We start from the raw sequence: 258,313 nt of genomic DNA, 5'->3' as shown, positions 1-258,313 counted from the left end.
CTTTCAACAAAGTTTGCGGTACAGCCTCTCCATGTATGTTTTCTGTCCGAGGCACCAAGTCTGGAGCTGTTCCATTGGCATATATGCACTGTCATGTAGGAATAGCCTCTTGGAATAATCTGTCTGGTTAGTACAAATGTGCATTTCTCTACCTAGGGCGTCTGAGCATCTGAAAATATTATATGCATACATAAATGAAGAGGCTGGCTCTTTTTACTTCTTCTTCTTATAAATGGGATATTGCATTAGTGACTCCCCACAGCTGAGATCTCTCCCCTCACGCACCGCGATACCCAGAAATATAATTTCCCTGTTGATTTGACTCCTGTTTACGCCTGAGGGGGGAATTCAGTGATGGATGGACAGTGGCATGGAAAAAATGATTACCCTAAGCTTCCAAAATACTTCCGTTTTCTAGAGCTCAAGAAAAGAGGCAGAATAGCTGCCTCCTAGGAGCAGAGAAAGAGTGAACGGCTAACCCTTACACCCTGCACCATTTAACTACTCTAAGCATCTTTATTGCTTTGAAGCTGGAAAATACAAGTGTTCTTCAGGATAACAAGGTGGGCAGGAGTTGGCAACCACTCTGACGTCTGCCTCTCATACAGTGATGGCCTTGGGCACTTCTTGAGTTACGTCTTCTGTTGATTTTTCTGGAAATGGTATTTCCCAAGGATTCAAATATGTGGATTGAAGCTATAAACGTTGCCTCCATATTAAAGAGATGACACATTGCTTGAGATATCAGACACATTCTATGTATAAAATCTCCACCAATCTCTCCCTAGAAACTTCATATTTTTAATATAAGAAATCTCAATTGGGATTCAAGACTTCTGAAAATTATAATTGCCAAGCATTTGCATCAGATTGCATCTAGTTTAGCCTGCTATTATATGTGTGAATTAATAAGAGGACAGATTCTATGAAACTTTGCCAGAGAAATGTGATGGATGATTGTACTTAGATACTGAAGTATGCAATGTGGTAATTATGCTACAAATGAAAACAGATGATCTTTGAATATTTACAACCTACTTGCCCTAAGAAAAGCTTAGTCATTTGTAGAGAGCAAACAAGTTTTGTAACAAACAACAAACAAACAAACAAACAAACAAAAAAACCCAACTCCTATATACAGGCCACTGAAAAACAAAAGCTGTAATAACACAAATTCACCAATAGTCTAATACTTCCTCTGTCACTCTTAAAAAATAAGATCTCACAGTTTTTCTGAAACAAAGTGTGTGTGTGTGTGTGTGTGTGTGTGTGTGTGTGTAGGAAGCCATTTGTTTCACAGTAAAGCTGTCTTATGCTTGCATACAATCAACTTGATGAGATTATGGATCACAGCACATCTTATTTGTCCATAGCCATTTACACAACATTCCTCCTGGGAAGAAAGTCCATGAAGCTCTTTGTAACTTGAGGCCAATATTAGCGATTCCCAAGAGTTCTGTCTCAGAGAGGAAATGGTAGGTCTGCTTTTGTGTTCACAGTCACTTCAGCTAGGTCACTGTAACTTAGATTGGTGATTGCAACTTAGAACAAAATGAAAAAAAAGTGATATATAGCATAGATTTAGAAATATTGCTTTTTCCAATACATGTATGAGAAAGTATTTGATATTTATGTATCTAATTAAAGTTAGCCTTCTAGGCCTACCATGGGTACAAAATTGCCTTGAAACTTATAAAGTCCTGCACAAATTTTAGCCAGCACTATCTACCGAAAAAGAAACTGATAGGAAATGGTGTACATATACAAAAACACAACAAAGGGTCTAACTTTTAAAAACATTTCTGCCCCGTATTACAAAAGTAACTTAATTGTATAATGAATTATATTTTAGCAGACTGTGTTCAGTGTGTGTTCATCTTCTTTTGATAAGAGTGTTTGGCATAGTTTTTTATATATTTCATACTGCACCAATATCCCAGGGATGTTCCATTTTGTTTAAAAAAATGCTGTTACTTATTATGATTTTCATCAATCATTTAACACTGATGGACTTAGCTGTTTTAGAGGGGAAAAAAGATTATCCAGCAGGTTATATAAACCCTTGAATAAATGTTCACCTTTCGTTATATAAGTGAGGATCATTTTTGATTTTTTATTTTCTCATGTCTTTGACCTGCCACACTTTCTTTTATTTGTTCCTCTTCAGTTCTCACTGGAGGCGACTTTTCTCTCTTGCTGGCTTTCAAGCCATGCCCATCGAGATCCCCTACCTCTCGGAACTACCCTGTCTAAAATAACACCCCAGTCATCCTCCATCTATTTTAAGTAGGTTGGTTATTTATTGTCTGCTTCTTGTATTAGAATATATTTCTAGGAGGAAGGCCCTTTGTCCATTTGCTGTTCTGCTGTAATCTAATCACCCGGAGTAGTGCCTGGCACCTGGCAGTGACTTAATCAATAATGATTTAATGAATGCATGAATGAGTGAATTTTCAACCCTAATTCCTTCTTGCAGGATATTTATATGCCCAAGGTTTGCTAGATGTCACTCAATTTCTTACAGGCACCTCAGACTCAATATTTCAAATCGATATTTTTCCCCCTCAATCCCATTAGTTTGTAGCACATTTTTTTTCTCCATTGCAAAGCAAGAAGCGTGAAAGTCACACTTGATCCTCCCCACCCCCATCTTTATCCCTGCTTGAAATCTATCAACAGTTCTGTTGACTTTTTCTCTATAATATCTCCAAATCCATCCACTTCTCCAGGTAGACCCAGATCAGACCCTCCTTGTACATGATCTAAATTATTTCAGTGGGTTTCGCCCCCTGGTTTTCACCAGTTTTGCTTCTGCTTTCAATCTTCAATTGAAACACTAATTTGGTCCTATTACTTCTTAGATTGAAGGCCTTCAGTGGCTTCCCGTCTTTGAGGGGATCCAGTGTGGAATCCTCAATATGGCTTATCCAGGGCTCTCCACAAGTTGGCCTTTTGCTCTCCCTCTTCCATCGCATATCTGACCACTGTCTCCCAATAATTAGAACCCAGTACAGTTTTAATGCTTATAGTCCTCTTAATACTGTTCTCCTTGGTCATGACTCGCTTTTCTTTTGCCTGAACAGTTTTTATTGTGCCTTTAAGTTTCCTTTTCGATGTCATCTTATCTGGAAAGTTTTTCCTGGGTCCCCAGTACCCTCCTTCCCCCAATAACATCTTGTGCACACTTTTATCATTTATATTTTCACTACATTGCTTTATTAGAATCTACCTGTGTGTGGGTTCTTCACCTGATTGTAAAACTCTTGTTTAGTTTATCAATTGCTGTGTAACTAACCCTTCCAACGGGTGGTGGTTTAAAACAAAAATATATCCTGAATCCTTGTGGGTCTTTGATAATTCTCACTGACAGTTTCTGATGCAGGAGACTGGAGTCATCTCACCCTAGACCTGGCTCGATGTCCAAGTGGCTTACCTATAATACATGGCTGGCTGCAGTTGCCCCTGGCTGTCAGCTAGTTGCTCAGGTGACGTGGTTGACCACCATGTCATCTCTTTGTGTGGCTCATGTTTCTTTCAGAAGAGCGCTGGGTTTTGTGCAAACCGCCCAAGAGCTGGTATTCTAAAAGACCTCAGCAGAAACCATAAACATTCTCCATTAGCTGAGTCAAGAGAAAAGTACAGTAGCTCAAACAGCTCATTCTCTGACACATCCTGTCTAGTTGGATTGTTTTTTTTTTCTTTTGCATGTCTATGTTCACAGTGGGAAATATTAATGATAGACGTTCAAGATAGCAGACTGGGCATCTGTGTTTATTACTTCTCCCTCTTATGATCCTCTTAACTCTATAGATCACGACTTGTTAAGGATGTTGTATAAAGTCAGGGGAGCAGAGATATCAAGGAAATGAGGTTTCAGTCAAATTGTGCAAGGTCACAGTTTGCAAGAGAGTGTGAATGAAGGAAAACGGGAGAGAAGACCACAGCCTTCCAGAGAGGGGATGCAGGGAGCTCTGCCCAGGGGGCAATGACAGGTTTAGAAGAGGAAGGTCTGCTTCCACTTCCTACTCTTCACACACCCCTGATCCTCAGAGCAAAGCAGCCTGATGGTCTCTCACAGGAAAACAACAAAGAGTGTTGTCTTAAACATGCAAGAAGCATCTCAAAAGAATCGTGAGTCAATGTGAGTTCTCTCCTAGGAAGTGGGTAGATCATTTGGAACCACCTCAGTTTAGCCTTTCACACCCCCATTCCCACACCCCGGAACACAACCAACCACTTTCTCCCTCCAGGGGCTGCTGCACACAGAACAACCCTGCTCTCCTAGCTCCCTATTTTTCAAAGTGATGTGATTTTCACAACATATTGGATGTGTGCAAAGTAATAAATACAGTGCAGATAAGTAAGGGACAACGAATACCCACTAATTCCAATCAATGGCCCCAGATTTGCCTTGACATTTGGCTTGGTTTTGTCCCACACGTTGCTTTTGTCTGTGTCCTTTCTGAGTGAGAGCATGCCAAGAATTTACTTCAGCAACAGGGGCAGTCACATACAGGAGAGGGGTCAAGGAGCAGCCTTTGGGGGAAAATCAACTTGACCTAATTTACCTAAAAACAGGTGCACTGGGTAAGCAGGACACAGACACGGGGGGCTTTGTTTTCTAATTGTCAAAATCGGCAGTCCTGGACTTTGAAGCTGTTCTCTCAGGTGATGGGAGAGGGATGGAGGGCACCAGGAGCTGTGGTTGCGTTAGAGCGACTGCAGGCCCATGGAAGCAAACACATCTTTGGTATTGAGCTTTCCCAGCATCCGCATTACCTCTGGGATCTTACAGCTTCCACTCATTTGCGTTCTTAAAAGCACTATGCTTCCTTGTGGTGTGTGTGTGTGTGTGTGTGTGTGTGTGTGTGTGTGTTTGTGTTTCAGGGTCGAACTGAGAATCATTACACCAGTCGAACATTATTAATACCACATCAAATAAGCAAGGATTAAAATAAGAGGAAGACAGCCTATTGCATGGAATAGAGGCTCTTGTTTTCTCTCTGTGAAACCACTTTTTCACAACTCGGCATTCTGAAATGAAGTGCTATTATAAACCTTTTTGCTCATGCCTATTAAAGTCGCCATTGATGCTGAAGTGACAGTGATTACTTATTGACACTGGCTGGGGTAATTGCAGTGAGCAGCCCTGCTATGGGCCAATTAAGCTAGAAACCCTACGTACAAGGTGAGGTGAAGACTCTCTAAACAGCACTAGAAATAACTATAAAATGACAAAGACCAAGAAAGAAGACATTCATTGACAAATAGAATAGCAAAGGGCATGTTGTAATGTAGACATAGTCAACGGAGCAAGTCATTTTATATTTGAATTCCTCCTCCATTGGTGCTGATTACTTTTGAAATGTAGTCTTTGAGGAATGGCAAGTAGAAGGTTATATGGCTAGCCATAAAGATAGTATACATTTTTAGTCAGAGAAAAAGGGGTATACCTATTGAGCTATAATCGAGAATTTAGGAGAATATGAAATTGTGTCCCTATAATTTCTTTTGAAAATATATTCATATCTAACAAATTAGGATAGATATAACCTAGAGCTCTAATTTGTGGTTGAGAAATACAGTTGACATTTTTCCTGATGACCCAGAGTTGCTGATTTAGAAGGAGAGATGTCTACAAAAATTGTCAGAGATATTTTCTTTTTTATTTAAACTTAAATAACAATTAAAAATTAACTAACTTTTTTCCTTCATAAAAAATCCAGTAGTACAGAAAAATGCAGGAGATGTAGCAAAAGTCATATCAAAACAAAAAACAACAGCAACCTTACCATTCAAAGATGACTAATTTTAACGTATTAGTGCAATTCATGTTAAGTCCTGTTTCAAAATACTTTGCACATCACACATGGACTCAGCTATTCTAATTTTATACAAATAATAAAAGCTAAGATTATTGACTGATTTTTGTGTTAGGCATGCTGTGACCACTGTACATGCAATACTGCATTCATTGCTCACAGCAGCCCATGACATAAATTGTATAATTGTCTTCATTTCACAGAAGAAGAACCTGAGTTATGGAGAGGTTAAGTACCACCCACCCAGCATCACCTAGGCAACCAGTGGTTTGGGGATTAGGACCCTGCCCCAGAGCAGAAGTGTGGAGCTGCCATTTAAGCTACGTTGTAGTAGTATGTACCGCCTACTTAAAAACCCCTTAAACCAATGTCATGCTATATGTCAGGTATACCTCAGTGAAAAAATCTTATGTGTGGAGAAAAGAAAAGGACTAAAAATATTTTCATGTATTTTGTGTCAGGTAGTACTTACTGTAAGTATGCACCTAACCGGGACTTTGTTATTGAATATTTAGGCTACTTTCAATTTACCTCTATTACACACCAAAACAGATATTAGGAAATCCATGTACAAAAAGCCCTTAATTTTATTTTATGAACCCTTTAAACAAGTTTTATTGGCTGGTTTCCTAACCCCAATGAAGATGTGGCCACCTCTCCTTCCTCTGCTTTACTCTGAGACTGGACTGTATTTCAATCCACCGACACATCTCACTCTGCATACTGAGAATAGCCATCTTTGGTGTTCCAATACTATGCCTAAAAGTTCTTCTACACGAGGCCCTTTTCCTCCATGGTGACATTTGAGGCTTTGGAAGAGAAAAATAGAGTTGTGGTTGGAATTTGACTGGTTATGAGGCTGTAATTGAGAGAATTTAAACCAGAAAGAAACGTACTCATGAATTATAAACTAGAATAGAAAGAGCACGGTCAGCACTTTCTTTGGATTTGCTTTCTTCATTGTTTATCTTGGCAGGACTCAAAAGTGTGGTATCTGAACGATGTAAAGCCTCAGAACCTCAAAAACCACATGGCCAGACTTTTAATTTCTTATGACAGTCCGTGGAAAAATGAAACTAACCCCAAGAATTCTTCCCTCCCCTCAGTAGATCAGGCTCCTTTTTTTCTTTCTTTCTTCTCTTTTCCCCTACGACACTGATATAAGAATTCGGACTCTTAGGTAGTAACCTGTCCATCTGCACTTTTATTTGTGTCTCACTTCTTAACATGTGTCTCTCGAATTTCGCTTCCACATCTTTATTTCCTTCCGGATGTTCTTGCACCTGTCTCATCCACAGGAAATTTAAGCCAGAGAACTTTGGTTCATGGAGGTTAAGATAGCCCAAAATCAATAACTCAGACATTCAGCAAGTCAGGCTTCTGCCCCTGTTACTTAGGTAAATACTTCTTGGTATTCTTTAGTGTGAAGTATGTCCATGTTAGGCCATATGGGATCTGAAAAACTGACTTGACTCTTCCACTTACACAACTAGAAATCTAGATGAAATGTATGGAATGTACCATTTGGAGAAAGACAGCATTGGCCTTTGATGAATTTAACTTGATAGAATACACACACACACACAAAACAAACAAGACAAACAAAAAAACCCAAACAAACAAACAAACAAACAAAACACCAAAACTATTCTGTAAAACTTAGGAATTCATGTAACTACATACATCCTTCAATTGACATCTTGAAGACAGAAGTTCAGAAAAAAAAGAGGTTGACATCTTATTGAAGAAATCAAGTTCCACTTTTTGTGTAGTTGCCTTACTTAACCTCCCGGACAGGACCATTGTTAGCTGAGCTATTACATAATGACCTATGGGCGTACACAAGGATGGCCACCCACACTGCAGACACTGAATTACAAAGCACAGCATAAAGCTCTCCTAAGCTATTTGGGCTTCCTCTTAGGAAGGAAAGGAAATGGGTAGTGGATTTGGCCATGCTTTCTCCTCAGCATCTCAAGTGAGTCATTAAGGAAGGATTTTGCATTGCCAAGACGCTACTTTATATGTTACTAAATGACTTCATTTTCTGGTAGTCACTGGACAGAAAGCCCTTAGCTATGGATTGGTGCCTGTTCTTTTCACAGCTGGGAGCAGAATTTTCTCTGAAATCCTTTAGCATTTTATCTGCACCTCTGTAATGGCTCATGTCAGTTTAATCCTAGAATTTTAATTATTTATATATCCATCTTCATTTAAACTATCAGATACTGAGGGAAAAGATCCTTTTGTTTTTTATATGTGTATTTACATATTACTATGTTAATGTATTATGTACATTATATTAAATAATAATATTTTTTTACTGTGTAGCCCTTGTTATTTGTATAAATTATTTTATAGCTCAGTGTTGAATCTTATATACAGCATATATAATAAGTGTTTGTTAAATTCACAGACTTGGAAATTTCAAAAATTTACCCAGTTATAACATTCTATGTATTTCCTCCTATTTTAATATAATTAGTAATTCCTCTTTTCAGAAGTCTAAATGAGGCTATGTAACAATATTGTAGATTTAAACTCAAAATACAAAGATTGAGACTTTCTAATGCAATTGGAATTAAATTTTCACCTTAACAAATATCTAACAGCACAGGACATATTTTAGTAGACTTTAGACCTTTGTATTTTAATGACTCAGTGGAGTTAAATCTGTAATTCAGTGACTAATTACTAACATAAAAACTTCCTATTTAAAAGGCACCTAACAGAGTTCAGTGTCAAGTGGTATTATTTCATCAAATGTGGTATTGGTCTTTATTTTATTTTCATATTTACCTTTTTCGTACCCATTTAGGCTGTGGAATTCTTAGGGTTATGGAGAATGAACCCCAAGTCAAGGCATTTCCCATCAACACGCAGACTCAGTGTGGTGGGGCCAGGCAGCTCTCCCTATGAGCCTTCATCCAGAGGGATGCCCAGCTCAGGGAGAGATCAGCGGGGGTGCTGCAGCTAGACGGACTTCCTGAGGAAAGGCAGATGGTGCATCCTCCCAGGTCTATTTTCAGACATGGACAGGTTCTTTCCTACCCTCCTGCTGAACCAACATGTCGCGTTGGCACTCCCAGGGCCGAGCCCCTTTCCTTCAAGATGATCACGCATCCCCTTTCATCGGAGGGTACTCTGTCACTGGAAGCAGGGTGTAAGAGGCGTCCTTCTCTTCCCTTGGTGGAGATTAGGGCTTGCCAACTCTCTAGCTTTTCCAGGGCTCTGACAGCTGCAGAGCTACTCATTGGTTTGGACAATTTGGATTGTAAAGATGGTGATTTGATTGACAGTTCTGAGAGTTTCATGCTTCAATTCTCATAACGTCAAAATAAGGGTAAGGCTTCTCCACCCCAAGCACAACTGAGGTCACTTCATCTGTACTCAGCAATTCTTATCTCCCAAAATCCTGTGGTTAAGCAAGCAGGGTAAAAGGGCTCTAATTCAATGTTGGAAGATCCAGGAGAGCCAGCCACATGGTCACATTCCCAGGAATGACCTTTGAGAAGGAAGTGGAATGCTAGGGAGAGAGGCATCATTGGCTTGGAGAGGAGTGGACCTCTTTTCAGGTGCATTGGACTTTCCCCTTAACTTCTCTCCACCCGTTTCACCGTCCCCACAATGGTGGTAGCTATACCAATAGTGCAGGGAGTCAGTGCAATATAATCCTATACAATAAAAAGCTAATATGCAAATTGACCGGATAGTGGAACAACTGGTCACTATGATGCACACTGACCATCAGGGGGCAAACACTCAATGCAGGAGCTTCCCCCTGGTGGTCAGTGCACTCCCACAGTCAATCTCCTGTGGTCCCTCTCTCCAGTTGGCCACCTCAATTGGCCCTGATCAGCCCTAATTGCTGGCCAGGCCAAGGGACCCAACCCGTGCACAAATTTGTGCACCGGGCCTCTAGTCATACAATATGTTTTCTTTCCCATTTCAATCCTTTGGGTTGTTCAAGTCCATGGTCTTAGACCCCACATAAAACCTGTCAGGAAACCATGTTGGTTTGTCTTTCATATGTGTCCATCATTGGATGGCTTATGGCTGTCTCCACCACTGCCATGTGGTCCAAGACTTTCCTTCTTTCCCCAGGTTAACTGGGATGACCTCAGTGTATTCTCTGCTTCTGCTCTCTCCCCATAGCTTCCCTGTTGAATGATAGGCAAAGCTGTTTTTAAAAAACCTAAGTCAGGGCATTCCACATCTCTCAAAATCTCCCCAAAGCATCCTTCCCATCTCACTTCAAGCCAGATTTCTTTAAATGTATCTCACAGCCCCCCCCCCCCCCCCCCCGATCTGGTCATGTTTTACCTCCCTCTTCATTCTCTGTAAAATCCACTCACCCTTTCCTATGTCTGTCCCCTTTCTTGTCTCATTTCTGCTCCATAGCACTTAGCACAGTCTGCCTACCAAGCTGGGTGTTGTGTTTTATTTATTGTTTACCCTTTTCTGCTGTCAACCACTGTTGTGCGCCATCTCCAATGTGCTCACCTGTTTTGCTTCCCCCACCCCCTCCTCATTTGTACCTCCTGGATCATACGCCCCACTGGATTACTTGTAATCAAACTTCCATTTTAGGCTTTGTTTTGTGGGAAAACTCAGGTTGACAGAGGCACCTGCATTACCCAAGAAGCAGAAATGTTGTGGGTGGATGACTAATCAGTCATGTGACAGTAAGAAACATAGCTCTCACATATGACGCGTTGGGATGAAGGGAAATGGAAGTAAAGCATTGTGTCCTGGGGTGACTCTGGTAGTTGGGAAATAGAGGCAATAATTATTACAAAGATTACAGCGGATGTGTAACATGGCATTTATCAGTTGAAGAAATGCACACTCAGAGAAAATTGCCTTAAGAGTGTCAGTTGGCAAGAGACAAACAGCTGTGTGAAACAGCATTTTAACTTTCAAAGCTTGCACACATTTACTCTGTGCGCAGCTTTTTATCCTGATAATAAGCAATTGTTTGCTTATAAACATGAATTTAGTTATACTCATACATCCTTCTCTCCATTAGCAAATAGCATTGACTAGGACGATTGAGCAAAGCTGTTTATATGAACATGGCTAATTTAGTAAAATATACTTTGTTTCAGTAGCATAGACAAATACTATTTCTCTTCAGGGTTATAATACTTTTCATTCTTGTAAAGTGTGTATTTTTATATTTTAATTATGAAAACCTTTTAAACATCCATAAACATTGAAAAGAATTTTAACTGAACATATTCTTGATTTCACAGTTAACAGTTTTTAACCTGTTTATGGCATACAGTATCTCTCCATCTTGCCATTTTCTGTTCTTCTACCCGTCTGTCTTCCCCAAGCAGTTATAATTATGTCATAAATTCTCTTCTGTGTCATTTTATTATTGGCTGCCTCTGGTGTTGGTCTCTGTTGCATTGATTTGTTTTTTTATCTGAAGAATGGGTCACGCTTTCTTGTTTCTTCCTTTGATATGTAATATCAAAAGTCATCTCGGACAATGTGAATTATTCCTGCGTTGCAGAACATTTGAATTAAGTTAGGTTCTGCCAAAGAATAATTCACAATGCAGCATTTAACTTTCATGACCACAAGTACAGACTCTGACCTAGTGGTCTGCCTGGAGTCTGCCCTGTGTGTATGTGGTTCAGAGGTCCCTCGTATCTGGCCAGCCCCATCATGTGACCTTCCCTTTCAGTGTGCCCTCTTCTCAAGGACTTCCAGCTTTCCTCTCTGGTGGCTGTGACACCTGCCACTGCCCTCTAATTCTGCCAGCCAGGGTGACCTCTACTTCCCACCAGAGGCTTAGCCCACCCACGTGATGCCAGTCGGGGGGCCTATTGTTTGGCTAAATGTGGTTAAAACATGAAATCCCCAAGCTCTGTTCTCTTCACAAGTCTCCGCTGCTCTGCAGTTCTGCCTATACCTGCTCACCCTCTGGTGTGTTCAGGTAGCTGTTGTAGTTTTTGAATGTTTAAATAAATATTTTGTCCAGACTTTATAGTTATTTCCTACTCGCTAGTTCTTTCTAGAGTTTTTGGCCAACCTAAGACTCCCACGGTCACCTCCTAACTCACTACATATAGTGATTGAGAACCTTGTTGTGTTTATGAGATTTATGCTGACACGTGTTAGGACTAAAATCATGTAGCTCAGCACAGGTGAACACTGGAATTTTTCTGTGCCCCGGTAAGCTGGATCTCTTCTCAGATCACACATTTGGCCCAAATTTATGATCACCCAGTGACCCAATCAGAAACGCTTCTTGCATTTGATGTGGAGTCTGTGGGAAATGCCAGGCAAGGTGCTCACAGCAGCAGAAGGAAAAGGACACTTCTAGGTCAGAGTAGACACCGCTCAGTGGACAGCACAAGGCGGGGAAGATCATGCAGTAGGTCTGGAGTAATAGAACCCAATAAATTATTTTTTTAAAAAAGAGAAAACACTCAATTAGATCCAAAAAGCCCACTTACTGATTTGCCCACATGTCATTCGGATGACCTGACTCCCTGCCAGGAAAACCACGGGACTGGTGACCCACCGGGCATCCATTTCTCACCCACATCCAAAGCCCAGCTGACCTGTGGGGCCAGGGGATGCAATGGTTAGCGAGACTGTCTCTATTCTGATGCTGTATGCTCACATTTCCCAACCAGAACAATAAGGCTACTTTGCCATTGTTTTTTCCTCAAAAGTTAAGCAAATTATTCACTCAATGATACAGAGAGAGTGTATTTTAATCATTTCAAAGCATGCTGACTTGTTGTCCTTCGTGATGCTTTATTTACATAGAAATCCAATATTTTTTTAACATAAACTTTCTGAGGAATTAGGAAGCAGTGACACAGGCCTGGGCTGGCACACTAGGAGAGAGCATTTATAACAATGTGGTCTGGGGACAGACAGCAGCCTTATAGCAGAGCATTTCAGAAACGTGTCCGGATGGCTGTTTTAAAAACTCGCCCGCTGACAGGTTTTCTGATGAGTATGGACCAGGGGCACAGGTTCACTTCGGCATATTCCAAACGGCGACACCTTTCCCACAGAATATAATTGGTGTCCTGTCACCTTTTACTAATTAAATGTCAGCCCTTTTCCAAGATCTCGTGTCTGATCAACAAAGACCTCGATAAATTATGGTTGTAGGTGCCCATCCTGGTGAGTCCTTGCTGTCTCTGAACTAGGAGTGACCAGCCTGGAGCCAAACCTGCCACTCCCGCTAGGAATCCAAGTGACATGAACCTTCTAAAAAATTGCCTAAGATGACCCCCGGGAGAACAATGATTTGCATGTGCACGTGTGAATGAAAGCAATCCCTGTTTGTTACTCAGATGTATTTGAATGTTGCCATGTCACCATTGGGGGTGGGGGGGAATGAGGATTATTTGCCAAGATTTCCTTCCTTTAAGATATAATTCGCCCTCTAGTCTTGGAAATAGAATAGACCTTTACACTTGGTTCATGCTCTGCACCTGAGAATAGTATGGCAAGAAATAAGGTTTTGTGAATGACTGACTTTTCTCTCTTTTCTACACTTACATGTTAGGCTCAATTTTATTAAAAGTGCTCATTTTACTACGTGTGAGAAGATATATGTCTAAAATTTCCCCAACACCCTGAATTGTTGGAAGGCATTTTTGAGCAATGAATGTTTATGGAATGCTTTACATGTCCATAGGCACGGGCAGGTATTGGACCTGCGTGGAGAGAATTTCTCGATGACGCAAATAAAATAATGATGTCGAAAGGCCCTTATTTTTGTATCAAACACAACCTTGCGGTGTATTTCCTTGAATTTCTTCCGATCTAAAAATATTCTCCTGGAACGTCTAGGCACTTTGTAGGTACAATAGCAACACACTGGCCATAGACAGCCACGTTTTATCTTCCCAATGTTATGATTAAAGGTTCCACCTGGTACGTGGGCCCGCTATCCTTTCTCCGGTGTGATAAAGAGGCTCTTTTCTGAGAGGTTAATTGCCTCTCCCAGTTGCTGTTATCAGCATCGGAGGATGTACAGAAAACGCGTTTCTATTTTGGCTAAAAGAAACAGAGGCAAAGAACTCAGAAGCCAGGTCATGCCGTGCTGGTGTCAAGCAATGTCAGTTAATACATATTCTATTTGGAAGCAACATGAGTGTAACGGTACATAATAATAGGCCTCTCTCTTATATATATTTCAGCGTCGATGTGGAATTTGCCGCAGACCATAGCAATTCTGTAGAGAAGGCGTTGCGCTCTTAAATCATATAAAATTTTTATTGCTTGTCTCGACTAATATTTCTTTTGCTCTCAAAACACTATCAGCGTAAAAACAAGAAAAGAACTCTGCACATTTCTGCCACCCTGGAAATGTTACACAGCTCCACTCAGGGCCGTCATCGCTCCTATTCCAGTCAAATTCCTTAGGCGACTGTAATTGAAGGAAGTGAAATACACAAAGAAAAAAATCATTAAAAGGAGGCCTCTTTCCGAACCGTAATTAAGTAGATTAGCTTTGTGGGATAAATTAAGCGCAAAGAAAATTAAAATCAGGGTAATATTGGGGGGCCTCCGGGGGGGAGCACACAACAGAATGCAAAGCGGGCAATCAGAAAGATAAATACTCTTGACCCATGTTGCTGCATTCATGAGCATGTATGTGTCCTAGCGGTTTGCCCTTGGACCATGTCAACACGGTGACGAATCACTGGCTTCCGTGGTCACATTCACCACAGAAGGAGACTGAGGGGGTTGAGGAAACACACTCCTGCCAGCTTCCTCCTTGTAGATGGGCTGCAGAGGGGGCACCCCAAGAGCGGGTTCATTGCCAGTGCTTCCTTCAGACCAGGAAAGTCCTCATTCTTTACCCAGTGCTCTTCCCGAAGCCTCCCCTGTGCTAGGCGTGGAGGCAGGTGCAGAGAGCAAGGTCTTAAAGACAGTTCTCCACCAGCATATTTTTCTACCACCTCATTCACGGGTGATTTTTTTTCTCTCCTACAGAAAAGCATTCTGTTTTACATGAATAAGTTGTTATAGAAATCCAACACGTTCTTCGTGGACATGTTCATTGATTTTTACCCCCTCATGGCATCAACCTGAGAAAGGCTCCCTGTAAGGGTTAGCCTCCATCGGTCAAAGCTGGGACTAGAACCTGTGACTTGGCCTAGCCCTACAGCCCTTTCCTGTCATGCAGTAAATTCTGACAATAGTATTACTTTATTCATTGTTTCAGAAGTTACTCTATTAAAATAGTCCAGCAATTATAATAATGACAAGGATTTGTCTTGTTTTCCCACAAAATTGTCATTAAGGACTCACATCGTGCTGTCTCGCGCTATTATTAAGAGACATTTCTGGGTTATTGGATTTGGGAATTGATTTGCAAGTCCACGCTGCCCTTTCCTTTCTGTGTCATAAATTGATATATAACTTAATGTGCCTGAGGTATCATTATCTCTGGCAAGATGGCAAATGATATTCTACTGCATTACTTCTGTAAAAATGTCATAGATTCGTTCTGAAATCAGGTGATATAAGACACATCAAAATGTTTAGCAATTATGGAAATATTTTCAGCCTTATTATTTGGATGGATGTGTAGATGTTGGATGGATGGATAGATAGATAAATGGTAGATAGATGATAGATTGATAGATTTAGGTCATGTGGACACAGGTTTGGGGAAAGAATCTCCCACTTGCATCAAGCACATTAATTGTATTTTGGGGGGTATGTGTTTATGCACACCATTACATGACTCATCATTTCTTAGGACCACACAGTTCATAAAAGGCCTGGTTCACTGACTGAGGGCACTAATGGCCCTTAAAAATATTCTCTTCTAGGCGTTGCTTCTGAGCACCTGGCATAGTTCTCATTGTGTAAAGTTTTATAGTTTTTAGTTCAAAGAAAAAAATATATTCCCATCTTCAAAGGAGTGCAGCAGACCCTAGAGTGGTCTGATCAGGCCATCAGACTAAAATAGGTCACATTTCAGATATACACTGAGTGGCTAGATTATTATGATCTCTGAACACATAATAATCTGGTCACTCGGTGTATATAATAAAAGGCTAGTATGAAAATTGTCCTCTCGACCAGGAGTTTGATCAGCAGGCAAGCCGGCCAATTGCCCATGTCCCCTCCCCCTGGCCAGGCTGGACCCCACCCATGCACGAATTCATGCAGCAGGCCTCTAATATATATATATATACATACATATACATACATATATATACATATATATATATATATATATATATATATATGTATGTATATACACACACACACACACACACACACACACACACTCTACATACACTGAGTGGCCATATTATGTGTTCAGAGATCATAATAATCTGGCCACTCAGTGTATATTGAATGTATGCACTTCAGTTAAACTGGTTCATTGATTATATGAAGAAAGTCATCATCAATTTGGCTGCTACGTGTGCCCACCTGGTGCTTCCAATGACTGCCTGGGACTCTTAAAGCCACATCCTTTGCCATGGGTATCAAGACTCCATTAATTTATATCCCCACGGTGAATAAGAGTTAACACACACCTGTGACATGTGTATTAAAGGCAAGCCACCGCAAAATGCCTAAAGCCATTTGGGTATTTATGGTTTGTCTCTTTCCTGAAGTTCTTTAGCTTTTAAAATACTACGGAGATGCCCCGAGGTGGGGTTCTTATTGCTCTCCTTAAACACCTGCGATACAATATCCATGTGACCCACACAGGGATACCCGAGAGGAAGAGCTGGGGAACGTTGCATTTCAGCAATATAAGTGCCTTCCTCCTTCCTGTAATTTTCTTCTGTGAAATGCTGGCAGCACTGCTAAGGCAGTTGGCTTTGTGGATTGATGAGCTATTTTTATGCGGCTATTGTCTTCAGAGACAAAGCACCTTGATCGCCTGCCCAGTAACTCCTCCAGGCTCCTTTCAACACCCTTTACTCCAGCGCCTTCAGTTGTTGTTAATTAAGTCGTCATATTACCACCAGTCTCTCCTTGTTTTATGACATGAGAAACAGTTCTGGTATTTGCGAAATAAGCAGACATGAGGAAGTGTATAGGTAGGACATATTGCGGAGACCACTTTCATCCATTGAAAGAAAACAGGAAGCAAGACTGGACTAATCTCTTCCCTTAGAAGTACAGCCTCCCATTTCTAACAAGGTTCCATGTGAAGGGTCCCTACTAATGATGGCCCATTGGATTCCATTGTGAAGGAGGGAAAGTATAAATTCCTTCGTTACTATTGATCCGAAGTCTCAGGTACAGGGAGTTTTTGGTAAAGTGTAGCTATTTATCCAGTAGAGATGCAAATAGTGACTGTGCAGTGTTACAGATAATTTCCAAAAGCTTATGGCCTGTTCTACATTGAAAGTTTTACATGTAACTGGACAATCTTACCCTAGCATTTCCCTTTTATGTGCCCGTGAGCAACCTACCTTTGAACCATAATATCTTCTTGTTTCCTTCACTAATTAACAAATCATCTCAAATCTAAGAGATTAAGAGGAAGATAGAACATGGAAAAGTAAAGGCACTTTGTTATCAAATGGAGAATATTCTGAATAAGAATATTGATGTACCCACTAGAATCTCATGAAGTACCATCTTCCAAATCAAGACATATGGCTCACTTGACAAATAAAGGAAAAACAATAGGTTGAAACAAAAAGTAAATGTTTAATTCAAGAGATTTCAACCAAACTGCTACAAGTTTTTTATATTTTAAATCTTTTTCCATGAATGAGTGTTTATGTATTAAGAATTAATTCAGTAAGCAGTCATGCATTTATAACAAGGGCCATCTCTAGGAAAAGAGCATACAGAATCCACAACAATGGGGGTGATTCATTGTATTTAAGATTATTTGAACTAAATCTCAATATATATCTTTTTGGTATACAGAATGATGGTGATGTACCTTAATATATCCATAGCAAGGATTTAAAAACCACATTGCATGATACATTGAAATGAACTTTAGAAATGATTATGGTTGATTTGTGATTCCTAATGTTATCAAAAATTTTTAGCTTAAAATACCACTGCATTCTAAGGGGGGACATTTGTGGTTTAGAAAAACTGTGACTTATGCATAACTCAGAGACACAATAGTGATGTGACGGGGGGGGGGGGTGGAGGAAAGGAGGGAGACACGAGGTCTGGGTGGAGGTGGGCAAAGGGAGTGTTGAATAGGGACATTTATAATCATGCCAATAATAAAAATTGAGAAAAAAGAAAACAGGATTTTAAAACATCAGTCTGAAAACCCACAAGTAAAACAGTATTTACAGTAACACAATGTGCAAAAGTGTTTCTGAAGTAGCATTCTTTTTTATTCTTCCAAAGAAGAGGTTCCATAACAACCTCCCTAACACAGCTTCCACCCAAAGTGGAAGCGACAGAAACCTAATCATTGGAACCTCACTTGACTGTTTCATTTAAAACTCAGTTTTCACAAAGTAAAGCCATTAATAGGCCAAGGCTTTTTCAAAAAGTTGAACTAATTAGCACATGATTTCACTAATTAATTTAGCCCCTGCAATTGTTGTTCTAACCACTTGTAACCTTCAATGAACCAGAAATTTGAAAATAACCTTCCATTAACATTTTCAGTCAAAGAAATAAAAGATAAACTAGTTGTGCAAGAGCGAAAACTGTGGCGGTTGAATTCCCCAAGGGCAGGAAAATGTATAATATTTCGGGAGCCTGATACCTTTTCCTCTAGTGTTTCTGTGGGGAAAGCCTCTGTTTTCTTCCAAGTTCTGATTAAATGATGTTTTTTAAAGATTTCTCTGATCTCTTCCCCTCAAGAGCAGAGGAAAGAAACAGGCCACGGATAGCCCCGTAATGAAATGCTTTCAGTGGTTACATATGAATATGCGGGACCAGGGGAATGACTGTGAGTGACTTACAGAACCACGAAGTGAGTTACATAAGGCAAGGTGTGCATTTAGTCACCACAACCACCCTCATCATTCCCATGTCACAGACGAGGCCATTGAGTCTCAGAATAGTATGTGCTCTTTCATAACTGGTAAACCTTGTTTATTATGTGCATCTGTTCAGATAGTGAAACAGTGACAGCAGAATTGTGAGGCATTTGGGCAGTCACATTTGGATAGAGGTAACAGGACTTCCTAATTGGTTGAATGTGCTTTGTGAAAGAGGAAGAAGAGTCTATGATCCCGGATTTTCTGCTGAAGCAATTTGTGTTAAAATTGGGATTACTGACCAAAATTCAAAGCACACTCAGGCAGGAAGAGGTTTGTGAGGGAAATTAATACCTTGGCTTTGCGCGTCGTCAGTGTGATGCCTAGGAGACATCCACGTGTAGCTCTCCTGTAGGCTGTCAGGGAGCCACGTCTGGAATTGAGGGTGAGGGTCTCAGGCGGACATAGAGCTGAAGGTCATTATCATTGCATTGCTATTTAAAGTCAAGAGATGGACTGATTCACCCAGCAGATGACGGCAGTCAGAGAAGGGAAAAGGCTCCAAGAAGGGTCACCATAGAGGAAGAAAAGCAGGGAGAGTTGAGGACCTCAGAAGTCAAGTGAAGGAAACATTTCCAGCAGGAGGCAGTGATTATGATTAATTTATTCAAATGGGGCTGAGAAGATGAATAATTGAATGTCAGATGGGGAGATGTGGAGGTGACTGGTGACATTGACTTCAGCAGAGAGGGATACAAGAAGAGGGTGCCTTTGGAGAAACTCTTGAAATTTCTCCATCTCAGGAAAACAACCCTCAGAACCTCAGACGGGAAACATTCCGTTGCCTTTGAGTTTCCATTTTTAATGACGGATGTCCTTATGGATTCTCAGGAGAAACCTTTTGCTGTTCTCTCCAACCCTACCATGCCACCAAGATGCTATTTCCATGGGGTCTTTTACTCTTTAAAGATATGATTTTGCCCTGGCTGGTGTGGTTCAGTTGGTTGGGCATCGTCTTGTGCACTGAAGGGTTGTTGGTTCGATTCCTGGTCAGGGCACATGCCCGGGTTGCAGGCTCAGTACCTGATAGGGGGCATGCAGGAGGCAGCCAATGGATGTTTTCTCTCACATCAATGTCTCTCTCTCCATCCATCTCCCTTTATCGCTCTCTATAATTATTAATAATAAAACATCTTTTAAAAAGATATTTACGGTGCTATTAGCCTTGGGGAGGGGAAAAGCAAGGGGGCATCTCTCTTGGGAGCCATTTGTCATTGTTCTCAGAGTTCTTGACCTCCTATGCTAACAGCCTCATGAGCCCCCTGCGCTCAGACTTCCTGAATCTGAATAATTTCTGGAACTGCTGTCACCTTTGTGGCAATTTTTTATGCATATTTTATCATTACATTGGTAATTTTATTTATGTCTGTTTTAGGCTCTAGAATTCTCTGAATTTGTGCCTCCATCAATTTCATCCAATGAGTTCTCTACACTCAAACTTATCAAAATGGAATTTCCTAAAGCCATCCTTTCTTGCTATTCCGTTTGTCACTAAATTATTTTCATTTATTAGGATTCATTATATTTTATGATATTTTGAGGAATTTGGTTAAAGGAGATCAAAGATAAAAATTCTCCTTTAAAAATAGTTAAGCATCAAGTTGGTCTGAAGATTGTGGGTTATTGTTAAGCTGATTAAAAATAGTTAAGCATCATATTTGTAACAACTTGACTTATAAAAACATATACAATGCAATTAATGTAAGTGGTGAATAGATTATACCTGAAGCTTTAATCCTAATAAAAAGCAATGTAAGGGAAATAGATGAATTCATTTTACACTGAAAAAAAAAATCTGCTTACTCATGCCAAACCATAGGTCTTATTTAGATTGTTATTGAGAGGTCAGTGGGCTCTGCATAGAATTATTGCACTGAATGTGAGAAGCAATATTATAAGATGCAATTCTGATTATACAAACCATAATTAACACTGATGATGAATAAAAAGGGGAATTTTGGTTAGCTCTCTAATCAGGTCAATGCTAAGGCACATGTCCAAAAACACGCCAGGGAGTGTGAGACAAATGCCTGACAGAATCGTTTCAAATAGTTTCTAACAATGCCTACTACTATTTCCGTGGTAAGTCAACACACAACACAAAGGCTGACTAGTTTTATTATATGTAAATACCAAATATGTATTATAAAAGGGGTATTAAAAACTGTGCTTGATTAACATTGAAATTGGAAAAGAGCTTGGGGGTAAAGTCTATAATGTTGATATAAAATGGTAAGAATGACGTCTATGAAGCATTTTACTACATCCTTCTATTCTCTCAACACTTGGAGATGTGCCATACTACTACTCTCGTGTTTATAAAGGAGAGGGCTAAGGCATAGAGCTTTAGGTAACTGGTCCCAGGCCACCCAGCTGCCTGTGGCGGAAACAAGATTTGAAGCATGGGCATCTGGCTCTAGGCTCCCCACTTTCCTCTCAGAGAATTTAGGATGGTCCTTTAGATAGTTTTTTTTTTCTGTTCCTAAGCAACAGAGGATTCATTTCAAGCAGAGATGATTAATGCTTAATTAAGTGAGAAAGAGTGGGGGAAAGGATAGTATTTACAAGTAGTTTATAGACAAACACAGATGAATCACATACCCCAGTGAGGGTGGACCTTTCGATGTCACTATGGGGCCACCATGGTTATGTCTGAGAAGCTACAAGAAATCAGACAGTTGTCGCAAGATTGGAGAATTGGGTAAGTGAGTCAGTACCTCTCCTCTTATAAAGAAGAGACAAAATCACCAACTGGAAGCCAAGAGTGTGAGGGGACCCTTTGACGGAAATCTGGTGACAGCCCTTAGGGCATAGGTGAAGAGCTGCTATAAATTCACGAAGAAAGATGGTGCCAATCAAACAGAGTGATTTTTAATATCCTCTAATTGCATTTAATACTATTGATAGGTGAGCCAGAGGAGCCCACCACATCACCAGTTATACCTCTTGAATTTTAGGAATTATTTAACTGGAGATCTTAATGGTTATTTTTCTGGTCATGGTAAAAGAAATTATGACTCATATTTAGAGTTTTTAAATATATTTGCATTTGATTAAGCAAATCAAAGATATGATGGGTGAAAAAGGGGATTTTGTAATGAGCCCTCACTTTTCACTGTTTTTATATATATCTCAGGAAAATGATTCTCAACTTTGCTTACTTTGCAATCTGACAATTAAAAAAAAAAATCAAGAATCTGCTTTTAGAGAAGTGTATGTAAAGGAGATGGAGGGAAGTACAAATGCAGCCCTATCCATGACACTTGTCTATCCTCTTGGATGGCTTGGGATGGAGGAGTGAATGCCCTAAGGCAGTGGTCGGCAAACTGTGGTTCTCGAGCCACATGCAGCTCTTTGGCCCCTTGAGTGTGGCTCTTCCACAAAATACCATGTGCAGGCTCTCACATATAGTGTGATTGAAACTTCGTGGCCCATGCACAGAAGTCAGTTTTCGGCTCTTAAAAGAAATTTCAATCGTTGTTCTGTTGATATTTGGCTCTGTTGACAAATGAGTTTGCCGACCACTGGTCTGTGGCCAAAGCCACTAAGGACTTGACTGTGAGGAAGCCAGGCAGGCCACCAGCCAGGGTACCAGGTGACCATCAGTAACAGGAGGGAGGTGGGAATTGTCGGTAGCACCGTGTAGGTCTCATGTCCATGGTGGGACATTTGGAGTGGGTGGTAGAGCGACAATAAAGATGGCAGTTGTTCTTTCCCCAAAAAAGGACCCATATCTGCCACTCAGGATGTTTTCTCCATAAATCTCATTTGTCAGAGATCCAACGTCCTGTGTTCTTCCTTCTACAGTAAAAAACAAAACAAAAACCCACCATTGTTCCCTCCTGGGTTTCTGTCTTCTCAACTATAACGTCAAATATATGTTCTTAGTAGCTTCTTTTCTTCAAGTCCCAGGAAATGAGGACGTAGGCCATGGGAGGGTCCTCCTTTCAAATATCTTCCTGCTAATTGCTTCCAGCCTGGCTGGACACACTCCCTGCAGGGCCTCTCGCCAGGGAAGAGGTGGACAGTGAATTTTCCAATTTCATTCTGCCCTGGGGCACTCCCATTAAGTGTGCCTAATGAACAAAAGCATGAGATTGTTAGTCATTGCCTGTTCCTCCATCTTCCTAAAAACACAAATCTCCCTAGAGATTTTTTAATCAGGTAAAATTAGTTCCTTTCTTGCTGATATTCTACATATGATTAAAGCATGAAATGATTAAAGAATATAGATTATGTTTGTTGTGTTTCATTTTAGCCTCATACTTTTTTCTCTTAAGATTTCATATCAATTACTTACATGTTGGTATATATTTTATACAATTTTTTAATTTAGTACAGTAGTTTGTACCATCTTTCTCTGTCATAATCACATTTGTGTTTAAAAATTTTAGCTATCTTCTTAGTTTCGTTTTTAGTTAATATATATTGTAGCAATTCTTAGTAGGTTGTTAAAAATATCATGAAGGCAACGGAAAGGAAGTGTGTTAACTCAACACCCAGAGACCGTGTCCTATGACTCCATATTTCAAGGTTTACTGGAACACACATACATGCATGCCGAGGTGGGTGTTTGTGTAGTAATAGGAATACATAGGTGTGTGATGTCATCAGTACACACAGACTCAGGTTGATGTTCACCATCATTAAGTATCATGACTGATGTGATTGGTTTTGCGGACCAACCCAACTAACTGATAATGTAGAAAAGTTTTGCCCCAAATTGACTTCATCACCAAATGGTCTCTTTCATTAATCCTGACAGTATTTCTCAGAATTCTTTAAGCACAAAATGTTAGGAAATGGGCTGTAGAAACTAGTTGTATCCAGTCACACAGGTTATGCTAATCAGCTTTTCGTGAGCCATCCAACAGGAATTTATTGGTTGCCTACATGAGACCGGACCATGTTTAGTGTCTCTCCAATAACTGAAGTAAATGATGAAGCAGCAATTGTAGATTTACTTAAATCATCTAAACCAGTGGTCGGCAAGCCACGGCTCGTGAGCCACATGTGGCTCTTTGGCCCCTTGAGTATGGCTCTTCCACAAAATACCATGGCCTGGGCAAGTCTATTTTGAAGAAGTGGCGTTAGAAGTTTAAGTTTACAAAATGTGGCTCTCAAAAGAAATTTCAATCATTGTACTGTTGGTATTTGGCTCTGTTGACTAATGAGTTTGCCAACCACTAATCTAAACGATGCACCATCGTTTCTTCAGCAATGTCTGTAGTAAGGCTGCTGGGATGTCAAGTACTGGACCCGCCCGGATGTTTATCGGTAGCAAATGTCACACATTTGAAGAACCCCCATCAGGCCCAAACCCTGGGGAAACACTGGGCAGACCTCTCCAGCAGGTAAAATTGATAAGGGAGCCTTGGAGTGGATGCAGGAGAGAGTGGGAGATCCAGTTGCTAAATAACAACAACCAGACCAAAGTTCAGGAGTGAATGAAACAAAAATCAGGCAAATTTTTTATATAACTGGGTTGCTCTGGACTTAGTGTTCAGTGAAGAATTCTAGCTTCAATAGCATCCGTAGCCACCAAGTCCCTTTGTTTATAGGAAAACCAAATTGGCATCGGTTTGATTGTTCACTGTGTCCTCTTCCATTTAGTCTTTGAATTAATATTTATAGGCACACTGCAGAATAAAAGTGAGAATGATTGGACAGTTATTTGGGGCCAGGCATTGTGCTAAGCACTTTTGTTTACATTATCACATTATATTTTAATGCCATGCTACTGAGCATCATTAAGGATAAAGACTTAAGCTACTGATGGGTTTACAAGCAGCTATAAAGCTCGGTCTCAACTACCAAGAGGCCTATAATATGATTGGAACGGGAGAATATTGACATAAAACCACAAATAATACAGATTAGTCTCTGCAAAGTGCTAAAAGAATAGTAGTTAAGGAAACACCAGCAATGATAAGAGTTTAAAGTTGTAAATATTTGCTGAGTATCAGGGAAGGATTCGAGGACCCCTCTTCGTGTTTGCCTGAAGTGCTACAATATGTTCTCGTTTTCCCACCTGTCTCCTATCCCCCCCGAATTTTCTGGAAATCCTTCTGAAAGTTCTTCTCTTGAAAAACAATGTTTTTCCTCTTCCAGCTTTACAACTAGTAAACTCATTGGTTTTACTCTTTTTAAACCCATTCAACTACCTTACTTCTTACACCCAGTGGAAGTGACTCAGAATGTAGAGATCGCACAGAGTCAGGACGGCGAACTTTCCATGCTTTCTCTATCTTGCTGATAATCTTGTTATCACCTCTCTTACTCTGAGTACTGCATTACATGGCATTTGTGTTTTACTTGGTTTTTAGTATCATAACACCAGGTTCCTTTCACTCTAGTTCCCCTGATCCCTAGAACAGTGGTCGGCAAACTGTGGCTCGTGAGCCACACGAGGCTCTTTGGCCCCTCGAGTGTGGCTCTTCCTCAGAATACCACGGCCTGGGCGAGTCTATTTTGAAGAAGTGGTGTTACAAGAAGTTTAAGTATAAAAAAATGTGGCCCTCAAAAGAAATTTCAATCGTTGTCCTGTTGATATTTGGCTCTGTTGACTAGTGAGTTTGTCAGTCCAGGCACAGTCATGAAGTAAATGGGCTACTTTCCTAGTAGAGTTGGCGACTGAGAAGGCAAGACATTATTCTACTCCTCTTTCTCGGCTGGTGATCTCAGCTGCCTTTTCCTTAACCAGAGAGCTAGTTCTTGGATGTCTGAATGTTTGGAGATCTGGGGCCCTCACGTGCCCCCGACTGTCATTTGCTCTGAAAAGAAAGGCGTAATCCAGAAACAGTCAGCTAACCCAGGTACCAGCCAGAATGGGAGATCCATTCTTCCAGCTGGCTTCTGTGTATGGACGGAAAGTTCCACTTCCTCATTTCTTCTGGAAATGGGCATGTTGATCAGGGAAGCAGCAGCTGGAAGGGATTGCAGAGACGTGTGTGTTTCAGGGTCCTTCATCTGATTCCAATCCAAATCTAACTTTTCATGCCAGGGGAGGCTTTTAATGACCCTCAGAGCCCACTGCTCCCACTCCTTCTGCCTGGCACGCACAGGTGTGGGCTTCCCTGTGGGGAGAGAAGCATGACGTCACCGAGCATTATCGCTGTCCTGATTTCTAATAAAGAGGAGACGGGCATCAGGGAAATAATGGAGTCCTCATGAGAGATCACGCCAGACCTCAGAGCCATTACTCACCGCATCCCACTTGTTCAGCCACGACCTCCACGGCTCCTTTATGGCACCGAATTCTGAGCACCCATTACGCGGAGCATAATTGCAGCTGAGGGAAGCGGAATAGTATTAATTGGGGCTAATATCACGGTGGACTCTGACCCACAAGAATAAATCTAATAAATGTGTAGGCTCCCCCCCGTCACATAACGAGTTCTTCCTCATGTCATTGCTCAGGGGGCCAGTGGGAAACCGTAAGAGGAATGTTTAAGGCACTTAATGAGACGCAATAAATAATTGTATGGTTTTAATTTCCTAATCATGTGAATGCCCCAAATTAAGAGTAGGCGTCAAGGTACATCCATGGAAGCCTGCCCGTCCCTCATCCTCTGGAATAATATGAGAAAAGAGAGAAAGCGAGAGAAATCAGATAAAATTGAGTAAAGAAAATGTTAGGCTGACTAATCGATTAGAGAAGCAATATCCAAATGATGAAATCAGCCGAATGGTGAAACAGCCTGTTAAGTGAAGTGGACAGAAGGACCGTCTCTGGGGCCATAAGGACAGACCGCACTAGGCATGTTACCAGAGAGAGAAGCGCTCCAGCGGCTCAGCTAGAGAAACCTGGGTCAAGGAAGTCTCCGATTCCAAGCAGCCCCGGCCTCTATCTGCCCCGCCCCCCCCTTTTCCTGGCACCAGTAATCATCCGTCCGGTGAGCTCAGATCAGGTCTGTGCCAATCCTCCTCTATGAATCAACCAATTTTAGTCACAGAAGTAGAAATACTTTCAGTAGATGCGCCTACACATCCCCACACGGAACATCAAATAAGCAGGGACATAGTGAAACCAATTGATTAACAAGACCATGCTATCAATGAACAAAACAATCTTTTCAATGGGTTTGGCCTTTGAATGTGGTTGATCACTCTTTCCAGTGGCTCAATATGTGACTTAGTTTACCCAAATCTAAGAGACTGATTAAAGCCGCACATGAAATAATTTACTAAATATATTGTTGAAGATAATAGAAGAGGAGATATCCAAGAGGCAGGTTATTGTGGTTTTCTTTGGGGATCAGGACTGAGAACTGTAAGTGTACAATGAATCGGGTCTTCCTTTTCTCTTGTGTATTCTCTCATGGAATTTGTAGTCTTCATAATATGCATACATCATCTTACAAAGATATAAGAACAGATATCCAATCATGAATAAAAACTGCAAAAGAATTCTTGGGGGGAAAAAAGACAAATACTTTAAAAAAGATCTATCCCCTCCTCAGAGAGTCCACTAGGAAGTCCATTTTCAGATATGACAATGTGGAAGCAAAATTGATTGTGAGCGATTATTTGAAATCAGAACTATCAGGATACCTTGACTTTTCTAATAAAAATAATTTAATTCACTAAGCTGAACATCCACATCAGCAGCCGACTTTAATACCTTTAAAGAATCTAAAACTTAGTTTGTCTTTGTAAGAATGTAACCGAGCCTCTCGAAGCATTTGTGTGTGTCTTTCTGTGTGGATACGCATCAAAGTGGATAGCACTTTTCCATCTAACTCTCTTCATCATCATCAGGTCTTTTGTCCAAGCAATGTGGCAAGCTACTGTCCAGAGTCATATTCATAAAGAGATCTAGATACCATAGAACAATAAACGCTTTCTATCACAGCAAAGTAGAATACTGAATCGTTTATGGGTTATCACCCTTTCACTTGCTTCTAGGAGGTAAAACATACTGGGTTTAGCTCTTTCTAAAATTTCCCTTTTTCCTGTTGGACTTGGAGTTCAGGAAATCTTTGGGGATATCTAGGATGTAATAGGGGGGACTTCAGGAAGTACACTGAAAAGTCTGTGTGAAAGGAAGACTCCCTCATTGGATATTTTGTTGGAATCGCAGCTGCTCATCTGGCACATCTGCCAGGTGCTTAATCAATGCTTCAGGATGAATAGAAACCAGGTGACTAGATTCTCTAATGAAGCCATTAGATGTCAGGGAAGGAAGAAAGCCTTTGAGATGCAGGAAGACTTTTCCGTTGTTGCTTTAATGTGGGATTGATCCCCAAAAGAGGGAACAGAAAGCAGAAACAAGATGCTATTATGAGGAACTGGCAAGTCACACCAAAAACCTAAATTTCTCCCCACGCACGAGACCGTGTCCCATTCCTGGGTGCTCGGCTCCCTTCATAGATTCCGCAGTGCTGACATTCACTGTTTTCACTTAGCGTCCTGCTTTCTTCAACCTTCATTATCTGCTCTTGACTTTGTTCCCAAAGTGTTGACTGGAATTGTTGTCTATTCCTGAGGCTCTGGTGCTGCCCATTCACTCCCCGCCACCCCCCTCAAATGGACTGTGCCTGGCTTTCATCACTTCTGGGTGACGCCATTGGGGAGATGGTGGTTTTCTTTCTGCCCCTTTCACTTCCATCCTTACATGATTGCCCCCTTTCAAAACCTCACTGCCTACCATTCCACACCAAGGGAATTAATGGCATAGGTTAGAGGGCAGCGGCTGTGTGTCTCTGGAATCTAGAACACTTGAGAGAATAAAAAAATGGCCAATATGTTTACCAATATGAGTAAGTGAACACTCCTACAATGTCCTGTTGTCATTGCACTGTAGGCTCTTCTCTCTGAAGCTGCAGGCAAGGACATCACACCCTGCAGAGGGCTTCTGTGTTAGAAGCAGCCAGCCTAGCTCTGCTCCCTTTAGTGATTTGACACAAACGATAAAAAAGCCCCATGTTCCTGCCTGTGCAGGCTTCTCCATACACATTCCCAGGGCAGGGCAATGGCCAGGACTGTCACTCACCCTCTCACAACACAATGGCTCCCTCCAGTGTTCAACACTCAGCACATTGTTGGCAAGGGTTTGGGTGGCATTCCTCCACCTGTACTTCTGACTGGTACCCTGTCTGCATCAGTGTCTGCTGCTAGGAGTAAATTTTTTTTTATTGTAGTGATTTTGGTTAATAAAGTTATGTAGGTTTCAAGTGTATTGGAGTAATCAGTTTTATTTTATTTTTTATTTTTATTTTTTTAAAATATATTTTATTGATTTTTAACAGAAAGAAAGAGAGAGAGATAGAGAGCTAGAAACGTCGATGAGAGAGAAACATCGACCAGCTGCCTCTTGCACATCCCCCTACCGGGGATGTGTCCGCAACCAAGGTACATGCCCTTGACCGGAATCGAACCTGGGACCTTTCAGTCCACAGACCGACACTCTACCACTGAGCCAAACCGGCTTCGGCTGGAGTAATCAGTTTTAAAAACAGGAATTTCTTAAGGATCTCATGTTTTTTTTAATCTCTCTGATACTAGAGATGATCTAACTAGTACTAGAGATGATCTAACTAGTACTAGAGATGCTGAGTTACCATCTTGTGTGTAGCTCAGGGTAATGCCATGGCTTCTTTGAGGAACACAGAAATGCCATAATCTCGTAGCCAAAAGATGCAGTAGAAGGGAGAATGAAGTCATCACAGGGTATCAAATAGGTTGAATTTTATTCTTCAACTTACTCTAATATTTCAAAGTGCTCACAAAGGCATTGGTTTAGAAAGTAACTGTTCAGTGAAACCTCAATCTCATTTTCAATCCTTAGTGTCCGCTGCAGCATTTTAGAGTTAACAAGCCTCAGCATGGAATGGAGGCACGCAAGTGCCTGCCACCTCCTCCTCAGGCCCACTAACCCGGAGTGAGAAATGTATTCATGCCACATGGTTCTCCACCTGGCTGCCTGGCCACGGGTGAGGAACAGGTATGCTTTCGGGGTGTCCAATTTGACCAAAACACACCCCTCAGGGAGTCATTGGCCATCAGGTCAGCTCAGAGAGGATGAAAAGCTAAACTTTTTTGCTCACAACCAAGAATGTTGATTTCCCATTATTCTATAGTAGTGACTCAGTGAAGGTTGGGGAAGACACTGAACATCACTGCTAGGAAATTTCTTGGGGGAGATTGAAGAATCGCTGCATGTAATCTGAACACCAGACATCTGGCATTCCATCACACAAAATGCTAGGATTATCTGGGATCTATGGTAATGATTTCATTGCCAATGACCAAAGTCCATTAAACCAACTACCAACAAACAAAGCAAAGGTATCGGTTCTCCTTAGCCAGGCATGGGTGAATCCAGGAGTTCAATGGGCTTTCTCAGGACCTTCTGCCTCTACTTAGTTTTACTCTCAATGATGGCAAGATGCAGTCTTCCACAAACATATCACCTTTAGAATGTAAAATATTTGAAGAAAAGAAAAGCAATTTGATCCTGCTCACATTTGTATCCAACCTTCCAACATAGCGATCTGACTTATTTTGGTCAAGGCCTCAGCCACGAAAAAGCATCATGTCTGAGAGGAGGAGGGTATCTGACTGAGTGTGTGGAATACAGGACCATCCCTATAAAAAGGAAGCCCAGGCAACTGCATTTCCAGATTCCCTGCACTTGGTAGTAGCAACCAGGCAACTGAGATGCAGCCAATAGAATGTGATTAAGAGCAATGTCACTGCCTGCAGTCCATGCCTTTGATGTATCTGCAGCTGCATGCAGCCAGTTACCCTATTTCTTCAGCTGCTTACATCAGAAACCCAGGAGGCTGGGCACTTCCATGCCTATGTGACTCTCAGACACCTGGTTCCATTGTTTTCGTTCCGCAGTAACTGTAAAGTGAAAAGATGGAGTTAAAGTCTTCATGCTGCATCTAAATGTGAAGTGATTCCTCTTTTGTCCTTGAAGAATAGTGTTCGCCTCAGCTTCACTGAGCACACTGTTCTTAGCAAAGATAATCCATCAGGCTAATGAGTATCTTCCATGTGTATTATAGCAGGTGTGTCTTAGTCCATGCCAATCACCCTTCACCATGGATAATCAATGACTTGCAGTGCACTGCTCACTGCATTGGATCTCAGAACACTGCACCACCTTCTGTAGGCAGTGCGCATGAGAAAATGCAATGTTGTTCAGCAGCTTTGAGTTCTCCATAGATTTCAAAGCCAGTTGTAAATATTGTTAATTATAAAGTCATGCTCAATGAATTTTCACAGTTTATCTGCCTCTTGTGGAGTGTGGCAATGGAGTTATTTTTTCTAGAAATTGATTTTTAATATGTGGAAATGATTTAATGTGCCATGCAAAATGGTGAAATTCGTGCATATTGGCGTAGAAAGTGATCTTTTGGAAAAAGTTAAATAGTTAAACCGATATATGGGTATCAAGTAATTATTTTGCTATATTTTAAGAGTTTTTTTTTCATCATACTCTTGAGCCTCCCTCCCATCAGATATGAATATTGCAACAGATTTTTCTCCCACCTTCACTCAGAGTGGTGTTTTACTTGGAGTGAATTTGTAAACTAGTAGTGTAAGCTCCTTTCAAGTGTTTTAGATGACAAAATAAAACTTCAAAACTGCATTGAAAAGATTAATAATGAAACTTAAGGTTGCAGTACTTGACTTCTAAGGCAAGGAGTGGCCGCTTTAGTTTTGTCCTGATATTAATATGAATCATCTTTATATCCATTCTGAAACAGCCCCAGGAATCTTCACCCATTAGACTTTTCTAGATTGGAGGAACTCCAGAGGGCAGGGAGAGGTTGGGGGTTGGATCCCTGGACAGGCCACATTCAGGAATCAGTCAATGAATGTCTAAAAAATCGGACAACAATTTGATGTTTTTTTTCTCTCTTCCTCTCTCTGCCTTGCTCTCTAAAACCCATCAATCATGAAAATTTAATGTGTGTAAAGCCTCTTAGAACTAGCAAACAGCACACTTCTCTGAAATGATACAAAAGATGGAAAACCTTCCCTTAATGAAAAAAAGATCAGAGGCCAATAATTGTCCTTATTTCACACGTGCAGCTGCCAGAACTGTAGTAATTATCACAAGGGGGAAGTGAACTGCCGTCTGTGAGGACAACAGTGAACCTGACATGGAGACTGTCTGTGAAGTTCATGGCTGACCAGCGGTATCTCCACGGCCTCACAGAGGTGTTTGTGTATTCCCTCACTAAACCCCTGCCCCGTTCCCGGCTCCGGAAGCTGGCAGTGCTGGGCACCAGAGGAGAATCAGCAGTCACATGGGGTGACATGCCGTTGTCAGCGTCGGAATAAAAACTTCACACCGAGAAGGAAGCATTCCTTGTGCAGAGGAAGATGAAAGAAAGCAAAGCCATGCCATTTTCTCTGAAGGAGGCCGCAGTGTGTTCGGAAGTCTGAATGCAGGCACACAGAGCCGCACACAATACAGAAAACCGTGTAGGAGAAGCACGCTTCCATTGTGATCCTTGAGTGATGTGGGGACTCGGGGAAGGAAGTCAGCACGCACCATGGAAGCCTTCCAGAATATTCCATGGGTAGATTGTGAAATCCTTTCCCTGCTTTACCCGAAGAAGAAAAGGCATGCAGATGATGAGTGGGGGAGGCAGAACATAGCAAAGGTAAATGCTTGAAGTATTTTACTTTAATAGGTTTAATGGTTCTTAAAATTAACTCTGAGCTCTGAAATACTGCTTCCCAAACCGCTGGAAACGCCGGCTTCTCTCTGGAGTGGATCCAAGTGCAGATAGCAGCGAGGATAAAACGCAGCCACACATCTTAGATGGAGCAAATAAATAAAATGAATGTTCGGAGAGAAGAGAGCCGGTGCTGTTAAATGCTGTGTAATTTCAAGCTCGCCGGCGAGAAGGACAAAGGCCGAGGGGAGGCCTGCGGCGAGTGGAGGAGGAAGAGGCCGGGCATTCACAGCCAGCAACCCCGTCTCCAGGCCCATAGACTCTTGGGAGGCAGGAGCTAACACCCCACGAAGTTTCGAGGTGAAGGGCCATCACACACGCTCTTCACTCCTCAGGAATTTACTGTTAAAATCATTGAATAATAAAAAACAGAGAACACATCTGTGGTGGGAGAAATGGTCACATTTCTTTCAAGTTGTCCTTGTAGGCCAAGGTGCCCATGTTGAAGACACGTGAAAAGCACCAGGGGAGCCCGGCTGGCATGGCTCAGGGATTAAGCGTTGACCTATGAACCAGGAGGTCAGGGTTCAATTCCCCATCAGGGCACATGTCTGGGTTGCGGGCTTGATCTCCAGTGTGGGGCGTGCAGGAGGCAGTCATCATTGACGCTCTCATTATTGATGTTTCTATCTCACTCTCACTCTCCCTTCCTCTCTGACATCAATAAAAATATCTTTTAAGAAACCCCAGCAATCTCGCATTTCATTTTCCTGGAAACCAAAGCATGATTGTGATTTAATGAGTTATTTCTTTCAACCATTCTGCAGGGGAGTCTGGATGTGCTCACGTGTGGCATGCCGGGTAGTGACTCATCAGGCGCTGGTCTCTCCACGGCCGTCATAAAAGTCTCCCTGAGCGCAGTGTCTTGCTATGCATGCCATAGTCTCGTGTTTGTCAGTCACTGCAGCCGGACTTTTAGTCCTGAGACAAGTGACTTGGGGCAAATTATTAATCCTTCCAGAGCATACGTCTTTCTCCGTGTGACATTGTTTAATTATATCCCAAGGATATTTGAAGGATTAAAATAAACGCTACACTGTTTACGAATACACAAAGCCCTGTGATAGAAAAAGAGTTGTTACTGCCAGTCCTGCTTTTACCAATTCTACCACCAGTGAAAATGCCCTCAATTGCCCTGCCCCCTGCTCTACAGAATGCCTCTGGGTGGTCTCACATGTATGCACGTTGCCTGTGGCCAGGTAGACCATGCCCATGTGACTTGGTTCCCCTGGTTTCCTATGGAAGCTGCTTTCTAGAAACATCCCTAGAGATCATTGTGAAGCCTTTGGATTCTTTGTGCAATGATGAGGAAGAACAATGAGTGTCCATTTCTCCTACCTTCCACTCCTGGGCAGGTAGGACATGGGGAAGGAGTCTCATTTTCACAAAGAAATAGGCAGGCAGAGTCTCAGGAAATTCCTCCTCAGAACTGCTTCCTCGGCCCTTTTAATATTTTCTCCCATAGCATAAGCTGAGAATTCCCATATAGGAAAACAATATGTGTAAAATTACTGTATTGAATTCCTCTTTCATATTATTGTGTGGACTTATAAAAATGATGTGTGAATTAGTAATAGCCAAGAGAGCAGATAGCCTTGTTGCTTCATTGTGGTGGAAGTGTAAGGTTTGTTCATTAAGGAAGCTGCGGTGAAGCTTACATTTCAAATATCTCCAACAGGACATCCCCCGGAGCAATAGCTTCAACTGCTTGATTGTACACTAGACTCGTTCTCCAAAACCTTGATGCAATATCACCCTCAAGGCCAATGAAACCAGAGAGAGAGGGTGGCATTCCAACAGCAGCTCACTCACACCCCTTACCCCCCGTACCTACCTCTAATTCTGCAATACGTCTTTGGATACACTGAGGAGTGTATATGAAGGCAAGCCCTTGGTGGGCACTACTCCATGGCAAAGTGTAATTATATGTTTCAGTATACTACCTTTCATACATCACTAAACCCTCTTCGGATTATCCTAAATGCATGAGCCATCTGTCTTCTGTTTTGACGGTAGCAGATATACTATTAATTTCACTGCTGCGCTGCAATGACAAATACAAATATTAAGTGGAGGAGGAGGGGGAGAAGAGAAGGAGGATTGGGCATCTTCCTATATATAATAGTAAATTGCTTGTCTTAATGGAACTTATTTTCCTCTCTCATTGGCTGTGACTTCCATTTGAGAGCACTCTGTGGCCAATGGGGAACTAAGACTTGAAACAAACTTTGGAACCCATCAAATCCAATTCACTCATTTTCTAGACGGAGAAAGTGGGCGGGACTTTGGTTCCCAACCATGGCTGCAGTGGTTGATAGGCATTTGGCAGATCCAATCCCCTAGCTCTGGCTCCTCCATGGCAACCAGAGCCTGTCAGGTGGTCTTTCTCCCACCTGTGACTGCAGTGAAGTAGACTCAGCTGAGCAGGCAGAGCCTTCCAATGGCTTTCCCATTCAAAGCCTTCTAATGGCTTTCCCACTCCGTTCTGAGGTGAAATCAGCTCCTGAAATTTCTCCATGATCTCCCTCTCTCTGCTCCTGGGATCTCAGAATCTCCTTTCCTGCGCCCTCTCCTCCACCTACGCCTACTTTGCTGTTACCTCTTAGGATTCCTATGTGTGTTGAGGTCTTTGCCCTGGGAATCTCTCTCTGCAAACGTCTCCATGGATGACTCCTTTGGTGACAGGCGTTGTCACTTTACAGGGAGGACTTTCCTTGCCACTCATGTACAGAACAGCCTTCATGTGTGTTGCATATTCTTCCCCTGTATGCTGCGTAATTTTTAAAATCCACCCTCATAACAATTTTTTATAGACTGTATTGTATTTAGTCATTTATTCTCTTTTACTCTATTCAAATGTAGGCTCAGTAAAAGGTAGGAATTTTACTTTGTTTTTCTGTCTTATTTATTACCAAATTCTTGGTGCCTACAAGAATCTTTGACAAATAAGAGAGGGTAAATACGTGCTCGTTGAATGAATGCATGAGAGAATGAGTGGTTTATGGACTCCTGTTTGTATGATGGGATAGTCAATGCTGATAAGCGATTCGATAGTTTTATTGGGATATCGGTAAGCATAAGCAGACTATGAGGGTACGTTTCTTAATTTATTAGAGTTTCTGTTATCAGCAGATCAAGATGACTCCATGACGCATTTACTAGTAACCATGCATAAAACCAAAGAACAACAACCTCAAATCCCCTGCTTTCCTATCGGTTTAAAAAAAAATCAGCTGAAATACAGTCAAGCAAGGGAGGGTAGGTCACACTGTCCAGCTGCTCGCCCATAGATGATACTGAACGTTCAGGCCATCACAGAGCAGGAGGTTAAATTGGCATGGACTGTTTTATGTCTCAGCCTCACCATTATGTGAATCTAATTAGGGTCCTGAGCTTGCTTTAGGAAGCGGTGCTAGAGGAGGAATACTGTTGTTCTCTGGGAGAAAAGCCCAGGAATTTATGTGCTGCTTTTCACTAGACAGACAGAGACTTAAGGGCTGCTGTTGCTCACACATTTCCTAGATTGGAGCTTCAAAGAACAGCGTTCTGCTCAGAAGAAACAGTGATTAGTAAATATTAGGTGCAAAGTGGCAGCTCCTGCCATTTGTGTACATATTTCCACTGTGTTCTAGAAAGAAACCCATTATCTAAAAGTGTTTACCAATCCTCCTTGTACAGAGCTTGGATTTATCATATTTTTAAAATGTCACGGAAATCGTGTCTGCTTTTATCTGCCTTCCTGACAGCTCAGCGGAGTCCCGGAATTTTAGGAAGTGGGCCTTTTTCTTTCTTTCTTCGTCTATCTTTTTATTTTGATGGGATTTCAGGCTTACACAAAAGTTGCTAGAACAGGACAAACAATTCCGACTAGCCTTTAACCAGATTTCCTCAAAGTTGGCCTTTTGTCAGATTTGCTCTTGTTTCATCTTTTCTGCATTCTCATTTTCTCCTCTCTCAACTCGTGTGCAAATGTACACACACACACACACACACACACACACACACACACGTTGTTTTCCAAATCCATCAAATTGTAGACACACACTTGCTTCTATTCAAATTTTCCCTTTAATTGAGGCTTCCTAATCACGGTAGTGAGGCGGGAGAAAAATCGAGGGCTAAAAAAAGGGTGTTTTCATGAAACATTTAAAAAATAGGACAAATCCAAGCTCTACAGAAGGAGGATTTGTAAACACTAGATAATGGGTTTCTTTCCAGAACACAGTGGCAATAAGTACACAAATGGCAGAACGTGCCACTTGGCACAAAATATTTACTCAGAGCTTTCACAGCCGAGTACTATGGGGGAGGGCAGTGCAGTGATGTTCCTGTTTCAGTGTGTGCACGAAAGACATGGATGGAGTATTTTTTCCAGGAAGATACACTTAATAAGGCTTCAGTCATGCTTCTGGAAAAAGCCCTGAGCCACCCTGCTCCCCAATTATACTGTCCTGCGTGGGCTCCCACTGGGTCATTGCTTATCCATCGGGTGAAATGATCGTCTGAAAACCATGCCAAGTCCAACTCTGAGTAAGAGAGAAGAACCACTTGCAGATGAGCCAAGTTTATGAGCTACCAAGGAGGACCTCATGTCTCCCTTCGCCTCGTGCTCTGTTCCCCTGTAACTGAGCTTTACCTGCTGCCAGACGTGCAAGAAGTTAGCCGAGACAGACCACCAAGACCCAATACTTGATTCTGATCAGCTCCATTTGATACGAGTGTGTGGTTTCTTATGTGCTGTGTGTCTCCCAAGAGCATCGCTAAAAATAACGATGGCAGACAACTTCTCCCAAGTTCCAGGTTTGTTTTTAGATGCCAACATATGGCCTCAACAGGCAAACAGTCCATTACTGTCACGAATGCTGAATAATTTTGTTTTATGTTTTAAAAAAGTACATCACATTTGAACTCGCATCAAATCCAAGTTGGTCAGAATTTAAGGCTGCACAAAACTGATGGGACCAGCATTGATTTCCTGGAACTACTGTTACCCCCAAACATGCTACTTTTCATATGTATTTCCCCGGATCTGTAGCTTAAAATGATAGCTTACCCTTTTTAATAAAAGTGTTATTTTTAAAAAAAACGTTTAAAAAATATCTGGGACTGAAGGTCAGGATGTGTAGGACCACAGTGGTAAAGAGAGCCCCTGACAACAAACCAACAGTTCAGAATCATACGTGACACTGAACTAAATGATAACAAACCAACATTTAGTTCAGCATCACGTGTCTGTGTCACATCTTTCAGAACCTGATGTTGACTGTACATGGTGAGAGAGCCGGAGGAGCTCCTTGGCAAAGACAGTGGGTATCACTTCCAGGTACCAAATGAAGCCCTTCGTCATGGCATTGGAAACGGACAGTTGTCAATTTCCTTTCACTTGGTCCTTCCATGAGACTTCAGAAACCTCATTGGCTGTGGGCTCATAGAAAGGGTTGCTTTTTATAAGCCCCTAGACCAGTGGTCAGCAAACTCATTAGTCAACAGAGCCAAATATCAACAGGACAACGATTGAAATTTCTTTTGAGAACCACATTTTTAAAACTTAAACTTCTTCTAACGCCACTTCTTCAAAATAGACTCACCCAGCCCATGGTATTTTGTGGAAGAGCCACACTCAAGGGGCCAAAGAGCCGCATGTGGCTCACGAGCTACAGTTTGCCGACCATAACTCTAGACAATGTAAATGAATGAAATGTAACACATGCTAATGGAGAGTACTATAAGAGGGTGTTGATAATTATCACATTTTGGTCTAGCAAGTAAAAGAATACACATTATTATGTGAGCGATTTACATGGAATAAAAAAAAATGGTCCAGGGGCAGGAGAGAGAAAGATGACCTCAGAACAAGACACTGTGAAGCCATTTATTGACCAGACTTTTAAGGATATTGGTGGTGTCATGTAGCCAAAGCAAACAAGCATGTTACGTGGAAACGGGAACAATAGGGACATAGAATTTCAAAACAGGTCCCATACAGGTAAAGGCCCTTGGACTGTTAACATGGACATATTCTTATGCCTTTTTAAATGGGACATAATTGTGTAACTAGAGTTTCTAGGATCGTCTTCTATTGTAGGAGAAGAGCAATGATAAGAGGATGTTGATATTGGAAACACAAGGACAAACTCGACGGCAGGAGTAGCACTGTGCTTTGGACTTCACTGTGTTGACGTTGATAGTCTACTGTGTAAGCCATTCATGAGTTTTTAAAGGGATCAGGATAATATAAAATTACAACCATAAAGTAGTACAGTAACCCTCCAAATTGCAGATGAAATTGGAATGGCCAATTTGATGTCATCAATGGCAATTAGTTGGGATTAATTATGTAACTTTTTGTAAAAAATCAATATGCTATTTTATAATCTCAAGATGAATACATTTATAATGTAGCCTACTGCTTTAAGGTCAAGACTTAGACGAGGCATTTAATTGGAAATGTTGGAGCATGTATCTGGACACATTTGATGCAATATTGATCTTGGGCCCTTTAATTAGACACTTTTATTATATAACATAATTACACAATAGTATATCTTTCTAATTCTCTCAGGACATCGAATTTTACTTTTCTATTGGTCTCTCATTCTACAATTAATTTTTCCAACCACTTTTTAATTATTGTCTTAAAATATGAAAATAGTTTTCTGAAGACACTATTTAATATGAGCTATATAACTGTCTAGATTTTTGAGGCATTTGAAGCTCAGTCATAAAACAAGTGTTAAAATAAGCTGATATCCTAAAAATAATTGTTTCATGTTATTTTACTAGTACACTTGCCACCGACTTCATGCCCACATTTCCCCATGTTCTGACTGAAGAACAACAATATGTGGGTACTGTGTGAATAATTCAAGACATCCCAGTGTTTGAAGGGCCAGGGCTTTGCAGTGTTTATAGTCAGCCATCACAATAGGGGACCCTCCCTTCTCAAGGTCAGGAATGGATTCACCTCCGAGGGCCATGCTCTCCTGCGCCGGTCACCTGCCCCTTGGAGCTTTGTGCTGTGGAACTCACCCTCATGTCCCAGGCACCTAGCCTATCTTCAGGAGCGCCTGCTAAACTTTCTTCTCATGTTGCCTGACTTCAGGGTCCGAGCTGTCACCGTAGGTTAGATACCTGTACTGATCTGCAGAACCCGTCATCCCTCCAACCTACATTAAGAACCTGACTTTGCCCGGACAGTGTGGCTCAGGTTGAGCATTGACTCATGAACCCAGAGCTCAAGGTTTGATTCCCAGTCAGGACACATGCCAGGGTTACAGACTCAATGCCCAGTAGGGGGCGTGCAGGAGGCAGCAAATCAATGATTCTCTCTCATCATTGATGTTCCTATCTTTCTCTCACTCTCCCTTCATACATATACTAAAGGCCCAGTGCAGGAATTCATGCACCAGTGGTGTCCCTCGGCCTGGCCTGTGGGATCGGGCCACAACCAGTTCTCCGACATCCCCCGATGGGTCCCAGATTGTGAGAGGGTGCAGCCCAGGCCAAGGGAACCCACTGGTACATGATCAGGGCTGGGCAGGGATGCGGAAGGTTGGCCAGCTGGGGAGGGAGTGAAAGAGGGCTCCATGGCATGTCTGGCCCATCTTGCTCAGCCCTGATCAGCGAGACTCCAGCAGCAAGCTAACCTACCAGTTGGAGTATCTGCCCCCTGGTGGTCAGTGCACGTCATAGTGAGCGGTTGAGTGGCCTTAGCATATAATTAGCATACTATGCTTTGATTGGTTAAACAGCCTACTGGACTATCAGACACTTAGCATATTAGGTTTTTATTATCTAGGATACACACACACACACACACACACACACACACACACACACAAATGATTTCACAGCATTAGTAGATGCCAACTTTGGCTTCTGCCGAGATTTTTCTGGGTCAAATCTTAAAGGTGTTAATTCCCTGCTCTAGTGTCTCCCTTGCTCCTGCTTTTTTTTTTTTTTTTTTTTTTTTTTTTACTTACCCTCCTTGCAGACTATGACCAAGGTCTCTCCTGATCCCTACCATTCTTTATCTTATTGCCATCTTCTCTTTGCTGTGGAGATACTGATCTTATTCAAGCCAAACATCTGACTACTTGACCATCTCATCCATCTAATAAAAACAAACCTCTTTCTCAGTTTCTTCTCTGAATGTTTGAATAGGATATACAAATTTGATTGCTCAGTTCTCAGATGTACAACTATACCCATATGTCTCTGTTCTTAATTTTCTTATTCCCATTTGCTATTTTTCAGAAATATAAATGCCATACTGAGTCAACCTTTATTGAATGACAATAATTTGCCCAGAACTGTGTCAGAACTGAGAGATTGAAAAGTATAAGATGTGACAGTGAAGTGACTAAATTATGAAATCTATATAGCAGAAATATATTGTACTTGCAATGGAAGGTATATAATCTATAATTATACCTAAACAAGTTGTAATATTTTACCAATGAAACAGAAGCTGTAGTTGTCAAAATTTATAGCAATGTCTATACAATTCATAAAAGTAAAAATAATTGAACTGTAATGTTTTGGGATGAAATAGCTTTGATATCAAATAGAAAAAAGTGATTGGCAAAGTCAGTATGCACTTGTTTTGCCGATCACCTGTGAAAGTGTAAAGATATTTCATACATTGAGGTACTAGTTTCTACATCTGAAGCTCATTTCATCCTCTTTAAGACAATAGGAGTGATGATAGTGTCTCTCGTTTCAATGCCATGCTCAAGTTCAGTAAAAGTGATCTTTTCTTACATTAGGTTTGAGGTTAGAAGATTCACACTCTTTTTTTTTTTTTGCCATTGTTAGCACTTTACCAGTTTTATGAGTTGCATTTTTCATAGATAGCTTGCCATATATTTCACAACTTAGGTAGCTTGTTTTATTATTTGGTAAGTGAAAAAGATTTATAGTACTAGGGATCAAGTAAGAGGAACACTGTTACTTAAGATTCTGAAATAAACTCAAGTTAAGACACTCAACAGCAATGCCACACTCAATTCAATAAGCTTTTAAAAAATTTATCTTTATTGTTGAAAGTATTACAGATGTCCTCCCCCTTTTCTCACACTGATCCCCTCCACCCTGCACCCGCCCCTCCCAGGCCTTCCCCACACTATTATCTGTGTCCGTGGGCTCTGCATATATGCATGTAAGTTCCCGGGTAATCTCACCCCACCCCCGCCCCACCCCTTCCCTCTGAGATCTGTCCGTCTGTTCCATGCTTCTGTGTCTCTGAATCTATTTTGTTCCTCAGTTTATTCTGTTCATAAACTTGCAAGGTGTTTTTATGACCCACACGATATAAATGCTGGCATAATGGACTCCAAAACACATTGAAATTGCTTAGAGAACAGCGAAGCTGGGGGAAATTTCCTTTGTAAAGCTTTTATAATTCCAGTGCACTCTCATATTTAATGGGTTTATTCTTCTGAGTTATAAACCAAATGACCCTGGCTGTTTCTGTTTCCCTGTTTCTAAGCTATAAATTCATTAGCTATGCCAGCCCATCTTCCTTTAGAAGCCTATCATTTTTAAAAAGCAGTGTAATTGCATTTATGTATGCTTTTAAGAAAGAAGAATACTTTACAATATTTATTTTACATGCATATAAAACTTAATAATAAACAAACTAAATATAGATTATTTTGTTGTCATATGATGAAACAGGGTGATTAAAATGCTGCGGACAATTTCACATGCTGAAAAACATACATTGTTAGTACATTTCCTGATATATCACATCACATCCACCGTTCAGTAACAAATGCCAAGTCATGCCAAGAAGTAAGAAAGCGGAGACCCGAAGTGAGCTGAATGCGGATGTGACATAGACTTTGTCATTGTCACACATTGGAAATAACGGAGATGAGCATGTAGAGGCCTTCAATGGAAAAAGCAGGCAACGGGCAAGGAAAACAAATAAACAAACAAACAAAAAAATGGGAGCACAAACAGAGGAGTTTTTATGGAAGAACACATTGCAAATAGATGTTAAAAATAGAAATTGTAGATGCCATTTTGAGTTACGTAAAAATTGCAGCACACAATTTGAAACTATGATGGAAATCATCAAAACAATGAAAACGATACTTATTGCTTTAATGAGCTAGTGAAATGAGTGGCACAGACGGGGATCAAAGGATAAAGCATAAGAGAGCTATAGCCTCGCCTGCTGGTAGGACCAATTCAGTGGGTCATGTTGTGTCTTTGATAATATGACATTATAAGGCCAGTGCAAGGATTAAAAATTCTGGGAAGTTTAAATGGGCTATATTCTGTGTGTGTGTGTGTGTGTGTGTGTGTGTTTCTCCAATTCCTTTCCAATTCATGTACTTTTCATCACCATAACAAATACCATTTCACAATAAATATATAAACTTTTTATAATTTATATTTTATTGTTGACACTATTACAAATGTCCCCCATTTCCCACCTCCCTTTTGCCCACCTCTACACAGCCCTGCCCTCTTTGCCCTGGCCTTCACCACCCTGTTGTCTGTGTCCATGGCTGTGCAAGAATATATATATCCTTTGGCCAATCACTTTCTTTCACCCAGGCCCCTCCTTCCTTCCCCTCCCCTTCGGCATCTGTCAGCCTGTTCCATGAGTCCATGCCTCCAGCTCTATTTTGGACAATAAATATTGTTGGTCATTTTCTAGAGAGACAGAAGGAGAAAGCTTTTGGGGCTTGTCATTGAGCAGGTCCCATCTGGTGCCTGTGTCATTCATGTGGGCTCTGACCATCTTGTGAGTGACAGCACCTGCCCATCAGCCCTGTGAAGCCCACAGATGGGATCTGGCGTACCAGACATGCTGCTGCCAGGTGCCGCTTTTAAGCCAGGGGTGGGGGGTCTTTTTCCTGCCAGGGGTCATTCGGGCATTTATCACCTCATTGGCAGGCCATACACATTATCCACTTGAAAATTAGCCCGGTATGCTGTAACCAGTTTAGCTCAGTAGATAGAGCGTCAGCCCGCGGACTGAAGGGTCCCTGATTTGATTCCGATCAAGGGTCTATATTGAAGAAGTGGCGTTAGAAGAAGTTTAAGTTGAAAAAATGTGGCTTTCAAAAGAAATGTCAATCGTTGTACTGTAGATATTTGGCTCTGTTGGCTAATGAGTTTGCTGACCACTGGTCTAATCTACAATAATCTACTTTTCCTATAAAGCCCTTCCCCGGCCTACCTCTTGGCTACCCTGCACTTGCAGTTCAGTGTTCTGATGACACTGTGGACACCATGCAGGCAGTGAGCCCTCACATTCTCCTCTTCTCTTCAGATGTTGAGAATTTGACTTCTGTTATTTATGCCTGTACCTCCCTCTTTGAGGAGACCCGGAAATGAGCGTCAAACTCATCTCTGTGTCGCTTGATTTAAATCTGTTTTGTAATACTTCTTCTTCCTCCTGATGCTCAGCATGATAATCCTGCTCAAATTGACTTCTTGTCATAAATAGTGCAATGAGACATGGATCAGTTTAAAGTGCATTTTGCAGCTAAAAATAAATAAATTCCCTGCTCACTCCTTGGCAGGAAGTTGCTGATTCTATGGACGGTGACATAAAATACACCCTCCAAGACTTGCTCCATCAGCCTGAACTCCCACCACTTCACTCATCATGTGATCATATTCCCTAAAAGCTTCCACGGCACCATTTTGGGCTCAGTTAATATTATTTTCTGGCATACACCCGGCACAATAGTTGTCTTCATCAAAATTATATATATGCGCGATATTTGTACTTGTAATTCTGCGAGAGAATTAACTCTCAAAGATAACTGCCATAAAGAATTATGGGCTAAATCAGGCATGCTAAAAATACCACTTTTCTTCTGAGATTATGGATACACATGTCAAAACAACTGGCGGAAAGTGTGACGTCCTCCGTCAATCATCCGGTTATGTTTGTCTGCATGATGCCAAACAGCCAGCTTGATTGATAATTGTTCCCAACCAGCTAAATCGACTTATTGAGCCATTGGAAGAACAGTCATGAAGAACAAAGCTGATCATGTCGCAGCTCTGCTTAAAAGTCTTTAACGGAGCGGCTAGAATCCAAAATCATTAGCTTGATGGAAAGAGGTCTTACAAGAATGTGCCCACACATTGCTTCTCCAACTCCAGCTCCTCTCAGCCTTCCTCCCTTTCCTAACCATTGCACCATTGACTTTTCACTTGGAAAAGGCTTTGTCCCTCTTTAAATCAGGGGTTGGGAACCTTCTTGGTGACAAGGGCCATTTGGGTATTTATCACATCATCCGAGGGCCATACAGAATGATGAGTATGTAAAGGAAACTTAGAGAGTGTGTGTAAAATGTGTGTGTGTGTGTGTGTGTGTGTGTGTGTGTGTGTAAAACCTGCCCAAATCTTATGTCATTCATGTTTATTTAGGTAAGAATTCTCAAATACATTATTATCCTTTCAGGTTAATTTATGTTTTTTAACTCATGATGGAAAGCAATCTTTCAAAACCTACCTGCCATAGAAATCGACACATAGAAAACAGAAGTATCTTCCTACTTTTAAAGTTTATTCTTACAACTAAAGACAGGATTGGCACTAACATGTAAAAGCAGCCAACCCTCAATCGTCAAGATAAAAAGAGGAGCTTCTCCCAGCTCTGCTGTCAGATGAAAGTTTAGACAAGCGTTGTCTTTTTATGCCCATGAATTCAGAGGAGGCAGGAGGTGTTAATTATAAAATTATATTCTGACAACCAAATGAAAATCAAGCAATAAATCCTGAATATAAAACTGCTGAGGGGGTTATTAGTAGAGAGGAAGGGCTGCAGTCTGAAAGGAAAGAAGTCACAATGCGAATCTCTAATGAAGGGACCATATGCTCCATTGCCTCAATGTTTTCCTTAGAAAATACATATAAACTAAGGGGAAAAACGTCAAGTTGAAGGTAGTGTACTACTCCTCTAGGGCCTTATCAGACCGAGGGCCTTGTGAAACATACACTTAACGTTAACAAGTGGAAGGGTAATTAATGCCAGGATTTCTGTTTCTGAACCAGAAGAAAAACATGAGATATTGCCAAATTGAATTGGTTCCAGGGGCTATTTATAAAGAGAGGGATCTAGGAATGAGGATTCAAAGACTTAAGACAAGTAATAATAATGGTATTGAGAGTAATGCTACCCCGTATTTTCCGGCGTATAAGACGACTTTTGAAAGGAGAAAAAGTCAACCGAAAATTGGGGGCAAAAGACCAAATTGCACAAAAATTACCTGCAGATCTTGACGGCAAAGTAAGTCTTTTCTTTGAAGTGGGGGGTAGTCTTATACAGCGAATATAGCCTAACCTATGTTTTAACTGTAAAATTAGGGGGTCGTCTAATATGCCAGAAAATACGGTAATTATTACATTACTAGAGGCCCGGTGCATGAAATTCGTGCAGGGGGCTTGGCTCTCACAGCCCAGGCTCTATCCAGAAGGTCATCTGGAAGGTAGTTTGGCTGCCCCGACTAATTAGCATATTATGCTGATATTATTATAGATAAGTAAATAAATAAAAACAAGGCTGATCACTAACATTATTTTTTGAATTAAACTAGTGCAGAATGTCTAAATTAACACAATAACAAAAGACAATAATACAAGCTTTAAAATCGGAAATGAAGAAATAACACTGCTATTGTTCTCTAACAATATAATGGGAACAAAAACAAAACAAACAAAAAAACTACTGATGGACCAACTGAGAATGATGTGAAAACTTTAAAAATTTGCTGGATATGAAAACTTCAATATATAACAATAAATCACAATTTTAACATTAGCAGTGGAACATGAGAATAAAATTTCAAAGATAGTATGAATCACAGCAGTGGAAAAACAGTAACCGGGAAAAATTATAAAATTATGTTAAAGCAGTCTCCAAAGGCTTCGCTGGGGTTCATGAATTTTTATGAGTCAGCGTCTTGTTTTGCTTTCTTATTTCTATGACTGGAGACTAGGAACAGAGGGTTCCTATATCCAGGGCTCCTCGAACTTTATTGTCCAGCTTCCCGAATTATTCAAAGACCATCACGTATTTTTGGCTACCGCTAAATCAGTACTACATAATTTCAGCTGTGTGGAGGAGCATCTTGAGTTCTCTTTGTAAATTAGTGTCATATTTTATTATTGACATATAATTACTATAAAATGATGCATACTTTGCCAAGCTTTGCAAATAATTATGCTTTCTATAATAGGCATGGAAATAGTGCATACAGTTAGTAATTATAGCTAAATTTTGGTGATTATAAGTGACAGATGTCTGTCGCTTGTAATCATTTCACTTGACATTTTCAATGATCAGAGCTCTATTGATGAGGGACGTGTAAGGGGGTCTCAGATGCCAAATCTCATTATTTCAGGTTCATGCATAACTGTCAGGGCCTAACCATTCCAAAGCCAGAGAAAACCGTTCTTTGGTTAAAATGCACCGAAGAGGTGCTCCTGGCAATGGGAACAAGCTATCACCTCTCACAATGTAAACTGGAAAAAAAGAAGAGTATAATCTATTTTTGGGGTTAGTGTATAACTTAACTTATACTTCTTTGTGTCTTGTCATCAAGAAATTTAGTTTTTCTTTAGTCTGTTTTCCAAGAGGAAAAAGAGTTTCCAGTGATTTCCAAATAATTATCTCCCATGGACTGTGACCTGTGACCTCACAAATATGTATGTCATTGAAAACTGCCCTCGTTGGAATGTTTTGTCCTTAAACATTGAATTTGCCCCCAATCTTGTGAGAATTAATCCACCCAATATGTCCTCATGAATCTTGTTTTTTTTTAAATGTATTTGTTTTTTATTCTTGAAGCTATACCCTCAATAATAAAGATAAATTTTTAACTTTTAGTTCTTCCTGAAAATATTACTGTGAACTGATGATGCATGCATAACCAACAAAAGGAAGAGTATATACTTACTACATTTTAACACGTTCATTACTTGCCCTACATGTCTTAAAGCTATAACTCAGAGTATCAAACAAGGGGAGGGAGAAAGGTTTTCTGAATTGACAGACATTGCTGTCCTGGGTAGCACCATTTCCCTTTTGTTTAACAATTTTCTCAGCAATTTGCAACCCAGTCCTTTTCCATTCATTTCTGGAGGGAGATGATCCATAAAGAGGGTCAGAGTTGTCTTTGACACCTGCTCAGAAACCCATTTTGTACCCAGCACATCCCTAACCTGTGAAGATTATTACAGATTGCCTCTCTTAGAAATAAAAATCACTCTAAATCTACCCAGCTCCCTTTTTCCTTTAGTTTTCAAAAAATGTTACATTTTGAAAGGAAGGTAAACCTAAAGTGAAAATAAATTTCTTCTCAATGTTACTGAGCAGAAAAAACACAGGAAATGTGTTATGAGCATTGAGTATAATGCAATGTAGTTAGGGTTGGAGAGTTTATAATTCATTATTTAAAAAAAAAACAACATTTAACATCATCTTCCAATTTCTCTTTGAAACTTTTCTATGATTTCCATACAAATGTCTTTTAGACACCACGGTGCCTCACGAACCATCAAAGCTCAACTGAGCCACATATTTCCTTCTCCATGTTTGACCTACCTGATCCTTTTTTAAACATAATAGACATACAGTAAGCTGCATATGGTCAAAGTACATCATCTGATAAATTTTCTCATCCGCATACACCAACGTGCTCTTGAGTAGTTCAACTCCCAACCCTCCGCATTGTCTCTCTCTCCAGGTAACCATTGACCACCTCTGTTTTGAATTTCTATACGTGGAATTAAACATGTGATAGTATGTTAGCCGATAATGTTAAACCAGTATATATCCGTGATAAACCTGTGAGAGCTGAGGTTGCATGTGGGTGGTCAGGTAAGGCCAGAGTGAACATGGGATATGAACTAAAGACCTGGCACAGTGAGGGTGCGAGCTATTTGTGTATCTGTGGAAAGAAGGGTGTGGAGGGAGACTCAGTTGATGCAAACACTCTGAGGCAGAAATACGCTGGATGTGTTGTTCTTGGACCTGCAGGAAGACCCGAAGGGTTGTGACAAAGTGAACGATGTTGGAGGACAGTCTGAGAAAAAGTCAGAGATATGCCCTGGTGTCTTGGTTTCCTAGGACTGCCATAATCAAGTACCATAACCCGGGTGGCTCACACAACAGAAATGTATTCTCTCATCTTTCCAGCGATTAAAAGTCCAAGATCAAGGGCTTATCAGGGTCGGTTCCTCTTACGGGCTTTGGGGGAAGGATCTTTGTGACACTCCCCACCTAGCTTCTGGTCATTTGCTGGCCATGTGTGATGTCCCTTGGCGGGCAGAAGCATGGCCTCAATCTCTGCTGTAATCTTCAAATGGTGTTCTGTGTGTGTTGTTGTGTCTTTGCCCAAGGATAACCGTCATATCGAATTAAGGGTCCACTCTACTCCAGTGCCACTTAATCCTTGATTAACTAATTACACTTGAGGTACTGCAAGGTAGGACATCAACCCATTAATATTCCAGGGACATCATTCAACACACAATAGTAATTCAGCCCATAAAGTGATGTAAACACACAGAGAAAAGATAGTTGTTCTTAAACTAAACCCGTTATTTCCGAAAAGACAGGAAGAGGCAATGGTTCTCTGTCCATTTTATGAGGACTTCATAAGCCTAGAACTCAAGTCAGACAGGTAGTATTACTAGGATGGAAATTAATGGGCTGCACCCTCCCATGACCACAGAGAGAAAAATCCTTAAATAAATCTTATCCAAGAGAATCCAGCAATAGCTAGAAAGTTGAGTTTGTCCCAGGGAGGCCGATAGAACTTGACACTAACGTATAAATCATGATAATTGATCAAAGTAATAGCCACCTTTTCTCTATTTCAATAAATCAAGTGAAAGGTTGATACAATTTAGCAAACTTTCATTTAGCATGTCATATTGACTGGGATTTCTTCATTCTAGCAAAGTCCATGACCAGAAGGCTAAAGATGCTTAGCAGTGAGACACTGAAAAGGACTTAACAGTGAGGCATTTCATGGCGATCTGGAATAAGGCCACGGTGCCCACTTTGGCCTTTCTGTTCATCAGTGTAACAGAAGTCTGGGCCAGTACAATACAGCAAGAAAAGAGAATAACATGCAGGGTGATCTGACAGGCAGAAGCTACGCTTTCGTCTGCAGAAAGGACTGACTGTATGTGACATGTTAGAGCAACTTTGCTTATAATATCTCCCTCCGGTGTCTAAATTACTTAAATGTGCAACAGGAGGATATTGGGCCAATTGTGGCATATTCCTAGAATGGAATGCTATTGGGCAATGGAAACAATCAAACCACACACACACACACACACACACACACACACACACACTCCATTGAAGAGATTGCATTCTCTCTCCTGTCATATACGCTTCTTTATGTCCCTCTAACAATACTTTCCATTTCCCTTTAGAGAGGGAGAAAAATTAAGTCGGTCACTGTCTTTCCTCCTGGCAGTAGCCCGGCTTCTAGAAGTTCAGCATCTGCTAACCCGCGACTTCGTTCTGATTCTCCCCTGCCTGGTGATCGCTCTGCATTCCCCTGGAATCTGTGGACAGAAAGTGCTCTGGAGCCTGGGTAATCGGAGGGAGGAATTGTTGAAAAAACAATGCTCTGTGCTCTGCGCGACCTAATGAGCCCCGCGGTGCATTCTGGGAGTCTGTGGCTGGTGCAGATAACAAGCCTGGCAACTCTGCCAGGCGCAGACAGGTCTGGGGGAAGGGTGTGACGAGCCTCAAGATTAAAATAGGTCTTTCCGTTTGTAACGGACAGCGTTTCAAATACCCTGGATTTTTATTTTATTTTTTTTACATCACGTGACATACAGAAGATTATATAGAGAATGAAGAAATCTGAAATCTGCTATTTGTTTCCTTGAATAGATAGGGGAATGTGATTCATATTTTATTGCCACTTCAGTAGAAATAAAATTAACGTAGCCCCGTGTTCCTAATGTAAAATAAGTCAGAAAAACAAAACAGTTAGGGGCCAACATTGAAATAAATCGTCGTTCTCAAACCATGAAATAGGAAATGGAAGCAAATCAGATATATTCAAACATGAAGCCCCAAGAAATTGTTCCTCATCACTTCCTTCAGTCTCAGGCGAAAAGGTTTCTGGGTTACTTCCTGTCATAATATTTTAAATTTGTATTTATTATGTTTAAGAGGAGGAAAAGTCTAACTTTCTTATTTCAATTGAATTTATTGTGTAACCATTGGGTGATAAGATTACATAGGCGTCAGAGGTAGAATTCTATAATACATCAACTGTATATTGTATTGTTCACCACCCCACGCCAAAGTCTCCTTCCATCTCTATTTCTATCATCCCCCCTCCCTTTTTCTATGGTAATCACCATACTGTTGTCTGTGTCTGTGAGTTTGTTTTTTAAGTTTGGTACATATAAAGTAGAAGAAATTGAATATTGTTTTATTTTCTGAGAATTTTAGCTATATTCAATTAACATAAGTACTTATTCCTAAAAAACCAATCAAAGGTTTCATTTCAGAGACTTCACTAATCTAAATCACTAACACTGTCTGGAGATGGGGAAGTATTTCCCACCCACATACAAGAGGTGAAGTCTTGGTGGTTTACAGACACCCCAACCTCGCGATGCAGAGAGGGCACCTACCTCCGTTCTGGGGCTCTGGGGCTCAGGGGTGGAGCCCAGGACCAGAGCTGCTTTTCTCCCTGGGTGGCACCAGCTTCTCAGTGGTTGGACCACAGATGAATCAAATGTACCAATAACAAATGAAAGACAAACAAGCCGGCCTCGCCCTTGGCCCTCTCCCAGTGGCTTATAAATCTCTGTAATGACTAATCCATCACGTCTGTGGTTGATCAGCAAGTGTCAGACCATAAAACCAAACTCCCCAGCCCTGCTGCCACCAATAGGGTATCAGATGAGTGAGCAAACAGAAACCTAAAGGCAACCCAATGCCAACAGACAGGACTGGAAGCAACGCTAAGAAAACAATGCAACAGACACTATAGAGGCATCAAAGTTGAAGTGCTTTTTTCTTGGGGATCTCACCCCTGAGAACCAGGAACAAACTCACCTGGGCTCTAACTGTTCCCGAAAAGCACGCCTCAGACAACTGGTTCCTACCAAGTTAATTTGTTGGGCATCTGGGCGGGCAATTTTCAGAAATGATATGCAATGTTTTTTTTTTAAAATAAATACGCATCAAGTATTTGACTTCACATATGAATTAATAAGGAAACCAGTAAGACATAAGAACCGATGCAAAGGAAATTTTAAAAATATGTAACATGGTTTTATCACTAGGGTAGCAGTCGATTAAACATCACTGATAAAATCAATTTCTATGGGAAGAATTAGTTGCCTTGTTATAAAATCTATACTTACAGACTTGTGGGCTATCTCCAAACAATGAAAGGCTGAGATAACCTGGGAGGCTGACCTAGACAAGACATCCATGGTCTTTTTGGGTCCATGTAAAGGCTTTTACCATGTTTTTCCTACATGCTTTTTACCATAAGTAGGTAAGGGTTAAGAGGAGGTTTCTATTATAACCAAAGAGCTAAAAGAAAACAAATGGGATTTATAGTATAATTGTAAAATTTATGATAATAATAATAAAACATAATTATAAAAAAATTTTGAAGGTTCTCTCCAACCTCTAAATATATGGTTTAGACAAGTCCCAACCCCTTCTCTGGCTCTTAATTCTACTCCTTGTTGTAGAAAACTAAAAAGGAGAGAAAAGAAAATGTCAACACCTGCATATTTAGGAGGGTGAACATCTGAGTTTTTGGAGAGAAAGCATTTACTTGGCTTGTTGAGTACCATGTTCAGTTTAGTAGAACCCAAGGTAAGGATGAGCTATAACTTTGAGAATTACTTTGATTAGAAGGTAAAAGTCTGTAAAAAGTATACACATTTTTACTCATACATAAATAGTATTAACTGATAACTTAAAGATTTTTAGTTAGGGTCATATTAGTCTACGGAATGTTAGCCAATACTATATGGTAGAGGTAAGCAAGAGACATTAAGGATACAGAAAAAAATAGGAAATGTGTTCGTTAATCATATCTTCATTGTTTTAGAAATGAAGCTGAGCTCTTCCCATGGAAATCTTGTCATTAAATATTAAGAATAATAAAAGTGCAACAATTTTATGTAGCGGTTATGGTACATGTTTCTTCAGATACAAATATGCTCTGGCTACCAATCAAATTTTGGACACAAAGTCCCATTATAATGTCACTGTGGAATGGAGGGGGCCTGTAAGGCTGGCATGGCAAGAGAACCAAATGGGCAGTGTGTGGATATTATGATTTAGTGCCCTTGGCCCCTGGGAAATCCTGGAGGTGAAAGTAATCACGTCTTTCACAATAATGGGTGGTGAAGTGAATGCTGTATTGATCTTCCTAGAAAGTTCAATTCTTTTGTGAGGATAAAGGGATAATACCAATGGTATTCATATAAGAAAAGTGTTAGGTAACATTAGAAGATCAGTTGTATATGTTTAATATTGTATATTGGCCATTGTATATTTACCTATTTTATATTATTGTAAGTAAAAATGATTAACTTTCAGTTTGACATTAAAGTCAGATTTTTCCTTTTTGCAACTCAGAATAAAGATATATGCCTTTAAAGTCTTTGTACATACATTGATATATTTTTGGGTAAATGGTTTTTTTTAAAGTAATTTTTGGACTAATTTGTTCTGGTTTGATATCAAATGAGAGTAGACAGATACAAGATTTAAGCTATTATTCCAGGAGTGGATGCTGAAGTAGTTGGGCATACTCAGAGAATCCTAAGTATTAAAAGATTATCTGCTGTGCAAGGACCAATGAAGATGGAAAATAAGAAAATAGAAATGCTTCTTGTGGAAATAAGGAAAGAGACTTTTCCTCTCTTCCTTTTTCTTAGAGCATGAATTCCTTTATCTGAATTCTCTGTCTCTTTGAAATGTAGAGAAATCTTTTTAGACACTGCATAGGCCTCTTGCCAGGTTTATGACCTAGGAATGTACTTTTCCTAGGAGTCATCTCTTTGAGATTTAAACATCTTGGACACCATGCTCCACGTTGTAGAAGTGTATGTTCTGTTATAAAGCTATGAGGTTTGCCCAGCCACGTGGCTCAGTGGTTGAGTGTTGACCTAGGAACCAGGAGGTCATGGTTTGATTCCCAGTCAGGGCACATGCCAGGGTTGTGGACTCGGTACCCAGTAGGGGGCATACAGGAGGCAGCTGATCGATGATTGTCTCTCTTCATTGATGTTTATCTCCTTCTCTTTCCTCTTTCTAAGAAAAACAAACACACACACACACAAAAAAAAAAAACAACAACAAAAAACAAAAAACAAACAAACAAAAAACCCCCACACACATAGAAGTTTGTTTTTCCTGTGGAAAAAGGTGATTGGCTAACCCAGATGGCCATCCCATTACTCAGTGAATTTAGGATGAGATAGGAGTGACAAATGGTGCTTTCCTGGGCTCTTCCTTGAAGACTATCATTGTTATCTTGAGGATAGGATGTGTGTGTGATGGTTGGAGATACAAGTGCACCCAGGCATCTGGAGAAGATGGGAGGGGGTGGGTGTTGGGTATAGTGGAGAGGCTAGCTTCTCATCCCAGCAGGGCTATTGGATGTTATGTTTTCCATCAGGAGGCAAAACCTGAGACCCAGTTATCACTATGGTCACATGCTTTGTCCATCAAAACATAATCACGCTAGAGGCCCAGTGCACAAAATTCATGCACTGGTAGGGTCCCTAGTGGCCGCTGGCCCGGTACTCCCTCCCTTCCCCAGGCTGGTCCCGCCCCCTGCTTGAACTCCCGGATGAACTCCCAGTGGAAGGCACAATTTGCATACTAGGCTTATAGCATGCCTGAGAGACATTCTCCTTTGTGCATATAAACCAGAGAAATCAGCCCGGGGTTCCCAGGTGCACAGAGAAGTGCTAAGCAAGAGAAGAATAAAACACAGAATAAGGAATGAGGTCTGACAGCAAATCTGTGACTTAAACACCCGTTTCTGCTCCAGCCTGTTTTTCGGTTGGCCAACTGAGATTTTCTGCCAGCGCGAATTTCAAGGCAAGTGTTTGTACCCACACATGCACACAGCCCGCCCCCTGGAGACCTGCAATCTGGTGGTTACCCCAAAGCCCCTTAGAAAACACACTCTGCCCTGAGTCCCAGGGTGGCAGGGGCTGCCTCTGCCCCACTGCCCGGGTGATGGATGGCACCCTGTGCAGCTCCAGCCACCGAGCCTTGCCGGGAGCTCAGGTGTTGAAGAAAGATGAGCTGGTGCGTAGAGGAGCATATGGTGTTATACTCCCAAGAAATGATTAAAAATGCACCGCTCCTTGTGAAGAGAGAGAGGCTTAATTACCGGTGAGGCAGCATTGTGCAGTGTCCCTATAGTCGTCCCTGGGTGGAGAGGCTCAGACTAGGAAGCGTTCTGTCTGTGATTTTGGAAAACTGGACGTTGGCAGGGATGGTAGGCTCACCAGCAGGCCACCGGGAAAGCTATGAGGAGGCTGGCAGAGCGCGAAGGCTGCTCCATTTCATGCTGCTGTGTGATTTTTGAGACACAAATGTCATGCCGGGCCCCTGCCATTGATATCTGAATAAAAAGACAATGTGCATATATAGTAAATACTAGTAAGCATGCCGGGACATGTTGCCGTCTCGTTGCTACATGAAATCAAGCATCAGGAGAGCTGTGTAGATACAAGTTGGCCGGTCAGAGGTCTAGTTTTAGCTACTGTGGTTCATCGAAGGCCAGTCAGCTGGAATCAAGTGTAAATCCAGACACAATACAACTGGCCAAGGACTTATGCTACATGAACTTCTGCTAATCCAGTCAGAGAAAGACAAGGACCATATGATCTCACTGATATGTGGAAGCTAATGAACAAAACAAACTAACCAAGGGAGACAGACTCTTGGATACAGAGAAGAGGCTGCCAGCTGTCAGAGGGGAGGGGCAGGGGCTGGGTGAGAAGGGTGATGGGACTAAGAAAGAATAAGAAGACTGCCAAAACCGGTTTGGCTCAGTGGATGGAGCGTTGGTTCGATTCCTATCAAGGGCATGTACCTTGGTTGTGGGCACATTCCCAGTAGGGGGTGTGCAGGAGTCAGCTGGTCAATGTTTCTCTCTCATCGATGTTTCTAGCTCTCTATCCCTCTCCCTTCCTCTCTGTAAAACATCAATAAAATATATATATATATTTTTAAAAAAGAAGAAAGACTCACAGACACATATCTACAACAGGATGGTGACTGCCAGAGGAAGGGGAGGTAGAAGAAGGCAAAAGGGGGATAAATGATATGGGAGGAGACTTGGGGTGGTGGACACAATGCAGTATACAGGTGGTGTATTATAGACCTGCACCCATGACATCTGTGTAATTTTATTAACCAATGTCACCCCAGTACATTCAAAGGTACAAGTAAATAAAAAGAAAACAGTCAATTAGGTCAAAGAGACCACTTACTGATTTGTTGACATATCATTCAGATGCCTCACAGTAAGGCCTAAGGCAGGAATCTGCTTCTTCTACATTATTTGCTTAATCCCTTCACCTTGTTCTCCCAGCCCTCTAGTCCCTCCCCCTGTTAGCTGGCAGTCAGCTCTGTAGCTATCAGTCTGTTCTTGACTGTAGCTCTGATTCATTGCTAAGTAAGATTCTGTATTTATCATTTAACTGCACATTCGATGCTTTTCAAGATTGAGAATGCATGCACATCACACAGGAATAGATTACTTTTATTTGTTTGGATAACTGGCTCGATGAAAGAGACTCTCAGTTTTGAAAATATAATGTTTCATAACTGAGAAAATATGGTACAAAAACCTCCTGTTATCTCGGTTGTCATTTTGCCTCTCATCCTATCCTATAGTGTCCCATTTTCTATTTCGTTTCTAACTATACCCAGGAAGATATGGAAAAGAAAGTAAGGTAATATCAAAAAACCATCAGATTGCTCTAGCCAGTTTGGCTCAGTGGATAGAGCATCAGCCTGCAGGACTAAAGGGTCCCAGGTTCAATTCTGGTCATATGAATTGGGTTGTAGGCACATACAGGTTGCAGGCTCCATCCCCAGTGTGGGGTGTGCAGGAGGCAGCCGATCAATGATTTTCTCTCTTCATTAATGTTTCTCCCTCTCTTTTCCTCTCTGAAGTCAATAAAAATATTTTAAAAAATCATCAGATTTAAAAATGAACAATAAATCTGTCATAAGTGCTTAATTCCAAACCAGGAAATGATTTGTTCCCTTAAATGGAAAGAGTGGGGGAGGGAAGGCACAAAAACAAATCAATTCCTTCTGAACCACCGCCAGGCCAGGCGTCTCTTTGTAAGGACATAACCGCTCACACTGATCTCTGAGCCAAGACAGGTTCCAACTCCACCCCACAGATGCTGCTCCTGTTTTCACAGACATTTAAACCAGAGGACGCCTTCCTCTTTTAAATACGCTGTCAACCAACTGTGCTGGTGTCACCTGGGCCAGACAATGACACAGTCAATTGAGATGGGGTTTTATTTCCAGTGATTGTATCACCCCAGGGCTTAACCAAGTGCACTCTGACTTAGAACAGACCTCTGATGCATGGCCACCTGGGGAAGGAAGATCTCTTTGCAGAGGCTGGCTTCATGTCAGTGTGGGAGGCTCGAACCCCTGGCCTTGGGCTGCCACACCCTCAGAGAGCAGGCCCCCCCATGCCCTCCTCACCAAGGCGCCAAAATGACAGCCGAGAATGTACCTTCGAAGTTTAATTCCGTCTAAGTGACCTTGATCACTTGATTGGGTGCTATCAGAGCGAGTGTGTACGAGTGTATTTATGCATGCCTGAAGCAGGAGAGGGGGAGAATATATCCTTCAAACAGCTACCCCCAAAGAGTTCTGGGATTAGGAAAGAAAATGAAAAAGGCCGTTCGGCTCATTAATAATTCAACAGCCTTCTGATTTTAAAATCCCCTCCAGTCAAAATCCTGCCGTCCCTTTGTTCAGACAATTCCGAAGGCGTGCAGGCTGGAAGGCCTTGGCAGGCCGTGTGTGAAGACGGCCTCTCTCATATGGGGCAAAGCTGCGCCTCCAGTTTTGTATGGAAAGCCCCTCCTGCCAGCACCCGCGCACAGAGCTCTTTCTGTTCCCAGTTTTCCTACCCCTGGTGGCCACGGGGCTGGTTTCCTGGTACACCTTCCGTGGCTCAGATAAGAACCATATGCTCAGCACCTATAGAGACATCGTGTGACTTCAAAATCATTCTCCTGTTAACAAAACCATCCTCTGAAATGTTTAAAATAAACCTTTAGCCTCCTAAACTTGTAAAAAAATAATAATAATAAAACCTTGTGTCAAAACCTTCTCACAATTTATTATATTGAAAATCCAGAGTACATGTTTTTTACACTCTTACTTGCTGAACGTGGCTGTGATCTTTATTTTAATATGCACGGGGCAGAGTCTATGCAAATCTTTCAATAGCCAAGGCTCTGTGTGCATTGCACACATGTCCCATGGAAAACATTGAAGAATTCTTTCTATCGACAAGTGTTTATTGAGCATATATGTGCCAGGAACTGTGCTGTGCACTCTACATTCTTTAATGAACAGGGAATGGTCTCTGCCTGGAAGTAGCTTGCTATCTAGGCGTGTTTCACAGGCAAATAAATAAGCGCCTGTGGTAGGGAGTGCCTGTCTTTATACAGACAGACAGACCGTGTCAGCTGAGCTGGGTGGGAACTTAGCCCGTCTTGAGGAAAGAGCCCATTACCCCCAGAAGATGCCTTGTCTACACCAAGTTCTTAAGATCATTAGATTTAGAATCGCCAATAGTAGGTGGATGTAGGCTTGAGAACAGGGGGTGTTTATCGTGGGAATAAACTTTGGGGGGGGAGGTTATGTATATTTAAGAATGCTGAGGTGATAAGAGGTTATTTTGCTTGTGAGGGCCTTCCTAGCACTTCATAATATACCTTGTTATTTATGTGTAAACACACAGCCTACAATGATACACAGCGCATTTCCCAAGGCGGTGGGGAAGCCAGGATGTGGTGCGGGAGGGAGGGGAGCCGAAGCTGCTCTGGAAGTCTGAGTCTCCCTCAAGGGAGCTCCCCTAGCGCTGCCTGGTCCTCCTCACTTCCACCCGGAGCTCTGGGCCTTTGTGTGACTGTATCTTCCCTCCCAGATCACCAGCCTTGGGGGTGTGTGTGTGTATGTGTGCGTGTTGGGGGGTACAATCTACAATCTACACTGACTGCCTTTTTTTTTTTTTGCTTGTCTGCCAGCCCATTCTGGGGAATTATATGCAGCATAGAGATTTGAATAAGCAGGTGATTGCATATTAGATACCGTAATCCATTTTTTAATGTATTTTGATTGATTTCTGAGAGGAAGGAAGAGGGAGAGAGAGAGACAGAAACACCAATGATGAGAGAGCATCGTAGACCCCCTGCCTCCTGCATGCCCCACACTGGAGATGGAGACATGTGCCCTGACCAGGAATTGAACCGTGACATCCTGGTTCATCAGTCAATGCTCATCCACTGAACCACACTGGCCAGGAAGATATTTCATATTTTTAAAGGAAGAAAAACTTAAATACAAGGTGTCCCCCCAAAAAGCATGCACACACTTTAACAGCTGATAGCCCAATTCTGCATAAACTCGGCCTTCATAGTCCAAGTGTGGGTACACATGTTTGTGGGGACACCCTATGTATTTTCAGATGAAACTATTGTTTTTGCTTTCACTTCCCCAAGTTCCAATAGTAGATATTTGAAAGCTACCCTTCCAATTTATTTTCCGCTTCTCTATCACTTAATGCCCAGCTCTACCTAACTCCTAAGGAGGAAGCACCCTCAGCAGCACCCCCGCCAATGGCCATGTGGTCCCCAGCTCCCCTCCACGCTGGCATCGCAATCCTGGTGACAGCCTCCCCGCCCGGCTGGGTCTTGGGCACGTCCCGGCACCTGCTGGCCGAGCTGGGGCTGCCGCCGTGTCTACCTCCGTCTCGGCGCAGGGAGCTCCTGTCCACGGAGAAGCCACCTAAATCTTTGGAAATGCCCTCTTTATCTGTCAGACCCGGGCATGCACACAAATGAAACCCCGCAAATAACCGCATACATCACCAAGTAATACCGGGGCGGGCAGCTGGGTGAACATCGGCACTTAAACAAGTTTCTAACGGGCGTCTCGCTGGCGCCTGTATTTTGCCATCAGCATGCAACGCTGACCGACCCAGAGACGTGACGTGGGGATGTTTTCCTTGTAAATATGTGAGTGTGCAAAAGCAAAGCCGCTGGCCCTTTAACTGGGAGGTTTATGGTCCTTTAAAGACCTTCTCATATTGTTTTAGACTCTTGTTCTATTTAGTTGGAATTTTCCAATCTAAAAGCTTTGGAGGAAAAGACCCTAAAAGTCTTGTATAAACAAAGCCAATTCTAGATGCAGCCCGGAGGCGGGCCTTGGAGGGGCGCCTGCAGGGCTGTCATTCCCTCTCTTGGCAGCACCGCTCAGCACCAGGCTGGGTCCCTGTTCTTTCCCTGTTCCTGTCCCGGGAGCTTCCTTTCCTACATTCACTCCGGTGGCAAAGGCTCAGGTAAAAGCTAGAAAGCCAACAGAGACCTGATCTAAACACTCGCAGGGCCTGGCGGGAGGGGGGGGTGTCGTCTTGATTCAGCCCCATTTCTCCACTGCATCTGCAACTGCATGTGATAAACATGATGCTGTGGGGGTTCACACAAAATCCCCGAAAGCTGTCCATGAACCCCGGTGGCTCTGGAATGCCGACGTGGGTGGGCCGAGAGCAGATCCCCTTCCCACTTAGGGCCCTGCTGTGCTCCTGCTGCAGGCCTGCCAGCTACCTGCATCCAGGCACACCTCTCCCTCCCTCCCTTCTGGCCTGACAGCCCTGAAAGCGGAGGCAGGTGTGCCCCAGGGTTGGCATCCTCAGAGCCCAGCACCGCACTGGGCAGTGAGAGGTCAGAATGTGTGAATGAATGAAGAGTAGGCTGTCATGATTTTATTTCCATCTTAAGGAGCACCCATTTATTTTTTTAAATATATTTTAGCACTAAACCTTGGCTACAGGGTGTGGTGCAACACACATAAAACGAACGTGGTGCTTTCTAAAATTTAATGTAATGTATTGCCTCTCCCAGTTACAGGGTACCTGCAAATGTGAGTCTAGATTAATGGTTTTCACGAATATAGTCCCTTCAGCGTCACATGGAGGAGACTGAGCTTGGCCAGTGCCCTGCCGCTAATGTCCGCCTCTGGATGGCTGTTTAACGGAGGAATTGGATGGCGGAGAGCCATAGTAACAATTCCTTTTTATGCATTGTTATTTTATGCAGCAAACACCTGTGTGCTGCCTAGAAAGCGTATAAATAAAATATCTCTATTTATTTTTTATCATAACAAGGTCACACACATCTGTTATGGAAAAATGCTGAGAGGGAAGAAAGGAAAGAAGGAAAAAATTCACGTAGATTCTCTTGGGGAAAAGATACTGGCCAGTGGGGCAATTTGCCTTTCACTCTTTACACGGTTTTATACAGTTTAAGTCATAAAACACTTCTCTACGCTACAAAGCAAATATTTTCTCATCGTCTTCACTCATTCTTCAACAAATATTCTCCACCACCTACTATGTGCCAGGTCCTCAGTGAACAAAAGGAATCATGTTGTTTGTTTTTTTACCTCACCTTCTCTTCAGCTTGAGCCCAGGTGCCAGATCTTCAAATGAGTACCTCAGGTTCTCTCTGGCAACCCCACTTCTAGTTCTTTCTGCTCAATCCCCCTTCCTGCATAATGCATATATGTGCAAACATGTACACACACATTGCAAACATGCACACACATGTACAAGCATGCACATACAGGTGCACACGCACAGTAATATACAGTAATGTATATTTTTTTCATATCACTGTTGGACTTGACTATAATGATCCACACTACTCTGGTCCATTTACTTCCTGAGATTTTTCTGTCTCTCCTCCTCTCTACTTCTCCAAACAGAATGTTCACCCGCATGAGCAAGAGCCTGTGTAGTTGAGCTTTCTCGGGTGGGGTCAGGGGTCATGAGAGCAGGGAGGAAGGAACAAAGAATGCAAAAGTTAGAAGAAAAAAAAATGTGCACTCACTCCTACTCATGGTGAGTGAGCATGCTCATGTCATCACATCCTTGCCCTCCGTGACATTTTTTATTCTAAACATGGTGGCTAATGCAGTCATTGATATCAGTGCTCTGTGTGGTTGGCACAGTTCCATCTTCTTACGTTTGCAGGCCCATGGAGGGCCACCTGAATCCAGTTGCGGTCTGAAGTTTCCTTCCAGATGTGCACACAGGTTCATTTTATCCCGCCCAGTCAGGGAGAGGCTGGGCTTGCTGCGTGTTCTTCTAAAAATAGGTTGGATTGCTGGTGGAACTGCTGTCTTCCAATTGTGCTCTGAGTCATATCATCGAGCTAATGCCCGTGATACATTTGTAGTTTATTTTTTCTCTTAAAGTAGAAGTATTAGGTAATATGAATCTGGTAGAACTCACAGACTTCCTTCTCTCCCAAGAAGAAAACCTTTATTACTTTTTAATATCACCTTGCTTATTGCTTTTTGGTGCATTTGTTTTAGGTTCGGGGGGGAAGGGGGAAGAGAGTCGTTTATAGTCATTACTCACGGGGACAGATGAGCTTGGAAGTAGGCTTTTATAGCCTACTTGAACTTAATGGATTCCAGCTCGCGGAGTGAAATAGAGTTTCGCTGCGGCGTTTACACTGGCATTAAGTCGGGAGACACACCGGGCTCTCCTGATGGCTGTGCTTGCCAACATAAAGTATGATCTCCCGTTCTGTCTGGCCCGTTACCGATCGTGCCCAGATAAAAACGCAGCTCCTCTCACTAATAAAATCTCCCAGTGTGGACAGGAGTGTCTCTTGTCAAACTAATAAGGAGTGAAGTCCCTTCTGCACAACCCTTGGTTTCCATGCAGACCTGGCAAGAGCTGGGTCGGGCCACCACCTACCGCTTCCAGGGACTTGGGCTGCTTTCTCACGCACACTCTGCTTCTGCTGGGATTTGAGTCAAGGGACTGCGTGATTGTCACCTACCTCCCCGTGACCCCACCCTTCTTCTCTGAACATCAATTAAAAATAAAAGTGAGTGAATGCAGAATGGATGAGTGAATAAAGGAATCCAAAAAGGTAACGCTGAGTGACAGTAGCAACACATATCTGTTTCATGGTTCAAATAAGCGAAACACGCATGTAGTGTCAGAACGTGCGACTCTCAGGGCAGGGAAGAGTGATCGGAAGGGGAAGCATGTTAGAGGAATGGCAGTGAAGGTGCCCCAAGAAGACCAGAGAGGAAGGGATGAGCTACTAACAGAAGGAATCAAGGCCGAAGAGACACCAGTGCAACCACCAGGGCATTGGTAGCTCAAGTCTGATCAGAAAACAGGCGGCCTGCAAACCCCCTACACCCATCTTCATGGGGCATTTCCCCAGGAAAAGTAGGGTTCAGTCACCTGGTAGGTTTTGTTTATTACCTTTGTATCTTCACTGTTTGGAGATATAAACACCAGAGAAGTGGGCTTTCACACCCCCACCCTCCACGGTGTGTCAGACCTCACCTGACATGGATGTGAGTCAGAGGCCGGCCTGTGTCCTTCTTCATGGGCCCGGCGATGGGTCAGGATCTGGGGGATGAAGCAGAGCATCTGGGTCCTGTTTCTTAACCCCCTCAGGTTGTGAGAGAGAAGCTCCGAAAGAGACAGGGTGCTCGGCCCACTGAGTGGACTCAGCGTCCCCCCTCAATCTTTCCTAAACGGGGGCGATCCAGATGTTCCCTAGTCATGATTGCTCCCCACTGAAGTTCCTCTTATTTCCTCTCTTCCTGACCGATTCCCATAATTCCCAGGAGCATAGATTTGTACTTGAAAAGGACAGTTTCCTCCCAGATCAATTTAATATGCACTATTTATATCAGCAAAATAAGGGCTCTTTTCACCCATCCCTTCTGAGTTTTGGGGCGTTAGGAAAGAAATCCTGGGTGAACTAAGAAATGGAAGCAGTGTGATTCTTACCTGCTCTTAACCAACGAGCACGTGGCATTTGCTTCTGTATCTTCCCACTCTTAATAGCTGAGCTGGAAAGGAAGAGACGGGGTTGCTATTGCAATAAGCATCTCCTAGGGAGCAGGTGCGCTCCTCAAAGATAGTCATTATGTAAAGTCTTCTTCCATGTGGTTAAATCTAGTAACCACACCCTCTTTCAAGACCCATGTGTTAACAAGAGCAGCATTATTTTTTTATGCAATTCCCTATTTCCCTGATGGAAGCGTTTCTTTTACCAGCTCTCACCCAACCCCTGGCCCTGGGCAGGCGGAGATGCTTTCACAAACGTACGGGTGTTTGCCCTTTGCTGGCCGGGCCCCTCCCTCCATGTCTCCTTCCTTGGTACTTTGAAGATGGATGACTTCCCCCAATGGCCATCGCCTCTCTCCAATAATGTGCTTTCACTTTGGCTGGAACCATTCTTTCACAAGATTCACTAGCCCCGTAGTAAGTTCTCCTGGAAGTTTTAATGAGGTCTGACCTTCTCTTTTATGAGCTGTGCTCAACTTTTTTGTGGCGCTGCCAGGGGCGGTTCAATAACAGGTGAGCTTCCCCGCCGGGCCGGCTGTATTTCAGCGGCGGTTGAAGTGATCTCCGTATGTCAGGCCGTTAAATCTCTAAAACGCCCCGTGATCTTTCCTGATGAAAGCCCGTGCATCCAGCCAAGAGGGTTCTCCCTCCCCCTTTTTATGGACCGTTCTGCCTCTTTGTTCTGGACAGCTCAGATGAAATACTGAAATAGACTGGCGCCCCCTGCCCCACGCTCATGCATGGCCATCAAACATGGAAATACAGAACTTGTCAACATAAAATACTCCCGTCTTGAGCTTTGCCACCTTTCCCAGGAACTTGGAAATTTAGTGCTTCCAAATGGACCTCGGGGGGATTGTTAGGCTGTGAGTTCAGTGCCTGGAAATATATTCACAGTTGGCAGTATTCTTGAGGTCTCATTCTAATTTGTTTCTTCAGCATCCTCCACCCGTCAGAGGACTTTTTATTAGATGGTGGCAGACATATAGTTTTAATCCAGACCCCTTTTTTCTAAATCTGAATCATTTCAGACTTCCTACTGCCCTCAGAAACCAACTTAACTAATGTCACCAGCATTTCGAGGAAGCTTGTGCTTAGTTGGTTGTGCTTTATACTGACATTGTGCTCACTTATTTGATATTTATGAAAAACGAACTGCGTGTGTACTATGCAATCAGTTGGATAATTGGAAAAAGGAACTCCAAATTTACCTTGGAATGATCCCACTCTCTGTGCTGTTAAATTGTCTTTTTATTTTCTAATTGCACAATTCCTGGAATGTGTATAATATTATGTTATACTAGAGGCCTGGTGCACGAAATTTGAGCTTGGGCAGGGTCCCTAGGCTTGGTAGGTAATCAGGGCTGACCTGTAGGGTCACAGGCAGGGTGATCACAGGGCCCCCACTGGCACCCACCTTGGCCCACCTGGGGCCTGCAGGCTGGATGTCTCCTGAATTGAGTGTCTGCCCCCTGGTGATCAGTGCGCATCATAGCGGCTGGTCGTTCCACCAGTCATTCTACCATTCAGTTGATTTGTATATTAGGCTTTTATTATATAGGATATTTGATAAGGACTTCAATCCCTAAAAACAATTCTATGACTATCAATTGACCCGCTGGCTTTTAAAGTTATCATTCTGTGCCTCAGGATAGCTTAAAACTGTTCATATTTTGAAAAGTCACCTTTGGTTTCTAGATGGCATATCTTTTCATCGTGTCCCAGTTTAGCCCTCTATCATCATCCTACAGCTCAAACACTGGAGGCTCAGCGCCTTCTGCTGCTCGAGTCCCAGGAACTCCATGGAAGGGCTGCAAGGCAGCTTAGGTCTGTGGAAGCATCATGTAACTTACCCTGACCCTAAAGGGATGGAGAAGAGACATATCATTTTATATGATAAAAAACATATAGGTAGAATTTAATGTAATTCTACTTATGTAATAAAAATATACATTCTACTTCATATAATTCTACTTATATAAGTAGGTTTCACATAATTCTACTTATATGAAAACTAGGTAATTATCCCTGTAATTCAGTACCTGTATGTATTTACCAATTTACAGCTGAGATTATGAATTGTTTACATACATCAATTAACATTGAAATTGATGTAGATACAACCTTTAGTATTTTTTTTAACTTTAAAAAAATTTCAAACAGACTGATGGTTGTTAGAGGGGAAGGGGTTTGGGGGCTCAGTGAAAAGGGTGAAGAGATTGAGAAATACACATTGGCAGTTATGGAATAGTCTCAGGGATGGGGGTACAGTCAATAATATTGTAATGAGTATAATTTTATGTCTTTAAAATGAAATATCACTTATTCTAACAATGAGATAGAGTGAGTTTAAATGTGTCCTTTCAGGGATGATCTTTCCATGTTTATGGGAGAGTTTTAAGCATGTGAGAGGCACAGTATGTTACATTTGGACCACTAGGGTATTGATCCATACACATAGAGATGTGTTTTGGAAGTAAATATTTTCAGTGTTTTTATATTCATAAAAGCCTAACCAAACAGGCTCCCCTCCTCGAGAGAGAGTCAAATTGAGAATTCATGAACTGCCTTTGTCAGCCAAGGTCTCTCTATATATCTCTTCCCTGTCTAATTGCAGACAAAAGGGTATGGGTTGTATTTTTCACACTGAAAATCAATAATGATAAAAGTAACTAATAACCAAGAAGTTTGGAAATATGTAGCTACTGCTTGAAAGAAAATATTTTCAACTCGCCTACACATCTTAATACTCTCGAGTGAGTTGAAAATCTGTGTGCATGATCCTAGAACATAAACTTGCTTATACAACCTATATCATAAGAGAGAGGAATATGCTAATTATCGGTTATGCCCTGAGGCATAACAACCAACCACATAACGACCACCAGATCACAGGCTGCAGGAGGGTGGGGCAGCAGGCAGAGAGCTACAGGAGGGCAGCAGCGACCTACTGGTGCATGGATTCGTGCACAGGGCTGCTAGTTTACATATAAAGCACTAGAGGACGACCTTACAAAAGTGTACCTGGCTTCCAGGAAGCCTGGAAGGGTTGTTGGCCAAGGCATCGAAACTTAGGCGTGTCTGGGCGGGAGAGAGGGCAAGGGGTTGGGAACATATGTTGTAAGAACATGAGTCAGGCACTCATCTTATGAAAATAGGCTAATGTGCAAAAATACAGGCAAATAGTCCATGGGATCTAGATTCAAGTACTGGCTCCACACAATTTGAGACTTGAAGTATGCATTCCATGGTCCCAGAGCTCAGTTTCCGGACACCATCTGTGGGAAATGGAGAAGCGTGCTTTGATTTAGGCCTAAACTCCCAGCAATAATATGGTCACGTTCTGGGAAACAAACATCTGCTCTTACTACATAATCTCTGGAACTTTCTATAGGTTATGTGGAGGGTTCTGTGGAGGTTTGTCGACTGTTGTGTGTTCACTTGTCTGAGCAATCTCATTATGATGGTGACAACTTCAGGGTTTGGTTAGACACATTTCAATCAAACACTGTGAGGATGTCTTAATTTTTTCCTCCTAGTTTTATAAGACAGGACAATACCACCAATTCTTCACACCATGAGGCTTTTGTTCAATAAAAAAGTGTTGGCTATTTCTGTAAAAAAGCCTTCTCATATTTTATGATCTCCAGTGTGCCTATCTCTCCCCAGCTTCTAGACCCAAGATCGTTTGTCTCAGGGGTAGCAGAGAGAAGCCGCATAGGACACCCAGAGTATCATTTTTCCAAATTCATGACCTCCCTTCCCTCTCCACCCTCACTGCCTTCCTTCCAGCCTTCTTCTTTCTGTCTCCTCACCATCTCCCAGGAGCAGAGAGAGCATCACTTGGCTGCGTAAACTGCTGAAAAGAAATGCTAATTCTTAAATATAAATGAGCTGGGATATTTTTAAAAACCTCATAAGGGATTCAACTCCTTACGGTTTTCGTTCTCAATTAAGATGGTTTTTACACTAGCCAATCTCATCTTCAAAACATATTTGTAACAGATGGATAATAATTTTTTTTATTATGTGCTGATTCCATTTCCACTATAGAAAGTCAATGTCCACTGAGGCCAGATCCTATTTTAATTGGTTTTGTTGGTAATAAATTATTTATTAATGAGGAATAACACAGCTTCCAACAAAGCTCACTGATACCATATTCCTTCTGGGATTCCAGTGTTTTTTTATTTTTTATTTTTTTCATGGGAGGATTCTGAGCTAAGGAATGCAAGGCTTTGAAAAAGTCAGTGCAAACTGAATAAAAGCGAGGATGACTAGGATGACTAGGCATAATTCTACTTCTTTGTGGAAGGCAGGCCTAGAGCAAAGAATTGTGATCCAGAGCCCTAGAGCTCAAAGAAAGGAGGGGTGGGAGTAAGTGGGGGGGAGAACAGGCTGGGTGGAGGACACCTCATTGTGGGTTATTATCTTTGTTATCTTGTTACCTCACTGATTCTCAAAGCACAGTATTACTCAATGCTCTTTTTTTTTTTAATGTTTTTATTTAATTTATTTAAAAATAATTCTTCATTGTTAAACGTATTACATAAGTCCCCTTTCTTCTCCCTAACTCCCCCTCCCCCACTGCCCCAGGCCTTCAGCCCCAAACCTATTGTCTGCGTCCATAGATTATGTATAAATGCATACAAGGTCTTTGGTTCATTACCTCCCACCCATCCACCCACCCACCCTCCCCCACTTTCCCTCTGAGATTCCCCACTCTGTTCCATGCTTCCATGTCTCTGGATCCACTCTGTTCATCAGTTTATTCTGTTATTTAGATTCCACATAGGAATGCAATCATGTGATGCTTGTCTTTCTCTGAGTGACTTCTTTTGCTTAGCATCATACTCTCCAGGTCTCTCCATGCTGTAGCAAAGGGTAAGAGATTTATCTCTATTGGTTTTAGAGAAAAGTAAGGGAGAGGGAGAAGGAAACATTGATCAGCTGCCTCCTGTACACCCCCTACTGGAGATCTGATTGAGCCTGCAACCTGAGCACATGCCCAGATCTGGAATACAAGGGATGATGCTCAAGCCGCCAAACCACACTGGCCAGAGCCGAGGGTTCTATAGGAGAAAATGCAGAAAAAAAGACATCTCCCCCAAAAAGAAATAGAAAGGTCCAAGTCAGATTGGCATCCCAGAGGATAATATTTTAGGACAGTCTTATTTTGGCTACATTTGAAATAATCAATGTGAAGTGGTTGGGATGAGACTGTGAAGGGCCTAGGCTGGCGCGCTAAGACATCTGGATTTGCTCCAGACCTCTGAAAGCTCTTCCATGGCTTTAAGCTGTGTCGCTGAATAACTTCTTCTTTGCTTTTGAAATAAAACTCTGACAGTGAGGAGGATGGGCTGGTTAAAGAAGCTCACAGAGAGGAGACTGGCCAGCTGGAAAGTGGTGACAGTAATGCTCAATGAGAGGTGGTGACAGTCTCGGGCTGATGAGAAGAAGGACTCAGGAGGCGTTTTACGGTCTATTGTTAGGGAACTAATTTGACTCAGGGCTGGGAAGTTGGGGATTTATAATTTAATATTGTCTCAACTTTTTTTTTTTTTTTTTTTTTAAATGTTGATCTTGGCTGTTTTCCTAGGATCAAAACATGGAAGGGAAAGCCAGAACTCGAGTCAAGGTTTTCTCAGCCGATTCCCATCGTGAAGACTAAAATGTGTTATTTAAGCTAGCAAATAATTTTTTAAAATAACATTTATTGTCTTCAGAGAGAGAGAGAAAGGGAGAGGAGACATAGAAACATCAATGAGAGAGAATCATCCATTGGCTGCCCCCTGAACACCCTCTCCTGGGATTGAGCCTACAACTGAGGCATATGTCCTGGCCAGGAATCAAAGCATGACCTCTTGGTTCATGGGTTGACGCTTATCCACAGAGCAACACCAGCTTGGCACAAGCAAATAATCTCATTTTGATCATAGAACTGTAGCTGTGGCTTAGATTCACTAATGGCTAATGATTTCTCTCTGTTTCCCAATAAAGCTGTCATTACAGGCATTGGTAAAGGCAGTAGCTAGACTTTTGTGTTTTAGTTTGGTGAGTCCAGGTACGTTATGACTTGTGTTCTTTATTTCTGAGGACCAAGGTACATCAGGAGCATTTGCCAGAGCCCATTAGGCATGATGGGAGAGGAAAGAACAGCGCTCATGTCTTGACAAAGAATGTTTCCTTTGATTTTTGAAGACGGCTGAGTATGTTTCAAGTATCCTTGTCCATTAACGGACTCTCTGAATCCCTGGGATGGTTCAGACTTTGTTTACATTTTCTAGCTAAGAGCCATGCTTTGTACTCAGCTTCTTTGCACTAATGTCCCCGAAAGAAGAGAGGAGGGGGAGAAAATTAGAAAAGAGGGAATGCAGGATGCTGGGAAGAAGGAACCGATGGGGGTGAAGAGCTAGGTGGGCTTGTAATTTGGACAAATCAGCATCAATGTTGATCAGTGTGCAGTACCATCCAAGGCCCATAAAGACACATTAAAAATATAATTTCATTGACACGTGATAGGGTTGATTCTGCTCCTATTAGTGTTTTTCTTTTTCTTCCTCCCTACACCCCCCCACCCCCCGTCTCTCCCCCACCCCCTGTATCCTATTCTGAAGTGTGGAAATCACAGGCTAAGACAGTGGTCGGCAAACTCATTAGTCAACAGCGCCAAAAACCAACAGTACAAAGATTGAAATTTCTTTTGAGAGCCACATTTTTTAAACTTAATACTTCTAACGCTACTTCTTCAAAATAGATTCACCTAGGCCATGGTATTTTGTGGAAGAGCCACACTCAAGGGGCCAAAGAGCTGCATGTGGCTCGAGAGCTGCAGTTTGCCGACCACCGGGCTAAGCCTTCAGCCATCCACCAAGAACGCAAACACACATCTTCTCATTGGTACCAATCTGGGCTTGAAAGCCAGTGTGGCTGGTCTCCCTTCCACCCAGCATTTTGACATTTGACCTCTATCTCCATCTCATATGGTCCATGCTGGATAGGCCACTTGCAAGAACAGAAGATTCGGGGTGGGGGATTGTCACCCAGAAGAACACTTACGCGTTTGTGCAATTAAAAAAAAAAAATTCAGTATCTCTTTAAAAAAGACCAACTGGATTCATGTTCATCAGTCGTCTCTGCTGAAGACTAATGTTTGCTTCACACAAGAAAAGTCATTAAAACTGACAAATTAATTGCCCAGAACTTGAATTCATATTGTGCCCCAGCTGGCATGATAAACACAGCGTTTTCCATCAATTTCTTGAGAAAACATCTGCTTGGTGGTGAGGGTTGCTAAGAGAGTGTGTGGACTTAGGGGAGGGCGGTCCAGCCAGCCACCGGGTGCTACGGGCAGGGTGGGGAGGGCGATCCGCTACCCGGCCCACCCAGCCCTCAATGCGGAGCCAATGAACCCGCATCACCGGCTCCCAAAACACAATTAGTGGGTGCGTGTTTTTCTGGCAGCAATTAGCGGCAGGCGGGCATCCTAATGAAATAAAGTTGTGATTCCCACAGGGGCTATTTATAATAAATGTTACACAACAATGTGAGCTTCCAACTGTGCCCGTTAAGAATTGATTAATAACGAAGCTATTAAGCCACATATTAGGTTACATATTGTGCCAATGTAAGGGATACTGCTAATTAAGTAATCATAATCGCGCGCATGTGCCACATCTAATTAACTTTTTACATCTCTCTAAGTGCTTGCTTCAGAACCCGCGGCGTCTCATTGGACATTGCCTGCGATAGTGGTTCCCAATAATGGAGGTTGCCGTGGAGACACATGGAGGGTTCCATCAGAGAAAGTGGCTTTTCACAACTATTACTTTGGGCAGCAAGTCTATTCTTGAGGGAATGAATTAGTGTGAGGACAGGTGGAGGGTTGTCAAGTGCTTCTATGCAAATGAAGTCAGGAAAACAGCTTTAAAACTTCTGAAGAAGTTGAACACTACAGTCTGAATGCCCAAGAACTTGAATTCATATTGTGCCCCAGCACATTCAAAATGTGCAGTCTGTTGACCCGTTGGTGTGTGTGTTAGTGAACAGCTCGCCCTCTGATCTGGGAAGAACCCTAGAGGTTCTTGACCTTGGTCAGAAGGGAAGGCTCAGTGGGCTTGACTTCCGTGTCTGTCTCAGAGAAAATGGCACCTTCAAACTAGTTCCACCTTTACAGGTAAATGTTAGCATCTGCCCCCATTCAAGCCTCATTTAAAGTATTATCCCATCACCGAACAGTAGCTTCTATAATGGATGGTTCACCATCTCAAAAGTTCGTGTTACTAGTTCTTTAGCTTAGTTGTTGGATAGTATTTTACAATGAGTAACATAATCTAGCACGCTCTTTACCATGAACCGGAAGAGCGAATTTCATTGTTGACACTATCAAATCAATTACAAGAAAAAACGAATTTTCTTGTTGTTGATGGTGTTCTTCTCATCACTGTACTTCTGCATGGAGTTGCCTGGAATTCTACTACCAATTTACCAACACTTCAGTTCTAATAACTACAGAAGGCATTGAATGTGCACTGTGTTCAAAGTACTGTCCAATGTCTTAGCACAGGTTATTATGACTAATGCTGCACCCAGTAAGACAGGTCTTACCCTCCTCAAATTGCAGATGAGAAAATGGGGAATGAGATGTTGGGTAACTTTTCCAGTTCAAAGATGAGCAGACGGCAAAGCCAGGGCACCGTCGCAGACTATCTAGCTCTAAAGGGAACCTTAGCAGCTACGTCAAACGTCACCTCACCGGTTCATCCATGGCTTCCGTTCTTAAAGGACCCGCTGCCATTGATATCTTATTTATTGACAATAGTGAAGATTCTACTAAAACCACAGCTTTTCATGAGACTTGTTTTGTTTGTTTGTTTGTTTTGTTTGTTTTTAACACATTCAGACCCTTGGAAAGGGCTCAGCTATGTAGACTTTAATTGTAACATAGTGCTAGATCCTCTGGGGGAGATAGTCGAGGCAAAAAGAACACAGAGGGAGAAAACGGAAGCAAAGCATATTCTATTTTGTGTACAGGGGGATATTTTCCACATTATCTGATGAGTTTCTGCATTTCTTTACCATAATAAGGCAGTTTGCATGAAATCATATCATTTGTGCCAAAAATATAGTCACAGACAAAAGTAGTGAGAAATAAATAACCGAAAGTGTAGCTTGCTATTTATACTTTTGTATTTTATTTGCATGTGATTTTCCACAAGAAAATTAATATTTATCATTTTATTTTTACCTCTATATGGAAAACATTCAATGATCCTCAAGTCATATTCGCTTTAGCATAAAATAAATATTAAAATGTGACTTTTGAATAATGTGACTTTCGAGATTGGAAGTATTCACTTCTTCGTGTTGAAAGTATAACAGGAAAAAATGTTCATTAACATAGTGCCATTGCCTATGCAGACTTATGTTTTAAATTTCATTTCATACATAGAAAATGTGCAAGAAGTCAAGAGAAATCTGGGCCAGTCATGAGCATCGGAACCTCCCTGTGTACTGAAATGTTTAGAATGTCAGCGGTAATGAGCCAAAGTCAAAGCAATTAAGTACAAATGGAGGAAATCACAGAACTGCTCATTACTGGTGTGCTACTTCCCGCCCAGCGATCAGATCCTTAGATCTGCTTTAAATTTTCTATTTATATGTAGTTTATGAAATGGTGGTTTCTGATTGCTCGATTTCCATGAGATACATATTCAGATGCATAATTATTACACTTAAGAAAAACTCTGCAAACTATATAAAAATGCAAGAGCACTTTTAACGAGTACTAATTAGTTCTGGTACTAATTCCAACGTGAATATGGTGGTTCCGGGCACCAAGGAGCAATTCTCGCCCTGTGGGTGTCCCATAATGCAACTCAGTGCTACCTGGGAACAGCATCAGATTCCCCAGGTGAAGGGTTCAAGGTTCCCCCTCCTTCAGAAACCAGCTGCAAAGCCAAGTTGTTACCTGTACTTCCGGCCAACCGGCTACAGATGGGAGGTCCCAGGACCTCCTCTTTGGGCTCCACACACCTGTCCCAACACCAGGCTATTCCCTGGACGGTCCATCAGAGGTTCCCAAACCCGTCCTCAGGTTCACTAATTCACTAGAGCAGTTCACACAGCTCAGAGAGAGAGTTTGCCCAACAGATCAATGGCTTGTTAGGAAAGGGTGATTTAAGCTACCTGCTCACTCTCAGGTTGGGTAGGAGAGAGAAGCCACCTGCTCTTAGAGGCCTTGGCTGGGGAAGATGAGATCTTGTGATTTATTAGCTGGCTGCTAATTGCTGGGCTGTTTGTTTAACTGTTTGTCTCAGTTTCCCAATCCACTTGCCAGGGAATGTTCTCAGCTTCTTCCTAACCCACCTCAGTATGATGTATAATGTGTAGGTATAAAGCATCACTGGATTTTGTAGACCTAGTATGAAAAACAGAATGTAAAGTTTTCATATTGATCACATATTGAAATGACAATATCTTGGCCAAACCATTAAAAAATATGTTATATTTAATGTAATTTTACTGGTTCTTTTTGCTTATTGTAATTTGACTACTAAAAATGTAAAAGTCTGCATGTATCGATAGCTTACATTGCATTTAGTATATTGAATAAGCACTGGGTTGGAATGTTTGAAATCCGCTGTAGTTATGGCCAGGTGAGTTTCAATGGATAATGGAGAATTAGCAGAAGACATGTTAAATAAAATGTCTTCTAAATAACCTCCTCCATGTGAAGTCTGCCTTAAGGTTAGACCTAGGGGAACTATTTGAGAGAGCTATTTGTGATGAGGTAAAAGTGACAGGGAAACGTGCCTGTCACTTGTAGAGTTCAAATAGGGCCGCCTTCCCAGGCTGTGACATCCCTCCCTGTGCAGAAATGCTGCTTGTTTGGGGGAATCCAAAATGTATTTGGAAAACTAAGCCTCTAAGATGGATACTAAACCCTCTTTACAGCCCAGTTATCTTGATAAATTGATCCTAGGACTCATTAATATTCTACCTCTAACGGGTTCTGGGAAATAAGATACGGATGAGGGACAGATGAAAGCGGTCTGTTATCTTCACTTCCCACACATTCCTTATTTCAGCAGATTTCCCCATATCTGTTTATATATGTGGTTAGGATATGTGGTTGCAATGAGGATCTAACAGCATTTCCTGTTTCTAGTTTTCAAGCCGTATGTGAGCACCATATATTTTTATATCCAGACTTAACAGAGATATGGCATATTGGCCGACTGGAATTATTCATATGAATTCGTGGGGAGGACCCTCGATGGCAGTTTTCCATGTACTTCAGTTTCATATTAAAAAATACACAGATAATTCATAAAAACAGAAGCCTAGATGCTATGGAATTCTAAAATAACTTCTTAAAGCACGTCCTGTATTTGATCCGGCTGGGCACCGTACTGTATGCTGTCTAGCAAAATGTGCATTAATATCTCCTTGGAGACTATCAGCTGTGTGTCACTCATTACTGTTCTCTTGCTTAAGGTGTGATTGTTATAGAATGACTGTTGGCAAACACGCGATGAATTAAGAGTTCTAGAAAATAATGATTGTCCCGTTTTAACTGCGGGAGGGGAGCACATGCCTGTTGAAAGTCACAGGATCCCAGTCTTGTCCTGGGCAAGCAGATGGAAGAAGAAATAGCATCAGACACTTGGAGGGAAAGAAACTAGTGACCTTCCCCACCCAGGGCAGGTCCTAGCTGGTGATGGTGCAGTGAGCAGAGGTGTGTTCTTTTAATAGTCAAGCCTCTTTTGACCCGACAGTGGGCCTGCAGCGAAGGGAGGGTCCACTCTGGCCTCCCTTGACAATCTGCTGGGAAAGAATTCAACTATCAGGCCCCTTAACCCCCCTGGGGTGGACTCAGTCCACACTGGAAGGCGGCACACCTGCTTGGTTTGAATTTCCCAGGGTCGGATGTAAATAAGTAACAATGGAGGGCATTGGCCAACACTAGGATGCAGACTCTCCTGATGGTGCCTCCATCAGGGCCTTCCTCAGCTCCAAGGGAGGCTGCCCCTGCATCTCCCAGGGACCCGAAGCTGGAGTTAACCATCCGTTCTATTTTCCTGCTCATAGTGTAGCACCAGCTGCTGTGGCCTGGGGACGGGAACCCCTCAGGGAGTGTGGGACCAAAACCTAAAACTTCACTGAGCATTTCCTGCACCCTCAAATATGAGCTCCCCGAAAACATCTAATGCCCTTGATGGCGCAGGACTGCTCCCCTGTATTTTTAGCTCTCATGCTCATTTACTCCGCCAATCAGCCCCTGTTTCACTCATCTATTTATCAAGCGCATCCATTTATTTACATTTATTAACGGTATACAGCGATGGTTGTAAAGAACCTGCTATTATGTATGTAAATGGGTGTCTGCAGCCTGATCCCTCTTCTTCATTGTTATTTAGGGCAGAAAAGGTTAACTTAGAGAACCAGAAATGCCCGATTCCCAAAGGACCCACTGATAGTAACCCCAAAGTCCCAATGAATGTAACTTCTATGCTAATGAGCTAGGATCCAGTAAGAAGAGCCCAGGAAATGCCAGTGTATTTAATTTATAAAGATTTTACAATATTGCCACTTAGGATGCATTTTAGTCCAAACGGCTTTGAAGAATGGAAGTTCAAGTTGACTCAGACGTGACCCTGGGGAGTCATTAATAACCCAGGACAGTCTCTCTTAGAGAGACCTGCTCCGATAACCGGTGCCCACACTTCCAGTAAGTCAGGCCACTCCGTTCTGCTATGTGATGATGGGTGAGTCCTCAGGCCAGGAACCTGGGAGGGAACCTGGAAACAGATGAGGCTGCGACCGGAAGTCGATGATCTAGTCTCAGCTCTTCCACTCCCTGGACCTGCAGGGCCATCCTTTTGGCTTGCTGGTGTTCTCAACCAGAGACTGCGTTGGAATAAATCATTTAAAACTCTCTTGAGTTTAAGAATTTCGGACAATTGTAGGATATTGTTTCTCATTATTAAAGAGAGTGACATAGATTTCGATCCAATCATTGAACTTGAAGCTACTAGTAATGCCATTGTGGAATGTAGCTACAGAAAAGAATGGTGACTGTGATGTGATGCTAACTCTGTCCTGAGCCATTTCACATGGGCCTCTGCTGTTTCCCCACCTGGTGTCCCCTGCACCTGGAGGAAACACGTGTCACTTCCTTGTAATTGCTCCTTCTTCTCCAGGCCACTGAGTTCTCAGATGTTATCTGATTCTGAGGAAGTGCGGATTGAATTAGAGTTGTAACCTAGTAAGAATCAAAGTTACTTCCAGTGGCTCTCTTTGAGAATAATATTTTGTCATATATATATATATATATATATATATATATATATATATATATAATATGCTACATATATATGTGTGTGTATACATATATATACATACACACACACATTATTTGGTCAAGATAAAATATCATTATTAAATTGATATTTTCCTCTGTTCTCAGCACCTTCGTTACTAATCATTTACCTCTATGCTGTGTGCTCTTTTAGATAATATGCCCTACATTCTGACTGACCATAAAGAACTCAATTGTATTATTTTCTTAAAACGCATGTGTGTTTGTGTGTGCACACTGTTGGTGGGAACGCAGACTGGTGCAGCCACTGTGGAAAGCAGTGTGGCGTTACCTCAAAAGATTAAAATTGGAATTGCCTTATGGCCCAGCAATCCCACTTCTGCGAACATATTCTAAGAAACATTTAAAAAGGTTTAAAAGCATGATACAAGTTAGCATCATTTATGTATGACCACGTCGTTATTCTGGTCACAAAATTAATATCTAGCTAAACCCACATGCAGAAAACTATGAGGCGTGATATGTTTTTGAAGTTATAGAGAAATTAAAATAATATTCCTACTACATTCCCCTCACTGTCACGGAGAGATTGTCATGAGAGCTAGAATTATAAAAAGAGAAGGGATCTGCTTGAATGCACAACCATTGCTAGCTTTCCAAAATGTTTCCAGACATTCTCTTGCCATATGTAGGCAACATATTTTAAAACATAAAGAGTGAAGCAAATATGTGGCTAATAGATTGTGAATATAATTTCAATAAAGGAACAAAGTAGAAACCCTTGGCATTTACACCAATGGATAGATTGTTATGGCCTGACTTGGAAATTATTAAATCAATTTAAAATTCAGACAGTGTTTCCAGAGGCAGGAGAGATCTGTAGGGAATTCTGGGGAAATCTGCAATAAATTCTGCTTAGACTAGAGAGATTTAATTAGAGATTTTTTTATCTTAAACCTGCTGGCATGTTGCCAGTTAGTCATTAGGTTTTATCCCTGCTTGGAAGTCTTCCTGAAGAGAAATGCTCTATTCCCTGTAAGGCTGACATTCTAAATCTAGAACATTAAAGAGAACATCAAAGATTAGAAGCACAATTTTCACATTTTTAAAACTTCGGAAATTTCTCTGAGTAGAACAAGCTGGTATTGAGAATACTATTCCTTAGTCCCTTGGTTTTTTGTTCATTTGTTTGTTTTTTGTTTGTTTTTGTTATTATTATTTTTTTTTTTACATAACCAAGACCAATTTATCATCTTATTCCTAGCAAAAGCTAAAAGTGGTTTCATCTATGTTTTGCATGCAACTCTGCATGTAATCCTCAGTACAGGACTAACTCCAGACTGAACATTATGCCCAGGGTACGCATTTATCTTCGGCCTGCTTAAAAAACAAAACAGGAATATTTTTCGAGGTGTTCTTGCAAGAATTTTATGCCTCCTCCCTTGAACTATTTCATTAAAATGCCTCAGGATGCCCGAGAATCTTCAGTTTCAACGAATCCCTCCTGCCTTTTCTCATTCCCAAGGAGATTGAACCTTTTTTTCTCTAAGCTCCACAACCCTCTATGTGTGCGCTGTCTATTGTATGAGAATTGTTTGTTTACCTAAGAAACATATAGAATACTATAAAAGGACTATGACAAACAAGAACTCTGTAACAGATGGAGCACTCAATGGGCCGAGCAGTAGTAAAAATAATTCTATCACTATAGTGTTGCTGATTTTCCCCATCGACATAAGGAGTTCTCAATTTTCTTTTTTAAAAAACTCTTTAAAATGTTTTACTTCTAAGTTAGATGTGCGATGTTGGAAAGAAAGCATTGCCTGTTGCCATGAAGAATAATGTTAGTTGCCAGTCCCTAACGTTCACTTTATCAGTTTGAAGAAATTCCCTTCCAGTTCTAGGCTAATGGAAGTTTTTGTCCGCAGTGGATGTCAACTTGTGTCAAATGGATTTTCTCCTTCTATAGGGAGAATCGCATGGATCTCCTTTTTTTCTAGCCGTAAATGTGGGGGATGAAGTTAGTTATCCTTTGAATGTTGAGTGTCTGCAGATCCCACAGCTGCTCCGCACTGGTTTGGAAGTGGTACCCTTTCTCCACGTGTCTCTAATGGACCCTCTGCTGTTTCGTTAGCATCATGAGGACTGTTGGTCTACAATGTTCTTCTTCTTTTAACTCTGTCAGTTGTTGATATTAAGATAATGCTGGCCTCCTACATATGAGTTGGGAAGTGTTTCATCCTGTTATTTATTCATTTGGGTTTTTCGAATTCCTTTTATAGATTGATAGGTATTGAGCTGCCAGCCAACAGATTCACTAGGAGTTCTGATCTATGAAAAACTGTCAAGCGGAATGGCTTCCCATTCTTCTCCGGGCACATCGTTACACTTTATTCTTGGCTCTTTCCGTAAGGTGCTCCGTGATCAATTGCACATCTTTTGTCATCCTGCATTAAAAGTATCGGTTTCAGTTTTTCCACATCGAAGACCTGTATTGACAAATATGATCATTAGGTTGAATGAATTTCCCAGATATTTGTACGTATCAGCTGGTACTTTCTGTGTGATATCTTTTGGGTTCTCCAGAATCATGACAAAGATCAATACTCTACATATTACAACAGTTTGTCTTATAGCATTTCTGCACCATTAATTTAAATGTTGTGCTACTGTGGACTAGAATTAGGGCAGTATCTTAGAATATCCCAACAGGGTTCCGTATAACCAGGTTCAGTGACTATCCGTTATTCGGACTGTAAGAAACTCCTCCCAATATTGTCATTTTCCTTCTGAAGGATAAACACCGGTGTGTTTGGTGGAAGCTTTTCAATTGTTGGTAAAGGCATTTTTATTCTGGGTTATGTGCCATCTTATGTGTAAAGAGATTTTAGACTAAGAAAGCAGGATTTCCACAGAATAGCACAAAACAAAAACAAATACAGGGACCATTCAAAAATATGTTGAAATGGTTATAAGTTCACTTTCACAAAGGTAGTCCAGTTTTCAAGGTAATGCTTTAAGCAGATATTAATGATTAGTGACATTTAGATGGTAATCAAGAGTCCATCATTGTGACTAAAAACAGACCGAACTTGGCAAGGTACAAACACTTATGATCACATTTTTAATAATTCAGCTATTCATTTTCACACACTTCAGCTATTTCCAGATTCCAATACCCCAAAGATTGTGTACCATGCCTTATATTTCACCAGAATAGCAGGTGTGCTTAGCAGAAATCACGGAGAAATAGCAAAGCCCATTCTTATTCCACAAGACAATTTCTTTTTTTTTATTCCATTGGCCCCTTCTAGCCCATCCCCCCCTCACCCAGGTCTCCACCACCCTATTGTCTGTGTCCAGGGGTGATGCTTATATGTTTACAAGTTTGGTTGATCTCTCCCCACCCACCCACCTTGCAATGTATGTCTTATCGGAAATTACATAAGAAAAAAAAACTTGAGTGATAATGAGGGATGTGTTATGATTATGCTCAGCAAAACAGCAGAATGGGACAATTTCCATTGTCACAAATATACATAAAATTAAAAAATGGTTCTGTGGGAATTGGAAGATTCTCTGTGTAGCTGCTTCAAATTGGCTTATTCATTCATTCAGTTAATGTTCCTGAACTCCTTGTATGAGATACACTTAGTCTGCTTAGGGTTGAAGAATAAATAATCATCAGTGCTTACTGTGAAAAATTATATTTATAGTATGCAGTTGCGAAACATGACGTTTTAAATGCATTAAGTTTAAATCCAGTTAGGCAATTTAAAAACGCAGTTGCATTGGGATTTGTAATTGTGATAATGGTGAGAGTAAATGAAAACATTAATAAATATTGATTTCACTGTAGTAGAAACAGATTCAGGTGTAAAGGAGAAAGGCTGAGGTAACATGAGGGTAAATGTTTGAAATTTATCAGAAGACAAATCAACTTAAAGAAGTAACTACTGGACTTTTAAGGCCATTGTAAAGGCTTATGCCTGATTCCATCAGTTTGTACTTCAGTGGCATGTCAAATTTCAGATCAGAAGTATGAACCTAACACTATATTTTCATAAAGATCAGATAATCAGTAAAAGATAATAATTGGCAGGCCATTTTTATAGTATTATTTGTGAAGCTTGTAGTACATAATCATAAGCACCTATTAGTTAAATCTTTCTCAATCTCTATTCTCCTCCATATCTGTTTTAATTTAAGGATGTTGAATAGTATCCATATTTCACCTCAGTATTCCGCATTTCCATGGCACCCAGAATTGCACAGAACAAAGCACTCAAATTAGAGATGTCACTAGTAAGTCATACAAAGTATTTTTACAGAATAAAGAGGAGGTCCCAAATCTCTGTAGCAATCAGTTGATAAAGATTTATTGTAGTGTGGACAGTTTGATGCTTAAAGCAAATATTGATAAACCTCAAACTCAGAAACTAAGTACCATGTCGATAACATTATTAAAATGTGCTGTAACTCAAGAAGGAAGGCTTAGAGGGAACGGTCAATACTCAGACACGGACAAGAGGATTACTAGAACCAATCAGCGATATCAGAAGTTTGCAGATAAAGGCAGCGGTGGTATCAGGGGGCTGCACATTGTCGTGGACTTTTGCCTTTGAAATGTCAGTTTTATTGAATTGTTCACTTAATAAGTCCTTATGAATGTCCCTCAGGTGCCAAGTTGCAAGTTAGAGCCAAACCACATGCTACCAGTAAAGACAGTGTCAGTAGAGTAAAACTAAACACCTGACATATTAAAGAACGACTGGTGACTAAAGCAAGGAATTCTACAATATAAGAGCACAGTAATAGGCTGTGATTGTTCATAAGCACAGGGACCAAGCGCTGTGCATGGAAATGACAGAATCTGTTTTCATGGGAGCCTCGGAGAAAGTCTTTGTGGGGAAGTGATGAGGGAGATAAATATTGAGTGCAATGTGTAGTAGGGACATTCACAGAAGCAGCCCATTAATGTGTCTCTCTCACATTGAGGTCCCCCCCCCCCTCTCTCTCTCTCTTTCTTTTTCTCTCCCCATTCCTTCCACTCTCTCTTAAAATCAATGGAAAAAATATTCTCAGGTGAGGTAATCCTCACCTGAGTGAATATATAGGAAAAATAAAGTTAGGCTCATCCATCCATCCATCCATCCATCCATCCATCCAAGCTTTTTGCCCATGTCATTGCAGCATTCAAAAACTATTAATCTGAGTCTGTGATTCAATTCCTGTGACTGGTCACTGGTGGGCAAATACACTTGAACCTAGATGTGATCAAAACAACCTAAAATTTCATTCTCTTCTACTCACTATTACTACAAGGCAAGCATGGTGAGTGGAGTCCAGTGTGGTCAATGCCTCGCAAATCATAAAGGCGCCTTTTGCTAGGAATCTATCATTTAATTCTCACAAGCCATGAGAAAGGGTTTCTGTTATTTCCTTTTACAGGTGAGCAAAGCGAGACGCTGAGAAAGTAAGTCCCTTGACCAGAGTTGACCGCTTATTAGGTCACTTAGGTTTTTTTGAAATCACTCAGTCAATGATTGATTGGTCATCAATGTGGCTAATGACCAGTGTGCAAAAGAAACTGGATTTAAACATAAGGCATCCCGGAGAGAATAACCCGATACATGGGCCTATGATCCGTTATTAGAATACTAGTAATAAAGTAGGTGCTTATGTGTTGATAAAATCCTGAGGCAGCTGAATTTGGTAAAATAGGAAGCTTTACCATATAACCATCTTTCCAGAAGTAAAATGTGAAAAATAGAAAGTGGAAACCTTTCTCTCCTCTGCACCAGTTATTGATGGCCACCAGGAGAGTGCCTACCTATGAGTTACCGCCTGCCAGCTTTATTTTCTAAGTTCTCCAAAAACTGCCCATTTTAATTAAGTTTAAAGGGCCCACCTGGAGCCATAATGTGAGATGAGCTATGGCCAGTCGCATGTTAAGAAACATGACATGCAGCCACTGTGGCCATTTTGATAGTTACTCAAGGCAGGGAAAAGTACAAAGTATTGTGTTGTAACATCTCTCTCATTGTTTATAGATTAACTTCATCTTTGCATATGTCTTTAAATTATAATTAACAACAAGCTGAATATATTCCCAACAAACTTTTAGATTAAGTGAATAACAATAGCATATCCATAATAATGATTATGGCAGCATTGATGATTACGATGATTTTATTTGAAGCAAACCTGAGGACAGTTAGAAAAAAAAAAAAAAAACCATGATTTTATTTACTGTTTTAGCTCCATTTTTCAACTCAAATACATAATGGTGATTTGTTTGTGTCATTAAAGTGTGTTGACATTTTGGTAATTCCAGGGTTGAAGAACTTAGGTCCTGACACCAGATGGAGAAACAAAATATTTCTCTTTTCTCTGTAAACACTACAGAACATCTCAAATGCTCTTTTTTTAAGATTGAGAATAGACAAAGGAGGCCATTAAAGCAATGAATCCTGAATTATTCAGTTATCATTTGATGATTTTCTCATTCATTCCACTGGTTATTTGTTTTTTATTTAAGCAGGAAATAATTATTGTGAAAAGCTGAAACTAGATGCATTGCTAAGTTGAGCTGTCTTAGGAAAAAACCAGATGTGGAAAACAAACATTTCATTCTAGGAAGATAAATACTGTTTATATAAAGTAGCAGGCCAAAGAATGAATTAAAGAAAGGAAAGTCAACTCTGCCTTTAAAAATCAAAAGAGATGGCCCTAGCCGGGTAGTTCAATTGGTAGAGCATCTTCCCAATACTCCAAGGTTATGGGTTTGATCCCCAGTCAGGTCACTGATTCAAGAAACAATCAATGAATGCATAAATAAGTAGAACAACAAGTCTCTCTCTCACACACACACTCTCTCTCTTCTCCTTTCTCCCTCCCTCCCTCTCTCTCTTTAAAAATTCATTAAATAAATTTAAAAAAAATCAAAATGGATAATACAGAGGCAATGTCTGATCTGATTATTAAAAAGTGAAAGGAATCAAACACACTATATAGCATGCAAAGAACCCCAAGAACTCTCAACAATGGTTCCATTTGGTTCAAAAATGTATATTGAAATGTTTAATTTCATAAATACTTATTGAATTGTTATGATGAGAGAATATTAAGGGGAAAAAAGTTCTTGCTTTTAGGAAATTTAATCTAAAAAGTTCACCAAAGAAGTAACTGAATAATTAAAAAAGAATATGAAAAAGCTACCCAGAATGATGCCTAACATTAAAAAGTCCTATTAAAGCAGGAATACTAAAATGTGCATGCGGTGGGGGTAAAGGAGTCACTGGAGGGTGAAGGTAGGTCTCCCCTGCAGCTTCTGGGAGCGTGAGGAGGAGAGCCGCCCAGACCAGAAGCAGCCGAGTCAGTCTGTGTTGCTGGAGCATAACGTTTAGGGGAGATAGTGAAAGTCAAAGAAAGTCTGATGACAACATCTGAATCAGTGGTTCTCAGCCTTTCTAATGCCCAGACCCTTTAATACAGCTCCTCATGTTGTGGGGACCCCCAACCATAACATTATTTCTGGTGCTACTCTATAATTGTAATTTTGCTACTGTTAATCGTAATGTAAATATCTGTGCTTTCCAGTGGTCTTAGGCTCTACAGAAGTGGCTCTCAACCTGTGGGTTTCAAAAATAATTTTATGGCTGGGGGTCACCACAACATGAGGAACTGTATTAAAGGGTTACGGCATTAGGAAGGTTGAGAACCACTGAGCTAAGTGCTTGCAAAGGGAAACTCTGTCTCAGTGCAAGCACCTCGGACCTCTCTGAGCTGGAATCATGTGGCCCCCAAGGGACTGTGCGCATAATTCATTGCATTGCCTGACCAAAACACACACATTGCTTTCTGACAATGTTTATCTCACCTTATTTTCTAGTTTTGTGTATATTCTGTAATTCCTGCCACATAGTAGCGCATGGATATGATTTACATATATGTAAACATACACATCTTGAAGGTAGGGGAACAGGGTGGTGGAGGAAGGTGATCAAGTCAGATATTAGCTTTGGAAAGCTGCTTTTAAACATCAGTGAGCAAAGGGCACTAGTGAGCAGACTCAATAATGATAATACGGGACAGCACACCAGGCCCTGGAGTGATTTGGCTTAATAGAGATGGAGATAAAGCATCAGATTCCAGAAATAATTAGGAGGGGAAGGTATGAGTCCTTGGTTAATTGCATGACCAGCTCACTTGCTGACCACACCGTAGGGGGGCAGGGGCTCCATGCCTTGGACACCTTATGTAATGTTCACTGCAATGAGCAGGTGGCCATTCTTCTTCTGGTCCTCATCAGAGCAAAATGAAGCTGAGAGCGGTTAAAAATTAACCCAGAAGGCAGCCAGCTGGGAAGTGGGAGCACTTGACTGGAAAGCCAAGTCAGTAAGACTCCAGAGCGAAGCTGTTAGTCGAGTGTCTCCGAGGAAAACACTCAGGGAGAGGCAGGGTACGGACTCAGAGCACAGGCGCTGATGAGAGAGGGCTACTGCCCAAGCCTTCCCATTTGGCACCGTGACAAATGCTACTGAGTCCTCATGAAGCACATTCCCCAGCTGATAAACACTGTCACTCATTTCATAGCGATTTTTACGTGCATCAAGCAGTCTAGGTCAGTTTAAAACTCTGCCGTATTATTTGCACATGACCGGCAATCATAAATTCTGTAACACTGACATCTATAACATGGTCAAGTTTTATTCGGACTTTAATAATGTAAAAACAGTTGAAATTCTAATTGAAAAAAAAAATCGATGTTGGGAAGCACAATCCTAATAAAAACAAATAATTAGAACATAATTGGACAGATGTCTATTGTATAATAACTTTCAGTTTTGGGGGAACTCTAGTAATTATGAATATAAATGAATAAAGATATCGCAGCCTACCAAATTAGTCCACCGTTTTTTTTTTTCAAGCATAACATTACAGCTTTTCTAGTTTCTGAATATATCTAATATTGGAGTTATTTTCATTTGCTTTTATTCTAGAGTGTTTTCCTTTTTGCATCCAAGAAAAATGATGAAGTATTCCTAGATTTTAAACATCTGAGTTTACCACCTGATGACTCAGCAATGATGGCTGTGATGTCTCTAGACAATAGAGGTTTTTAGCTGCATTATACTCTTATGGGACTACTGTCATATATGCAGTCTGTTGTTGACCCAAATGTCATCTTTACCATCTTCAGTCTTATGACCAGACTGAACTCTCAGAAAAAGATACCTCCAGTTGCTACTCCGGCAATAATCTCAAATAACATGGCTATTCCTGCAGAGTTAGAAATGACACGCACTGTCCACCCAGGGAGCCAAGGAATTGTCTCAGAAGCTCGTGAACCACCAAGAGGGTTTACCAGACTGCAGCCAGAGGCCAGGACAGTGCCCGTTGCTTGTTGTGTCATAGATTCTTCAAAGATGCCTGCAGTCACGTTGACGCTCTGCTCTAATGAGGCTCAGGGCAGTGGTGATGGGCAGGTCTTTAATCTCCAGGGACAGATCCCAGGAGACAAGGCTTTCCAGGCCAACTGGCCCATAATCATAATGATTAGCACATGATCACTCCTCGCAGTGACCTTCATCTTGTCTCTGAGAGGACAACCGTGTGTTTTCTAAGGGCTTGTACAATAGCTTGCTTTTATCAAGTGAATGCATGAGATGTGATCTTCATAGTGTATATAGTCAAGGCCTGGCATTTCGCAGAAGGAAAAAAAAAACAAGTCTTTGAATGGAGTACCTAAAAATAATACAGGGTTCACTCTTTCTGCATTTCATGTAGTGCCTGAGAGCTGTCTTTTACCTAAAAAAATGATTTTTTTTAATTTTTTCAATTACAGTTGGCACACACTCTTGAATTAGTTACAAGTGTACCTCACAGTGATTAGACATTATTTAACGTACTGAGTTCATTCCAATAAATCTTGTTGTGCCCATCTGACACCGTCTAGTTATTAGACTACTAGAGGCCCAGTGCAGGAGATTCGTGCACTGGGGGTAGTGTGTGGGGAGGGCCGTCCCTCAGCCCAGGCTGTGCCCTCTCACAGTCCGGGAGCAGGCCTAAGCCAACAGTCGGACATCCTTAGTGCTGCCGTGGAGGCGGGAGAGGCTCCCGCCACTGCCGCTGCACTCAGCTAGCTGTGAGCCCGGCTTCTGACTGAGCAGCACTTCCCCTATGGGAACTCATTAACCACCAGGAGGCAATTGTTGCATTGAGCGTCTGCCCCCTCGTGGTCAGTGTGCATCATGGATACCAGTCATTTCGCCTTTTGGCCGATTTGCATATTAGCCTTTTATTATATAGGGTTGTTGAAAATCCCTATTAAAGTCAGTAGTTGCAAAATCAATCTCTTCTCAGTTAACCCCCTGCAATAAAAGGCAAGGAGTCAACATTAGGCATAAATCACTATAAAGCTAGCAGCTAGAGACCACCCCTAACATTTTATAGAGATGAAAAACTGTAATATTCTTCTAGATCAGAAGGAGTCATAAATTGCCAGCTCCGGCCCTTCTACATCTTGGTGCTGGGATTACAATGGCACTTGGAGACTCATATTAAACAAAGAATGCAAAAATAAGGCAGGGGCATTGTTTGCAGTTCAGGTGGAGGTCAAGGTGAATCTGCTTGTTAAGTATTTCTGTTGTGAAATCACCTATGAAGTAAGGCCAACGTGAATGAGAATAGAGAAAGAAATGCTAATCTGCAGAGAAGCAAATGGGAGCATTTCACGGTACATGGACAAGGATGTGTATTGTGAGAGACATAAACAATGTATTAGCAGAAAAGCAAAGAACACATCACTCCTGGGTCTTTCAGGTCCTTTGTACAGAATGTTTCATATTTTGAAAGATCCTCACTGACAAATGAGATGAAGTCAAGCGTGTGAGGGTTTGGACATTGTCTGTATATCAAATGTAATTTTATGTTGTGATTTTGCTTGAAGATCAGTTAAGGACAAATTAAAAGAAGTGTTGCTGACACAGCTCACATGTTGTGTCATTGATAAGACAGATTTGGGGCCACAGGGAAAGTGTTTGATGCTTAGCACTGTTTTGTGTGCAGGTTGCTACCCTGCTAGGTTTAAGCAGTAAGCTAGTCCATCTCCTATTTTATGGATTCATCTCTTTCAAAACTAAACTTTAATATCAATAGATCTGGAAGTAATCCTTGCATATCTATATTTTTTTCCAATTTAGAAGGCTACTATGGAATGAAAATGAAAATGAGATAGCAATAGCACCTAGCATGCTAAAAGAATATTTTAAATACAATATCGGGTAAAGGAAAGGAAGAGAGTCAGATAATTCTGGCTGAAGGGCACATTAAGGTAACTATTGTTAAGAGAAGATTGGCTTTGTTTATCTAAAAATGAATAGTCTTCATTTTTTACTAACTATATCTATGTCAATAAGTCTTTTAAGGAAAATGTTATAGAACCAGATGCTAATAGTAGGTTTTTTTGTGTGTAATTAACAATATCATGTCAATCTAAAACTTCAAAAAAATGGTTAAATAAGAAATATAATAGCATGTTTATATATGAAGGCTAAAGGGATCACTATAAATTAGGTTGTAAGAGAATATTTTTAGAAGTGTTTTGAAAAAAAAGTCAATGAGTATAAAGCTGAATAAAGAGCAAAAAATGTTTTTCAAAGGGATGCTCAGAAAACATTTGATAAGATTTAACAGCTATTATCATCATCAGATAATAAAAAGCATGAATTGTAGAGTAACTAATTGTAATAATACATTAAAGCTATAAACCTTCCTTTAATAGACACAAGCAAAAGAAGAATTTGGCGACATATAACTACAAAGGGCTCAAATCCAGAGCATGAGGGAACTCTAAGCCATGATAGACCGCTCAGTAGGAAAATACACAACAGACCTTGACACACTACACAGAGGGGACAGCTAAACATTGTTTAAACATGCATGAAGAGATTCTTTTGAGTTGTCAAGCAAAGACAAATTCAAATAAAAAGGTTACCTGCACTCTCCTCAGAATCACTGACATTAAGTAGAATGAAAATTTCCAGTGAATATAGGGGGTAGCTAGAACTTTCATACACTCACAGTGCGAGTTGGAATTACTTCCAGGTAATATTTGGCATGATTTCATAAAACTGGGGGAAAAAATGGCAGTCTCAGGGCCTAGAAACCCATTCCTCAGCACAAACCCAACAGAAATTAAAACATATATTCTCCAAAAATGTATTTATGTCTCCAAAATACATTTTTTGTATTTTGTCTAGGAACAGCCAGTATTCGTGAGCACTAAAATGAGTAAACTGTTTTATGCATTCAGTAGCATATTCCACAACAACATACGTGTACAAACATGTGTTGCCTGAAGCAATGTGGGCGAATCTTACAAATCCATGAAAGCTAAGGAGCAAGACGTAAATTAATGCACAGCATGGGGGTTCAAGTGTGCACTGTTTGAAAACGGGCAGTATCAGTTGTCATCTGAGGAAGTAGAGTGGTTACCATTGGGGAAAAGAAGTGTTTAGAAAAGGTCATGGCTCAGGGATTGAGTATCAACCTATGAACCAGGAGCTCACAGTTCAATTCCCAGTCAGGGCACATGCCTGGGTTGTGGGCTCAATTGCCAGTGTGTGGCTTGCAGGAGGCAGCCGGTCCATGATTCTCAGTCATTGTTGTTTCTCTCTCCCTCCCTCTCTCTTCTTCTCTGAAATGAATAAAAAAGTATTTTTTAAAGAAAGAGGTCATAGTTTAGTCTTCTGGGGTTATTTTACTATTTTATTTATTGTTTTGCATATAGATGAACAGATTTGTTCAATTTATAACAATCCATCAAAATTCTACCTTGTATTTATACAACAAAAGCCAAGATGTGTGTGTGTGTGTGTACTTCATAGTGTATATAGTATACACACACACACACACACACACACACACACACACATCTTGGCTTTTGTTGTATAAATACAACAAAAGAGTCTCTCTCTCTCTCTCTCTCTCTCTCTCTCTCTCTCTCTCTCTATATATATATATATATATATATATATATATATATATATGCTTGTAACCACAAAGGTTTTTGTTTTTTTTGAATTTGTAACCACAAAGGTTTTTGTTTTTTTTTGAATTTGTGTGTATGTGTGTTAGATAAGAGGATAAATGATTATAAATTAAGTATGTTGGTTCAATCAACCCATCCAGTCATAGAATCTACTAACTTGTTACTTTTATTTAAACAACAACAAAAGCATATTAGGATGCGTTCTTCCGCAGGAAATCTTTAAAGAGCGGTTTTGCAGAAAGAAAACCTCCTTTCCCGCTGCAGGGCGGGCCTTGGGGATGGGCCACACAGCCCGGGGCTGCCTGGCTTTTAAAAGACAGACCATTGACAGTCTGCTCCCCTCCTCTCCTCCCAGGAGAAGGGGCAGTCTTCTCTCTCCCCGTGAAAACATATTTATTTTTTTAAAAAATAGATTCATGTATTCAGGGCATCAAGAAAATCATCTCAGAGTGCATTCTGAAGACCTACGCTTTTCCAACCTACGAAAGCGTGTCCAGGATTGCTTTGTCCTTCAGTAAATACGTCGCCTTTATCCTCCGCCGAGATTTATCATTCCTGAAGGTCACCCAGGTACTGGCCCCGGAGGCTGCGAGCAGCGTTTCACTGTAACTAAAGATAGACCGTGACCTTTCTGATGGCCAAGAGGCTGTGCACACGGTCAGCCTGGGGCTTCAGGCTGCACTGAGGCTGCAGGGTCCGGCTCGGACCCGGCCTCCTGGGCGCGTCCCTGTGCCACATGCCCCGAGAGGCAGGAAGGAGATCTCCCGTGACAGCCTGTCTGTTGCCATTAGTATTGTACAATCCACGCAAACGTCAGGGAACCGTCCTCAGATTGTCAATGCCTGAGTCTGTGGGAACCACCACAACAGCATGAAATTACTTGAAATACAGTTTCAGGCGAGATGAGAGAGCTGAGAAATCAGAGGGTGGGGGGCGTGGCTGCCGGGCTGTCACCACATAAACTGCATGATGGCATCGCTCCCCCTTTGATATGAAATCTCTTGGTAGTTACCGTTGGGGTGTTTTCCACGGGACAGAAATCAACTGACCTCCCGCGTCCTCGCCTTAAGTCACCATGGTGAAATGCTCAAGGTGAATGCCTGCGTCCTAACTGAACTGGACCCGTTCAAAAGTTACTTCCTGCCCAGTTAGTAGACAGTTTAATAGATGTCTTAGCCTCTCATTCGCATATCCTAGCAATCAGGCCCCGGATTCTTTCTTCTCTCAGGCCAGAGGGGTGTTTACAAAGACGGGGAATGGGGAATGGAAGTGACAGCTTGTAAAATTTTATATTTCCCATTTCTTTCCCCGCAATTTAAAGCTAGAACCACGAGGCAGAGTCGCTAACGCTATTATCTTGGCCCAGGCTGGAGAGTCCAGGGGATTCTCAGACCCTGGCAGGCGGAGAGAGAATAGCAAACCTGGTTATCTTTCTGGGTTTAGTCTGAAACACGTGTGCCGGGTGAGACTCCCGAGGTCTCCTTATCCAGTGGGCCTCGTCAGAATAATACAGTATTGTCGGTTTTCCCCGTTATTGTTTTCTTCATCATCCATTTTCAAAACCGAGATAAAATGGGCTTTTCAAATGGCCCCTGGGGACCTACGTTTGGCAAGGTGGCACTGAGCGTCCAGTGGGCTGGCCTTTTCGGGGGGCTGGGGGGAGGCAGGGTACCTACCGTATTGACTGTATTTGAGCAGCCGAACAGTATACGGTCCAAAAGGGTGCCCTGCCCGACATGACGACTCAGCCTTGCTGATAGAATACCATGCTCTGTTGATGATGAGTACCAATTTAAGAACATGAAATATGAAAAATACATACAGCTAGGGCTTGCTCCGCCGCAAAAGTAATAAATTACAAAAGGTAATAGGCTACTTCTGCAGGAGCGTTGGTAATGAGGGCAATGGCATCGTCTCAGAAGAAGGAACTGTTTTAATTTGGGTCCATGAGAGGTACGGTGCGTGCAATTCGTGACCTCGGGCACCTGTGGAGAGGCAGATGCGGTCATGAAAGCTGCTCAGGAGTTGCCTTCTTGCAAAGCAAAAGTGGGCGGAGCCACGAGCCCAGTTTGAGCTTGTTTGCCGAGCTGAGCTAGACATGAGCCTGTTGAGAATACAATGGTCTACGGCGATGGGCTTGCTCAACTTGGGGCCTGCTTATGAGACTTTAATGCCAGGAGCTACATACAAAGTTTGTTCAGCTAGTTCTGTCTTGGGGGGAAATCCAGGACACTTTTGGAAACGTGCATTCAGTAAAGGGGAGACCTTGGATTTTCCATAAAGGATTTAACTGAGCCTACATCTTAAGATGGGTTCTCTGCTGACATAGCTGTTGTCATTGTAAAGTCATTGTAAATCCCTATTGCCTCACTTGTCCTAGTTCCGGAACAATGAGGAGACAAGAATGTTACTCTGCTCAGGGTCCTTCACATGGAAAGAGACATCACGAGTAAGAGATAGCTGATGAATAGAGAGGAAAGAACTAATAAGATGTTCATGAAATGCCAGGGACCACCTAGATTCCTCACCTAAAGCTGAAATCACCTCCTGTTCTACTTGCCTCTTCTCATCAATCACACATTCTCATGTTCTTTCATATTTATTTCATCATTTCAGTTCAAAATTGTGGATCTATAGTTAATATTTAGTTTTATCTTATCTTCTCTAAACCAGTAGCCTCATGACACGTTTCTTTATCAAAGGAAACATTCCTGAGTTCTTTTCTCTCCCTGTTGCTGCTGTTTTCTCTATCACTTATAGTCAACAGCATTCTCTAGAGAAGGGGTGTCGAACTCAATCAGAGAAGGGGCCAAAATCTAAAATCCAGCCTAAATCTCGGGCCGAATCGCGGGCTGAACAGTCATAAACTGTCATTGTGATGGAAACGCAGCCATAAACTGTCATTGTGATGGAAACGCAGCAGAGTGCAGTGATGACAGCGCGGTGCGGGCCACATTGCAAGGCCTGGCGGGACGGATTTGGCCCGCGGGCCTTGTGTTTGACACAGGTGCTCTAGAGTATTCTGAGGACACTGGCCCTTTAAGAGTCTTTTCAAAGAAGAGGGCTTTCTGTGGTTCAATATGTTTCAGAAATGCCATTGGCTTTACCTCATTGTAGAGATTTAAAACGCTTGTTAGCAAGTATGTCTCCCAACAAAGGAACCTCTGCCTGGTTTAATCCAAAATTTCCAATCTTATTTCAACACCGCAACTTAGAAAAAAAAAAAAATAGCTGTTATAACCTCTGAGGACTAGCATTCTGTGAAACACATTTTGAGAAGTGCTTTCTGAAAAGATTTTAATGACTTTCTATCTAGTTCCCTGGCCTTAAGGCAGCCATGCCAAGAAGCCCACACATTGTATAACTTCCCTGTTTAAAACATTCTATGGACAAAAGTAAGTTCAAGCTAATACTCAAAGGCAAGTACAACCTTTCTTCAAGCTATTTTTTTTTTAGATGAAAATGCCACTATTTTGTAGGAGGAAAAAACATTCTTGCTGAAGCCAAATAAATTCTCTCATTACTCTTACCAAGGACAAATAATCTATGTTCTCTAACCTCAGTTTCCTCAGATCCTGTCTCAGAGCTAAAACTGCACCATCCAATCCTTCCTGACTCATATGCCCTCGCCTGAACCCTGAAGCTCACTCCATGCAGTGAACTTGGACTTAGCCTGTCCTTTTTGCATATGTTTCATATATATTTGATATCTTTCACTTTACTCAATGGGCTCAGAGAAAATATACCACCATGATTAAGGACTAGAGCTCCACATCCCAACCAAGATTACTTAATAGGCATGTGATGTTAAGCCAATTATTCTTTTGTGTTTCTCTTTCCTCATATTCAAAATGCAAATGCATATTAGTTGGCAGGATTATCAGGAGTATTAAACAAGTATGTATGTGTGTAGGAAAAACAGAACTACCTAATAGGTAGCTATTATGATTAATATAAGATTACCAATTTCTTCATATTAATATCTAGCCTTTATTTTTCTTTGTAGTGTGTACAAATGTCTTCAAGTTAGTATCCAGCTTTATGTGTTCATGGGCTTTGCTTATGGAAAGTATTTATGAAATATTTTTATGGAGTCAAAAGTATCAGAACTTGGATGCTGAGATATTGCGCGGTAGTTGACTTGTCTGGTGGGACATTGCTGTTTGATAAATATGTTCCAGAAAAGTTTTCTAAGCCAAGACCTATGAGATCCAAATTTCCATCAAGGAAACCTGAATGTCCTTCCTTTCCTCATGATAGCTAACAAGAGCTCTACCTTTAACTCAAGGTCGAATGGCGGGAGGTGCTTGGCCAGAGTTGATGTACCTATACAATGGAATTAGGATTCCGTTTTCCTCATCTTGCTAATGATGTATGTGTGCTGTGCCAAGTACTTGACAATATTGGTTAATTAGTAAACCCATTGTACATGATTAAAGGCACATTAAATATGTCATTTGTAATGTAGGCTCAGGGCTGCTGTTGCATTTTCGCTCTAATGAGTTAATGTATTTAAGGAAACGATGATGTTGGGCTAAAGTGATTTCAACTTTCCAAAAAATAATAAGAAAAAAACACAGACCAAAAGTTTTTGAATTAACATAATCATAGGCTTTCCATGAAAAACTCATTGTCTTTTTAAGGGGAATTAAGGAATTGCATTTACCTTCGTAATTATATTTTCAAAATACTAATGAAATTTGTGATAAGAAATAACCGGTATAGTCATGGCAAAAGGCCTGGTTTCATTATAGCTGATCCAAAGTTTGTTCAACTTGGAGAATGAGAGGAGCAGCAGGAAAAACAAAACAAAACAACACAAAAAAACCCCACCAACAAAACATTCTTACAAGTCAGGGACAGACAGCTGAAATAGGACATTAGCAGAGTGATAATTTAACTGTGTTATTACCCAAGTTCAAATGCCTTAGAAGGAAGTTATTTTAATTCTTGCATTCAATTCAAATAGGTAAAGATTGTGTCACCTCACAAACAAGTGCATCTGACCTATGAAGCTGTTTTAGAGAAAAACTTTTTTTTTTTTTTTTAATTTTCTAATATTATCAGTAAGTCAGCCCTTGAGGAGCTGTCAAGAGCTGACTTGGTTGCTTTTTATGTATAATATTATGTCATCTGTGAATAAAGACAGTTTTACTTCTTCTTTTCCAATTTGGATGTCTTTTATTTCTTCTTGTCTGATCACTATGGCTAGTGCTTCTAGTACTCTATCGAACAAAATTGGCGAAAGTGGGCATCCCTGTCTTGTTCCTGTTCTCGGTGGAAATGAGTTTAGTTTTTGCCATTGAGTATGATGTTGGCTGTGGGTTTGTCATATAAGGCTTTTATTAGTTGAGATATGATCCCTCTATTCCCATTTTGCTGAGAGTTTTTAACAAGAAAGGATGTTGGACTTTGTCAAAGGCTTTTTCTGTATCGATTGATATGATTAAACTCAGTGGTTTTGGTCTCTCAGTTTGTTTATGTGATGTAGCACATTAATTGATTTGCAGATATTGTACCATCCTTGCATCCCTGAAATAAATCCCACTTGGTCATAGTGTCTGATCTTTCTAATGTAATGCTGAATCCGACTTGCTAGAATTTTGTTGAGGATTTTAGCATCTATGATCACCAGGATATTGGCCTGTAATTGTCTTTTTGTGTGTGGTATTTTTATTTGGTTTTGGAATTAGGGTAATGTTGGCTTCATAGAAAGAGCTTGGAAGTATTCCTTCCTCTTGAATTTTTTGAACTAGTCTGGGGAAGATAGGTTTCAGTTCTTTGATTGCTTGGTAGAATTTCCCTGTAAAGCCGTCTGGACCAGGGCCTTTCTTTGCTAGAAGATTTTTTGATCACTGCTTCTTTTGGTAGTTATTGGCCTATTCAGGGTTTTTTTTTTTTTTTTTTTTTTTTTTTTTAATTCTTCCTGATTGAGTTTTGGGAGCTTGCATTTATTCTAGGAATATGACAATTTCATCTAGGTTATCCATTTTGTTGGAATGGATTTGCTCATAGTATTTTTCCATAACTGTTTGTATTTCTGTGGGATCGGTTGTTGCTTCACCTCTTTCATTTCTGATTTTATTTGGGTCCTCTCTCTTTGCTTCTTGTTGAGCCTGGTTAGAGGTTCATCGATCTTTATCTTTTCAAAGAACCAGCAGACATGGGCTGAAGGTCACTGTATCAGGGACACTTAAAATTTATAATATTCCTTTCTGAAAATATGTACTATCCAAACCAATATTACCTCTATCTTTCCTTATGATTTAAAATCATAATAATGAATGTGCCAAAGTAAGTATATTGTTCTATATTTAATATTATATTTTTAAGATCTTTAATATTAATTCCTACAACAAATTAGACAAAGGATATTCACTGTTATGAAATCACCACACTTTGTCATTAAGCAAACAAACAAGCGAACCAAAATCTTAATGAATGGACCATGTTCTAATTTAATAGCATCCTACTGGGATCTGTGAGCCCTTTATCTAAATATCTGCAATTAATCAATACTCACCCAATGACACTGATTCTAAATCTTAATGACAACAGCAAGCATGCACAATCAATTCATTGCCTATAATAAAGTGAAAGATTCTAAAACGAGGTCATTAAATACAAATGAAATGATTCTAAACAATTCTAGGAATTCTGACTTCTGTGTAAAACTTGAGGAAATGTGGATTGAATTTTATAAACACTTTCCACTGTGGACATTCAGTGTATTCAAAAATCAAACTTCCTTCTCGGCACTTCCTTTAATTGCTATTCAGGGCCTACGTCTGCACGCTCTATTTTCCTCCTGGGCTTCCTTCAGATGAAAAGGCAGTTGTTCAACAAAAATGCTAACAAAGTGTTATGATGAGCCCTTCTGTGGGGATTCGTCCACTGCTAGTTCAGGAACCATTAGAAGCACTCACGTGAGCGGCTCTGCACCATCTCCTGGCTTCGACTCTGTTCCAGCAATGTCCTCCGAGGAGTCATCACAGACACAGGGGTTCCTTCCCAGGCTTACTAGTGTGGACTCTGAGGCATAGAACATGTACAGGACTTGACACCATAGTCTCAATAACACACACATGTAGGTTCATGCTTTCATGACCATTCACTGTGTCCATTGCGGTCATTTTTCCTGGCTTAAGTTGGGGGTTTCATTTTATTTTAAAACGCACATGTGGGATAAGAAAAAGGATAATGATCAGTAAGCCTCTCTTTCCAAAACGGAAACTCACGTAGTGAGATGGATGGTGAGCAGTAGTGAGTGCGCAGGGAGAGGGATGTTGAGGGTGTCATGGAGTGGATAAAGGTGTCTTTACAAGTGAAACAGGAGTTTGAAAGGATGCCCTGGAGATAAATTAATGCTTTGTTTGGTCTGAAATATTTCTGCTGAAGTGTTAAAACATCAGTAGATTGCTCATCACACCCCCACTCCATTCCGGATGTCTAGCTCTACTCTGGAATTTGAGATTTGCTAGAATCAGAAATACCCTCACCGTAATCATAAAGTGAAAATAACTTTATATCACCGAGCGCAGTAGTATGTTTCACAGAGGATAAAGGACAAGGTCAGTTTTGTATTACGTCATGAAGAGAAAGCCTCATAAGCTCATAGCATTGAAGGTCAAAGCCAGGATGCATGGGTAAGACAGCAGGCGTATAGTGAGTGCTGTAGTGATCAGGAATACCAGGTTTGCACAATTTTATCTCTGTTTTTAAAAGGCAATACAGCCCGTCTGTTATATAAGATGTTATAAACATCACACTCAGTAGATAATCCTCATGAGCCCAACTACTTAGATCAAGATCCTACTCCATTCTCTTGCTGGGGAATAACTCAGAGCTCTTAGTCAACAGTGTATTTTACAGCGTGAATCTTCCCATGATGAATCTTGGGTGGCTGGCTTCTAGGCATGTTCTCTATAAAATGGTGCATTTCTGCCAAACCTGGTTTGGCTCAGTGGATAGAGCGTTGGTCTGTGGACTGAAAGGTCCAGGTTCGGTTCCGGTCGGGGGCATGTACATTGGTTGTAGGCGCATTCCCGGTGGAGTGTGTGCGGGAGGTAGCTGGTCGATGTTTCTCTCTCATCGATGTTTCTAGCTCTCTCTCCCTCTCTCTTTCTCTCTGTAGAAAATCAATAAAATATAAAAAAATAAAAATAAAATGGTGCATTTCTTTTCTATGGCAAAGTGCATTTCCATTTAATCTCACCCTTTATTTGCAATTCTTCCTTGTCATGATCATTTCTATGTTTATGTATTTTGTCTCCTTGGTCTCTGCTTCACTCACCCTGAGTTTCTTTTTTCTTTTTTTTTCTTTTTTTCTCTCCTTAGTCCTCACCCAAGGATATTTTTTCCATTAATTTTTAGAGTATAAGGGAGGGGAGAGGCAGGGAGAAAGAGAAACATCAATGTGAGAGAGACACATCAATTGGTTGCCTTTGGAACGTGCCCAAACAAGACCAAGGATCAAACCTGCAACCAAAGTACGTGCCCTGACCGGGAATCAAACCTGGGACCTTTCAGTCCATGAGTGGAGGCTCTATCCACTGAGCAAAACCAGCTGGGGCTCCCTGAGCTCCATTAGTGGTGGATTAAGGGAGCTTGCTAACAGCAGTCATTGCCAAGGGCAGTTGAGTACAGCTTTCCTGGAAGATAGAGCATCTGAGCCAATGCAGTGTCTCTATAATCTCAGAGCAAAAGACCATCCCGATGTTTCAAACTGGAACGAGGGAAGCTCAGGTCATCCCTCGGCAGCCCCCTCAGTACAACTGCCTGACTCAGTGCAGAGTTTGCCGAGGGGACCGCATTAGCATCATCTCAGTCAAGATGAAATGCTTAAGGGCTGACTGCATCCAATATCCCTAAATGGCACTCATCCCCATAAAACATAATTTTATCTCTCGGTATTAATTCCATTTGATTTTATCTCCTGTAGCATATGATCAGTAAAGGAAATACTTGTATTACACATTTGGTATAGAACTACTCTTTAATCAGATGAGATCTCTCAAATTTACTATAAAAACACATCAGCCAGATTATGAACTGTTCACATCATTATTTTCAGTATGATCTCATATTAATATTGCCATGAAATCAAAATGGAATTTTAATTTACCACATATTCATCAGTATTACTGCTTAGACCAATAGTAGTTTAACCCTTTAAAAAAGAGAACAAAAGGTTAAAAATTATGACTTTGGCTCAGCTGGTGTTGCTCAGTGGTTGAGCGTCAACCTATGAACCAGGAGGTCACGGTTTGATTTTTGGTCAGGGCACATGCCCAGGTTGTGGGCTCTATGACCAGTGGGGGGCATGCAGGAGGCAGATAATCAAGGATTCTCTCTCATCATCAATGTTTTTATCTCTCTTTCCCTTCTTCTCTGAAGTCAATAAGAATAGATATTTTTAAAAAGTGAAAAAATATGACTTTGGTTTATATTAGGGTTTTTGTTGTTTTGTTTTACTTTATTAATGCATTGTGTAGATCTACAAGGCAGAGGGGCATTTGGTGGAAGGTGTCATGTTTAAGGAAGGAGCGTTAGGTTTAGATCTGAACCTACAGAAATGGATGCATCTCAAGCTTCGAGATCCATTTGTACCCCTAGGTGCTCACTGAGGGAAGCCAGGGGAGCTCATGGGGAATAGAGACACTATTGTAATCAACTGTAATTCAGAAGTCCACTCCGATCCATCAGAAAAGCGTTCCACCCCAAGGAAACACAGCCGGCGACGGATGTAAGGGGAAATGTGGACGAGGAGTCCTTATTTCCGAAATTATGTACCAATCAACTCCTGGTTTGCTTTTAAATAAAGGAAAACAGCAGCGCCGATGCCTGCTTAAGCTTTGCATACAAATGCGTGTGCTGCCAACTGGCTGCAATTTATCCGCCTTCATCCCAATTAGCTCCTCGGGCCTCTGAAACACGCAAGCGGACCGATGGCTGCTTATTGGGGTGTGAGGTTCGCAGACATGGCACCCAGTCCCAGCAGCTGCTCCGGCACCCCTTGGAGAAGCCCGAGGATTACTTTGCTGATGGACGTTTGTCCCTGTCTGTCCGGGCACCGGCTGCCTTACAGATCCCCCCCCCCCCCCATCAGACAAGCAGGGTCGTGGGAACGGCCTGGAAGCCCAGGACAGTGTGGCCTTCCCAGAACTGGCGGGGCGACCTCCCAGCAGCACCTGACCTTCCACACCTTGCTGCCCCCGTATATTTACTGTGAAATGTCATCAATTCCTGGTCATCCGCTTCCATACAGGAAAGGATGGAGTGATGGAGCACACAAGATCCCCGCCCGCTTGGTGAGCTCCTGTGCCCTGCGCCCTTGACCTCATTGTGTTTAGGAACCGGGCGCCACCATCTCATGGGGTCACCCTCTGAGGTCTACCTGCGCCTCCTTGGTGCTTTTGTTGTGAAGTTTGGAGGGTCATCGGTTTGAGGGGAAATTCGCTGGCAGCTTGCAGATTGGTGAACACATCCGAGTGCCCAGAGGGCAGTGCCCCGGCCAGGCGGGGTCTGCGGCTCCGAGCCCAAGACCCTTCTGAACCGCACCCTCGCCGTCTATGGGGCCCTCCTGGGCACCCTGTCTGAGGTCATTGAGGTCATGAGTGGAGCCCTTGCGATGACATCAGTGCCCTGATAAAGAGACACCAGAGTCAGTCCTCCCCCCCCCCCCCCCCTCTCTCTCTGCCATTCTGCATCCAGAACTAAGGAAACAGATGGCTGTTTGTCTTTCTGGGGCGTTGGCTGCCTTGGGAATTGTGGGTAAATAAGTGTTAGCGGCAGAAGTGCCACCATGAGGGAATTATCTAACGGGGCCTCATTAGGGGGCCAGGAAGAGTCCTGAATGACGCCAGTGTACACTTTTAGGAGGAAAAGCTAACGGTCTGTGACTCTTTCCTCCCTCTGTTCCCACCCTGACCAACCTGCTCCTGAATGCCGGGGGAGGGGTTTACCGGTTAGAGAATGAATGAAGCTCCTGCAGGCTTGCTGTGTGCCCCTGGCCGCCTGCGGGGCAGGCCTCTGTGTGGCGGGCAGTGCCATGGACCCTGCAACCCTGCCTCCTTGGGAATCACCCATCACACGTGCACAAAGCGATGCTGGAGAGCAAAGTATCTGAGACCCCAAGCCCTCGGGCCTCCTCCTCCTGAGCCACGAGCACACCCCATCCCAGGGAGAGGGTCCCGGGAGCCCTCTGCTGCGGTGGGGCTCCTGGTTACTTACAGAGATGCCGCTGTGCTTTCTGGGGTCCGTGGGCATCCTTCCTGGAGTTTGCGTTTGGCGTGAGGCTGGTGGCTGACGGGGGCGTCTGTGATCATGCTGTCTGCAGAGGGTCCCCCTCTTTCTAAGAGTCTGTGAGGAAGGTCGCTCCTGAGTTCTTGGCCCCATTCTGGAAGGGAACGCAAGCTCCGGTGGGGACGGAAGTGGGGGGACATGTGGAGGGGGACGTAGTGCGCTTGGCTCTTAGTCTACATCCATGTGCTCGGGCCTCGGGGGACTCATTCATTGTGCAACTACCCAGCATGCAGAGGGCTGTGCACTGGGACCCCACAAAGCTGTGCTCAGGGTCCTTCTCTCTCACGGGTTCCATCTGAAATGCTGTGGGAGCTCCTAGAAGCGGGGTCACATCCTCAGGAGCCGGGGAGACCTGCCCGCTCTGTGCTCCCTCTGGTGCTCCCTCGTGTCCGGTGGTACAAAAGGACCCGCGAGGAGGGACTGGGATTTATTTCTGGGAGTTGTCGGTCATGCAGGGTGTCCCCAAAATATGCACGTGTAAAGGCAGTGCTTATTAAAATACATACCATTTTCAAAATGTAATCGGATCAGCTTCTAAGGGGTGTACACGTCTTCTTGGGGGACACCCTGTACTTATATGGCTTGCAGTTAGTATTTCTGCAAAACGAATGCCAGGAATGAATAGAAATGGTTTTCCAGAATAATCCTATTACCCAGTTATGATACCAAGAAAGGTCTGAGGACAGAGTTTACTATGGCGTGTGTGTTGTTTGGGACCCAGAACCTGAAACCTATGATGAGTGGGCGAGAAGGCAGGTGTAGAACACACAGAACGGGTCTGCGCGGAATCCTCACGCTCATATAGGGAGCATATGAAAGGAATCTGACGGAACTCTCCCTAGATTGAAAAGGATCTAAAATCTTAAAAATACTGAACAAGACGCAATTTTGAAACATCTCTAAGCTATTGATAATGAAAATATTTTTAATCTAATGCGAGGGGGGAAAAAACTGATTCTTCCTATAGAAATTTAATTATACAATTTCCTATGAAGAGGCACTCAGAAATGGCATCCAAAAAATTAGAAGTCCTTCAGAGAATTAGTAGACACATTGATATTTTCCAGGATTTTCTGATTGTTTTTGGTGTTGGTCCATTTCATAAATGAATACTTTTTCTGTAGTGTCTGTACTCATTTTAAATAGTGCCTTCCGTATTGGTCATTTTCATAAAGAGAGGCCAAATTTTATGTACATCTGGCCAAGAACCCACCCATGCCTTGAAGTCAGTGTTATTCTTTATGGTCTATGGGTGAATAACTTACACATAGAATATGCCTTTTCTATCCTATTGAGCTTCCTTTTGGCTAGATTAAATCAATAATAAGGGAGGAAAAATCCAATTCTAAGCAGAAACCTGTACCCATACATAAAAAGGAGCAGGAAATAAGTTCTATTGAGTGCCAGATCTGAGGCTGTTTTAGGTGGACAGCTCTCCCAGCATAGATCAATATGCACAATAGTCTGATTGCCATTCATTTATTAAATTGTCTGAGGTAGGGAACCCTTCTTCACTAACAATATTATTTCAGGGGGGATTTAGAGACTTTCCAAAGAAGTTCTGAAGAGACTTTTAATGCAGAAATTATGAATATGTTAGAAACCTTGCAAAATGTTTCCCTCTGAGAAATATTCGTGCTGAAACTTTAAATGTAGCCTATTTTTATTTTGCAAATAGAGTATTACCAAGTGGCGATTTAAACAACTTTTCTAAGGATAATATTGTTTTTAAAAAATGTGAAATAATTCCAACCTGGCTGGTCAGCACACAGAATCAGAGGAAGCGACTTGGAACTGATTTAAGAAAGAGAAGGACCAACCCAGGTAGACAAGACTTGAGTTTATTTATAAGATTCATAGCTCCCTTCTCCAAAGGACATTTACAAACTTAATTTCAAAAATAAAAGAACTTCTGAAGGACACACGTCCATGTTTCCATGTCAACATTACAGGCATGCGTTTTCGTGATAAATTATCGGTTAGAAAGGGTCCAGTGAAATCTGGCATCAATTAACTTAACACTTCATATAAGCAATAATAAAACATCTTCAAGTCTGACATATATTACTTAGAATAGATACAAATTTCAATTTGTCATTTTTAAATTTTACTGCTATTTCAAGCTACCTGAAAGAAAATACCTTAGTGGGGGAAAAATGTTTTGATTGTTGTGAAGTATGACTTTTAAAACAAGCACTGTCCACCATATATATGTACTTTAGCAATTAGGTAGGTCTGATAGTGCATGATATTATCTTAAAAGAATATTTGTTGGGCAGGTGCAGGTAGAACCATTTCTGGAGACTCTTATAATATACAACTCAGAATCCAGTTCAAGAAGCTGATTTGTTTTTGAAAAGTACAACACTGAACATATTCATAAATAATTGCTTAGCTCCCCACTTTGAATATTAACCTGCATGTCTGAAGCGCACCGGAGTGGTGAGATAAGGCAGTAACGAAGTGGAACAGCTGACTGATGGAGGCATCCGTGTGTTTTTAAGTAGCTTCTCAGACATATTTTCCTGTCCGAAAATAGGAACTTGCTTGTTTTCCGTGTATGTACAAGTAGCCTGTGAGATCCTGGACTGTGGAAAGAAAAAGTTGAGGTATAGCGCTGCATAAAGCATTGAAATGTGTCTGTCTGGCTGGAATCAGCCCACATGACGGTCAGCACAGCAGAGACACCGATGGGCCTTTGCCTCGGCAAAGTCTTCAGGTGTCTGCGCCTCTGAGAAATTTGATGTCGGCGCCGAGTAACGGAACCCCTCGACGGTAATATATACAAAGGCATTTTATTGTTCGTCGAAGACAGGGAATTAGAGCCATCAGAAATGACAACTTTATTTTTTATTTTTTCATAATACATATATTTATTGCCATCATAGTTCTGCGATTGTCATAAGATTCGAGCCAAATGGAAATCAGACACACGCGCAAGTTTTGGACACGGACACATAGATAACAGTATAGAACTGTACACAAAATAATTACAATTTATTAAACACACTGTTTTAGCACATCCTTCATGGATGGGAATGAGCACCATATCTTTTATGAATATATATTTTTCTCTCTTTTGTTTTCTACAGCACCAAAGAAATCCAAATAGGAAAAGGAGAGGTGAAAATTGGGAATCAAGAATAAGGCTTGTTTCCATCTCAGCCACACTATCTTTTTTTTTTTTTTTTTTTTTAATTATTTTCAAAGCTTTTGCCATGTGATTCTGCCCTCACTGATGAGGGCATCAGTACTTCCTAACGGGTACACGTATACGTGACGAGTTGTTTTCTATGCCATCCTTACTCAAAACTCGCATGTGGCATCAAATGGGTGGGTGGCACCAAGGTACGTTTCCTGTTGATTTCACATGTTATTCGTCCTAATCTCAGCCAAGAAAGCAGACAGGGCCAACTTCGAATCCAAACTTCTGGTTCTGATCACCAAAGTCATTAATCATTACATCAACGATAGGGACTTGGTCAATTCTCGGTGTATTGATTTCAATCACAGTCTTTTCGTAGCCTTTTCTGGACTGTAAAGTTAAGCAGAAATTGAACAAGTTAGGCAATCATTTTATAGTTTTCACATAGATGTTATTTTTGGCTTAAGCTTCTGAAGGGAGGTAGGAAGATAAGAAGAGTTTATGACCTCAATAATGGCAAATTTGTGCCTCCACTCTTTCTTGTTATCACTTATGTCATATGTGGTTTTAAATATTGAATGCTGGCACCTCCATTCCGTATTCAACTATAATTACCCAACTATAATACTCGAATAAATTGCACGGTTGAAGAGAATCTTACTGAATTGATAATTACTGTTTAATAGGAAAACGAATGTTGGTATTGGGTTATACACCTACATAAATAATATATCCTTATGAGTAGAATCATAAGATATAGTCAAATTTTTTTTAAGGAAAACATGAATCTAGGAATTAAATGCAAGAGGTGAAAGCAGTCCCGTGGTGTATATGAAACCTGTGAATAGTGATCAGTGCATTTCTACTGCAGAACCCAAAGCACTCACTTCCTCCTTTCCAGGAGCTCCTCTCCTTTGGCCTGGGTGCGCCTGCTCACTTGTAACTGTGCCTCCTCTTCCGCCATCAGCTGAAACTGGGCTTTTGGGGGGCGACTATGGGCCATTTTCTTACATGCAATTCCCAGGGTGTGAAAATGATAATTTATCCTCTGAAAGGAACAGTGGCATCTACACTGGTGTCATGTAGTGCCAACCAGCAAGCCCTCATCAATAAGATTACCTTCTGTTGTGGCTTTAAAAATATGTCTGCCTGCCCACCTGGCATGGCTCAGTGGTTGAGCCTTAACCTATGAACCAGGAGGTCATGGTTGGATTCCAGGTCAGGGTACAAGCCCGGGTTGTGGGCTCCATCCCCAGTAGGGGGTGTGCAGGAGGCCGCCGATCAGTGATTCTCTCTCATGATGGATGTCTGTCTGTCTGTCTCTCTCTCTCTCCTTCCTGTGTGTGTACCAGAGGTTTCTAACATACTGTATGTCCACATGTCAGTGGTCAGCACCAGATCTTAGCCAGGGCATTGCCCGTGGGACAGGGGCCACCGGAGGGCCCTGTGCCTCCCGTGCCCGGGGCACTCACCGCACAGCCGTCGTGCAGCGCCCTGATGTACGGGCTGTTGTCGTGCGACATCTCCTCATCGTTGGAGCCCAGGAACCGGAGCGCTTTGCCGTAGCCTCCGGTGGCCACGTCGTACCAGGCGGCAGACTGGTGGCAGTGGTAGGTGAAGTTCTGCCGCGCGGACGCCGTCAGTAGCCTGAGGAAGGTCATCTGCACCATGTTGATGGCGTTGCCTTCCACGTCCAGATAGGAAAGCTGGGGACACAAACGCCACGGACACGTCAAGACCCTGCTCGGTCCTAAAGGGATGGCATCCCTGTGGGCGGGCCCCGGGCCGCTGGGAGCTGAGGGGTCAGGAGAAACTGAGCCAGGTCTGAAGAAATCAGGGCCGTGTTCCCACCTGAGCTGCTGTGAGCACGGCTGATCTTTGAAAAAAAAAAAAAAAATTCTAGGCTTCCGTTTCTTCATCAGAAAACAGTTTTGTTTCCAAAAAGCCTTTCCTTGCATTTGTGTCTTCTAATAGTAAAACTAAAAACTGAGGAGCGACGTGAAGTAAACTATGTTTACGCTGTCTGATTTTGCCGACTCCTTTATGTCGTCGTGTACCAACTGGAAGCAAATTTTTAAACGCATCCCTGCAGCTCCCCTGGGGCCGCATTCTCTCAGGCAGCTCCGTTCTTTACCATTCCACTCAGACCCGCCTCTTGTCCATCCTCAGCTGATGGACTTTCTCATCCCGTGCCCCAGGCTCAGGGCCAGGGCTTGTGTTGTCCGTAAATGTTTGCTTGGGATTTAGTAAGGATAATAGTCCTAATGGCAAAGCCTTAAATTGTCTTATGGGGTATAATCAAAATGGCTGGGCTCAGCTGAGACATATAAACTAATATTTTTAGAAAAAATAAATTCATCCAGATTATATTGAAATGAAATCTTGTGGAAGTGAAGAACACAAAATGAAATTGTCAGAATCGACGATACTAAGTAGATATATTTTCTCTCACTCTGCCTGATGTTTCTAACATACACCACTTTTATGATGTCTAACTCAGCTAATAAAATGCATATCTTCTCTAAAGTCTATGCCGCAGTAGTGTAAGAGCCATAGGTCCTCCTTCGCATAATCTAGACCAGTGGTCGGCAAACTCTTTTGTCAACAGAGCCAAATATCAATAGAACAGCGATTGAAATTTCTTTTGAGAGCCAAAAACCGACTTCTGTGCATGGGCCTCGGAGTGTCCATGGCATTGTAACATGTGCGCCCGCACGTGGTATTTTGTGGGAGAGCCACACTCAAAGGACCAAAGAGCCGCATGTGGCCCTCGAGCCGCAGTTCGCCGACCACTGATCTAGGCTAGCACCATCAGTGTCTGAGACAGGAAAGCTGAGCCTCCTTCACGAGGCTCCTGAGAAGCCGCTGCCCGCGGAGGGAACATACCAGCTTTCCTCTCTTAAACTCGCTGAACCAGCTCCCTGGCTTCTCCTTCGGCCACGATGAGATCCGCACCTGTTGGAAAGAGCAGGGAAACCAGACAGTCGGTAAATAGCATGAACAGGTCTGCATACATCAGAGGTTTCAGCAGGAGCGTGACGCTACACGGCCTGTCTGGATTACGCTAAGCGATACAGAGGGCAAACTTGGAGATGAATCCTGGGAATTCTCTTTCAGTGAAGACGGGTCGCTTCTCTCGTTTCCTTTCACTGCTCAGAAGAAGGGGAGATAACCTGATAAAGGCAAGGAGGGGCTGCAGGGAGCACAGCTGGGGCTCCCAGCTGCCCCCTCGCCAAGGATGCCCTCAGTGCCGCGAGCATCAGCCGCGGGCGGGTACCACCCGCGTTCCGTAGCCAAGGCTGAGTCCTGAGAGTTTCCCGCCAGCAACGGAGGCGGATGCTACAGAACCGTCCTTGGCGGGAAGCGAGCCTGGCCGTTCCCTGCTGGGAAGAACGCTCTGAATGCCTCAGAGATCCGCGTTTATCGTTTTTGCTTTGCAAAGGTGGGCAGTACGTCAGGCTCACCGAGGCCTCACGAGAGGACACTGGAGTCAGCAGTGTAAGGGGGTGCGTTTTTGTCTTTGCCACAGGTTTTTGGGGTGCCAGGTGCTCTGTGATACTTCTGAGTATCGTGCAGGTTTTGAAAAGCAAGTTCGCTTTGTCTCCTGCACCTACTGCCCACCCTGCGTACCTCCCTCAGGAGAGGAGCTGCACAAAAAGCCATTGTTTTGACTTAGGAGTTTCTGTAACTCAGACACACACCATTTCCTAAGAAAAACGTGGTTTATTAAAAAACCATAAAGGCAAAATTTCCCACCTGTATTGTGTTTGGAGACTATGCCAGTGAAAACTTTCATTGTTTTAATAATTAGCTCTGAGCTTTAAAGACAGAACTCAAATATATTGATAGTTAGGTGAAAACCAAGAAATGAGTTTGGCCCAGTGGATAGAGCGTCGGCCTGCTGACTGGAGGGGCCTGTGTTCGATTCAAGTCAAGGGCATGTACCTCGGTTGCAGGATACTCTCCGGCCTGGGCCCTGGTTGGGCTCCTGTAGGAGGCAACCCATCGATGTGTTTCTCTCCCTCTTCTATTCTCTCTGAAAGCCAATGGAAGAATATCCTCGGTTGAGGGGGAAAAAAATAAAAAGCAAGCAATCGGTTTGAAGGGACTAGACATTTAAAAGTATGCGTGTGTGGAGAAGACTCTTATGTAGAAAAGGAATGCTTATGGAACTGTATTTCCAGCCTCAGGCACAGCTGTGAGTGCTACCACGTGGGAGTGGCGTGAAGGCTGCTACCCACGCACCGAAACCTGAGGACTGGCGGGTCGTGGGAAACTTGACTTTGAGCGAGCACACAGGAGCAACAAGAACACGTGGGCAAAATGCGGGAGAGAAGCATTTGTTAACCCACACGTCACTGGGGCGCCTTATTCACGTTTACGCAGATGGAATGCTCTCATTCCTCTGTTAAGAAAAGCAGATGAGTGAAATAGGACAGGATCATTTTCCCGTTTGGCTCAATATTGCAACAACACGGCAGGCACTGTCAGCAGTCACTGCCGCCGCGCCTGCACTCACCCCCTCGGACTTCCTGTCTGGGTAAATGCACGTCTCGCCGCCCGACGTGAAGTTGCAGTAAACCTTGAAGGAATCTCCTGAGCAGCCTTGGTTCGGATCGATCCAATACTCACCTGGAGGCAGGGAACAATAGGTCATGGACAAAGGTCATGGGCACACACCTGCAGGTCTGAAATCAACTGCATTCTGTACCCAATTTCACTAGAGAAAGAAGGTAAAATACATATCCACCCATCTCTCCCCACAGGGATTTCTCCTACGCTTCGGTCATCTTGGGGTCCATGTCTGAAGAGGTAAAGAGTGATCCTCTGGTCTTGTCTGCCTCAGAGCTGTGCACGGACCCCAGGTCCTCTGCCCGGACACCTGTGTTTAGTCCTACCATGCCTCTTCCCTCCGGGTCTCGGCTCCCCTGTCACCACCTCAGACAGTAACCTTCTTCTCATGTGCAGCGAGTAGCATGCACCGGGAGGCAGATATATGCTCCACCTCACACCCGCCAGTATTATTTAACACGGAAGGCAGCAGAGTAGAACAGCTGCCGTATATCTTCTTGGTTTACTCATGGCTAACAATGGAGCTGGTGGTTGTAGCTACTCAGCCTGAAGGATCACCCGTGAGCATTGCTTTATAGCGACAACTCCTTCCCGCAGTCAGTGTCCTCCTCCTTCGCCTGGGCCCCCAGAGGCCGCCTTCTGCTAATCCGTTATCTAAGTGGCTCAGAACACACTGTGTCCTCTGCACGACTGTGACGTTGGCGTTGGGTGGGTAAAGATGGAAAATAGGTATGGGCAGTTGCTCTGGTTATTGGTGGAAACACATTTTTGCTCCAAGCTATCCCAGTTCTTAAATACTCCGCTCGTTGGATCAAATAGGATTGCTACACTACTTCATCCTGTTGACTTTACGCATATTAATGTAAAGTAAGTTAGGGTATAGGATATAAATAATTATATGGTAACACGCACATATGTGTGCACACATAAGCTCCATTCTGTGACTGCTATTACAAGGCAAAGTGCACCTATGTCATCTACAATCATCCAAAAAATGATCTTGCCGTAATTTAATGAACCCTTATTTAACAGACACGGGTTTTCAAAAAGCAGGTCTCACATTTAAGCAGCATAAGTGACTTTTTCTGTCTGCGAGATTGGAATGAATACATTGTAGGCTTGCATTTCACTCGGAGACTGGATTATACGCACTTAATGAGGATGAACGAGGGGGCACCGCGCCCCGGGGCTGGGCGGCCCCGTGCGTGGGCTGGGCCATGCGTCTCGGACGTACGTACCGTCGGGGAAGTCGGGGTGGCTGAGCTGCAGGTCCTTGCATGTGCGGCCGGGGTTGGTCTGCGTGCCCATGGGGAACTTCATGTGCTCGATGTCCTGTTTCAGGGAGTTGAGGGAACCGAAGATCTCCTCCATCCCGTCCGAGTAGTCGAGCATGGCATCCTGCGCGTCGGCCTGCATGCCCTCCGTGTGCCGCCTCGTCTTCTTGGGGGACAGGATGGGCAGAGGCTGGATGACCTCGCCGGGGGGGCCCTGCGGGAGAGAGGACACACGGGCTGTGCTGGCTGCGGCTGGACGGCCCGCAGCGCTGAGTTCCTGTCGGTGACGGAGCACGCACTGCGTGGACACTTCACCAGAGCCTGCTCTCATGCTCTCGTTTATCAGTTAGTCCTCATCGTGGGCCATGTCCCCACAATTAGCTTTCGGCCCCGGAAGGCCGAGTGCCACGTTAAGGCTCTGGTGCTGTCTAAGGAGGTGTCTATTGTGCCTGATAATTTATATGAAGATACTTCAATCCTTTACAAATACACCTTAGCTGTTTCAAACATCTATAAGTGAACAAACTCAAAAGGAATTGCACCAGACTTGACTTTACATGAAATCGTCGATCCATATCGTTACGAGTTGGATCGTGTCCCACAGAAACTCACATGTGAAGTCTGGAGTACCAGTACCTCGGCATAAGACTTCCGTTTGGAAACGGGGTTGCTGTGGCTGGAATGAGTGAGTGAACTGGGAGCGCATCTGGGTGGGCCCTAGACTGGCCTCCTCAGGGGGAGGGAAGACGGGGCACAGAGACCGGCCTAGACAGAAGTCAGCGTGAAGAGGCGTTGGCAGAAGGCAGCCATCTACCCCCCGGGCGGGAGGTCTCCATCAGACCTGGCCCCCAGCCCTCAGAAAGAACCTGCCCACACGCTGGTCCGGGGCTTGGGCCCCTGGATGGGCAGTGAGACGCTGTGGGTGATGCACACTAGTCCCCACGCTGGGCAGCAAGCCCAGGCCAGGAGCCAGGAGCCTTTTGCCAGGAGCCGCCCCTTGGTGGTGTGAAGCCTGTTCACACAGGGGGTTAAGGGGTGACTTTACTGCTTTTCTCATCATCAGATGCGGCAGGAAAACATTGCTGCCCTCTGACTGTTTGCTCTGAGTGTCAGATGTAAATGGGGCTTTGTGGCAGCCCATCAGCTGCTTTCATGACACTCTGACATCAAAACATACGATTTTCTTTAGAAACTAATAAGAGCAGGACTCTACGAATGGAGAGAATGAAAGCATCTGTATTCGCACAGCGAAGCCAACGCTGGGACAAGCCTCGGCGTGCAGACCGAGAGCTTCCCCAGGTGTGGCTGCTGTTCCCCAGAAAGGCAGCCGCTGGCAGGATGTACCCCCCCCCCCAGCCCCCTCACACATTTGGAGGCATCTTCTCGGGACTCTATGAGCCACGGGGCCCCTCTCCCCTCCACGCACTCACCGGAGGGCCGGGGGGCCCTGGCAGGCCGCCGTCACCTTTCTGGCCAGCGGGGCCCTGTGGGAAGGAAAAGGGACAAGGTGAGCGGAGAACCAGGCACGGGGCCGCCTCGCTCAGAGAAGCGCTGAAGGCGCGGGTACTCACCGTGGAGCCTTTGTTCCCCTTGGGACCTTGAGGGCCCTGGAAAGGCAAAGGGAAGGCGCAGATGAGGAGGGCGTGTGTCTCTGGGGCATTGGCACGTTTACGTCACAAAGCTCTCCCCCCTGGTACTTACCGGTAAGCCTGGGGGACCGGGGGGCCCGATGGGACCGGCAGGGCCTGGAATTCCCTAGAGAGAGAGTCAGCTGCGTTAGAGGGTTTTTCTCAGTGTCACGTTGCCTGGTTTGCACAGTGCACACTTCAGAGAGCAAAAACAGTGCAAGAAGAGCTTCCGTTTCCCATTGTCTATATTAAGAAATCACTCGACAAGACAGTCTGTTTTGTTTTTTTTCTACACTCATTGGCCAGATTATGGTGATCTCTGAAAGCATAATAATCTGGCCACTCAGTATATATATTCATCTCCCCTTCCTACCCCACCCATAAATTCCTGCATGGGTGGGGTCTGGCCAGGGGGAGGGGACAAGGGCAGTTGGCCAGCCTGCCTGCTGGTCGTACTCCTGGTTGAGAGGACAATTTGCATATTAGCCTTTTATTATATAGAATATACACTGAATGACCAGATTACTATGCATTCAGAGATCATCATCATCTGGCCACTCAGTGTATGTTGCTTCAATGTCTACATACATATTTATGTCCCTGCAGCTTTCAGAATAATGATTTGCAAGTGCTGGGGATCAATACATGTTAGTGCAATTAACTATTGAACTGCAACTTCTGTGATTCGAACTTGGCATGCTTTTAATTTATGTATTCCAAGGTGAAATAAATTTTTCTTTGAAAACAGCACCGATGCAAGGAGATTAGAATTAAGAGGCTCTAAATCCCCTCCTTGGTCAAGTACGAAGGCCTTGCTCGTGCTGTGTGTGTATCATGGGATGGACAGGAACCTGATGTCTTTCCTCACCCCATCGCCCTTCGCTCCTGGAGATCCCTGGGTCCCGGGCAGCCCTCTGTCACCCTTCTCGCCTTGTTCTCCTGGAGGCCCGATCAGACCAATCAAACCAGGATGCCCCTGTGGAAGGCAGAGAGAGGACATGTTAACGCTACAGAAATGCCAGCCAGGCGGTCCATCCTAGTAATAAAATAACTGCGCATTCAATTTATGAAACAAAATGAACTTTCTGAAAGGATGTGGGTTAAAGACCCTCTCTGCCCACACCTCACATGATCTCATCCTGCTGACACTGACCGTGTTGAGGGCTGGGAGTAGTGTGGCAAGAAATGCTTTCTAAAAATAGCAGCTTCAGCGTTTCCTTTATGACCAGGAATTCCCTCAGCTACGAGACCCATAATAACCAGGTGTGAGATGTTGGTGAAGTAAACAACTGGAGACTCACTGTTTTAATAAGCATCTTATTTTATGCGAAATGACTTCTATTCTTCAGAGACTGTGCAGTCTTTGAGAAATATATGGAAACTTAAAAATAATCCAAAAATATTAATACCATTCTGAAAAAGGCTTATTTTACAAAAAAAAAAAAAAAAAAAAAGATTTGGTGCCGCTCAGTATACACTGAGAGATCACGTGACTATGTGTAAGATAGACTGCTCAAATTTTACTTCCACATTTAAAGCTCAAATACGGGCCTTTTGCTATTCCCTCTGCTTACTTCTGAATTCCAATTTTGGTATAACCTAGTGCTTTCCCCATCCGGTTCCTCCGGGGGCCACAGAGAAAAAGCAACTCTGCATTCTGGCGCCTTCTTCACTGTGACTCTGTGTGCTGTCTCCTGTGTAAGTCCCCCTGGCGAGCTAAGGCCTGATGGTGCTTCCCTTGGTCAGAACAGTAAAGACAGTCTTTGAAATTTCCCTTCTGGTGATTTTAATCTGCAAAAGTATGGTTTCTGCTACTAGAATATCAGAACTGTACTAACACAGACAGTCTCACCTTCTCGCCCTTGGAGCCAGGGTCACCTTTGAGACCAGGTAATCCGGGGGGTCCCTAGACAATGAGAAACAATAAACACACAGAGCGAATCATGTTACTCTTCACAGAGCAAGTCTGGTTTTGGTAACTCTGCCGACGTAATTTTGACCAAGTTGAAAAAACAACAATGACCAAGTTGAAAAATAATAATGATCACCACTTATTTTTCAGAATTCCAAACTATTTTGTACATTTTAAGACTCTATGGTTGACTATTTAACCATAATAAAAAAATATTAATGATCATGTTGATTAAATACATATGAAGACAGAAAGGTAGGTTTTCAGTGGAATACATTTTTAACTGCACTCATTTTAGAAGAAGAGATTTCCAAATAACATCTATTCAATCAAATATTTTAGCGTTAAACTCAAATTCAAAGATGATGCTATTTCTGGTAACATTTTAAAAACCTCCATTTGGAGAACACTTGGGGGAAAGGTCGCGGTGGGGGCACAGCTGATGGGGGCTAATGGGGATGTTGCCGACTGGGCATCAGTGTTCCAATGGCTGCTTCCCCCAGCCTGAGCCCCTCACCCACTAGCTGGGTACACTTCCGTCCATTTCTTCTCACCTCTGAGCTTTATTTAGAAAGGTGTTCTAATAACAACCGTGTCAAAGGCTTGTTGTCATGAGGGAAAAGCCAGTCCTACAAAAGCACTTTTTTGTGTGTGCCTAAACCGAAGTACAATGTAAATGTTTATTATTATTCCTATTATTATTCCTTTTTGCTATCATCAGCTTCCTCATCGCATTCTAACAGTACACGCAGAAGTGCCTAAAAGGGAAGAAACCCTGGGAATTCTAATCTCGCGGGCTTAATGAGAACTACAACAGACATTTATTTGTGTTTCTAATGCATTTTAAATCGTTCTATGAATATTATTCATGAAGGAGGCACAGGAAATTCTTATTTAATACCTCTAAGCTAATAATCTCTATGCAATTACAATATCTAAGGAGGAATTTGCCAGGCAGAAACCAGTTTCTAATCATTTTCATCCGCTGGAAATGGCAATCGGAGAAGATCTGATGTGAGCAGTCGTTATAAATAACCCTCTGAACCCAGGACGCGTCAGAATGCAAGCTCTGCCTTTAACGCTGTTATTCCAAGTGGACATCGTCTCCAGTTCCCCTGTAGGATATTGTAAATTGAAAAACCCTAGAGAGATGCATAATTCATAAGTGATGCTGTGGAAGAGAAAACGGGGCCCGTGCTTAAGCGTCTGGAATACAGACATTCCCCCTGCAGCGCCGGGCGTCCCAGACGGCGTGCTTTGATAAACATCGCAAAGCTCGCTGCCAGACACCGCGATATTATAAAATAATATTTAATTTGGTAAAAAGTAAGCGTTGTGTGGAGCATGCTAATCCCTATGGAATACTGCACACCTTGACCTGCTTACAGAGAGTTTAAATGTAGCACAAGAAAATAATCAAACTGCAGCTTAGTACCCGGGCTACCATGTACTCAGGCCTTTGTGGTTGGAGAGAGAACGATATTGGTTCTTGTATTGATCAGCCTGTGAAAGAGGGACTGGGAGGTAGTTCTAAGGTAAACGTGCCCAAAGATGATCGCTGAGCAATGTTTCAGCGACCCTGGAATGAATACGTAAAACACATGAAGGCTTAGGCCCAACACAGAGATGCTGACCTGCCTTCAAACACTAAAGTAGTTCATGAAGCCAAAACCAGTTTAGTTTGGCTCAGTGGACAGAGACTCAGCCTGTGGACTGAAAGGTCCCAGGTTAAATTCTGGTCAAGGGCACTTATGTTGGTTGTGGGCACATCCCCAATAGGGGGCGTGCAGGAGGCAGCTGATGTTTCTAATGATCTCGCTCCCTTCAATAAAATATATTTAAAAAAATAATAAAATAGTTCACAAAAGAACGTCCAGAATAGAGGCTGTGACTGTCCTCATGTTACAATAAGGAACTTTCCTAAAGTCGTCCTGCTAGTCATCAGCAGCGCTGGGCTCCAGGCTCAGTGACCTTAACCAGTGACCAGGATCTGCTCAGATCAGAACAGCTGCCCACAAAAGGGAACTTCTGCCAAAGCTGGTTTGGTTCAGTGGATAGAGCGTTGGCCTGCGGACTGAAAGATCCCGGGTTCGATTCCGGTCAAGGGCATGTACCTTGGTTGCAGGCACATCTGCAGTAGGGGGTGTGCAAGAGGCAGCTGATCGATGATTCTAACTCTCTATCCCTCTGTCTTCTTCTCTATAAAAAATCAATAAAAATATATTAAAAAAAAAAAAAAAGGAGGGGGGGGGAACCTCCGTTAGCTGAGCCTGAGAGACCGCTGAGTGGCCATGAAGAACATCCCAGGATGCCTCCTCTGACTCTGCCCTTTTGAGGACCAGGTAGCATCTTTCCTAAAATTAGACATCACAGTCAAACGCTGTGAAAAAGCAACGATATGTCCTTAAAACAAGCAGCCGGGAGTGGGGGTACGGGGTTCGGCACCCACGCTTTCAACTTTCTCGGTCACTCTGGGCCTGAGTGGGTGTGAGGCGTTCCGCCCCTCCCTCGCTCTGTAAACGCACATCCACCTGTGAGCCAGCAGCGCAGACTTCTGCAAGCCGCCTCCGGGAGGCCTGGCCGATGGTTTGTTTTTAATACAACCATTTAGCCGGAGGAAGGCTCCAGCATGATGTTTATTTCATCCGGGGAAAAAGGTCGGAACGCTTACTGGAAAATTCTGAAATAAGAAAAAAACGGCTGGCGGATTTTAGGGTGACATTAAGGCAAAGCGCTTCCTTTGTCCAGGCTCGCCCTCTGAACAGCACCCCGTATTCACAGAGAATACTCCCTAAACAGTTGGGGGTGGGTGGGTGGAAGATGGCCCAGGACCTGTGAGGCTGAGTGCTGACTTAATCATCTTGTGCTTGAAGTCACTCAAGACTTGGTAGCTTGTATTCAGTCACTAAGATAACGGATCTTTAACTTTCCAGAGAAAGTGAAAAGACCCTCATGGTAGAGGAAATTGTGGTGATGTTTTTACTAAAAGGAATGACCCCCGTTCCCTGCATAATTGAGATTGTGAGACACCGTTTTGATGGCTTTCTGCGTATGTCAATGTCTCCGAGATAATTGTTCATCTCTGCAAATTCTAAGTTCTGATATGGAAGTCCTCACCTCTCTGAAGTACTGGGCATCTCTCGCAGAGCGCCGTGTTCTGTTTGCCGTTTGCATTAATCCCTTCACACATCACTAGTTCTGGGAAATTAAGTGTACATGTCTCTACCATGACATAGAATCTGTTGTAGAGCAAGAATTTCAAGGCCGAGACCTACCTGAATTCTCGTTTCCTGCCCAGAGGCAGCAGTGAGGCCGGCCTGGCTCCTAGAATAACCTCCACCTGTGAGCGCTCACGGGTCTACGCAGCGCTTCACGCATCTGCCGAGCACGTCGCAAGCACGTGGCAGCGACCCAGCTCGGCGTTGTACCAGCCACACCTCTCTTCCCACACCTCTCTCAGCTGCGTGCCTGGCTGCCAGAGAGAACATTATCTGGGGAAGGAGTCCCTGGCGGACTGGGCCACGCCGCTCTTTCCAATGCAGGCGATGGCACGCGTTTGGGGAAGAGCTGGCCGGGCTACAGGTGGCATTGTATTGGGAGTGGAAAGATTTTTTGCATCCAAAGCTCAGAACCAAGGAGAGATCTCCTAATCACAGGGCATATTTTCAAAAGAACCTATCCGGATTACTTTCTTCTTCTCCTGCATGTTGCACACAATAGAGAGCAGTTTATAAGCTAGCGCGACGGAAGCTGTAGCTCGTAAATGATTTCGTTTCTGGAACTCTCCCTTCCCAATAGGAAGGTGCTACTTACCAAGGGACCGGGCGGCCCGTCTTGGCCTGCAGCTCCGGGGAGACCTTGTTCTCCCTGTGGAAAATAAGCACGATTGATTTCTTAAATGAACAGAAACATATTTCTTTTATTTTAATTTTGGAAGAAAGCAAACATTGCCTGTGGAGTCCCTCACATGGAGAACTCCTACAATTAATTGTAGGCAATCTTGAGTCTTCTCCCTTTGTGTGGTATTTGTCTACAGGCACACACACACACACACACACATGCTGGGTATAAAAATATGACATCTTTGTGATCTTAGGGTTTCGCTTTCTACTCAGCCTTTATGAGTTAGAATTTCACCATGAAATAAATTTCACCATGAAATAAATAAATAAATGACATAATGAAATATTTAAGATTCTCATCATTATATAATATTTCCCAAATTCCCTTCAAAACATCCACACTCTATTTTATAAATTAGTGCTGACACAAACATTTTCATTTAGAACTGTGTTGTGTGTTTTTTAAACAAAACATCGCGGATGCTCACCACGGGCCCTGGGATGCCCCGGAGGCCCTCTGGACCTGGCTTCCCGGAAGGGCCCTGAGGACCCACTGGGCCAGTTTTCCCGGCTGGACCTTCGGCCCCTGCTTCCCCCTGTTAGAAAATACAACATGGGACTAGTGAGGAAAAATGTCTGGTTATTTCATGACAAGTGTTGTCTAAAAAAAAAAAAAAAAAAAAAAGGGTCAATCTAGACCACGTGTCAAACACAAGGCCCGCGGGCCAAATCCGTTCCGCCAGGCCTTGCAATGTGGCCCGCACCGCGCTGTCATCACTGCACTCCGCTGCGTTTCCATCACAATGACAGTTTATGACTGTTCAGTAAACCATTCGGCCCGCGATTTAGGCTGGATTTTAGATTTTGGCCCCTTCTCTGATTGAGTTCGACACCCCTAATCTAGACGTTGGGCCATGTATGCAAAGCTGTGTAGGCATAAGCTTTGCATACACAACACCTACACAGCCGACCTTACCTTGGCGCCCTTTTCCCCTTGCCGTCCCTCTGCACCTGCAGCTCCCGGAGGACCCTGCAAACAGAACACAGTCAGACTTCCTCTGCACTTCCGGGGCCCCCTGTGATGTAAAAAACTCAGCATCCCTAAATCTTGCAGCCAACTGATGTCGAGAAGAATCATTTATGTTGCATAACCTAATATTCAAAGTATCAAAGAAAAGTTTTGAGCTAGAAATAAGACATAATCACCATGATATTTACATTTTCTTCCTAATAATTTCGCCGCATTATTCATGTCTTCCCTTTCAGTATTTCCTAGAAACCTTTCAACTCTACATACACAGAGCTCTGGCTTTGATAGCCTGCCACAGTAAGATCTACACATATTATACACATCCATAAAAAACTTATTCTAAGACCTGTACGACTGACGATTACTGTGGAATATTCATTCCATTTCCACTAGCTAATTGAATTTTTATTATTCCTTTAACAAGCATGCAATACCAGGTGATGCAATTTTCTACACCAGCTCAGACACAAGTCCTGAAAGTTTAAATGAATGATCTCAAGAAAATTGCATTCATTTTTCCCCAGACTCTCTTGTTTACTTCAATTTTTGCAAGGAATTGTGCTCAGAGTCAGGGACCGAGATTGAGGTTAGAGAAGGGAGGGGAGATGATGCTCCTCAGCCCCAGAAATTGCTTTTCAGCAAAATGCACAGAACCAACTTGGTTCTGGAACAGCTGTGAGGCTAACCTGGGTCTTAGTATCTCATGGCTTACTGACAGCAGCTACATACCTGTGTGGTGCCTGAAGGAAATACGCATTCCTTCTCAAGGATTACCATTGACAGGGTGTGCGCATACTACAAATGACAACTTAATTCCCCTCCTTGTTCAATAACTGTTAGAATGCTGAATGCCAGTATCGCCGCCTCTTGCAACATTCTGATCAATATTCCATTAGGAAGGCTTACGTGTAGGAGTCACTCATAGAAAAAAAATGATAATACGTGTGAACACGTCTTGCCATTGCTCCTTCGGCACTGGGGTGATAGAGCTTCACGGCTGTTGATCTATCTTTCTGGGTCTCCAGTGTGGGGAGCCCAAAGGGAGGGAACATGTTGACTGCCACAGAGCAGACAAAGCTTGCTTAAGCTTTCATGTTCTGTGACGGAAGGAACGTAGAGAGGAGGAAGGGAAAGGGGGCACTCAGTCAATGAAGAGAAATTGCATTCCAAGAAGATATTTACCAAATAAATATAACGCAAATTCTTTTCTGTCAAAGAGGAATATCTGTAAATATCAACTCAAATTTATGTTGCTGGGAGACCACAGGAAAACCTACTTACACTCCGTCTACGAAGGTGGGTTGTATGACAATGCCCCTAAGAGAAAGCTACCGGAGAAGAGCAGCTCTGTCCTTTTAGATTTCTTAGGGAGACCGAGTCCAAGAAATGTATTCGGTGTTTCCCCTCCACCCACGCACCACGTATGTGGCAAAGAGACACGAGGAGGAGAAGGCATGAAGCTGTGAGAGGCGGGTCCGCAGAAACTGTGTTATAAATAGTGTAGCGGGAGGAGAGCCTAGTATAAGGTGACCAGACATCCCGTTTTTTTAAACAATTTGTCCCGCATCCCGTGGCATTTTTAAAAAGTCCCGATTTTTGGAAAGAAAATCGGGACTTTTTCAAAACGCCACGGGATGTGGGACAAATCGTTAAAAATCGGGACTGTCCCACCAAAAGTGGGACGTCCTGGTCACCTTAACCTAGTACCTACTGTAACCAACATCACAACAAGGTCTATGTACTTATACTGAGTGGCCAGATGATGATGATCTCTGAACGTATAATCCTCTGTATCTCACTGTTGTCTTTTGTTGAGATCCTTCCTCTGCTTCCAAATCTGACGTCTGCAGATGGAAAGCGATCTACCGTTTTATGCTGATGGCTCCCGAGCCCATCCCATGGATCCTGCATCCAGGTTTTCACAGCGTCTTAGGTGGCCCTGGCCCGTGACATTCCATCTCTCCGGGATGCACTGGTGCTGATGCCAACGACCCGGGACACCCAGACAGAAGGCCTGCTCAGCCCAGAGCTGTCCTTCCCGGTGACGGCCTGGGCCTGGCGGCTCAAGGGGGATCGTTGCCTAGGTGTTTTGACAAACTTGAGAAATCGCCCTCTTCTCCGGGATGCACATCCCTCAGCATCCTTCTGATGCACCGCTTACGTATACAGTGTATGGGTTTACACATATGGTGGATAATGCGTGGATGGTTCCAGTAAAGAATTTTAAAAACTTACTCTCTTCCCTGGAGGACCTGGCGGGCCTGCCTCACCGGAGGGGCCAGGGGGACCCTGTAAAATGAGAAAAACATTGAAGCCACGGGTGCTGGTTCACGGCCCACAGCATCTTTCAGAATCGGGACTGAACCCAACCCTCCTGCTCGTCTCCCCTCATCTCTCTCCTGGAGAACCGCGGCCCTTCTCCCGATGCCTCACTGCCGTCAGGTAACTGTGGGGGACACCTGGTCAGTCCAGTGAGCACTTCCTCAGAGCCAGAGAGAGCGATCGGAAATACCGCGTTCTTTTAAAACGTGCTAATTTCTCTGACGAGCACCCCACAGACGTGCCAACTATAGAACCGTGCGGCGGTGATGCCACTCAGAGGGCACACACCTGTGAAGCCAGGACAGTGCCCCTCTGCCCCTCCCTGAGCCACGCCAGCATCACCACGCACAGGAGCGTGAACCAGCCCGCAGTGCCATTGGCACAGAGCGAGCCCAAGCTGAGGGCAGAGCGCCGGGGGCGACGCTCTGACACAAAGCTGTGTTTGGGGAGCAGCTTGTCTCTGGCTCCTGCTGAAGCTCAGCCCGCACATGGCCACAGCGCCCCTGTCATCACCGGACCACCGCAGCCGGCACAGCGTGGGGCGCGATGCACAGGACATGCCACACCCTGGCGTTCTTCCCCTGCCTATTGGTGATCTCCACGTAGCTTACACTAACACGAGTGTACAGATAGCTGAACTTGATGCTGTCTGGCAGAACCTGATGTGACTTTTTTTTTTGGCTTAGATTTTTTAAATCACATCAAGTTAGAAACACTTCGTGTAAGTTAGCCTTTTAGCTGGAATTGAAATATAATTCTTCCAGAACAAATGGCTATTTCTGATTTTCTTAACTGCCTTGAGGCGAGAAAAGACCAAATAAAAGCAGAGTGTGCTTGCTCACCGGCTGACCGGGGTCTCCGTCCTCACCCTTGTCACCGCCGACGCCATCTTGACCCTGTAACGGGAACAGGAAATGAGCCCTCTATTTCTCACTGTCCATCTGCTCCCATCAGAGATAAGGGTATAGCAAATTGTTTTGGTCCTTGAGCTAAGTGATGACCAGGAGGACATAGGATTTTGTTCTTTCTGTTGTTCTTTTAAGAATGGGGGTCTCTCTCACTCTTCCCATAAAGATTTGTGAAATTGTGACCACATCGATCAGATACCGATCAGATATACCGCGTTCTTTTAAAACGTGCTTTTAAAATATAGTGTGCTTTTTTAAAAAAATATATTTTTATTGATGAAACGTATTACAGAGGGCCCCCCGGTTTCCCCCCATGGACCTGTACATTGTACCCCCCTCCCCCAGGCCCTCACTGCACTCTTGTCTGTGTCCATGGGCTATGCGCATAGCATGTAAGTTCTTTACTTAATCTCTTCCCAGCCGCTCCCTTCCCTCCGAGGCAATTCAATGCTTCCTGTGACCATTAGCAATGGACACGCGGGACCCCCCACCCTGTACTTCCCACGCCACTCACCGCAGGGCCGGGCTCCCCGGGAGGACCGGGGTCTCCAGGAAAACCGACAGGACCCTAGAGGGGGTTTGCAGAGGGAAGGAAGTAAGTGAAAACTCTCTCTTAGGAACTCTGACGTCTAAGAGGTCAAGGTCATGGTAGTACCACATGAGAATGTCTCCCTTCTCTTAGCAATGTCACAGCCGGAGGCTGTGTTGGCTTTATGAAAAGTCAGTCTTGTGATCTCTCATCTTCCTACGGACAGCTCCAAGGTGGCCTTGGCTTCGGGGCCATTTGGAAGGGGCCCGACTTACCGGGTTGCCCTTGGGGCCATCGTCCCCTGGTGGCCCCTTGGCGCCAGGAGGTCCAGCCGCGCCGGGAGGCCCCGCTTCCCCTTTCTCTCCTCGTTCTCCTTTGGGGCCCTGCACACAGGAGAGAGAGCTGTTACTTACAAGCTCTAAACCACACTTTTCCCGTTTCCAGGTGTTTTCATCACTAAGCCGGGCCCGGCTCTAATGCAGTGATGCGAGGACGCTGACGGGGAACTTGGACTTGGGAGACACGCAGGCCTGCACTGAACTCCAAGCCGTGATCTGCTGGCTGCGCTCCCAGCACTGTGTTAGGCTTCCCAGTCTTCCCACGGAAACCATCGCCTTTCGTGACCAGAGGAGGAGGGACACGAGAGAGGAACGCGCTAGTGGCAGTCCACGAGGTGGGCAGAAGGCGGGTGCGGCTTCTAGAGAAAGCCCACAAGGGCCCCGTCCTTGAATGAGAGTGCCTTCCATGCTCGCACTCGCTCCTCGCTGGAGGGGAGCCCCTGGAGCATTTGCACATGCGTGCAAAGCAGTGTCTTAGCCTGTGCAGGTCGGGTCAGGGGACTCTGGCCGCAGGGCAGTGCCTACGGATTGCCAAGCTGTGGCACAGCTCCCCGGTGTCCACGGCTGAGCCACGTGCCTTCCAGCCACAACACAAATGGGCCCAGACATTTTCCAAGACCTCCCCGAGGGGGCCAATTCACCAGGCTTCACCGGACCTGAGTGAGAACAGGGCCATCCTAACACAATTTTTTTTTGTTTGTTTTTGTTTTTATGTAGCCATGTTGGTCTGTTTCTTTCTTTTGTGGACAACCCACCACAAAACCTTAGACCATCAACAGCTCAAATCTGAAGCCTCTACCTTAACGCAAATGTGACTCGTGCAATTCCTACATTAGTCAAAACACGCGGAGGATATGAAATAGTCTTCAATGGAAACCCTCCGAGTGTCTGCTTTTCTTAGTGGAAAGGCCAGGCAAATAACTGAACTACAGGAGGTGGGTGACGTGACAATCTCAGGGGAGCCCCCGGACACTCGCGCTTACCCCTGTGCCTGCTTCCCCGGGCGGCCCTGGGTTTCCTGCTTCTCCAGGTTCACCCTGAAACAAAGAGATGGGATGAGCATCAGGACATGGAAGCGAGGGCTCACATTTATAAAACCGCCTTCCGTGAAGACCACGGTGTCTGAGTCCTGCCCTGCAATCATTCTGGTCTCTAACAGCAAAGAAACCTCCTGTCACTGCCTTTTCTTCCTCAGGGAGGAGGCCAAAGCTACAACTCTCACTGGTTAGTCACCAGGCAGATCATTCACCCAGGGTCCCACCACCCTCACTGGACAGACTGTCGCTGCTCCCAGCCCAGGTGTATTTGTGCTATGTCAATGATCATATAATTAAATGTATAGGTTCAACAATTTCAGGCATTTTTGTACCAAAATGTGAATTTATCACCGACAAATAAGCAAATCCTTTGGTAGTATGATTCTCCTGTAAACTGTATGGAGTAGAGGCCTAAAGAGCATAGAAACAGAATGTCTTTGTAAGCTGCATAAAGGCACAGATACCAGTTAAAACTGCTCCTTTTGAGGATGTACATATTTTACATTTGGATGGTTATTTTTCTACCTTAGCACACTGATAGCTAAGCCTCCAAGACTAATAGGTTTTGGTTAGGAAAGTCTGTTACTAATTCTTTGGATGTAAAATGTTGGCAAATAACGTATCAGTACAATCATGTGCCATGTTTATCGACCCGATCAGAGGTACCAGCAAATTCTGAGGCAGAAATGGTTCTAAATTTAAAAAAAAATATAAGGCCTGAATGCTCTTTAACATTTAACTCTGCTCTCTCAAATATTCCCATTGCTCATCCATTTGTTTGAAATGCATTACATTAAACAGAAACAGAATCCCGGGGGCCAGGCTAGCTTGTGTATATAATTCCTTCCTCAGTGAAAATATGCACATATTTTAACTTCATGAATTATCTGCATAACAACGGAAAATATCAAGTACTTTCATTGTGTATAAGAAATTTTCTTCTCAAGAGGAACAGCAAATATTTCCAGTTTTTAAATAAATCTTACAAGTAATATTTAATAGAATAATATTGTATTTATATTATTTACAAAGAAATGAATCATTCAGCTGAGTATGATGAAATGATATATGTGATATATCTGTCATTATTCATATCTTCAAAATAAATCTTTGGTTTGCCATTCAGATCAAATGCTTTCTATATGGAATATTACGGTCTACTGCATGAGTTCACTTAGATGTGAAATTTAAAACGGTCAAACTCATACAAGGAGAGAGAAGAAAGGTATTTCACAAAGCGTAGCTGTACCAGAGCCTCAAATTGTACATCTTTATAATTTTATCAATTATAGCTCCATGAAGCTGGGAAAAACTCACAGGACATCAGGCCCGGGCCCAGTAGCTCGGTTACAGCATCGTCCTGACACAACCAAGTTTGGTTGGTCAGGGAATCGACCAATGAATGCATAAATAAGTGGAACGATAAACAACAAATTAATCTCTCTAAAAAGTATACAAAGAAATACAGGAAATCTATTGACCATGAACAAAATATCTTCTTAGCCACCATGTTAACCCCTGGTGAGACCACAGAAATTGGAACTAGAGGGAAAATAACTATTTTTCTAGTCACCTTCTGTATATTTTGTTGTTGCGTCTTAATCCTTGTCCATTATAAAGTTAAACTAGATTCTTAAGGATTAGTTCCATTTTTGTCAAATGAGGAAAATGACAGGTAGCAAAGAGATAGGTTTGAATAATTGTTAAAATTTAAAGTTAAGTTTTCACCACAAAAAATCTCTTCATGTAGAGAACAATGCATCTGCGTTCAATTGTCAAAAGTTCATATGCAAATTACCTTTTGTATAGGAGAGCCAGGTATGCACAAAATAAGTGAACAATTATTTAAGAAGAAAGTAATGTCGTGAAAATGTTAGGTCATGTCCCATTTAAAATCTTTTGAATAGGACAAAATTCCAAGTAAAAAAATAAAATGTTACAAATCTACATCAAATAGATCAATCTGTATTTCTAGTATCAACAAGGCTACACCATATTCATTCTAGAAAGTCATAATTAATATGCAATGATACAAATTCTGCAGAGAGCTAGGTGATCAATTTTAAATTATTACTCAGCATGCCACCATTTTGCCTCATTCTGTGACACACTTGCTCAGGTTGAGAGCACATGGCTCTGTGTGCCTTTTGTCATAATATATGCATTCCATCCCCAGGCCCTGTGCTGGTCCCATCTCTGCTCTGAGGAAACCGCTCAAGTGCAGAAATCCATCGGTAGCGAATATGTATTCCGTGGAATCAGGCTACACATTTTTCAGCAGAGCGCAGCATGGCTCCCGGCTATGCTTTTCTTTCCCTTTATTACTTTTTTTCACTGAATTAGTGACTGGAAATAAATTTTCCAAAATAAAAACGAGGAAGCACTCAGCCAGAACCAAAGCTGATATCAGAAACCTGTAATCTACAGCAAATGGCATTACTCCAGATGCTGAGAAAAATTAAAATCAGAATTTCACTTCTGCCTGGCTATCACACAGAAGCCTATTTTGGGGAAAAGAGTGAGAAATGAAACTCTCTGTGATGGTGACACTGGTGGGTAGGAAGTGGAATCGATGGTAGGAAGTGGAATTGAGTCTTTCTCGAGACTGGGTGTGGGCCGGGTTACCAGCCGGGCTGTGAGCGCATGGACACAGCATGGCAGGGGGCCTCGCAGAGCTCCGAGCATCTGGCACCCGTGTTTGCCCAGGAGTTCCAGAAGGAAAACCATCCAAGAAGCAACTGAAGTGCTTACAACGGTTCCCACTGCACTCCAAAGTTTTGCAGAGGACGAGGCTGAACAGGCTATTAAGAGGTTTTAAAATGTGCTCTGCGGGCAAAACTCAAAGCAGAGACTAGACTTCACAACTCTCTAGTCAGCATTAGAGCCAAAAGGGGGGTGGGAGATACAAATGCAAACTTTTAGAGAAAAGTCATGGGTGACAGATGCATACGTACAGGCTGTTTGAAGTACAGCCCTAGGCTCAGACAATCAAAGCTAACCACAAACCATCTCCTCAAACCATTGTAAGCAGTAAAGGTTACATTTTGAAGCAATTCAGTTTATCCAATTGTTTGTGCATTCATTCATCGCACAATGAATGTTCTGGTCAGTGTTTAGACCAAACATCAGAACCTTTTCTGATGACATTTATTAACTCCCTTCCATGTGTTTCCATGTGCTCCCAGGGTGATGCAAAGGGAAGGAGGACAGTTGTGTCCTCACTTGTGCGATACAGGGACACCCTCAGACGGTGGTCTCTCCCCCCATTGTTCCCATGACAACTGGACTTCGTGAAAAATGATCCTTTAATTCCACCCCCAGCTCACTGGCACCTTTTCAACACTAAACTCCCAACGTAAGAATATAAACAGAGATAATCAGTCTAAAAAAATAGATTATTTAAGCAGTAACACTTTGATAATAACTTTAAAGTGTTTCAATATAGTGTTTCTATGTAATAATTAAGAAATTAGTTGAATAATCATATAGGCCTGCCCAGGTAGCTCAGCTGGTTGGAGCATCAACCCGACAGGCCAAGGTTGCTGGTTTGATCCCTGGTTAGGGCATCTACAAGAATCAACAATTGAATGCACAAATAATTGGATAAACAAGCCAATGTTACTCTCTCTCTCCTCCTCCTCCCTCTCTAAAATAAAAATGTAAAAAACAGTCCTATAGGGTTAATTACATTGAAAATACTAGAATGTAGGTGTTGAGCAGAAATAAACATCCAAATAATATATTTTAATTCTACCACATTACTTTTCTGAGCATTAAAATTTTAAATTAAAACAATTTAAATGCAAGATATGGTATATAAAACTTTAGATCAAACAACAGAACTTTTTCTATAGCATTTAAGAACTAGAAAATTCAAGAAATTTCTGTTGTTTCTACTGGATAATATTTTATGTCATGAAATTTCAATTTTGGCCACCAAAACTGCTATTTTAGTTTTTACAGAAAGCACAATTGATGTCAATGTTCGGAAAATTCTATTAAGAAATGAGTATGAATGCATCAATAATAAATCAGAAGCATTTTCTAAATTGTGTGTCATTTTCACGAGGAGGAGGAAGAGGAGGAGACTTTTAGATGTGATGGTGCTCATGAGAAAAGGAAGCTATCCCGGATGTTATGGCACATGCCAATTACTTTACCAAGCGCCAAAGACAGGACACAGTGATAGCAATGAAAATGGAACTCCACATACGACAAAATGAGTAATTCTTTTGTAGTTGGAAGGATTCTGTTTTTCCTTTATGTCATTGCATCACCAATCTCTTCTAATTTCAGTAAAGAGTGTTATTAGTGACACAAGTCTAGTCAGACATACCTGGGTCAGAGTAGATCTTGATTTAGTCACTTTCTACTGATAAAACCTTGATGCAAACACTGAAATTCTCTAGGCTTCAGCCTTCCTGGTTTAGACATGTGGATAATAATACCCTTATCACAGGGTGGTTGGGTTGATTAAAGGAAATACTCCATGTACACCATCTGTGCAACACCTAGCAATCAAAAACCATGGTATCTCAAGTCCTTCTACTTCTCGTATTGAGCTACTGGAGAGGATGACTTGGGGTTCATCTAGCTGTGTGTGAAACACTTAGAAAGCAGCCCTGGGAACTGAGACAATGTTACCAAGCCCTCTGTTCTTGCCATTTCAAACAGTAAATCATTACATTCTGACCTTGTCTCCGACACCACCCACGGAACCAATGGATCCCGGAGGTCCTTGTGGTCCCTGCAGGAGAGGAAAAGGAACACAGTTATCCTCCTTATAATGACATAATAAATCATAAGTATGTACCTAGTTCTTCTTAAAGAGAGAAGCATGTGCAAGGATTTCCCACATCATTGGAAAAATGGGACAAAATCAGGTCCTTTACTGGGATGTCGAATTCACTGGAGAGCAAATAATTTAATGAAACTGATTTTTAAATGCACCAGAATTTTCAAGTTAAGACTCGAGATTTTCCAACTCTAGTCTTGCCAGCTGGTACACAAAACGTAAACTCATCCTTCCATACAGCAAACATGTCCTATTTAGAGGATGATTTTTGTGATTTTTTTGTAGTGGATCAAAATACAACTCTGGAGAGGAATTAGATGATCCATGCCAAAAACAAAGTCAGCCACCACTCAATCTCAAAATTATATACGGACAATGAGAACCTAAAAGCATTTTTGGTACATCTGCTCCTGGTACATTCTGGCCAGAATTAAAAGCAGACATAGAGCAGCAAAGTCAATAGAAGCCTCATTCTTGGTGAAAAGGTGAAGTCAGAGGTGTGATCACCTCAAAGCCTATACATTTGTTATTGATAACAAGATAAATATGACATCACATTTCAAAATCCTACAATATTGGAACAGTGAGTTAATTATCAAGCTCTGGGGAGATTATTTATACAATTCAGAGGATACATTTTACACAGTGATAGGTGCATGATATATAGGCACACGTTACTCAAACATATTTTATGGAGTGAAAACACAAATGCAAACTTTTGGATAAAAGTCACCGGAAACATGCATATGTAAAGGTGGTTTGAGGTATAGTATTGGGCTCGGGCAATCAAAGTTAATCACAAACCATTCCTCAAGCTATTGTAAGCAATAAAGATTAAACTTTGGCTGCCTTCAGCCAAAGTAACCCTGGACAGTTGTCATATATGTAAGGCCCAGTCTTAGTATGTTGAATTGAACAAATGTGGTTATTCTAATGAAGCTAGTGTTTCTACAATAATTCACCAATAAGTAATTAATGTACACTTTGCACCTGTTTTTATATTTATGGTGATTAGTTCCCTAAAAAGCCTGTTTCTTTTCTTGTAAAATGACCTGGAGTAACTAGGGATCCTTGAACTCTGCACTTAAACATTTAACAACAGAGGGGTTATCTCCCTTGTACTGCAGACATTGGTCATTAAATGATAACAACACCCATACAGCTTCCAAGTAATTAACATCCACTTCACAGTGCTTACATCAGCTCCGTTGGGACCTTGGGGACCTCTTGGGCCTGGAGGACCGGGTGGACCCTGTAAGAAATGGACATTGAGGTTTGATAGGTTTGTGAGGGCCACAGTACATGCACTTAGAAAACTTAAAGGTCTCAGCCTGCAAAATCAGTCAGTGAGCACCTCCGGCTCGTAAGATGTTCTTGATGGACACAACGCCACATTAGCGAATACTTCTTTATACAGAGCAATGGGGAAATTAAAACTGCAGGGAAAACATTTAAAAAGGCGCCTGGCCAGTGTGGCTCAGTGGATGGAGCATTGTCCCGTGCACCACAAGGTCACATGTTTGATTACCAGTCAGGGCATATGCACATGTTTTAGATGGGGAGTGCAGAAGGCAGCCAATCAATGTTTCTCTCTCATCGATGTTTCTCTCTCCCCCACCCCCTTCATCTCTCTAAAAATAAATGAAGATATATTTTTAAAAATTTAAAAAGCCTATTGCTACTATCTGAAATAATTAATTCATACTACAATTAGAAATAGTTTATGCCAGGATATGCCAGAATGCTGGTGTGGAAAAGGAACAAAGCTGGAACAAGAAATGGCGCTTGAGTAGCTTTTGAATTCTTAATTCTATAGAGAATTTTAAAACTTGTATATGTGTTCCATAGGTTAGAACTGAAATACGATTAACTGCCTCATTGTCTTTCCAAAACGATGGTTCTCTCTCCTTGTTATGCATTAAAATGAACTTGGCCGCTTTTAATAAATTATGGATGGCCAGACTCTGTAACCTCACACTTGTGGTTAGTCAGGAGTGAATACCAGGGCACTGGTATTTTTTTTTTAAAGGTCGCAGATTATTTTAATATCATGGTTGAAAAGCTTGTCTACTCCAGCTTTCCCGCAGGTCAGGGAGAATGCATTGGTATTCAGGGAGCCAGCAGTCACATCCATGATGCTCGCTTAGTGCCTGAAGCTGCTTAGAGTTACTGAATCTGCACCTGTATGTCCCCTGCTTTTAAGTTTATTGTGATGACAAAAAAACATTTCTTATTTGAAGAAAACAAAATCTACGTTCAAGTGTAAAATTGTCAAACATGTATTTTAAGGAAGTAAATATTGGAGTAATCTTTACTGAAAGAAAGAAACAATTAGGAAGTGTATTCATTATATTTCATTATTAATGTCAACGATCTTACCTAACTGTTTCCTTACCCAGTACAGTGCTTACTAAACAAACGTATGTATTTCACATTTTCAGATGAACCATGAGATCAGAGAGCCAGAATTAATCAATGGAAATTATGCCATCGTGTTCTAATTAATTGAGAATTCCTTATTAAATGAAGACTTTCAAAATACAATTAATTTTAATACTGTGCTAACATTTGCTAATTATTCAAATCCTGGGAGACTACTATCCTTTATTTACACCACATGGAAGTTCAGAGCTCAATACTCAGAAATAATTGAAGTGTGACAGTTTATCTACACCTCCAGAATATACACAGAGAAATGAAAAATATACCACCCAGTGAGAGTCCCAGGTGTGTTCACCATTATCCCAAAGTGAGAAAGAAAAAATAGAGGTTCAACATGATGAGAGAGACGCAATGGTCCCAGGCGCAGGTTGGGTAGGAGAAAGAGAGAGCATCCATTTGAAAAGCCATAGCCTTTTAGGACAACTCTGTTCACATTAATAACCCTTCAGGACATATTAATAAAATGGAAACCCATCAGATCTGTCTGATACTTAAAATTCAAAACATACCATGGGACCGACATCTCCATTTTCACCTTTTTCGCCAGGTGGGCCTGGCAGACCCTAAGAAAATGGAACAGAAAAACCACAAAAGTCGCTCATTTATTGAAAAAGAAATACTTGGCCAATTTCTGAAATACAACCAAAAGTTAAATATAAAGTTAAGTTACAACTTTAAAATGAAAAGATTCAGAAACTATCATATAAAAATACTTATCATATAAGAATTGACTACACGTGGTGAGATCTTATATCTACACTTACGAAGAACACGTAGGCTTTGTTATCAGAACTCACAGAGCAGGTTGCACTCCGATGTCACCTGGCTGTAGCCTCATGGGAAATTACTGTCCTTTACCTTGAACTTTCTCACATCTACTTTGGGATCCCCAAATTAAATTATATATAAATGGGAGTGGATCGTTTTATTTTCAGAACAAGCCCAGCTCTGCATTGCATCGTTTCTTTATGTGTATGGTCATCCCTAAAATTAACTCAATAGGAACCTCCCAATAGAAAAAAAATTGAAAAATTTCTTTCTTTCTGATGAAGTCTGATTATAGTTTGATTTTATTAAGATGAATGTTCTTGTTATTAAAACTAATTGAGACATAACAGGTCGGGTTCTCTTGTTGCAGAGCTCAACCTCCCAAATGACACCGGTGAATCGGTTTCCGTGCGTCCTAAGCTTTTCCTGGGAGTAATTTACACAGGAAGAGACTCTGTTTTAAGGTCTGTCAGTTTCAAATCATTTGCCACTAAAGTGATGACATGAAAAAGTGAATTTAGGCCAAAGACGTTCATTTTATGTCTCTTTCATATGCATACAAAGAGTAAACTTCAAACTGAAAAAGCAAGTCATTTAACCAGAGCATTATATCATTATTATTTAGGTCTATTATAATTGCTAAAATCTATGCTGCCATGAAGACTCAATTAAAGGATGTAGATCAATTATGAAAATGTTAATCATATTAACATCTTTTCAGATTCCTGATTTAAAGATGTAGCCATGGCAAAATAGAATCAATTTCTTAATGCATCGATTTCTTGAGTCACCTTATCAAACAGCACATTTATCAAGTTGTGGAAATGAAGGTAATTTTTATGTAATATGTTATAAGCATAAGCTACCAGACATCTTCTTTAATCATGAAAACTCAATTCCTGAATTCCCTTATAGAATTCAGAGCAATCTCTTAAATGAGAAAGCGGGAAGAGAATGGTACCATACCCATTGGCAATCTAATTTTTAATGTCTTGTTGTCTTCAAATACGTGTTTTTCACACACTGATGAGTAATACTCATGACTGCTTGTTACTGTCTAATAAGTATAAAATACTTCAGCAGTAATATAAAAATAAAATCTTTGCATTTTCCAAATTTAAAAGGATTTATCTTGACATTAAAATAAAAGTGGAAAATGATATCATGTTCACTGGTAGACATTCAATGAGTTTTATAACAATAATAATTATGATAACATAATTATATAGTTTATGATGTAATTTGTATAATTATATAGGTAAACTACTTAAATATTGAACATCAATACTCTGGGACTTTACTTGTGAAAATAAGAAAATTAAATTTATACCAATTCCACTTCTACTTACTTTTCTGTAGCCTCACAAATGTTTAAGTGCAGTGAATAGATGATTTAATTTGAACATTTCTAAAACTTCTAATGTGACATAACTAATATTAAAATGGTCCTTGAATGTTACTTAAAACAAAATTTTGTAATCAGAGCATCGGTCACCAACTGGTGGTCCATGAGTTATGAAAGGTTGGCGACCGCTGTGCTAGAGCATCATGGGCAGGTGCAGAGTAAGCAAGAGGAAAAGGAGAACTCGCTGTTCCGTGTGAAGCTGTGAGGGCCAAAGGCAGCGGTAACCAGCAGGACAGACGTCAGTCCCAGTCCGCATGTTGTCTGAAAACTCCTCACTGAGACTTTGTATCATAAATGGGTGCTGGATTCAACTAGGTGCTGTTGTTCTAAGTGTTTACAGAAACACTTCCTCTCCTGAATGTGCTCTGTAGGATGCACATCACAGCTTCAAATGTGACTTTAAATGACCCATTCACTGTTGTTTTGCTTATGTTACCCATTACTCTAACATTTGCTATTTGTATTTTCTGTTGGTGGTTGTGATTGGCAGTTGCTATTGCTCAGAATGCTTTTAATTTTTGCTAGCCATCTGAAATACCAATTTTCTTGCTATGACATGTACGAAAACAAAACAAAATGAAAAAACCCTTCTAACAATTTCCTGCAGCTGATCAGACTTAAACAAGATTCATTTTTCAAACACAAGCATAAGGAAAGCAGATGGAATATCTAAGATGGGCTAAATAAATACCAAGAACAGAAACGGGGGCTGATACAGCTCCAGAAAAAGGAAAATTAATAGGTAAGAAGATAAAGTTCAGATACACATAGAAGAAAAACAGCTCTTAGGGTTAGCCAGGTACCAACATTCTGCTTTGTTTTACATCCAACAGAAAACCTGGTGTGCAGGAGGAGGAATGACAGAGGACACAGGCAGAGAGCAACGTACCTGAAGACCGATGGGACCAGGGGGTCCCGGGAAACCTCTTGCTCCCTCATCCCCTTTCTGTCCAAACATCCCCTGCTGGCCTCTGGGCCCTGGCTCCCCGTCACCTCCCTGGCGGAGAACAAGGGACATGATCACAAAGTGGGAAGACCATCATGGGGTGCAAGTCATCATAAAAGTATAAGCGCTTCTAGTTGAATCCAAGCTGATCTAGACAGGAGTGAACGAGAAGCAAAGCAAGTGGATTAAACTTCCACGCTCTGCTGCCAATATCCCATTGTTTGTTTTGTTCAGATTCTTTGTTTCTGGGGTTTGGCTGATTTTAATTTGCTTGCGTATGCCAAGTGAGATAAAAGCTTTGTAATAAGGGGGAAATAACGCTCAGCATTGACTACAATGTACTTCCCAACTGGGTAGGGACTCTTGTGAGAAGAAGTCAGAATGGCTTTTGTTTATAAAGATCAGCTTGGTTAGCTGCTAGATCTTTTACATTTCAGTCCATGGTAAGCATACAAACAATATCAAATAGTCTGGTTATGCAGCAGTTCATGAATTTAATTGGGGACTGTAAGGATTTAGTTGGCTGGGCAAGGGGGGACACTTACCGCAATTCCAGGGGCGCCGACAGGACCCTGAAGACCTGGGGGGCCAGGAGGACCCTAGGGGGAGAGAAGAATCAGGAATTCTGACACTGAGGCCAGGAGGGTCTCAGAAGTATAGGGCGGGGCATTCTCTACGCTGGGTGATAAAAAGAAGTCTTTTCAATGTAGCTCAGTCAACCATTTCTGAGTTTAGTCCTTGAGACCCCAGGTGTATAGCTGCAATCCATTCTACATCAGCAGGTATGAAAGCCACTCCTCTCTGTGATGTTGCAGATATTTAGAAGTGGGTTTCTGTGCTAACATAAATAGCGGTGAAGTTTCACATCTGAAAGTTTTGAATGAGGGATATATGAGTCAGAAGGAGCACATGGAAAGTTCACCTAGGTGCTGTCATCCTAAGTGAACACTAGGAGGTGGGGGCCCGCTACAGGGGGATGTAGTGGTGTATGGAAGACTTTGCTCCATATGGAAACACGTGGAACTGAGCATTGTTTAGTCACACTCCGTATTGTGAGCAATAGACCTGAGTAGGCTTATTAGTCTTACACGCATACATGTTTCCTGCTACCTTACTTCTTATATGTAAATGCTGACCAGGCCTTATAAACCATCCAGGCATGAGAGCATCATGGGATTAGACAGCTCCTCAGCACAGCCACTCCGAGCTGGGGAAAAGTGCTTAAAGCAAAGTTCCAGGCAACCCGAAACCCTTCCAGGTGTGAACGAGGTCAACATTCTTTTCATCACAACAACTTCACTTGTTTCTAAACCTCACGGAAATCTGAGCTAATGATGGCAGGTGAATTGCTCGTTGGGATTACTGCACAGATCTGAACATACTCTGAGGATGAGGTTGGCTGTGGGTTTGTCATCATGGCCTTAAGTAAGTTGAGGTATGTTCCCTCTATTCCCACTTTGCTAAGACTTGGTATCATAAATGGGTGCTGGATTTTATCAAATGTCCTGTGTGCATCTACTGACATAACCATGTGGTTTTTATCCTTCATTGTTTGTGTGGTGTATCATAGGTATTGTTTTACGGGTATTTATTCTTGCATCCCCAGAATAAATCCCTCTTGGTCATGGCGTATACTCTTTTTAATGTATGGCTGTATTTAGTTTGCTAATATTTTGTTGAGGGGTTAAGCATCTATGTTCATCAGGGATACTGGCCTATAATTTTCTTTTTGTCGTGTCTTTATTGGGCGTTGGAATTCGGATAATGCTGGCCTAGTAAAGTCCGATAGGAAGTCTTCCCTTCTCTTGATTTTTTGGAATACTTCGAGAAGGATAGTGGAAAGGGACTTTATTAGGATTGACTGAATTCAAAGTAATATTGGATATAAATTGTAATTTAAAAATCAAATTTAAAAAATGGAATAGATTGAATCCCAAATGTTATAGTGCGGATAGTATTATCTTCCGATATGAAAATAAGAGCACTGACTTTCTATTCGTGGTTATAGCAGAAGGAGTTAAGGGAATAATGCCCCCTTACCACAAAGCAGGAAACTCACATTTTCTCCTTTGTCACCCTTGCTGCCTTTTTGTCCGGGTTCACCAATTTCACCCTGTATCGGAAAATTCGAGGTAAAGTTTATCTGGAGTATTCCATACCAATGTATCATCATCACCATCATCATCTCCCTATTAAATCTGACATTTACGTAATTGTAGGCTAGCCCTTAATGTCCCTATTTAAATTATAAAAGGCACGTTCCCTCTGCTTCTCACTTTCTGGAATTGACTACAACACAGACTAAAGTCAACTCAACCTGGAAGAATATTGCAACAGGATTTTTAATTTATAAAATGCATTTTGTCTGAGAAATTACCACAATTGTCCGATAACAGAAGTACATTGATTTATTTAAAAATGTATAATTACATAGTAATGAAAAAGTATTTTTTCTCCTACTTTCCAAAATGCTAAAACGTTGCACATTGTTTCACCAGTGTTGCTATAGTGCCTCACAATAACATTAGACAGTATATAAACTCGGACACATCACAGCTATACATGAAGAATGAAGAACCTTTTAGGTTAGGAAGAGAGAGAGGTGCCAGATGACCAAACATGTCTGCAGCCCATTCCCAAGTCCTTACTCCGCAATACCCAAGATGCAAGGGCTGGGTAATACACAAGTAATTGATTACGTTAATCTCACATTCATTCCAAAAGCATACACACAAATCAGCAATTTGGGCACCTGCTATTTTTTTCTCCTTCTCTTTGTTCTTGTATCTATTCCCTGTCCTTGTTTCTATCCCACGTATTTCATGGGAAGCTTACTAATCCCCAGCCTCGGAAATAAAGCTTTGGAGCCCATGTGAAATGCATGAAATCTCAGGGAAGATACCTGCAGATTGGGGGTCTAACCTTAGGTTAACGCTAGGGCTACAAATCCATGAAAATGCCATTTGCTCACTGCCCACCTTGGCAATAGGTTTTGTGACCTTCCTTATATTTTTAGTAGATGTTTCATGCATATTCTACAAAGTGATGTAGAACTACAGTTTCACCTGATCCTAGTCATTGTCACAGGATACACGAATGAAGAAAGGGGACTAACCTTGTCTCCGTCTTCCCCGGGGGAGCCGGCGGGCCCAGCCGGCCCCGGGAGCCCCACGGGGCCTTGAACTCCGTCCCTGCCGGCGGGGCCTTGGGGCCCTTTCTCTCCCTGCAATTGAAAAGCCAACAGACAGTCACTTGGTTGTAAGGAACCTACGTGTTAGCTAGTTGTTACCACTTTAAGGAGCAGCACTAGGGGTCACACTCCAGCTTCCATATTTGCAAAGCGATTGCCTAAGGTTCTCAAGAAAAACCCATTTTGTCAAGGAGAACACAGAAAAAGCCATCACTTCCTTCCCAGATCAGGATGCTCTCCTTGATAACGAGAGAGAGAGCGCGGGCGATGGTCCGCAGGTATGACTGATTCGTCTGAGAATTTTTATTTCGAACACACATTTTCTAATCAAGTTTCGCATATCCGTAAATCGGATGCTTGATGTTTGCAAAACCTCGCTGAGCCTTTCTGTTTGGACTCTGAGGCCAGACACTGTTGTTAGGGCTAAAAATCCATGAAAACGCATTTGCTAGTACTCTGCCCACCTTGGCAATAGCTTTATGACCTTCCTTATATTTTTAATAAACTTTGCATGCATATTCTACAAAGTGATTTAGAATTACAGTTTCATCTGATCCCCACAAAATATTGTTGCCATCTTCCTTTCTGGACAAAGGGGCATGGCCTTGTTTTAACATTCCACATGTTTCTGAAATGCAATAGTTTACAGACCACAATCATTTTAATATGGAAACCTTTGAGTAATATCACAGTTACATGAGAAAATGTTTGGACAATGAACTCAACAAGCTTAATCTAAAACTAAGTCTTCATAATTAAAAAAAAGTATTTTTAAAATTATAGGTTTAAGACCAGTTTGGCTCAATGGATAGAGCATCGGCTTGGGGACTGAAGGGTCCCGGGTTCGATTCTGGTCAAGGGCATGTACCTTGGTTGCGGGCATATCCCCGGTAGGGGGTGTGCAAGAGGCAGCTGATCGATGACTCTCTCATCGATGTTTCTAACTCTCTATCTTTCTCCCTTCCTCTCTCTAAAAAAAAAAAATCAATAAAAATATAAAAAAATTATAGGTTTAGACTAGACGACATATTTCAAGACTGACATGTATACAAAAGTATTAAACTCATTTTTGCATATGATGTCTGATTTTCATCTACATTTACTGAATGAGTTTGTGTTTTCATCTTGGGGGATGAGAGAAAGCTTTTATTTTTTAGAATATTAGTATGGTTCTGTCAAAAGCAGAAACAAAAAAAGGGAAGAGATCTTGACACAGCAACATAAACCTAGTGAACAAAATATAGCTTATGATCACAAGCATAAAAATTTAAAAATCCAATAAATGTAAGATTTGGCCAGATGTTTCCCATCTCATTCACTGTAGACCCCAATTCAAATCACATGAGAAGAGCCACCACTTTCTATTAGTTTCACTTGCATGAAAATGACTGGAAATAAAGTCATATTGCCCCAGCTGGTGTCACTCAGTGGATAGAGCGTCAGCCTGTGGACTTAAGGGTTCCAGGTTCGGTTCTGGTCAAGGGCATATGCCCGGGTTGTGGGCTCAATCACCAGTGGGGATGTGCAGGAGACAGCCAATCAATGATTCTCATGGATTTTTTTTCTCTCTCTCCCTCTTTTAAATAAATAAAAATATATATTTTTTAAAATAAAAAGTTGTATGACAAGAAAAGAAAAAAGTGCACACTGTTCTAAAATATAGTGGCAAGATATAGTTTTAATCAAAACCCCAGTTTTATTTTTTTTCTTAAAGGAGCCAAATCAGAAGCCTTTTACATTAATAATATCCAATTCCCTCACAGAATCAGGGTTTCACAAGGTGTGGAAAAATATCAGCTCATTTCATTGAATTTGAAATATTCTCTTATAAAAATAAAGAAGTGTGTTTCTATGCAGGGCACATAGGCAGTGAGAATGCATTGGCGTGTGAAGAGCTAATATCCTTGAATAAAAAGTAATAACTTTTGCAGGGCGGCAGGGTAATATGTTTTCCTCCTTGAAATTACTTACAGGAGCACCTTTCTCTCCGGCTGGCCCGGGGGGGCCCTGGGGTCCGGGACGCCCTGGCAATCCGATGGGGCCCGCGGTGCCCGCCGACCCCCGCTCCCCGGGGGAGCCCTGGACACGGGAGAAAAGACACGGGTTACTAGTGACGGGACAGGGGATGCAGGCTGAGGAAACAGGGAGCTGGCGGTGGGGTCTGACAGTCCACAGGGCAAAGGTCATTTTTAGACAGTTACAAAATCCCCAACAAGAACAGCTGTGCTCACCAGTTCAAAGATCATGTCTAGTCCAATACTAGCGTTAGGAAATATTATTGATACGATAACATAATTTCAAAGGCATATGTACTTAATTTTTTGAAGATGTTATCTATTTTTTCATTTAAATGTAAAATTATTAATCAATTAGAGATATGCGTTAGTCTTTTTATCAAGTCTGTGAACATAATGGCTTTAAAAAGTATAGGATCTATCTAAATGTCCTCATGTGTAGTCAATAGAAATTTCCCAGATTTGCAGGAGAAAAAAAAAACCTCCAGTTGAATGTATATTTTCCTGAAATGATGTGGTATAAGAATTAAGAAAAATATATATTTTCTTAATTGATACCTGATGACCTGGAAGTACATGAAAATAACTCATGGCTTTTACTTAAGAATGCTTTTTTGCCAAAACCAGTTTGGCTCAGTGTATAAAGCATCAGCCTGTGGACTGAAGTCCCAGGTTCGATTCCGATCAAGGGCATGTACCTTGGTTGAGGGCACATCCCCAGGAGGGGGTGTGAAGGAGGCAGCTGATGAATGTTTCTCATCAATGTTTCTATCTCTCTCTCTCTCACTTCGTCTCTGTAAAAAAACCAATAAAATATATTTTTTAAAGAAAGAAAATAATTCTTTTTTAGTTTTATAGTGAAGTATGTTTAATATTTAAAACCAATACAATATTTTCATGTACATGAGAGAGAGAAAGAATGTTGATTTGAATCAATGACAATGCCCATAGTTGGTAGATATTATGTAATATTTTTACAGTACAAAGCTGAACTAGTTTAATGACTCCCTTGGAGAATTAATAATATTAAACTTCAGACTGCCATCTTGCCTGTGAAAACTGCATTAAAATTAACAATGAAAACATATTACTTTTCTGTAGTTAAAACACTGCTCATGATAATGTCACAGCTCATTAATTTCAAAACAACAGATGAAAACTTTTTCCATATGTATTTGCTCCCAAAAGTACAGCTGCAATTTCCTTTTCTGTCAGTTATTTCAAACAATCGGTACGTCTAGCTATTTTTAATAACAGCATGCTCTTCAATGATTTCATTATATACATCTATAGATGAAAAGGGAAAATCTCTAATGATACGTGGCGATTAAGCAAATCACATTAAAAACTTGCAAGTCTCATTAGAATATCCCCAGGCTGACTTTGAACAGAATAAACCTATCAATCTTCTAGTTGCAGCTGAATCACTAAAGAGGTCCGATTTTTTTGTTTAAAAATGGAAATTTAAACCCAATAATAAAAAGAGAACCCATTTACACATTTCAAAAAACACTGAGAGTCTGAGTCTTGTGCCTGGGAATACAAGATGTATGATGGTGGGTATTAGCCCTTGAACAAACACATTCAATGCATTTTTTTCCATAAAGCGTAGACATTTATAGTGGTGGGAATTACTGCATTTCTCCATTACTGGCTATAGTAAAAATGGAGGGCTTGATAATTGTCAGATAAATAACTGCATCTGAAACGAACATGTTTGGGTTTAAACGTAGCTTCAATTCTACCTTCACAAGGGTAGAATTTTTGCTGGTTTTCTCCTCCTCACCAATCTCCAGCAATTCTAGTCATTGCTGGCACACAGTAGGCCCTCAGCAGTGTGTCCACTGTGTGTATGGCCTTTTCCTTCCCAGCCCTGGAACCACTAGCCTCCTCCCATCGTGAGCAAACCATTTTCTTCTCTCTGACTCCCTCTTCTTGCAGATTACAAAGAGTTTAGACCAGTGAAGCCAAACATTCTGATAACATGTCACGCAATGCCACCAGTTAGAGCACAAATTCTGAATGATGAACTCCAAATCCTGTACTGCCTCAGCCTCTGCCATCGAGCTGCACCGCCATCCCCACCCTTCGCTCCTTCCTGCTTGGATGTAACAATATCCCGAGATCTACCCGGTCCCCTAGAGAAAACCTGCTTTAGCTTTGAAACTATCATGGCCCGATTCCTCCACAGGTGTAATCCTTCTAAGAACTCCGGCTTCCCTGTTTGAGGAGTAAGTGGAGGCACTGAAAATAAGGTCCTCAGGAAGGGATGCAGGGGAGAAAACAGAACGAATAGGAACTGGATAGGAAGGTTTATAAACTCAGGAAAAGTGCAGGAGAAGAGATATTAGCATGCAGTGAGGAGATGCGAGGTGGCAGGGTCAGGGAGGGTCCTGAAACAGGAGCCCCGGGGAGGGGAAGGGGAAGAGGATGGACTGCGTGATTGTGCAGCTCGCCATCCAGCCTCCGCAGCTCTGCCCCTCATCCCCTTCCCCCACATGGTCTCCCCCCTCCCCCCACTTCTCCCAGGAACAAAGCAAAACAAACGTGGTTGTTGTAAAACTCCAGGGCTTGTATGCAACACACTACTACATCTCTCTGAATCACCTCGTTTTCTGAGAAATGATGTTGGTAATAAGGAAGATGCCATATCAGGGGGAAAAAAATGAAAAAGAGGTTATTTAGGGAATACATTTTCCTTGATGGTGCTTTATGATGACACAGGTGGCAGAAGCCATCTGAGAATTCGCTCGCACAACCCATTTGCACATATTGTGCATTTGCATAAACATAAAGCAAGGCCCGTTTGTGCTCAGCATGGGAGCGGGGAGGCTGCCTGCCCTCCTCGCTGGCCGTCCAGCCCCGATGCTTTCTGCTGGGCACGCACTCAGATGGCTATTTATTAAATAGCAGGTGAACCTGAGGCAGAAAGCACGCCTGTGCCTGGATGGGCATCTATTGCCAGCTCTCAGGTGCAACATGGTGCTTCCAGGAGCTGCCAGACTTAGGAGGCCCAAAGTCACAGCGTCCTGTGGGGATAACTTTGTCGTCAGTGAGAATATTAATAAAATGTCTCTCACCCGGCCAGCGTGGCTCAGGGGCTGAGCACCATGGACCTATGAACCAGGAGGACAAGGTGCCATTCCCGGTCGGGGCACACACCTGGATTGTGGGCTCCATACCCAGTGTGGGGCGGGCAGGAGGCAGCCAGTCTATGATTCTCTTTCTTTACTCATGTTTTTCTCTCTCTCTCTCCTTCCCCCTTCCTCTCTGAAATCAATAACAATATATTTTAAGAAAAAATGTTTCTCCATACACATTTACTCCCAGCCCACCAACCTTCAAGAACATGACACCGCAGTTCTGTGCTCAGAGGAGCTACACGCCGGTAAGCACTTCCAGACTCTGCTTAGACTGAAAACCTAGCTTTTCTTTCATCAAATGATCTTTTATTTATGGCTCCAATGCCAACATCATTCCTTTAGGCAAAAATCATTTTTCTCACCTTGCCTTCTTTGGTCTGTCTTTTAATATATCACTTATTTATTATTGGTTATTTTACCTATTTCCTACCTGGCTTCCTCTGAAAGCCATAGCTCTTTGAAGGAAATGCCCATTTAGGGGATCTTGTCCAGAATTTTAAAATACTGACTGCGATAAAATGTAATAGATAATATGAAAGTATATTACATGTACCGTTTCATACAGTGAGCTGTACTCAAAAAGTCATAAAGCAAAGAGTTATCTCTCTAGTGTGTCTGTTTTGACTGATTTCTGTAAGCTGAAGCACAAAGATTCTAATTTTCATAATTTATGAAAATACAGTAGTATATACCTGGTAACTGATTGCGAAATTACAAATGTTCTCAAGCTAGGATTCACAAGAGATTTTTCTGGGGGTATTCATATCGAGGGCCCCACCTACAGCGATCTCCCGTCCTCAAACAGAACCCGTGGTTGATGCAAATCTAGGCATTGCTATCCCCCTGCACATGCCCCAGGGGCCTCCCAGCTAGACCAGGCCGAGGCCAGGAAACCCCCCTGTACAGGAAGTCACAGCGATGGGACACAGCCTGCTCTGGGTTTCTGACTGAATGGATTATAAGGAAAGAGAATGGGCATCCAAGGATTCAACCTGCCCATTTACTTAAGTAGTTTAATTCTGATTCATTTAAATTAAGTAACTTATAAAGAGCACAGTGAGCTGGAATATGAGCTCCTCTAACTCTCTTCCTTTTGACAGCTGCTCCCAGGAGTCGGGAAGAATCAAGAGGACTTGGACAAATGAGACTGAGAGGAGAGAACTGAAGTAGATGTCTCCAGTGAGAGAGGCACAGCGGAAAGGAGTCTATGCATCTTTGTCCTCAAAGGACTATAAGCTCAGGCTTCTCATTTACCTTCTCTAAGCCTCAGGTCTCTCGCCTTTAAAAGGGGAAAAAGAGTATCTACCTGGCCAAGTTATAAAGACCATGAAGATAATGATTGTAAAGTTCGTAGCATTAATAATTGAAAGAATAAACACTTGCAATATCATTTCATTTTCTATGTCATTTACCCTTCACGTTCTTTATTCACATTCTTTCCCCCAAGAATTCAACTTACAATAGTACCTTTTTCCTTCACATGAATAAAAGCAAAATCTTCATCCCTCTCTACCCCTGGGTGTCTCAATCCTGCACGTCCCGTTACTTAGTCAATACCCCGAAGGTAACATTAATAAAACAGACTATGGTGATTGGGACCAAATTGTGATGATAACTCATTGATCACGTAAGGATTTTGGATTCTGCAGGCAGCATAGGACTGTGAGATATATATATATATATATATATATATATATATATATATATACACACACACACACACACACACACATATACATACATACATACACATACATATATATACATACATACACACATACATATATATACATACATACACACACATATATATACATACATACACACATACATACACACACACACACACACACACACAAAGGAAGGGCATAGTTAGGGGTGTGTTTTCACCTAGAAGCAATGGGAACCACTGGCTGAGAGGGTAAGAAAGTGAAGACAAGGAAATGTTGCTTAAACACAAATAAGCAAAGAAACAAAGGAAAGAGATTGACAAAGGCAGTGGTCGTAGAAATTACGAAAAGGGGGAAATTAAGGAAACATTTTGAATGTGGAACTGGAGTGACTTCCACATGTGTAAAAAGTTGAGAGATAATTTGAGGCAACTGCTAGCTTCTAAGATTAGTGAAATAAAAGCAGCAAGAAGAGGGTAGATCGGCTGTTCTTGTTGGCTGTTCTTGTTAACCTTTCAGGATACAGGTGAAGAACCAAGGTGAATTGATGGAAAGTCATATTAGATTGCTTTCCTAGGGGTTGACCAGGTCTCTCAAAAAAGGAATCTAATATTTACTCATTTGCCAATTATTTGATGTGGTTGCATTAACTAAATAAAGCCATCTGGAGAACACACACATGGATATTCACTTTCCGTGCTTCTGCGATGTCTAAATAAGCGTTGATAACATTCAAGTCTCATTGAGTACTCAGAATCAGACAAATTACAACTTTGGAGGCAAGACAGCGCCTTTCCCTCCCGACAGCATGGAGGGGCAGGACTGTTGGTCCTCTGAACTCTCTGTTTCTGCACTCATTAGTGCAAGCAATTAGCAGCAGCCCAGCGCTGGCTGGCTTGATTGACACATGTTTATTTCCTCTCCACACGCTGTGGGATCTCAGCGGGAGAATAATGAAAGGAGAGCCGTAATTTGCAGCCACGGCTGGCACGGTTGTTTATCATAATCATACTTACCACTGGACCTGGTGGGCCCTGGGGACCCTCTCCTCCTTTCAGGCCAGGTGTACCCTGGGAAAAGTGGGGGGAAAACCAAGACAATGAGTCGATGTGAACAGAATATAAATTCGAGGACATGCATGATGGGTAAAATGAGGGTGTTGGGAGGTGTTTTTAGACACACACACACACACACACACGTATTGCTCTATAGATGATCATCCATGCATATGCTTACATGTTTCCCTTTCATTAGTCATGATCTTTATTTAGTTAAAACAAAGCAAATGTTTCTAACAAGCAATGCCATGCACGGTGATGGTACCTGAGCTCCAGGGAGACCTCGTTCGCCTGGGAAACCACGGAGACCTGCCGGGCCGTCTTTCCCCGAGACGCCTTGAGGACCTGGGTCGCCCTAAGGGATATAACATACATCTGTCATAGGGGGTGGTTTCTACCCATGTGTCCACAAACCAAACTGTAGCTCCCCTAACCTATGACTCTCATTTCACGGTGGGAATACGATGGGAAAGGCCACATACATTAAAATACAGTAACCTGACTTATAGATATTTCATATGTACATAAATGGATGGTTTTATAGTCAATGGAGCAAACTTCTTATGTCATTGTTCGGTCATGCCTTGAAGTTCAGCAAAGTGAACATTTCAGTGACATTTCTTCCTGACATTCATTGGAATACTCCACCACCGTGTAGTTAGTGCAACCATGGACCAGTGCTACGGAGCTAGAGTGACAGCAGATGGATGCTGTTGCCCAAGAACAGCATCCATCTGAGTGTTCGTACCTTTGCGCCTTCTTTTCCCGCCGCGCCAGGAAGGCCTTGCTCACCAGGTGGCCCCGGAGGGCCAGGATGCCCGCGTTCGCCCAGGGGACCGGTCTCGCCAGTGGGCCCCTCAATGGAAAGGCAGAACTCGTTAGATCGCTCTTTCAGTTTTTGCAAAGATAACACAAACCCCACATAGTGCATCGCTCTCATTCATTTGCAGGACGTTTATTGTTCTCAGAGACTTTCAGGACGCCCTACAAAACACTTCCCACCAAGTGCTGGTGGTGCCGTCAGACATGTACTCCTAGGATCAGAATGTCCAAGGGAAATCTATTCAACATGGAAAGAGCTGCCCTAGCCAGTTTGGCTCAGTGGATAGAGTGTCGGCCTGCGGACTGAAGGGTCCCAGGTTCGATTCCAGCCAAGGGCACATGTCCAGGTTGCAGGCTTGATCCCCAGTGGGAGGCATGCAGGAGGCAGCCAATCAGTGATTCTCTCTCATCATTGATGTTTTTATCTCTCTCTCCTCCCTTCCTCTCTGAAATCAATAAAAAAAAAAAATTTTTTTTAAATGGAAAAGAGCGGCTCTCTCTTTGTTCAATACCAGAAACCCTATTGTGAGGTCAGCCCAACTGCTGTAAAAAAACTAGGTTCCTAACTCTAGTCTGCCCCCTTCTCTTTCTGTCTCGGAATTCAAATAGGAGTGAAAGGGGAAAAAGCCCTCGGTACCACATGGTCCTCCTTGGAATTTCCCCGAGCGGAACCCGCCCTGTGGTTAACCTATAATATACTCATCTGACCGAGGCTGGCGAGTGGTGGGGACCCTCAGGCCATGGGCTGGCCGTTCCTCCGCCCGAAGGCTGTAACAAAAACCCGCTGCCTGCACTGCTGCAAATGCCACCGTGAAAAATGCCAGGCCATTCCCGTGTCCCCAGCGCAGCCGCTCTGTGTGAGAGTTTAATGAGCTCGTAGGTGGACCCAGAGGACGGAGATCAGCGCTCTGTCTCCGCGGAGAACAAGGCGCCGGGAAGGCACGAGAGACGAAAGATGCACACACGCAAAGTGCGCAGATGCTGTGCCTGGGGGAGCAGAGTCTGACTGCAGATGCTAACGCAACCCGAAGATGCAACTGGTTCTTACATTTTAGCTTCGGATAAAGAACCAGATGCCCCAAGTATGAGTGTACATTTTTAGGTTTAAATTCTTTTAATTACATAGGTTTTCCCCCCTCTCCCCCCCAAAAAAAATGTTTACACACACTTTGAATAATTATGAAGGCAGTGTTGTTGTTGTTGTTGTGTGTGTGTGTGTGTGTGTGTGTGTGTGTGTGTTTAATACATTTCATTTTAAAAATCAAGCTATCAGCTGTTAAAGTGTATATATATTTTGGGGACACCCTGCATATTGCTGCAAGTCCCCAACTTACCATCCATATGCAATCATTTCCCCCAAAGGAAATTTTCCTTCCATTTTTTATCAGAATTTAACAGTCAAGAACGGAAAATGGATCCTAATTTAATGGCCATCCCCACTGGGACACAAATGAGCAGCGATTCGCACAGCTGTGCCAAGAAAAAGAGGGGGGCTGGCCAGGACTGCCATCAATACTGCTCCTTTTAAATCACACCCTTTGTCTTAACATGGAAATGTGATTACATCTGAAATAGGCCTCTGGTTTTTCTTTCTCGAAAGGACCAATAAAAATAATCCAATGAAGATGCACACTCAATACATCACCTGCTAAAATCATTGTTATGAAGACAGAAATCTTAAAGAAAATACAATATATTACAAATGTTACATTTTTAGAATAAAATTGAGTCAAAGCATTATATTTCTAATCCACTTCTAAATGTGATTTATACTCAGAGGATTCAAGTCATTTTGTAACTTACTGTAAATTCCGGGAAAAGGGGATGGCTGACCTCGTTAACAAGGAACTGTGGGTTTTTAGCAGATGCTGCCATGGATGGACTTACACTACACTGCGAATTTTCCAACTTATTTTTATTACTTTTCCTTTTCTATTTTACTCATCCAGTGTAGTTAGAAATCACTTTAGCTAAGCATTAATTGTGGAAGTTCATTTGATGTAAGATGCATATATTACAACGCTATCTGAAATACAAAAATACCTCATTTTCAAACCTAAGAAGCTGGGCAGAGGTGAAAACAGAAACAGGCAAGTAAGACGGGTTAGGGAACAAAGTGTTGGGATGTACCTGTGGTCCAACAACACCCCCGGGCCCAGGAGGACCAGTCTTGCCTTGAAATCCCTAGAGAGAGAAAGCACAATCCATTAAAGCTCTACAGGGTCCGACGCATGAATTGAAATTCCCAAGATAGAATCCCAAGATAGAATACCGCTCATGAAAAGAAAGTCCCTGTTGGCTACAATACTTAGCGTGTCATCACTCTCCTGCTCTCTAAAACTCATGTGCATTATTCCACATGACAGTCCAATGGTGACCTTCACTAAGCTCAGAAGACAGAGTAAGACCCTGGGATGACCCTGGAGTGGAAACATGGCCTCAGCCCGCAGTTCAGGTCCAAAGAGATCACTGTCACCCAGCACTGCTTATGGGCAGAATCAATGACGATTGTTAGACGTTCTCCCAAATGGGCCCGATTCTGAACGCAGACATATAGCTACAGTCTGTGATGTCAAAGCGCTTCTCCTTCCTGCATCCCAACAATCGTGTAAAATAAACACGGTGTAAAATTATATTTATAGAACGAACACTTGAGCCCCGCTACTGTGGCACATTGGTTGACCATCGACCTATGAACCAGGAAGTCTCTGTTCCATTCTCAGTTGGGACACATGCCTGAGTTGCAGGCTTGATTCCCAGTAGGGGGCATGCAGGAGGCAGCTGATCAATGATTCTCTCGTATCATTGATGTTTCTCTCTCTCTCTCTCCCTCTCCCTTCCTCTCTGAAATCAATAAAAAATATTTTTAAAAAGGTATACTGTAAAACAAGAATACTTGACATGATTAGTAAACATCTTAGCATTTGATCAGTGTTATTAAAAGCCTAAAGAATATATTTACAAATGCACCTTGCATAGGATGAGTCATTAAGGTAAAATCTGGCACATGTCAGCTGCATGTACTGGCAAAATCATGCCTTTGGGCTACATTCTGATATCTGTATTTCTTCAGACTCATGGGTTATTCATTCTGCATGTCTGTATTGTGGTTGGCACATTTCTTTCTCATGTGAGTGAACTTACGTTTAACAGTTGGAGAAATAAGATTCAAAATACTGAGAGAAGGAGGACCTTCCGAAGAACTGAATTAAAGAATCTGGTATTTGCAAAGTTTTACTCACAAGAACGTCACATGGAGATAAGGCCAGCAAGTGCCCAGCTGGTGCAGCTCAGTAGCTGAGTGTGTACCTATCAACCAGGAGGTTAGGTACGTGCCGGATTGAGGGCTTGATCCCCAGTAGGGGGCATGCAGGAGGCAGCCGGTCAATGATTCCCTCTCATCATTGATGTTCCTCTCTCTCTCCTTCTCCCTTCCTCTCTGATAATTAAAAAAAAAAAAAAAGGTCAGAAAGCAAAGGGCAGCCACAGGTGGCCCCTCCCGCCCCATTTCTATCACAACCTTCCAGGCCTATAAGAATGTAACTTATTCTGAGCATCTCTAAGTATGTCCCATGCCTTTAGCGCCAAGGCCTGGTACCTCTCTGAATGATAGTGGTGTTCACATGGTCCTATCTTCAGTAGCCCTGCTCAGCTCCTGCAACCTCACCCTCTGGCTTCCTTCCTGGAGTCAATCAGTCTCACTTTTGCTCTTCCAGTTTGGCTGCTGCCTTCTATTTTTCCCAGCGATAACTGTCTTTCCCAAAGAACCCACCTCCTCACGATGTGCCCAAACAGGACCCCTTTATTTTGTCATTTTTGCCACCAACTATGATTCAGGCTTCGTTGGCTCTGGGACTCGCTTGTTTGTCTTTCGGTGGTCAGGCACCTACAGAGCTCTCATTGTAACAGCTGGGTTCAACTGAATCTTATTTTTTCTATCAGCTTTCATCATCCTACTTTCCTATCCGCGCATAGTAACTGGGAGTAGGAGGGTGTGGGTGGTCTTAGCCTTGGTCTCTAAAGACCCATCTTTGCTCTCGAGATCTCCCCCGATTCTTCCATGGCTGCCCTCCCAAATCTCAGCCTTCTCTTGAATTCTTGGCTGAAGCTACCATTTGAATTGATGACTAAACCAAGATCAGCAAAATCTTTAATAATTTCACTGTCCTCGTTGTCTATATTAGGATCAATACAGGAATTGGCACTGTATTTCTGAAAGAGACTTAGGTTGTTTCAGTATAATAGAAACTATTTCTAATAATTCCCAGTGGTCTCAAAAAGATTTGGATGGTAAAATGTCAGATTGAACTGGCAATTCAAGGATTTCTGACTGATGGCAAAATTCCAATATAAAAAAATATCCATTTTGCTAAAATAAGGTGACACATATATAGCAAAATACAGCTACTTTAAATTCTTGTATAAGGTAATCTTTTCAATCCCAGTCAGAGTGTACACACACACACACACACACACACACGCGCGCGCGCGCACACACACACACAGAGAAAGGTTCCTGGCAATAGGATTATTCACTGTTTCTCTTAAAAGTGGATTTGGCCCAGCCAGCCTGGCTCAATGATTGAGTGTCGACCTTTGAATCAGGAGGTCATGGTTCTATTCCTGGTCAGGGCACATGCCCAGGTTGCAGGCTGGATCCCCAGTGTGGGGCATGCAGGAGACAGCTGATTGATAATTCTCTCTCATTGATATTTTCCCCCTCTCTCTCCCTTTCTCTCTGATATCAATAAAAAAATATTTTTTAAAGTGGATTTGAAATCTGAAATACAATTTTCCAGAAATAATGCTAGCTTTTGTCTAAGAGAAGCTACTCAATGAGAACACCCATTAGTTAATATGTTATTTTTCCTCTTTGTTTAAATTTAAATATATAATATGGTTACTCTGGAGAAAAGTGGAATCTCTTATTAAATTGAAGACTAAAGGGATTTTATAATTAAATTTCTCTAGGTATCTCTCCCTTCACAGACATTTTGGGAATATTACAGAATTATTCCCACAAAGCTCTACCAGGACTTGGTTAAAAATGATTGACGGCAATATTTAAATGAGAATGCATTTGCAAATTTGAATGTAGATTTTTCTTTAGAGGGTTTATTTTATGCTCCTCATGTAGCTATCTTTCCTGGGAGAAAACTCAACCAATTTTACTCTTTGGTCTCACTAAATCATTCTGAAATGTATTTTTGAAATACAAGACTTTGAAGTTTATAATCTGACCAAAGTGGAAAAGTTCTTACACTAAGAACTGTCACTTGGTGAATGACACAAGGCTACGCAGAAAATCATGTTTTCAGATTTGTTATCATGGACTGTGATGCGACTTCAAATACACCTTTGTGCTCACAGAATGCCCTAGAATGTTTTGGAGCCTCATCCTCAAAGGTAGTATGTGTGGTTGTTTCCTTAAGAACTCTGGGCCCTAACTGGTTTGGCTCAGTGGATAGAGCATTGCCTACAGATTGAGGGTCCCAGGTTCAATTCTGGTCAGTGGCATGTACCTTGGTTTACGGGCACATGCCCAGTAGGAGGTGTGTGGGAGGCAGCTGAGTGATGTTTTTCTCTCATCGTGTTTTCAACTTTCTATCCCTTTCCCTTCCTCTCTGTAAAAATCAATAAAATATATTTTTTTAAAAAGAAATCTGGATAAAATTAACCAACAATGAGAAGCCAAAATAGGATTCCAAGTCAACATGCTAAGCCATGATGATTTGTTTAAACTCACACCCCACTGGCATAGCCGGACACCTGGTTTTGTGATGGTGGCAGAGTAAACCCACAAACCCAGGAGGGTCTGTAAGGCATAGCTGAGCTTCCAGTGTCCCCTCTGCCCTAATCGTGTACTCAGTGTTATACTGTTCATAACTTTAGAATAACATGCAGTTACATGTTCCCATTTGTATGTTTCTACTGGAGGCAAGAGGATGCATCTGACTTAGTTCCAAACCAATGATAGCCTGTGGTTTCAACATCAGAAAGTACTGCATCCTTTTGTTCTGGAGAGAAGAATGTGTCATCTGCATGGCTTACTTTACTGTGTTTCCTTTAGAGGGTGGAAGGGTGATAGGGTTGGTTGGAAGATACCTGTAAACAAAGACTTCAGTGAAAGGGCCAAGGTGGAGGCATCACAACGACAAGCAAATCAACTAACATACCATACCCTCAAGTCTGTTCTTTCAGATGTTTAGATACAAACACGGTTCTATTTATGCATTTGTATTTTAATAAGAGTTTCAATAGGCCCAGTGGCGTGGCTCAGTGATTGAGGGTCAAACTATAAAACAGAAGGTCACAGTTCAATTCCCAGTCAGGACACGTGCCCGGGTTTCAGGCTCAATTCCCAGTGTGGGGCGTGCAGGAGACAGCCGATCAATGATTCCCTTTCATCACTGATGTTTCTATCCTTCTCCTCTCCCTTCCTCTCTGAAATCATTAAAAGTATATATATTTAAAAAAAAAGAATTTTAATAGAATAAATTTCTCCATTGTCCTTAACCTGGTAGTTGATAAATAATAAAGAAGCTTTCTGTTAAATGATGAGGTGCTAGAGATGGACCATTTCAATCAGAAGGGGGGGGCACTTACAGTCTCTCCACGTTGCCCAGGGTGCCCTGGCAGGCCATCCTTCCCAGGTGGTCCCTAAAATCACAAAATGCCACATGCGATAAATATGTATGACTTGTATAGTCTCATGCAATATGTTAGAATTTATATATATATATGAATTTTATCTGAACTGAGACCAAGAAAAAATTGTACAACCCTAATCTGAACATTTTACATTTAAATTCTCTTCATTAGTATTTACCTATTTAAAAGGAATATTGACATATATTTGTTTTTATTTTTGCAAAAATGTTAGTTCTTTAGTACTTGAAATATGAATATACTTTGCCCTCCTTTTGCTGATCAATTTCAACCCATCAAGACTTGGAAAGGAGAGACAGTGCCCTCTAGTGGTGATCAGAGCTTCTAACTGACAGTGTAAAGCACATGTGTCAAACACAAGGCCCACGGGCCAAATCCGTCCCGCCAGGCCTTGCAATGTGGCCCACACCGCGCTGTCATCACTGCACTCCGCTGCGTTTCCATCACAATGACAGTTTATGACTGTTCAGTAAACCATTCGGCCCGCGATTTAGGCTGAATTTTAGATTTTGGCCCCTTCTCTGATTGAGTTCGACACCCCTAGTGTAAAGGAACACAAACTAAACAATGGCAGTTACTTCTCAATTGCTTCAAGAAAAGAAAAGAAGGTACTACACGCTCAATTTTAGACACCCTCAGGACCAATTTCCCCAGTCGCATTGCTCAGATTTTCTCAGAAGCATCATGCTTGTTGAGCGCTGGAGAGCAGGGCTACTATGCTGTCCTTTTTTGCACAGGATGCTTATCTTTGTCATGAGGGAAGAAATAAATGAAGCAATTAACTAAGCACTTTAAGTAAACAACTCCGCGAGGTGCCTATGTTTCAGACACTCATTGGAAATATATGGCTTCTTTAGACTGCGTTAGGAATTATTCATCTTCCTCAGAAGCCATTCTAAGGATCAAGTTCACATTTCAAAACATGTCTATTAGAGGTAGGCAGGAAGAGCCTTGCCATTCTGGATAAATGAAGAAAAACCATCATTTTAATAACAGTATTTTGATGATGACAGATATACTTCTCATGATATGCTAAGCATTTAAATACATCTCTATTTGTTTAAACAAATGCGCTATGTACATTTGTACATAAATCTACTCTGCAGTATCATGCTTTTTCTATGATGAGTTGACTAAGGGACTTATTTAGAAATAAGCTCATTTTCACAATCACGTCCTTCCCTGGAATGAGCCTTTTCCTAGGTTGGCTCTAGCCCTTTGGGAAGAAGTTTCCTGGCCTCGCCTCTACCCATCTGCTCCCTGGTCTCATCGCTGGGGACACACAGGTCACCAGGTGAGTTAACAGCCTTAGTTAAGGGCTGCTGTTGAGATATTTCCGGAGATCATGGCTCATTCCAGGACTGGCTCATGTTTTCCAGCGATTCTGATGCCACCCTCCCCCCAAAACCAAAACTGGAATGTGTTTAACCAAGGCCCCCAAAATGGGATGCATTTAACCATCCCTTCGTTCCAAAGCAAACTTTACCTATCTATTGGGTCGGCAAGTAAGTAATTGCGGGTTTCACACATATATGGCTTCAGTTGAATTTTTAGGTTTGCAGACGTAGTAAAAATGTAAAACACATTTTGTTATTTGATAGTTGGCTATTCAGCTGTTAATCAATAAAAAAAGTTTTTTGATCTGTTTTGTAGTTTTCGTTTGGCGTTCGTTGAAAAATGGAAAATCAAAAGGAACACTTTCGTCATATTTTGATTTTTTATTTCCACAAAGGGAAAAACGCATCGCAAGCTCATAAAAAGTTATGTGCTGTTTATGGTGACGAAGCCTTAAAAGAATGGCAGTGTCAAAATTGGTTTGCCAAATTTCGTTCTGGTGATTTTTCACTCAAAGATGAAAAACGCTCTGGTTGTCCAGTTGAAGTTGATGACGCCCTAATCAAAGCAATAATCAATTCGGACTGTCACAGTACAACACGTGAGATTGCAGAGAAGCTTCATGTATCACATACATGCATTGAAAATCACTTAAAACAACTTGGCTATGTTCAAAAACTCGATACATGGGTTCCTCATGAACTGAAAGAATCACAGTTAACGCAATGCATTAGCAGCTGCGATTTGCTAAAGAAACGTAATGAAAATGATCCATTTTTAAAACGACTGATAACTGGCGATGAAAAATGGGTTGTTTACAACAATATCAAGCGGAAAAGATCGTGGAGCAGGCCAGGTGAACCAACTCAAACAACATCAAAAGCTGATATTCATCAAAAGAAGGTTTTGTTATCAGTTTGGTGGGATTACAAAGGAATTGTCTACTTTGAACTCTTACCACCCAACCGAACGATCAATTCTGATGTCTACATTGAACAACTAATGAAATTAAACAATGCAGTTGAAGAAAAGCGGCCCAAATTGACAAATCGAAAAGGTGTTGTATTCCATCATGACAATGCAAGGCCACACACATCTTTGGTCACTCGGCAAAAATTAATGGAGCTTGGTTGGGATGTTTTGCCACATCCACCATATAGTCCTGACCTTGCACCATCTGATTACTTTTTGTTTCGATCTTTACAAAACTCCTTGAATGGTAAAAATTTCAATAATGATGATGATGTCAAATCGTACCTGATTCAGTTTTTTGCTAATAAAAACCAGAAGTTTTTTGAACATGGGATTATGATGCTGCCTGAAAGATGGCAAAAGGTCATTGATCAAAATGGGCAATACATTACAGAATAAAGTTATTTAGTTCCATGAAAAAATTGTCTTTGATTTTCTTTAAAAAATCCGCAATTACTTACTTGCCGACCCAATATATATTAGGCAACGAATTTTGAGTTTTCCTCTTCTGAAAATAGAATGTATCTTATAACAGTTATATTATAGATCTTCATCGCCTCAAGTTAAAAATTACCTTACATGGAGAAACTGCTGACATGGACATGACATTAACATTCTAAACATGAATATCCCAAGCACTCAATCCATAATCCGCATTTGTACACGTGCATGTGTATATTGTGTATACACAGAATGCATTTCATGATTACAGTGAAGATGAACCGATTAACCTGCAGGAAGAGGAGGGTGCTCTAACCCTCCAACCGCATGTCTTCCTTCTCTATCAACTGTAGGAGGGCATTTCTTTCCTCAACATCACAATAATGCAGACCGGAGAAACGAGGGGTGCTTCTATAATATCTCATGCTCTCGTTTGGCTGGCCAGAGAAAGAGTGTAAAAGCACTCTGCTCCGCAGTGAAAGCCTTGCTCCTTAGCGCTGCCGTATCTCTCCAACCAGAGTGCGTTCTGTTCAAGTGGAGGCACTTCCACGTCTAATGCCTCGTACAGACAGAACTCACGCATGCTCAATGGCTCCAAACTCGCGGAAAAGGCCCGAGAGAACAGGCTGAGAAAGCCTGAGGGAGAGTGTGCCAAGTGGCTTTCTCCGACAATAAAATTACGTTGCATGAAGGGAAACAATTCTTAAACGTGTGCACACAAATAAATGGTGTGATAATGTGGAAGTTACAGATGACACTACTTTTTATGTTGCTAAAACAATGATGTATGCACATGGCTTCAAAATACTCATGAAAAGAATCCTGTGTGAAGTTATTACCCTACATTTAATATTAGCTATTTGCATGAATCGGTTTATAGCAATGCAGATAATCTGCTCTTGATCTGTTTGTAGTAAAACTGTAGTGTTAAACTAATAGTTAACATACTTGTACATGTGTCTGTGTAGATTGTACATACTGTCTGAAAGTTACTGTAGAAGGCAAGAGACTGCCTCAACATTTACTATTCAAGTCAGTATTTCACAATAAATAATTTATCTTCTGAAGATGTGAGCTGAAGTAACATTTGAAAGTAACTGAAATAGAGGGTTGTTCAAACTCAATAAGAACTGGAGAACATATGTAATTATTTATAAATTATTTCAACATGTTTTAAATATATAATGTAATCACATATAACGTTTACTTAAAATTTTAACATCTTAATTTAGAATGTTCTGAACGGTTCCTTTTTGCGTGACTTGTACTGAAGGCACCCAAGACCTACTGAATCAAAATCAAAATCTACATTTTTAACAAGGTGCCAGCATGATTTTTAACAGTGTGCACATGCAGGTCTAGAGGAGAACAGTGGTGAACAGGTTGAACCTTTGTCAGAACTACCTGGAGACTTCGAGGAGAGCTGATGTGCTGGTCCAGGGACCACACCTTCAGCACAGCCTCCTTAGACAGGTGGTGCCTGGGGCCAAAGGCTATGTCACCCCAAGTTTGTATGTTAAAACCCTAACCCTCGCCTGAACGGTGTGGCTCAGTGGTTGAGTGTCTACCTAAGAAGCAGAGGAGATTATGGTTTGATTCCTTGTCAGGGCACATGCCCAGGTTGCAGGCTCGATCCCCAGTAGGGGGCATAGAGGAGGCAGCCATTCCATGATTCTCTCATCATTGATGTTTCTTTCTTTCTCCTCTCTCTCTCTCTCTCTCTCTCTCTCTCTCTCTCTCTCTCTCTCTCTCTCTCTCTTCCTCTCTGAAATCAATATTTTTTTTAAAAAAAAACTTAGCCCTTAAGGTGCTGTTATTGAGGGGAGACCTTTGGCAGGTGGTGCAGTCATGAAGATGGAACCCTCCTAAATGGGATCGGTGACTTACAACACGTGCCCGGGAGAGCTCCCCCATCCCTTCCGCCAGCGAGGACAGGGAGAAGTCTGCGACCCACACGTATTTTGAAGGACACATCAGATATCACAGTTTTTCATGCCATGAGTGACATTAGTGATGGCAGAGGAGAGAGAATAATATTCGTGTTGTTCTAGTGTTGATACACTTTGAAAGAATATTTAGTAAGATACAATTACATTAAACCAGAAATACTCAGTAAACATCACAAAGTGAAAATACCTGTAGAATTTGACGTTGTTCATTGAAACTTTGTTTTTATAGGAATTATCATCAATATGTGTATCGAAAAATGATTTAAATATAAGCTGTGACTCTCAAAAATGTCAACACATTCTCAGTGAAGAAAGACAGAGAAGAGCTCTCACACTTACAGGAGGGCCTTTCGGTCCTGGGAATCCAACCGGACCCTGAGGTCCTTGCGGGCCCTGAAAGTCAAGAGCAGGGGGAATATGAGAACATGCTTACAACACGCTTACAACACGCCTTGATGCTACAGAGGAAGCACAATGGTGAGCTCAACCATAAAATTGTTTTTGTTACTACTTCATAACTGTAACTTTGCTGCTGTTATGAATCATAATGTAAATATCTATGTTTTCCAATGGTCTTAAGCAACCCTGCTATGTCTCAACCTGCCGAGACCCACAGGTTGAGAACCGCTGCTCTAGAGCCTAAGACCATCAGAAAACACAGATATTTACATTACAATTCATAACAGGAGCAAAGTTACAGTTATGAAGTCGTAACGAAAATAATTTTATGATTGGGGGTCACCACAACATGAGGAGCTGTATTAAAGGGTCGAGGCATTAGAAAGGTTGAGGACCACTGTTTTAAATGGACTTTCTCAATATTCTGACTCTATAGTCATATAAACTAAAAGGAAGCAAATAAGTGGTTTGCTAAAAAAAAGACCAGAGAAGACGCCTTTAACTAATCTCTGCACTTTAAGCAGGCTACTTTGGAAGATTGTACCTCATTTCACTCACTTCCTCAGACAAAATAAAGATGAAACACGGGGTCTTTCTTTATAACATTCCACAAGAGAGTGTTGACATATGCTTTTTGAATTAATCAAAAGTTTCCAGGTGGGGTAAAAAATACATACAGACTCTGCAAAAATAGTATTGAAACTCAACGAGAATTGCCAGATAAAATACCCAGTGTCTAGTGAAATTTGAATTTTGGGTAAATAATGAATAATTTTAGTATGTCCCAAACATTTCAAGGGGCATAATTATGTCACAAATTATTCACTGTTTATGTAAAAGTCCAATTTAATTGGATGTCTCACTTATTTCACTTATTTTGATTTTGTTTTGTTTCGTTTTTGCCAAATCTGGTCATCTCAGAGCCAAATGAATGCTGTATTAACCAAGTCTTTACTAACAGGCACCTCTAAGCTTCAAATAATTGAGTATGAGTGGTCATATTTAACTTGTAGGATATCCTATATTTGTATGTTATTTCTATCAGTTTTCAGTTGTGTGCCTAAGATGTAACTAAACAGTTCATTATAAAAAATTTTTACAGAGAATGAGGGTACACTACGGAGGAAATGTCCACCAACCCCACAGAATACAAGAAATACGTTCCATATATTTTAAACACGTATAAATGTTTCTTGAAAATTGTTCCCAGCTAACTTGAAAATTTTTTTTCTTTTGGGTCAGCCTTTAATTTTATCTTCAAAATATCCTCTTCCTATTCTTGAAGAGTTTTTGCAATTACACTTAAGCATGCTATTAGGTCTGTGTTGTGCTCCAAAATAAAATTGTAAAGACGTGGCTGATCATGAAATTTTGGAAAGCACAAGTAATACGTAAAGAAAAACTAGTTTGTGCTTTAAAGACAAAATTCATAGTTGTGCTTCGATTTCTTAAATGCTTCTACTTCATTTAGTGATTCAGCCATCCTAATTAATTTAACTGGATCTTATTAACATGACTTGGTCCATTAAAAATTTCAAAATTTTTTGAACTCATTTATGAGTTCAAAATCTACAGGATAGACTTAATTTGAGGATAGTTCAATAGTAAGAAAGATTTAGTGGAAAGTTTAATTAAATTAAATAAAAGCCAAAGCTGGAAATGACTATAAGTATTTATTTTTTTGTCTTAACCTGACATTTGTCACAAATACCAACTTTATTCAAAAAAATTTACTTATTCTCAGTTTTAAGTTACACACTGTAGGATATTTTTGTGAAACTTCTTTATAAATTCCAAAAAATGATATAAAAATATATATCTGATTGCATTCATACTAAAAATAATTATAGAATGTTTAAAATGAGTTTAATTTCTTTCACAGTAATTCAATTTAATATTTAAAATTATTTCAAGAAGATAGCTTTTCAAAATTAGACTACAAAAATGATCCTTTTTGCCAAAAAACCTAAAATAAAGGGCATGCTTACTCATTTGTATTTATTTAGCTTGATTTTACATCAACTGGAAATAGTTTTTCTATTTACTGGAATAGATGTTTCATCTTGATTTGAGTGCATATGGGTTGTGACTTAATGGCCACGGGAAGCTTGCATTTTGCCAGCATCATGCTGCTGGCCAGCTCATGAACACAAGGAATATCACTGAGTGACATAAGCAAAGCGAAGAAGACAGAAGTCTATGTGCCCATTTAAAGAAAAAACATTTGGCTTCAGTTTAACAGTGACTCTTGAACCAATTACAGGTGTTATTTCTCTCATTTCTGTGACAAAATCAGTAGCACATAGCCTGTGTTCAAAAGAAAGATAAACCCTGGCCGGTGTGGCTCAATTGGTTGGGTATTGTCTGGTTCAATTCTCTGTCAGGGCACACACCTGGATAGTGAGCTCGATCCCCAGTGGGCATGTGCAGGAGGCAGCCCCATCGATGTTTCTCTCCCTCCCCACTCCCTTCCTCTCTAAAAATCGGTAAACATTTTTTCAAAATAGAAAGATGTCATAGCCAGTTGGCTCACTGGATAGAGTGTCAGCCTACAGACTGAAAGATCCCAGGTTCGATTCCAGCCAAGGGCACGTACTAAGGCTGGAGGCTCCTCCCAGCCTGGGCCCTGGTCTGGGCTCGTGCAGGAGGCAACCAATCGATGTGTTTCTCTTACATCAATGTGTCTGTCTCCCTCTCTATAAAAAAATATTCTCGGGTGGGCATTAAAAATAAATAAAAAGTAGAAAGATGAAGCTTTTTTCAGAGAATAGGCATGTTTCAACTCTCTTTGGATTTTGTGGTGCAGAAACAGGTTCCCTGCCCTAGAAACGTGATCACTTGCAAAATCTTCCTATAGATTCTATGTGACGTGGCCGTCTCATACTTACTCTCTCTCCAGGAGGGCCTGGGGGGCCATCGCCGCCCGAAGTGCCCTGCCAATAACAGAAGGAAAAATGCAGTGAGATTGCTGCTCCCAGCACCGGCTCCGACGGAGCCCTTACAGCAAAGCTCGCCAAACAGGCGCTGACAGTACCTTCGGGCCTGGCTTCCCGGTGGGGCCGCGCGCTCCTCTGGACCCTCGAGGACCCTGCAGGGAACAGAAGACCATGTGGTTCTCAGGCCCCGCCACACCAGAGGCACCGGAGACATTTTTATTTCCGGAGAAAAGCATCTTAGAACATTAAGTCCGCAATGAACACGTGGACTGAATGTCAGGTACCCACCGTGGGACCGCGCTGCCCGCGAGGGCCCGGCTTGCCCGCGACGCCCTGCCAAAGACAGTGGAGACAGGGTCAGGTTAGCAGGCACAGGGGACTCCCTGTCTGGCCAGAGGGGTCCTCAGGCAAGAATATTACACTAGCCCGTCTGGGCATTATACTTAGGCATCGTACCCGTGCGCCTTTCTCTCCGTTGGCCCCTGGGAAGCCGGGAAATCCGGTGGAACCCTGCGGAGATGAAAAGGACACACTGTGAACTGGGTAGCTGACAGTTAAGCCACCAGCAGGACATCTCTGAGGACATAGTGCTTCTCACAAGCTGGTTACATGCGAGTGAGAAGTGCATCTTTAATGAGACGTACAAACTCCACCCCATGGATTTAAGGATGACTTACAGGGGCGTCGGCAATCCTGGGGGCATCGGAAGCATGAACGGATAAAACAGACTTTCAGTTTTTTGCTTTCGGAGAAATCATGAATCAGATATGTCATTAGTCATATTGGAAAACAGCAACTACAGGGCATGTTATAGTCAGTCAATGGTTAACATCTAACCCTTCCTACTTGCTTCAACTCTGAAGAGGAATCCTATGTTTCAATATGAATAATAACATATTAAAATGAACATTTTATAATCTTGTCCTGAATTAACACTCTGGGATGAGTCTACACAGCACTCTCCATTGACTAATTTCATGTTTTTGGACCCGGATGAAGTCACAGATGCTGAACACATCCCCCCACCTTCGCCGTGTGACGTTTGACTGTGGTCCAGGATCACAGTCCCGCTCTGGGCATTTCAAAAACATAAGTTCAAAACTTGTCTTTGTCAAGCATTCACCTAAATACTTTGGGGTGTTCCTCATTCTCCTTGAACATAGTTGTTGTTTTTTCTTCTGTGAAATGAGGGCAGTCAACATCTTACAGGTACTAAAGAATTTGGGGGAGGTTGGAATCAAGGAAGGCAAGGTATAAAATTGACAATGAGCTCAGAGATAGAGCGTTAACCTATGAACCAAGAGGTCAGAGTTCAATTCCCAGTCAGGGGACATGCGTGGGTTGTGGGCTCAGTCCCCAGGAGAGAGCATGCAGGAAGCAGCCAATCAATGCTTCTCTCTTATCATTGATGTTTCTAACTCTCCTCTCCCTTCCTCTCTGAAATCAATCAATCACTATATATGTTAAAAAATGACGATAGCAATAAATAATGGCTAAAGATATAAGCACAGTAAAAGCATTGTCATTTTCTCTATAAACAGTCACACTTTATAAATGAAATATACTCTAATTCCATTTCTCCTTGTGCACATGTCCAGACTTCCATCTGCTCAGAGATTCCTGTGAACAGGACTGTGGCTGTTTGCCTCCGTATTATCTCATTTAAAGAGCAGATTAGGGCTCCAATCCGAGCTGTTCAACTTGCTAATTATCAGACCCCGGGACGGAGTAGAAGAGGACATGCTTCCACAAACTCAGGTTTCCTGTTTAGACCACTGTGGGAATTCAATGCAGCAACGAGTGAGATGTCCATCAAAGAGTAGAAGGCGGTCCTAGTACAATGAAAGGAAGTGCAATGAAGCCTTCTTTGACTGGAATACACTTTTTGCTTTTCTTTAACGCACTCGTTTGGATTGAAGCACCTCTTAATGCTTCTCCAAGTGATAGATGGCTTCTCTGTATCAGAAAAGCCTGGAGCAATGGCTAACATGGCCATCAGATCCCAAGCAGACCTCTGGTTCAGGAATCCACATTACTGTGGCTTGAGAGCCACATGAGGCTCTTTGGCGTCTTGAGTTTTTAGCAAGAGCCAGCTTAGAAGGACCCTAATTAAGTTAATAACAATGTACCTACCTGTATAGTTTAAGTTTAAAAAACCTGGCTCTCAAAAGAAATTTCAATCGTTGTCCTGCTAAAATTTGGCTCTGTGGACTAATGAGTTTGCCAACCACTGCTTCAGGTCTTACATACAAAATGGAGGCCATCAATTCCCACATCCTCCCCACGTCAGGAAAGTGTGCAAAGCCCATGGCAGTTGATGGTCAACACTAACCTGAACACCCGGCTAAGCTATTTCTCTGACCCATTTCCCAATTTCTCTTCTGCTCAGAGATGACCATGTCCGACCAGAGGACAAATGTCAGGATGCATAATGTTCACATAATGGGGGACATGTCTGCAAATTACATTTCTGAAGGCTTTCAGAGCCTCTTTTCTTTCTCTACGGAGAATCAGATAGTTGTGTCTGGTACAGTATTACTTTAGGATATGCTGGGAATTTGATAAGCAACTGTAACTGAATATGAAAATAATTTACTTTTATCAGATTGTATTTAGGAACAAACATTCACTTCTGTCCCAAGGGGCCTAGAGGAGTAACACATTTCGAGAAATGCCACTAAAACAAATGGCTCTTATGCATCCATTTCATTTTTAATAAATTTATTTTCTTATATAGCTTCTAAGAAATTTATGGGAAACAGACAAAAAGATTTAAATCTATTTAAAATCCCCTGCTTCCACATAGGAAAGTTATCTTTGAAGTTATCTTTGATGTGCCAATCATTTTTTACTGTAGAGCTGAGAAACATAAATGGTTTCTGAGCACAAAATAAAATGTATGAAGAAAAGTTATAGAGAATAATAAAGACTAAAATTTCAAACTCAAAGAATATTGAACAGAGAATTGACCAGCAAAACACAGCAAAACATAAAGATGTCAAACTCATCAAAGGAAATTCAAGTAACATGAAAGTTGTATTTTTAGATCAAAACACCAGCATGACTATATTCATCTTCCTAATTAGATCAATGATTCTGGGAGTAACTGCAGAGAGCTGACCTCACAAGCTGACTTGTGAGAAAGGCTTGGCATTTGAAGAGAAGGAAACTGAGAGGCAGGACAGGGGAGCGGGGGATAGAAGATAACGGGACAATTCCTGATCAGTGCTTGAAACACAGCCACAGACGGGAATGATGGCTGTATTAGTTTAAAGTCAGAGACATAGGGCTCTCATTTTACTAGATCATGTTCACCTCCTACCACCAAGGAGATATGAATTATAATATGTATAATATGTATTTTCTAGAAAATAATTTTTCTAGAAAAATTACAAGACCACACAGTAAGCCTAAAATAGTGTTGTCACATAACGATGCATGCTTATTTTCACGTTTGTGAGGAGAAAGGACATTTCTCTCTCCCATTGACTGTGAAGCTTCTTAATAAATAAATGTTTGGGGATTGCTATATAATTAGGATTTATTTCTACCTGTTATCCCTGTCAAGCCTGAATGGGTCAAACAGAGATGGATGGTAGATATACAGGTAGATACACAGATAGATAATCTCATGGGGGTTTAACAACCTTAATATCAATAAACCAAGATGTATATATTAACTCGCTTAACCATTTTCCTGTATCTAGTCAATGCAACAAGTGCAGCCCTAACAACGTTCTATCATTAGCTTGAGAAAAATTAGCACACCAGGGTAAACAAGTATTTTTACAACCATCTATGTTTATCCATAACATAGGTATACTTCAATTAGGAAAACATAGCATTTGAGTGGTGGAGGGGGTTGAATGGTGCCCCCCCCAAAAAAATATATATATATTTGACATAGAAACATGGAACAGATGGATAAATCTCAGAGGGAAGAGGGGTGGGGAGGCAGGAAGAGACTAACCAAATGTACACACATGTATGCATAGCTCCTGGGCATAGACAAGAGGGTGGAGAAGGCCTGGTGGGGGGGGGGGCGGTGCGGGGTGGAGGAGGTCGATGACGGGGAGGGGAGGCATCTGTAATACTTTCAACAATAAAGATAAACTTAAAAATAGAAATAAATGCATTAGATAAAGTAGATAGACTTATAATGGGAAATAACTGCACTGGAATACAGTTATCAAAATTATTTTTAAAAATTGTGATAGGATTATAGTCTATGTGCTTTTTTGATATTATAACACACTTTAGATTTTGAATGAGTGGAAGTGAAATTTCAAGATATTGTCATATTATGTTACCCTATCTCCCCCCCACAAAAAAAGAGAGAGAAAGGTAACCAATTTTAACCGTTTCTACAAAATGTTAGTAAATAAACTCTAAAAAACCAAGCTAATTATTTTACCTTTGGACCTTGTCTTCCTGGATACCCAGGCAATCCTGGAACACCAAGTTTCCCCTAAAGTTAAAAAAAAAAAAAAAAAATTCTAGGTTGAATTAAGCTTAAATTATAATTTTCGTCATTTTTCTAGAAGAACCATGTATTTGTACACTACAAAGAAAGATCTGAAAGTTTCCGCCACGCTTTCCCTCTATTTCTTCATCCAAAGAGGAAAAGGATGCTTCAGACACGTTTCTAATCAGCCAATGGCCACTCGCTCCCCGTGGTGGCTGAGTGACAGGGCCTCTGGGCACAGAGCCTGGGCAAAGTGAGAGCTGGGAGCCGCGGGGAGCGGCCAAGCCTGAGTAAAGAAAACACCTGAGCTCTTTCAACATCGCATGTTACTGAAAGTTATTGATGTTGATGAGAAAGTCCATCCTTTGGATAAAAGTATTTCAGTTCTCACTATAAATATAAAGCCAGCATTCACAAGTTCTTTACCCTTGTCTCGCTGAGTAAGTTAAATAACTGTATTAAATCCTGATCCATAAGGACACATATGTAATACCTTAATTAATTAAAATAAAATTAAAAAATAAAATAAATAAAATTTAAAAAAAGAAAAGAAATTCTGACCCAATTTTGAGCAGTTTCTCCTTTTTATTCTCTCAGGTATCTGCATCAATAAGTATATATAGGTTGCAAGTTATAGCTAAGTAGTGATTTCTGTGAAGTGTTAACTCCTGCAGGTGGTCGCTCCAATATACAGCCATGTGGAGTGCAATGAGATTACATCTCCATCTAAAAAATGCTGAAACCAACGATACGTACCAGTGGTGTCCAAAGATGTGTAACAAGTAAGTACTTGGAGGATTAAAACGCTATACTAACAAAAAAAAATGGCCCCCCTGGAAAACCATTAACTTAAAAACCATAGATGGAGAGGAAACCAAATTAAATTGATGAATAAATGATGTTTGTGGAATTTTACTGTGATTCATTTTTCTTAAGATTTTATGAAAGCGCACTTTATAAAGTAATGTGCCAAAGTCTTACACATTAGACCCATATAGTATCAGTCTTCCTTACGTACATTTAGACAAAATAAAAACAAGTCCAAGTTACTATGTACTACATTAAAAGACGAGCAGTACTTAATGAACGAGGTATTTTACTAGATGAAGCACGGTCAAAGGTTAGGATTAGGATTTCTGACCTTGCCGTTACAGACTGAACTAAAGAGCTGTCCGATTCCAGGTCAGCCCTGCACAGATGGACAACAGGCAGGCCAGCCCTGCGGGCACTGGGTTGTGTGTGCAGAGAAGGAAATCACTTAGCAACGCCTTCCTGTCACTAAGTGGCTCATAACTATTTATGGACATGCTTGGATTTAGTAGGATCCTCTACATTCTCGGCACAGATCATTAAAAAACACTTTTGAGTAACCATGGAGCGTTTTCTGTGGGCTTAGTTGCTCACTGACCTTCTCTCCGGCTTGACCAGAAGGACCAGGGTCCCCCGTGGGACCTGCTCGACCTTTAGGACCTTCAGGGCCATCTTCTCCTCTGGGACCTAATTGACCGACTTCTCCCTGAAATGCACAGCAACAACATTTTTGAAACTTAAAACAGACTGGAGACTGAGTGGCAGAGAGTACAGCCTGTCACAGTCACCTTCTTCACCTCCTGACCTGTCTGCTCATGTTTTATCTATGACAACAAGGCTTGGGAGTGTTTGACGTTAGTTAATTAACAAACAGTTGATATAGTTTGACACTGGACAACCTAAGGAAGCCCATGCTACTATGTGTCATATTAAATTGATTTTTATGCATCTGTGTTGCATAACAAAGAGAGAAAATAAGATTCAAGGTTAGATAATATAGGGTGGCAGGAGATGCCAGTCCCATTATACCACTTTGTAACAATTATTTTGACCTACATGCAATTGAGAAGTAATATATGCAATAACAGATGGTATACCATACAACTTTCACTAAAAACCTGTATTAATTTTTTAACCAGTTTCCTCCTAGTAAATTTTCTTTTTAAATTCTCTGCCCGCCCCTTAATTGCCAAAAATAAAGACTTAAATTTGCAAGGGAGATAAAAGATCAACCGAAAAACTTGTGTGCATGTATATAACCGTAACCAATGGATGCAAAACTCTGGGGGGTGAGGGCATGTATGGGAGTGGTGTGTGTGTGTGTGTGTGGGGGGGCAATGGTAAGATATGTACACATATAATACCTTAATAAATTTTTTTTTTTTTTTTTGCAAAGGCGTCCTTCCTCCCCTTGCAACCAGGAAGGACAGGAACTTATCACTGGAGACAATGAGTCCTTTATCAACGGGGAGGGAGCCAGAGCAGACACCGGGGATGGGGGTGGGGGTGGGGGTGGGGGGAGGTTTGCTGCAACACATTTTACTAAAGAACCCTTAGTTTCCCTTTTACATGCCTTCCAACTATCTGCAGTCCTAGGAACTCAAGTCCTCTTCCTGTGTCTCATCACTTCTCTAAAAATGACTTGTTCCTTTTCTAAAAGGCTAAGTATCGTAAGCCAAAGTGCCAACCACCCCTTTGAGCTACTACTAGTTATCGCTGAGTGCTCCCAGGTTTAAACATGATGCACTAGCCAGCAAACTTCTCTTTATTTTCTCTTGCTAACCTTCTGTTGTCAGGCTGATTTGAAAGGACTCCAGCCAGAGAACCTATCGAGATAGTAGGAAAAAATAACTGTTCCTCTGACAACAGCAATTTCAGAAATCACTATTTGGAATGTTTTTTTTAAAAAAACATTCTCCATCTAAAATTCTCCATTTTAGATGTGGTTTTCATCTGCACAAGGTACTAGGATATGAAAGTTGTAGTCACTATTCTGGGAACAGGCTTTATATGAACTTTAGGGAATCAAAATGTTCTAGTTTGCTTCTTTTGCAAATTGATCAGCTACTATTATATTAGTTGTTAAATAAATCTTCCCAATAAAATATTAGTTTATTTTAGGTGACTCACATTTTTGTTTGTTTTCTAGATACTCATTACCAGAAAAAAAGGTTTTTTAGTCAAAAATTCAAAACCACCATATAGTACAAATTCATACAAGTTGCAGGTATATATAATAGTTTCCAGGCAACATAGCTCACTATATGCAATTAAATTGAGAAGAAATCCATTATGTTACTTCTTTCAAGCAATTTTAGCATCGATTTTTTAAAATGTCTATAAACAATATGGAAACTTAATAGAACATCTAAAAGACAATTGATTATATTATCTTCACAAAGATTAAAATACCTAACTTTTATATAAGAACCACGTGAGTAATATCTTGTGTAATATTTTATTTTTCCTGTGCTGATACTTCCAATGTTTAACTAAAAGAGTATGCACACATGCACACAGAGACACACACACACACTCATGCACATTCACACACTCATGTACATAATTTATGTACTAGTTTTCACTTACTCTGTCCCCTTTAAGACCCATGTCCCCTTTGAATCCTGGGAAACCATCTTCACCCTAAAAATATAAGCAATAAAACAGGTGTTTGAATATAAAATCTGGCTAAGTACAATGTAAATACTGATAATTAGTGAAAATTCTGAGAAATGTGCATCCTCATTGTAAAACTTCCTCCTCCTTATTCTAACCCTTTCCCCAGTATCCTTCCATTTTACCACAATTAATCAAGTCTTTAAATAATTTTCTAAGTTAATGAATAAAATAATCTTTAAATTTTGGAAATATTTTACAAATGTGTCCATTAAGCTTTCTCTATCTTATGGGGGATATAACTATTCTCTTATGACAACATGTATTCTGTGCTACTTGAAGAAAAAGTAAATATTTAAATAATTACCCGGTTAACTTTGGATTCCAAGAACTTTGAACTACCAAATTCAATGTGTTTACCCTTCACGTACTGATTTATACTGAAGAATTCTGTATCGTGCATTTTGTAGCATGTGCTTGAGATAAATGCTTTCCAGCTCAACTTGTCCTCTGTCTAATCACCTCTGTATAGGTGGAGAGTAAGCAAATCAATATTTTCCTTTATCTGTAAATACAGATTGCTCACTGATGCATCCTATGCACAGACCAGTGTTGCTGAAACACAGGCAGCCAGTAGCCAAGATGGGAGACATTTTGGCTATAAAAACATGTCCTATCACTCTTTAGTGAACTCTAAACATTTAAGAAGCATCATAAACAACGTGATCACCTAATTTCAGGAAAAAGATCAGATTCCTAATGAATCATTATCCATATATTTAAAACATTAATTGAGCAATTACTGCTTTCAGAGTACTGTGGAGTATTTGGACGTCTTTGTTTTACCAATAAAATGAAGGTAGAATATTTGAGTTCATTTTGGTACAAACTCTAAACAATAGTAGGGGTGTCGAACTCAATCAGAAGAGGGGCCAAAATCTAAAATCCAGCCTAAATCCAGGGCCAAATGGTTTACTGAACAGTCATAAACTGTCATTGTGATGGAAACGCAGCGGAGTGCAGTGATGACAGCGCGGTGCGGGCCACATTGCAAGGCCTGACGGGACGGATTTGGCCCGCAGGCCTTGTGTTTGACACATGTGGTTTAGAGAAAAGATGTGCTGGTGAAGATGATGATGATGATGGTGGTGGTGGTGATAGTGATGGTGAAGATGGTGGTGGTGGTGGTAGTGATGGTGATAGTGAAGACTGTGGTGGTTGTGGTGATTGTGATAGTGAAGATGATGGTGATGGCGGTGGTGGTGTTTTGTTAAGGATCCCAGGGCAGGATAGGGAAACTGAGACAGGCAAGTTAAAACAAGGCCAAACTGCCTTGGCAATTTGCAACCAGCTTGTAGCTAACAAGCCATTATCTTCCCCAGCCCAGGACTCAGAGCAAATGGTTAAAAGCCTCCATAGGGAGAGAACGCAGAAAGGGAGGGGGGAAAAGCATGTTTACTCTCTAAGAGAAGCCAGAAGCCTCAGGGCTTGGCAAGCTAGAGTTGCCAGGTGCTCCTCATGAATTCTGGAAAGACCACAACAAAGTAAAAAAAATAAAAATAAAAAGGCCCTGAGAATTAATCTGCACCAAAACAGTCAGCAGAGGAGTTCTGAAGCCACAGACAGGAGGTGTACACCAGGAGGTGTATGAGCCTTGAAACCCCACCCACCCTGCTCTTCAGTCTAGCTGAGAGCCATCTGAGCTTCATTCCCCAGGTGTAGAGGTTTGCTTGCTTTGCTTCTTTTAATCACTTTAGTAAACTGGCTTTTCACAATACAGTCAAAGTGTCTCACAAAAATTCATTTACAAGAGAAGACAAGGACCCAGGCTGGGGACCGCCCTCCCTGCTGGTTCAGGGCACTGTCCTGCCGGAGAACACCTCTCTAGTGTGGGTGAGAGGGCCTACAACCGTTTTGGGGCAAAAAGGGAATTGGAAGAGGGGCGATTGGTATCTTTCCAAATCAAGAATTGGTTGGAGCTGAAACCAGTTTGGCTCAGTGGATAGAGCGTCGATCTGTGGACTGAAAGGTCCCAGGTTCAATTCCGGTCAAGGGCATGTACATTGGTTGCGAGCACATCCCCTGTAGGGAGTGTGCAGGGGGCAGCTGGTCGATGTTTCTCTCTCATCGACGTTTCTAGCTCTCTATCCCTCTCCTCTCCCTTCCTCTCTGTGGAAAATCAATAAAATATATATATATATATAAAAAAAGAATCAGTTGGACTTGCATAGTTTGAGAAAAGGACATTTCCAGGCAGAACAGAGCTGAAAACACAACTTCCACATCCTGCTGCCAAGGTGACCTCTAACCCACAAAACCGGTCAAATCAAGTTCCACTGTTCTCCAGTGCAGGTTCTCAACCTTCCTGATGCCGCGGCCCTTTAATACAGATCCTCATGTTGTGGTGACCCCAGCCATAAGATTATTGTCATTGCTACTTCGTAACTGTAATGTCACGACCCACAGGTTGAGAACCGCTAGCAGGGTAGCCTAAGACCATTGGAAAACACAGATACTTGCATTATAATTCATAACAGTAGCAACATTACAACGAAAATGATTTTATGGTTGGGGGTCCCCACAACATGAGGAACCATATTAAAAGGTGGCGGCATTAGGAAGGCTGAGAACCATTGCTCCAGTGGATGCACATGCCTAATCATGCCCTAGCCTCCACCCCCCATCCACCCCTCCCACGTGAGCTCGATCTTGCTCAGCTGGCTCTCTTCTCTTTGGCCTTGAATCTCCTCCCTCCCAGACCCAACACTGGGGGCAGGGGGCTAGAAACTCTGAATGATCTGCTTTTCCATTTGTCATCTCGCCTCGGTTTTCACTCTCACACACACACTGCGAATGTTGACCGTCCACCTGGGGACACTCTGCCTTTCTTTAAAAAAATCAAAAAAAATCCATTGCATGTATTACAAGTTACTAAACCCCAAGGCGCGCCGTGGCTGTGAGCGACAGAAAAGTGCAAAGGCCGTGCAGACCAGACTCGGCGGCCAGCGCCTCTCGGTGCTGTCCGGAGGCCGAGCATCAGGGAAGCAGAAACACACGCCACGGGAGGAGCCCACACGTGCAGGCAACAGGACACACAGAACACTTCCCCTCAAGACCATGCAACAACAACAACAACAACTGTCCTGCCCCCAATATATCTCCTTTCCCATTTTGCAAACAAAACAGATAAACCAAACAGAACAGAAGAATGAGAAGACTTGAGTGACTGCGGCCGTTGGGAAAGAAGCTGTCACCACAGCACTTTTTGTAGGCAGCACCCCTGGCCTTGGCACAAAGAGAAGTCCTTGCCGAGAGCGCTTAGCATGTCCAACTGCACACACCATGGCGGTGGCGCGGAGGGTGCCAGTTCTGCACCGAGGCTAATGCCCTGCACCCGTAAAGGCTGAGGAACAGGACGCCGATGACCCTGCCACTGTCACAATGCCTGGCACAGCCAGCTTATCCCCAAGCCCCGAAGGGCCAAACCTTAGTTTCCAGATACAGAAACGCACGGCGGGAAGCACGTCTCTGTGCAAGACTGACCTTCAAGCTGGGTCTGAGGCTGCCAGGGCAGGTGTCAGGACCTCAATATCCTTCTAGCTCACCACTCTGCCCGGAGCCTTTATAATTGCCACCCTCCACCCAGCCCTTAGAGGCCCCAGGTCTCCTTCATTCTCCTAAGTGGTGACAGGCGTGCTGTTAACCCCTGCAGCTCCGGGGCCCGCTGATTTCGGACCCTCCATCACCGGGCTCTCCGACGGGCCTTTTCTAATGGACTTGGCAGGCTCTGCTCAGGCCCAGGAAACACCAGGGCATTCTGGGCAGGAGAGCTGGGCCTGGAAAGGGATCCAACCTGGTATCTTGCCCAAGGCTAAGAGTTCCCACTGGTATGGACGTCCCTTTAAGACAGAAGCGTGCTGTTTCCAGCACCCCGGCCAGAGAATCAGCTGCTGGGTCAGGGCTCTCCCTGGGCCAAGGCCACTGGGCAAGCAGGCACTTAGCACGCTGACAAGGCCCACGTGACTTCCTACTGACCACGTCTGTCTCCATCACCTTCCCCCAGCGAGCGAGGTGGCCACAGGGGCCCAGTTCCCGGGGAAAGACTGCCTTGGGCTCCCCATGAGGGCCAGGCAGGGTGGGTGGGGGTTGTGTTTTAAGGGAGAACACAGCGAACTGATGCTGTTTGTATCACCTGCGCTTTCACTACGCTCACAAGACACACGTGCGATGACTTGAATTCTTAGGTATCCATATGGTAAATGGCTTTCTTAAACAGCGGACACTATCAGATTCTGAGATTTCCAGTCTAACATGGTCAGGTCTGAATTAATCTTAAACACAAAAACCCCGAGTTTGAGAAGATGTGGAAAGGGAAGTTTCACCCATGTCCTTAGGGAAAAATCTGAGTCTAAACAACAGTGGTTTTTAATTCTTGCCCCTTGACCTTTGGTTAACAATGAATGCTGTTGTATGTAAAAAGAAAATAGTTTTGACTTCTTTTTTTTTTTTTTTAAATCTCTTATAAGAGAAACGATTGATGATAACCCATATTCAGGAAAAACTAATTAATATACATTAAGATTCATTAGAATTTAATGGTTCTGTACAGAGTTTTAAAATAAGAATTCTTATCATTCTAAAAACGTTTTCTTCAAATGTATTTAAATCTATGTAAGTAATGCCCAGTTAAATTAATATGTGGTATGAACAGAAGAGATAGCAAAAACATCAGTGCCTTAGAGATTTGTTTGGACCGTATCCAGTCTCACTTTACAGACTTAGAATAAGCCTCTGGGAAAGTTGACGTGTGTGGTTCATACAACGAGAATCAGAACTTTCAACTCCAACTTCACAATAGTAATTCATTTCCTAGAGGTTTACTTGTTTCTTCTCAGACCGTACAACAATCTCAAATTATCTTCCTTCGTATAAAGCAGTATTCCTTTATTTTTTTCCTGATGAGACTTCCCACAGATAGTGCATCATCTGTCATTTTTAAAATATATATTTAACAGCTGATAGCTCCATTTTGAAAATGAAATGTATTTTAAAAACATTTACTTTATAATTATTCAAAGTGTGTGTATACTTTTTTGGGAACACCTTATAGTTGCATACCTTGACAATGCCTCTGGAAGTTACCTTTTTTATTTTTTTCAGAAAACTAAATTAAAATGGATATAATAAGTCCATCTCCTGTTATCTATTCCTTAGTCATATCAAATCCACTCAAAGTCCTGCTGATAAAATGGCTAAGGAAATGAAAAGTCACATTGAAATCAACATTGCTATTTCATATACTTCTCACCAACGTTTGATAAGAAGCCCTATATCTTTAAAAATATAATACTGTAGTAAGAAAACTGACTCTGAGTGCTATAATTCAGTTTCAACATAAGTGTTGCAGGACTGTTCTTTTTCGGGTGGGTGGGGGGCTCTACACTTACATTAAACATTCATATTTTTAAATGTCAATGTTAAGTTCTTTGTCTAAAGACAATTTAGCTATAAGTGCTCCATAGAAGATTCCACATTCCTTCATCCACCTCTGCCTGGTTTTAATCCTTATTTCCTTCTCGTTAATATTTCATCTTTAATTCCTTCTGGTCTTTATTTCCTTCTCCTTAATACTCCATCTTTCATTCCTCCTGGTTTTAACCTTTATTTCCTTCTGATTCCTGTGCTGTGCAGACAGTATCACAGGGGAGTCTTTCTTTGCCCCCCGTGCTTTTCACTTTCATCTTCTGCTCTGAGTTTCAGTGTATGGATTTGGGGGATTTTAGTCGAGAAATAAACACTCGTCTGGTATGCATATAATTAAATATGTAACAACCCCTGCATAAAATATATTTTCTAAAGGCCAATCTTACGATTTAGAAAAGTTAAATATATGTAAGGGAAAAAGGAATGTAGGATTCATTCTGTTTATAACACTTGTTTTTGGTCTGTAATTTGGTCCTCACTCCAGGTTATAAGAATATATGTATTTAAGTTTTCTGAATACAAAGTGTAAAATTATATTCACTTTGCCTGGGTCATAAGAAAGCGCAATATGCTATCTGGCGAACAGAATACCTTCAGTGAATTTGCATTTTTGATATAATTGATACAGGCACTGACACCACTGAGTAAATTATAATTTACCTTTTCACCTTTAGAACCCTTGAGACCTCGGACCCCATCTGCTCCCTGTGGAATAAATTAGAGAAAGTAAATGACTAGAGCATTTTCCATTGGAATTAAGTGATGTGGGAACTTAAACATAGCATTTACCTTCACTCCTCTGGGGCCGGGATAGCCAATAGGACCCTGGGGGCCAGGCGGACCCTGAAACACACCCATGGCAAATGAAGTAAGAATACATTCAAAGTCCTGGTTATGTTATAATTTTACCAAATAATCTACACAGGAACGTGCTCTTTTTCTACTGTTGACAAAGATTTCTTGGGTAGTTTATTTCTAAAGTCAGGAATGATAAATTAAACCATGGGACTAGCCCTACTTATCCCAAACTTGCCATGTCATATATTCATGCTAAAAATAAGATAAATATTGTGACTATGTGAAGTAATATAATAATTATGTAATTAATAGCTAATTTTCTAAACCTGAAAAAAAATCTGATTCCTCAGTGGCTACAATAGTCAATTACAGATTAACCAAGAGGATCAATCATTTCTAACCAACAACTCTGTATAAATTTGTAGCGTTCACATTATTAATAATATGATCAAAATGATGTCTTTCCCACAGCTGGTTTCATGGAAAGAAAACAATATTCATAAAGGAAACAATATATCATATGTAATATACAATTTCTGCAGGAATACTGAGTATTTTAGTAAGAATCCAAAACTAACAACTTTAAATAAGAATGATCCTGCCCTTCCTATTATAATCCAAAATAGTATTAGCATTGAATAAGTTTTATTTAGATATCATTGTTGCTCTTACAATCCATCTCCACTTCCTTAAGAGTTGCCAGAAAGTAGTAAGTGATGATGAAGTTTGAGTGACATAGACAGTGTAACGGTGTTCAGAAGTTCTGGTCCAAGTTCACGATCACAATTCCTGGTCATTTACTCCACATTGACTACATATGCAGAATGTGGATTTATTTTTGACCATGAGAACATTTTTAAAAAGGCAGCAAATGCAGTCTAACAAAATGGCTAATACAAAATTAAAAGTTACCTAATATGTATCTGTTTATTATATCCTAAACAAAAACAAACAAAAAAAACCATATACCATATTTTAATGGTAGCAAACACTCTTTTGGAAATGAAGACATGTTTACAGGTGGAGATGAATTCGTTTCTGGTCCTTATTGTCTAACAGTCATGTCCCTAAGCAATCATGTATCACATATGTGTCACATATGCATTGCGGAGATGATGAGTGTAGGCATGCTCCCCAGCAGAGGTGAGGGGCATTTCCATGGATACTTAGTAACATACCAGAGCACCCTTATCTCCAGACTGGCCTTCTTTCCCAGGATGACCCTATATTTAGCAAAAAGATATACTGGTCAGATGCAAAATTTAAAGGCAGTTCATGACACTATTACATTTTATTTTCAAAATATTGAGATATCACTTGTTATGTTTCAAAACAAATGGAAGATTTTGGATCAGTGTGTGCATGGCCTTAAATAACATTGAAAACTGTGGCCCTTGGATACATGCAAGCTTTGTCAGCTACGTGATCTATTTGAGAGAACCTGGGAAAAACACATAAAATGATACATATTCGTATTCATCAATAATTCAATAATTATGCGTCTCACATAATTAGTCAGATTTCAGCCTGACTTCAATTTTGCATATTGATCAATTAACCATACATGCATCTTCAAAAGGCATGTGGGTGGGATCTTGAAAATACAGCAAGATCATAAATAATACTAATAGTGTCAATAATCAAGTTATTGAACATTAATAAATAAAAACGTGCAGCTTCATCACAATTATAATCAATAAGCACAAGTAGAGGCTAAAAGACAAATGTACCATAGCTCTGAGTGACAAGCTGCAAGACATAGAGATGGAAGGATATCTGACTTTGGGTGGTGGGCACACAGGGCAATACACAGATCACGTATCATAGAGATCCACCCCTGAAGCCTGTATGATCCTGTTCACCCCGGCCACCCCAATATACTTAATTAAAAAAAAAAAAAAAAGAAGTCTGAAGAGGAAAAAAGAAGCATCAGTAACAAATTCTTAAGAATAACAACTGTAGCAATTACAGAATTCCATCACTGATTGCTATGCAATAAACATTGCCATTTGTTTTATAAAAGGAGGGAATCCCTGGAGCTGAGCAAATTAACAAATGGTGAGGAAGCCCACGGGACTCCCGAGAAACATGTGCTTTGAAAGGAAGAGAGGACTGGGGGCTTTCTGTGGAAAGGAAAGGCCCTGTGAAGTAATGTGTGAGCAGGAAGGCTCAGGGCCTGGGGCAGGAAGGGGCGTGGCGGGCCATGGGACACTGGGAGCTGGAGCACCAGGCTCTCCAAAGACCACTGCGGACCGGTTAGGAGAGGGGCCAGGCGGAAGCGACGTGAAAGGGTGCTGGAGCTCCATGTCTAATGTCTGGCTCGGCGTGCTCGGATTCCTGAACGCATAAGCCGCCTGTCGGGCGCACGGGGAGCTGCTGTGAGGGTAACACAGAGGCTAGGGGGGCAGGGAACCGTTACTCACAGGAGGCCCGTCGGCACCGGGGAGGCCCGCGAGCCCGGGTTTGCCTTGAGGTCCCTGACCAAACAGAGAGAGAGAGAACGTGTTAGTCTGAAAAGTGAAAACAGGGAAAAGGCTGACTTTGTACATAGGAATCTACTACTAATAACCATTTTTAGTTTAATATTTTTTATTGTTTAAAGTATTGCAAACAGTAGTACATATGTCTTTTTTCCCCCCCAATGACCTTCCCCCAGCCTCCCCTACCCCCCAGCACATGTCCTCACCCCCGTCCCAGAGTCTCACATCCATTGGTTATGCTTGAGTCACTGGTTTTTATACCTAAGCCACGCACTTGTAAATGTTTTGAACACATGATGTAGAAGAAGTAGTATGTAGAGGAACTCAGCAGATGTAAAAAGGAACATGCTGATGTTGGGCCTGCTTAATAATCCCAAATGCGTCTTTTAAGTTAATTTTTAAAAATGTATCTTTATTGACTGGCAGGAGGCAGCTGGTCAATGATTCTCTCTCATCGTTGATGTTTCCATTTCTCTCTCCCTCTCCTTTCCTCTCTGAAATCAATAAAAAGTTTTTTTGTTTTTTTTTAAAGGACAAGGATCTAGCAGGAATTCTAGGTGGTGGACATGACCAAGGTGTTTCCATCCACACCGTGTTCAGAAATGCCATGGCGTTCATGGAGACTGATAGCAAAGAGTTTTATACAAGACCTGACTGAAATCTCTATTGAACCTTTAGAACTTGAGCAATTTATATTTCATAATGAGGGTAAGGACATCGCATTTAAATGTTTCCCTCCCCTTCACTACCATGCAGTCACATGTAGCTGAGGAGCTGAAGATTATGTAAGAACTATTAGAAAGCAGGAGATTTTCAGTGAAAGTATTTTGACTGTCACTGAAATTGTCATTTGCTAGCTTATACATATCTTCAGAACAAAATGTAGAGGTCTAATGCAGACTATTCCGTTCATTGTTACAGACGTAATACTTCTATGCATGACAAGGACCCTGAGGGCATTACTGGACAAACACTTCATTGTTGCTTCCTATTTAAGGGAACACTGCAGATATTCAAACTCTTGTACCAGCCCTGGCGGGTAGCTCAGCTGGTTAGAGTGCTGTCCCCTTATACTACGGTTGTGGGTTCCATCCCTGGTCAGGGAACATGTAAGAATGAACCAATGAGTACATCAATAAGTGGGACAGCACATCGATGTTTCTCTCTCTCTACCTCCCTCCCTTCCTCTTTCTCAAACTAATTTAAAAGTTGATTGTGGCGTGACTGTAAATGCACTAAAGATCAATGACTATAGACTTAAAGTGAATGAATTTTTATAGCATGAAATTATACTATTAAAGCTATTTTTTAAATTATATGTTCAGAGAAATTAAATCTGTATATAAGGGGCGGGTAAGGCATTAGAAAGAGCAGCTGACAGTGCTGTCACTGCAGGGGACAGAGAGCAGCACGGAGGGAATCCAGCAGAGACGATCAGCAGGAAAAAACATCGCCTTAATTAAAGATTCACTCTTGTTTGATGCAGGCATTGGGTTATTAACAAGAGCACCATTTGTCATTTATATATAAGAAACGGTGACAAGGATAACTTCACCATTCTCCCTTAATCAGATATTGCCCCAAACCCTCTGTCACCAGGAAACCTAATTACATATCTTTAAATAATGAGAAAGAAGGAGATCCAGAGAGAGAGACAGAGAGAGAGAGAGACTCACTTTCAGTTAGGGGTCGTATGAATGACTCCGCACTGTCCTCTCATAGTTCAGCCCAAGATCAATTCCTAATGGCCCAGTCCCAGAGACATCTTATCAAAAACACCCCCTGAGGTCGACAGCCCAAAGCACCCGCCAGGCATCCCTGGACCGACAGAGACTCACCTTTTCACCGGGGGGGCCGATGGGGCCTTGCGGGCCTGGGAGACCCTGCATCAAAAGAAAGCATGCCATGCGTCAGATCACGTGGGGGGAACCACGTGGCGGGAACCACGTGGCAGAGCAGTGAGTGATGGGCCCTCTTCCACAGGAAGGGGGTTGGGGGCCTCTGCTCCAGCCCCTGCATTCCCGGCAAAGTCCCGGGGCGCTCTGAGCTACTCTGGGCAACCGACCGGGCTCTCTGCATCCTGCCCGGGCCCTCCTGCAGGAGTGGCTCATCTCCCTGCATCCCGAGCACAACGGCTACCATTTCTCTTGCAAGAACGAGGCCTTGGCATGTTTGCTCAACGTTTTTGTTTTTAACTGACTTTCTCTGTCACTGTTGACATTCATGATGCTCTTGCACGAAGTCCGGGTGCACGGCACAGCGGCCAGACCATCACACACGCTTTGCAAAGCGACCCAGCCATTGCCGTGTGCCCACGGCCTCCGCTGGCGGCGCTTGGCACCCCTGCGACTGTCCGGGAGCTGCCCACGTGCGCCTCTCACTCCCTTCACCCTGTCCACCCAGTGCCCCCTCTCCTCCCCTCCCTCAAGTTTTTCTTTTTTCTTCTTTTTAAGGGGATAGGGATTCTGTTCCTCCTCTCACGCTGCGGAGCGCTGGGCTGTATGTGGAAAGTCTGCGGCTGGGGAAAGACACCTCCTCACCCCACGCCCTCAGAGGAGCAGCCCGCTCCCACTCACCTGCGGCCCGGGGTTCCCCTGCTGACCCGGAGGCCCGGGCTCCCCCTGGGGACCCTGCGGAGGAAAACACACCAAGACTGTAACAGCCGTTTCGCATCACACGTTGTGTTTTGTTGTTTTTTTCTTCTCAGTTAAAAAATAGTCCCCACATCAAGTCCCCCTGAAGACAGTCTGGAAAATCTTGCAGACCGTGAGCACCTGCAGCATCTAACAGACTTAGCAAATGCCGTCAGAAATCTCCATTTCAGTTCCGGCCGCAGCAGGAGGCTGGGAGTCCAGGGTTCGGCAGGGATGCGTTACTGTAGGGACATTTTTACGTACCATGTTGCCTTTGGGTCCTTGGGGGCCATCTATCCCCGCGATGCCCTTCAATGAAAGAACAAAATGTTCATCAGCTTAGATGCTAAAACAGGAGCATCAAAAAGACTAACCTTATCATCGCACCGCGCCCTTAGCTACCCTAGGGAGCCTGGGGGACTGAGAGTCAGCTCAGGGTGAGTGAGATGAGGGAGGAGAGAGCTGTGATCTGGCCATCGGTGCTCACAGAGGAGAAAACACAACAGCAGCCCCACTGGGCCAGGGATGTGATGGGGAACATCACAGGAGTTCAAATCCATTTGGAGAAGGAGCTGCTGAGACTGGCCAGCAGCGGGCTGGGTCTTGGGCATACACGTCGTGGTCACTAATATGTAAGGGTGCACTCTTTGCCAGCCCTGGGCGGGGAGCTCGGTGAGCTGTCTGCTGAGGGCTGTCCAGCCACCCAATTTCAAACCCAGCCAGCTTCCCCGGAAGCTGGGCCCGGGAGCAGTACTCACAGGCTGCCCGGTGGGTCCTGGCGTCCCCCGCGGCCCCAGCAAGCCCCGTGGGCCCTGGAAGGAGACAAACAACAAACACAGGCACAGCCTCCTGAGAAATGGCTCCCAACAGGCCCGCCTCTGAAGACAGCTCCGTGCCAAGTGCAGAGTAGAGAGACCAGGGCGCCCTCCCTGAACTCGCTGGAAGTGGTATTTAAGCCCATTTTCCGTGACACATCCTTAGTGTTTATACGGATCCGGAAGCCGGGATGGATGGCGGGGAGTCTGCTACAGAAGCCGTGTGTCTTTGTTTCTGTGGATTTCCGCAGGAACCACTTGGGGTATTTTTAAAATGAGACATAGCTTAACGCTTTACATGTGTCACCGCTGGGTCATTTCTGACAGGAATGGCAGCACAGATTGGATTCAACCTCATGTTTCTGCTACTCACAGAGACGGGTCCCTGTTCCCCTCTGTCTTATATCTGTGTTAGGCCCATCCTGAGAGAACATTCCTGCAGGGACAGAAGCCCCGGTCACTGTGTAGACAGGTGACAGAAACCCTTCCCCTGAGATGTTTTAAAATTTATTTTTGTTTAATCCTAATCAGTGTGCCTCCTCTTCCTCCCCCTCCTCCATCTGCTTGGGGTTTCCTTGCTTTGAAAAGTCAACACAGTAGTTCAGGGTTTCTCATATTCTCTCCGCTCCCATGCCGTTGGGTCAGCAGGCTCTATGAAGTGGCAGATCATTTCTATGTAAAAGCCCAGATAAAACAGGACCCAAGGGAACCTTTTTTTTTTTTTTTTTTTTTTTTTTTTTTTTTTTTTTTTCCCTAAATGACTCCTTGCACAACAAGAGTTATATTCTTGTATTAGGGGTACACAGACCCGCTCCTGCATGAGCTTAGCACAGCCTCCGGTCTGGGTCTTTGATGAACTAGCATTGGGTAAAGCTTCCCAGTTCATTTTCTTTTCTTTTCTTTTCTTTTTAAATATATTTTATTGATTTTTTTTACAGAGGAAGGGAGGAGGATAGAGAGTTAGAAAGATCGATGAGAGAGAAACATCAATCAGCTGCCTCCTGCACACTCCCTATTGGGCATGTGCCCACAACCAAGGTATGTGCCCTTGACTGGAATCAAACATGGGACCTTTGAGTCCGCATGCCGACGCTCTATCCACTGAGCCACACCGGTTAAGGCCCCAATTCCTTTTCATTTGTAAAATTCAGTGGAAGAAAGCAGAATCTACAGCACTTTATTCTTTTCTCTGGCTTACTGAGCATTTCCTGTTGTAGTGTTTTTCTGGTAATAAGCTTCATTTATCCTAAATGCCCAAATGGGCTCTGGAGCTATTACTGATTTTTAAAAAACTAAACAAAACAATGAAACAGCAACCAAAACCAGATGAGGGTTTTTGTCTGACAATATGTTCTATTTTACATATCTTGTCTCTCCAATGTCTAAGAACTAATAATGTGTCCTTTCATTTTCTGACTTAATCATTACCTGGGTAATTAGGTAATTAAGAGTCACCTGCCTTTCCCATTGACCTTACGAGAGCAGCCCCACTCAGTATTCCTCCACACAGGGTGTGATTTACAAAGAACGGAAGTTGCTTACAGCTTCCCCTGGAAGGCCCCGGGGTCCAATTTCTCCATCTTCCCCCTGTCATTGCAGAATGAATGGGAGAGAAGCACAGTCAGACAATGTGCCATTCCTACGTGATTCTGTTCTCTTAGGTTTGATCGGAAACATTTCCATAAAAAATAAAGTTTCATGTACCCTCATTCCGTCTTCACCAGGAGAGCCGGGAGGGCCTTGGGGACCGCGTTCACCCTAGTAAATAAACACAAATGTCATTCAAACAGGAAATAAAGTAGACGGTTTAGAGTAAGGTGACCAGACGTCCCGCTTTTGGGGGGACAGTCCCGATTTTTAACAATTTGTCCCGCGTCCAAATTTGACGCGGGACAAATTGTTAAAAATCGGGACTGTCCCGCCAAAAGCGGGACGTCTGGTCACCTTAGTTTAGAGGTCTGTTCTGTAGCTCTCCTACCAAACGGAACAGAGCCTTCGGCAGGAAGCCTTATGCTTCAGTGCCCTCCTCAGAGCACCTCACAGGTAAGCCAGCATCTGACATGAATCCATATCACAACAGCATGCTAGGAAAACATTCCCTTTATTTTCAAAACAAAAAAGTTTCAATCAAACACTCAGAATAATTTCCAGACATGGGATTATTATAAGGTAAACTGTTAAAATATTATTTTGCTGAAAATTATTTCAAACATGGATACCCTTTAGTGATTTTAATTTCATTTAAAAATTTTCTGCTTCTAAAATAATTCATATTAAATCAGCACAACTCTAGAATACTAAAGGAATTTGAGATTTTTTTTTAAAGCAAAATTATGTATTTCTCTTGACATGCGGTATGCATACATTATCTTGCTAGGCAACCAGTCTTCCTTCCTTTCTTATTTCCTTCCTTCTTTCCTCTTTTTTTTTTAATTTCCTTCTTTCTTTTTAAAATATATTCTCCAATTTACCTAAAGGTTATGCTACCTTCATTCTTAACTTCTAGAAAAGAAAATTGTAAAGATCCAAAACTGATCTTTTTTATTTTTTTTTTGAGAGACTGACTCTGCTTAATATCCCACTAAAAATACCTCCTGGATTGCTGCTTACCATGGTGTTTATTTAGCCCTACCCAATTATAAGCTCCTGCGCTGGATTGCAAGGTTAAATTATAGCAAAGAAATAGCTGTGGTGTCTCTGTCTACCAGAACCTTCTCATTTAGTATAATAAAAGTGTCCAGGATATTGTTATACTAATAACAGATTGTCTACAAATGTCTTCTTTTGAGTATATTTCTACAAGTGGAAAATGGAAGGCTAAAAGAAAAATTAAGGCAATTATAAAAAAATGGAAGGCAAAATTAAATCCCTAAATTATTGTTCTTCTATAATTATATTTTCTACATACATGGAAATAAAAATTCCATCTCAACTTATGTTTATATAAAATGAGTATTTTAAAATCTAAAAACAAAGAACTTATATTGTTACTAGAAGCCCGATACACGAAATTTGTGCAAGGGGCTTGGCCCTCGCAGCTGTGGAGGCTTGGCCTCACAGCCTCGGCTTCATCCAGAAGGTGGTCCAAAAGGACGTCTGGAAGGTCGTTTGGTTGTCCATTCTAATTAGCATATTATACTTTTATTATTATAGACTGCATATGTAACTCTATTTTTCTTTTTAAAAATCCTTAATTATTCTTTTATCATGTAGGTGTCATCACTAACTGGATTTACAAATAGTATAGTTTCTTCTATCTTCCTAGAGTTTATCAATTCTAAAATACTTCCTAACATTCTTGTATTATCTCTATATAAAAAGTAACAAAATGGTATATCTTACCCTGTGACCTTTATCACCGGGTAGACCTGGAAGTCCATCAAAGCCTCGATCTCCCTATAAAATCATCATCATCGTGAACATTATCATCATCATCTAACATCATTATCATCATCATCGCCATCTTCATCATCACTATCATCATCTTCACCATCACTATCCCCACCACCACCACCACCACCACCACCATCATCATCACATTTTCAGTTTCATTCTATGGGATAATCTCACTGTGAACTAGTCTTTTATATCAAGAAAGATATTTTAAAACACAAAATTGTGAGGGCTCAAGAGACATACAGGATCTGAATATATAAACAGCCGAGCTCCTGACCTTCGACCCAGGTTCTCCTGGCATGCCTCTTCCTCCATCAGCACCTGGACGACCCTGATAATGGCAAGAACATGATTAACCAAAAGCTAGAATTTTCTGACTAGCACAGGGGAGAATACGACAGAAGAGCCGATGACTCCGGCATCCCTCCAGGAGCCCCACGTGGAAGCCGAGCTTACCCTTTTGCCAGGTTTCCCCGTGGGACCAGGTGGCCCTTGGACACCGCGAGGACCCTGTGCCAAAGCGTCACAATTAGTTCATTTTCTAACATTCTTCACCAATATGCCCAATCTCATCGACAGACACGGTTCGAAGAGTTTATATCCAATTGACTTTACCTTAATCATTGTTTGAATATCTTTTTCTCTTTATTTTATGTCTTAATTGGTTTAACACAAGACCATCAGTCCAGATAAACTAAAAGTGAATCCATTTTTCTAAATGACTTCTTGCAGGAGAGTCATATTATTTTATTAAGCTTATATAAACATGCACCTTAGTTTATACAAGAGGAACACAGTGATATTTTAAACTTTAAAAAAAAATCCTTATTCTTTCCCCCACCCCACCCCCCTCAAAACCTGAGGGTTTTATATTTCCCTGGACTTAAAACCCTCCTAACCCATCCATCTCATTCCTCTTTAGTTTCTAACATCTTTCCCTTCATTTTTGGCAGTTCCTCTCCTAGGTATTCTTTCATTTCGCTTATCACACTGGATTAGAATTGCCTATTTTTCACAATTGACTCGCCCATTGCAGTTTTGGACTAAATCTGCCTTCTTCTCCTTTATGCTCCTCCAGCTCAGCGCCGTGCCTAGCACAGGTTTTTCTCAATGACCCGTAGAATGCCGGAGGATGCCTGGCAGTCCCTAATGCCAATTATCAGCTGGCACCAGGCCTTGCAGAGTGAAGTCTGAAGATGCTCAGTGTTTCTCTCCTGAATCAGTACAATGCAATGTTGTATCTACCTGTGAAGTCTCCTGTGAAGGTCGATACACATCTTTTTAAAAATAAAATTACACAACTAATCATAGATCAAATGCAGTTCCAGTATCAACGTTACATAGGCTTTTATATTTAATTAACCACAAATATTTAAAGTTAATTTAAACAGTTAATATAAAGTTAAGTTAATATAATGTGGTAGAAAATGTAGCACATTTGAAATGCAAATAATTTTATGATCACTGTAAAACACTGACTATAAAATTATAAAGTTAAGGGTGTCTAACACTTAGATGTTAAGAGAATGGAGCTTTTAAAAAATCATTACAGAGAGAGGACCCTTCCCTGAACCCAGCTGGCAGGCAAGGGCAATTAACAGCAGGACAAATCTTGTTAGTTTTTAATGAATATGATCATTTGAATGTACATCATTTTGGAATCAAGGAGTCAAAAAAAAAAAAATACAACAATACAAAACCCTTGAAATCTACTGCAGTATTTTCAGATTCATCTATAAAAAAAAAAAAAAAAGCCGAGTTTGATCAAAAAGTTCTTAAACTTTGCAAAATATTAAACTCCTTAGAGTTTCATGGGGTGTCATTTCAATATTTTTATGCAAGTCTGGGTTGAGCTGGCAGTGCTTCCGGTCCCTTTATGGGCAGTGAGGACCGAGCATCAGAAAGGATGCCGCCCCCGCGCCTTCCCAGCCTTCTTTGACTTTGTGCTCCCGGCAAAGGAAGTGAGCTGTGGTGCACCCACACAGGGGCCCTCAGACCGGAGCGAGCCATGGATCCGCTCATCACCCTGAGGCCTCTCAGAGGCCCTGTGCTGAGTGCAGGGAGCCAGCATCAGAGGCTACGCGCGCAGTGTGTGCTGTCACTGACAGGGGGTCCTGAAAAGATGCAACCAGAGTGATGAGGACCAGGTCAGGGGTGTCGGGTGCTGGGGCTGGCGAGTGCATGTGACTGACTGCAAGGGGGTGACCCCAGACATTTTGGGGGTCATGGATTTTCATGATTGTGGTGGTGACGGCAAAGAATAGTACAGGTGTTAAACGTCAAGGTTACCATACACTATTTTGTAAATGAAATAACTTTAAAAAGAAGCAAACAAAGCAGTCAGCGGCCACTTGAGAGCTACTGCACTTGGACCTGAAGTTATGTTTATTGGGTGCATGAAGAAGCATTTTTAAGAAAGGGATGCATTTAAAAAAAAAAAAACACATCACATTTTGTTTTTCTGCTTTTTAGAATAGGTATCTTTCATAATGTGCATGTATTGAGTGACTCTACTTGTTTATCTTCATTAAAGAAAAAAACAACACATTCCATTTGGCACCAGGCAAGTAGGATCTAAGAGCTTCTACAAATTTTGGCTCCAGATGTTTCCATTTCTCTGAGCTGCCTCAGCTCTACAGCGGCCGTGGAGTCAGCTCCTGTCAAGTATGCCAACTGTCCTTGCTGAGAAACTAGACTACTTACTCTTCCCAGAAAGCACCTGGACTACAGGCAGGGCCGCTACCAATAAAACCATCATTATTCTGCCCTGCTATGTACATTCCCAACCAGTTCCACATTCTAAAGGGCTAATATGCCAAAGCCCCTTCCCATCCTGGTTTACTTTCTTTTAATATTTGTTCAAATTCATCAAGTCGTTGGCAGTCAACTGGCCACTGAGGATTTCCCAGTGAAATGAGCTGATGGCAGCGTCCAGAGAGTGTCAGTATTTCTTTACTCTTAAAACAAGCGGCAGACACTTCCATTATTCTACTGGACAACAACAACAAGTCAAAAATGACATAAGTGACATAAATTGTTTTTTACCTGAGGACCTGGGTCACCACTCTCACCTTTGGCCCCCGACGAACCAGGCCCCCCCTGGAGAGAAAGAGTGAGGATGGAGTCATTTAATTGGGCAATTCCCTACCCACTCTTCTCCCACCATTGTCACCTGGGATGACTAAACATAATTCAAATTATACCTCATCCAATTAGCATGACTGTATTAATAGGATAACACCTCCAAGTCCTTTGAGAGGCATCTCTTCCGGGCTCCATTGAGGAGACTATTTTATGCATAACCACATAGAAGTCAATTTCGTGCAATCACATGGAAATTGTCCTCAGTGTGTGCACCATCAAGGCACTGACAGTGACACACGTGTTTTTTATCATCGCTCTTACGTGAGTCCTACAGGCACCGCACTCACGGCATCAGGTGTGTGCTGAGTGCATGTGGCAAACAGCTCTTGCTTTTACACTCAGATATTTACCAGATGCTGCATGCTACAGCAGCAGCGCATCAAGAACAGAGACTACTGCTATCATCGCAATTGTCCCAGAATAATTCTAATGTCTATTCTTCTCGGATTGGCCTGTGATTTTTCTACGAGAATAAGTCCTGTGACAAACACCTCTTACCAACATGTACAGAATGCACAAAGTGCAGCAAAAGCCGAGCATGTTAACTGGAATAACAGAAAACCATTTTGTAAAGGTCCTGTGAGTTTTCCACATAAGTAGTAGGTTCTCCTTTTCAAAGCACTCATTGGCCCTCTCGCTAATGACCCATGGGGCCCTCAAGAAATGGTAAAGTAGCCAGGCCAGCATGGTGCAGTGGCTGAGCCATGGAGGTCACGGTGAACCAGGAGGTCACGGTTCGATTCCCAGTCAGAGCACATGCAGGCTCAATGGATCCCTAGGGTGGGGCTTGCAGGAAACAGCCAATCAATGATTCTCTCTCATCATTGGTGTTTCTGTCTCTTCCTGCTTCTCTGAAATTGATAAAAATATACTTAAAAAAAGAAAGGGCAAAGTAAAGCCACCACTTTGGGGCAAAACTGCAGAATGCCCTATTGTTTTGCTTCAATCCTGGTGTGTCAAAGTCAAGTCAATAACACATAAAATAAACAATAAAGACCAGTTGGCTCAACCCCCTGGAAAGGTTTGGAACATTACAACTGAACCTGGTGGCCATAGTTCCTACATGCCATTCAAATAGACTGTGTGTGTCTAAGAAGGGAAGGGTTCATTTAAATCAAATTCATATATGATTAATAGTGCACTGAATCAACGTAGGAAAAAATTAAAATTCTGCTGTCTGAAGATGTTAGCTACCTAGAGCCTCCTGATGGCTCCAACATAAAATAACTATTTATAGGACTCCTGAAAAATAGGGCAAGTCAGAAACATGAACATTCTAACCTTGAAAGGGACAAGAACGATGACTTTCAAACTTCTAATTAAGAATTCCTTTAACCAACTGTCTTCCAAAGAAAAACTGGAGTTCTACATTAACTCGGATTAATAATCACTGAATTGAATGCTAGGGCAGTTGATTTCGTTTTAATTAATTTGCTGTATTATGTCCCCTGTATATAAGCGTTACCTACTCAACGGATTATAATTACTGTGCCCAAACACTTACTCAGAAAATTGTCATGCAATAATTAAGAATAACAGGATGGAGGGGAAAATATTTTCTATGTTTCCTGTATATTTTATAAGCTAAGCCCCCATTTGTCTTTTGGGGAAAAACACACACAATTGAATAAAGAAATTTTTCATTGAAAGAATATACATAGTAGTCTTAAGATACTGATGCACTCACTCTCTATTTCTTTTTAAATTCTTAATGTATAAAATTTTTTGGACTCTAGCGTTGACAGCTATTTGAAAGTCTGAAATAATTGGGTGTTTTGGAGCGAAGGATACTAGAGAAAATGGTAAAAAGAAGCAACGCGACTTTTTCTCTCTCAATAATTACCTTTAATATCTAAGGAACCTAATATTTCCCATAACAATGACGTAAATAGTAAAATTCATTCATCTTGATTATAACATTGAGAGTGCGTACACAGTCGTTAATGGTTTCTTTCTGCCCACGTGACATGACCCTTAATGGCTAGTGAACAGATGCTTTTACTGCTTCTGCTCACTGCCGCCCTTACTCACCACATACCCACTAGGCTGTGTTTATCTGGATGATAAGTAGGAAAGTTCTTTTGGAAAAGACAGTTAGAGGCCCTAGACTAATATTTTTTAAGTAATACGTGTCAGTGTTTCCCAAACATTCTTGACTGTAGGAATCAAGCTAGTGAACTCTTTAAAATTATAGTTTGACACTTCCGACCCTGAACCTGTATCATCAGAAACTCAAGTTCAGGGTACAAGAGCATTTATATTTAATGAAATATACAGGCAACCCTTCTGTGCCCAAATCTGTAAAGCACCAACATGCTTCTGATTTTTGTTCATCGGGTAAATTGGAGTTCTCACTAGGTAGCCATTAACTATTAACATAACTATTAATTAACTATTATTACATTAATTAACTATTATTATGTTAAGTAGCATGGAATCTTCCATGTTCTTTACGATACGTGAGAGGCAGAACAGTAAAAATACATAACACTTAATAATGCATGTAGAATTAGGTATAACATAAATTCTGTGGGACATATAGTCAGAAAAAATGTTCCACATAAGCTCATATGATTGAGTGTAAAACCCTTCAAAATATATAAAATGTTATGGAATTTCAAGATTGAATTAAGAGAACTGCAAATATATGTAAAACTATATAACAAACTCCTCAATAAAATACAAGTAGAAAACTTTTTCTCTCATCCTAATAAGAATAAAAGAGATTAAACAGAAGACTGTGTACTTGATTAAACTTGAATAAAATGGTTTTGCTATGTGTCCACTAAGTAAATCCAAGATAAGATTTTCATGTTCAAGTCTGTAATTCCTATAAATGCCTATTTCAACAAAGCAAATCGAAAGCATATAAAATCATATAAAAGCAGTGTATACATGACTTCTTATTTTGAAAGACAAATATTTAAAATAGAAATAATTACATTAATTCTAAAACTAATGAGAACTTGGGTTGAGATCCTATAGTGTTCTTTTTATCTAAAGAAAACAATATGGTTTTAAAAAAATTTGCATTTTGTGGATTGCTACAATGCTTACTATTTAGTAAGTTTCATAAGATTTGAAGATACTTTTAAAAATATTCGTCATATATTAGCAAGCTAGTAAGGAAAATCAAACACTTATTTTCCAAGAGTCTCTAAAAGACAAATAATTTCTCCAACTGTCTGGATCACTGGGTGGAATACTGCAGGCAGTCTCGAGTGTAAGCCAGGTCTCCTGTTTGCTTCTAATATGATGGAATAATTTTCACTGGCCTCAAATACTTTTTCTTTTATTACGGAAAATTCTGTTTAGCATAAAAGCAAGTCTCAATTTAATGTAAAATCGAATTTTAGTGATTCTAAATATTATGCAAGAATATTACATTTGCATATAGAAACATTAGCATTTATATATGTGACTATATTTTTCATTTACTTGATTTGAGAACTTTTCACTGAAACAAAAAAAAAATCATTTCCATCAAAATTTACTGAGGACTCCATTATAACAGATTCTTTAAATGGAAAGAAAATTAAGCATGAGTTGAGATATATATATATATATATATATATATATATATATATCCCCCTAGTGTCACCAGCCAGAGGTATGAACACTGCTTGGACAAAGCTGCCCATGGAACTGCTATTTTGGGGATTTAAACACACATCATCTATTGGGGAACCTACCACAGGACCTGGTCTTCCGGTCAGACCCATTGGGCCAGGGGGACCCCTCAGCGCAATCTACAAAATAAAATACATCAACGTTAGGAATGTCCTACTGGACTCGCCTGTTCAACCACAATATTCATTGGTACAAGCAACCCTCACATGACAGATGGCCAACACAGGCATGACAGCTCCATGCTAGGAAGAGTGCCTGGTTACTGAAGAATTGCTAGCTTCTAAAATGACCTAAATAAGTATCAGACATTTTTTAAACCTTTGGAGCGTATACAATCTTGTATCACGTACTACTAAGATTATTCAATTAAAAAAGGTTAAAATAGATCTTAGAATAAGAAATCTAATATAGTTTTCTACTCTGAAGTGTACTTTAGAATAATGCATAGACCTCTCTTAAATGCATAGGTTCTGCCGGAAGCTGATCATTGTTTCACTAGTAAAGAGATGTGAACAGGGAAATCTGGAAGGCTGGCCAACCTTAATTGTTCTGAAAGGTCAGGGCTAATAACTCATTTGTTTGGTTGAGACATTGGTAGTTGAAGCAGCCTCCACCTGTTAGTTTTAGGATTGGCTATTATTGGAATTTCCTGCCTGAGGGATACGGGTGTATCCCATAATCTTAATAAAAGGGATGGCAAAGCCAGGGCGAGGAGTAGTCCTCTCTTGGGCTTCTGTTTGGCCCCCATTTCCCAAATTAATGTTTTTCTAGTCTCTTTTCATCTGTGTATGGCCTTCTCCAAAACCCAAACCCTGAACCGAAACCCTGAACCATGCGGGACGTGAAAGGGGTTTCCACAGGTTCAGTACTTGTTGAAAATACTTTTAGGTAAACATTGTCTAGCCATATTTTAGGAAAGACTATGACAATGAAAGCCGGGTGACAAAATGCAAAATTGATCAAAAGAGTAATGGCGATACACTTTTTTTTTGACATGGGAGACGGATTACATGCACTACTGACATTGACAATTAGAAATGTGAAATTAGCATACTTGAAAAGCTGGAACAAGTAGAGTACAATGAATAAATATCCGATAGATGTTAAATTAGTATGGTGTGCGAGTTTTGAATATTAGTGATTGCAAAGGTGAATACTTAGATTATCCAAACAGATATCCAAAACAATACAGTAATAGAAATAATATGTAAAATCGTATTAGAAAAGTGCACAAGATGAAAACGGTAGGATCTCCAAAGTTTTGCTACTGACTCACCGTGAGATTTTTGACAATACACTTCTCAATCCTTGAGATTAAATATCTGAAAAATTGGAATTATAATGCTTGCTACCTATTTCCAAGTAGGTTGCAAGAACTAATAAAATGAGGAATTCAGTGGCCTCAAAAAATGTTTAAACTCAAATAATTACCTTAAATTTGTTCAAAGTAATACAATTTACAAGACAAATTTTAGAAATCATTAACAAATTATTTTCAATATTTTATATGTGTTTATAGTAAACGAATATTTAAATTGTTCATTTCATTATCTTTATACATGATGTCACCACATAATGGCATAGTTCTAGGTGAATAGACTGGTACATATGTCAACAAATATTGATAATGAATTTAATCTTATGTTTTCAGATATTTTATACATTCAGATTTATGGTGATAAACAACGTTATCACATAGTAATTTACATCACTTAGCAGGTGGGTACCCACAACCATACCAATTTAGCCCTTTTATTTCCTTTATTCTTTAAAAAACAACTACACTATGACTTAAAACTCTTTCCCAATCCCTTCTTTGATTTACTTATGTATAATGTAATTGCAATAAACCTAATTATTGCTATGGTAGAAAGAAGTGAATGTGACAGATAGAGTGTGCTAGGCAGAAATCCACCAGGACTCTTCAAAACAAACTAAAAAACGGGTGTGTTATGGCGTGAGTACTATCACCAGAGTTATCTAAGGCAACCGTGCCAAGGCCAGTCACTGAATACTCAATTAAGGGGGAAAAATCGTAGTGGACAAAAGATATAATCTTAGCATTTTTCCATCTATATTTAATATTCTACTCAACAGTAAGTATTTTGTTCAAAATTGTAGCACCCTCCAGATGACCCCACACACACACACACAAACACACACACACACACACACACACACACACACACACACACACGTGCGCACAATTTAGCATAGAATCGGGTTAGGGGGAAACACGTTCATTCTTCTTACCCGAGCCTGCTGAAGGATGGCCTGGGCCTGCGCTTCCTGAGCAGACACCACTGGGCCTTTGGATCCATCGCCGCCACCATAGCGAAACTAAGTGAAGGTCACACGAAGAAACTCAAAATTAGCCTTTGCCAAATAGGGGCCTTAACTACTCGATAAAAGCCACTGACTTGGGAAAGCAGGGATTTACAAAAGTCCGAGGTCACTCCATCATGAATCATGATTCCTAGATTTCTTTATTTTTTTTAGAAAGTCTCCTTCTGTCCATTATGCAAGTTCTCTAGACCATGTTTCACCACTCATAAAAGAGACTAGAGACTTCTTTCCACTGTTAAATGCCATAACTTCTGGAATCTGTATCAGACGTTTTCCCTGTGCACATTTGGTACCCATGCTATTCATCCATTTGCAAAAATCCCAAATGCACGAAGTCGGGTGTGGTCACAGGCCATTGCTACTTCACTGAGTAAAACTTTGGAATCACTGTGAACACAGTGGACTCGTTGAGATATGTTTATTTTGTTTACCTTTTCTTTACTAAAAAACTGATCCTACTGATATTCCCCATAAAATTCTAAAGCTTCTTTTAAATTTTAACTTAAAACTGCAGCATGAGCCCATTTCTCTCTTCATAATTATTACTTGCAATTTTATTGCATTTACATAAATAAATCATTTTCCCCAGAGAGGCAGGGCAGCATTAAAAGGAGACTCATGGTAAAGCAAATAACTTTCGAACAATGAATAGTGACATAGAGAGATATCTGCTTTCAAAAGTATCAACTATTGTCTATATGGTGAGAAACATATATTAATATTATGTTAACACGTGAAATACAGATTAATCATATGACCAGGATAAAGCACATGATTGGGGCTATTAAGAAAAAACTCTCAGCTTTGTTATCAAAAGTGTAATCAAATCCTGAAACCTTAATTCTAAAGTAGAGATATTTATTAGATGTCCTTTTTAGTAAAATTTATCATAATTTCCAAAGGCTGCTTGATTTTCTACCTCATAGGATGATTTCTACTTGACCGCTCTGTACTATGGTCCAACAACATTTTCAGACACAGGATGACAAATGTTAAGTCCTCTCCATAGCAATAAGAAAGAACATACCGGTAACATCAACATGGTACCTGGAGGACCGGGTAGGCCATCAGCCCCTGGTAAGCCAGGACGTCCAGGGGGACCCTAGAAAGTAAATAAAATCCTCAAAATTAATAAATGAATGAAATAATCTAATTTATTAGAAACTGAATAACTTCCAATAAGTCTACATTATCTCATTTGCATCTGTCCTCTCCTCCTTCGTTAATCTCCTTTTAATAAGCATACCTAGAAGAATTGTATTTCATTATACCAGTTGACGTTATTTTAATAATGTGCAAAGTTATAGGCTACACAAGGATGGTAAAAAAAAAAAAACACCTCAAAAACAGAGGGATGGAATTCTGCATGCAGAGCTTGGGGAGACTTCACATAAAAGTTATGTTCCACCATGTGACCCAGGATGTGATGGTGATTATTAGCTCAGACCCTACCAGCGTCCCACTAAACAGTTCCTGTGGCAGTTCCTGGAAATGCTGTCTGAATTCAAACTGAAGAACTGAATCTAAAGTAACAGGCTCAGGTCAATATGGAAATTGATAATACGTTTTCTCACTCATTATCACGGAGATAACATACACGTTCTTTACCTTCATTTTAATTTTTTTATTTTTTATTTTAAAATATATTTTATTGATATTTTACAGAGAGGAAGAGAGAGGGATAGAGAGTTAGGAACATCGATGAGAGAGAATCATCCATCAGCTGCCTCTTGCAAACCCCCCCCCCCCCACTCGGGGATGTGCCCGCAACCAAGGTACATGTCCCCGATCGGAATCAAACCTGGGACCCTTGAGTCCGCAGGCCGACGCTCTATCCACTGAGCCAAACCGGCTTCGACTACCTTCATTTTTAAAAGTATAGTTAGAAAAGTTAACCTAAATGGTGCACAACATTAAATGTATAAACACCACCCCACCGCAGTGAGAAGAATAACATGTTAAGTTTATAGGATCTATTTTAATTTTTAATGTATGCTATATCCTTTAGTTCACTTACCCTATCGCCAGGGTCGCCAGGGGGTCCAGACGGGCCTTGTAGACCGGGAGGGCCCATAAGACCCTAGAGAGAGAGAAACCAGCATCTGAGTCAGACTTCTGCTCTCATTAGGATGCAGGCAAGTTCATCTGAGCAACATCAAAGAAGAGCTCATTTATCATTCATGACCATACAACTGTCTCTCAAACAATTGCCCTATTTATCTTCCTATGAACAGACAACATATAGGGACCACTTTGTGGCTGTCTGGACTCTTCCTCTAAGAAGTTGCTCTCCCGGTGGAGGCAGACGGTCCAGGGAAACACAGAGAAGGAGAACTCCCCAAGGTCACGTCCCTGAGGTAGATGTTGGTCCCGGGTCTTACGGAAGAAATGGTAGAGTCCTAGGATTAGACTTCAAGAATGTGAGAACAATGTGGAAATGTAGGCATCTTTTAGCCTGGAGGCATTCTCATAGTTTCTTTTATGGGTAAAAATATTTAAAGGCACTAGTAACAATACTTCTTTCAGATGATGAGATTTTAATTAATCCCACAAAAGACAGAGGATGTCAAAACAAAGTCAGGTCCGCACAACTAATGGAGAATAAAAACATGGGAGTGCTATCATGGGGAAGGACGGAAGCTGGTAGTCACTTCATCACAGACAAGGCAGCTACACTCCCTTAGGACCCTGGGCCCCATTCACTGAGATATGTCTACCTCTTTTCCATAAAAATAGCCACTGCTTTTCTTTTACTTGCATAATTTTCAGATAGAAGTTGAAAATGAGGTTGGATGCAGAGAGATTTAAGCAACAAAAATATTTAAAACAAAATATATTTCCACTGCTCTCCAAAGAATCTCATAGGGAAACCGGGGGTGGAAACAGATCAACCAAAGAACTTGTATGAATATATACATAACCCGTGGACACAGAAGATAGGGGGGTAGCGGCTTGGGCAGGAGGTGAGGATCGGCTAGAAGGGGCCAATGGGGGAAGAAGGGACATCTGTAATGCTTTCAACCATAAAGGTGTTTATTTGTTTGTTTTTAAGGAATATCATTTGGATAGCCAAATCAGAAAGCAATTCAAGGCCCAGGTCCTCTAACAAATATTCGCCTCTATAATAAAATACTCAAATTAGTCGGAAATATGTCAATTCAATAATGTAGCAGAAATCTTATATCTGATTATTTTTAAAAATCAAGACAAAAATAATCATAAAACATTTCCATACCGCAGGTCCGGCTGGCCCTGGTGGTCCTTCGATCAGCATTCCCTGGAATAAGGAAAAACAGGCTCTTTTCTAGGGAAAGTGTCACCATTCAGCTTTTACCTGACTGGCTCTACGAAAGCATTTTAACACGCGAATTCTCTTTTCCTACCACATAAAACCAATCGCAGACACTTTTGCATGAGGAAGGACAGAAACTCAAATGATAGAAGACATGGTCCCGTCCTCAGAGAATCTATGGACTAGTTAGAAAACATATACATATTCAGATCAATAATGTGGCCAGGGGAATATGCTAAGTGCTTCCAAGAAGAGGAAAACAAAGGCATGTGACCAAGTTGTCCCCGGCTCCCGGAATAATTCCAGGCGGATACTGGTTGTGTGAATGAAAGAATGGAAGTGACACCCAAACACTTTAATTCAGAAAAGGGGAGGAAAGTCCAGACAAAAGAATCTGACATAAACATGAGATAAGCTCTTAAGTACATAAGAGAATATAGTACTAGTTATGGATAAGAACTCAGTTCCAAAGCATTCATGATTCTACTGCTGAAAATTGTTTTGTCATTTTTAAAAGTTGGTTGTAAATGTTCATAACAAGGGCAGTCATTCGTAAAACATACATTTTTTAAGTCTTTAGTTGAGCACGTGGCATGCTTTCTTAGATTTTGGAGAAATACAGTGGATAACCAATAATGTCTTTGTATGTGTAGTGCATTCACTTTTATTCACCCACCATCTTTTTTTAGTGTTTATGTCATTGTAATTTCTGAAAGATATGCATGAGCGTGAGCCAATAGTTGGACACACTGCTTCAGTTCTAATGCAGGCAGAGCATCAGGAACACTGATTTCCGGAAAGAATATGTTTCTTACCAATATCTTGAGTGGTAAGAAAATTAACATCATTTTAAAAGTCATGTTTGGAGTGAACTGGAGCCTTTTTATTGGGAGGTAAGGAACTGAGTTTTTGTGTGTGTGTGTGTGTGTGTTTTAATCTTCACTTGATTAGCTAATGTTATTTGGCTATGAAACTTATTTGTATCTATGTCAAAAATATGTCTAAGAATGTCCACTCAGACATAAGAGGATAAATCACTGGCCTGGAATCCGGAAGAGCTCAAGTCTAGTCACAGCTCCACCTGTAAACGTTCACACCGAAGGAAAGCACATAAACTCCTCTAATCTTAGGTTCTTTGGTTGTAAAATGAAAGAATTAGACTAGACACATTTCAGCCACTTTCAAATCCCAAAGTACCATGACTCTATATTTTTTGGTTTATTGAGATTGCACTTGCCAGAAATGACCTTACCAACTCCAGTTATCAAGGACAAATTATATACACATGTGGACAACAGATTTTTCAATGAACATAGTGAAATAACTACTAACCTTTACAATGTATTCGCACCAGTACTTACAGGTTCAACCACTGCTGGCTCTCCTTTCTGTCCCTTTTCCCCGTATCCGCCATGGCCATTTATCTGTTGAGTGAAAAATTCAAGCAGCCTGTCTTTAAGTAAATAAGGCCATTAAGTACTTTTAAATATATATATATTTACACCATGCATATATATATATATATATATATATATACACATATATACATAAATATATACATATATACGTGTGTGTAGTGTATACATAGAGTATATATGTGTGTATATATGTGTATATATGTATATGTGTGTGTGGATATACACACATACATATATACACACACACATATACATATATATATATATATACATATATATACCTAATAGTTTCAGAAAGTCAGGAAGAGGGAGAAAGAGATCAAAACATCAATGATGACACAGAATCATTGATCGGCTGCCTCCTGCATATCACATACTGGGGAGTAAGCCCAGAACCCGGGTATGTGCCCTGACTGGGAATCAAACCATGACCTCCTGGTTCATAAGTTAATGCTCAACCATTGAGCCACCCCAGCTGGGCTAGTATTTTTAATAAGGCAATTACCTAAATGAATTTAAAATAACCTATTAAAGTGTGTTCTTTAAATAGCAATCTATTCAAAGTTTCAGTACTGAAACTATAACATAGGAAAACATAATGGACGTTAATGCTGAATCCTCAATAAGAATGAACAATTGCTTCTTAAAAACAGAAAGATAAGACATCTGAAGAACTTAATGATTGTTGCAAGGCATTCATCAAAAAGTGTCATCAGCTGAAACCGCTTTGGCTCAGTGCATAGAGCATCAGCCTGCAGACTAAAGGGTCCCAGGTTCAATTCCAGTTAAGAGCACATACCTTGGTTGCGGGCACATCCCCAGCAGGGGGTGTGCAGGAGGCAGCTGACCGATGTTTCTAACTCTCTATTCCTCTCCCTTTCTCTCTGTAAAAAAATCAATAAAATATATTTTTCTAAAAAATGTGTCATCAAATTAAAGTTAATAAAATAGAGTAAATGAGTAGGGGAAATGGATAAAGGTGGTCAAAAGTTTAAAATAATAACAATAAAATAATAATTATGATGTATCACTGAACATCACCAAGATATAGTCTAAAAATCAGAAATTTCACTTACTACCCAAAATAATTATGACCACATTTTCATCATATCAATGAAAAGAAAATCTGGATACAATTCTATTCAAGATTATAGTTTCAACAAAGACTCCAGCTTTGTGGCCAGAGATACAACTGGGGCAGGTCCCCAGGAGGAAACGGGGGAGTGTATCAAGATGTCCTAGCTGTGATAAGTGTTCAAAAATTTATAAGAATTCATGCTGGATTTTATTTATTTACTTTTAAATGTTTTTATTTATGTTTAGAGAGAGAGGAAGGGAGAGTGATAGAGAGAGAGAAACATCGATGAGAGAGGTACATTATTGATTGGCTGCCTCCTGCATGGCCGCTACTGGGGATCGAGCTGTAACGAAGGTACATGCACTTGACCAGAATCGAACCCAGAACCCTTCAGTCCACAGTCTGGCGCTCTATCCATTGAGCCACACTAGCTAAGGCAGTAAGCTGCCTTTTAAACCTGGAAAAACATCAGGATGAACATGGACACACAACGACACAGAGTGTAGCACGGACTTACACTGGTTTCTGTGATATCTGTTTCTGCTGGGACCCCTGGGCCAAACTCTTCATTAGTGGGGCTCGTTTGCTTATCTTCATATTCTTTATATTCATAAAAATCATATTCGCCTAAATCTCCATCTACCGGAAGGTCAGAGTCCCTGCCGTCTATTTCTTTGTTCTCATACAGTGTATCCTCGGGGTTTTTCCTCTGGGCCTCATAATCCTCTCCGGTTAGATATTCTTCCGTAAACACATCTTCCGTGGGACTGGGCTATTCATTTACGTCGCAAGGAATCGAAGAACATGAAGGTTAATGTTAGTGAAGCGAGGTAAGCATTTGCAATCACAGTTCCGTGGGATGGGTTGGGGGGCAGCGGTTCGAATGCTGCCCAAGCGAGTCGGAGCACTATTTCTGCCAGGATCGTGGAGAGAAATAGTTCTGTACATGGGTATGTACAGGGATACATGGCTTTCAAACGTGTTTCCCAAGAGTTCCAAGGCAAATAGTCACATGGGTTCCCCATGTGCATTTCCTTGTTCCATGGAAAAGAACCCTGTTAGTCAATTTGGTATTTACGCTAGAGTTTAAGATTTGAATAATAAGATGTGCTTAGTGAATAATAAGATATTGCTTAATTTTCAAATCTCGCAGAACATCCTTACGTGATACAATTAACCACCAGAAAAGCCATGTAACATTGACTCTGGATCCCAGAAATGAACTATCCACGCCAATACTGAGACCTATCATTGCAATATGTAGGTGGAGTATCTGGCGTGTAGGGAAGGTTCAAATCTCCAAAGCGTTCATTAAAGCCACTATAATATAAAATACATCCTCACAATTTAAGACAGTCAAGTTAAATATATCACTGTCAGATCTCAAAGAGTAGAGAAGAAATATTCACTTAGAAGTAAAAGTTACATCAATGACACTACATAGGAGATCCAGAAACATAAACAGTGTAATTTTCATTTTCTTACGAGTAATTCCCTAAGAAGAGTAAAAATCTAAATCATATTTATTATGCAATTCTTGGCCATTCTGATTTAGATGAAGTTGAAATTAAATAACTTACTTTGCTACTTTTTGAGTTTCATTTTAAAGTAAATTGTTTTCTATTATATAGGGAGTCTAGATCAGTGGTCAGCAAACTCATTAGTCAACAAAGCCAAATATCAACAGTACAATGACTGAAATGTCTTTGGAGAGCCACATTTTTTAAACTTAAACTTCTTCAAAATAGATTCGCTCAGGCCATGGTATATATTTTGTGGAAGAGCCACACTCAAGGTGCCAAAGAGCCACATTTTGCCAACCACTGGTCTAGATGATAAGGCAATATTGGACAAATAAGTAGATTACACAAAGTCATGTGAATAAGAATGTGGCTGAAGTGTAGCCATTGCTAACTAAAGGGAAATGTCCAGTAGACACAGGAATTCTTAAACAAGGAGGGTCTACAATTACCCAGCAGCCATCACTGTGTTCAGAGCTGAGAACTACACAACTGGATGAGTTTGTGTAGATAAATAAACATCTTGAATCACGATACCCATTTTGGGAAACGATTAATTTGGACAAGATGAAACTGATCTGTTCTTAGGCTAAATTGTCATTTTCTTGAGGACCCCTGTGATCATGCATCTGCATCTAATGCACCACAGTGTGAGTTCCCTGCAGGGACACGGGTCCCATAAATTTTCTAATAACTCAATTATTCAGCCATTGTTTATACCAGGAAAGGGAGGTATTTTATAAAGTTAAACAGAATCATACACTCATTTTTGCATGATCAGAATGTGCATATGATAGGAAATTCAGAAAGGCTGCTTGCTTTGTACCTACAGGTCCTTAAATATTTTCGCAGAAAAGAATGGGAAAGGTTAAAATGTGTTATTTTAACCATAATCAACACTGCATCCTAACCAGTGCGGAGCTGTAAACAGCGAATACTGCATTTGCTCAGAAGGCGGCAGTTAGAACAAGGCCTGGTGATGCTCAGGTAGGAAGACTCTGATTGCATCCTCGAAGGATACAATGTCCCTCATGGGTTCTCCTCGGGGGAGGAGATGCTGTGAGTACCGCTCCTCACCATGGGGAGAAGCTGGGGAGCCCAGGAGAATCCAGGCAAGGAGAGCAACCCCTCGGCCAGACCAACGTGGCCTCTGCAAGAAGCTGGAGCCGTGGGGCGTGAACTGACCCTGACCATGGATGACCCGTGTTCAGGAACAGCGAACCTTTGTCCCTGTGCCTCCCACCTCGGCGAGACAGTAAAAAGCTCAGACTTTCAGAGGTTCCCTGTGGGTTCCTCCAGAGGGAGGCATCTCCGGGGAGCAGGCACCACTGTCAAACCTGGGGCTGAGCCTGCGCCCTGCGGGGGAGCATTACCTCGTTGGCGCCGGAGGCCCGCCTCGGGGCCTCGGTCTGGTAGCTCCCCATGGTCCCGTAGTTGTATTCTTGGAAATCTTCCACGATGTTTGCCTGATGACAAAGGCAATGGAAACACAGTTAGTGGAACTGAGACTCAACCCCACATCTTCTAAAATCGGGATCTAGAACGATGGGGTGATGGGATTAGCCAAAGAGGGGGCGGGTCTACTGGCATCATCATCACAGATCTTCCTGCTGGACTAGGACAGATCTTGATTGCTTTGGCTTCGCTACCTGGACCCCTAGTCTGGCTGAGGCCGCTGCTTGGTAACTTTTCTTCTTCTTGGCTGCCAATTGGTCAGATTTAGGGGGTGTAAACTTTTTGGGCTTTTCCTTTGACTTAGCGGCCACTGTCCGAGTCTTCTTTTGGAAATTGGATTTCTTCTTCTGGAAAGCGCGGCGGGAGAGGGGATGGAAGACATAAATAGAAAGTGAGAAGGGGGATAGAGGGTTCGATGAGAGGAAGAAGAGGCACCCCAAAATGGGGCGCCGCGTGCCTTCGGGACAGCGGCTGCTGAAGAAAAATCACAGTTACCGGCTCCCGGAAATCGGGGAGACAGAGGGGTGGCAGGGAGTGTGAGGAGCTGTGCGCGCTGGGACCACAGGGTGACAGCGGCGGGGCCCCATGCTCAGGCGCCCCGTGGTGTTTACCTCGGTTTGTGCTATGGTCTCCTCGGCTACAGTGGGGGTCTCTGTCACACTGTCAGCCTCTTTATAGTCTGCTTCCCCATACTCATAGTCATACTCCATTACATCCTCGGGCGCATACTACACCGCAGGGGGAGAAACATCAGGCAACGTGGTTAGTCGCAGGTAATACTGGTAGTCAAGGAGGGATCGTCTTCTTAACGTTTACTCGGAGGAGGAAACGTTAAGAGACAGGGAAGTACGTTATTTGGTGTCACACGCAGTATTATACTGTCCCGCACAGAGTATAATGACCCAGCCGTGACGAAGCAGGTGTGCTACGAGCAGGATGGTGGTTAGGACTGTAAAGAAACTACCAGTTTTGCATGTTAATTACTGACTATTAATTCAGACACAGCGATTATGTATTTGGACACAGTTGCTAAATGTCCGCGTTAATTTTGGTTTGTAAAACTTACTCCACAAGGTTTCTCCATGAGAATGTTAAGGCAGTCTCAATGGCGATTTCTCATTTTCTTAAAACTGCATGTATAAAAATAAAAAATAGAGAGACTAGGCTTCTCAAATATTAAAGGGTTTTGGTATTTATTGTGAAATGGGGGTGAGAGGGGGTAGAAATACAAGGGGCATGGAATGAGACTGCGTTTTATTGGGGATACTATAATAGAACCAATGGAAAGATGAAATTTTACGTTTATTCAGAAATCTTGAATTTGCTATTTACAATCCAAATGAGCATATAATACTTGAAAATCATATCTGCTTATATTTAACACTTCGTTTAAATTGTTAAATATACTGCCTATGCATCTCCCAAAAATGGGCATGCCATTTAGATACCATAAACTACTAAACTGAACTCGCTTTGTAAATTGTATTTTACACTATTTTTTTGTGTTCAATAAAACGTCAATTTAACAGACTAATTCAGAAGAGGGGGTGTGTCCCTTAAAGCCAAAAGTCTGTTATATTATAAAGTAGGTTTTCAGAATACATATATTAAAAAATTGACAAATTAGGTTAGCTGTTTTGATTTAAGTAGAAGCATTTGTGTAATTAAAAGTAAGTATGTATGAAAAGTTTAGCTTCACAGAAAAGCTGTCTATTGCATTCCTTTCACTTTAAATCGATACTGAACAGGTCTAGTAAAAGCAGGCCTTCACCCGTCACCTGATGAGCAGATGCGCACGGCTGGGCGGGGCTTAGCACACGTGGAAACACACACCCGTTCCACCTGCTGCAGCAAGTCCCGCCATGGCACCGCAGGACCAATCAGCCAATTAATGCTGGTGATGCCTTGTGACCACGTACATGGTTTATGAGCAGTGACACTTGGATTTAGATGTGCAGACTATAGTTGTAGATTTGTCATATTTAGTTATGTTGGTGAAATTACTACATGTTTTTTTCCAACAAATGGCCTATTCGAGAAAATGTGTTGAAAACAACAGTTAACATGTTACTTTAATTATAAACAAATCTTACTTAAAAGCATTTTTCCATTAACATGGTGTTAATTTTCACATATGACATATGGACCGGAAATTTTGTCCATTAAATCCAAAGTCCATTAAATCGAGAGCCACAAAATTGAGGATTTACTATATTTTAAAAAAAATGTGTTGAAAAGAGCTATATCCTTAGTAGAAGGATATGCAAGACAATAATGCAAATTGAATGATGAGGAAAATAATGTGTTCACCTTCACAGATAAAATCTCTATCAAACTTTTAAGCTGTAAAGAAGAATAGAGGTATTGTGAAGGATAGATTCATAAATGGTTTTAATTAAAATAACCAAGTACACTAGGGCCATATATAGTATAAAATATTAAGCAGCAAAAGCAACAAGCTAATACTAATATAGTCTATATGCTTTTTCAGTGCTAAATACAAACTATTGGGGATTTCTTAAGTGTTCTGGTTAGAAAAATTCCAATGATATCCCAACAGAACCTCTCTTGGCATTTCAACTGATCCTTTTGAATCTCCCCGGAACAAGTCCCTAGAGCAGTGGTCAGCAAACGGCAGCTCGCGAGCCACTTGCGGCTCTTTGGCCCCTTGAGTGTGGCTTTTCCACAAAATACCACGGCCTGGGAGAGTCTATTTTTGAAGAAGTGGTGTTAGAAGAAGTTTAAGTTTAAAAAAATTTGGCTCTCAAAAAAAATTTCAATCGTCGTACTGTTGATATTTGGCTCTGTGGACTAAGGAGTTTGCCGACCACTGCCTTCGAGGACTGTGACCACTGTGGCGACACTGCTCATCTGGCCCTTCCTGAGGCACCCTTCCCAGAGGAACCTCTCCTCGCTGGTGCAGCTGAAGGTCATGCTGAAATAAAGAGGGAGCGCCAGCCTTCTTTACGATGGTCAAAACTCCCACTGGACTAAATTAATAGAAACGGAATCATCATTTTCTTTCTCCAGCAATATCTTCAATGAATATGCATTGGATGCCTTATAACAAAACTTTAACTAGAATTTGGTAAAATAGAAGAGTGCAGGTGTATAGTATTGTACATTAGACATTTTTGTTTCTGCAAGCAAGACAAAATGCCATTTCTAGGAAAGTTAATGTGAGCATTACTAATAACATGGTTAAATTAAATAATTAAGAACTGAATTAGATATAGATGCAGTAAACATCCATGGAGAGTGGCTATTATTGAATGAGTCTTGTTGAAATAAGAAATATCAGGGTTCTGTCATTACTAGCTTCTAGTTGAAACTAGAACAACAGCCAAAAAAAAAAAAAAAAAAAAAATCGCCAGTCTACCTTATCTACATTATGCTTTAGAGTTTTATAATAATTCAGTATGCTTTTCAGAATCATGTGCATCTATAATGAATTGTAAAGACAAAAAGCAATAAAGAAAGGCATAAAGGGAGAATTTAAATGTGTCTTAAAGCCTGGTATTCAGGCTTTATATATATAAAGAGGTTAGGTAACGCTATTGTCTGTCTGTCTATCTATCTATCTATCTATCTATCTATCTATCTACCTACCTATCTATCTATCTATCTATCTATCTATCTATCTATCTATCCTTCTATCCATCCATCCATCCATCCATCCATCCATCCATCCATCCATCCATCCGTCCTACCCACATATCCATCTATAGATAAACCTGTGCCAAATTTGCCAGTTATCTTTAGAGCACGGATTTCCCTTGTAGGAGTAAACTTTGTCTAATCTCCATGATTCTACCCTCTGTTTGAACTCTTTCCAAACGGGACCGAGCAGACTCGGTTGTGACTGTAAGGATGTAGGAGGTAACACGCTCACCACCCTAAGCACTGACGGCATCTCTCTCCTGGAGCTACTCGGGTCTCCCTAATTGAAAAGCATCACTGCTTTTGTTATTTTTATCTGCACAACATCCCCCTGAGCAGACTTAAGGCTTAGTTGTCTACATGAAGCTTTCCAACGATGGGGTTGGAGGATGCCTTAAAGACAGGTGAAGAAGAGAGACCCTATTGTGATCTACCAGGTGAACCTGTGCAGAAAGTTAAGCAGTGGTGGCATGACTTGCACGTTGTCTGTGAGCAGCTGAGCACGAAGGATTGTCTGTGAGGAAATAGGGTCTCCTGGAAATGTCAGCAAGTCTGTTCTGGCTTCATTTGGTAGAAAACAGTGGCATCGGCAGATATCTGTGCACCCATGGGAGCTGGGATATATGACACATATTACATGTATGGAAAATTAAGGTACTACATTTGGGGAAGTCAATTATTTTTTAACAATTTTTAAAGATTATCTTTGTTTTTCTTTTTTATCTTTTATCTGTAAGACCATCAATTGTCTACTGGATATAAGGCATTATAGTCTGTGTAATACATGAAGAAAGAACCATATATAGATTTAACCTCAAAACCATCATGATTTTAATGTTAGTTATTCTTCCATATACCAGTAGAGGATATTGTGTAGGTTCAAATAAAATTGAAGTTTGATGATGTTATCACTATATTCAAATCTATCTACATGATACATTTTTCACTATTGTGCCAAACACATAAAAATTTAACTGAAAATGAATAAGAGTTATTCAGAGGAAACTAACTAGTCTAATTTACAGGTTAGAAAAAGCACAGTTCAGTTAACTTCTAAAAGAAACTGACATATTTATTAATTCAAATTAAGAATAATAAATATGCAATGTCACACATTTACTAATATAAAGTACAACATGTATGCTTGGTGCTCCACGTTGTACTTTATTTTATTTTCATTAGCAAATACCTTTGCATTCCTATTTTGTACAGGTAGAGCAAGCATCAATTTTTAAAGTATTTTTTGAAATACAATATAATGATATATTAGAGTTCAAAATTAATATAAGAATTGCTTACATATTTGGTTAGCCAGGTTTTCACATACTAGTATAAAATGGCTATCTCACTGAAGTATCAGTGTCGCTTAGAATTGGAAAAAACCAATGGCTGATGTAGACTTTTCGTTGTGACATGTTCAGCAGAGAAACTAGCTGGAGATGCTGTAACGCATCACCCAGGAGACTTCCGGCCAGGCTCTGCTCCAGCGATATGCTGTTTTCATCAAATGCTTGCAACAAAAACAAGTTTGAGTCCAGTCTTGTGGGCGCAATCCCAGTTATGAGGTGTGCAGGATATTTCTCTCTCTCCCTCTCTCTCCCTCTCTGAAATCAATACATACACACATATATACAAGTATATATGTGTGTATGTATGTATGTATGGAGTATATACATATATATCAACACATTTGACATCTGTCAATGTTAAATAAATATATGTATAGACCATTAAAATAGAAAAAGGTTTACTATTTTAAGTGAAGTCACGTTTACTTTTAAATGAACTTAAGATAAAAAAGGAATAAACAGTCTTATTTTGATTCAAAAGAACTTAGCTACCTGGCTAACAGCATTAAAAAAATGGGAATGTCACCTCAAGGTAACATATTAAGAATGCATACTTTATTCTTAAAAAAAAAAATCAGAGCCATATCTGTTGCTAAAAATATATAAGCCTTATCTTTCTTAAAACAGGAACAAAATAAACTTCATCAATCGTGAACACATATGCTAAATGTCATACATTATTGTATAATCTGCAAGGTATAAAAGCACTACAGCTGATGGCTATTTTACCTATCCTCTTGGGATTCAGAGAAATCTGTTTTAAAGACCACGAGGGAATAAAAAGCAGGAAGCAGTTGAGAATGGGTAAACAAACAAACACAAGCATCCAAGCAATTTCTCTTTTCTTTCTCATATTGACCTTCCTTTCAGCTTCTTAAGACTTTTTCCTGTTTTGAAAAAAATTTAATATTAAGTCATGGAAAAGATCATTGCAACAGAAATCACTATCAGACTTTAAAAAATAATGTAAAAAAATACATATTTTCAATATTTCAAAGGTAATATTCAAAATAACTATTTAAAACTAAAAGATAAGAGCCTTAACCTGTTCTAAATAGTAAAACTCAAGAGCTGGCAACTACTAATCATGTATTCAGAAGAGAAATGCTATTTGAGCTACTTTCAAAAACAAGGACAGTTTTAATGTTTTTCAACTTCCACCATCCCTTCTAACATTTAATATTTTCAACTTGAGAAAAGAATCTACATGCATAGTTTTGAGAGTAGCCAGACTAACTTGCAGTTTGCTTACTTTTTGATTTCCAGAAAATCCACATCAATGAATATTACTGAAAGGTCTGGAGAAAGGTCTGTATTTCTTGTTCTTCGAGGTAGTCAATGCTGACAGAATTGCTCTGTTTACTGACTTAGATACGTATATTTTTGGTCTGAATGAGAACAGGGTCAGATTTCATTGTGATGAATTTTCTTGGGGGAAAATCGCTTGGGAGAATGGTTTTACACCTGAATTCCAAATAACTTGACATAACATGAATAAAGTACATGAATAGTTTAATTACCACAATCAGTTCATATTGCTTTTCATTTCATTGTGATCTACATCAAATTTTGTGAAAGAAAATACTATATCAATGTAGTATAGCCTACCAGAAATGGAAAGAAATCCCCTCACATCCTACAAACTTTAAGGTGGCCCTAGTGTCCCTTTCTCATCGGCATGCATTTCTCAAGGCCTGGGAAATGGGGACTCCCCAGAGCCCTGTCAGTCTTATCTCAAAGCAGAGTTAATGACTGAAATGCTAAGGGCAAAAATTTTAGAAATTATCTTTTCCTCCCCCTCCAAAAAAAATGCAATATGCTTATATATGCCATATACAAGGGAGTTATGTCTATTTTTAAGAAACTTAAATTAAAAAATACTTTAATAAGAGGAAAAAACACCAAAAGCCATTTTGAGTCAGTTCTTTCCAGCTATCAAGCGCTATTAAATACAAAATGTACTTTAATGAAAATGGAATACATAGAGATGGCCTCCACACTGCAGGACTGTGTCTCTGACACTGAAGCGAGGTCCCCTGGCCCACCGCCTGGTCCTCACCTCATCGATCTGCGGCTCCTGAGCCTGCGCGGCCTTGGGCACCGAGGAATCGCAGTCCGGGCTGTAATGCTCGCAGTAGTCATAGGCAGCTTTGGGGTCACTGACGATCAGTAGCTGTTGGATGTCCCCCTGCCCAGAAGCAAACAAGATGTGGTCAGCATTTCAAATATACAGAGGTCTAGGGCAGTGGTTCCCACATGGGGCACACACCCCACGGGGGGGATTGTAAGGGGGGCAATTCGAGCATGAGTTATTAACTGTGAATTTCTTGCATTACTTATGGTTCTAGGGGGCCTCATATCTACACTAACAAAAGAGTAACATGCTAATTGACTGTACCTTCGAGATGCCCACCAGCCAATTAGGAGTGAGTATGCAAATTAACCCAACAAAGATGGTGGGTTAATTTGCATTTGCAGGCACTGAGTGGCTGGGGGTGGGATGGGATGCTTGCGTCGTCACCATGGCAACAATGTAGGTGTTCCACGCCACCCCAGCCACTTGGGGCCTCTGGGCAGTGTGGGAAGACAGAAAGGTGGCTCCAGGCCAGAGCACAGAGGTGGCTCTGGCCAGAGCAAAGGCAGTGCCAGCATCCAGGGGAAGGAAGACCCCTTCTTGCATGACTCTTCATGCATTGGGCCTCTAATACAGTATATAAGTATATATTGTGACATACTTATGCATTTCAGTTCTCTATTATATGTTTTGAAACTTTATTTGCTATTTTTTTTCATATCACTTCATAGTATCATTATTTCTTTAACCATTTTTTCGTGATTTCTTCCACAGTACTTCAGTTCTCCTTTTGTTCTTTTATTTTTCTCTTTCATGGATGCCAAGTTCTTTGGAAGCTTGTTTAGACCAAGTTCATGGCCTTTTAGGATTCCTCCACATGAATAGGAGTTCACTTTTTTGAATAATAAGAACTATAGTATATGTTATGGGTGGGGAGCGCGAGGGGAAGGAAGGCATCAGGATGTTAGAGATGCTAAGTGGGGCATGGCAAACAAAAAGGTTGGGAACTGCTGGTCTAGAGCAAGACTTACTCAAGATCATGTATGGTGTATTTCTACATATCTAAAGAAGAAAAGTCATTTACTGCTCATTGTTAACAACAGTCTTATGGGACTGAAAGTGACATTCACACCTCTTCCACTACAGTTGATGCTTGAACAACACAGGTTTGAGCTGTGTGGGTCCACTTGTATGTGGATCTTTTTCCCAATAAATATGTTAGAATATTTTTGGAGATTTGTGACAAATTTTAAAAATTCTCAGATGAACCTTATGATTTTTTTCAGTAACATTTCCTTTTCTCTCACTTAGTTTATTGTAAGGATGTAGTATGCTAGTGACCTGGTGCATGAATTGGTGCACATTGAAAGGAAATTAGTTAGAAGGTGGCCGGATGGGTGGGACTGGGTGAGAAGGGCCTGACACACTCTGGAGCCAATCTCCCTGGGTCCCTTTTCTGCCAAGTGCACCTGGAGTGGCGCCGTGGCTTGAAGGACATCTGTGGGTCTCTCCAGCAGGTGGGGTCCCTCTGCCTGGCCTGCAGGAAGCAAGCCAAAACTGGCTTTCCGACATCCCCTCAGAGGTCCCAGAGTGCAAGAGGGTACTCTGCAAAGTTGCTGTCATACAGTGTGTGGAATGCAAACAGTGTGTAGTAAACCAGACTTAGGCCAACAGTGCCCCAGCAACATCATCCATGGCCAAAGGTGGAATTGCATGGCCCCATAAGGAATCAGGCTCCCTCCTCTCTGGTTTAGGGGCGCATCACCCAAGAACCTCCACTGCCAAGTCACTGCAGCTCAGCAGTTCCTGCATTCCGTGTCTGCCCCCTGGTGCTCAATGTGTGTCATAGCAACCGGCCAGATAGCATATTAGCCTTTTATATATAGAGATAGTACACCTGCCATACAAAAATATGTGTTAATTGACTGTTTATATTCTTAGTAAGGCTTCTTGTCTATATTAAGCTATTAGTAGCTAAGTTTTGAGGGAGTCAAAATTATATGCAGATTTTTGACTGCATGAGAGTTGGTACCCTTAACCCTGACATTGTTCAAGAGTCAATTATATTCTGCTCTTGAAACAATCTGTTTCCATGTGGGTCTAATTAAACAGGAAACTAGTTTGACATCAATCTATGGGTCATGACCCTATTAATTATATGAAAGCCTAGAAAAATCCTGAGTGAATATCCATCTGACTCAGATTCTGGACCTTGTAGATTTGAGAATAGGAATTGGATTCCCAGAATTCCTGAGGTCATTCTGAATAACTTCAAAATTACTCCAGCTTTCTCTGCATTCTACATTTTATTAACGGGTGTTATTTAGGGCCTGATGAAAGTAAAGACATTAAGATGTTAAAGACTCGTAACACTGAGCACTAAGAAATGCCCCTTTGTCTCCTCTTACTTGCCAGTGTCTCCCCATAGTTTGCTGTCCCAAGTTGCAAATCCTCTGCTATTTCTGAATAAACTCAATCTGGGTAGCTAATGGCCGTGTTATTTCATTTTTTAAGGTGGACAACACCAACTAATCAATTTAAAGCACTGAGAAGCCACAACTGAATTATTATAAATAATCATAAATAACCATGAGAAATGTGAATACAGAAGTCTTCATTAGGCTGTATTAAAAAAAAAAAAAAAAAAAAAAAAAAAAAAAAAAAAAAAAAAAAAAAAAAGGCCTCCTTGAGTAATGGTATCATGAAGGGTTTCAATTAGAAATCCTGGTTCTGGAATTTTCTCCCAGTTTGCCACTAACTAGTTGGAAAAATGCAAGTCACTCAACATTCCCTATCTCATATACACATGAGGTACTTTTAAAATGTTACATTTTTTAAGAGAATTATGGTTTCCTAAGCACTTACTATTTTAGTCAAGGCACTTGACTTCATTAAATGGAACCCTGCCCACCTTTCCACTGTAAATTCTCAATGCAGGTGGCAGATTTTCAACCATAAAAATCATGACTGAAAAGTCGCTGGAAAGTGCAGTTAAAAATCTGCTCTTTGCCGCCGCCCAGCAGGCATTCTCTAGTGCTTTTCTGTTAATCATGTGACAGGCTGCACATCCTGACAGGGTGAGGGAACTGTACACATTTAGCTTCCATAGCCACAGAAAACCCCGCAGCTGGAAAAGGTGAAGTGACCCAGTAAAACGGGCATCTGGAGCACACAAGGTGTGAACCGCCACCTTCTCCTCCAATGACCTGCAAAGCTGAGAGCTGAGTGGATGCGATTACCTTGCCTGGGCAGCCGTGGAAGCTAGGTCCATAGGATAGTGTTTGCCTACAGAGAACCTGGGTCTAGAGCCGTGATTGGCAAACTGTGGTATGCAAGCCACATGTGGCTCTTTGTCCCCTTGAGTGTGGCTCTTTCACAAAATACCAAGGCCTGGGCGAGTCTATTTTGAAGAAGTGACGTTAGAAGAAGTTTAAGTTTAAAAAATGTGGTTCTCCAAAGAAATGTCAATCGTTGTCCTGTTGATATTTGGCTCTGTGGACTAATGAGTTTGCCGACCACTGGTCTAGAGCAAAGCACATGTAAGAAAACCTGACAGAACCTACCTATGCTGAGGAGGTACTGCCGAATGTCATGTGCACTTCAAAAGGTTCCTGCCTTGTTTTTATTAGACCAGTTATATAAGTGACAGCACAGTGTACCCTCCTTTCCAAGCTAAAACAGAATGCATGTATCTAACAATGTTTGTTTGGCTTGTTTTCATTTTTGTTTTATATACATACATACATACATACATACATACACAATAACTTTTTTATTAGTTTTCAAATACATTTTTGTTGATTTCAGAGAGGAAGGGAGAGGAAAAGAGAGAGATATAGAAACATCAATGCTGAGAGAAAATCATGGATCGACTGCCTCCTGCACACCCCACACTGGGAGCCGAGCCCACAACCCAGGCAAGTGCCCTGACCAGTAATTGAACCGTGACCTCCTGGTTCAATCACTGAACCATGCCAGCCAGCTAACAATAATTCTTTAAAAGGCTCAACTGTTTCTATTTTCTCATAATTACATCACACTCTATGAGATACACCAGTTAATAAAAATTTAGCTTTTTGGTGCCTGTGTAAGAAATCACCTTTGTTCAAAAAGTGTCCTATAAGATTGGTTTGCTGCTTGGAGACCACTTGTCAATGTGAGGCGTCTACATTTTCAGCCTCAACACCTCATCTTTCGGTGAAGCCCACTGGTGGGTGCCCGGTTGAAGTCAGTGCCCAGCGTGGGCATCTCCTGAACTGTGCACCACAGCAGCTGGTTTCTAAGAACTGGCACTGCGAAGCCAGCTAAAGGCTGGAGAGCTAGGTTCCCGCAGGGGCTCATCCAAGTTATAATGAAACACGGTTCTAGGAAAGAATGCTACTCAACAACCTTGCTGTACTGGAGGCTTTGAGACAGCACCTGGCACCTCGCCTTCATGCACATCCTAACGTTAAGGATTCAATCAGTCTATGTCACTTGCCTGGAAAGTACAATTTGTACCAGAGCACAAAGGTACAGTTTCTAGTCTGAGATCCTCTCCTTACTCAGCCAGCCTCCGCTGTCCAATCAATAAAATCCACTCATATACAAACTCCAGAAAGCAAGGCCCTGTCTGTTTCATTCTCTAAGCTTCCTCCCTTTGTGGAATAAGCCTGTGGACAGCGGACACACAATAAATGGAGCCCCAGGCAAAGAATTTATTTGCCTCTCCAAGCCTCGACTTCAACACCTGAAATGAAGAACACTATTATTTATTTGTCTTGCATTTCCTAGAGCTTCTTTAAAAACTAATATGTACTTAAGCAGTTTGTAAAGTGTAAGTGTATATACCAATTAGGCATAATGATTTCAGTATTTGCAGGCAATTCAAGGAGAATACATCTTTAAGCAAAATTTCTAGGCAATGCTTATATGGACCCTGTAAAACTTAAAAGATGCTGCTGGACACTCCATCTGTGGACGTTCTAGAAATAAATCCCAAAAAATTGAGATTAAGGAGCCTTAAAGTCATTATTCTATAAGGAAAAGCAATCAGGAAAAAATACATAATATATGAGAAAGAAAGGTGCATTTAGCTAAGCAGCTTCCGGCATGCGCTGCTGTCAAAGCCATTGCCCAACAGCATTCTAGAGTCTTTCCAGAAGGTGCCTGCTGGAGGCGAAGGCTTTGGCTCCCCTTTGATATCAGAGCCTGGTTATATGGATGGGGGTCTCGGGAGGAGTTTTCGTTTGTATATTCAGGAACACGACCAGCATTAAATCTTAAACAGGGCCCAGGCTTCTCAAGGAGCACCTCCCACTGCCAAAAGACTAATTGGAAACTGAAGCTTCCTGTCTACCCAGACTTCTGAATTCGCCGGGGCGTTAGCTCTCATCGCAGTTCCTCTCTTCCAACATTCCATCCAGTTAATGATTCCTCTCAAGAATTTTGTGTGGAAAAGGAGAGCTGCCAAGATGCTTAGAATTCTAGGGTAACTGAAAAATGCATCATCGATTGCGAGGAAGGAGGGAAACCACGTAATCAGAGACAGAACCGCTACCCACACAGTCCTTATATTTAACCCTCACGCCAGCTTGGGAAATCAATTGTAAGAAAGTGGATAGTGTTCCTGTGTTACTAATTCAGCAGCTATGTACCAAGTATCACAGAAACTGCCTAAAGTTGAATAAAACATGGCCACCAAAAGTGCACATTTGTCTTATACTTTTAGTCAAGGATTTTTACTGAAAAATATTTACCAGCAATGCTCTATTTGCCCCCACATAATAAATTAGTTAAATTAAATGTTCATTGTTTTTAACCATTTAAAATTTTTTAATTACAGTAGACTTACAACATCAGTTTCAAATGTATACCCAGTGATTAGACTTTATAACTTACTAGAGGCCTGGTACACGAAATTTGCGCACTGCGGGGGGGGGGGGGGGGGGGGGGGTGTTTGTCCCTCAGTCCAGTCTGCACCCACTCTAATCTGGGACCCCTCGTGGGGTGTCCAACTGCCCAGAGGGATTGGGCCTAAACAGGCAGTTGGACATCCCTCTCACAATCCAGGATTGCTGGCTCCCAACTGCTCGCCTGCCTGCCTTCCTGATTTCCCCTAACTGCTTCTGCCTGACAGCCTGATCACCCCCTAACTACTCTGCTGCCATCCTAATTGATGCCTAACTGCCTTCCCCTGCAGGCCTGGGTCCCCCCCCAACTCCCTTTCCCTGCAGGCCCGGTCACCCCCAACTTCCCTCCTCTGCTGGCCTGGTCACCCCTAACTGCCCTCCCCTGCAGGCTTGATTGCCCCTAACAGCCCTCCCTTGCAGGCCTGGTTCCTCCCAACTGCCCTCCCCTGCTGCCCATCTTGTGGTGGCCATCTTGTGTCCACATGGGGGCAGGATCTTTGACCACATGGAGCAGCCATCTTGTGTGTTGGAATGATGGTCAATCTGCATATTACTCTTTTATTAGATAAGATAGAGGCCTGGTGCATGGGTGGCGGCCAGCTGGTTTGCCCTGAAGGATGTCCTGGATCAGGGTGGGGGTTCCCTTGGTGCATGGGGCACCCTGGGTGAGGGGCCTGCGGTGGTTTGCAGGCCAGCCATGCCCCCAGCGACCCAAGTGGAGGCCCTGGTATCTGGGATTTAGTTATCTTCTACAATTGAAACTTTGTAGCCTGAAGTGGAGCCAAGCCTTCTGCTCGATCTGTGGTGGCAGCCATTTCTGTTGGGATTTATTTATCTTCTATAATTGAAACATTAATTATAGAAGTGGAGGCTTAGGCCAGCCAGGGCTGCAGAAGCTTGACTTCTTCCATCGCCGGGGGCCAACCCTAGCCACCTTCTCTCTCCAGCTCCATGGCTGCCAACATCTTTGTTGGGATTTATCTATCTTCTATCTGTTGAAACTTTGTAGCATTGAGTGGAGGCTTACGCTGGCAAGGGCAGGTGGAAAGCTTGGCTTCCTCCATTACCAGGGAAAGTCAAGCCTCCCTCCTGCTCTCTGTGGCTGAAGCCATCTTGGTTTGGTTTATTTGCATATTCGCTCCTGATTGACTGGTGGGTGTGGTTTGTGAGTGTAGCAGAGGATGGTCAATTTGCATATTACTCTTTTATTAGATAGGATTAAGAGAGCATGCCTATAAATCTCATAGCCACCTGATACCACACATAGTTGTGAGAATATTATTGACCATATTCCCCAAGCTGAACTTTATATCCCCATGACTATTCTGTAACGATCAATCTGTACTTCTATATATCTTCACTTTTTTTTCACCCATCCTCTAAACACCCTCCCATCTGGCAACTATCAAAATAGTCTCTGTATCTATGAGCTTGTTTCTGTTCTGCTTTTTTCATTTATTTTGGTTTTTAGATTTAATTATTGATAGATATATATTAGTGACTTTTCATTGTTCACATTTTAATCTTTCTTCTTCTTCATTTTTATTGTTGTTGTTGTTGTTGTTGTTGTTATTATTATTATTATTATTATTATTATTAAAGAAGGTCCTTTAACATTTCATGGTATTCTGGTTTGGTGGTGATGAATTCCTTTAGCGTTTTCTTGTCTTGGAAATTCTTTATCTGTCCTTCAATTCCAAATGATACTTTGCTGGGTAATCTTGGTTGTAGGTCATTGCTTTTCATCACTTTGAATATTTCTTGCCAGTCCCTTCTGGCCTGAAAAGTTTCTGTTGAAAAATCAGCTGATAGTCTTATGGGAGGTCCCTTGTATGTAACTAACTGCTTTTCTCTTGCTGCTTTTAAGATTCTCTCTTTGTCTTTATCCTTTTGCATTTTAATTATGTTGTGCTTTGGTGTGGATCTCTTTGAATTCATCTTGTTTGGGACTCTCTACCTTTCCTGGATTGTAGGACTATTTCCTTTATCAGGGAAGGGAAATTTTCTGATATTATTATTTTTTAAGTAGGTTTTCAACTTCTAGCTCTTGGAAAAATGGTAGCATACCTGGTCTTTTGTCTCCTTTCTTGCCACAGAAGAGCTATACCCCACTGAATTAATAAGTGCTTAAAAGTATGCTTATTCATCCATTTAGACAATAATACATTTAAGACACTATTCTGAACACTGAGTATATATAGCACAAATCCCCTGCCCTCTTGGAACTTAGATTCCAGATGGGGAAAGAGAAACTAAGAAAAATTAAAGGGTGTTAATCACTGTGCAGAATATAATAAAGCATGATAAGGAAGACATGTCAGAAGCCATGTCTGAGATGTATCATGTAGTTATATAGGACTATTTGTACATGCCAGCCATAAGATCCCCTCTTAGAAATAACTACATATATATTGTCTGAATGAATAAAAATTAAAAAAAAAAGTCCCAGGGAGATTGTCAGAGGGAATCAAAAAACAAGGCCCAAGTATATGATATCCACAAGAAACCTACTTAAAATAGAAAGACATATAGATTAAAAGTACAGGGATGGAGAAAGATACACCATGCTATCACTAATCAAAGGAAGTAAGAGTACCTATACTAATTTTAGTTCGCATTGACTTCAAAGCACAGAAGGTTATCCAGGTTAAACAGAAATATTATATGATGATAAAGAAGAAAACTGTCCAAGAAACTAGATACCTTTAATGTATTATATATGTGCCTAAACCCAGAACATCAAAACTATGTGAGTGAAAAACTAAAACAAGCCAAGAAAATTTTAATTAATCCAATATTATAGTGGGAGAGTTTAACAACCTTCTCTCAGAAATGGACAGATTCAGCTGCAAAAAATTAGTAAGGACATAGTTGAACTCAACAACACTATCAATCAAGTGGATATAATAGAATTCCATAGACTACTTCATCCAACAACAGCAAATCGCACATTCTTTTCTATCTCACATGGAACATTCACCAAGAAAGACCACATTCTGGGCCATAAAACACACCTTTAATAAATCTGAAGAATAAAATCCTACAGGATCTGCACACAGATGTTGATAGCAGCTTAATTCACAGTTCCCAAAACTTGGGAGCAACCAAGGTGCTCTTCAGTAGAAGCCCTAATAAACCATGTTACAGCCAGATACCATTCATCACTGCAAAGCAAGGAGCTATCAGGCCATGAAGCACATGGAGGAGAGAGAAATGCATACGACTCAGTGAAAGAAATCAATCTAAAGACTAAAAACTGCAGGATTCCAACTATGTGACATGTTGGAAAAGGAAAAACTACAGAGATAGTAAAAAGATGAGTGGTTGCCAGAGTTTGGGGGTAAGGGAGGGATGAACAGGCAGACCATAGAAGATTTTTAGGACATGAAACTACTTCATGAGACACTATATTGGTGAATGCATTTGCCAAAAGCCATAGAATGTATTATACAACAGGAAAACTGTTGTATGTCAATGCATGATTAAATTAACATAGAATATATACCCATATGTATGCATACCAGTATTTTCAGTGCCTTATATGCATCAGCTAATTTTTAAAAAATAAATATGTATGAGGGAGATTCCATTACTATTCCCATTTGAAGAATAATAAAATTATAACATACATAAAGCAATTACCCAGAGAAATGTGATTAAGCTAGACGCTGAGGTTCAAAATCAGATTTTTCTCATTCCAGAATCAATTCTTATATTCTCTCTGCTACACTGAAATTAAAGAATCCTAATCATGGGCCTATATATTCATTTGGAAATTTTCATATAAACTAATTTGTCATTATTTTACAAATGTTTTCAGGGTTTGTTTTTTTTTACTTGTTAAATATTTTGTTCCTAAAAGTATTCAGATTGCAATTCAAATAGGATCATTTTTAGCATTTTTGCCAGAATAGCACTATTTCATAAATGCAGGGTAGTACATAGACAAAATTATATACACTGCACAAATTTGCATCTAAATTAAAATGACACTATTTCCAAAAAAGTGAAAATGAATTGCTGGTGTTTTTACATCTTCTTCTTCATTACAACTCTTGATCCAACACTAAAATAATGCGTACATGGCACCATTGCTATCTCCTGCCAGTTTTAGTCTAATTTCTACACATTCAGTTGCAATGACTCAGAAGTCTAATGGGAACCATAATGTAAAAACCAAAAGAATTGAAATATAGTTGATTACATTTTGGGAAAAGATATATTAACACCATATTCAGGTATGCTGAATTAATTTCACAAAAGAAATCAGAAAATTTTATTCTGATGAAAAAAAGGTGTGTGTTTTACAAAATTATATTTAGCCTGTAAAACTAGTTTACAGTTAAAATAAAACTTTTCATCCTGACTGGGTGGCTCAGTTAACTGGAGCTTCACCCAGTACACCCAAAGTTCACAGGTTTGATTCCCAATCAGGCCACATACCTAAATTTCAGGTTTGATACTCTGTCAGTGCATGTAGGGGAGGAAACCAATCAATGTTTCTCTCTCATCCTTCTCTCTCTTTAAAATCAATTATAGATAAACATATATATCCTCTCTAATAAAAGAGAAACATGAAAATTGACTGCAGCTTTGCTACACCCACAAGCCACACCCACCAGCCAATCAGGGCGAGTATGCAAATTAACTCAACCAAGATGACAGTATAGATACTCCTTGCAGGAAGATTCCTGCAATAGGGCTTCCTGCTGTGGTCTCTGCTGCCCCACCTGCTTCTCTCCCTTCTCCCCCACCCCGCCTGCTTCCCTTCTTTCTCCCCTGCCCCACTCCCTTCTGGAGTGCTTGGCTTCTTTCTATGCTGTCTTCAGTCTTCGCAATGGCCTGGATATGCAAATTAACCACCATCTTGGTTGGGCTAATTTGCATACTCACCCTGATTGGCTGGTGGGTGTAGCGAAAATGCAGCCCATTTGCATGTTTCTCTTTTATTAGAGAGGATAAACACACATATATTTAAAATTATTTTTAACTTTGCAAGACTAGAAATTAAATTGTTTACAATATCCATTCCTCTAATAAGTCAATATGTAATATTTGTGTGCCATTAAAGCATGATACTGGAAGATGTGAGAGTATAGGTTATATACTGCCTGGATCAATTTATGATTTCACTTAGTATGACATAATGTGCTAAAACATTGTGTTTAGAATCTAGGATTTAAATATCAGTGGAGAATATACAAAACACATGGAATCCCAAACAAATAATCTGAAAATGTCACCAATAACAGTTATTATTAAACTATTAGAGGCCCAATGCAGGACAAGAACAGTCCTTCCTTCCCCAGGCTGCCAGCACTGGCTTCCCTCTGGCACCCGGGACCAGGCTTCCCTCGCAGCCCGGCTTCGTCTAGGAGGACATCCGGTCTAATTAGCATATTATGCTTTTATTATAATAGATGCCACAGGTGAGGTATACAAGCACGGGAATGCAAGACTGACACTCCGAAGTTACACTGTTCTTTTTATAAAAATACATACTCTCTGTGTGTAGGTGAGGATACATATGTGTATGTACATATATGTGATATTTCGATTCACACATCAACAAAAGGCAGCATCACTTGCACGTAAAACTTGTCTATTAACCTGTAATATCTTGCACAACTTCACCTTGTTCCACTTTGGAAAGGAAGTGGCTCAGAGATTGTGCACAAACAGCCATCAGAGTAACGCTGAGGTCTCAGGCGTGTGCCCTGCCAGGGGCCAGGCCCCCGTCTGTGTGTTTGGCTCACAATGAACTAAATGACCAGAAAGCACCAGCCAGGGTGCGGGGCCTGGAGGGTGAACGGAGAGAATGTGAGGCTCTAACTGGAGAATTATAATCGGAAGAAAGCTTTTACAGTGACCTTCACATCATTTTTAAAAAGGTCTCTGAACAACATAAAGTTCCCTTTACCATCTCTCTTGTGCCTTGCAAACCTCCACAAAGAGCCGAGAAAAGCAGAATATCTGACTTGCCCATTTCTCTCAATCCGTCTCCCAGAGAAGGAAGTGAAGAAAACGTCCTTTTCTCTACGGGGAAGAATAGCAGGCACTAAGCGGAGAGCCACGGGCCCTTCCCGGGAGAATAGCGAGCCTGTGCTGGCATCACCCAATCTCTGTCAACGGTTCCCAGGCGCTCCGGTGGCCATTGTCCACTCATTCTCTCCCCCAACAATGGCCAACATCAGCGCTGCGCCCACAGGGGACGAAAGTAGGTCACCCTGCAGAGCGGCCAGCCTCCCTTTGGGCGCTTCTTGGTGGTGCCTGCCATGAACTGGGCGCGCCTGCCTCAACCGGAGCCAGCCGGAAAGAAAGCCCGGCTCGTCTTTACCTCAAACACTTCTTCATCCAGGATCCGCGTGCCGAACACTGTGATCCCGTTGGTGTCCACGATGGCGCGCTCGCTCCTCCCCAGCGGCTTGGTGGCCTTCTTCTTGCAGTCCACGATCATGGTCACCGTTTTCTTCTCCACGCTGATGGCTACCCGATGCCACCTGCAAAAGCCCAACCATAACCCTCGAGTGAGCTCCCAAGACCTGGTTGCTGAGCCATCGTTCACATTGAAATACAGTTTGGCTCAGTGGATAGAGCCTCAGGCTGCGGACTGAAGGGTCCTGGGTTCGATTCCAGTCAAGGGCACATGGCCGGGTTGCGGGCTCACCTCCTAATAAGGGGTTAGGAGGCAACTGATCAATAATTCTGTCGCACCGTTGATGTCTGTCTCTCTCTCTCTCTCTCTCTCTCTCTCTCTCTCTCTCTCTCTCTCTCTCTCTCCCTTCCTCTCTGAAATCAATAAAAATACATTTTTAAAAAATGCAGTGCATTTGAAATTGGGAAAGTGAGCTGAAATGGTGCCAGATGGAGACTCACAGTTTACCGGGAAGGAGCTAAGGGCCCTGGGACACAGGTGGATATACATGTGCATGTACAATACATATATGTGACATACAGGTTCACACATCCACAAAACCAAAAGCATTGAAAAATAGTTGAGTAAATTTTAGGAAAAGATATATTAACATGTTATATATTAACATTTATTGTGTTTAGAATCTAGGGCTTAAATACCAGTGGAGAATACACAAAACACATGGGATCCCAATCAAATAATCTGAAAATGTCACCAGCATCAATTATTACTAAACGACTAGAGGCCAGATGAATGGCAAGAGTAGGCCTTCCACCGAAACCAGTTTGGCTGAGTGGATAGAGTGTCGGCCTGCGGACTGAAGGGTCCCGGGTTCGATTCCGGTCAAGGGCATGTACCTTGGTTGCGGCACATCCCCAGTGGGGGGCGTGCAGGAGGCAACTGATCGATGATTCTCTCTCATTGATGTTTCTAACTCTATCCCTCTCTATTCCTCTCTGTAAAAAAAATCAATAAAATGTGTTAAAAAAAAAAAAAAAAGTAGGCCTTCCCTCCCTGGCTGCGAGCACTGGCGGTGCTCAGCAGGATGGATGCCCAGCACCCCTGCTATCCCTGCTGAAAAGGAGGGGCCATCGGGGCCTCCCTGTGCATGTGGCCACAAAGGCTTCATCTCACCGTGTCCCAGTGAGGGCATTTGATAAGAGATTGGGGGTGGGAGAGGGGGTAAGTCATCATTGCCATCTACGGAAATGCTTTCTTCCAAAGTGGGATTCCACTGAGAAAGAGGGCATCTTCTCCCACAATCCCTGAGGCTGGCTGCGGAAGGGTGTGTCCTCTCACCGAATGGCGGCTCCACCTGAAGCCCCGGACATCCTCACTGGAAGACACAATGTGCTCCTCTGTCTTCATTCACGTTGATTTCAAGCGCTTTTGCTTTAATTTTTCCATTTTAATTTCAAGACAGTTAGAGATCACTCCGGTGGGCAGGAGCCAAGACGGAGACACAATCCCTCTCCTTCTTCCCCGGGGCTGGCAGGAGGCGGGCACGCTGAAAGCAAGCTCCGTCGCCATGTGTGTGGAGGGGGAGCTCACTCAGGGCATGAGGACGGGCGGGAGGGGAGAGAGGACCAGCCCTTTGGAGATGTGCATGTCCGCCTGCTCGTGCTAAAGGGGGGTTCCGTTAGCAGGAGCTGGTGCTAGCATAACCGGTGGGTGAAGCTCACTAGATGGCGCAAGCAGCTCTTATATTTTCTTTTTTTTCCAAATACAAAGTGCTAGATGAATATTCCAGAAATGTCTAGGATTAGATCCTTAACATGGCGGGAGCCTTCCTAAAATTCGACTTGGCAGGGCTACGGATGAGAGCCAAGCGTATTTCCACATACACGTAATCTCTGGTCTTTCCACAGCCCGTTCAGTGAGCACAGGCGTCTGCTTGGACTGAACTGAGCAAATATTTAGGCGGAGGAACCTCTTCATACTGTGAGGGTGAAATTCACACACGTTTCCGCTAAGACATCCACGTCCTCACTTCAACCATTCTCACTAGGGATGTGCTTTTCATGAACAGAAAATACTTATGATTTCAGTTGTTAAAAGTCATAAGCAAAACTCTAGGGAGGGAGGGTATGTACGGGAGGAGGGGGGGCATTGGTATATGTACAAAAATAATAATTTAATTAAAAAATATATTATAAAAAAAAAGTCATAAGCATGTATCGGAATGAGCTGCTCTTGGAGTGAGAGACAATGTTGACGGCACAGAATTCAGAATGCAGCATGATTTTCGGAAGAATGGTGTGCTTATTGGAGAGTCTGCCCTAAGGTCAGCCATTGGCTAAAACTGAGGCCTGTCTCTGCTACTTTCCAAATATGTGATCTCGTGCAAAGGACCTAACCTCTCTGTTGCCTTATCTGTAAAATGGGTTATTACCATGACTTTCTTCAAAGAGCTGTATATGAAGTATTTAGAGAAGTATGTAGTGCACGCCAAGTATTACATAAAGCTTCCTTCCAATGATCCTCCGTCTTCATCTGATTGGTACATGGTAAGGAGACCATCGCTCTGCTCAGAAAGCCTACAATGGCTTCCATCTTACTCAGAATAGAGCGCAAAGTGCTGACAGCACAGCAATGTGCTGGAGCATCTGGCCCCAAGCGGCTGTCCGTCCCCACGGTCGGGCTCTGCTCCTGGAAGCTGCTACCCTGGACCTTGCTTGGACCACCTAGCCACCCCTGGATCTGCTCCCCCTTCTCCTGGAATAGCAGCCTTTGACCCTAGGGTGACTTGACCCTTCTCCTTCACAAGTCTCTGTCCTAATGAGGTTTTGCCTGAGTCCACTTCTTAAAAAGTACACCTCTCCCCCCATCCCCTAAACTCTCCCCTGCTCATTTCTCTCTCCCAGGTATCACCACCTGACATACTATTGATTAGTCATTTTTAAAAATATATATTTTTATTTATTTCAGAGAGGAAAGGAGCAGGAGAGAGAGAACATCTATGATGAGAGAGACTCATTGATCGGCTGCCTCCTGCACACCTCCTACTGGGAATTGAGCCAACAATCTGGTCATGTGCCCTTGACTGGAATCGAACCTGGGATCCTTCAGTCCACAGGCTGATGCTCTATCCACTGAGCCAAACCAGCTAGGGCTTATTGGTCATTTTTTACTGTTCATTATTTGTCTGCCCGGACGGTATACTATGCGAGGTTGGACATGCTAGCGTGTTCTCCCTGTCTCTCTCGCTAGGTGTAGAAAGCTGTGTCCCACGGTTAAACACTTGCTGGATTAGTCAAGCCAAAGAGCTGCTTTGGGCTGAGACACAGGGCGATGGAGCACTTACTTCCCATCGGCGATGTTGACCGTGCGGAACAGGGGGTAGTCCTCGGGGGCAGGCTTCCCCAGGTGGTCTTCAAACAGGAAGACGGGCGACCTCCCGACCTCAACACCGATCTGCTGAATGCCATGCTCATTGTAGATGGATAAGAGGAAAGACTGAATGCCTTTTTTGGGTTTTACTGTAAATAATATTGAAAAGTCTTCTGGGAAAGTTCCTCCTGAGAAGAAAAGTCCAAAGAGACAGATTCTGAATTTCCAAATTGCTCCTGGATCGCCCCGTTATTTGTCAACTTTCTGTGTGGCCTTAGTGAGCCACCAAAGTTCACAACGTGATAACAACACAGGCTTAAAAGCAAACAGAGGGGACCGTGGCCAAGTAGTTCAGCTGGTTAGAGCATCGTCCCGATAGATCAAGGTTGTGGGTTCGACCCCTGGTCAGGGCACATACGGGAATCGGCCAATGAATGGATAAACAAGTAAATCAACAAACCCATGCTTTTTCCTCTCTCTCTCTCTCTCTCTCAAATCAATTTGAAACATTAACAACAAATAGAAAAGAATCTCTGCTAAGCTTTTTTTGCAATACTTGTCTAAGCTATATCAAATTTAAAGCCACTCATTTAAAGCACAGTAATGAAATAAAATTAAATAAAAAGTTAGGAAGCAAGACCATGATGCCAAGTACAGTGTCAAGCACAGCGGTGACTTTCAAAGCACTGGAGTCCCACTGTTGGTGCCAGGCTTGTATTTGCTGCCTTTGCCTCATCTGAGGCCATCCATCATCTCTCTAAAAAGGCAGGGTACCAACACGGTGTGAATACATTCTTTCAGCCATCCTTTTGAAAGGCAGATTCTCTGATCAGTTTTTCCTATCACACAGCGCAGTTCCACTAATAAAAAAAAAAGCGTATGTCATTCTAAATCACAACTGTGAGACACTTGGCCAATTTGATAGTAAATTCAAAATGGCAGACTGTCTCCCTCTCCCCTCTCCCACCATCATATCCCAAATACCCTGCCCGGGGAAGATCTGATACAGATCTTCCCCGGGCAAGGTATTTAGAAAGCATTTAGTCAATGAGTGTATTAGTTAAATGGACAGCATAAATATATTTCACACAGTTCAGCAAAGAAAATGTATATAAAATAAAGTCTACACAGAGAGAGGCAGGGGAATTTTAGGAAATAATATATTTATATCAGACTTAAAAAATTACAACTATTTAATCATTCAATCTGTACAGCAGTACCTTTGTATACTGTCACTTTCTAACTAAGGAGTAAAGGCTGTTAATTATAAAGGTATTTCCCAATTTAAAATAGAGCAATAACCTTAAAGATTATGGTTAAAAAAGAAAATATGGATAACCAAAAAAATCAGGATTTAATGTCAATTTAACCTAGGCAACCCATCTTAGATGGGCAACCATCCTAGAAGATGCTCATTAAAACTGTTCAAAATTCATGTAACATTATATTTAAAATCGTTTTTCTTGGAAAAAATACTTATGTGTGTCAGGAAGAAAACGTTTGTACAAGAAAAAAAAAATTAAAAATATAACTGTTCAAAATTTTTCACAACTGACAATCTATGTCAGAGAGAATTCCCTAGGATTATAGTTCAACAAACAGAACTGAAACCACCTAGTAGATGAGATCGTACATGGGTAGGCAATGAAAGGTGAAGTTGCTCCTTTCTCCCCAATAAGTAAGTTCTGCGTGATTCTATGCAAAAGTGAGCTACATAGAATGTTGGCTTCAAGTTTTGTCAACTTGAAATAAAATAGCTTTACTATCGATAGGTTTTCTCTTAAGTGTATCTTCTGCGAATGCGCTGAGTTAAAATTGGCAATAACTAAATCATTATTAGTCCAGCAGGCGTGGTTCAAGCGGTTGAGTGTCAGCCTATGAACCAGGAGGTCACAGTTCCATTCCCTGTCAGAGCACATGCCCGGGTTTCGAGCTCAATCACCAGTAGGGGGCGAGCAAGAGGCAGCTGATCAATGATTTTTTTTCTCTCTCATCATTGATGTTTCTCTCTCTCTCTCTCTCCCTCTCCCTTCCTCTCTGAAATCAATAAAAGCATATGTTTAAAATCATTATTTTCCTTGTTGCCTTGGTGACCACCACCTATTTGCTGTCTGATATATAAAAATGGCATGTTCCCCACCATAGCTGTGCATTTTAAAGTAGGATAAAAAGAAATTGTGAGAAGTAACATAGCGGTAGCCATAGTGATGCAGTGAACATACCTGAAAAGAGCTGTTTTGTCGGGGCGCTGAGCTGAGCTTGCTTTGAAACTCTGTAAGCAGTATCCGACCCTTTCGAATTCTTTCTGTTTGTGCAAAAGCCTGTTGTTTTTGATATTCCCTCTGGAGAATTGTGAAAATCTAGAGCTTTTAGTACATCAACTGGAGCAGCTGAAAAATAAGTTAAAAATAAGAAAAATGTAACTGAACAAAACAATCGAATATAAAAATGAGTATTTTTTTTTTAAACAGGAAATCATTTGCGGGTCCACGTACAAAATCTGTGTATCACTGTTCTGCTTCCCTAACATTTGGGTGGGGAGCTGAGGAGTGGGGAAGCAGGTAAAGTCTAAACCAGAACATTCCCAAATACAAAAGGTCTCTAGCAGGAACCAATCGATGCCGGAGCAAAGCAGAATATTTAGTTTTATATAAGTATTTATGTGTGTGTGTGTATAGATTTAGAAGTTTATATGACTTTGTAGACATTCTGATACACCACAACTTCAAGTTATAAAATCTCTCGTTATTCTAAATAATTGCATTGTTTGGCACCGAGGTGAAAGCTAGCATCTGTAATTTCCCATTAACTCTCACAGATTTACCATTCAACTCTTCATAATCTAAACAAAGGTGATTTTGAAGATTCAAACTCAGAATAAATGTTATGCATAAATGCTGCCAATGAGCAGTTACTAACTCATATTGTCTGCAGAGATAAGATAGTAAAGAATAGCAACAGAACGTGTGTGCTTTGTGCTATTAAATATTTGCAAAGTGCTCTATAGAAGCCTACACTTGCATGGATATGTGTGCATCTGTGTCTTGTGTGCCTGCCTGAATGTATGGGTGTATAGTTTGCTGACTTTCACCACCTACATTTGCCAGAGTAACTGTGCGGACATTGCTTCATGCTTCGATATGTAAAGCCCCTGGAGATGAGTAATCCTGCTCTTCCCCCTTTTATGTAGTCTGAGGGTGTGGGGTCAGGACTGTTTGTCAGCAGAAGCATAAAATTTCCAAATCCAGTTCATTCCAGCTACTCCCTGCTGCCATGAGGTGATCAGTAGAAAATAAGTTTGGAACCTTAAACTTTCCCTTCAGATAAACATGATGCTGTAAACAGTTGTATTGGAATATAATTCACATACCAGGCAATCTAAAGTGTCCGAGTCTCTGGTTTTGGTATACTATACTATTCATTTATATACGTCATGATTATATATGTCATCAAATTTGCCACTTTAGCCACTTTAAAGTGTACAACTGAGTAGCATGGTTATATTGACGTTGTTGTGCAACTGAATTTTTTTTTCCCCGAAACTTTTTCAGCACCCCAGACAGAAACTCTAGGTGCATTAGGCAATAACTCCCGATGTTGCCCTCCTCCAAGCCACTGGTGACCTCTACTCCATTTTCTGCCTGTATGAATTTGCCTATTTCAAATATTTCACATAAGAAATCATAAAATATGCCTCAAAACACTAAACACTAATCATAAAATATGCCTCAAAACACTAAACATAAAATATGCCTCAAAACACTAAACACCAAGCAATTACACTCTGAGAGATATACCCAAAGTGTTGAAAGCTGAGACTTAAACAGATACCTGCATGTCAACGGTCATTGCTACACTCTTCACAATTGTCAAAACGTGGAAATAACCCAAGTTTAAATCGATATGTGAACAGAATGTGGTATATTCATGCGCTAGAACATAAGTCAGCCATAAGAAGGAATGAAGTTCTGATACATACTTCAACATAGATGAACCTTCAAAACACAGCAAGCTACGAAGTAAGCCAGGCATAAAAGGACAAATGAATATTTTTAGACATTCCTATTTCCTGATCCACCACCAAGTCTTATTTAATTCACTGAGCAAGTAAGACCAGCCACCATGAGCTGTAAGCGTTATGATATAAGCAGGCTTCAGAACTGTGTTACTCAATATGCTTACATTCTATTAGCTCTCTATCTTTATTCAAAAATTACAAATTTCAGAGAAGCCCATGTGCCAGCCAGTGTATCAGTGAGTCTGAGACATCTTCTTATTGCACGTGTTTAGATTTTAATGAAAAAGACTCTGTTTATGCCTAGTAAGTAAGTAGGAGGCTGTATCTCCACTGAAGTAGATTTTGCAAAGCCCTGTTTTGTTCAGACGGGAAAGAAATCAGTTCTGCTTGAAAGTGAGAACCAATTATTATTGCGTTAAAAACTTTCAGTTGTTAGTTTAAAAAAATGGCATCGCCATCACATTTCAAAACATACATTCACTGTTTCTGGGAGGATTTAATGAGAATGAAATTGGGGCTTGCTTTAGAGTCAGGACATATCATCACCACAGTTTACCACACTCAGAACGGACAGGGTGACTGCTACTGTGGTGTTCTTTGAAAATTACCATTTCCATTCATATTCCTTACAAGAGCAGCCAGTCTGTTCTAGGCTCTCCCCATGGACGATGGCATGCCTGTGAGCCGTGCGAGTCTGGTCACGTCCTCAGTTAATTAAATTGTGGGTGGTACCGACTTCCTGTGTACAAACCTGTGAATGAGCTTCATGTACTTTGCCTTTGATGACATAACTAATGTACTTTCCTCTCATGATAAAGACGTCTACTTACTCCATCAAGCGTCTGAATGAACATCAACATACAATCCAGGAGAGCACATACAGAGTGTCTCAAATATTTTTAAAAACACCTTTTCCCTATGGAAATCAGGCGTTTTCAAGGAATCATGAACTCTTATCAAAACTGATACTTTTTAGCTCGGCTTTGGAATATGCAGAGAATAGTATTAGCAGTGAAGAACATTTTTTACCATCGCCCTGCTGGCGATGGCAGGGATTTTAGGCCAATTGGGACAACTGAGCATCCTTACTTTTCTGCGATGACAGAACTCGGACCACAATACCTATAATACCGCCACGTCCAGAGAGTCTAGTGTGTACCAATCCCTGGGCTGACTTTATTTATCTCAGGCTGTACCCCTACAAGCCATTAGGGACTCTGTTCTTATCCCCGCTGTGCAGAGGAAGGAACTGGGAGCCAGAAAGCAAATATCAAACCTAGGCTTTTCCCACCCCCCACCCCGTCCTCGTGGCTGTACCCCAGAAACAGACACGCTGCATAACGAAAGGGAAACCGTCAATATCATACACTAGAATAATCTGGAGGCCAGTCTTTCCCGCCTGACCTTTACATTGGCTTAGCTTTACTCTGGAGGAGACTGCTTCTGAAAGCCACAGCGCCTTATCTGTTTACTTTATCTTATCTTCTTGCTCGGAAGCCATTAGGAAAGGCACATCTGAAGAACTGAAAGACTCCGGGGAGGAGACATGGACACAGCCATAAAGGCTGTCATTCTTCTGAGAAGAAAAGGTGGCAGCCCCATGGTCATGGTCCCAACTGTATGTAGGTAAACAAGACATAAAATGAACCATGACGTGCCTTCTCCCCAACTCTCTTTGCACGGGGGACCCTCTCCAGGGGCGGGGTCTCGCTCTGACCCCTGCCCACTGCGAGCACAATGCGATGGAAACACACTCCCTCTGCAGGCCTCAACCAAGGGCTCTGTTTTCCCTCCTCACGGGCTTCTTTGCAGAGACACACAGTATGAAGTTCTTCAAAAACCAGTTAAGAAATAGGGGCATCTCACAGAGATGCCAACTGGATTGTTTTTCTAAAGTCACCAAAATGTAGCTCAGTTAACCAGGTCTTAAAGTTTTTTATTTTTTCGTTTCAAGTGAAATCAATAATAAAATCTGCCTTTTATTCGATCTCATCATCATAGCATTTAACAAATTCTTACAACATGCGTCTAAGGCAGTGGTTCTCAACCTTTCTAATATCTGTTTTCTGATGGTCTTAGGATCTACAGCAGCGGTTAGCAGGGTCACCTAAGACTATCGGAAAACACAGATATTTACATTACGATTCATAAAAGTAGCAAAATGACAGGTATGAGGTGGCAACAAAAATAATTTTATGGTTGGGGTCACCACAACAGGAGGAACTATACTGGAGGGTCGAGGCATGAGAAAGGTTGAGAACCATTGGTCTAAGGTTTTATACACACATGCGCACACACAGGGAAACTATTCTTCATTTTTTATTATCTAAACTGCAACTGTTTAAAGATTAAAAATAGACATTTACTTTAACTGAACTCAGTATTTCTACAAGAAGTGAAATTTCCATAGTCAAGGCAAAACTTTAATTGCGTCAACAGAGATGGCGCAAGTCATGGTTCGCTTGTCAGATGGATCCGATCAGAAGAGCATTTTGTTCGAAACCTTTCCCTGGCTTCTATGGTAGACTTCCACTGCTTATTCTATGGGAGATGGGACCTCAGGGCCCTGTGTGCAACTACAATAGCCATTCAAGTGTTTTCCCTGGTTTTCTTTTTCGTTGTCATTAATCCTCACCTGAGGATATTTTTTTCCATTGATTTTTAGGGAGAGTGGAAGGGAGAGGGAAAGACAGAGAGAAATATCCATGTGAGAGCAACACATCGATTGGTTGCCTCCTGCTCTGGCCCTGACCAGGGCCCAGGATGGGGAGGAGCCTGCAACCAAGGTACATGCCCTTGACCAGAATTGATCCCAGGACCCTTTGTTCTGCAGGCCAAAGCTCTGTTCACTGAGCAACACCGGCTGGGGCTCCCTGGGTTTCCTTATTCATCTGCATACCACAGCTGGAGTGAGCTGGCAAAGCTCCGTGCTGCCTGTCAGCCTGCTGCGAGAATCCCTTCAAAGCAGCCGGCTGACTAGCAGGTGTATGCGCATGCCGTGCATATGAAAACCGGCAGTGAGCATCTGTGCAACTTGGATACATTACTAAGGGCCTTATGCCTCAGCTTGCACATCTGTAACAGAGCAATAGAAGTGTTTAGCTAAAAGCATGTTTGTGAGTTGGTATTTGTAGTGCTGCCTCAGAACAGCAGCTGGGAGGACTCCTGTGGGCGAAGACCGCCCTGCTGTCTAGTACACGAGCTAGGAGCGGCTCTACATTTTTATCTGATTGAAAACAATTCAAAGAAACATAGTATTTTGGGACACATGAAAATTGAATGAGATTTAGATACCAGCATCCACAAATGAAGGTTTTTAGTGCAGGAAGCCACAGCCATTTACTCATGGGCTGTCCATAGCTGCCTTCCAACCAGGACAGAGCTGTGTGGCTGTGACAGAGACCGGGTGGCCCGCAGAAGTTCAACTACCTACCAGCTGGCCCTTGCGAGCTGAGTCCTGAAGGATGAGCTGAGTCCTGAAGGACAAGTATTATAGAATAGATAGTTCTATGATAGTTCTCAATGGAGAGGAGGGCAATAGAACTATCTTTAAATGGCAGCACGGACATGAAAGTGGTCATGGCTGCCAGATGCGACATCAACACTCAATATACTTAGGAGCTCAAATTCTCCCTGGGGGCCCCAGGGCTGAAAACTCACGTCTCTTCCACAAGTATTCTTAGCCACACACTCAAATTAGATGTCTACTCTAACTCCTGCTCATTTCCCTGACCCCAAATATTATGCTCCTGCCATAATAACCACCTCCCAGCTTCTAATATTCTTATTCCTTTACTGGGGATATTTTTCGATTGAAAAATTGGCTAAGGAGGACTGGCTGATTTTTCAGCCCTAACTGTCATCTGAATCCCCTGGAGAACTTTGAAACTAATGCCTACAATGACTGGGGCGGGGACCAGACATTCATGAATATGTTTTTGTATGTTTTTAAAGTTTCCCAGACAAGTCGAGTAAGTAGCCAGAGATGAAAGCTGGTGCATTCAGACTTGACCAACCTTGTGATCTCAAGCCAAACCTGACTCCCTTCAGGAAATCATTACTTCTCCCTCCCAGGCTGGGTTATGGGACCGTCTCAAATGACCCCAAGGACCCTATATTCCCCTTGGGTAACTCCAAACTCTACTTGCTTGGTTTGCTTAATTATCTCTTTTTCACTCTAGGCTGTATGTTCTCAGGCACAGTGTATGCCTAAGTTATGGTCATGTTGCCCTGTTTCATATTTATACCACCTAAAATTTCCTCTCTTCCTCCCTCCCTCCCCCTCTCTCTCTCTCTCTCTCTCTCTCTCTCTCTCTCTCTCTCTCAATCCCTAAGTACCTGAACTTGTAATTCATAATTTAATGTTTGTCTCCCTCGATGATTGTAACCCTCTGACAGCAAATCTCTGCACTATTGACATTCACTATAGTATTCATAACCAACATAGCAACTGACACAGTAAATAATCAATATTGATATATATATGTATGTATGAATGAATGAATGAACGAGCAAACCAGCAGCTACTTCCTGCCTCAGACCTGAAGCTTCCTTCCCACCAGGCTGAGGAGGAAGGCCTGGAAGTGACTGTCACAAAGACTACCCTGACGAGCTTCCTAAGTCTGGTTGCTTGCCTTTGATTCAGGGGTGGCAAGAACACAGGTCCAAAGAGGCCCTTCTAACATATATATATTTCCTAGGGAGCCACTTGCCCATACCTTGCACCTCACACTACAGGCCACATATGAAACATATCATGGAGAGAAATAAAAATAAGATGAAACAGAGTTACACACACACACACACACACACACACACACACACATGTGCGCGCGCGCGTGCGCAGACACACACACACAGGCCCGAAGTGTGGACAGCCAGGAGCGCCTCTGTGTTTGTGTGGTAGTAGGTGCAGCGCTGATCAACATGAGGGAGAAGAGACTAGTTACTCTAGTTTAACTACCACCAATACCCTCTGTTTTTCAAAATCACGGCGGCTCTTAATAAAGAGGAAGACACAGGATTCCCCAAAGCAAGTGGCCAGACAACAATTAAGAGCTCAGTGTCTGTGGCTGGAACTTCCAGCCTCCAGCGCAAGCCCAGCATCTATTGTTAGCCCGACCCTGGGCGAGACACTTACCCCACTAAGATTTGGCTTCTTCAACTTAACCTCAATTTGAGAATTAAATGGCATAAGGCACTTTAACCTCTGACACCTGGTAAGCATGCAATAAGATAACATCTAAAGACACTGTCTCTTCACAATGTCACCATTTGGTACATCTCTACCAGCCCCAGTGAGCATCACCCGGAGGTACCGTTCCCTCATTCCCGTTCTGCCTCCTTCTTCCGGCCCTGGGACCCTCTTCTCATGGAGGGGAGGACAGGACTGGTTTCTCTCCTGGGAGGTCATTACATGTCATCCATGAAAACTGCAACGCTGAGCAACCTCCCAGCATGCTCTTCTTTTGTCTAATACATTTTATTGACTTTTTTTTTACAGAGAAAAAGGGAGATGGATAGAAAGTTAGAAACATCAATGAGAGAGAAACATCGATATGCCCTACTGGGAATATGCCTGCAACCAAGGTACATGCCCTTGACTGGAATTGAACCAGGGACCCTTCAGTCCATGGGCCTACACTCTATCCACTGAACCAAACCGGTTAGGGCTTTTTAAATTTTTAATTGATTTTTAAAGAGAGGAAAGGAGAGGGAGAGAGAAAGAGAGAAACATCAATGTGAGAGTGTAACATGGATCAATGTGACCCCTACTGGGGATTGAGCCAGAAACCAGGCATGTGCCCTAATTGGGAATAGAACCAGAAACCTTTTGGTGCATGGGACGACGCCCACCCAACTGAGCCACAGCAGCCAGGGCTCCCAGCGGGTTCTTATGTCACCCTAGGCATGTACAACCCCAGGAGGCCTCCTAGATCCGTAACAGCTTAAACAACCCAATGAGTCTCAAATCTATGTTTTCATGCTCACTCTCCAATACCGCCCTTGACATTAACACACTGACATCCTTAACATCTCCCCTTTTATATAATTTTCGTGGCATTGCATAGGCATTAATATAACTGTAGCCTTAACACAGTAACCCTGATATGAGCTATGTATTAAAAAGTTTTAAAAAACCAATATCTTCGTGTCTTTCCTTTGGTACTATTCCTTTTATTTATTTCAAACACATTAATGCTGCATAGCTTGTATTATCAACCTACATGGAGTATTAAGAGATAAAACACATTGACCTGAATTCATATTTACAATGTATGGAAGTTCATCTTTCAATGACTATATGGCACAAATAATATCCATGGAAATCATGTACATTTCCTATGTCCCAACACAATTTTTTTTTAGCAGGAAAAAAAATTACCAGACTTTTTGTGTGTCTTCTGTAATCTAATCTTTGTTGTAAAAAAGAAAAAAAGTGCAAAATGAGAGAAATAAGCTGCTGGAAAACATTAGCAAACTGTAAGCATATAAGAGTAGAGTTGTACAGTTTACATTAACGGCCAGTGTTTAGAGTTTATTTTCCCCAAAGGGGTTCTGTAACAAATTTAAATGCTTTTTCCATTTTAAGCCTATGTTTAGAGAATATATTTCCTACAGAAAACAATATGAAAATAACAAATATAAGCATCCCAAGGCTCAAGTTTTTAATGGGCATCTTGAAAAAAAATGAGTTTTTTACATTCAAATAAAGAATAGCATCAAATTGAGAATGACTTGGACAATGACAATAGGAAGCAGAATCCTGGAGTTTTAGCAATTTTATGGTTAATTTAACCAAACCAAACACCTAACAAGCCTATTGGAACTAGCATTTCAGAAAAGGATTAAATATAAATGCACAACTCTGTGAAAATGCCATTAAAAAAAAAAAAACAGTTACATAAGGAAATTCAAAACTGGAAAGGTCACGGGGAAAAATACACAGTGAAATTAAGTGTGTGGCAAAAGTAGGTTTACAGTTGTTCCTATGGGAAATAATAAAATCCATTACAACACAAGAATAAACTCTTGTGTTTCACATACACCTGTAAACCTACTTTTATATATATATATATATATATATATATATATATATATATATATATATGTTTTTATTGATTTTAGAGAGACGGAGAGGAAGAAAGAGGAACATCATCAACAGGCTGCCTCCAACACACCCCCTACTGGAAGTTGAGCCTGAAACCCTGGCATATGCCCTGACTGGGAATCAAAACCGGGACCTTTAGGTGCATAGGACTATGCCCAACTCACTGAGCCACACCAGCCAGGGCTGTAAACCCACTCTTGCCCCAGCCTGTGTTTTGAAGCGGAATTAATGGAGAGTGAATCCCATCAACATCAATTGCAGTCACAGCCCATTTTGTTGAGAATTTTTTTCTAACTCGGAGATATCCAGAAGTTGGGAGAAAACCACAAAACCCAGAGCCTGAGAGTCAGCACTGACCGGAATGACACATGGATGTGCTTTATCAGCGTGTTCATTTCCCTGACGGCATTTCTTCTGTCACTGCTTTCTCCGCCTCCGCCTTGGCGTATCTCCCATCTGTTCCTAGATAACTCCCATCACTGCTCTGCTGAGTCAGGAGACCAAGTACCAACTTCAGGCCCACATCGACACAACTAGAACCACAAAACAACTGAGCCTGTGTGAACCCATCAACTAAGCAAAGTGATTTATGTATCATGAGGAACGAGGCAGCCATGTTGACTATGACTAAATACGTAAAATGAAATGAAAAGCCGTGGGAGTCATTTGGGTAATAAATATGGCCTACAGGCTTCCCAAGTAATTTAAGGCAATGTTTGTACTCCAAAATTATCTCATTCTCCATTTTATGTATCGATAAATTTAAATAGGACATTACTTTTTATAGGTGACAAATATTCGATTAGCACAAAGGAGAAAAATAAATCAGTGAATAAGTATAAGAAAGGTTGCAGAGGAATGGATATCAAATAAGAAAGATAAAGCTCCAATAGGAAGAGGATGTTTGAGCACAGTCTAGAAAGGCCTCAGAAGTGCCTGGTGTTGTTGGTTTTTTTGGTTTGTTTGTTTTATTTTTAGATAAGCTCTTATTGATCTCAGAGAGAGGAAGAGGGAGGGAGAGAAACATCAATGATTAAAGAGAAAAATTGATTTGCTGCCTCCTGTGCTGGGGATCGGGCCTGAAACCTGGGCATGTGCCCTGATCCAGAATAGAGCCGTGACCTCTTGGTTCATGGATGGATCGCTCAACCAATGAGGCACACTATCTGGGCAACCCTGCTGTTTTTACTGAAAGGCATTCTGAGCAAAAGGAACTTGAGACAGCCATAGGCCCAGATGCTGGAGGAAATGCAAGGAGACAAGTATGTCTTCAGCAAAGGGAACAAAAAAAGTATAAGGGATGAGGTCAGAGAAACAAGGACAAGAGCATAGATCCTGTGGGATCAAGGTGTTAAAGGCCGATTGGGTAGATCCTGTGGGATCAAGGTGTTGGGATTTTATTCCAGCTGAGATGGAAAAGCCCTGGGAGTTGAGGAGATGGGAGTCACATGAACCAACTGATTTTCTAGACCCCACTATGGCTCTGTGTTGAGAATGGACTGTGGGAGCACCAAAGTGGAATCAGAGAGCAGCCAGGAAGCCATTGCAATCTCCTATGTGTCAAACGGTGTGATCTTGGATGGAGAGATCAAGTACTCGGTGAGGGTGTAGATGTTCTGAACATGGGGAGACCAGGAGATGCTGACAGGCTGGGCGTGGAGGAGGAGAGAAAAGGAGCCTGAGCTGCCTCTGGGTGTTTTAGGTCAAACATCATGACTGAGACTATTGTCATCAGCTGAGAAGGGGAAGGTGACGAGAGGAGCAGGTTTCAGGGGGTCGTTCTGCAGTTGGGTTCCAGAAGGCTAATTTTGAGACGCCTTCATAAATGCCTTTGGAAATAGCTGGATAGGCAGGGGAGTGAGTATATGAGTCTGAGGTTCAAGAAAAGATCTGGGGTAGAAATAAAACTAAGGATGTGGACAGTCTGTCAATGTTATCGAAAGCTATAATTAGCTTAATGATATGGTTATTTTAACACTTTATTCTTCATTATGACTTAAAACTATATGTATAATAATAAATACTTTTTGTTCTCTCAAGTAACCAGTCTAGAGATTGTGGTCACTATATTAATCCTCAGAGACAAGAAGGACTGTTTACAATTTCTGACCTACAGCATGCTATCATTTGGGTTATACCGAGAACAAGGTTGAACAATGCTGGGTTATCTCTTTGCTTATAATGGATTTTATCAATGTGTCCACACATTCGGGTAACACAGTCCCCCCAAAATAGGAGGATTATTCATTCATATTTTTTTCAAGTCTCTGAGGGCCATCAAGTGTGACTTCCACGTGCTAACTGTCAAGAGGGTTGGCTCTACTGTGGGTTGGCTATCCCAGAAAAAGCAGCCTGGCCCCAGTCCGGCTTATTAGAGGATATACAGGCGCAATCAACTGGAACCACCTGGTATGGTGCCCACCCTGCCAACTTAGCACCACCACCTGTGGTTTTTAATTAGTCACGTGATTCCAGAAAAGTCTATCCAGATGGTCTTGTGTTATATGGCCTCAGCCCACTCTGCTACCTCAGCCCTCTCCTAGGGACAGACATCCTCCCGGACTGACCTCCTGCCTTCCATGTAGTCACGGCCCCCACTGCAGCACCCCGAAGAGTGTCCTTTGATTTTCATGGTTATTGAGCGGCCTCCATCTTGAACTGTCTCTTATCATAAATGCTTCCAGGAAGTGTAAGTTGAAAGTAGAAATAACATCCCAACTCTGACAACGTTTTATTTGAAAAGTAATGGCATTTCTGATTTCTAAGTGGCCAAAGTTAGGAACACATTTATTATAAAACAGAGTTATATGTCCAATCCAACCGTGTGATGGTAACGTTGAAGAGAGCGGTTCACATTGACATGTATTCCACCAGCTGCCAGGAGAGGAAGGGCTTTTGGGAAAGCACCATCTGGGCCACAGTTGATCTCCTCACATCCGTTTTTGCAGAGCCGCTGCTGTTAGACAGCAGGAGACTTACTGATGGTGTGATTTGCGCGTCGCAAATAAATAACCTTTCGCTGGCTCCCGGTGCCCTGTCCAGAAGCGAGGCACAAGCCCGCTTCACGTCCATGTCTTTCCTGTGACAGAAGGTCTGTCCACCCCTGACTGTGTATGAAATGACCTGTGGAGCCTCGTGAAACACCGCTCAGCCTCCGTGCAAAATTGCCTGCGTGGAGACCCACAGGGATGGACAGGAATGATGGTTAGAGGCAGCCGGGCCGCTTCCCCATCTTCCTGCCTCAGTGGCACTGCCGCATCAGGAGCGTGTTAATGCAGTCAGCCGATGTGCATTGCCCGTCTGCCGTGCTGCAGGGAGGGAGCTCGAGGCCAGATTGCTTATACAGATTAAAAAGATGCTTTCCTTTTAGAGCCGATGCTCTGTGATGAGTACGCCAGCTTGGAGGGAATCCCCTGTGCTGTGCGATGTCCTGTAAGGTCACCCACCCCAGGCTTGTTGGTTGAGGAGAGGTATTCCTCGGGAGCTACTGCCTAAATGCTACTCGAGGAAAAAGCAATGGTGAGCAGGTGGGCAGTGTTCAAGGTGCAGATCCTAGCTTGCTTGGAGGCAAAAAAGAGATGGATGTTTACAGCAAATCAGCAAAAATCTGTTTAATACACTTCTGTAGACACTGGCAGTGATTGATGTACATAATCTCATATCACAACTCAGGTCTTAAATTAGGTTATTGAAGAGCAATTATCTCTAACACCTTCACTCCATTCAGCAAAGACTTACCTAATGCTTACCACGTGACAGTAGCTGTTCTATGTGCTTGCAACACACTCAATAAAACAGATAAAGATACCTATGCTGGTGGTCTTATTTTTTAAATATATTTTTATTGAATTTTAGAGAAAGAAAGGGAGAGGGGTGGGTAGAGCAATAGAAACATCAATGAGAGAGAAACATCACTGGGCTGCCTCCTGCATTCCCCTTACTGGAGATGGAGCCTTAATGCAGGTATGTGTCCTGACCAGGAATCAGTTGGTGACCTCTTAATTCATGGGACAATGCTCAACCACTGAGCACACCGGCCAGGCCCTATGCTAGTGATTTTAGTGTGAAATTGCAATGGATAGAAATAGAATATAAAAAATATATACAGTCTTCCAAAAACACTTCTACAACCACTATCTATCAATCATATTGAGCACTTGAAACTATATACTCCTTGCTTAAAGATGGTACTTCGTAATAGAATTATACGTGTAATTTACAAATTACTTTCTAACATGAAGAATGTTTACTAAAATAATTATAAAGCAATAAATACAGATGGGCTGCTCTAATAGTTATTAAATACAATCAGACAATCCCTAATAGCATACAAAACAGATAAAAAGCTCAAAAATGAGTATGTGCTAGAAATTTTCCCAATTATTACTTTTATAGATCTCTTTCTTGGTTTAACATTCCTGTTCACCAGTAGGCAAGTGAAATGATGATTTATGTTGGGGCCAAAGCAAAAACACCACTCCCTATGTTTCCCCCACCCCCCCTTCTCTCAGATTACCACGTTAGAACAAACAGAACAAACGACAGTCCAACAGTAGCTTTAAATATTCAGAGGCATCTTTGGAGAGAAAGCGTAAAACGATTTGCCAGATGCAAAAAGCTATAGAGAAGGTCTAACGCACTCATTTCTAGAGCATAAAGGGAAAGGGGTGCGGGCTGATGACTGCTAACAGCAGGACAGGCAGCATCCCTCCCACCACTCCAAGACCCCTGGGTTTTCACCTGTGCCAGCCCGCGGGCAAAGCGAGAAGATAATTAATAATCTAATTAGTGGCTGTGTCACATGCTGTGTATTCTGGCATCTTGGTAGACACCGGGGGACAGAAATAAAACCAAACCACACTCACTAATTCCCAGCAACTCCTAGAGCAAGGGTAACATATGAATGATTTTTAAGATAATGAAAATGTGGTGTTTTCCCCCCAAAAATCAATAGGCATCTTTCAGTTTCATTCTCCCAGGAGGTGACATTCCAAGCAGCTTCTAGAGAATCAGATCTGACACCTTCACACTGAAGGGAATAAGCATGCTCCTATACATCAGCCCCCAGAGTGGAATAAGCCCGGTGTTCCATGCAGTGAGTCCTGCTTAGAACAGGAAGCAGTTTGCAAGAGTCCCTGTGACTTCACTCAACCAAGCCAACCCCAGTCTAACGCCAACAGGTTCACAGCTGTCTTTCATCAAAGGAGCAAAACGACAGGAGCTTGCTCTGAGCAACCCCCCTTTGTGTTTCCACCAGCATTAGGACCTAGGTGGGTCCATAAATAATAGCAGTGACCTGGCCTCCACCATGGAATTCTGTGTTCAGGCGGAGCAGCTGCCTGATACAACACCCCCCTCCCCCAGGACCTCTCCTCTATCTCCTCGGCAGCACTGAAGTTCTGCACACAAATGGCATCCTGTGGACTGGGGTGCAGCTGCACGCACCATGTTCGTCTTAGACCTCGCGGTGCCATAATCATAACTCAGGGAGGCTGAGGAGAAGCCTTGGGACACACGATGACATCCACCTGGGCCGTGATCCGAAGCAAGGTTGTTGTGGGTGCAAACCCCGGTCCTGTCCCAGAGGAGCTGTGTGACCTCAGGCAAGTAACTAACCTCTCTGTTGACTTCCTCGTGGGTGAAAGGAAGATTTTAATCTTAGGGTACTTCCAGGGCAGTTGTCAGAATGGAATGAGAGTGAATATGGAAAGAGCTTACACAATGAGCATGCGCACACAGTGTTGGCCCTTACTGTGATGTGTATCTGCCTGGGGATAGGACGCTGCAGTTCAGCCTTATTTCTTTTTCTTTATTTTTATTTTTAATATATACTGTTACTGATTTCAGAGAGGAAGGATACGGGAGAAAGAGAAACATCAATGATGAGAGAGAATCATGGATAGGCTGCCTCCTGCACGCCCCATACTGGGGTGGTTAACCATGGCTGATGCTCAGGGTAGATGGGGGTGGGGTGGGAAGTGGTCATGAACCCTGACATTTGGAGGGACCATTCTGAAGGGCACACTGACTCCTGCTGCTGCTGTCTGGTCAACACAGTGATCCTCAGAACCAGCCAGACAGGTTGAAGGCTCATCAGCGCTCAGAGAGTCCTGGCGGCAGGCAGCAGGCTGAGCTCCACAGCCAGGGCCCTGCCAGAGAGAGAAGGCGGGGCGCGCCCTGGTGCTATGGCTCCTCTCTGCAGAGCTGTCCAAGCCACAGGGACACACGCGTCCGGGAGCCTCTCAGCAGCTTCGCTGGGAATTACAACAGGCGCCCTTTCAGGAAACGGTGCAAAGCTGAGCGAGGCAGGAGAGCCAAGTGCCTCCTGCAGTCCAAGGTTCACTCCTTCGTGCCCGGATGTCAGGCCCCCTTCAGACAGAGGAAGGAAGCGTCTGGTGACACCCTATGCGCTTTGGGTTCTGTGAATAGGTCCCTGTACAGTGCGGGGCCCATTCAGGAGCAATTAAATTTGGTTAAAATGAGAAAGAAATGCTTTTTAAGGAGAGAGAGAGAGAGAGAGAGGGAAAAAAAAGAGAAGGTTTGAGGGGATTGCAAAAGTTGATTGTGCTCAAGCACTTTGACACAGGTTTGGTTTAGTTCTCAATTATCCAGTCGTATTTAAGCTGGCCTCTTACTCTGAAATATGATAACCTTTCTTTTCTCTGGGTTCTTTCTCCCAAATTAATAGCACTGTCTCTAATTCCACGCGCAGCAAGCAAAGAGTTTGTTTTACCAGATAACAGTAGGCCTGGGGATCGGCCAATGTCTAAAGAGCCACTGGCCAACTCCATGGCAGGCCCGGGACTGTAACTGATAAATAGACAGTCCTGGCGAAATCACTTTAAAATTGACTTTCATCTACTCTCGCAGCTGCTATTATTCAGAGTGGAATCCAACACAACCGAAAGCAAAAATGAACAAACACATGGACCTATAAAAATTAAACCATATTACGATTTCGAAAAGAAGAAATAACTGTATTTGACGCGTTCTGACATGGGAGGCAGTTTGAAATGAAAACGACAACAACGAAACACAACCCTTAGGTTCTGAATTAAATTTGAGATTAGAAGAAAAAAAAAGTCCAAAAGTAAGGAAGGCATCGTCGCACTCTAAAAGCTACCCTGAAAACTGCATTGAAAGTTGACTCTTGGGTGAGAGAATGTAGGGACCATGGCAACATTTTATAGCCTCTGTGTGTACCTCTCTTTCTTCTTTGCTAAGGAACAAAACTTCAATGGTCAAGGAAAAGAAAAGGTTGGTTTCCTCTCAGCGCTCCCAGCTCAGCTCACGTTTCCCCAGAATTAAAGGAGGGAAGTGAAGGAGTAAAAGCCGAAACGACAGGCTCTCAGGCCTTGAATTCCTAATGATCCCACCACCCACCCCTCATCATTCTCCAAGGGAGGAGGAAAGAAAAGTGCACTTAGGGCACAAGAGAATCCTGGCCTTTGCAGACCTAGATGCAATCATTAACAGGTATGCAAAACGGTGGGGCAGGCTTGGCACTTACAAAGCCCTGTGTGTGAGTGACCTGTTAGGTACACTAGAAGTATAATTGGCTTCCATGGAGTCTTCCCAGGAGCCTAAGGACAGGTACTGCTTTTCCCTAAATACAGGAAAAGGCTACCTGTGGTGGACATACGAACTCTGCCATGATGTCGCCAGCAGGACAAATATTATGGTTGCCCATTAACAGTGAGTACTTCCACCTGGCTGGCATGGCTCCATGGTTGAGTGTTAACCTATGAACCAGGAGGTTACAGTTCCATTCCTGATCAGGGCATATCTCCCGGTTGTAGACTCATCCCCAGGAGGGGGTGTGCAGGAGGCAGCAGATCAATGATTCTCGCTCATCATTAATGCTTCTATCTCTCTATCCCTCTCCCTTCTTCTCTAAAATAAACTATATATATATATATTTATTTTTTTTTTTTAAAGAGTGAGTACTTCCTTACAAACTAGCCCTCTATGTATCTATTCCTGAGGTAGAAGGTGTTCTGTTGTTTCAGATATTTAGACAATCCAAAGGAGCAACTTTAATTAGAATGAGCACTGATAAGTGCTTTCATCTTATTTTTCCAAGTTTGACCCCTTGTTTTTTAAAAAGAGATTGTTTATGAAACATACAACCCATATCAAGTAATAATCAATTCGTTATCTGCCTTAATAAAAGTCATATAATTTATCCTATCTAATAAAGAGGGAATATGCTAATTGACCATCACTCCATCACAAAGATGGCTGAACCCACAGCTGAGGCCAAGTTACCATAAGGAGCCTTAACAAGCAATCAGCAAGGACCTGAGGCTATGCCTCCCTCACCCCCATGGGGCTTGACAGGGGACCTCAGGCTGCGCACCCCACCCGGCAGGGCTTGACAGGGGATATCAGGTCACACTCACTGCCCTGACATCAGGCTGGGGGACCTCAGGCCACATCCCTTGCCCCAGTGCCAGGCCAGGGGCCCTGAGGTGATGCCCCCCCCCCCCAACCTGGTGGGGCTTGACAGGGGACCTCAGCCCGTGCCCCCCACCCAACAGGGCTTGATGGAGGACCTCAAGGTACAACCCCAGTGCTGAGTTGGGGGAACTCAGGCCATGTCCCCCATCTGGTGGGGCTTGATGGAGGACCTCAAGGCATGTCCCCCATCCTGATCTGGGCTGGGGGGACCTCAGGCCACGCCCCCCACCCTGGCACCAAGCCAGGGGACCTGAGGCTATGCCCCTGCCAGCACGGCTTGACCAATGTAGGACTGGCCAGGTCTGGATATAGCCCCATTGCGGGGGGGGGGGGGGGGGGGCGCGCGTGGGGTTGGGGGGGGGGGGGGAAAGCAGCCGAGTCTGGGTCTCATACAATTTTGAGGTGCATGTGAGTGGGTGGGGACTTGACTCTGGGTCCTGTGATGTGCCCCAGACTCTGACAGGAGGAAGGTTTTCATATACATTTTACTAATTTTCTTTCATCTCTAACAATTCTATTGTAGAGAAAGGGCAAATAGCAATATTAAATAATTTCCTCTAATTAATCCCCTTTTAATGGGCATGAATTTCTTGTTCCAGGTCACTAGTATAATATACTAGAGGCCTGGTACATGGAATTCATGCATGGGAGGGGGGTGTCCCTCAGCCCACCCTACACCCTCTCCAATCTGGGACATCCCTCTCACAATCCAGGACTGCTGGCTCCTAACCACTCGCCTGCCTGCCTGCCTGATTGTCCCTAACCGATTCTGCCTGCCAGCCTGATTGCCCCTAACTGCTCCCCTGCCAGCCTGGTTGCCCCCAACTGTCCTCCCCATAGGACCGGTTGCACCCAACTGCCCTCCCCTGCTGGCCTGTTCACCCCCAACTGCCTTCCACTGCAGCCTTATCACCCACTACTGACCTCCTCTGCTGGCCTGTTTGCCCCCAACTGCCCTCTCAACAGCCATCTTGTGGTGGCCGTCTTGTGATAATGTCGCACATGACGCCACCAAGGCTTTTATTATATAGGATATATCATCCAATCAACATAAAATCAACATGAAAAGCATAGAAATCTGACATGATTTGCCTTATGTGAAATACATATATAATTTTCTAGGCTTCTTCAAAATTCAAATTTGTACCTGCCTCTCCAGTAACAACTCTAGAGAGGATCAATACTATAATCTTAATCCAGCCACAAATACTTACAAAATATACTTTACAAACTATTATGCTTTCCATTCTGCTACAGATAATCTTATATAATCAGATAATGAAGCATAGTAACAATACAGCTAAACAAAAATCACCTTCCTCTGATCTTAGGAAGTTGAGGAATTTTTAAATCCATCCTATTACTACTTCCTCTCCACTTTTAAATCAGTCCTTCTCACTAAACCCATCTTTTCACTAAGCACTTCAGCGCATACATTTAAGTCATTCTGTAAAGGCTCAGATTACTATTTTGTAGTTATTTATTACAAATCATCACTATTGCAGATCTTCCCCCACTCATTTAGAAAAACCAGGGCTAGGATAAGAATGTTTTTTTATGAGAAAGAGTATTCAGCTAACCACTTTTCTGTGCCTCAGTTTCCTTGCAGTAAAGTAAGAAGGTGGTATATGAGAAGGTGACATTATTATTTCTATAATAATTTCTGTCTAGCATTCCCTTAAAAATCCCTTAAAAGACACCTTTTTCTTTTTATTACAGACACTGTCAGCCAAATTTGACTGGAGTCCATTTGTTATTATTAAATAGGACTCAGTTCAGTAAATTAACCAGAGTGAAGATCATTTGTCCCAGAATAGGAACAAATTAAAAAAAAAAAAAAAAAAAAAAAAAAAAAAAAAAAAAAAGCAGAGGAAGTACTTAGATTTTTTTTTTTTATTTATAGGAAACCTACCTACAAGTCTGAAAAGGGGTTCCTAGTTGCCTTGCTATGTTTTAGGAATAATTTAACATGAATGATGTGCTCCTTCTAATTTAGTCACAAAGACAGACAAATATAGAACCTAAAAAAATAATAAATACCTGTGAGCAATCATGCTATCTAAATATATACATTTCTCATTTTACAACTTTTTGATTTTGTCTGCAATGATCAGAATATATTCAGAGAGTGATTTTGATAAAGTAGACTCTGTCAAGTATTGATTATGGTATCAACAGTCAGTTTAAGATATCAATACACTTAATTGAAGACACGTGGTCAGTTTTGTGAACGTGTCCCTAATTCCTTCTTGTGCATATGCCAGCCAACCCGAGGCTAGCTGTGCACACCATGCAGGATGACGCTTCTTGGAAGATACCAACTCTTCCTTATTGTTTCTCTAGTGCACACTGTCCATTTTGAACAGAAAGTAACAAACGAAGAGACATTATTAGTACTCCTCACGGACACTGCACTGACTATCGGAAGTATATCTGATCTCTGAGCTGGTTTCTGATTAAGCAACCACAAGCCCCAGCTAGATCTCTTTGCAAAGATGGATCAGCTGGGCCGCGGGAGCCAGCACCATTTCACCTGCTGATCCCGGGCACTCAAGACAACACCCAGCTGCAGGGCACACTGCCCGCGGCGAGAAGCTCTGGGAGTTTCTCATAAAATGAATCCACTTCTTGCAAGAACAGGCTTGGCTTCACCACCAAAGATCGAATCCCATATTAATTAGCAAAACATGATTCAATTCGATGCTATTTTTCTTGGTACTTAATCGTACCTTCACTCATTTCTAAAACCCTTAAATACCTCCTATCTTAGCACCACCAGAGAGTCTGAGGAAACCTCCAGTCCTGTCTATAAAATGTAACGAGCTGACGGACAGAGAAACCCCTTATATCTCTGAGATGAAACATTTACGTTAACCACATGCTAAAAATGGAAGCTAATGTAAATGAATATATTATCAAACTCTTTTGTGCTGGATCATAATAAATACCACACATTTAGAATGAGCATGTTAAAGATCACCAAGGGGTAAGGTTTCTATGTGCCAAGTAAAATGATGCCTGTGTGAGAGCTTAAATTTTCTTTGAATCCATCCATCCCGGAACTTTTCTCTGTAAGCTAGATGCTTCAGGGTCCTAACTACGCTTCCTGCTGGGTCGGATGTATTATAAACCCGTAACTCTTGAAGGCTTTACTATTTTTAATCCCAGGAATGTCAGTTTTAGATGAAAACAGGCTGCTTTAAGTCATCTTTGGGTCAAGCGACCCAATCACACCGCTGCATCTCTGAGAAATCGATACATCAGAGTATAATTCTAGCACATGACACTCTTACTTAGAAACTGGAACAAAATCGTACTCACTGTTCACTCACCGGCACACCTAAAGACCAGTCTGAGAAGGGGACACTGGGTTCATGTCCCCCCCGTGTGACGGTTCAGGCCAGTGTTTCAGGCACTAATATACTACTGGGTCCTTTCGGAAGTTTATTAAGAAGCTAGAATGCCCACCAGTCGGTTGAAATCATTATCTAGCTTCCCACTACGCAGCAAGCACCTAGCACCTTAGTGGTTGAAGGAATATCATTTACAACACGACCGTCTAAGCTAGGGGTGTCGAACTCAATCAGAGAAGGGGCCAAAATCTAAAATCCAGCCTAAATCTCGGGCCGAATGGTTTACTGAACAGTCATAAACTGTCATTGTGATGGAAACGCAGCGGAGTGCAGTGATGACAGCGCGGTGCGGGCCACATTGCAAGGCCTGGCGGGACGGATTTGGCCCGCGGGCCTTGTGTTTGACACATGTGGTCTAAGCCATCACAGAACTTTCAAGACAGTTCATCAGCAAGGACAGGCAGAACAACATGTTCTGTGCACTTGGCTACGTCTTACATCACTTGGCTTTATAATAACAGGGAAGGTTCTTTTTCCATCAGGATTGGCTGTGGTACCCGGATGTTTAAAAGTGTTTCAGGTAAGTAGCTGAATGTGGGGCTGTGACCCCTCTGATGTCCATGGGGCTTTAAGGAAAAGAACCCTACATCTCCAACCCTGAATGCCTACAATGGCATCCTTGAGTTTATATTTCACCTTTCACTGAAGAAAGCTTGAGTGTCTGTATTTTTTAAAAAATAAATAGGTGCCTGTAGAATACTTTTGTGATGGCATATCCCTTCCTCCTTAAGGAGTGAGGATTTTAAGAAGTAGATGCTCCATATAATAAACAAAACCAGCAGAGGGCAGAATGGCGAATCCAGCTGGGGACTAGGTACCCAAGGCAGAATGCAAACTTGGGGTGGATTCCATTTCCAAAGACTCTGCTCTGTATCCTTGGAAAGGGAGGAGGGGAAGAATAGACATCCTTGGCATCACTTCTTTAAAGCGCAACTAGGGTCCTCCGAGGCGCGGACTGTCTGCCTTGGGACAAGTCCCCGCGTGGAGGAGGCATCCACGCCACGCGGCCCGCTCGCTGCCGGGGAAGGTGGAGGCCAGCGCGTGGGGAGGGAACACAGACCTGGTGTCCAGGAGTGCGGCCCTCCGGGAGCCCCACCGCCCATCAGGCAGAACTCAGATCTTGGCACCCTCTGGCCAGACTCAGGTTTCTGCTAAAGCTTGCGCATTGGGGGCTGACAATTCCTTCCTCCCTCCGCCAAGCCTCGCCACCCTCCTCCTCACCCCGCTGCCCCTGCGCTTTGAACAAAGCTGGCTTTTCTACTCGCAGCACTCCGGCGGGCTCCCGCCAGCCAGCCAGCCAGCCAGCCGAGTCCATGGCACCTAACGGACCAAGCGCTCCGCGGGGAGGGCGGGGGCAGGGGCGGGGGGGGGGGGGGGGGGGGAGGAGGGAAGTCGCTCTCCCTCCCCGGGTTCTGACAGGGCTGCGGTCTTCCCGACAGGTCAGCTCATGGAACAGCGGCGGCTGGTGCCACGTAGGAACTTTTCCTTACCTCTCTCCTCCCGCCCCACCCGCGCCCCCTCCCCGCCCTTCCCAAGCCTAGGCCTCCGCCCCCAGCCCGTTCGCCGGGCCAGTTTCATCATTCTCCGTGAGAACTGCACGTCCGACCTGCAAGAAGTGGGGAGTGGGAGTCCTGGTGGAGAGCCTTCTCCCGAGTTGCCACCCCGTCCCTAAGAACCTGCCACTTCCCCACTGAAAATCTCCCCCAAATGCCCCCCCCACACACACACACGTGTTCTGTCTTCTCGATTCACCAGCATCCCCCCTGCCTCCCGCCCCTGTCTCTCATAGCCCCGAAAGGAGGAAAACAGCCCGTTTCTCACTTTATTCCAGACAAAGAACTTCACCAGGCTCCCTTGAGCCTCTTTCTCTGTATTTTCGGCTCAGCTCGGCCCTAAATAAAGATCCTTCCACTCACTGGGATCTGGAAGAGCCAGAAGACGTGCGGGCTGGGGGCCGGGCTGGAACAAAAGCCTGCACAAGTGCCCTTGTGTGCAGGTAACATGTCCCCTCTCCTCCAAGGCTCTGGCCGCGGCCGGGCACCTCCGCGGGCTCCGCGCTGACAGATCTGTGTCCCCGCTACCGCTTCTCCCCTTACCGGCCCGCCTACACCCGCCTCGCCCTCCGGCCCGAGCTTCCAACCTGGCGGTGGCAGCCGCAATCTGGATCTTATTTGGGAGGATGGTTTCTTGGGGGGCCTGGGGGGCGCCTGGGCAGGGGGAGGGGGAGGGGCGCAGAATGAGATCGCCGGACGGACGGATGGCGATCGCCCTCCTCCCCCAGTCCCAGCCCCCGCGGTCTTACCTCCTCTGACCTCCCGGGGCTGGGCGAGGAAGGTCAGCGCCAGGGTGGTGACGGCCAGGTCCCAGGGCCACCGTCTCGTCTTCCAGCGGGAGGGCCACCGCTCCATCTCCGCGCCCCGCACTCGCCGCCGCTGGGAGCTCGCCCCGCCGCCCACCAGCCCGCGACCCGCACCCGCTCCGCGTCCCTTCCAGGTGGCGCAGGCTGTTCGCTACACAGCCATCGGGAAGGAGCAGGCAGCAAAAAAATTTAAAAAAAAATTAAATTTAAAAAAATCAAAGGGCTTTTTCTTTTCGAATTGGATGGCGTTCTTGCTTCCTTCCTGTCCCCCGGCCCCCCTCTTCTCCCTCTCGCTCGGCCCCCGCCGGCCGGGACCCTCCGATCCGTCCTCCGCGGGGCCCTGCCTTCACTCTGGAGGCGGGCGAGGGGCTTCCTCCAAAAGCCCGAGACGACTGCGGGCCCCTAAAGGCTGCATGCCGTCAGGGGGCCGGGCGAGGGCTCCGGGCAGCCCCCTCCCCCGCCCACTCCCCGGCGCCCCCCGCCCCGGCCCGGCCCCGCGCGAAACTGACAAGCCGGCCGCGCGCGGCGCCCAATCACACGCCGCGCGCGCGGCCCGAGCCCGCCCCCTCGGCCCGGCCCCGCGACCGCGGCTGGAGCAAGCCCGGCCCCCGGCCCCCGGCCCCCTCCCTCCGCCGGCCCCGGAGCGGCGGGGGGCGCGCTGGGCTCCCGCGCCCCGGGAATGAAAGGAATGGCCGGGGAGCCCGGAGCGCGCGGAGTGTTCAAGGAGCTTCTGTGTTCCACAAAATCAGCCACTTGTCTCCCCGGCCCGTCCGCTCGCCCCGGGTCGGCGGCGGGGGAGGGGAGGAGCCCGCGGCGGGTCCCCACCCCGCTGGAGTGCGGGCTGGCTGCAGGCGTAACCTTATCCCCGGGCACAGATCTGCAGCTTCCAGCAGACCCGGGACCTGGGACCTGGGACCGGCGGGCTCAGGCTCCGCGGACTCCCCGACGTGTGTTGTTGGGCTGTTTTTACACCGAGATTTAGAAGGAGGGGCTCAAAGTGAGATGGAGGCACCCACACAGGTCAAGGCATCCATGGTTTTCAAGGCAAGCTGTCCGCTGGGACCTGAAGTGGACAGGTGTCTCTCTGAACTGCCTCAGTTCGGCAGGGGCTCCACTGAGAGGCTGGGGACTCTGATCGGAGGCAGGGCGAGGAAGAGCCGCGAGATGCAGGGGCGCTGACAGTGAGCGCCTGGGCAATCCAGCCCACTCTGTCCTCGTCCCCGTGAGAGGGTAGAATGGGAGGAGAAAACACCTGGAGAGCAACCAGCAAAAGGCCTCCGGAGCTGGAACCATGGCCCTGCACAGTGAACCATGGGGGGTAGGGGTTGGGGGATGGAAGGGTGTCTCAGGTCCTTCTACACCCTTGCACAGAGGAACCCGCTTACACCTTGGATACAGATTCCCTGACTCGCCTCCTCCCCCCCCCCCCCACCCCTTCCCAAGTCTAAAATATGGCTTCCTGTTGGCTCCTCCTGTTCCTTATTTCCTAAGGTGTCTCTCTCCAGTTTGCTGGACCAGAGCCCAGCAAGGTGCCAGCATACAATTAGGCACTCAACAGAGGCCTGTTGAATGGATGAATGGCTGTCCCCGCGGACAGAGGCTGGCAGCTTTGGCCAGGACCTGGGCTGAGTAGTTAAGATACCTCAGTGTAAGAATCCCCAACTCCGTTTACGAGGCCCACTTGTCCACTCATCTTTCGGAAACAAATCTCTGTTCGTTTTGGAACTAGACCTCGTGACCCATCAGATGAAGCAGGTGCTCTAGTTATGTGGTGTAAGAGTTGGAAGGTGCGCAGAGAAGAGAGTGAGGCCCAAGATGGGATTCACAACATGCACAGGAGGCCATACATGTGAAATGAGGAGAGTCACTAACAACGCCTTCGATGGGGCAGTCACTCTCAGTGGCAAAGAACCATTCCCATATCGAGAAGGTGACTTCTTACTTTATATTAGGGGTGCTGCCGGAAGCATGTGTGGGATGCTTATGTCAGCTACAGAGACGTATCAGCAACCAGCTTCTTGGATGATGACCTCAAGTCGCTAATTGAATAAAATGATTCAAAATCAGAGTGTGTTTGAAATTGGAATGCATGGTTAACAAATGAAAAGTTTATGGTGGGAACTTAGGTCAATTTAATACAACCTTCATTATCCTTCATCTCTTCAAAATGAAAAAAAAAAAATGCGTGTGTTTTTGCCGTGTCCACACTTTTTTGAGACCCTATTTTCCTATCCAATACTTTGTCCATTTGTAAACTTATTCTAAAAGTCATCCCTTACATGCAAACTGGTGAAATTGCAATGTTTGGATAGACATATCTGTGAGATTGCCAAAATGGGAGACCCACTCAATGGCTAGAGAGAGTCACTTGGTTTGTAGGAACGTGCCAACTGGTGTTTCGAATTGTTTCTCCGTCCCTGTCCTGATGGATGGAGCATTTTGAGGCCTGACACTGTCCCAGAAGGTGAGAAATGAGGCAGTCAGCCTAGCAAGCCCCGCCTTCTAGTCACATCTCAGGCCTTCTCGCCACTGAAAGGGTCCTTTCGGCAAAGGGACGTGGGTGAAATGAGCCATTACTACCTTCAGCTCGCTGTACTCTGTGGTCTAAATTCCTCTGGCCCCAGCCCAGCGACGCATAACCTGGGTCTGAATTGACGCCTCTGGGAGGAAATATAGTAGATTCATAGGAAGGAATATTAATGGTGCCCAATCCCGCTAGCCTGTAGCTAGCAGCCAGATCTAGAGCCCAGGAACCTACCTGCCCATGGGTGTCCAGGAGATGAACTCATGGAGAGGGAAGTTATTGCCAAACAAGAGATGGAGGACAGGGCCCGGCCACTGTGACTCAATGGTGGAGCGTCTATCTATGAACCAGAAGGTCAAGGTTCAACTCCCTGTCAGGACACATTGCTGGGTTGCAGGCTCCATCCCCAGTGCGGGGCGTGCAGGAGCAGCCGATCAATGATTCTCTCTCATCATTGGTGTTTCTCTATCCCTTTCTCTCTGAAATCAATAAAAGATATGTTTTTGTTTTTGTTTTTTAAGAGAGAAATGGAGGATGGGGAAGCGGAAGAGACCTCACCACCTTCGACTTGGCATGGCTTACTTTCCAGGGGCAGTTTCCCAGCCACCTTTCAGCCTGTCCTTGTTCATTGTTTACCCATAAATTCAAAGGTAATAAAATGTGATGGTTTCCTGACAGTCTTTAATCCACAACACAATTAGCTCTATGACACTTCCTACTTGGGCCTGTTATAAACAGTGTCTGAAGGACTTGCACGGCTTTCTTTGCAGAATTCATTCTGGCTGCAAGCCGTGCAGAAAACAAGATGGAAAGAGTTTAAAGAAAAAACAGTGGCTTCCGTGGGAGCAGTGCTCTATGTTGGCTTCTCTGCACTGGCTTGTCAGGGATGCTGAGAGTCAGCTGATGACTGATTGGGAGGTCCCGTTAGGGAAGTTGAATGTTCTGGACAATTTTCTGAGCTCACGGAGTTTTACATGGGGAAGAGCCACCAGATGCCCCTCCAGGTCTTCAATATCTAGGCATGGGGGGGACACAGAGTCAGAACCAACGTTTAAACATGGAGACCTTAATGACCAAGCTGGGGCTGGAGAGAGCTTGCGCGTGGGTGGATGCTCCCATACAGAGTGATGAAATAGGGGAGGTGGAGAGGACTCCCTAAGGAAACATGGAGCTGGGCCCTCCTGCCTCACAGAGGGACCACTGTTTATGGTAGAAAGTGGGGGTGCGGAGGGGACTGGGGAGTTTATTTCCAGAGTCTAAACCAGCTCCCAAGTTACTCTATAGTATGAAGCATTTTGGGTAAGTATTTTCCGGCACTTTTACTGTGAAATAACACACAGAATGTAGGGATACAAACTAAGCCCACTATCGATGATAACAAAACTTTGGGTGGAAAGTTTGGTCTGTTGAAGTTTTGAGAGTCTACTGACCCATCCTATTTAAAAGAACCTATAAAAAATGTTTCAAGGGGGGAAAACGGAGACATATGTACTACTATTTGTAATCCTTCAAACAATAAAAATGAACAAAAACAAAACAAAATAATAAGAGAACCTACAATAAGTTCCATTCTAAATGCCCCTAACAGGCAAGAAATATATGGCCCTTGTACACTTGGGTGCATCTCACTTTAAAATATCCTTTGTGCCCTAGCTGGCACTGCTAAGTGGTTAGGGGTGTCGAACTCAATCAGAGAAGGGGCCAAAATCTAAAATCCAGCCTAAATCGTGGGCCGAATGGTTTACTGAACAGTCATAAACTGTCATTGTGATGGAAACGCAGCGGAGTGCAGTGATGACAGCGCGGTGCGGGCCACATTTCAAGGCCTGGTGGGACGGATTTGGCCCGCGGGCCTTGTGTTTGACACATGTGGTTAGAGCATCAGCCCACACACAGAAGGATTAAAGGTTCAATTCCTGGTCCTGGGTAGGTACTTGGGCTATAGATTCTATCCCTAGCCCTGGTCCAGGCAGGTATGGGAGGCAACCAACTGAAGTCTCTCACAGGATCTCTCTCTCTCTCCCTCCCACCCCCCTCCTCCCATCCTAATCCCTCCCTCTCTTCCAGTCTCTTTAAATATCAATGGGGAAAATATCCTCAGGTGAGGATTAACAACAAGAAAATAACTGTAAACTTCCCCTTGTTATTTACACTTATAAGAACTATCACAGTGCTTGTTTGTAATTGTCTGGAGGCGGAAGGGAGGAACCCAGAACAGAATGGCTCAGGGTTAAACACTTAAATATTTGGGCCCTTAGTCAAGACAGTTTTACTCTCTGTATCCTTTCTTCTCCTGAACTGAGTGGCTTTGGCCATTTGCTAAGCTCCCGTGTGTGCTGGCAAAAATGTAACCAGCCTTTTTACAAAGTGGTACGTAAGAGCATGGACGTCTCCATCAGTAGAAGTAGAAGATGGAATTTTAAACACTTCAGGGAGCCATGTGCCATGACCAAAGGAAGGCCAACAACATATCCCAATGGTGTTTTGCTGGGCACAGCATTCCAACTAGCATGTGAGTAGTAATATCTTCATTCACACCGGGTGGCTCCTAATAAAACAAGGGTTGCTTAAGGTAAGGATTCTAGTTACTTTCAAGGGATTTGTTTCCTCTTAAGAATTTGCTCCGAACAATTTGACCAATGCTTTTTACAAGTTAATTTTGATAGTGAAATAAGACTAGACAAATAGCTTTCTTTTGACACCTTTCATGAAATAAGTAATAAAAGGCAACCAGATAACCAAATCTGTCATTGCACTTTCTAAAATACACAGAATCCTCTTCTACTTCGACCACATTCTCACAGACGGACTTACCCCAATGGCACTTGTCAGTGTTACTGACTTAGAATAAAATGGTACTTTCAACCATAGGTAATGTGTTTTGTGCCTCCACCATTTGTACCAACTCATTTAATTCTGAAACTAAATACATGTGCTTTAGAAATTGGAAGAGTCACTCCAAACAGATTTGTGAATTATAGGCAATATTTCTGTTATTTTTATATAACAATTTTTTTAAAATATACTTTATTGATTTTTTACACAGAGAGGAAGGGAGAAGGACAGAGAGTCAGAAACATTGATGAGAGAGAAACATCTGTCAGCTGCCTCCTGCACACCCCCTACTGGGGATGTGCCCGCAATCAACGTACATGCCCTTGACTGGAATCAAACCTGGGACCCTTCAGTCCACAGGCCAATGCTCTATCCACTGAGCCAAACCGATTAGGGCTATATGACAATCTCATACATTCTCTTGATGTCATGGGAAAAAAAATGCCAAATAGGAGATTTAAGTCTGGTGAATAGGGTTAAGTATCGAAATAGATCTTATTTTTAAAACATCTGTGATGAATAACTCCAACTTAATTGGTTTTGCAGATTCTCAGTGTTTAGCAACCCTCCCAACATTCTATCTTCTGCCAGTGCCCATGCAGTCACATTATTGCTCATTTAAATGCTGCACAAACAACAGCTCCTATTTCCAAAGTTTTTACAGTCTAATCTATAAAGGCTGGAAAATTGCAGATGGATTTAAATTATTGCAAAAGAAGTAGTATTCCACAAGAAACTGTACTTTAGAAAGCAAACTAACTTTTTTACTTTAATAAGAACTTCTTACTAAAGGTACTTAATGGGGTTGTCTTGTCAGACTTCAGAACATCTTCAAATCATAGGAATGTGGCAGTTTAATATTTTCACTTTAAGGATGAGGTTAGGGGCATTCAAAGTTCAAACTAGGAACACAGAAACAGAACAAATGAAACATTTTATTTTCACATTTCTGCTCTAATTATTATAATTTTTTTTTTCTGTTCTTGATTTTTAGAGAGAGAGGGAGGGACACCCAGAGAGAAACATTGATCGGCTGCCTCCTACACGCCCCCTACTGGGGATTGAGACCGAAACCCAAGCATGTACCCAGATCAGGAATCAAACCCGTGGCCTCTTGGTTCATGAGTTGATGCTCAACCACTGAACCATACTGGCCACGCCTGCTCTCATTACTTCTTTCTTTATAAGTAATATGTTTTTAGAATACAGTTTTGTATTTTATAGTAGGCATATTATTTTCTTTACAGATTAATTAATAAAATGAATGCAATCCCCAGTATTACAAATCTTAAAATCAGGAAACGTAACATCACTGACTATATGTATAGACTTAAACAAAATCTATAAATCTGATTAAAGAGTTACAACTTTGAATAAATTTCTAAGAAATTTTAAAAACCTGTTTTGAAAGGTAAAGATGAGTTATTTTTACCCCAATGCCAATCTTCAGGTTTTATTCTCTTCTAAGATGTTTAAATAAATTCTATAACTTGATATGCTTGTGCAAAGGAAAGCACTACTGAAGTTAACCTGGGGGCATTTTATGCTTTCCAAAAGGGAAGAGAAAAAAAGACATTCAATATATTAAAGAAAAGAAATATAATCGCAATTACGTTAGTATTTCTCCAAACCACCCAAAATATTTGTTTTTAAAAAGACTTACATAGGCCCCACAGATGTGGCTCAGTGGCTGAGCACTGACCTAGGAACCAGGAGGTCAGGGTTTGATTCCCAATCAGGGCACATGCCCGGGTTGCAGGCTCCATCCCCAGTGAGGGGCCTGCAGGAGGCAGCCAATCCATGATTCTCTTATCATTGATGTTTCTATGTCTCTTACCCTCTCCCTTCCTCTCTCTGAAATCAATAAAAAAAGCATTATTTTATAATATATATATATATATGACATAAACTACATTAAAGAACCCAACAGCAGTATCAGAACTGAGAAATACAGTAACTGCAGTTAAAGCTTGACTGTAGGAGTCAAACCACAGATTGGACCCAGCTGAGAAGAGTATCAGCAGGCTTGCAAACAGGTGATCTGAAGTTATCTATTTAAAAGAGAGAGGAAAAAAAAAAAAAGAGCGAACATAGCCTAAGGCAGTGGTCAGCAAACTGGGCTTGGGATGTGGTTTGCCGCTCTGTTGACTAATGAGTTTGCCGATCACTGGCCTAAGGGGTGATGGAATTAACTGAGCAAATATGGCATAATTACAGGATTCTCAGAAGGAAAAGAGAGAAATAAAAAGGGAGTGGAATTATATTCTATTTCAGGAAGTAATAGATTTATATTAAGAAATAATAAAATAAGTTTCATTTTTAGTCTACATCTAGTGCATTTTTCAAAATATCTGATGCGTATATGTTGATGTTTATAGAGAACACACAAGTATCTCATATGATTTATGTCTGTATATATTCAGACAGGACGCACGGAGGTAAGCGTGTGAGAACATTCCCCACCTCCTGAGGATGTCCGAGTCCCGGAGTGGTACCCACACGTTGCACTGAGCATCTCCTACAACCTGTCTCTCCAATGTCCCAGCAACTTTTGTCACAGAAGCCCCAGGAGGTGCTCCCCTAGGACCTTGGCCAGTTTGCTCTGAGAGGGAGGACTGCTGGGCAGGGTGCAGCTGGGCTCAA

The 258,313-nt window shown here is 42.2% G+C and overlaps 1 protein-coding gene and 1 long non-coding RNA gene across 2 annotated transcripts; one reads left to right on the top strand and one right to left on the bottom strand.

The window, feature by feature from the left end:
* Window positions 1–104,534: 104,534 nt before the first annotated feature.
* COL11A1 (collagen type XI alpha 1 chain) lies at window positions 104,535–250,749 on the bottom strand. The gene is made up of 67 exons (XM_036452783.2): window positions 250,255–250,749; window positions 227,173–227,340; window positions 224,925–225,138; window positions 221,543–221,705; window positions 209,300–209,428; window positions 202,843–202,959; window positions 202,150–202,242; window positions 199,774–200,028; window positions 198,122–198,184; window positions 196,704–196,745; window positions 195,486–195,548; window positions 194,496–194,570; window positions 193,376–193,462; window positions 191,185–191,241; window positions 187,394–187,447; window positions 184,805–184,858; window positions 184,626–184,679; window positions 184,295–184,348; window positions 182,657–182,710; window positions 182,495–182,539; window positions 180,896–180,949; window positions 180,402–180,446; window positions 180,081–180,134; window positions 179,343–179,387; window positions 177,448–177,501; window positions 176,203–176,247; window positions 175,016–175,069; window positions 174,887–174,931; window positions 168,716–168,769; window positions 166,725–166,832; window positions 165,266–165,319; window positions 161,308–161,361; window positions 161,140–161,184; window positions 160,950–161,003; window positions 160,804–160,848; window positions 157,856–157,909; window positions 152,757–152,810; window positions 148,281–148,334; window positions 146,077–146,184; window positions 145,594–145,683; window positions 145,287–145,340; window positions 139,414–139,521; window positions 137,368–137,475; window positions 136,312–136,365; window positions 134,798–134,851; window positions 134,196–134,303; window positions 131,643–131,696; window positions 129,890–129,943; window positions 128,590–128,643; window positions 123,843–123,896; window positions 122,797–122,904; window positions 122,507–122,560; window positions 121,927–121,980; window positions 120,998–121,051; window positions 118,709–118,762; window positions 118,221–118,328; window positions 117,704–117,757; window positions 113,831–113,884; window positions 112,847–112,954; window positions 112,052–112,105; window positions 111,922–111,957; window positions 111,781–111,834; window positions 110,315–110,564; window positions 109,024–109,136; window positions 107,391–107,459; window positions 105,977–106,210; window positions 104,535–104,894 (listed from the first exon to the last, which is right to left on the bottom strand). The coding sequence occupies exons 1-67, from the start codon at window positions 250,358–250,360 to the stop codon at window positions 104,748–104,750; spliced, it is 5,424 nt and encodes a 1,807-aa protein (XP_036308676.1). The 5' UTR covers window positions 250,361–250,749; the 3' UTR covers window positions 104,535–104,747.
* On the top strand, window positions 248,762–250,122 carry LOC123652986. Its single transcript, XR_006742588.1, has 3 exons — window positions 248,762–249,096; window positions 249,392–249,424; window positions 249,784–250,122. It is a non-coding gene; the product is annotated as an uncharacterized LOC123652986 (long non-coding RNA).
* Window positions 250,750–258,313: the final 7,564 nt, after the last annotated feature.

Source organism: Pipistrellus kuhlii, unplaced genomic scaffold, assembly GCF_014108245.1.
Source record: "Pipistrellus kuhlii isolate mPipKuh1 unplaced genomic scaffold, mPipKuh1.p scaffold_m20_p_24, whole genome shotgun sequence".
NCBI classification, from domain to species: Eukaryota; Metazoa; Chordata; class Mammalia; order Chiroptera; family Vespertilionidae; genus Pipistrellus; species Pipistrellus kuhlii.
The sequence above is the reverse complement of the archived record's forward strand: the minus strand, read 5'-3'. Positions and strand labels throughout refer to the sequence as shown.

Bases quoted from the DNA above. Each gene is read 5' to 3' on its own strand.
- COL11A1 (XM_036452783.2), bottom strand. From the start codon at position 250,360: ATGGAGCGGTGGCCCTCCCGCTGGAAGACGAGACGGTGGCCCTGGGAC. The intron at 180,135-180,401 runs GTACGTAAAAAT...TTTCCTCCGCAG, and splicing joins AAGGACCCAAAGGCAACATG to GGTCCCCAGGGGGAGCCCGG. The intron at 145,684-146,076 runs GTACGAACACTC...TATATCCCTTAG, and splicing joins CGGGAAAAGAAGGCGCAAAG to GGCGACCCAGGTCCTCAAGG.